The sequence below is a fragment of the Pleuronectes platessa genome, chromosome 3, assembly GCF_947347685.1.
Source record: "Pleuronectes platessa chromosome 3, fPlePla1.1, whole genome shotgun sequence".
In the NCBI taxonomy this organism is placed as follows: domain Eukaryota; kingdom Metazoa; phylum Chordata; class Actinopteri; order Pleuronectiformes; family Pleuronectidae; genus Pleuronectes; species Pleuronectes platessa.
In genome coordinates this window covers 21,818,703-22,100,898 of record NC_070628.1, presented here as the reverse complement: position 1 = coordinate 22,100,898, position 282,196 = coordinate 21,818,703, and the positions used below count along the sequence as shown (strand labels likewise).

The following is a 282,196-nucleotide window of genomic DNA, read 5'->3' as shown; positions in this document are numbered from 1 at the left end:
AAACTGAAAGAGTATGTTTTAAATCTGCTTTATATTAACTACAATAAGAAGCTAAATATCTACAAACCCTGTACCCTTATCGGCCAGGTGCAAGACACAACTTCCATTTTATCTAACTTCGTTTTCTTTACCTTCACTACCTTTTCAAAATAAAAGTATATTGTATCTCCTACCATCACTACCATTTCTAAATAAAAGGACCCAACTTCAATATAGCCTCTGTTTGGACAAAATTAACACAGACTTCAGAAGATATCTGTAAAATAAATTATCATGAAAACAACATAATATTCAGCTCATTTACAGGCAAAATGTGTGAATATATGAAACTTAAAAATAAATGATTAATTTAGATTCATCATGAGTCAATAAATCTTGAGACCGTGCTCTCTACTCTTCACTAAAAGTTAAGGTCATAAAGCAGTTATTGTATGTTTCATCGATGTTGATTTTCCAGTGTTGCTCCTCTGTCTAACATCTGCAGATGAACCAGCAGATGTCAGGGATGACTCTGAACGGTGCAGCGGGTCAGATGACCTTTGGCCAGCCCCCGTCAGCCATGGGCGGTTGGGCAGCAGCTGGATCAGGCCAGACTCTGAGCACACAGCTATGGAAGTGAGCCGTGGAGCAGGTCGATGGTCGGGCAGAGTAAGAGTCGAGGTTGCAGAAAGTGCAAATGTATATCTTGTGCTTCTCTGTGCTTCACTATGAACTGATGCCTATCTCCATCACTGTCCAGCCTTCAGAACATGAAAATTGTATCTTTTCTTTTTTTCCCTCCTTCTCCCTCTCTCTGTCTCTCTTTCTCTCTATTGTGTGAGTGAATTGGGAGTCGTGCAGGATTACAGCCTGGCAGTTTCTGCCTGTCGTATGGTTTTTGAACATAACTTTTTATTTTCCTTTTTTGGAAAAGAAAATCTACAAGGAGATAACAGTCCCAACAAAAATGATATCGACATATCAGAAAAGCTGCAGGACCAGTTACACAAGCTTTTATTGTATCACTGTATCATTATAAGATTATAGAACATTTAAATGAATCATATTTAAAGGGAGAAGATATGACTCTTCTAGTCTCAGTACTGCTCCCAAATGTACAGCGCTGTATAACCTTCTTTTAAAGTACTTGTGGTTCCCCTATAAAATTAAAGTGATAATAAATAATATGCTTTGATGTGTCCTCTATCATTCACCTGTTGTGCTTGTTAAAAGGCTGGAAACTAAGAAACTGTTAATGAGGGTGGGTGTTAATATGAAGATCTTTATCTCACTTGCTCTAATACAAAACTGTGGGGGTCGTGAGAGAGAGGAGGAGGGTTACAAGATGATTTCCAGAAATATACAATTTAAAAATATCTTGCAGGATCGTATTTTAGCCATACTTTTTTTCGAAAGCTAAAACATACTACGTATATTTAAAATAAAACCATGCAGATGATAATCGGCCTGATTGTCTTTGGTCACATCATGTGACCCCTGAGGAGATTCTGATAGGTTGGTGGTAGCATCAGTTGCAACAGGACAGGTCTTTGAACAGCACCACAGGAAATTACGCAACATGAACACTTTGTGGATGTTTTTGTTTATTAACTTGGATCAATTCAGTTTCCTGAGGGGTCACATGTCACCTGCTCAGTTATGTTAGGGGTCAGGGGCGGAAGTGTTTGTGAATAGGGTTGCAAAGGGGCGGACAGTTTCCTGTAAATTTCCGGAAACTTTCCATGGGAATATTGAGCCCGGAAATTTTGAAGAAAAAAAATACGGAAATTAAGCGCTGAGCAATAAAAGCATCATTCAAAACTCTATTTTAAAGATGTATGGAATGCAGCACACGCTGTACGTTGAATTTCAACACTCCACTGTGCATTCTTCCATCACATGCACAGATAATTGCCAGCATCCTGCACACTACAGCAGGCCTCAATAGCCCTGCTGTAGTGTGCAGGACTAGTCAGGCAAGTTTCTATGATATTACTGGGGGAAATATAGTAGCATGCTGATGAGGATGGTTCATCTGTTCATCTAGCCCCTCGGTTCCCAAACTGGGGTACATGTACCGGTTCAGGGGGTACGTGGGGAGAACATTTTATCTGCGTTTTCAAAGTGAAAAAGCCCATTACATTTTCAAACTGAGCTATAAATAATCATGCAATATTAAATGTTCTGAATAGCCAACTCGCATTGCCAAAAATACCCATATTCAGCTAAATAATTACACTGCCAAAAAAAGTTATAGGTAGGTTAGTGACCGTTAGTCAAAACAAGGGATGGGCATAATTAATCGACAATCGATTAATTGATCCTTAAGAATTATTATTATAAGTCCTGAAATCCCTGACAATTTCAAAGTTTCAAGTGTTATAGGCTGTATACGTGCGTGGGGGGGGGGGGGTACGTAGCTGGAGATTGAATGTCTGAAGGGGTACGAGACTGTAAAAAGTCTGGGAACCACTGATCTAGCCTATTTCTATACATTTAGCCATCAATTTTTAAATATTTTTAAAGACGATTCAAATTGTTCGGCCAACTTTTTATATCTCTGGCATTGCATTAGTGATTTTTTACAAGATTTTGTCTCATCTTACTCTACCGAACAATGCCACGTGCACCTCATGTGTGGAGACATTTCACCCCAGCCATATAGTCAAGTGCCCAAAGTTTCCTCAGGGCTCAAATCAGCCTATGACAAAACAAAATGTTTATATTTATGTCTTTATATGACAAGGTAAATACAGTTGGTATAAATTACCCACACAATTTCCAGTTTAGTCCCGTATATTCCCGTATATTCCCGTATATTCCCATGGAAAGTTTCCAACTTTGAATATTCCCGGAATTTTGCAACCCTATTTGGGAACCTCTGTTTTCATGTACAGTTACATTTATTTTGATAGTATCAATCACAACAAACTGAATACGATGGAGTAGTGTGATTTTAATAGTAAAAGTAGATTATTTATTTAGTAAACCTTAATCTTGTTTTTAGAGAACCAGTCCAATCAGTGTGTTGGTGGAGAAAATGGCTCACAACATAGTGGAAAGATGAACTGTGTTTCTTCCAGTGGGTTGGAATTCATTCAGTGGAAATCCTGGTGTGTTTGGTAGGAAATACCAAAACAACAGCACATGCAGGGACACACTTCATCTCTCATCTGATCCAGGTTTCCACTGAAGTACCATATCCAACACAGCACAGTGAGTAATGGTGCTTGTACAGATGTAGTCTGGATTACAGATCCACTTTAAGATTGATATCAGATCATTACGATAAAAAAGATAAGATAAAGTAGCTTTATTGTCAATTTCTTAACATGTTCAGAACATACAAGGAATCGATACGTTTCCCACTCTCCCACAGTGAAACATATAAAGTGCACAGGCACAACAGATAACACAAGACATTTCCTAATACTAAGTAAACATACAGATTTTTTAGTACAGCAGCATAAGGTTTTCTAAAGTGTAACGTAGTGATTAAAGTGATGAAGTGCAAACAGTACAAGAGACAGTTTGTTGCAGAAGTAAAAAAAATACAGATTACAGAACACTAGAAGAGTCTCATTTGAATCTCCAAAAGAAAATATTTCCACTTGGATGATTTAACGATGGAGAGTGAAGAAAGTGTTTTGTGTGCAGCCCCTGGAGGTTCAACAGTCAACACTGTCCTGTCCGACTGGAAGCATTTACTGTTCCAGCCCTCAAGGTGGCAGTATTGTCATGTTGAAAACTGCATCACAGCAAATGCAAATTCACACTTGATCTATTCGATCTGAAAACATTGCTCTTTAAATCCTTGGTGGGTTCTAACTGTGACGTGGTCACTGTGGGCAATGATTTCTTAGCACTGAAGACAGTTATCGTGTGTCACATCTATGCTTGTAGAGAACTGAGTGAAAAACGATTTCAAAGTTGTGTAATTATTGTTCCTCTTTGTGGACTCTCACTGAACTGAGTTGTCTTCCATCGTCGAAGCTGTTGCTGCATTGTTAAAAACAAACACCCCCCTCACTTCCGTTTCATAGTCTTACAATTCTAACAATCGTTCCTCACATGGCAACATCATATCTTAATCTTAAACCTGTATACTGATATTGTACTGAAATCCCTATCTACAATCCATATTTGCTAAATAGGATGCTTTACTTCTGAACCAATGTGTTTTTCCGGGAGGTTTGAATGAGGTTGTTGGTGAACACCCGTCTTGTGGTTAAAACATACAAACCAGCAGCTGGTGGCAGCATTGTCTTAACTTCTGCAGGAGAGGCAGGGAGGTGCCCTGTTCGTAGCCTGTGGCCAATAAGAGCTACAGTTCAATATGTTGCTAACACTAAATGCAGACTGTTCAGTGCCTGTGTGCATGTTCTCTCATTTTCATTTCTCTTTCATTTATTTTGATTGTAATTGTAGGTGCCCTGGTTTCATGGCTTCTTTTCCCCACGGTGCTACATCAGGAAAAAATCTGCTTCTCTATGAACCCCTGCTTTTTACAAACAACTGGTGCAATGAATGAGCTTTTGTTTAAATTTATTAGGACCCTTCAGGTCACATGAACTCATTTGGAAAAACCGAGTCACTCTTCAGTAGCAGCAGGGGCAGTTTTGTAGGGAGAATATGTCTCATGCTGCCTCTGAGAGGTTTTCATCAGTGGTTCTTTCACTGGATATTACTCTCACAGTTTATGAATCTTAGAGGGGACTTCAAGAGAATATCTTACTCTATAAACACATTTAGGTTTCTCCAAACAGTGCATGCTGGAAGTACACATCCAAGCCCACACGGAGGCATTAAAAGGGAGTGGAGTCTATAATAATCAGTTCTGCAGACACTACAATACAAAAATGCACCAGGATCAGACGTATTGTTTAAACAAGCTCTCCTTTTTTCGACAGCATGAAGTTTAGATAGAGTACTGCTAAGCTGCATTAAGCACCGAGAGCCCCGCCCAGGTTGCTCCATCCTGGTCTTCAAGCTCTCAGAATAACAAGTAGGGTGTGGTCCCAAACACCAGCCCTACATGTTGAGCACCCACCTTTCGGGCCCCGTGCATTGCCCAGTCAGAGCCACGTGCATTCTTAATGAAACAGCACTTGTAACACACAGTAGTCAATGTCGATGACTGTATTTTTAATGCTGGGAACAGACTGATTGGGACTGGTCTGACTTGCTCATGGTGAACAAACTCACAGCCGTGCAAATGGATGAAAAATCACACCTGTCTCACGCCTGGCCGGCCCTGAAAGCCCCTCAAACGTTCTTGGCCTCGTTCCGCTCTCTACCTCTCAACTGTTCCTACGCCTCGCTGCAGCTCAGCAGCCCGGCCTGACAACTTTCACAGTGAGATCCGATGCCATACAGCGTCTGAGACCTTTAGCGAGGACATTCGGCATTCCTCTCAGCTTGTGTGTCAAACCTAACACTGGTTGAGAATAGAGTCCGCCAGCCGAGTGAAGAATGTCTCCCCCCCCCCCCCCCCCCCCCCCCCTCTCTCTCTCTCTCTCCAGGCCCTTGATGGACTTTCTGACCCTGAGATGGCAAAATCCCTGCTGATATGGACTTCAAAATCCGGTTAAACTCCTGCGGACATGATTAATACTTAACTAAACATTTCTCTGATAGGAGAGCTCAATATGATTTCGTAAAATACCACAGTGAGATACAGCAGGCCTGCATTCCAGTCAGCTCTCTGATAAGACTCTTGGCTTTTGCTGAGAGTATTTCCCGACATGTTGAATAACCTCTTTAATTGAACTGCTGTATTCTGTGTTACTGAACCTGTGACTGTTTGCATGAAGTCTCTAACAACATACTGTGTTTGTGACACTGCTAGGGATTCAGTAACGGAACGATAAAGTGTTGCACACACTGTGGGAAAGTCGCCGTCGCCTCCGCAGTTTGACAATATCAAGACAGCATCAAAGTATCTGAACAATGATGACCTTTATCTTTCTCCCAATGAACTTAATGCAACTAAACTGAAGTCTTGCGACATCGAGTGACTAACGTCTTCGCCTCTGCCATGATCTCACTCTGCGTTAGCCTTGGGCTAGCCTTGGATGGCAGACAGCCACGATGAGGAGAAAAAACTGAAATGACTGCCGGCAACTTGGCGTCTGATCGTGGTCCTTTGTTCAGCCACGCGCAGTCTGCCTTTTAATGCTGTGGTTTCTTGTCTGTCTTTGCCTTATCCAGCAGTCATCACAAGCCCAAATTTTGTAGTAGTAAATGTTAATGACAGCTCTTTATACCAAGGTGAGGCTCTACTACAAATTGAAGCTAGTCCTATCACCACTCCCATTTCCAGCTCTGCCGTCTGGGTGGTGGTTCAGTAATCATTCATAAAACAGCTCAATAAAAGTACGAGTATGTAGTTGTATTGCTTCTGAAACACGAGCTCCTTGTTTAGCTGCAGTTCGTACTGCACCGCTCGACATACTTGGCTCTAGAGCAAATAGATTGAGATGATCAAAAGTGGAATGACTCCTCCACTGAAGCTTGGTTCAAGTCCAGAGACGGTCTTAACTCAGGCAGTCATTACAGTTCAGAGAGTGATGTCACTAATACTTCTGCATTTCAGTAAGTTCTGTTTATCGTCTATGTTGGTTTATAAGATGAGGCATTCAAGGTCACTGATATATGTGGGACCCCAGATGACCTGACCTTAACTTAGTTAAAGAAACTGAAAGGAGAAACGTTCAACTTAGATCATAGTCTGTATTTAAAGATGGACGACGGGACTACTTCCCAAAAGTGAAGCCAAAATGTCTTGAGGCAGGTGGCAACCTGGCTGCTGTATAGGTCATAAACCCTTCTTCCTCCATGTTAGTAAATGGGACACAGACAGTTTTTTTCATGCTGATATATATACAAGTGTATATTTCCTCAAAAAGTTTGGTTTTAATTAGTTATTTGATGATATAAAAACAGATTGAAATATCATGATACACAACTGAGACAGATTTGCGATTGGTTGAGCTTGTCTGTCGGGGAGACCTCCCTATTGCAGCTCCATACCCCGATCAGTACCGCGCAGACTCACGTTCCAAATGAACAAGATGGCGGCCTTCATATCCCAGATATTTTGGCTTCATTTCTGCATAGTGGGAGGAAGTGGAGAGGTGTCGTCCATCTCGATACACAGTCTATTGCCTTGTCTGCACCACTGAGGATATTATTTTACAGGATATTTTCCTCTCACTCTATAAAAGAATCTCCTTCCACACAACCTTGGCTTTACAATATAAATCAGTCCAGACTAGAACATAAAAGGGACTACAAAGACGCTCAAACAAGCAGGACAGGCCAGTAGATAGAGATTTGATTCAGTGGATTAATTTGCTTCTTCTTGTTTGTTATCCAATAGCAAACTGAGAAAAATAGAAAGAACAAAGAGAAAGTTATTGTTTTCTTTTTTGTTGTTGTTCCTGGCATATCTGCATTGCACAAAAAGGTTTGCATGCTCAAAGTAAACTGTGAAGTACAACAAAAATACATATTTAGCATATTGAGAAGATAAAGTTTTATCATCTACCCCTCCACGAGTCAGCAAACAAGCATGTTTCTCAAAATGTCAAACTATTTTTTAACTATTTACACCTTCACTAGCCATTTCTGCAGTTATTCAATGAACCCAAAACTATCAAAATTAAACAATGGGGTCTTTTTGAATATCTTCTAACCTGTTAAGCATTAGGGCAACATCAGATACTCAGGTCTATATTCTTAAATACATGATATATGATCTATATCTCACATTCTGTCATTTAACCAAAGATTTTTTTTAAATTTCTTAAAAGCAATGAACTGAATACTGAAAACAATAGACAAATATCTTATCTAAATATCCTCGGGGTTGAGTGCACTTATTGTAAGTCGCTTTGGATTAAAATGTCAGCTAAATGAAATGTAATGAAGCATCTTCAGAGTTTATCATTTGCCATTAGTTTGCTCTGTAGCAGTTTTTCCTCAACAGGCTTAGTGGGTTTAACACTGATCTGGGTAAAATGTTCAGATCTTGATGCAACGTGTCTTCAAGACCTCTGCTTTGGATTTTCACATCTAATTACAAGCATAACTCGAAGGGCTTTGTCATCAACTATCATTGTAACAGTGTGCAAGAGAAATAGGTCCAAATATGGCTGAGTGAGGCTCCTCAGAGGGGGGCTGGATTTTGCAGTCGGATCCTCTCTTTAATCTCTCCCTTCTCCAAAACCAACATTACACCATCGTTCAGGAATCGCAAATTCTTCATGGGATCTTTCTGTAATATCCAACGCTGACCTTTGCAGCGGCTCAAGTGCTGCTCTTACTCCCTCTCTGCTTGTATCTCTCTAACACACACCACATGGACAAAACAATTCCCTGCCTCTCTTCCACACGAAACATGTATGAAGTCATGGTGCAGCGGCCGAGGAGCCCCACCCTTCACAGCGCTTCATCACAGCAGCTCATTGGTCATAAGCAGAGGCCAAAGTGCGGCACCTGTTTCCACAGTGACTCTCTTTGTTTGGTTAGTCAGTGTTTGCATTCCCGCTAAGTGTTACTGTCGTGAGCCGTGTGTGTGCCTGTAACTAGGTGACAGGCTTCATGTAAAAGTGTTGAAAGGCCTCTGGGGGCAAAGATTAGTCAGTCCCCAGGGTGTGTCTTGTTTAAGAAACCTCTTAGGGTCATTCACTTTTATTTGCTCACATAACTAGCACTTTTTTGAAAGTTTTTCCTGCTTTGCTTTTAGTCATGAGAGCATCGAGATTAATGCCTGCTCTTCTCTGGAAACTAATGCTTTCCACACTGCGAGCTGGGAACCATTGTTCACCCTTTCCTGACAACATCTCCTGTTACGTAAGATGGATTTCCGCAAACCCTCCCATCCCACCTCCCGGAACGTAATGCGGTTGCCAGGACGACTGCACAAACAGGCCGGTGTTATGGAAAAAGATCTAGACTCTGTGCAAAGTCACAAAACGACACGACTTTCATGTTCACCAGCAGATTTATTTGTTCAGTCACACACACACAAGCACACACAGTACGTCATGGAGTTCTTCTTCTCAACTTCCGATGTTTCATGCTCAAACTTTGACACAGGCTTCTCTTTAATCATTTCTCCGTTTTTTATCGGTACAGTTTCTTTTTGTGTTACAACTTTAATTAGTCAGTGAGTGTGTGTGTGTGTGTGTGTGTGTGTTTCGGAGAACAGCTTGTCCTGCCAGATGGACCTTCTAGCTGGAACTGCGCACAGTGGTGGTGGTCACTGTGGTCTTTAAGCCCCCTGTTAAAAAGAAAAGAAAAGATCATGATGTCTGTTATTACACAATTTACACTTTGGTTATGTGATATCGTGTTAAAGCAGACGTCTCTTACCTGCTGTAACGGGTCTGTCATGAGGGAGACGGAAGGAAACAGTAAAGACAAAGAGTTAGACGAGAGGCCATGTGCATATCCTCTTAATAATTGGTATCAGCATGAGTCTGTACATTTGTATCGCTCTGCCTACCTGGACTCTTCTCCTTCCAGCAGGCTCCTGTAGGTGGCGATCTCCTGCTCCAGCCTGGTCTTGATGTCCAGCAGCATCTTGTATTCCTGACCCTGCTGCTCGATGCTGCTGCGCACGTTGCCAAGTTCGCCCTCAAGCATGTTGATTGTGTTCTGGTAGCCGGAGAGCATGGCGCTGTAACGGTTGTCTGTCTCTGCTAACGTGTTCTCCAGCGCCCCTTTCTGTTGGAGAGGTAAAGGAAAGACTGAGTTCAGTTTTTGCACGGGAATTGCAGCGGGCATATTTCACTTGTTGTGAATCATTTGTGAAAGTTGTGACAATTTCAGGCCAAAGTATGTAACCACCCGCCCCACCCTGGATGATATATGTCAGACAGACACAAAGGCATGTCTGCGTTCCTTTTTGGAGGAATAATTAGCGGAATTGTATGTAGAAGGTTTTTAATACATGTGTCTTCTCTTCACTACTGCTCCACTATTGCACAGGAGCAGTGTGTACCTCCTGTAGGTAGTGTTAAAGGGTTCAATCCAGCTGGGCACACACATGGGAGTGGGAGTACAAATTTTTGGGGCGAATCCACTCCAGCATTCCTGCAGTCTACTTCAAGCTCTTTGATGTGTTTTCAGAAATTGAGCAGATGTCCATAATATGTTTTTCCCAGCGGGTGCCCCTCCTTCCTCTCAAATGCAGCTCCCTTCATTATTATCTCTCTCCCTCTCCCACCCTGCTTTGTCTCTTTCAGTAACGTCCTCCTCCTTCAAACTCCCTTCTGCTCCTGACCCTCGAACACTGGCTGTTTCTCAGTTCCCCCCCCCCAGCCCCCCCTAACAAGGAAAGGATCACGGAATTTTGCTCATATAAGGCAAGATCAGTGAGATGAGAACAGATGGTTTGGGTTGGAGGGGGGTGGGGGGGTGGTTTCACCATGCTGAGCTGAGACTGCAGCTCGATCTCCAGGCCCTGCAGTGTGCGCCGCAGGTCGTTGATCTCTGTCTTGGACGTCTGGATTGATTCTGTGCTCATGGCCACCTCCTTGGACAGGACTGCAGACTGAAAAGAGAAATAAAGTAACGTTTAGAAGTCTTGGTGATTGCTTTCACAGAGGATTATGTTTAATTACAGGTTAGACTGCGGAGGGGGTGAGCCCAGTCATTTGCAAAGTGTGGGATATGGTGCCTTTGTTTATGGGTAAACCTTCCCACCTTCTCAGTAAACCAGGACTCCTGGTCACGACGGTGTTTGTCGGTGATGGCTTCGTACTGGGAACGGATCTCATCCATGACTTTGTTGAGGTCCGGCTGGGGTGCGGCATCGACCTCCACGTTGATGGTTCCGGTAAGCTGAGCGCGCATTGCTTCAAGCTCCTAAACAGCCAATGGGAGCAGAGAGAAGTCAGCGTTAAGATCTTTTGGCAGAGTTTAAGATATCTACAGGTGTGTTGAAGCAGATTCACATTATAATAGCAAGCGGTATTTATCATAGCAGGGGGAAGTGCGTCAGTCACCTCTGCGTGATTCTTCTTGAGATAGGCAAGCTCATCCTGCAGGCTCTCGATCTGCATCTCTAAGTCGGCCTTCGTCAGGGTGGTCTGGTCAAGCAGGCGGCGTAGGTTGCCGATGTCAGCCTCGACGGACTGGCGCATCATCAGCTCATGCTCGAATCTGATAAGTTTGAAAAGAAAAAGAGAGGGGTGATGAGCAACAACTACAACTTCCTCTCCAAGAGGAGGATAGGTCCCAAGAGGTATCCAGACTCATGCTTACTTGGTCCTGAAGTCATCAGCAGCCAGTTTGGAGTTGTCAATCTGGAGCAGGATGTTGGCGTTGCCGATGGTGGCACCAGCGATCTTATTGAAAAGCAGCAACAGGGGGGAGAGGGTGTAAATGTACTGTATCAACTGGTTTTAATTTTTGATATGTTTGCCAACAGGCTGCCCCAGAAGCTGACTCTTTGTAGTGACAAAGCTGCATCTGACTCATCACAGTAGCTGTGCAACATATTTCACATCACTTGACAACCATTTTTGTTCATGTTTAGCTTTGAGAAATAATTTCATTCTAAGCTGTCAGTCAAACACGATTTTGTTACTTTTTTACCCTCTTCGATTCTTCTCTCGATAATCATTAACTGCACTGCAAACATTTGACTTGTGGTGTTAAAGCTGTCGAGGTTGGTACACACTATACCTTGTCCTTCAGGTCATTGATGATGGCCCAGTAGTTGCTGTAGTCCCTCTCTGCTGCAGGCCCCTTCTGCTCGTAGTATTCTCTGATCTGGATCTCCAGCTTGTTGTTGGCTGCCTCCAGAGAGCGGACCTTATCCAGGTAGGTGGCCAGACGGTCGTTCAGGTTCTGCATGGTGGCCTTCTCGTTCGGTTGCACGTTGCAGTCCAGGGCGTTGGACAGGTCAAAGTTGTAGCCACCTGAAAACCCGGCGGAGAGGTTGCGCCCCTGGGAAGAAGAGATGCGAGAGGATCTTGTGTTGTATCCTGACATACTATGAGCCTTGTGGGGAAGAGAACTTGAAACATAGCTGCGGCTCTGTCTAATTGTGGCCGGGCCGGTGATGATGCTGCGACTCTGGTACATGATGGCTGACTGTCTGCTGGTCACGAGAGGACACGAGGAGAGAGGACTGTTGTAACGCTGTAGACTGCAGCAGGACTGAGGGTTTGATGGAGGGGAGGCTCTTGATATAGTGCTGGACTGGGGCGGGTCAGTGTGGGAGGAGGGAGGCCGAGAGGGAGGGAGGGAGTTTTTTACCACAGGCTGAGCAGAACCTCTGTTTGTTTTCCTTCAAGGACCAGGGTTCGGTTTCTTTCCACTCCTGTGAGGAAACTGTTACGCAACCAGTGTGTGTATGTGTGTGTGTTTGTGTGTTCTGTTATTCTGTGGGGATCTCTCTGTGGGAGTGTGTATTTGTGTACTGTTTGTTTGCATCTGTCTGCATGTATAAATTTGACTGGTTTTATAATTACCTGCAAGTGTAGTCTTGATCCCACTTGTCACTGAGTATTCTTATGCAAACAAAAGGTGCAGTTATTGTTGTAGAGTCTCGCCATGGGTCAATAATGACATCAAGAACTCTCCCTTCATCCTTATCGGAGACACATTGAATCTGCAGTCGACCAGATCAAATCAGCAGGTAAGTTATAAAGTAATTAAGTATCTGACAGCAGTAAGGGAAATAAATAGCCTTGAACCACAAACCAGTTTTGGTTTTCCATATCTTCAGTCAAAACCATTTAGGGGAATTCTTCATCCCCCCATTGTTCAACATGTCACACACAACATCCCCCCTCAGTCTTGTATCCTGTGTGTATGTGTGTGAGTGTGTGTATGTGTGTGTGTGTGTGTGTGTGTGTGTGTGTGTGTGTGTGTGTGTGTGTGTGTGTGCGTGTGTGTGTGTGTGTGTGTCATCCTTATCTCAGAGTTGGACTCTGGCCAATCTCTGTGCTCTTGTAATGTAACATCTGGAGTCAGCGGAGGGGCGGTTGGGTGTGGGGTGGTACCTCTCTGTAAAAGGGAGCAGTGCAATGAGTCATGCTTCATGTGTACTCGTTGTTTGAGCAGGGTTTGGTCCCTCTGTAAGGGATTGTATTAAATTATCAAACTATTCTTATCACAGACACATGTGGAACAAATTTTTCTAGTATCCACAAAACCATTGAAAACCAAAAGTCCATACATTTTTTTCAAATCTCTTTTATGCAAACCAGAAACGCATTCTTCACTGTAAAGTACCTTTCATAGAAACACGTAACTTTTAGATCTTGAAATGGAATAAATGTGTGTGAATGAATGGTACTATTGGAATCATTGGCTAGAGCGTAATCTTATGGGGCAAACCATGGAGGATGAAATCTATAGGCATCAACACAGAGTCTACAAGTGGGCTGATTTGACTACCAAAACCAGAAGCGCTTGAAATGGATCCATCCATTGTACATTCTCCAGACCTTCCTATAAACAGACAAGCTAGCATAACTATGAACATCTATCCAGCTGACACCTTTAACTGTCTTCATCGTGATATTCACCTTGCAGGTCGTAGTTTCATCTTTAGCGTAAAGACACACGAGTAGAATAAATCATCTTTTCCATGCAAACCAGTAAATATAGATTTTTCTTCAAATGTTGAACTATTCATTTGAGGTCAAGAACTCAAAAAAGTATGCATGAACAAATTCCTCTCTGTTATTCCCAACTCTTGAATAGTTTAGCCATCCAAACACATTTGCTCCAACAAAATTCCTCTTTGAAAGGGGGAAGCACCTTTTATTACAGCTCTATAAATAACCGTTGAAGCCTTTTGTGGTTTGAGAGTGAAACAGACCAACAGATCAACTGTTAAATATAGTCTGAGAGGGCCTTTCACATTATGAAAACAGTGATATCCTCTACACTTAGACCCTTACTGAGAACATGAAAAACTCCCAGTAAGCGGAGTGGAAATATACTCCGAGCCCTAGAAGGTGCTGTGAGGTGTCCCATGGGCACAGAAAAGGGAAAAAGTTTGTCGTCCGAAAGTTTAATTTGTACTCTGCTCCTGGATCGACAAAATGCCATGTGGATGAATCAATTACAGTTTGATACGTTTTTTTTTTGCTGAGCTTTCTTGCATTGCAGCTGAATCGGTCAGTCTTGGCAAAGAGACAGACAGGGATGATCAAATACCTTGCTGGTTAGGTTGTCTGCTGACGCATTGCTTTGTGTAAAGTAGGTCGGAGACAAGGGACTGCTTCACAACATGTCAAGGCAAAAAGCCAATGACTTCATAGCTTGGGACCATAGATGGGTGTTTTCACTAAAACCAAACCTGTGACTCATTCATATGGTCGACTGAAACCTCAAACTTCTCCTGAACATCGCTGCAGGAAACTCCTCTCAAAGTTTTCATCTGTGTTATCTGAAGTATCAGTACCACCTATTTCTTTTATATATGTTGAAGTTACTATGGCAAATGAGTAAGACATGTAAGACTGTTTTTATATCTTACCAAGTGAGCCTCAGACCCAGAGTGAGGTGCATTGTAGTATCTGACTGAGGAGCATGGCTGAGAAACAAGTATTGAGTATTTACTCAATACAAACAGGACCTGCAAGACATTCCTTATCTCAAAATGTACAACACACATGATCTATGTCTGAGGCTAAATCATTCATTTTACACTTAAATCCAATAAATCTTCATAGGCTTTCGGCTACCTTTATCTAAAACTTAAGGTGTCTCCCCTAGTCCTTTGTGAGAGATTTCGTTATGCATTATGAGTAGTAAACTTCATGACTCAGAAGAAATACTACTCCACCCTCTCCCCTCTTCAAATCAGACTGCTTATTGTGAAGTATAAATAAAGATAAGGTCCCAAGCAGACTTCAACCTTTAGTAAAGGAGGATTTTTCCCCCTGGATAAGAGATGCAGCAATCTGTGCAGATAACGTATTGGCAGGTAATGCTAACACCTACTGCACTGTGCATTTGTCTTTCACAGGGCAGCTTGTTAATTCTTGTGCAATAGGCATCATGTCGTGCTGAACTGTTGTATAGTGCACCGCAGGGCCGGGTCTAGGCAGGGGCAAGAGGGGGCCTGGCCCCCTCAAATAAATGTTGTGCCCCCTCAAACTAAATAGGGTTAGGGTTAGGGTTAGGCACAATGCCCCCTCAAGATTTGTGGCTGCCCCCTCATACATGCCTGTCTAGACCCGGCCCTGCTGCACTGTGGTACAATTTCAAATTTCAAAGGGAAGAGAAATTAAAGTGGCAAAGGTAACTTTGAAAAAGGTCAAATAAATGTCTCAGGGTCATAAATCTGGCCCAAATCACCTTTGATTAATGACTCACAGTGAGCGGTCATAGGAAGATTGCCTCCTGCAACAACACTCGTTTCCTGCTTTTCAGATTCTATTCAGTGCAAAAACAAAGACTCAAGGCTCACTGAGGCATGAGAGGAAGTCCAGTCTTCTGTTTCTTAACAATCATCTCTAAGTAACCATAGACTTGCAACACCATCAAAATAATCCACTGTTTTTTGGCAGCATAGCAACATCGAGGATGGTAGACATATGTGTCACTCCTGGTTAAATCGCATCTATTGTTGTAACGTCTGGATGATCTGGATTCCTGCACCGGATTGCAGGTTCTGCACATAACCTAGCCCGTGCACATCAGTCTCTTGGTGTGTGGGAATGAGAGGAAGCAGACGTTCTCAGGTCTTTTACAATATGTCAGTTCCGTTTTTGAAAAGATAGCACAAGTGACATGTCATAAACACCGATGTCACACTGGTGCACCTTTGTTCTTTGTCGCAGCAGCTTAAAGTGTGTCACTGCTGCTGACACCTGTGGAGCTCATGTACTCAACTTAAAGGCTGCAGTTCAATCTCCTTTTCTATACTGTGTTTCTCACTGTACAAATTCCTTAAAAGACATAGCTACGCAATGTTTTTATAACCTTGGTGTAGACCTTTTTTTTTTACATGCACTACTTTATATTATTATATTATGATATTTACTATAATGTATTTATATATTTTTTACAAATTTCCATTGCATATCAAGTCGTGAAATATTATCTTGGAATTAGGTTTATTATTAAATAAATGATACTATTATCCAATGTGTCAAATTTTACATAATGCATATATGCATATATTAATGGATAATTATATTTACCACTTTAGTCCAGATTGAAATATTTCAGCAGCTCCAGGATGGTTCCTGGTTCCCAGAGGATGAATCCAACTTTGTGATCCCATGATTTATCATCTTGTAAGTGAAAGTGTTCTATTGTCTAATATTTGAGTTTATGGTTGTACTTAAAGTTAATGACATTTCAGTCTCAGCTTTAGATTGCTACTATTTAACAAATGTAAGCAAAGTAATGAGCTCATGTTAGCATGATGAAGTTAGCATGTAGCGATATATAGTACCACTGTGCCTAATATATTGATAAAATCAATAGATAAAAGTAAAGAAATGTCATTGTAGGTAATATTTGTACAAATTTTTGCTTCATCTGTTTTAAGGGGAAACCACATTCTGCAGAGACTGGGTCAACAGACTGACCTTTGTGACCTTGAGACTGTCAGTGCAGCGGCGTCATGTCATCAAATATATAGGAGATTTTTTTTAATTTAAGACTATGCACAACAATAGGCTGGGTTATCGGTTAGATCGCTTCAACAAGGTAAGCTCAAGACATTATCATATTTTATGACATGAAATACCAGTAAATAGTCCCCACATCATTTTTTTTTACGCTTTGACATGTTTTAAAAAAGTCGGTTGCTTTTACAGCACTGTCTGTGCGCCAAATCCAGTTAAAAGCTTAAAAGTGGTAAAGTCATCCAACAGCTATGTAGCTTGTTTATAGCCTAACATTAGCTTTATACTTAGCTGGTGATTCATGTCACATAATTCATAAAGGTTAGGAAACTGTAGGAGAATGTAATTACAAGGTAAGACAAGAATAGTTTATTTGTATAGCACACTAAAATGTAAAAGGCATCATGACAAAACAAAAAAGAAGCATTTGAAATTAAAAGAGTTAAATAGACAATAAAAGATAAAATAACAAATAAAAGAGACAAATAAAAAAACTGTGCAGTGTAAGAAATTAGTAACTATTTGATTTAACAGAAGTCAGTGGCTTTAGCATTGATTTCGAAGAATTAAGAATTTCAGAGGACCTGCAGTTCTCATTCCACAAATGAGGAGAATAGAAACTGAACGCTGATTCTCCATGTCTAAAATTGGAGGTACATAATTTGCAGGTACGTAAAGAAATGTGCTAAAATACAAAAAACTGCATAAACCATATATCCTGTACAACGTCTTTAAATAGTTAGCTAACGATAATGTTTGCGTGCTAAAGGTCTTTTAGTATTTGACTTTCTGGCACACAGACAAACCAGGCAAAATCCCACTGGCTCTGTCCTGTTGTAAACATAAAATATGACGTTTTTCTAATCATATCAGGGTTGAATAACAACAAGTGATACAAAACATATGATAAACATTGTTACCTCTGCCAACAAGGTTATGTTCTTGTTGGTTTGTTAGTTGGTTGGTTGGTTGGTTTGTTTGTCAGCAGGATTACAATAAACTACTGACAAAGGGATTTTCATGAAACTTGGTGGAAGGATAGGCCATGGGACAGTGAACAACCCATTAAATGTTGGCAAATCAGGACTTACTAGACGATGATGAAAAAAATGGCCATATACTGATATCTACGACTGTGCAATTTGGTGCAGCTTGCTTGAATTTAAGGGGAATATAAAGCTATGGCATTGTGTGTTGTACTGAATGCCAATCTAGTTTGATGAATGTCTGTTTTCTGTTTTGTTTTTGACTCTTAAAATCATTCTCAATGCTCAGCAAATTCCTAAGGTATGAGTATTTTGAAAACATATGGAACTCTGCATGTGCTGATATCTTCCCCTTGTATCTCCAAATGAATGCAGGGTCAAACACAGGATATCCAAATGGCCAGCGGCGGCCAACCAGAACCGGGCTCATTCTGTGAATCAGTTCCCAACTTATAGGACTTTTGTGAACAGATGTATCCATTCTGGGTAAAGGGGTTTCAGGTCTTACTTCTTCAATAACGACCTACACAACAACACTTTGAGAACACCTATTCAGAATGTCTTGTGCTGCTCTGTATACAGACAGATACATGCAAAATTGCAAAGGCAGCAGTGATAGCACCTCTGTGATGGGTGAGTAATAATGAATCACAGATGTTGAGCCCCCTCCAGAATGTACCACACCCCTCCACAGGCTATATGAAATCCTGCTCAACTACCCGCAATAATATCCCAGTCCGACAAATGACCTGGACTGACCCACTGACTGGGCATCTCCAGTAAAATATGCTGAGAGGTGGGATTACCCCTGTGACCTGTGTGTGTGTGTGTGTGTGTGTGTGTGTGTGTGTGTGTGTGTGTGTGTGTGTGTGTGTCTGTATGTTGTATGTGTGTGTGTGTGTGTGGGTGTGTGTGGGTGCATTTGTACTCGTTTTTGTTACTTAATCAGGACTTTTTCCATAATAAACACTGACCTTGTCAGAACCAGTGGACCTCATGGGGACCAAAGCCTAGTCCTAATGAGGCAAAACATAGTTCCTGAGCTCCTGGTACAGGTTAGTGATAAGATGTGAATTGTTGGTTAGGGCTAGGGCTAGTGTCGAGATAAGATTAAGGTTAGACTTTCCACATTGAATGAATTTCAATGCAGTGTCCCTATAAGAATAGCTACACAAACCTGTGTGTGGACCAAGTATTACTCATGTTATGGGGTCCTAAATCTTTATCACTTGTCTTCCTTATGAGGACAGGAAAAAAGTCCCCATAATGTAAACCAATCAATTATTAAATGAAGTGTTTTAGGTTAAGGTTATGTTTAGTTTTGAAGTCAGAGTAAGGATTGTGTTGTGTGTGTGTATGCGTGTGTGTGTGTGCCACGTTGGTTTGGGTGTTTGCCCATTCTACGTTGAAGCAGTTTCTGTAGAACAAGTTAAACATTCACCTGTATATTGTGGTGAATAATCAGCTGCCATTTTAAACTCTCCTTAATGTCTCTTGTGTCACTCGACCTCCCTTCACTCACTCCACCAGCATTGACTGTGCTGCACAGCCAATCAAGTCATATTAGAACATTGGTTTGTCTGGAAGTGCTTTATTCCTGGTGGTCTTCTGTGTTCTTCATTCATCTCTTCAGAATCACAGTGATATAAAGCACGTGTGTGCTAAACGGCGGTGTCACATTTCTGGAATTTCACATTACACAAATAAAATTAACATCTATTGGGTAGACAAGTGAATGCTTTCACCAGCTCTCTGCAGTTGTTCCGTTTAAATTATAAAGTTCGTCTGAGACAAACTAAAGTTGGACAAAGCTATGGAGAAAACAAACTTTGTGCTCTAACCCTACTTACACAACGGGAAGAGATGTTTTAATATACAGTCAACAAAAAAAGGCTGCGAATGATAAAAATGTTATGTTGCAAAGTTACTAAGAAAGAAAGTTATGAGGTCTTCAGGGACTCTTTGTCTCAAAATGCAACTGATTATCCTACGGCCACACCCGTCCTGTTGTGAGCCATGGAGGTGAGTTTTACTGATGAAGTGCACCATCTAGTGATCATCGGTCAACCTGCTCACCATGTAAACTGAGTGGGCTTCACTTCTGTGCCGAAGCTGCAAGTGAACCATCATGCCACACCCAAGAAAGCTGTGAAAGTTGTCGAGCTGCACTAAAGTTGGAGAATTCAAAATGAGCGTTCTGATTTCTTTATAAATGCCGTGGGGTTAGGATGTGTGTGTGTGTGTGTGTGTGTGTGTGTGTGTGTGTGTGTTTGTGTGTGTGTCTGTGTGTGTGTGCTCTTGAACAGCTATCTTTGTGAGCCTACAACCTACGGAATGAGGACATTTTGGGAAAGTGAAGACATTTGGCCGGTCCTCGCTTTGTGACCCCCTCTTTAATAGAATGTTTAGGGGTTAAAACTTGGTTTTATAGTTAGAATTAGGTTTAGGGTAGGGTTAGGGTAAGGGGCTAAGGGATGCATTATGCCAATGAGTGTCCTCACTAAGATAGCTGTATAAACATGTGTGTTTGTGTGTGTGTGTGTGTGTGTGTGTGTGTGCCACATTGGTTTGGGTGTTTGCCCATTCTACGTTGAAGCAGTTTCTGTAGAACAAGTTAAACATTCACCTTTATATTGTGGTGAATAATCAGCTGCCATTTTAAAGTCTCCTTAATGTCTCTTGTGTCACTCGACCTCCCTTCACTCACTCAACCAGCATTGACTGTGCTGCACAGCCAATCAAGTCATATTAGAACATTGGTTTGTCTGGAAGTGCTTTATTCCTGGTGGTCTTCTGTGTTCTTCATTCATCTCTTCAGAATCACAGTGATATAAAGCACGTGTGTGCTAAAAGAAAGGGCGGTGTCACATTTCTGGAATTTCACATTACACATATAAAATTAACATCTATTAGGTAGACAAGTAACTGCTTTCAGTAGCTCTCTGCAGTTGTTCCGTTTAATAAGAAAGTAAATCTGAGCCAAACTAAAGTTGGACAAAGCTATGGAGAAAACAAACTTTGTGCTCTAACCCTACTTACACAACGGGAAGATATGTTTTAATATACAGTCAACAAAAAAAGGCTGCGAATGATAAAAATATTATGTTGCAAAGTTACTAAGAAAGAAAGTTATGAGGTCTTCAGGGACTCTTTGTCTCAAAATGCAACTGATTATCCCACGGCCACACCCGTCCTGTTGTGAGCCATGGAGGTGAGTTTTACTGATGAAGTGCACCATCTAGTGATCATCGGTCAACCTGCTCACCATGTAAACTGAGTGGGCTTCACTTCTGTGCCGAAGCTGCAAGTGAACCACCATGCCACACCCAAGAAAGCTGTGAAAGTTGTCGAGCTGCACTAAAGTTGGAGAATTCAAAATGAGCGTTCTGATTTCTTTATAAATGGCATGGGGTTAGGATGTGTGTGTGTGTGTGTGTGTGTGTGTGTGTGTGTGTGTGTGTGTGTGTGTTTGTGTGTGTGTCTGTGTGTGTGTGCTCTTGAACAGCTATCTTTGTGAGCCTACAACCTACGGAATGAGGACATTTTGGGAAAGTGAAGACATTTGGCCGGTCCTCGCTTTGTGACCCCCTCTTTAATAGAATGTTTAGGGGTTAAAACTTGGTTTTATCGTTAGAATTAGGTTTAGGGTAGGGTTAGGGTAAGGGGCTAAGGGATGCATTATGCCAATGAGTGTCCTCACTAAGATAGCTGTATAAACATGTGTGTTTGTGTGTGTGTGTGTGTGTGTGTGTGTGTGTGTGTGTGTGCCTGTGCCACATTGGTTTGGGTGTTTGCCCATTCTACGTTGAAGCAGTTTCTGTAGAACAAGTTAAACATTCACCTTTATATTGTGGTGAATAATCAGCTGCCATTTTAAAGTCTCCTTAATGTCTCTTGTGTCACTCGACCTCCCTTCACTCACTCCACCAGCATTGACTGTGCTGCACAGCCAATCAAGTCATATTAGAACATTGGTTTGTCTGGAAGTGCTTTATTCCTGGTGGTCTTCTGTGTTCTTCATTCATCTCTTCAGAATCACAGTGATATAAAGCACGTGTGTGCTAAAAGAAAGGGCGGTGTCACATTTCTGGAATTTCACATTACACAAATAAAATTAACATCTATTAGGTAGACAAGTAACTGCTTTCAGTAGCTCTCTGCAGTTGTTCCGTTTAATAAGAAAGTAAATCTGAGCCAAACTAAAGTTGGACAAAGCTATGGAGAAAACAAACTTTGTGCTCTAACCCTACTTACACAACGGGAAGATATGTTTTAATATACAGTCAACAAAAAAAGGCTGCGAATGATAAAAATATTATGTTGCAAAGTTACTAAGAAAGAAAGTTATGAGGTCTTCAGGGACTCTTTGTCTCAAAATGCAACTGATTATCCTAGGGCCACACCCGTCCTGTTCTGAGCCATGGAGGTGAGTTTTACTGATGAAGTGCAACCATCTAGTGATCATCGGTCAACCTGCTCACCATGTAAAATGAGTGGGCTTCACTTCTGTGCCGGAGCGGCAAGTGAACCACCATGCCACACCCAAGAAAGCTGTGAAAGTTGTCGAGCTGCACTAAAGTTGGAGAATAAAAAAAAGAGCTTTCTGATTTCTTTCTAAATCTATCGGGCAGCCACAGCGAGGGGCAAAAGAAAAATATGAGATCCAAACGATGTCTTATGAATATTGCAACACAAGGATAGAAACACATTCTTACTCTTCAGTGAGACAAAAGGTGTGGCTTTGAGTGCATACAAATACACGGGTATGCACACATTCAGGCACACAGCAATTAATGTGTCTTGCGAAATGAACCTGGATGACTGAAGGTATCTGCATTCGCTGAGCAGAAAGAAAGAGACAAAGCAGTTCTTGTTCTTGGTAATAGATGATGTGTCTCCACTTTGATCTCTCTCTCTCTCTCCCTCTCTCTCTCTCTCTCTCTCTCTCTCTCTTTCCTCTGTTCTGTCCTGCACAGTGAAGGAAAGTGGGCGTTGTGGTTTGAGGGGAGTGAGTCTGTGCTTGGTCTGGATTGGTCCTTGTTGTTTCTTTTTTTACACAGCTTAGCTTGCCTAATACACCTCCAAACCCACTGACGAAATACCTTGCACAGATTGATTTATTAACAACCCTAACCCTAACCCTAACCCTCGGTCGAACTACATGATTTTAAAATGCTATTAAAATGAAACTCCTGGAGGGGGTGGGATGGGCTAGAGTGGTGCTTCCTCGGACTACTTTCACTGCTCTGTTCTGGAGGAATGTTTATTTCCTGCAGATATTTATCCATTATAACTTAAATTCATAACTACCACGGTTTGGAAAAAAAGGGTTGTGATCTAATGTTGTGTGATCTTCTTATTGCTTCCCATTATTTGCCTTCAGTTTTCCAAAAGTTTCTATAAAAATATGTTTTATTATTATTATTGTTGTTCCTTTAAACTGAGGAGGTTAGTTTTACCTCGTGCAGCAAATATATTTTACCAAGTACAAAAACTCATACTACATGGTATGACTGGACAGCCCATGCTACCCATACAGTGCTGACAATTCAATGTCTTTTTATGGTTCATCAGTGTCGTATAATATATTTTGTATTACACAAAAATGTCGCTACTTAACTTTTAATCAGTTAATTTTACAAATATAATTTTCATTCATTTAGATAGAAGTATAAAAGCGGATTTTGATATTTATATCGGGATTAGGGCGGGTGTACACTCAGGAGGTAGAGTGGGCCGTCCACTATCCAGAGGGTTGGCGGTTGGATGTCATTCTCCTCCATTGCGCAAGCTGAAGTGTCCTTGGGCAAGATACTCAACCCAGTGTGATGTATGAAAAAGTGTTGCACATAAATGCACTGTATGAATGAGTGTGAATGGGTTATGTGCTTTATAAATACTCACCAAATACCATAAGTGTAATAGTTGTTCATCAAGGCACAAACATGCTGACAAATTATTGCAGTTCAGTGTAAAACACAAACAAAAAAAACATTGGAAGCAATGTAGTTGTAAAAACATTCATACGTACAAACGTCTCTTCACACTGAGTAAAACGCTCTCAGGCTCTTGTGCTCGTAACTTTTATTGCACATTAGAGTTTCTGTAATTTAATCACATTCAATTCGTCCTGTTGCCAAACTTAAAGGTCAGCTAACCTCTGTGGCCAATAAAACACACAAAATACAATCATTTTCCTAAACTATCAAGATTACAGCGAAAAAGTTTAACTATTCAAGGTTACATAAGCGTGTGTTACTACACTTTACATGCCTCACCACATGCAAACACAGCAGCGTTCCTCGTCTTGGAGAAAGTATCGTATATTCTATGTAGCCGAGAGGTAGATTTTGTTGTAGAAGTTGTTGATGATGAATGAAAGGACTCCGAGGACCTATTACTTTCAGTATAATAAAGTTTATTACACAGAAGTTTCACAGGTCAGGACGGGCATCTAGAAACCCCGGAGACATCACACAGCCAAATGGTGAAAATCTGATGTGCGGGGGTCTTACACACAGTTATATAGGGACATTGGTTCCGCCCTTGACTTCAGGTAAATTACGTCCCCTATGGAATGTTTAACTAAATAAGGGCACGTTTTTGTGTCCCAACATGAAGACACACTGGTCAAGAACATTCCTTCTGAACTCATCCATTAGCTGGTCAGAGATAATTCCCTAAGTCAAAAGTCATCCCAAAAAGTTAGAGTGCAAATAAGATAAACACCTGGAGGACTCTCCAAGAATGTCTGAGAGTCCAGAAGATAGGCATCATAAATATAAGCCTCTCTTTGTGTTTAAGGCACGTCCCAACATGGTCTACTCGAATATACACGACAAAAGATTTTGCAGTAACACCGAGGGTGTCGGCATGCGTGGCGTTGAGGCAGCAGGCAAAGCAGCATTCTTGTCTCGAGCGCTTGGGACAAAAGAGCTTTTCTACTCTGAGATGGAGAAAGGGGTTGAAAGGATTAAGGTAAAAATCAATGAAGGAGTTTTACAAGCTGATCATGCTGATCAGGTTACTGCGTTACTGCTGGGCCCACAAGGCTTCGAGGCTTGAAAGTCCACCAATGTTATCATAAAACCAGATTCAGCCTTGGAAAAGCTTTATCTTCTTAAAGAGTTTAAATTCAGAAACTTAAAAGTTGAAGCAAAGGTGAATTCTAAGGAAGCTGAATTTGCCTAACAATCTATCTTGTCTGAAAATGATTCTTCAGGCTGATTTAACATGTCTGTAGTTTCCCCCACTTGCAAAGTCTCGCCTCGAAAAGTTTGGTCATTGTTGAAATATCTCCCTCGCGCCCTGGTGTCTTATCACTTGAACTATTGGCTGCACTGCCACCCAAGGATGTCTGTTGGCAGTGCTCCCTTTCATCTGTTCGTGGATGTGCACAGATTCCGTTGAAATGAACACTGGATTCAGATGGAAGGCTCTGTCTGTTTCTCTCCACAAAGCTAATGTCTAAATGAGCCCTTACCAGGCACAAAGATTTTATGTGTGAGCATTTCACTTGTTTCAGTCCTATTTTTACCTCTTTTAAAAATAATGGAAAATATAATGTCCTGTTCTTTTGACAGATAATTAGCTTAGGTTATGGTGTGTTGGTTGGTTAGCAAGATAATGCAAAAGCTACTGGACAGATTACCAGTAAACAGGTCAGGGAAGAACCTATACAATTCTAAGGAATCCTGCAAATCCGGATAAAGGGGCAGATTCAGGATTTAATTTTTTCACTTACTATTTTTAAAAGTGTTTTATTTGTTAAATAAAAAAATTGTTTCATGAGGACTGTTGAGCCTGGGCAGAGGTATGAAACCCTAATGTGTGGCATTCTAGTTACTTCAGTAATTTGTAGCCCATTTTCCAGATTTTCTTTGGAGCTGAGTTACAGTGTAATTAGGTCTTAGTATTAGAAGATAATGACAGTAAGACTTATTCACAGCACACAGTTTAAAAAATGTCATCACAGGTGCCACAGGTTGAACTTATCACATTAATCCCTGCTGCTGTACGAACGGTCTTCTCTCTCAATGGGACAGTAACACGGAGTGCATCCCTTGACATGTGTCTGCCCTTTTAATGTTTTACGTTAAAAGGGCAAGTTGAATGTCAGCTGTCTACCTGAAGCGGTGCCTGGTGCTGACGCCTAAAGCCCATTCTTGTCACCCAACTCAAGTTGCTTTTAACCTACAGTTTAATATTTAAGTAATCTCTGACTGCCACTCAGGGAACTCAAGCAGATGTCCTCCCACACAAATCATTTCACTGAGTGTCGCCTGTCGCAGGAATCGGATTGTGTCATGTGTCTCAAGTATGATTTTCCACATCGTGCCATGTTTAAAAAAAACCCCAACAGAATGACATTCTTCAGGTGCAATCAATCCATCAGTCATCAGACCTCGCCCTGCTTATCAGTGTGACTGCTGACTGAAGTGTGTGGGAGATGATGAGAGGAAGGCAGCCCAAACATGTTATCATTTTCGCCTGCAATGAGGAAGCTGTTCAATAATTATAACCCAACCAAACTAGCTGGAAACATCTGAATATTAAAAGTTGGTGGAGATTTTGTTATCATTTCGCAATATGTCTTCATGCTACACTTTTGTTTTACCATTGGAACAAGTTGAGATTAGCAGGAATTTATCAGATTGTTTCATATTCCACCAGTTTTTAGAGGAGAAATAACGTGAAGAAAAAATCCCATTTCCAGTTACCTTTAACAAATGTTGCCGCACTGCAGTCAGGTTACAGTTCATTGTTTGTTTTGCGCTTTTGAGAAAAGGAAATAATAGATCCAAACTTGAATGTGCTGCAAGAGAAAACACGTCACCAGACAAAAACGCCCTCATCACCCGCTGCTCGTAAACACCAGCCCACGTTCAAAACAGTTACAGCAGCTACACGTCATGTTGTACACACCAGTTCAGGCAGTTATGTGTTTTTGCAGTATTAAAAGTAAACAAAACAATCATGCGCTTGGCTGCAAAGGCATATCATTTTCTTCATCTTTTAGGAAGGAGGTTATGTTTTGTTTGTGAGCAAGACTTCGCAAACACTATTAGGTACTTACTTCAAGACTATACGCAGTACGGCTGAGGGGAAAACATTTGGTGCAGATACAGGATTTAATCTTTCAGGTTTTTTCACATAGTGAGATTTTTAAACATCTTCAACAGCTGCTCAGAGAATAATTCATGGATCTTTATGAAAACAATCAGTCAGGTTTAGGGGTCTGATTGTATGCAAAATAATTGACTGTTAGGTTTTGGGCTGGGTAAGCTCTCTACTGAGTGTCATGCTAGTTAACCAGTGCTTTCACATATTGCTTGTATATGCATGAGTTGTAGATATTATTGTACACTATCATATTTCTGACAAAACCTGCAGTTTGTGTCGATATGGGATGAGGGTCATGTGAACTAAAACATAATTGAAATAGGTCAGTTAACCTGCCTGAGAATATAATTACTAACAGAACTAAACTTTTAACATGACTTTAAATAACCAAATTCTGGTTCACAAAATGCATTTTATATCCAAGATGTCTAGGTGTCTGCAGCCCTGTTTGTGGTTCTGAAGGCTGCACAAATGCAGGTGCCACACAGTGTTTTGGGCTTAATGCCAACGTGAGCGGATAACACATCTTTCATCTTATGCAGATTAAGGGATCATCAGAGTTATTACAATTCACCCTGAGGGGACAGATATCTATTCCACATGCCATGGCAATCCATCCAATGGCTGCTGAGTTAATACATTTTTTATAATTTAAACAAATCAAAAGAAATTATTAGAAGAAATATCAAGAAAGCCTAAACTGAGATTAGTAGAAATCTGTCACCCTGGTTTGATGGACAGGTTGGTTCCATGCGTGACTTGGACGAGGTTGATAATCAGATATTCTGTTACTTGAACTTTGTTTAAGACTTTTTTCTCTGTTTGACAATACTAAAATAACCCAGGCTAACTCAGAAATGCCTTGCCTTCAACCTTTGGCCCTGAGTTTCACTGAAGTGAAATTATCACTGGTATGTGCCATTTTTCTCACTGCTGTGAGTAAATTAATGACTGCTATGCAAAAGAGCTAAACGGGTTCTTCTGAAGGAAGGAATTGTTTTAAACCATTCAGTGTGTCTTTGTGTCTCTAAACCTGCTTCAAAACAGCAGAACCAGGCAGGCTCCCATTACCAACTGCTTCAGGTTCTAGACTTTAGGAAAGGTTGATTTTGTAGTATTCAAAGAATGCTCTTGATTGAGAAACCACAAAAGGTGGAATCACGAGTCCAACCTGAAAAGAAGCGGAAGCACCCCTACCAAGCCGTCACCACACCCGTTTTGATGGAGAGATTGTAAAGAAGAGTAGGGGGTAACCTCTCAACCGCATTCTTGCCTGTCAACTATCCATTGTGGCCCTTCCCACTCCTCTGTGTGTGACGGCTATATAAACGAGGAGCCCAAGGTAATACTTTCAACTGCAGATCAACCCCTGACCAACACTCCAACATGTCTCTGAGATCCAAATCCTACGGCCAGAAGACCATGAGCGTCTACGGTGGAGCCGGTGGACATGGCACTCGTATCTCCTCATCCAGCATGAACTACGGGTCTCCCGCCAGGGGCTTCGACCTCACCGACGGCCTGGACCTCCACGTTAGTGCCAACGAGAAGGCCACCATGCAGAACCTGAACGACCGTCTTTCCTCCTACCTGGAGAAGGTGCGCACCCTGGAGAGCAAGAACGATCAACTGGACAAGCAGATCAAAGAATGGTACCTGAGCAGAACCATCGTCTCCCACGACCACACCAGATTCTTTGTCATCATCGAGGACTTGAAGGACAAGGTAAGAGAACGGGGACGTGGGTGTTGTCTTTTCTCTCTTCTCATCTTTAGAACGTTAACATTCACTGTAAGTGGGTGGGTAGGAGGTAAATCGTTTGGTTTGTCTGTCATAGTTTAAAAGTAGGTCAGGTTATCATCAGTATGCACATGTCACAAACAGAAACCAGTGGGGAAATCATATCTGTGACTGTCATACCAGATTCATTCCATCACATCCTGACAACAGTGACACAGTGAGAATTACACAACAACAAGGCACTGGTGTACAGTAGAGTCTGACAAACTCATCCACAGGTTGGTTTCAATTTAACACAGTGAACATATGTATTCTTTTTAATTTAAACTTTAAAGGTGATGTTGTTTCTGCCATCTTTACCAGGTAAATCGTTCAACTTTGTAAAATCCCCCCCCCCCCCCCCCCCCCCTCCGAGTAGGCTACACTAATCTATGACAACTTTTTAAGAACCCAAGATTTAAGGGATTTCCTACAATAATAAAAAAAATTCAACCAACCATTTACACTCTCAAATACCAGTGCTGGTCTCAAAACTCACATATCAGTCAGGTTGTTGTGTACGGTGAGATTATATGAAACAGAAGCTAGACTCTATCTTTACTTACACGGTTCATTGTTTTTATCTTCCACCTCAGATTCGTGTCGCCTCCAGGGTCAATGCCAAGATAATCCTGGACATCGACAATGCAAAGCTGGCTGCTGATGATTTCAAAATGAAGTGAGTGTCCTGTATTTCTGTCCAAACCCCCTGCCCCTCTCTCCACTGCCACATAAGTGAAACTTGACATTGCACATCCAAGTGGTAACTAATGTCTAACTGATGAATGCTAATCTTTACGAGCCACCGAACCTCTCTGACCTGTCTGTGTGTCCCCCTCCTCAGGTATGAGAACGAGCTGGCCATGAGGATGGCTGTGGAGGCGGACATTTCTGGACTGAAGCGGGTGCTGGATGACATGAACATGGCCAGGATGGATCTGGAGAGTCAGTACGAGTCGCTGAAGGACGAGCTCATCATGCTCAAGAGGAACCACGAAGAGGTGAGATGAGGGACAGCCAGCAGTGGTGCGCTGATTTCAAACTGTTCAGGTTTTTCAAGCGTGTCTTTACACACGGTTTACATTTGTCATCAGGTAATGTATCCCAAAGGCCAACACCCACCCTGTGTAAGCACATGACTTGAAAGTATACACTGGTGATTGATTATATGGCAAACACCAACCAACCTTCCAGCTACAGAGATAAATACACAAGCTATTCACTGTAATCCTGGTTTCAACTGGTCACAATTCACTCACATGACCTCTGCCTTACCTCTGATAACACTGATACGACTGAGGAAACACCATGGTAGGTTAGGCTCAAGTAAACACGTCTGCCGCCTTTAGTCTTTTTCCCAAAGCTGCCCCCGCTTCCCTCTGCACACTTCCTTGCATTCTTCTCTCCACCTATTAGCTCATTGCCACTGTTTTTCCAACACACAGAACAGAAACATATAAAACACACACACACACACACACACATCCACACACACACACACAAACACACACACACACACACACACACACACACACACACACACACACACACACACACACACATAGTTAAAATAGATGAAAGCCAAAGTAAATGCACCCATACGTTGAATCAACTACTGTTGTAATAATAAAAGGTTAATTGAGTTCTTCCAGTGCCTAATCAAGTTGTTTCCCCTCTGACCTGTTCAGGAGATGCTTCTGATGAGGGGTCAAATCGGAGGCACTCTCAACGTCTCTGTGGACGCTTCTCCCTCTCCAGACCTGAACAAGGTCATGGACGAAATCAGAGAACACTACGAAGGAGCGATCTGCAAGAACCGCAAGGAGCTCGAGTCCTGGTACCAGACCAAGGTAAGGCGTCACAGCGGTCGCCGCTCAATTCATGTATGGGTCAGGTCACTTCATATTCTTCATTAACACGTGCCATGTTGTGTCCAGCTTACAGTGGTGGAGCAGGACGTGATGACCAACACAGAGTCCCTGACGATGTCCCGAACAGAGATCAGGGACCTGAAGAGCACCCTCCAGAGGCTTCAGATCGAACTCCAGTCCAATTCAAGCATGGTATGTCAACATTGTAAACATGTAAAGATCGATTATTAACTGGGGTTGAGACTGATACTATATTTTCAAGACGACACAGTTGTTTTTATGCATGGTTATAGAAACATTAGGTTCAAAGGTATAGTTTGACATTTTGTGAAATATACTGTTTTTTTTTGTGGCCAAGACCTAATGAGAAAATGTATACCTCACTCATGTCTGTGCTTTAGATATGAAGCCTCTGCCAGTTAGCCAGCTAGCGCTTAGCATAAAGACTATCATCGGTTCACAAGACTCCAGCAAGTGGGCATTGCTGAATGCAAGTCTGTGCATCTTTTAAAATGTTCGTCCAGGCCAGGCTAGCTGATTCCAGTAATTAAGCTAAGCTAAGCTAATTTGCAGCTTGTCTTAGCTTTGTATTCAGCACTGCAAGAAAGCAAATAAGGGGACATGAGAAGTTGGCGTTAGCTAAACACTCATCAGTTCTTTAAGCAGATTTCTAGAAGCACACTTTCATGTAATATTCCTGAAAGTTTAATCAACTGTTTCCTCGGACCCCAACAGAAATCCTCTCTGGAGAACACCCTGGGAGACACTCAGGCTCGCTACTCAGCACAGCTGGCCAGCCTCCAGGCCATGGTCACAAGCCTGGAGAGTCAGCTGTCCCAGCTCCACGCAAGCATCGCCACCACCAAGCAAGATTACGACATGCTGCTGGACCTCAAGACCCGGCTGGAGCTGGAGATCGCAGAGTACAGGAGGCTGCTGGACGGGGAGGATGAGAGGTGAGACCTGACAAAGAGAGAGAAACAGGGGATAGAGAAACGTTTGAAAACTAGACAAATTAGAGGGTGTTGGAGGAAATATATGCACTCGAGACAACAGTGATGTAGATATGTTCCAGACTAATGTTTTCTACTTTCTTTTTTTCCATCATCACCAGCACCAGACAAGGTAAGCATTTTTCAACAACCTTTTATCCTTACTTTATCAATAAATTGAACCTGATTTGTCTAAAATGTCCACGGTTTGCTCATGATTGTTGTTTCATTTCATTTTTTCAGTGGTCACAAAGGTCATCACGGTGGTGGAGACACTTGTAGATGGAAAGGTGGTCGGCAGCAGCAAGACTGTCGACGTGGAAGTGGATGAGATTGAGTGAAAACTTGGAAGCAATCGCAAAAATCAATAAAGATACTGCAGTGGAATTGAAGTTTCTGGTGTCGTTGAATTCTGTAATGAGCAGATCATTTTTGTCCCTCACTGATGAAGTAGGCTATGAGTCGTTTTTCTAGAATTATGTATTAAGTGTAAAAACGGTTACACATGTTTTACAACTAACAGTGATGTCACTGTATCTTGGAGTGAATAAGAGACCACTAGAGTTCAGCAAAAACAAGGGTTTCAGGTGATGTTAAGTTGCATGCATTTTTTTCATTGTCAATAGTGGGCCATTCACATTGACACACCTAAAGATGATTCCAAATTCTGCAGCTCTGACAAAGGTGTTACTTGTAAGAACAGGATTACAAGTTTCATCTAGCTGGTGGAGGATATAAAAAAATTGAGCACATATGACCCAGATGCTTTTGTCAAGAGTTAGTTTAAATCATAGACGGTAAAGTTAGACTGCATGACTGCTCCTCAAAGTGTACCCAAATTATGTTGATTGCCCCATGGTGGCCTGGTGCAGTACAGGCTATAAACTACACCTCCTCCATGTTAGCAGAAGGGACATAGACATAACATTTTTCCTGAAGACGGTTTCTGTCATTTTTGGTAGTTGCTGATGTATGTACAAGTTTTCATGTTTCTGATAAGTTTGGTTCCCAGTGTTTGATGCTTAAAAAACGGTGTGATGTCATGATTGACAGTTGAGACTGACTCACTGGGATTGGTTGAGAGCGTGGACGGAAGGACTTTGAAGCTGCAGCTTCACTACTGTGAAGTGTCTGGTTCCAAATCAGTGTTAATTTTGGCAGCTATTTTTGATTTAGTCTTAGTCTTAGTCTTTTGACGAAAATGCATATTAGTTTTAGTCACCTTTTAGTCATTTTAATCCTTCTTAGTTTTAGTCTAGTTTTAGTCGACGAAAACAAATTACATTTTAGTCTAGTTTTAGTCGACGAAAACTAATTCCATTTTAGTCTAGTTTTAGTCACATTTTATAGCCACATTAAACTCCTTTTCTATAAAAACATATAGCTGCAGCCTAATAGCTTAAAAATATATATTTAATTTTAAATGTGAAAACAAAAAGGGAGAGCAGGTCAGACTGGAGCCGGACACAGAAACTTCAGCTCTGTACAAACCAACTGCAGCTTCTGCTCTGATGAAGAAGCTGAGGGGCTGATCTCTGAGCAGCTGAGACCATAGAAACTCTGGTTTTCACTGTTTCCATAGTTAAGAAGCAGTCGGTCACTGAGAGGCTGCTCCACGAGAACGAGCTCTGCTTTCACTGTGTCTCTCTGAGCGAGTGCGCGAGGCGGGGGGCGGAGCTACGGACCGGAGCGCTATCTGGGGCGCACACACACACATACACAGACACACACACTCGCCCGCTCCTGATACTTCATGACGGCCTGATACGATGATGTTTTAAAAATTATTGTGACTTAGTCAACCACCAACATTTTCGTCTCGTCTCGTCTCGTCAACGAAAATTAAAATAGATTTCGTCATAGTTTTTATTTTCAAAGATTCGTTTTCGTTACGTCTTCGTCTCGTCTTCGTCATGGAAAAAAGGTCGTTAACGAATATATTTCGTCATAGTCTTCGTCAACGAAATTAACACTGTTCCAAATAACTAAACAACTAAATGAACCACAGGCACAAGATGGCGGCACCCGTTTCAAGGATATACTGGCTTAATTCTTGCTGAACTGGAGGAAGTGGAGACTTGTCTTTAAATGCAGTCGATGATCAAAGATCAAAGCAGAGCTGAAGGGCAAGAAATAGAAGATTTACATTGATTAGGAAGATATATGGTTCACATTTTCTGCAGAATGCAAAGATATAGTTTGCCAATGTATCAGCCATAACATTCTGCTGAGCGAAAACCTGCTGTCCCATGGAGCTGCAGTAGTAGGGGATTGTAATTAGACTAGGCACTGCTTGTCAGCATTCTTTTCGATGTGTCTTAGTGGCCAACAGAAGTACTGCAACCAAAAAATACCCCGCACCGTCCTCCGCTGTATGATGACTTTTTAAATTAAAAGGTGTTGACATGTGTCAACTGAATGTACAGTTTATAGAACAGGTTCAGGGAAAAATATTTAAATTCACACATGAAGTTCCATCATGGGGAATAGATAAAGGGATGAACGTTTTTCGGATTACTCACTGAGGTGGAAACACACGCTCTAGTCGTCAAAAACATTAATTAATGAAGCTTTCACCGATGTAATGAGGTACAGGGACAGATCCCAGCATGCATGAGGTGGAAGTAAACTCCCTTGACAGTCCACCACATTCGTAACACCCTGTGAGTTGAATTCATATGCCCCCATTCAAACTTGCATGTAGACTGCCGGAGGAAGCAGATTCAGACCCAGCACTTCCTTGTTGTGAGGGGCGGACGTTCACTTATTGTTGCAGAAGTAAACTTATATTGCAGGTATACTTTAACTTTTGAATCCTTGCTAATTGGGTGGAAATCCCTAAACATGCTGCTTTTGAACACTGAGCTGTATTTGACTGATATGCTGCTGAAACCTGTGCAGCCTATGTGGGTAAGAATATTTCCCCTCCTAAAGAGCTCAAAATTCATATAAGAACCTTATCCACAGTTTCTTTATCTCTTTATATCCGGTTCATAACGTGGTTGGAACACTTTGCTACTCCAGCTTCAAGCTGTCATTTTAAACACGTCTGTCTAAAATAATCTTATCTCAGATCTGGCAAATACTTAAATCATCTCTCATCATGACGAAGATCAAATGTGCAATTTAAAATTCAACTGTTAGCATCATGACATAATTTAGAATCAAGGAGACTCGGTCAGACAGATAGTAGTGAGCAAACAGAGAGCCTTTTATTGCATTCACATGTGAATATGAAGGAAGGTTTTGGTTTCGATGTTGAGCTTGGGTTCTTCGGTTGTGACCCTCTGTGTTATTGTTGCTTTGTGGGACAGATTATGTGGTGGTCCTGGAGGTGGACACCACCTGGCCGTCCTTTGTTTCCTGTGTGACCACGACGACCTTTGTTGTGGTGGTGCTTTTTGATGAACCACTACCCATACTGTGAAAAGAAAGACAAATACAGTGGTGCCATTAAAACCATTGTAATGGTTAAAATTCCAGAGTTGAAGGTGTAAGACAGAATTTCAAAGCATTATTTTTACGCCGTGTCTCTTATTTCCTCACCTGCCCTCTCCGTCCATCAGCCTCTTGTATTCTGCGATCTCCATCTCCAGACGTGTCTTGATGTCGAGCAGCATCTTGTACTCTTGGCTCTGGCGCTCCATGTCACCACGCAGCTGCATCAGCTGTCCTTCCAGGCTCGTCACCTGCATCTGGAGGCTTTGGAGCTGCATGGAGTAACGGCACTCTGTGTCGTTCAAGGTGCCTTCCAGTGCCGCTTTCTGCGGGAGGAAAGAGAGGAGAAGAATGAAAGAAGGGGAACAAATTCATAACCTGGGAAAATGTTGAAAGCGGCATGAGGAGAGAACGCGTTGGTAAGGCAAGCTTGGAGATTTGCTCCCTTTTTATTTACCATGCTCATTTGTGACTGCAGCTCGATCTCCAGGCCCTGCAGTGTGCGACGGAGCTCAGAGATCTCTGTCTTTGTGGTATTGAGAACTTCTGTGTTGACTGCAACCTCCTGGTTCAGCGTCTCTGACTATGGTAGAAGTAAAAACATTAGTGTTATATAATACAACGTACCCTTGATCAAAATGAACCCACTGTGGTATTGGCCCTGTCTTACCTTTGTCTGGAACCAGGCCTCCAGCTCTCTCTGGTTCTTGCCAGCTGCAGCTTCATACTGCTCACGGATCTCAGCCATTACGGCGGTCAGGTCTCCCTGTGGTTTTGCGTCCACCTCCACGTTGATCTGTCCAGTCATCTGGGTGCGCATGGCTGCCAATTCCTGGTGAATAAACAGTTTGTTAAGAGGTAGATAGATCTCGTTTCTTTGTTCAAAGAATTGGAAAGCACATTCAAACGCTCTGCGTCCGGGACCCACCTCCTCGTGGTTCCTCTTGAGGTAGATCAGCTCCTCCCTGAGGCCTTCGATCTGCATCTCCAGGTCTGATCTGGCCAGTGTCAGCTCATCCAACAGTCTCTTCAGACCGGCAATATCTGCCTCCACTGATTGACGCATGGCAAGTTCATTTTCATACCTGTGAGGCAGCGAGAGAGCAGACATTTGCAACTTAGCATCTATGTATGCATTCTTAACAAATGCAGGGTCTGGTTGATTCACAGATTTTAGACACTTTTTGTCTCTGATCTTGTTGCTTACTTGGTTCTGAAGTCGTCTGCTGCCAGTTTTGCGTTGTCAATAGACAGATAGATTCCTGCATTGAGACAGGTGGCAGCCTGGATCTGTGTAACAAAGAAATGTTTAATGTTGCAGACTCCAACACATCACAGTAGCATTGCATGCAAAATGAGATCAGTCTTTCACAAAGTCGCGCACATGCAGTGTCCCTCCAGTGTATAAACCTACACGCTGCTTCACATGGTAAATTACATTCAGGGTTCAGAGGTCAGGTGACATACCTTTCCCTGCAGGTCAGCAATGGTGAGCTCAAAAGCAGAATAGTCACGGGCATTGGGGGCGGTTTTGCTCTCCAAAAACTGGCGGATCTTCAGCTCCAGCTCGCCATTGGCCTTCTCAAGGCTGCGCACTTTGTCCAGGTAGGTGGCCAGACGGTCGTTCAGGTTCTGCATGGTGGCTTTCTCGTTGGCGGAGACGTGCAGATCTGCAGATCCATCGCCTCCACCAAATCCTCCACCAAAGCCTCCACCATAGCCTCCGCCATATCCTCCACCAAATCCTCCACCTCCACCTCCAATGCTGCTCCTCAGACCACCACCTCCATAAGAGCTTGTGGAGATTCTAGATCCAGTGCCACCTGCACCGGCATACACACTATTGGCATATCCCCTTTGCATCGTGCCTCCACCTCCACCTCCACTAAGACTCCCAGTTCCGAAACGCCCGGACCTGGTGCTTGTCATGCTGGTTCTGCTGGTCATCATCGTTGCAGATGATAGTGTGAAGACTGCTCAGGAGGTCTGACTACCCAGGAGAGGAAGTAGAGTTGGATGCAGAGCTCTACCTCTGCCCCCTTTTTATCCTGCACAGGGCTGCTGCCGCGCCTGATGTGGGTGGGGCCGTGCAGGGCTGAAGGGAGGAGCGTGACCTAGTAATTGGTACTCAACCAGTCCCATCAGACACACCCTTCAAGTTCATTTTGTGCAACGAGCAGGAGAAAGTGGGATTAGCTTTAATCCTTATTTCTTTTATTTCTCCAAACCACACTGTTTAAACTGAAAAGGGCCACGCCTGTTGCATGTTTTACTTCAGGTAAGTTATTCAGTCAAATCGAGCAGGTTTGAAAATTGCGACAGAGCTCTCACAGATCATGTGTCTGCTGAGTTTGTGCCATAAATCTTGGGCAAGACTCGCCAAACCTGTTACGATACCAAGCCAACGATCACAACAAACACTGCAGGGTTCAATGCAGAATTTTTTTCAACTTGATTCTCGGCCAGCTCAACTCATCTCACACACCTTGGTCTTTGTTCTCTGAAGTAACTTAACCAAGGTACAAATAGCATTATTATTATTTTAAGCACTGTTCACAGTTTCACTTCGTTTTCACATCTTTCCACAAACTTTCTCTTTTTGCTTCACAGTAGCCTGCAGAATTCCCAACTAGAAGCAGTTTTTACAGATGCTCATGAGGCCATGTTGAGACCTGAACTCAATCAAGACTGGTCACAGGAGAGCCGTAAAGCTGCAGGTGTGCCTGCAGCTTTTCTTTGATTTATTGACAGCGCACTTCGGTATGTGCATCATGCCCCAACAAGAACAAGCTCTTCTTTGTGTGCTTCTTTCCATGTCACCACAGTCATGTCTTTTTTGGAGTCTAATTAAATTTATAAAAGAAACATGCAGCTGATTAAATCTTTTGCTCGTTTTATTGCTAGAATAAAGTTCTTATTATTACAGACTGACTTTATTTATGGTTGAATGTCACAGAGTTGTTTTACCTCTCACTTACAAATTACTTCAGCAGACATGCACAGCTCAAAGTTATAAAAAGCAGATCCTTCTTTTCACTGCTGCTTTTCATTTGACGGTTGCACACTCATCCCATGCATATGCTAAATAACCATAAATTATGTGCAAAGTATTTAGTTTGAAACACTTGTAATATATGGGGAAGATATTTGTGTCTCTCTGGGAGAAAGTATTTTAACACCGACACACCAACGCACAGGAGGTAAAGTACAGCTCTGCAAAGCTAATTGCACTTGGTTGCACGCTGGTTCTTTTTAGATTTATGTCGTCGAGTATAAAAAACAAGTCAGAGAAAAAATTGAAAAAAAAGTTGATTTTTACAGATGAGCCACTTTCAGTCTCAGTTTCTTAATAGATAACCGATGCACAACCAAGGGCTGGTGTACATTTGAATGCACGACACAGGCTGTGCACCTCTTTACAATGATGCGTTCAAACATTCCTCTGGTAGTATATCATTTGGGTGTGGCACTGGAGGTGAGGTTGAAACAAATTAATACAAAATGTTCTGTTTGATTAAGCTTATGTAAAGTTTACTACGTTTATTAAGAGACTAGTTGTTCGTGATGTATGTGAACCTGTGAGTTTTTAGACACAGCAAGAGTTGGCCTGCTTCTCAGGGAGTTTGTCTCCATGTGGCATGTGGTAACCGTACCCATTAAACTGTCAGCTTGCCCTGATTCCTGCAGACTGGTGAGGTTTTTTCATATTTATTGCAATTAAATAGAGCTCACAATAACATTCGACAACTTTGCCAATGAATAATTACAAAAATAGAAGCTATGACAAGACCATTTATCAAAGGTATAGAACATTTCCAGAAATGAGGTAATGTTCAACTGAGCCAGTTTTCCTCAGGCTCAAAGCAAACGGTTGTGATCACACAGATGTCACACGCAACCAGGTAGCTTTCTCACACTGAAGGAGATGGTGGAGAAAGTGATGAGGTGATCATAAATGGGGGAAAAAATTCCAGTTTATAAACAATTTTTTCCCTTTTTCTGAAAGAATTAATGATGTAAGAAAAACTCCAACAATCTAAAACTCACACAAAGTCTCTCTTTTATTGCTTTTCTTTTTTTTAATGTTACATTACAAATTGAATATTACATTGAGCTAAATGAAATTGTTGTGCACATGACAAGAAAGTCTTGAATGTTGAATGTTGAATCTTGAATCTTGAATGTTGAATGTTGAATGTTGAATGTTGAATTATGAATCTTGAATCTTGAATCTTGAATAAGCCTGGTCTGTGAGAAACATGTCTCAACAACTGAAGGATGAAACTATGCTCAAACATTTGTGCTCTCCAGAGGATGAATCTTTCCAGCTCAAGTGGTCCTCAGGCTTTCCCTCTATAGCGCCACCCTGAGGTTGTGGTTTAGAGAGAAACATTTTAACAACCATTGACCACTTACAAAGCTGCTCGTCTTTTTTCTCACATTGGCATCTGTTGGTGTAGTCAGTGTCCGGCTGTGAACTGAACTGGTACAGGAGTGAGGATTTTGACTTGTCGTTACAGCCTGCTAAAAGAAGACTTCTCAACTAGCTACCAACACATTAAAAGATGATAAAAACCCACACAGAAATATCTGTGGATTAAAGATTACACAACAATTCATGAATGGACTTCCATGAAGCTTGGTACCGGTCAAGGAAGAACCCACAACATTTGTACAGAACTGAATCAGGGGGTCAATCCAGCCATTTCTTCCCACTATCTTTAACAACGTGTGTGCAGATTGGTGCAACTCAAAATCAATAAATCAATCAAATTTAATTTGTAAAGCTCATATTCACAAATCACAAATTGTCTCATTGGGCTTCACAAGGTGTGATATCTTCTGTTCTCAACCCTCACAAATAGCGAGGAAAAATAACCAAAACAACAGGACGGACATATCCACAAAATAACAAGAAACAGTTTTTAACATAATGGAAGGATGTGTCAATGTTAAGAGTACTTATACATAAGAAAATGTCAGAAAGAGATAGAGAGAGCAGCAATGACAATTGAAATGAGTTATTGCCAGTAATGTGAGTAGTTGAATTGTATATCAAGCAGTCTTGTTGGAATCATAGTCCATGATCAGCGGCCACCACGATCACGACCCAGAACCATTAATAAATATCTGGATAGAGTAACTGTGGTTTCATTAAGGGACTGTTGGGCCATTCACTGTCTGCTCTTCTAGTTTGCCAAGTATTTAGCCTTTAAATGTCACATACATGTTTGAACTTTGAGAAGCTTTCCACCAAATATATAATAATATATCATTATTGTACTAAAGATACAGTTTTTGATCGGCTCCTGCAACTAAATGACATCCAAATCCCTTTGAAAAATCAGAGATAGGTGCACTGAGGCAGCTGTTAAAGGAGCAGCGAGCAGCTGAGAGACTGTGGTTGTGTTGATGAGATGTTGCTGAAAAATTGCATTAGCAAATCTGCAAATAAAACTGAACCCAACTGCCAGTGTTGTTGTGCGTTGTGCATTTATAGAGAAATTTGCCTTTTTCTTTTAGGTTTTTGTGAGGTTAAACACTAAATCAGTGATTTACTTGCAGGTTTCATCTCTTTCAAAGTGCCTCTTAACATTATCAACCACTATTTCACAGATAAATCCAAATAAGTATAAGAAAATATACATATTATGTAAACGTTCTGCAACAAATTGACACAATGCACCTTCTTGTTTTGACAAAAGAGGACAGAGCTGTTCTGTCATGTAAGATGAATGATTAATCTCGATGGTATGCTTGGCAGTAAAAGTTAAGGTGTGACTGCGGTTTCTGTTTGCAGAGTATGAATGAGGTATTCATGGCTGGAATTAGGATACTCCTGCGAACTGGAACACGCTCCATCTGCATTCATCCGGATTCAGCCTTTCAAATATTTTTTAATCAAATAAAAAAATCAAATGCTAACAGTTATCATCGCAATATTATTTTCTCCGATAGCAATAGAACACAATAATACCACTCAGTAGAGCACATACCTCCACCATGGCCCAACAATCCCCTTGAAATTTATTCAAGCTGCACCATATTTCACACACTGATCAGTTCCGGAAAAATGCCAGATTCTTTTCATCAAGATCAATGAATTATTCTGGGGGAAATGGTGCACATGTAACCAAAAACCTCCCTTTCTGGAAGCTTTGAGAAAATGGAAAAAAAAGTCAAAAGATGGATCCGTCGCCTGATCCAGATCAACATCGAAATCGACTGTGTTCTTCCCTGACCCATATCACATCCATCCATCTGTCCAGGGTGGTTTGTGTAATAGTGCTTACAGACAGACAAACTATTGCCTTACCTCCTGGGACATAATGTTCTAAATTGCACAAGCATGGTTTAGTATAATTGGCTTCAATTTTTAACCTCAGATTTTGGAATGTTTCATGTTCTAACAAATGTCTTCAGCTTTCACCAAGGTGCAAAAATCTACCAAACTTCAGAGACATGATACTTCACATTTATCTTATCCAAATCGACAGCTGTGAACATTTTTACCATGATACAATTTTTCCCCATATCTCCCAGCCCTGCTCAAACCTCACTGCAGACTGATTCCTGCCCTGTGGTATCGTCTTGAACTTGCCAAAACCAAATCAATAATTCTTTTTGACAGGTTTTCTGTGTCACATATTCCAAGCATTTTTCATCTAATTGGGAAATGGGACTCCTCAGAATGCAAGAGGTCCATTAAAGTGTCAGTATGAAGGGCCTCACAGTCACAAGTAACCTGCAGCTTTCAGCAGAAACTGGAACAGTATGTTAAAAATGTAGTTTGAGCAGAGAAACATCCGAGCTTCTACCTGGGTGTGGGACTGTCATTTACGAGCCAGCTTAAAACAATATCTCGCCCTCGATCTCTTGTAGGAGAGATAGCGTACACCGGGATTACTCATACACACATTAACAATGCTCCTCTGGCTTTGTGACCTTTCGTTCTACCACAGGCCCAGGCTGGTTTCTGCTGTATCAGGAAGTGCCCTGCAGGGACGAGACACACCCTGAGCAGAGAGCAATAATTCCTGCATCAACTAATCTTGTCATCTCGAGCTGGTTTGAAAGGTCTGGAAAATTACTGCAGACGATTCTGAACTCAGAGCGGAGCGGCAGAGCTTCTCCTCTCTCTTAAATGTGTGCTATATTATTAAATCAGCGGCTTTATTTTCTCTGCTTCAAGTCGTCTCAACTGGGCTAAACGTTCACACAAATAAACTCGTTACTGCCTGTGGCTTGGTCATAATGGAGCAAACTGCTCTCAGCTGAGGGGAAACCCACATTTCCTCATGTCGCGCACACAGTATGTTGGAGTAGCATGGCCGACTGTGTTTTCTCTCTCTGTGAGGTGGACCATCCTCATCCTTTGAGGGTTGCAGGGGCGGGGGGCGTTTGGTGAGAGCCGTGGTGCACCCTGCTACAGCCAATAGCACAAATGCCAGGGGCGGATCCCGGGGAGCAGTGACCCCTCAGCTGTCAGTAGTCTCAAAATAACTGTCACTCACTAACGATTCTAACAATAAATAGAAGCATTTGCTGAGAATTTATATATTTCTTTTTGAACAATTTTGTGGGGATTCGCTCAAAGCCAAAGAAGGTGCATCTTACTGAATCAGGAATTCTGCATGGAAGTTGTGCATATAATTGGCCCCTCTGTGAAAGTATATAATAATAATAATAATAATAATAATAATAATAATAATAATAATAATAATAATAAATAATAATAATAATAATGATGATAATAATGATAATAATGATAATAATAGCATGATTTATATAGAGCCTTTCGAGAGTAACAAGGACGAAGACAAAAGAAAAGAAAGAAAGCAATTTTCACAAACCAGGATAGAAACAAACAGCACTAATGACAGGGTGGAGCGTTCACTGAGTCACCTTTCGAGGCGCCCTCAAAGGGTGGCCTTGCTGTTTGAGTAGTTTTTGGAAGCTATCCAGAGAAGTAGTTACAGCGAGTTGTGGCCCCTGATCATGAAAAATGCTTGATCCATTACCGACCCATGCAGGAAAACGTCCGTGTCTGTATGATAAGTTTTACTCTCAGAATTGCAAGGAAATTTTTCACAAGGGCAAATTTGATGTTGGAATTGTGGACTTAAAACGAAATCGTTTACACTGACAAAGAAAAGAGTTGGACGAACTTTTAAAAGGAATTCATTTGTAACTTATACCAACACAATTGTTAACATTCATTTGAAAACTTTGTTTGTATGTTACCAATTTAAGTACTTTTAAAGTTGGTTATACATTTTTTATGTTTCAGTGATACGAATAACATGGTGGACATGTATTTTTCTTTTTAGTCATGCGGTGTGAAGTTATATTCATGAATCACGTCTTCTTTGCCTAAACATGAAAAAGCGTGAATCAGTCATATTTAATCACCCCGATGATAAACTGCAGCAACGTGTGAATACGGTGGAGCGCAAAAAACACAAAAGATTGAAAGTCTTAACTGTTCTAGTGCACAACACATTAACCTGGCAGACTGGTTAACTGTGATGTGAGGATTACTGCAGATCAAGTCTCCACCTGATTCAGCTCCACCTACTGGAAGTGAAGAAGCTGTCTGTGACTCAAGAGTGACCAACCTCACGGGACCTAATCCTCAGATCCTTGTTTTTGGAGCAGTCAGATCAAAATGAACTCTTTACATTTACAGCAGGACACATTCTGACACATAATGTCCTGTCTTTGTGATTTTATTTTCTATCTATCTATCTATCTATCTATCTATCTATCTATCTATCTATCTCTCTATCTATCTATCTATCTATCTATCTATCTATCTATCTATCTGTCTATCTATCTATCTCTCTATTTAATCACATCCAGTATAGCAGTGTGGTTTCTCTCCTTTTACTCTTAAAATGGCTTTAATATATATCATTTTGTGCTATTTGCAGATCATTATTTATTGCCCCTTGATGGAAATAAAGAAATTTGTGTTTCAAAATTTCGTATTTGCAACAAAAGTCTGTTTCTACTTAAAACAAGTTGTTTGGTCCAACCAAGGCCTGTAAAGTTAGATCCTTCAGAGAGAAAGACAAAGGTGACACCTGGTGGTCATGAGTGAGTTGCACTCAAAACACAACTTAGCATATCCCTACTACACAGTATTCCACATGGGGGGAAATACACATGTCACCAACCTTAAACCCATGAAAAAAAACATATCCTTGTCTTTCGGTTACTTAAATTGAACTATGCAAGAAGTTTGTAGTGACTAAGGTGCATCCACGATCAAACTAAAACAATATTAAAATGAAAAATACACTCTTTTCTTTGATTTCTGTCTTTAATCATTGTTTTGGGGCCATAACAATCAGAGTTAACATTTGCCAAGGAAAGATCATCACCTGCTGCAACCTCACTGTAGAAAAAAATCACTGGATTTCTTCCACTTGGGTGTCCACGGAGGAGGACACCACCTTTCCATCAACGATCTCCTCCACGATGGTCTTCACTCTCCTCTCGATGTGGGGTTTATGCTCTGTGGAGGTGGGGGGACAAACACAAAGAGGCACATGACGACAACATGTTACCACTTCACAGAAAGTGTGTTGGGAAGCTCGTGTGGAGTCTTACCTTCCACTTCTATCACCTTGCTGATGATCACAGACCTATGGGGGGGAGTGAACGTTCAATTTAGAACATGTTTCATGGCTCCAACTTGTCGGCCTCCAACTTCCAGGCGAAACACACTTCATCTCTTACCTTTTCTCTTGTACCTCTCCCTCCAGCAGCCTCCTGTACTCGGCGATCTCCCGCTCCAGCCTCATCTTGATGTCCAGCAGCAGGGTGTACTCAGTTTGCTGCTGCTCGATGGAGACTATCAGACGCTGCAGCTCCTCCTCCAGAGCGTTAATGGTCATCTGCAGCTGGCTGAGCTGAAGGCTGTATCGAGTGTTCGCCTCCTCCAGACTCTGCTGCAGGCACTGAAACTGCAGGGAGACGATGAAACCATGTCAGCTCCATTAGAAAAAAGAACTGAGTTTCATGTCAATATGAATGAATCTGAGAGCGATCAGATGACTCGCATCTACACTGTGTCATTTCGTCTGTGGCCGACCTCTGTGATGACGCTCTGCCGAGTTATCTCCAAACCCTGGTAGGTCCTCTTGAGCTCGGACAGCTGTGTGTAATAAGTCTTCACTTCTGTGGAGGTTGAAACGAGGACCACCTCGAGACCAGACATCTTAGAAACACACATACACACACACACACACACACACACACACACACATACACACACACACACACACACACACACAAGATAAATACTTTGAAAGTTCCCACCATACTTTCATGGACATTTTCAGGCCCTCCCATCTCACCTTTTCTTGGTACCACTTCTCAACCTCCTGCTTGTTCTTCAAGACCAAAGTCTCGTAGTACTCCCTGAGCTCCTCCAGCGTCTTCATCAGATCCACCGATTCTGAGCTGTCCACCTCCACGTTCACTTTACCGCTCTGCTGGGCCCTCAGCAGAAGCAGCTCCTGCATCGTGGAGAAGAGCATGCATTTAAAACTTCTCTGTCCTCCTGCCCTGAGAGTCATGTCTGCAACCACCAGCTGATGGCGCCCTTGCACTTGCAACCCCAACCCACAAGAGATTACTCAGCAGGTAAATCCCTCTAATTCCACTGGAGGCTTCTCACCTCCTTGTGGCTGCTCTTCATGTAGACCAGCTCCTCTCTCAGACCCTCTATTTGCATCTCCAGGTCGCTGATGTTCAGAGTCACGCTGTCCCGGATCCCTCGGAAACGAGACAAGTCGGCCTCCACCATCGTGCGCAAGTTCAGCTCCATCTCGTACCTACAGAGAGATGTTGGGTGGATGTGCAGTTAGAGGTCTGTTCAAGGTTTACCCAACATAACAAATCTGTTTTGGCCCATCCCACACATCGCAATGGCACCTGGGTGGTCCTGTTTGCCAGATCTATGCCACAAGTAAGCCACATCAAAATCACACATGAACCAAATTAGTTTTGGACAAAGTGGAGGAGACAGAAAAAGAGAAGTGGGGGGCACTTGTCTTTTTCTGTCTCCTCCACTTTGTCCAAAACTAATTTGGACAAAGTGGGCGGCCTCGGGAGACATGCTGGCCCTGGGGCGCAGCGCGAGACCCTAAGCACCTGTGTGTGTGGGGGGGGGGGGGGGAAACCTTGTTACGACTTTTACTTCCTCGATATAGTCGAGTTTGATCTTCTTATCGGCGCTCCGCCAGGGCCGTTACCGACTCCGGCAGGGCCGATCTGAGGACCTCACTAAAATACAATACTTATTGGCAACTAGTTATCATGAAACGCGTGTTAATGCTCAGTAGTACACATATGGTACTTTAATATATTTGCATTGTAATAAAATGTGATCATTTTTAATGGGCATATAAGCAGCCAATACGACTAGCCTAGTGCGTTCTACATTTTTCAACATAACATTTTAATATAACATTATAGTCATTATGGCCTTTAGAAAAATTTTTTTTTTTGGAGGAGGTGGGGTAGTGCACTAAAGGCCCCTGAGACGTGGCTTGTCCTTAATGGAAAAAAATGTCCCCTTACATTAATTTTACTTTTATACTTTAAGTAGTTTTGAAACCAGTACTTTTACACTTTTACCTAACTAAAAAGCTTGAGTTGATACTTCAACTTCTACAGAAGTCTTTTTAAACCTTAGTATCTATACTTCTACTTGAGTAATGAGTGTGAATACTTTTGACACCTCTGCATGTAGTAGACAAAGAAAACTTTCTTCAGATTTGTTTGACAGATTTGTTTGACATATACTCAGATGTGTATATGAGCTTAGAATGAGGTCCCAGAGGAATGTGAACCTACTTCATTTTAAAGTCTTCAGCAGCCAGCCGAGCGTTGTCAATCTGCAGCATGACATTTTGATTCTCTAAGCGCCTCCTTTGGACCTGAAAGGAGGGGAAAGTGAAGTCAGTATTTGCTTTGCACTTTCACAGAGTAGACACACGGTGGCTGTTCCATGGGAGTGTCTAAAACATGAGTGTGAGGCGTGCATTCATCCCAACGTGTCAGGACGTGCTCGTTGTGACACGTGCCTGCGCCTGGAGGTCAGCGATGGTGGCAAAGTATCCGTCGAGATCTCTGGACACGGAGGTTCTCTTCTCACAGAACTCTCTGATCTGCATCTCCAGCTTCCCGTTGGCCGCTTCCAGGGATTTAACCTGCACACACAACCAGAAACGGTCCTCATGTGACTGTTTATAAAACTACTAGGTATGACACTTGGAGGCAAGTTATTCTCTCCCTCAATCCATTGTTTCAAGAATGCACCCCACAGATCAGATGCATTTCATTTCTTTTTTTTCTGAGTCTGAATAGGAACAGTTTGAGGTAACACTGTTTCTTGTGGCCCTTTCAGTTGATCCCCGACTGCTACATTTGAAATGTTTTACCTGATACACAAAATGTATATAAAATTTCATATTCTTAACATGTTTTAACACAAAGGTTTTTAATCACTTTTATGACATGCACTTTGTGTTGCATTTTTATTCTTGATTTGTGGTATATTCATCATTTTACATACTTATATGTCATTATCGATGATCGGTCATTTAGCCTTTACTTTAAACAAATAATAATATCTAACTTGGTAAAGTAGAAGAAAAGAGAAGTTAAGTCTCTCTGTGGTGTATTATCATATGTTATCTTAGGCCTTTTGCATTAATCTATTGTCTGGTCCAGATGGAGCTTGTTGTAAGTGCAGCCACAGATTATTTTACAATGATTTATATTTTAACTCATATGAAGGTTCTTGATATCAAAAACTACAAAGGAACAAATAAATGTCAAACAAAGAGCAAAGGGCAAAAAGTACATTCACTGTTAAAATACATGAAAGTGATTTAAATATCAAATACTCAGAAGTGTAAGTAAAGGTGTTTGCCATTGTGTGTCTGTGTGTGTGTGTGTGTGTGTGTGTGTGTGTGTGTGTGTGTGTGTGTGTGTGTGTGTGTGTGTGTGTGTGTGTGTGTGTGTGTGTGTGAGAGTGTGTGTCTTTGTGTTGGGGTGTGTATGTGTATAGAGTGAGGACACTTTGGGTGGACCTACATTTTTCTAAAGGCTGAGGGTTAAGACTTGGTTTTAGGGTTAGGGTTAAAGTTAGGTTTAGGTTAGGCATTTAGTTAATGTCAATGAATGTCCCTACTAAGAAATAAGTACAAACGTGTGTGTAGGGTTAGGGGGGGTCAGGGTTAAGGGGTTGGGTTATGTTATATGTTGTGTGTGTGTGTGTGTGTGTGTGTGTGTGTGTGTGTGTGTGTGTGTATGTGTGTATGGGTGCATTCCCATGTAATATAAAGTCGTTGAACCTGTGCAGCTATCATCCTCATGGCTTACCTTCACCAGGTAGGAGGCCAGCCGGTCATTGAGGTTCTGCATGGTCACCTTCTCATTGCCAATGACTGCATATTCGTTCCCACACACTAACCCACTGTCGAAGGAGAACGCAGACTGGGAGATGCGGGTCCCGTAACCCCCTGCTCCTCCATACACGCTGGGTGTGCTGCCCAGGATGGCGCTGCCGGTGGACATGCGGGTCTGTCTGCCTCCGAGCATCTGCATCCCTCCGCTCAGGCTCATGGCGCTGGAGCCAGAGATGCTGCGGGAGCCAGAGATGGTTCGGGAGCCAGAGATGCTGCGGGAGCTGGAGCTGGAGATGCTGCGGGAGCCGGAGATGCTGCGGGAGCTGTAGATACTGCTTTTGCCGACGAGGGCTGAAGTCATGGTGAGAGGTGGATGGTGCAAGTGGAGGCCGGTGGAGAGCTGGAAGGCTTGTGTAGCGGCTCTGTGCAGACTGCTGGGCTTTTATAGAACTGTGAAAGCGTCAGGTCGCCGGCCACAACTATGCGAGGTATGCAGATAATATGTTTTCAAAAAGTAAATCCAGCTTAATAGGTGTGTGCACAAGCATTACTGACGCTCTTTGGAAGACAGGTGGAATATCTAGTTGAGCAACATGAGGGCTGGATAGCTGATCATCAGACTGATATCCAGGCAGACATGAAGAGGATTGCTTATTTCCTCAAATGTCACTCATACTTAAAGCAGCAAGGTGAAATGCAAAAGACTTAACCATTTCATGCACTAACTGGGAGAACTCCATTAAGGTGGCTTTAGATAGAAGAAATAACAATTCATTCTTTCAGTCAGTCAGTCCACCTTTATTTTAACTTGGGAACAAATTGACCTCCAGTACAATATAGCAAAGTACAAAAATGAAATAATCATTCCAAGATACAAAGAAAACATGAATAAGAAAAATTAGAAATTTGCCATCTAACAGGAAAAAAAAAATCTAGGAAAAAAATTCAGTTCATAATATTTGATTTAAAGCAAATGAATCAATGAAATAAATGATTAAACTAAAACATGAAGCTGAGCCGTGGATTGTTCTGTGTATTCTTACTTGTTGTTCATGCGTGATGAGAAATTTGGCAAGCTCAGTAAAAACAGCTCGCAACTGCAGTGTGTCGTTTTAGGAATTGAAGTTTATCTTTGTATTTCGCCAAATCACCACATATATGATCAATATGCACTTCATATTATACGTTTTAGACAAAATGATGGAGAAACCGACCAGTGCCCACAAAAAAGCAAGAAAGAAATGGCCCCTGTGGAGAGACAAACCTTGACGAGAAATAGACTCAATCATCATCATCATCATCATCATCATCATCATCATCAGTTTACTTTCAAATTTAATTCCACTTGTTTCAGCACAAAAAAAACCCCCAAATGTAAGGACAATGTAATATATCAAGTGGGAAAAAATAAAAACATTAAAAAGTGAAAAAAAATGTTCACTCTGTCACACCTGTTTCCTAAGAAGCTTATCTAAGGTGTGGAATCAAATACCCAGATGTGATTGACACAATAATCTTTAGAAGACATCTCAGGGAAACACCCATTAGCGAAAGTGAAAGATAACACATAGCACGAAAACAATTTAGTGACAGAGGTTCTTCCTAACATCCATATTTAAGACTATGAATGTAATTACATGTCTTTCCTTCTGTTAAAAAAAAACATGTCAAACAACTAAAATATTATTATTATTATTATTATTAGAATTATTATTATTAGAATCATTGTTATTATTTGACAGGTTTTATTTAACAGACGGGAAGACATGTATTTACATTCGAGGCCGACTTAACACAAATGCACTGTAAATCTGTTGCAGATGAGAGATGACATGAGATGTGATGTAGAGAAAAGCTTGAGGTCAGATGCAGAGGACGACCATTGTTGTATATTTCTACGTCTGTTAGCTATTCTACCTGGTCCTGGTTCTTTTTGTGTGACGTGCACGTTAAGGTTGCACAAGCTTTGCATAAAGTGCCTTTTTTTATGTAATAGAATTTAACACCAACCTGATGTCAGTGTGTTTCTATCAGGTTCTTCAGTGTCAGTGTTGGTGTGTAGTGGGTAATTACGTTTCGTGTTGTGGATCACAAGTTGTGTAGGAAGTTTTGTGGTGGTGACATAAACTGCAGTGTTGAGCTCCATATCACTTAAGGAGAGTGACATTTTAATTACATCTTTTACATTGATTTTATAGATTATCTTGTTATTAATTGGTCTGTAAATAATAATGAATCTAACACAACCATGTTTACACCACAATACTTTTTTCCTTAATTATTTTACTGTAAACAAAAAAAAGCTTGTTTTGCCTTTGTGCCAGAGTCAGCCAGTGGCTGGAAGAGAAGTGTTATCAGGTCGTCCATCTCAGCCTTTATCAACATTATCTTAACAATGCCTTGAAGGAATTTCTTCAATTTTGATACACATACTTTATTTGGACTAAAGGATGAACCGATTAGATTTGGTGGTCAGAGGTCAAAGGTCAAGGTCACGGTAATCTCATAGTCTGGAATATAACTATGTGGACTAAAACTGCACACTGTGCCAGAGGCATGCAACCACAGGATGGTGATTCATTGTCCTGTTTAAATACAATTGCTGGTCCCACTAAAGGCCAATTTATGCTTCTCCGCCGCTGATGAAAACAATTGGGTGCCAGAACAGTAGGTGGCGCAACGGAAGGCAAGCTTAGAGAAGCCTTCCTCATGAGTTCTCAGAAGAAGTCCATGTTCATTATTTACCTGCACACACAGTGTACGATGGTAACTCAATAAATTAAAGTGACACCCAGCGGGTCATAATGCTTATGTTATCGTTTCCTAGCGAAGCAGTTCCCTGGTCTTGTATCCGAACTGCTTTGCTAATTCAACAGCTTGAAGCTACATGCAAGCAGCTAGCTTCCCCCCCAGTGTCCAAACACAGTCAGCACGGACTCCCGATACTAACTACTACCAAGTGTTTGCTTTTAACCTGACGGTGTTTGAGAAACAGTGTCATGATAACCGCGGAATTAAAGTCATGACAGAGGGTTTTTTCACAGTTGCCACCGCAGTTAGCATGGTGGCTAGGACGCTAGCGCCGTTATGAAAGTTCGTTATAACCATATGTGATTGTACACACATGCCGTCAGGGCTCTAACCAGCCACTGTCAGCTGGAAAACTCCGCTGGCTTAACACACTTGTCACATTAATCGTAGTGGTGTTTGGGTTTATTGTGATATAGGAAATGAAACAGGAAGTTTGAGGTCCGGAAATGATGTCGTTCCGAAATGCTATCATTAGCGGACCAATCACAGCCAATGGTTATCTGTAGGCTCTCCGCCATGCCGACGTGTAGTTCGAAAAATCAGAGCTGCACGAAGAGCTCTCTGTGGAGCCCGGAGAAGGCGTTCCACGGCGAAAAAGGCCGTCCTATCGGTCCGTGTCAAAACGGAGAAGCATAAATTGGCCTTAAGTGCAAAACAGATGGGATGGCATGTCGCTGCAGAATGCTGTTGTAGCCATGCTGGTTAAGTATGCCTTGAATTTTGAATAAATCACCAAGAATATATCACCTGCAAAGCCCCCAATGTTGCCTCCAATCTGAGTTGCTTTATTTTGCGGTTTCTGAAGCTGGGAACTCTAATAAACTTATCCTCGACAGCAGAGGTAACTCTTGGTCTTCCTGTCCTGGGGCGGTCCTCATGAGAGACAGTTTCATCATAGTGTTAGATGGTTTTCGTGACTGAACTTGATACATTCAAAGTTCTTGAAATGTTCCAGATTTACTGACCTTCCTGTATTAAAATAATGAGGAACTGTCGTTTCTCTTTACTTAGTTGAGTGGTTCTTGTCATAATATGGGTTGGAACTGTAGTCGAATAGGCCTATTCACTGTATAGAGCTATGCACCAACCCTGCCTCTGCACAACACAACTAATGGTCTCAAACACATTTAGAAGGCAAGAAATTCCACAAATTAACTCTTGACAAGGCAAACCTGTTAATTGAAAACCATTCCAGGTGACCACGGCATAAAGCTGATTGAAAGAAGGCCAAGACTGTTCAAAGCTTTCATCAGAGCAAAAGGTGGCCACTTTCAAGAATCTAAAATATAAAACATATTCTGGTTTGTTTAACACTTTATTGTTTACCACATAATTCCATATGTGTTCCTTCATAGTTTGGATGTCTTCAATATTAATCTGCAATGTAGAAAGAAAGACAAATACAGAAAAACCAGTGAATGAGAAGGTGTGTCCAAACTTTTGACTGGTACTGTATGTCTGAGTGTTGTATTGTGGATTCAATAAAATATCCCACAGAACACATTTTAAATCCGATTGGGACCAAAATCTAAAAGACACAGAGAAAAGACAGAGGTAAACATTAGAGCAGTAGAGATGATGGTTTTTACTGACACAGTCACATGAGCATTAGTGTTTTCTCAGTAAACTCATCATCGCACCAGTTTTGCAAGTCCTGCAGCCTTTTTATTAAAGCATTATTTTGGTTGGCACATAGCTGAGAGTCCACAAGGGAACTTAAAACAAACAAAAGCAGGGATGGACATCTGCCGCAGCCTGATAACATGGGTGTGTGAGCGTGAGTCTGACATGTGCGTGGCATCTGGGACATTGATCAGATTTCTGATGGTTGTGTGTCTCCTCTAATGATGTCTGAATTCCTGATGCAGTTCAGGTGTAACCTGTGTGATTGTATCCGCAGCTGTAGTTCGCTGGAGGTCGACTCCCTTTTTCTAACACTTACACCTTCAGGGCCTTCTCTCCATTGTGCTGGCGTTGCTCCTATTACTTTTTTTTTTTTTTAATGAACCAAGTCAATCATCCATTGCTGCAGAGTTACTCTAGCTGACAAACTACGCTTTCACTGACCGGGTCAAAAAAGTCTGGGTTGGAGGGGCGTGTTCATGATGTTTCTGCTTTACAGGAGTCGGGGGACACAGGACACACAATGGAGGGGCTACCTGTAGGATATCTATACAGTCTGCAAACAGCTCTGATGTTAACAATGCTCTGTTGGCTTTCACTAAAGGGTTACATGTGCCATTCAGGGATCCAGAGCACAGCGTGAAGCAATGAAGTCGATAATCACCCAGTGGATCCCGTTCTATTATCTGAAAATGAATGATGGACTAGAATCACCATCCTGACTCCAAGTGAAAACTGGTCAAAATTTGAAATAATAAGTCAGACTTGAGGTATCATGATCAAGAGGGCAAACACTGCAAGTCACAGTCAAATTCGAATGGTCAAATTATTGCAAATGTCACCGTTTCCACGTCCATATTAATAATTTTTGTAATTATTTCAATTGCCATCAGGCTGTGAACTAGAGGAGTATCTATTGTATGTTCCTCCACTAATAAAGACAGTTCTGAAGTTTGCACCATTTTAAAATGTTGTTTTACTGTACAACATTAAAATTTGAAGCAACAATTGAGGATAAACTTAGGAAAATATCGACTTTTGTCTTCTTTAAAGCTCAAACACGGTATTCAAACTATATCAAACTTTCAGATTTGATTTTGGCAACGTAAACGGATAACTGTCACCATTCATTGTCACCTTTCACTGGTTTTTATCCAAATTATGCTGCTGTTTCCTAAATGGAGAAAGGAAATACTTTGGGTAGAGACACAAACGTGCACGACAAAACAAAAAATACTGCGCATACATCACGGTGACTTTGACCTTTGCCCACAAAATTGGAATCAGGTCGTCCTTAAATCAAACTGAAGGTTTGAACCAAATCTGAAGATATTCCCTCAAAGAGGATGGACAACCCTAACACATAACACCTCCGGCCTCTGGCTGTCTGCGATGCAGGGGCATAACAACTACAGCCTGAAGGAAATGGCAAAGAAGTAATTGACTCTTGTTCCAATATGTGCAAATTGTTAATAACAACAGATGCTTATTATATGGATATATCTAATCACCAAAAGCCATTTGACGACACAAGAAAAGCCAGTTTCCCGCCTCACACACACTCACAGTGAGGAAGTCAGCTGCTGCATAGTTACGCCAGATACTTAGTATTGGTTGAAAAAGGCTCTAAAGTTGTATTGGATTTCTAGTGTAAACACATTGACCTGTTTAATTGCTATTGCGGAGCAAAAAGGGCCTTTCCAGGTGAGTGAAAGGAACAATAATGGGTTCACAGATGTAGTGGTCCGTCGTTTCCTTTACGCACATCCTCCCAGTGCATCCGTCTCCCGATCAATCAGTGAACACTGTTATCACTCTGGGGTTCTATGGCCACATCACTCATCCTCAAAGGTTTCGGTATAAAAGGTTGAGATCGGCTCAGAATCAGCAGATCTGCACCAGAAGCTTCACCTCTCTCGGACGTAGCTGTGAACATACTCATCTTATCTCCACAGGTACAGTGCTGTTCTCATTTTCAACGGTTTAAAAAAGGATGAATTCTACTAAAAGTCTGTCTTTTTTTTTATGCACAGACATGTCAGGGAAAGTTATGCTTGTGTTGGCACTGCTGGCGGCTCTGCTCGTGTGCAGTGCGGCCTCCTCACCTGAGACGACCAGCCCCCTCCAGCAGCTCCTGGCCAAGAGGGAGAGGGCGAGGGACTCGGCCCACAGACGGGAGCCGGCGCCTCAGACTCGCTCTGCACGGATGGAGAGACGGGCACACCTCTCCGAGGACGAACGGGAGATTATGACCAAGCAAATAATGAAAGCTATTTCAGGTATGATGTGGGCTCTTGGGTGTGCGGTTGTGGTTTTACCCGTCAGGGAGATGCATGAGATGGAGGAAGTGTAATCTGAATCAGTGTGTGTGGTTTCATGTAGGACTGGTTTGTTCACAGGGGTGATGAACTCTGAGTGCATGCCAGATCGAGACTACCAGGGCTGGGTGGACTTCGGACGGCGGGACGCAGAGTGAGACGCCACGCTGACGACCTCAGAGCCCCCTGCTTTGTGATCATACTTTATATTTCAACAGGAAATGTTTGACTGTCCCTGCAACTTTACAAATAAACATTTTGGCAGAATTCTTGCAGTGTTTATCTGTTGATTCCAGTAGAAACACAGAGACATGTAGATCTGTACTTGATGAAAATGCAGTTTTATTCACATGTGGTTCAGTTTACACACACACACGTGATGCTAACAACAGAGACTACACAGCAGAGAAACAGTGGTTTGGTTGATGAACACAAATTATAAAAACCCGTGTTTGATTCATTCCCTTTTGCATCCACATGTATCCTATGCCTTTTACCTGCAGGTCATTGAAGAACCATGCCGTTTACATTATTATTATTAACAACTTTATTCTACTGGTATTTCTGTTAGAGAATATTTCCCTGAACACCGCGGAGCATTCACTTTGAACGCCCCGCAGGATTTTTGATTTCATTTACATCCCAGCAGTTTCAAAAGTTCCTGATGACATGAAACACAGCGGCTTTGTACAAGCAGGATTTTTCAGTCAATAGACATATTGCTTCTAAAACTGTCACTGGCTGTTTTTATTGCAGCATTGTCAGACCTGATTTGCTTGTTTTCATTTTTTTTTTGCTGAGGTTTGTCTCAAGATACACGTTATGTCTAGATTCAAGACTTTGACGACATGTGCTGTGTGAAAGCAGGCGAGGAACTGCGGGGCAGACGTCAACATGATCGACATTCAGTTCAGTCAGTGTCATTGCCGCCGGCCCCCCAGCGTGGAGCAGAAGTCAACGCAGTGCTTCTGGATTCATTTATTGCCATTTGACAATCTTATATACAACATGGTTTCTTCAGAGGAGCAGCTAATGAACAGGAAGACCAAAGTGTAATTTAGTGCATTTGAAAGATCTTCAGGGCCAGACTTGGCTTGATTTGTGGTTTTAACTAATTACAAAAAAAAGGACGTGCATTAATTATCTACTCTCTTCTTGTTATTTATACTTACAACTTGACTTTTTTCACTTCAGAAACAAACACAAAAAAGATAGTGACTTTTTTTTAAACAGTGGCAGGAAACTGTAAAATGACATTCACAAAACACAATATAAAAAGTTTTTTTTTTAAAGAAGTTTCCTTTTTTTGTGTAAAAAGAAAAAGTGTCAGTCAGACGGACTGGTCAGGTGATCAGGTGATTGTCCTGAGATGAAGATGTGCACGCGCGCGCGCGCGCAGCGCACACACACACACACACACACACACACACACACACACACACACACACACACACACACACACACACACACACACACACACACACACACACACACACACACACACACACACACACACACACACACATCTACTATACATGACTTCATACAAAAGAACAGTGCTATACACAACGGACAACTCAAAGTATGGCTCCAGCGCAGTCTGCTTCTCTTGTGTTGGAGACACCAGAGCAGTGTCACATGGCTCCACTCAAAGCCACTGCGGTGAATGAAAGAGGAGTGAGTGGTGGAGGGTCAGACGTTCAGTGGAGGCCTCGCTGCTTCTCTCTCCTTGTTACTGCGGCCCATCGTCCCCCAGGCTGCCACCCTGTGCAGCCCCAGCCTCTGAAGCTTCCCCACGAGGTTCAAGCTGAAAAATGTCCTTCCTGCTTCCTTGTCCGATGACGAGCCTCCACCCTTGTCTTTTGCTGTGAATGGAGGTTCTGTATTGTAGCTGTTGCGCAGGAGGTGGTGGGGATAAGGAGCGGCTGAGATGCCGCGCTCTTTCAGCAGCTGCAGGAGTCCCGGTGATGAGGTGGTTAGGTTTGCAGTGGTGCCGGGGGGGGCGGTGCTGCTCCGGCCTCGTAGGCCAAAGTGCTGCTGGAGGGCAGGAGATGAAGTGCTCACGTGCTCAGAGCTCCGACAAGGTGGCAGGCCGAAAGAGTGAAGGCTGAGCACAGAAAGAAAACTATTACAAACCAAACATAACCTAACACACAATAGATTAGAACTCAAGCCGTCTGTTGTTGTTCAACCATCAAAGTGCATACACAACACAAAACAGAGTGATGTTTTCAGTTAGTTCAGTTGTTGTCAGTGTCATCACTGCTGTGAAATGAATAAACATGATGTTAGTGTGGTTGCTAGGATGAAAACCTAGGAAAAGCAAGAATGTGTTGGAGTAGAAACAAAGCAAGAGCAGATGAGACAGCACAGCCGTTTTCAGACATGACCTCCAGAGAATGTCTGCACAATTGGGTCCAGACTTTCTCCCGGGTTCCCCTTTCACATATGGACAACGCAGCAGGAGATTCTCAACACAAACATCTCAGCAGTGTTCAAGCGAGGGGTGGTGCATCAGGCAGAGGCAGGATCTAACATGAATTCATCTGAGGATATCATTTATTTTTGTTGACAGCACATTGACACCGACATCTGCCCTTATCACCAAACGCTCTCTTGACATCCTCCTCTGTGTCGTCTATGTGTGTGGCACTGCTTTTTCATCCTGAGATATTTGGATTCTTCTTGCTTTTCCATTTTTGCATCTGTCGTTTGTTAGAAACGTCATAAACACTCCCACTCGCTCGCGGTGGATGCTCCAGAGAATCTCCAGCTGTATTGAGAGGCTCTGGACATTATCTAGAGTTTCTTCCGCCAGCAGCCTTGTAAAAACTCCAGAGAATGTCTGGAGCCTCTCACTCGGACATTTGCGTTCTTAAATACAGCCTGTCCGGACGATGCAAGGAAACTATCCAGAGTTCATTGCATGTCGAAAAGCAGCTTTAAACAACTCTGTGTCACAAAGGGTTAGTAAGAAGTAAGTATGTACATGCTTTTTCATGAAATAGCCAGGAACATTAGGTCATTGAAAATGGAATTTCAGACGTTATACAAAGTCTTCCTTAGTGAAAATCAAGGCTAAACAACTTCTTCAAATGTTAACCAAGACACTATTTAGTCAGACAAACAGGGTACAGTGCAACTGTGGTTGATATCCGAGACATTTACTGAGCATTCACTGTAAATCCACCCCGACTCTTACTTTGCCCCGAATGCTCCTTCTAGAGCTGGAGAAAGAGCCTCGACAGACGTTTTCTGCCACTGTGAGGGTAAAGAGCAGAAGACGGCAAAGAGATAAATAAAGCAGCAGGATGGGAAAGATGAAATCGGGAACACCTGTATCGAAACAATGTTGAGGATTAATCACATCACATCGGTACAAAATCAATTTCAAGCTCAAATGTAGCTTTACTGTCCAAGATGGAAATTCACCGGGCTAGAGCTGTGAAAAATAAAGACAACACAACATGGTAACAAAATATATGAAGGCAGTGTGTATTCTTACCTAGCAGACAAGGAGGGGATGAGGAGGGAGGGTTGGAGGACTTGGCGGGTGGTAATGGTATGTGGGGGAGAGGTCTGAGGGAGGTTGGGACCAGGTGGAGAGGCTGGGTGATCATGGAAGGAGAGAAGCATGTTAAACTACACATGAAAGATAAAGCAGACTATGATGATAAACTATATGGGTAAGAATAAATAAGGATGGAAACTACTTGAATGGTAGAAAAAACGCTGCTAGCAGAAACCATTCTAAAGGGTATTTACTAAAGTGAATATATATAGGACAGTTGTGGTGGAACTGTCTGAATGTAGCATGTGTGTAGTCAGTGTGTGTGTCCTACCCATGGCGTGCGCTCCTGAGAGCTGTGACAGGTCGGGTTCATCCTCCTCCAGGTCGTTCAGGCTGTAGACGTGCTGTATGTCCACCTCGAGCTCCCTGAAGTCTTTGGTCAGGACGCCCGGACGCGGATGCAGGATGCCGCCCAGGTTTGGTTTGGCCAGCTGCTGCCACTGATGCAGAGTCACAGAGCCTGACGGACAGAGTCACAAGGAACACCAGTTGTGAACAGAGCAGGTGCATCACAATCTAAATCAGGTTTACTTGTTTCCCGAATGAGTCAAATCACAGTGAATCTTGCTGTTACAAGTTGAGAGACATGAGTGAGGCAGGATGGAAGTGTGTGTAATACTCTGCCTCAACAGTTCAATGTGTGGAAGAGTAACAGCCCAGAGGATGGATGGTTTACCTTCCAGAGGTTTGACGATCTGCAGGCGGTCTGGCAGGTAAGACCTGGATCCTGCCGAGGAGCCACAGGAGGGCCGTGAGCTGCCGTTGGAGTAGTTGGTGCCTGTCGATGTGGCCGGGCTGGACCCCAGGCTGTTTGGCGTCAGAAAGCCACTGGAGACCTCGCCGTCCTCGCAGTTTGCTTCCAAGGCACGGAGTTTACGCTCACGCTCCACTTCGAAGAAAGGCCGCTCGGAGGAGTGGCTCTGTTGGCGGGCCGACAGGCTGCGCAAAGCTGCTTCCAGGTCCTGGCCCCCTGGGGTGCCCGGCTGGCCCAGACGCTTTGGCCCAACAACACTACAAGGAGGACACGTGACAATGTTTAACTGCTTCGACTTAACAGAACATTTTAATTAGTGGTTATCATTATCGATATCGAGATCATTTTGCAAACCCTGTCCTGTTCCATTCGATATAACAGTGCAGTGACACACACACACCTGTTGTCCTCTTTCTGAGCTGGAGTGGAGCTGTGTTTCTCTTCCAGGGTGAAGCTGGCATTATCAGAGCCATAGTAGCTCGTTCGGGGGGTGCTGGTATGACTGGAGCGAGCCGACACCGGGCTGGAGCCTGGGAGGGCCGGAGACTGGCACAGAGACCGCAGCTTCCCCACCTTGTTCACCACCTTCACTGTTTCAAACACACGCCACGGGTGGTTCCTTTCAGGATAAGCAGAGTAGAAGTGGTCATTGAATCGCACTTGAATATTCATCACTGTCATAGACCATCAGTATCCCCATCACAATATCGGCTCTAATGCAAGTATTGTCTTACACAAGCTACAGGAAGAAAACTGTGCCCAAGAAAAAACTAACCAAAGCAAGGCATTCAGTTATTTGTGTCCAAACCCAACCCAACATCAGCCCTTGCCAATGTAACCAACCCTGCCCCAACCCGAACATCATTTCAAATATTCAGTTTCGACCCATGCCAGCACTTTTTATTGAAATACACAGGTTAAGTACAGCTGCTTCAAAATCGGACTTATGCAGAGTACTTGAGTACATGGACTTAATTAAATGTCCATTACATGTAGTTTTCTCAGTTTAATCCAAAAAACAGTTCCCCTTCGCATAAGAACAGCCACTGTTTGGATTTGTGCCAGAAACCATTAGATTGTTTTTGCAGTGGTTACTAAAGTCATCAGGAGTGGACACTTCCCCAGAACCCACAAAACCTGAAAGTGCAGATCCTTTGGTTGTATAACAGTTACCTGAAGTTCCCCTCTGCGATAAACAACAGGTTCGTTTTTTTCAATAACAAACATAGATCAGACAAGGTCAAAGGCAAAGGCAATCTACATTTATGTTAATAATTTTAGATGAGAATGATAATTATTTAAAGTAAAGAGTTATGCTGTAACTAGTTTTGAGTAATCCTGCAATGTGCCAGTGATTAAGCGTAATCTCTTCATATCCATATCCTGAAAACAGAATGGTTTCTTTCTCTTACTTAGTACAGAGCCACGTCTCAGTTTGGCACAACGTGTCAAACTTGAGTCAAACCTTCACCATGAGAACACAGAAGGTGATCATATTTTCAAAAACGATCAAAAGGCAAAAATTCAATGCCTGATAACATCAATGTGAAGTTTCATGAAAATAATTTAAATGGTTTTTGAGTTCTGCTCTGCAAACTAAATTATTTCCACTGAAATATTAAAAAAGCTATACTGCTTTCTTCTCAATATTCCTGCAAGACATTGTCAAACATTGTCATGTGAACGTACAGGGGATTTTACAATTTCAAACAGATTAGATTAAAAACTAAAGAGAATGAACAAGATCAATATTTTCTAATAAATATAAATTAAGTTCTGAAGGACTGTGTTTTTGTTTAAGTCATCCAAAAGGTCAGATGGTAAAAACCACAGGCACTTATTTTATAACCCTTGATGATTTACTTATAGAAAAAAATGTCCTGGTGCTGAGCTTGTTCACATTTGCCTCCAACAGGTGAGATCACAGTCAAACTGACGGACTCACTTGTATTCTGACGGAGCCGGGGTGTCCAGGCCTTTGCGGAAAGTGCCCTCTATCTCAGCTGCCAGTGAGTCCATTGGCAGGACAGAGGCCAGTGCGGTGTAGCGCTGCACCGTGCTGTTGGGCACGCTCTTGTTCCGCAGGTTTTTAATGTCCTCTCGGGCCTCGTGGAGCATGTCGCCACACTCAGAGTACTTGTCCTGCAGGTCCTTGAGCTGCAGACAGGGGGAGACAAAGCCCTACAATGATATATTGTAGAACTCACAACATGCACAACTATGCAGAGACATGACAACCATTCAGCCATACAGACAGGAAGACAAGACGGAGGGTTTTGTTGAAGTATTTAACAACGAGTGTCTTGCCTCTGATTTAAGTTTGATCTGACTCTCACGGGAGGCACTCAGCTGCTGGTTCAGGCCCTCGTTCTCATGGGAGAGCTGGAAGCACAGAGTGAATACAGTTAAAAGAGATTTACTGGGATTTCACATGAAGTGAGTGGCTGCACCTTGAGGACACCTTGTGGGAAGAATTTGTGCCTCTGTGTAAATCTATTTCTGTGTGTGTATGCGTGTGTAGGTGTATGTGTGTTTGTGCATGTGTGTGTGTGTGTCCCTCACCCCTTTGCAGCGGGCTTGCAGGTCCACAATCTGAGCGAGCAGGGAGCTGATCTCCTCCTGCTGTCTGAGAGTGTCCTCTACTTTCCGTGCCAGCTCATCTGAGAGGTCAACCACCTGCTTGTTGACAGATGCTGAAACACACAAGACAGATCAATGCGCCTAAGTTACAGCTACATTATTTCCAGCTGTTGAATCTGCACTGTAACACTTACAGAGCTCCTCCACGCACACCATCATCAGCTCCTGCTCTTGCTCCTCGTAGTTGGTCGTCTCTGTAGTGAGCTCATGAGCCTGCAAAGTTTTTAAGCATTGTATCGTATTATACAATCATTCAAATTCATGATCACCTGATTCAGCCCTAAGCTGTGATAAAACAAAGGGGTGTTACTTTCCCAAATATTGACTTAACAACTCTATAACCTCACATTTAATGACATATTATTTTCAGAAATATGTTTAATTTTAATTTGTAGATTTGAAATAAGAATGCATCCTGCATTTCTGGTATGTTGAAGTAGTTTTAAAAATAATTAAATATTACAGAATGATGTTCTGTGTATCAGTTACATTTTCCACATAAAAAATACAAATAAAAATATCCTCCTTGTGGGAACTGTGTCATGTTAAATACCTCTAATCTTAGTTTCCGGTTATCCTCTTCTAAAACTTTCAGTTTCTGCTGCAGGAAGTCGTAGTGGACAAAGTTGGTGAGAGAACTGCACGATTCATTCCTTTTAATCCTGCAACAAAACAAAAGGTAGGTCTTCATTGAACAACCCATCTTTTCACTCTTTTTCAAAAATATCTATTGGAAACATCCGTGATCTTAAATCAGAGTGTATATAATCACAAATACTAAGCTCCTATGTCAACCAATATTCAAGCTTTTTCATCTGTTTGACAAATACAGTCTAATGGCTGTCTACAAAGAACATGTTGTAATTGTAAAACTGAAAATTGGTGATTAATGGTTCAAAAAGCTTTGACAGCAGATACAATGAGAAGAGATGAAAAGAGGGACAACAGTGAATAGTGGTGATGATTAACTGCTGATGGGAAGGACTTTAGTAGACAGCTTAGCAGGAAACTTTGAGAGGATCAGTGGAGATGTTCTAACATGTGTTTGCTTCCACACAGACTCAGTGTACTGAGCAGCAGGGTAAGGGCCCTGTCATAAATACAAGAGCGGTCAAAGTTCACCACAGTTAAACTCCACGTGAAGCCACCCTGTGATTTGCTCTGCCACCGGACAGGCAGGTTTTATTTGCCTCCTTGATGCACTGATTGAAACGGGAGGCGAGGGTTCGCCGCTCAAACATTTGCATACTGTATGTGTGACCGGACCCTAAAGCAACATTTCAGTGTGATAGTGAAGACACGTTGCTCCCTTCAGAGTCAAAGAGTCTTCACTATCACCTGATTTATGCTCGCACTGCACTGCTGTAAAAGTACTTTTTTTAAATTTCACAAGAATAAAATAATAATAAAAAAAAAAAAAAAAGAATAGAACTACAAGCAAAAGTTTGTCAAAGACCAAGGTTGAACAATGCAACCTATCAACAGGTAATTCCTGTGTATTTAAAGGGAGGAGGCTGCTCTGTATGTTCTGAAGGAAAATAAGTGTAATAAAAAGTCTTCAGGTGTGTTTATTGCAGAAAATGCAGGATACTGTATCTACAGTACAAAGACTGAGTCATAGACTTGGACTTTCAAGGAGCTCAATATTAATGGCAGTCATTCCTCAACCTCGGTGGACATGAACGAGCGTGTTGCACTCACGGTGAGAGCGACTCCGCGTTCTCAGTCTCTTCAGTGCTCGCGTAGAATTGAAGGAGGTCGTCCCGCATCGAGAGCTCGTGACGGAGTTGTGCAATCTAGAAAATAAGTCATGATCACTTGAGCTCAGCAGACTGTAACACAACTGACAACAGTAAGTGTGTGTGTCATGAGGCAGGTTTTTACCTCCTCCTTTGCAGTTTCAAGCTGTTCATCCAGTATTTCATTGCGTGTCGTTAGTTCTTGGTTTTGCTTCAGGAGAGACTGACCGATACGTGCCGCTAACTCCAGATCCCGCTCTTTCTGCAAAGTGATACAAAGTACAGCATTTATTTTATTTATTAACATATATTTATTAACAACATGCACATATTTCGAAAACTTCTTTTACACAATAAGAGTTTAAGGAAGGATCACAGATGAAAACAGTGAGGGTCAGAGAGGCAGCTAAGTTTAATCCTCTTTAATCCTTTTCATCGGCTGAGTGTGTCTCTCTTACCTCCTCCAGCAGGTGGGTGACCGCCTTAATGTCATGATACGTCTTGGTGACCTGGCCCACTCTGTCTGAGCACAGCACTGCGGGAGGGGGAGAGAGGGATTTGATGAATGGCGGAAGATACAGAGCTGGAGACGGCACAGAGTAGACACACGGCAACAACGGCCTCAGAAAATGTTTTCTACGAGACAAGAGATGTGTTGGATACTAACTAGACAGTGGAGAAGGTTTTTGAATTGATTGGTGGCTTCTTTGGTTCTTATTTTTTAATTAGCCACTGAAAAGTCAGCATTAGAAAAAAATGTAATGACTGTACACATGTCACATTAAAAGACCTTGTGACCCTCACAATCAGGTAACAGACCTTTTACATGCAATTTAACTATTAATAACATGCTATGGCCCTGAACCGATTTGTTGAAGTTGTATTATTAAATTATTATTGAATAAATTATTCATTTTTTGAGAAGTTAGAGAATAGAGTTTTATGTGCTTTATATCCACTTATAGTTTTATTGTGTTAAGTGTTATGATCAGTTTCAATTAATCAGTTAACTTGCCAATGAATTCACTCATCCAGTGCTGTAAAGCCTTTTGTGTTCTCTGTTGAATTTCTGGATGAATTTGTCTGATGAACATCAAAGATGTCAAAGAAAGAGAGACTACATTCTTTAACATGCACAAATAAATTATCAAATATGAACCTGTAACGACAGCCAGGGTGAAACAGAGTGTACAGAGCACACTTCTTCTCTGAGATTCAGACCACAACATCTCCTTTTTGTCAGCCTGATACCGATCCTCTTAGCTTGATCCCGTTTAGCCCAGATAAGACGCCAATAAAGGCCTTCTCCCCTGAATACCGATATAGCTCAACAAGAGAGACCGCCAGCTCTAAACTGACTGAGTGTTCACACCAGCAGGACATGTACAGCATGAAGGGGATAACGTCAACTGCTTATTCACCCGCTACTTTTGTTTACATTTGTTTATGTTCTCAGTTTAGACCGATCTGGTAATGATGTACCCAGGCTCTTAATTAAAGCCATTAAAGCATTGAACATGAGCCAAACGGTGAAAAGTTATTCTCCTTATAAGTTTTGAAAGGTTAATTACCCACATTGTTTTGAGTACACCAAGGACTCACATTAAATAGCTGCCTACACTAACAGATACATGCTTGAGGGGGGAAAAACGTAAGGACTTAAGATGAATACTGTTGTTTAACATCCGAATCATCTCTTTTGAATGGTGAGTAGCTCTGAATGAAAAAGCTTACTTCAGCAGAAAGAGAGGTAGTTGCCATATTGCAAAGTAATTAGATGGAAGCAATTGAATTTGGCGTTGAAACCGTGATTGGATATCTGTATCGGTGTCTAATCAGCCTAATGGGAAACTTGCGCTGAACTATTCCACTGAAAACTATAGCTGCCCATGAATTATATAAGGTTTTCAGCTCTCTAAGGTGATTTACAGTATGGTAGAGGTCATGTTTTAATGCTCACTAAAGAGAAATGTAGAAACAAAAATGATTCAATAAGAACAAAAAAGGGTAGTGAAAATAATTTAACCCATGTCAAAGTTCAAAGGTTTTAATCATAACATCAGTAAGGCGGTGAACAGTAATGTTAATGTCACAGTAATGTTAATGTCACTCCTAAATGTGGATCTGGGTCACAATGGTGACATAACTGACAAATGATACATGAAACCCTTCCCTTAATTTGTGAGCTCACTGGTGACGATGCACCAGGTCCACTGGTAGATCTCAGACATTGTACAGGGGAAAATCCAGGTGAGAGTTTATTGCCCAATGGAAGAGGTAATCTCCCATTTCCAGCTGACTCAGCCTTCGAAATGCAGGTCAGAAATACTGTCATGCTAATTTAAGTCTAATCATATAATGTAATCTGTCTGAAGAAATGTCACACAGGAAAATGAACAATTATAAACACCTACTATATATATAATGTGATATGATCAAAAGCTCCATAACACCTACCAAATGGACACTGAATTGAAATTCTTCCGCTTTATCAAAGGTCAAGAATAAACACTGAAATTTGATATGTTTATTTTGGTTTATTATACTGATAAAAACCTACATAAAAGCTTTAATAGAACTATTCCTATCATCCACCTTAATCAAAAATAATCAGAGTCAACATGTTGATTTCTGATAATAAGACTCGCTGACTGGTTATATATATTTACATTTTCAATCATGCAAAGTAATCGTAAATCACAGTCTAAATAACACATTATTATAAAGGTTTATATAAGTCTTCCTGAGCACTAAATGGCTAATTAGTTTAAAATACCTGCATTAGGTATTAGTCTGCAAATCAAAAAAGGTTAATGAGATAACTTTCTAAAATCCTATTGTCCTTAAAGTGGATTGCTACACGTGCTAAAAGAAAAAAGTCGGCAGCAGGGCAGTGGAGAGGTTCCAGATACTGTCCTGTACCACAGCGTATCCATCTTCTGCCACAGGACTACACTAGAGAAGTACCTCTGCTGTGTACTATTTCCAAGGAGTTCTTGTTCTTAGTCAATGAAGTACAATTTCATCTTCATGATAAGGAGCTAAACCGTGTCACCAGCTGAAACACCTCATCCATTTCCTCTTGACCTCACTCTGCAGTGCAGCACAGATCAAGGAAAGAGATGCTTTATGCCACCGAGAGCTTTAACAGTTGGTGCCGAGCTAAACCCAGGCAGCTAACCCGCAGAGGAAGAAGAGGTTAACCCCGCTCCCGTGGATGAACCCTGCTGACTTAGCTTTACTTACGACGTTACGCTGTGGGGATCAGACAGGCATGGATCAGCGCCAAGAATAAGATTCACATTTATCCTCTATTGATCTCCATAGTTCTGCAGATCTGGCAGGAGCTTCTTACTGAAGATCTGTATGGACATTTAAAAATAAAATAGTAGTAAAATAGTGCGGAGTCGTAAGTGTGTGGACCACAAGGAAATATATAAAGATGCGGTCACATTTTTCAGAGCCAGATTCATCACTGATTACTGCTCGATTTGAATATAATAAAACAATAAATAAAGATGTAATAAAAACAATATACAGTTAAAGCTCCAATCTACTGAAGTATAGAGACTGTTGTTTAGAATGTCACTAAATTCTGGAGGGGTGCCCGTGTCGCAGTATTCGTGCAGACACTAGCCCCAAGCCCATTCAGACAAAGAACGCCCCGCACAGAGGAGTCATAGAGGAGAGGGACTGCTGACACTGCTCAGGACAAAAACCTTTTTAATCTCAGACATACAACCATGTTCTTCTTTATAAGCAGATGCATCAATAAATGATCATCAACTGCTCTGCACCATCCGCATGCAATACCCTCAGATGACAGGATCGGAAGTAGGGCAGCAGCACAGTGCATGTACCTGCAGTCTGTGTCCTTGTGAACCACAGACCACAAAGACAAGTTTTCATTTTTTACGCTTTCAAAACAATGTCCCCTCTCAAATTATGAAAAATAGCACTCTAATAGAATAATGTCAGTAGCAAAGAAATTCAAACTGTAAAATGAAATAGAAACTGCGGCATTCAAATAATGTTCCTAAATTATGGGTCTGACCTCCATATATAACCAGGATTCACAATGCTCTTATGTACACAGGCTTGATTCTGCTGCTGCAGACTGCGGCCACACACACACACACAGGCTCAGTGACCTTCACCACACTAAGAGGAAACATTCAAGCTCAATCTATTTACAAAACTTAACACCTCTCTGGACACTTAAATGTTGAACTAAAGCCTCCTCGTGAAAAGAGCTGCACACACAGACATTCTGTTGGAATATTCATCATTTACAGGATGAGCCAGTTCAGCACCACTGCACCTGCCTCACATGCTGAGCACTATTTAGAATAACAGCACTTAGATAACCAACACCTGAGCTCCGCTGGAACATCACGCGCTGTCTTATCTCACCTTGTGACACCTCCCTGCAAAGACCGTCTTTGTTGTTGTTATTATTGTTATTGTTGTTGCTGTTCAGGCAAATCTTCTCGTGCACTACTTCATCCACAAGACTGGACGTGCTCTTGTCCTCTTCCTCCTCCTCAGAGGCAGAGGAGCTCCACACCTCCATTGTGACCGCAGAGAAACTTCCCTCTGCGTCTCCGTCCATCAGTTAAATCCCTTCTTCTTCTGACTCCCTTGTTCTTCTACTGTGTGCTGGCTGTGCTGTGTCCTAGCAGCTGTGTCCCAGCCATCGTCCTGCTGCCCTGTGTATATGTGAAAACAGAGTCCGCTGGTCTACGTTAGTGGGTGTGTACACCTGTGTTTGTGTGTGCAAGAGAATGTGAGCTGCTTGGTGTTAATAAATAATCCCTCAGACTGTACGGGCCATCTGTCGTCATGCCTGCCTCCGTTCACCTGGCCACGTTGGACTACCGGGTAGGAGAAGAGGGGAGGAAGAGGAGGAGGGGTGAAGGAGGAAGAAAACTCTAAACTGTGAGTAACTAAAGCTGCTAATGATCACACTGGCTTTGTCCAAGCGCAGGAGCATATTATATAATGGTTATAAATGAAAAAAATATTCAGAATGGGAAATCTGATGCATTTAAAAAGGATGCTGCACAGACACCACCCACCCCTCTGAAGTGATGAAGATGGTAGGTTCCGCCTGTGCCAATGGCTGCTCTTATTCTGTACATACGTCACACCAGACAGAGAGAGAGGGGTCTGCGTAATCCTGCCGCAGACTGAGCCACTCCCACCCCACAGGGGTCTTATGGAGGAAACAGAATCAATAGGATTGAAGGCTAAGATTACTGTGAAGAAAACAAGGCAATCATTTATTTTTTGCCATGAGAGAGTCTCATCAGGCCTTTGAGACAATCTATTCAAACCCATTTCTAAATTAAAACAATTCTTTATTTCAGTAAAGATTAAGCCCATTATGAATAAAACAAATTGCTATTAAAGCACATTTTTTGTCATTTTAATAATCAAATTAACTTACCTCATCCTTTTCTTAGGATGAGCCGGTTGCTTTCTATGAACCAATAGTGACCATTGGTCACCACCTAGACGTCAACAGGCCAACACAGCAACAACACAAGTAAAGGTTCTGCAGTTGACAATAGGAGGAAGTAATGTCTCAAGAACTTTGCCCACAATAACCAGCAAAGACGAGTGCTACATGTTTGAGTCACCACCCAGCAATAAAAACACAACACTACAGTAAAGTGCTTAGCTTCAACCTCCTCTAAATATCATATCACTATGAGACATGTGATTAACTTATATATTAAAGATATATCATCTTATGCAGTAAGAGAAATTTGAAAAAGAAAAGGTAAAGTTACGCTGCAGAGTATGAAAAAAATCTGAATTTAGTAACGAATCAAAGCCACTGCTGTAACTCCTTTTGAGTACATATTGAACACGTGACCTCTACCAATCTGTGCAAACTGAGAGTTGATAACACTGGTGAAATATTTGTCTGAAGGAACAACACCCTGGAAGGTCATTTGTCACGTTAACTGCAGATTTGGCCCATGGCGTCTAGTACAGAAAAACAGAACTGCACGATAGTCACGTAGTGCTCATACTGTTGATGTGATACATGAAAAGTAATAATTATTAAAGATCAGACGTGTCCTCCTCCCTGTCTGCAAACAGCTCTCAACAACAAGAGCAAAACACGCTGCGGGACAAGCTTTATTATTTAACAAGAGAAGGGAAATTCCTCTGCACGTCTGGACTGATTTAAAGCATTTTCCCATGAAGACTGCTCCTTGTTGTCGATTAGTTATGTGTAATTGGTTAATATTAGGTTTGGATCAACAATTAAAAAGAGTGCTTCCTCAAAATACGTTACTGAATTAAATGTGACGGGTACTTCACGCTTCATAACCATAATCACATAATTGGTGAGAAACTTAATATGTTTCTTATTAACCAACCTTATTGACCTGAATATGGAGTATGTGATCAAACATCTTTCTTCTGACACACCCAGCAGACTCAGAGCAACATTAACATGTGGCTCGGCATCAGCGGGGCACAGCCCATCTAACACTGTGAGGACACAGCCACAGGCAAGCTCATGAAATCCTATCAACATGAACCAAGGTCTTCAGGAGTAAAGTAAATCTTGAGATAAAGAAACATTATACTTAATGTATATGGAAAAATCATCAGAGGAAACACAGACAATAAACTGAAGAGGTAGTTATGAGTAAGTTCAAACTTTTCAAATACTCTCTGAGTGCAAAGTAAAAATGTCAGATATTTCCATATAAACTGAATTTGATGTGTCACTGGACAAATCACTGATTTACTGACTTTACATCATGCATCTCATACTGTTCTCTATTGACTCAGTGATCAACCGCTCAGATATTTTACCAAACTAACAAATGCTCCACCTTCAAAAGAAGCTCATAGGTGAGGTGAGGTTGCCATTACCTCCCACAGGTCTAGACAATCTATAGATCTAATGATAAACCCTGTCGGTGTTGCTGCGGCAACAGATATGCCAAAAGTGTCAATGTGATGTCAAAGTGGTCACAAGGATGAGCCATCTGTGGAGCTCCAGCGGAAACTGTTAAGGAAGCCAAGAGACGCCAGGTTAATCGGCTTGCTGACATTTGACATCTGTGACTCACAAATGTGGCCGAGAAGAGGGGAGGACACACACATGAGGACACACACACGAGGACTTAAAAAGGGTAGACCCTAACTACAGAACACATACAGGAGAGAGAGCTCAAACATTATGGAAAACACGGCTCGAAATTCAGAATTACAAAAAATAACAAAACAGGTTGTCAGCTTTCTCTAGGTTATTATCCATCTTGATCAAATTAGACTTGCCAACAGGCGTCACTCCATCTTAGTTTGGCCAAATGCAACACATGCAGTCATTATCAAAATGAGTCCCGCAGCTATCAGCAAAAATCTCTTTTCTCTTATAGTTAAATACAATGCAAACAGTGTTTCACTAGTTAGAAATACTTTCTTTGTATATGTAGGTATTTGTTGTGGTTTTGTTAGTTCAAAAACGCTTAGCAATTGTTTTGATCCATCTGTAAAGGCAAAGATCTAATTTATCTTCATACCTTGATTGGAGATTTGTTCACTCATAAAAAGCTTCGATCTCACATTTATTGGCCAAAGTAACTAATTAAACTTCAACAAACCTTTCAACTTAACTATTACATTTTCACTAAGGTGGTGAACTATTGGGATAATCCATCATATTTACTTTCTTCTAAAGATATATAGCTTGTGTTGTTACCTTCTACAGTTTATATTGATAAATATGACAAGGAGTAACAGTCTGTGTATTTTTAGAGGATAACATAAACTTGGATTCATCCATGCTCAATATTTGAAATAATAAAAAACTGAGCTGCACATGAAGCCGCAGGGAAAGGACTGTTTATTTGCTCTGATTTAAGGTGTAATGATTAAATGCAAAAGTCAATAGTGACACATTTAACATTTCATTATGAGGTCAATCCATACAGCACTTAGTGTGGAAATAAAACAATACCCACTGAAGTAGTTGAATGTCTCTCTGATCTGGTCGTGAGTGAGTCCCAGAACGACCTCTGGTGGCAGCAGGGGGGTGTGCAGCCAGTCGTCATTGTCGTACCCAAACACGCTGTCTGCTCGCAGAGTGTAATTGGGCTGAGCCTCCGATAACAGGCTCACTATCTCCAGCTCAGGTAGGTTGGAACAAAGGTCTGAGCATGGTGTTGTTGGTGGTGGTGGTGGTGGTGGTGGTGGTGGGGGGGGGGGGGGGGGGGGGGGGGGGGATTGTTGTTTGAGTGTGAGTGTGGGTTTGTGGATAAGGACAGAAAAACACAGAAAGTCAGCAGCACTTAGAAAACCATTAGTAAACACTGCCCTCTGCTGATTAATGTAGGAGCCAACATCTAGTTTTCAATTGTAAATCAATCGAACCACATGTATACGATTATTCAAGGTGTGACCTACCTGTTAAAGTTGACACATCATGACAGGGCCGTGGTCCCAGGTCCCTGAGGTTCTCCTGTGAAGTAAGCTCAAGAGGCTGGGGGTCCACATCCAGAGACCCCGCCGCGTCCCCCCTCCCCTCATAGAGGGAGATGGCTGACTGGGAGTCCAGGGGGGCCTGTGGGGGCCAGGAGGGAGGAGAGGAAGAGGATGGAGAGGAGGCAGGGTGGGACAGCTTGACTAAGGCCGGAGGGTTCAGGATGAAGACAAACTGAAGGCTACAGCTGTGCCACTGTGGGACTGAGGCCCCCTGGTGGCTCAGGGAGATAAGAAAGGCTCTCAGGGCATCAGGTTCAAAATCTTTGGAGAGTGTGACTAGGGTGAGAAAGAGGAAGAGACAGAAGGAAAAAGACAGGAAACAATAACATATTAAAGGATCTGTGTGCAGGCAAGTCTCTAATGCAGTGATAGTGTAGTAGTGATACAATGCTCTTGCTGAATATTACTGACTTCAACTACTATAATTTGATGTGAGGAAAGATTTCAATATTTCAGATTTTCAGCAAATAAAAACATAAAATTAGAAACCGGCGCAATGCTTGACTTTTACTCTTTAGGAATATAATGACATTTTTTGTTTTGCCACAGCTATGCAATATATCAATAACTCTTCAGAAACATAAACAACTGGTCAGAAACAAACTATATAACAATTAATATTGCAGCCTCAACTGATATGGAAATTGAACTTGTTCGTACAGTGATTTTTCTATCTAAAAAAAATCTGTGCAGCCCTGTATATCTGTGCCAAAACTTAATGATAACGTGTCATTTCATCATTATATAAAACAGAAACTCCATACAGTCATGTTATGTGTGCCTGTGAGAGAATTAACACATTTAACACTGAACTTGTTACCATTACCATGGTTCCTAATAAATCTAATTTTGTAACAAAGTAAGATTCATTTATATTTCAAAAGATCCACACTCTCCCAATATCAAACCTTTTGTTTGACCAAAGAGCCTTTGACTAGAAGACAGAGCAGGGCCTGGACCCCTGTCTGTGTTTCAAGGTCACAAAGATAAAGTTACAGCCCGAAGCTACACGCAGATCAGGTTCCTCAGCATAACTGTAACACTCCTATACAGAGCAGGAGCTGGTTCATGCCCAGTGAACCACACACAGAACCGCTAACAGCTAAGGCCAACAACAATTGGTGCTATATTAAGTAATAGAAAGCAAATGTTACTAAATATTTGCACAGGTCTGTGTCTAATTCAGCAGTGTTGGACATAATTGACGATGTATGTGCCTTTTATACCACCTTTTTAGATTGTATTATTAGTAGTAGTAGTAGTAGTAGTAGTAGTAGTAGTAGTAGTGGTAGTGGTAGTATTGGTAATAGTGGTAGTAGTAATAGTAAAGCCGTACTCATAATCATACTCAATATCATAATAATAATAATTTATATATTATATAGAAAACACACTCTATTTTGTTACTGCACTTTAGCAACTTGCCTGTATCCACTGTTCTTGTCCTCCTAATATTGTCTCTTGTCTTGCAAAAAGTATTTAAGTTTTAAAAAAGTGTCATTTTTTATTCTGGTTTCTATCAAAAATATGAACCGTGTTTTTAGTCTTTAAATGAGGTTATATACAATATTACACAACATGAATTAAAACAAAACATGCATTTAAGTAAGGCAATTTTCGGGGGGAACATTCATGACAAATATTTTAGCCTGCATTATTTTAATAATAATAACTAGTGTATCTGTTTTGTTTATAGATAATAAATACAGTCTCCCACAGCTCCAATAAGCATGTATTATTGTGTGAATACTGCGTTTGTCATAAGGGCTTCATGCCTTACCTTCTACCTTGGCAGGTTAGAAAAGGACACTTGATACCTCGTGCCAGTTATTGCAGTTATAAAACAAGCAGGCCAGAGGGCAAAGAAATAGTGCCAATTAAAGCAACAGCTACTAGACGGCCATGATAAGCCCAGACCACAAATGCACATGACACAAACGGCCGTGTACACATAACACACCCACCTGATAACCATGAAATGATGCCCCCACTACCACCACCAGAGGCCCCCTCTCTTTTTCCCTTCATCCTTCACAGCACAGTCCATCCAATCAGCTGAGTGTTTTGGTTTGCAGCCAGCACTTCACCATGCATCCTCCAGATGACTCCGCACAGCAGCCACACATGCACTCCAGCTTTTATATTCACCTCCTTCACACGGACCATGAGTGGCAGTAAATCTACAGTATGCTTGGGGTGAATAAAGAGGAAGGGTTCCCACTTGCCTACATCCCATAGACACTCTGCATAATCTACTAATTTATCATGCATACAAAACAAAAGCTATCCACTCATGGTAGAAAAAAAAACAGGCATGTCCAAGCTTTTCACATTAACACCCTGTCATGTCTAATTTAGCATTTAGTGAAACACACTGTTGGTTAGTTAGCCATGCAACCGAGCGAGACCCTGTCAGCCACTTAGGGGTGACACCAGGGGACACGGTTATTAGCGCTCTCTCCCTCCTTTGTGTTCTTGTCTTTTTACTGTGCTGGGCAGGATGCCAGAGGGGAAAAAACCCAAACTGTCAGCTGAGTAGTCAGCCACAGCATCATTCATACAGAACATAATGGGGCTGCGGAGTGGATTAGCGCACATCCGCATTCAGACACAGCAACAGAAGAGACGGTCCAAAGAGACTTAAAATGCTATCAGGGATTTTTGAGAGTTTACTGTAACCACAAATCAACCTGTCAGTGACAAAAATAATCACAGTGAGAAAAGCTGATGCTTCATGTTTGCTAGTGGCTTGAAGTCCCGTCTAAACTGGAACTGCAAAGCAGAAAAACTCTGCATGCCTCAGACCTTAGAGCCTGGACTGGATCTGAGCTGAACTCTACCGAGGTAAAGGGTGTTTGAAAAGCTCTACGCAGTTACTCTCAGCAAATAATGTGCTTCCAGGAGGGTGTGTACGTGAGCAGAGGCACACAGGAGTGAACGTGAGATGGAGGGCGGGGGGAGAGAGGGAGGGACAGAAGACCCCTGCTCTAAAGGGGTTGGAGGAGGGGTGCATTTGAAACCTGTGTACTAGTACTTAGGAATGAATGGGATAACAGATGCTGTCAACACGTCTTATTAATTCTGTAAGAGACAGATTGAATGAGTGACCTTCTGCAAGACAAAAGCTTCCCTATTTTATGTTCTATAAAACACAGAGTGTAGCCGCTCAGAAAACAATAAAACCTCTAAGCAGTTAATTCAAGCAGCAAAGTCCAAATTATCCTCTGAAGCAGAGTTAGTTATCTAGAGATATCAGGAAATTACAGCCTCAGATATCAGCAAATTAAGACTCATGCACAATACTATAAATCTAAATTTAAAAATGTATGTAGTTGGACTACAGTCCAGTAACTCTGAGGTCCATTTAACACAAAGTATTATATATATACTATTACTCATAGTGGAGCAATTCTATTAGACTTGCAAGTTAAAATGTATGTATGTAGGCAAAAATAAATTGTTTTCTTCAGTCATAGCTCACTAGTTGCTATATGTAAAGACTAGTGCAGTGTTTGCATGGACTATAGTGATGCCGATCGCAGCTTCCTTCCTGAAACTGTAAAAATGATTGAGGAAGTAAAGGCCGACTCCAGGACTCAGAACCCTGGAGCAGCTGCACAAAAAGCTGTTCACCTGAAGTTCAACGAAGCTAGACTCAGTGTTCGGAAACTCCAGACTGGAAATCAGTTCTTGCTGCCATTGTCATCAACATGCTGTTGTCGTGATCGATAATGTCACTTAGATTGATGAGTCCCAGCCGCCACTGCTACAGCGTGCTGGCTACGTTTGTTCAGAGCTTATTAACAGTGAACGTATTGCGTTTTTCAAATTGCACCAGAGTCGACAGTGCACTTCTTGGCCCGTTTAAAATACACATACCAAGTGTGAAGCTGTTAAGATGAATGGTTCCCGAGATATACCAGCCACAGAAAACCACAGATACTTCTGTGATGTATAACTGAGAAGAAGACAACAAATATAAGGAGAAAGAGAGAGACCATTTAATAATGCTTAAAAATAATACAAATCAGTTTTTTACCTTGTATAGCTTAGCACTTGATGTTCAACACAACTTTAGGGCATTTTCCTTCCATAAAAGTATGAATGGAATATATTATTTGCAAAGTCAGACATTTTGAGTAAAGTTATATGTCCAATGTCAATTTTATAGAATATTCACTAGTCACTATTTACTATTTACTATAGCTTTACACTTTTTCTCCAACTTTTTTCAGGAGTCGTTTTAAACTTTGTCGTCCTCCACAAGTTTGACTGCACTCAAGTCATGGCAGAATAATAAGCTGCTCAGTTCATGCAGTTTGACAAGAGATAAGTGAATCAGTACAAGATCATTTTATTGCAATAAAACTTTTTTGGAAACATTAACATTTCACTCATCACATAAATATTTGGTGTTTAGCATGTCCTTTGTTTTACTGAACACGTCTAGCTACCAGTATCTGTTGTATCATTGGTTACAGGGAATGAGGAGGAAAGTAAAACACTTATTGAGATCACGTGAGCAGGCAGTAGGAGATTATTTTCATATCATACTTATAGGGGTGCATCAGATGTTCAACGTTATTAATATAACAGGAAAGTTAACAATGTTGAATAGAAACTGCTCTGATTCTACTCTGAAAATGAGGCCTTTACTTAACTCGAGCATTACACCTCAGATGCCTTCAAGGTACGAGAGAATAAAGGACACAAGATCTGGGTGATTGCCTCATTCAATGATTTAATGTCATTTGAGCTTTATAGGCTTGAATTTGATCCAGAATGCATAGCACAGACATCTGCAGCTAAATTTACAGTAAAGAGCTGAATATTACACACTTACTTTTACTGTGTGACATAACAGTGGATTAAGTCTTTCAATGACCATCTGATCAACTATTCTTTCCATGACAATGGTAATAGCTGTATTTGTTTGGAATGCAGTTAAATGCAAACAGAAGTGAAAGACATCTGCTGTCAGGAAATATTGAGGCTAAAATTTTTATTCTGTTGTCACCACACAACTGTTTAGTAAACCCGCACAGTTTATTCTTATGCTGGAGAACATTAAAGCTAGGGTTGGTCATCCTGGAAAATCTAGCAAAAGCAGGCTACACTCAGAAAATAAGCAACCGACACATCCAGCCCCCTCTCATCAAAGCTACATCCCAAAACCCACGAACTTGCACAGAATGACAACTGAAGCCGACTTGTTTGTGAATCGCTTGTTACTTCTGACTCGTCTCTGCTTCAGCGATGTACGCCTCTTCAGCTGTAGACTCCTGTTACATACAGAGAGAGCCCAGGCAGTGTGCTCGCAGGCAGGCAGGTATAGTGACTGACAGGTACGCCAGCCAATCCTTCTATTCCAACTGACTGAAATGGTTGGTCCTTTTTATTACAGTCCTGCAAAGGACACAGACTACTGCTTTTGTTCTTCTTTATAATTTTATTTATTGACGCCTATCGGGACATGAGGAGGATTAAAACAAATAATATGGAAATAGTTTCAGAAACAACTTACCAATCCTACCTTTAAGTTCATGCATAATACAGCTCAAATAGACTGTTTTGGGGAAACAGGCTACATGCATTTACCTCATTATTTGAAACTTAAACCACGTTCAATAGTTCTGTGTAAAACACCAAGTTCAGAACACCAGGCTGGAAATAGAAATTTGAACATAACCAGCTGAGAGGATGACCCAACAGTGTATCATTGTGTTGTAGTACAGAGATAAGCAGACGTGCATCAGGTCACGATCTCAGCAGACCAAGTCACACACACACAGCATCATAAGACATTTATGGACCAATATAACTGCAATAGGATGTTTGACAGGTAACGCGTGTCTTTCTGTAATGTCAACTAATGCAGTACTCTACTGCTCAGTGCTCAGGTTACAGTTCTTTATTCAACTGCTGTCACACTCTTCTCGATGATGCAAATGACAGTCGTTCTGAACTACCTGACTCACCCGTAATGGTAAATTAGGAGAAAGGTTCGGTTAAAAATTAACAACCTGACCAGGTTCCTATAACAGGTCAATTATATGAGTCATATTTTTATCATAAAAGAGACCTGCGATAAAAAGGTGAGATCTGGGAGATTCAATCTCATTCAACAGCAGTCAGGAAAACCTGGCGTCTTCTTGCCAACATAGTCTTTCTTAAAATTGTATCTGTGCGGATAGGTTTTATAAGTTTCGTTATAAAATGTTTAATTATCAGGCAGAGGTCTGCACAATGCAAACACAAAACCCCAAATCATGACAAAAGGCAGGATGTGATGTCAGATACTGAACAAATATTGAAGTTTGCCACATTTAAGAGCTCTGGAAAGGTGCTGGAAAGGGACTGATAAAGATGCAGAAGCTTACGTGAACACTAAGAAAATGGCAGGAAGGAACACGACTGCAAGGAATGAATACCTATTGTTGACTAGTAATAAAATGAATAATGATTTCAAACTGATGAATCTGTCTGTCATGTTTTTAAATGTATCTATCTATAAGATAACAGAAAAAGTAAAAAATAAAATGACAAAAAGAATCTTCAAACTGCTTGTTTTGTCTGACCGATAGTATAAAATCCAAGAGTTTGTTCACATGAAAATGAAAAGTGATAAAGCCACACACATTTTTATGTGTCAATCAAATAATCAGTTGTCCAATTTGAGATTAACCAATTCTAACAGGGGTATGGTGTTCCCGTGAGTCGGAGGAGAACTAGCAGGACTGACACAGAGGAACAGGAGTTAAAGGAGTGTGGGAGACAACAGGCTGGTGTACGGGAGACCTTAATCAGAGCAAGAATGTCACCCTGACAACTGGGAGATCTAAATCTGGACAGCAACTCTGCATGAAAAGAAAGTGGTCACATAAAGTCCAATAACTATCACTCACTCTCTGAAGGAACAATCTGCTCTGTACTCTCAAAGCACAGTCACGTAAATAAACTTAAAGCTTATAAAGGAACACATAGAACGTCCTAAAGGAATCACCTTGCAGATCTATGAGGAATAACTTGTCAGAGTCAAGAGTTAAATATTATGCAAGTGTGCAACACAGAGTCAGTTTGCTAAGTTACTGACTACCATGACCTTTAAAGCAGACTGTGAGACCAAGCGGCAAGGTTAAAATAAATGATTCTGCAAAGTCCCATCAGTGATATCACATGCTCTTGTGTCCCCAGTTAGATCTAAAGCAGGACTTTTGGGGTTTTAAAGAATATTCACTCCATTCATACTACAGTAAACCAACAGACTCACAAGCAGGCAGTGGACTTAAGGCTACACAGTGTTCATTATGACTCTGACCTAATGAATTTTAATATGTTGAAGTACATCTTGTTGTTTTTGAGTAGCAACCAAGTTGTCTGTTTAATCAGATGTTGTTCCTCAGTTTGAGAACGTAACCATAACAAAGCTTATAAATGTGTAACTAAAATCTGGAAGAAATCGAATAGAACAACTCAAATATAAACCACATAGAGCATTAACTGCCTGAAGTGCACACAAGATCAGATTGTTTACTCATTTATTTACTATGTCTTGGAGACACACAGATTAACAGATTTATGCATGCATATAATTCTCAACTAAATGAAATGGGGAAATCATTGTTTAGCGTGTGCATATTAAGTGGGAGGGATCTATTTCTCGCTCTCATTCGTTATGTATCTGTTTATTCTAATTCAAAAGACTTCAAGAAAAAACTCTTAAGGCAGCTGCGTTGAGAACAGTTGTACAACTTTTTGAATGAATTTGGTGCGAGGTACTCTGTTGTGCAGTGTTGTGTTCAGGAACAGTTGAACGTCAAAACAGCAGCAGAGACAATAAAACAGGAGGTCTCCCACACATTGTCCCACATGACAGTTCAGAGACAAACTTAAGACCTCAGAGAGTCCGAACCAAGAAGTCTCCTCGGGACATCTAATCAGCCGGGCTGGTTCAAAAGTACAATGAGACGGGTCTAAAGCAAATTAAAAAATGATTGATTCAACTGATACAAAAATAATCAGGGGACTTAAGGGATAATATATTGTTGTTAATCATGCATACATTCTCTATGTTTCTGTGCACAATTAGGCAGAAAAATAAAAGCTTCTGTTCTGGACCAAGCTAATCAACACAGATAGAGTTCAGCAGCAGACACAGAGAGATCATGCTAAAATGCTAATAACACTGGACAAGCCCAGCAGCTATAAAACTGAATAAAACCTGAAAGAGACTTACTTACTGTGAGCCTGCAGTCGTTAGCATGTGATGATCTGTGCAGGAGAGGGAACTGTCTGGTTTAGTGTATTCCCATTCAATTAAATTATCTCTGCCGCTAGTGCTGCTTTACCGGCCGGCTTCTGTCCTGTCCCGAGTGTGTCCTGTCAGAGCGAGAGAGGGAGAGAGAGAGAGCAACAGTGAGGCAGGGTGGAGCAGGAGCGGAAGGGGGAATGAGAGAGGAGGAGGAGGGACATGCGAAGAAAAGGCGTGGTGGCCTATGGTGCCTGAGTCACAATGGACAGATAAGTGACCTAAACCTGAGAAAAGACAGTGGTCTATATAGGGCTGGATGATGTGGTTTAAATTATTTAGAGATAAAAAAAATGCTAATATCAGTTGATATCAATAATCACCATGATTAATGTCACATTGTTATTTCTGTTGAGTTTGAAGACTGGTTTTTGCTCCTGAGTGAAGATTGTGGTTGTAAAACTCTACTTTATGAGCAGAGAATGACAAAAACTTGACATCCAGGAAAACCTATTACACATCTGAGGTAGGGTTTCTGTATAAATATAACTAGGGCCCTCAGTAGAGCACATACCTCCACCAAGGCCCAACAGTATCATTTAATTCAACCAATTCAATCCATTAAAATCTGTGACGATGTTGAGAAATATGGGTATTTTTATAACTAATATTTTGAGCCGAAGCAGCTCCGAAGCAGCTGCAGGATCCTTGCACTCCTATTATAGTGCAAGGATCTGAACTAGAAATCATTAAGTCCTGCTCTCACACTGAAAGACTACACTTGGAAAAAAATGATATCAAACAACGATCCATCTCTCAATGTTCAAGAAAGTGAGAAAGAAATCCTCTATGGATGTGTTGTATGCTTAAAGATTCCTCAGTGTCTACCCTGTCCCAACTAATGACAATGCTGAGGTCAAAACAACAATGCCATTAAAAAAGAGTTAGAAACATATGAACACAATGAACAAACACAAAAACTGATAATATATTCCTAAGCATGTGTTTATATTGCAGCATAGCCATCGTGCTATAAGACTGTTTGATCATTTAACTCCTTGAACAACGACTGACTGATCTGCATGTTTACGCAGTGATTTTACATCTTTTGTATGTTCACCAAAAAAGGGAATTGTGGTTTCTTAAAAATCGCCCACTTGTTCTAAAATAGAAACTGTCTGGTTTTTTACATGAAACCCGATACAGCCATGATATATCAAAGCAAACAGCTAAAGTATTCAGTTACATCACACAAGATGTTTTCCAAAAAGTGAGGAACTTCACATTCTTCCGCTTTGCTGAACTCTCTGAGCTGAATCTGTGCTTTGCCCCCCCCACACACCCTGTAAAGTCATTAAAAGAACAGACAATTATTTATCAGCATAACCTTCAACTGTTTGGAGCAGCTATTAAATATTTTCATACGGCGCCTGGTTTTGTTTTTCAGTTTCTGAGAAGAAACTGAGGTACCTTTTCATAATTTGACTACGCAGGTGAAAATTACTATTGAAGACAAAACTGAAGAAACAAGGTAGAAGAATAGTATTAACATGAAAATAAACTTTGTGAGCTGACACTAGATTTTACTTTGCTGTGGATCAAACTAATTGTCTGAGCAGGGCAGGGCGAAATGACTTTAAAATCAATATCATGTGCATTTCAAACTTTTACCTCGATTACGATTAATTTAGTTTTTTGTGTATTTATGTTCTATTTGTGTGTTTATGTTATTCGCTGATGAGCTGTTGGGGTGTACCTTCCTCTCGCCAGCTGGGATTGGCTCCAGCCCCCATTGACCCATACAGGATGTGGTGTACAGACAATGGATAGATGGATTGTTTGTGCTCAACCAGAATTAGATGGTCTTAAACATTGCGTCATCTAAAACATGTTAAACGAGGAGGGAAAGAACAAGCGAAAGAAAAAAAACTTCTTGAGACAGGGATTTTAAAGAGGTTTTTCAACTCTCAACTTCAATTTACTAAATACACACTTTCTTTCAGATTGCATTTGTGTTAGAGGTGTGCCTCTGCATGTCCATCTCGACCAACTATGTTGAACACACAGTGAATTATGTGCAGTTGTTAACACACAAAGGTCCCATTCATTACCCTGCAGCTTGCATTAACCCGTGTGCATACAGAGAGGGTGCACCTTCTGTCAGTCTGTGCTGTCTGACGGTCTGTGAAGTCTGCCTCCACAACCACCCGACCTGAACCCAAATGAGATGGTCTGGGATGAGTTGGACTGCAGAGTGAAGGCAAAGCAGCCAATATGTGCTCAGCACCTCTGGGAACACTGCAAGACTGTTGGAGAACCACTTCAGGTGATTACCTCATGAAGCTGATTGAAAGAAGGCCAAGACTCAGGGTTCATTCACATTTTGACCGATGGATTTCCATGACTTTTCAATAACTTTAAACCAAATTTCCATGACAGAACATTATGTGTAATCTCTGTGTATACGTGAAAAAGTGACAAAATGTAGTATTTAAACTAACAATTAGAATTCCAAGGCAGACAGTATACCTTAAATGACCCAAACCCAAGTATGCTTGCTTATATTTTGAGCGTATTTCTTTAAAAGCATATAAATCATTTAAAACTCAGCGTAAATGAACGACATGAAAATATGAATATAACCAAATTCCATGACTTTTCCAGGTTTTCCATGACTGTACAAACACTGACTGTGCAAAGCTGCCATCAGAGCAAAAGGTGGCTACTTTGAAGAATCTAAAATACAATAAACACTTTTTTGTTTACCGCATGATTCCATGTGTTCCTTCATAGTTTTGATGTCTTCAATATTAATCTGCAATGTAGAAAGACTGGTAGTGTGTACACCGGTTATTATAACAGCAGGATGAAGAAAAATGAGCAGGTGACTCTCAATAACAGAGGAGTTGCAGTGTTTGTGACAGAGGAGGGTCTGAAGATGTGATGAGATGTTCGTTCTGCTGTAAACTGAGATTGTAACCTCGCATTGAGAAGCCCTGACAGCTGGAGAGGCAGCATTCAGTTAAATTCTGCACAAGTGGAACATGCTCCTAGCTCTGATCTTACTCTCTATTTTAATCATTTGATTATTTTTTATTTATTTTATCTTGTTGTTACTCGTTTATCATCTCTATATGTTCTCTATTGCTGTGATCCAAAAATTGCTTTTAAAATCGTTGGCTCTTTAACTATTTCCTATTGTTTGCCTTCAACTTTCCTTTTATCACAAAACACTTTAACTGTGTTTTGAAGGATTTTCTATAAAGTGTATTTTTGTTTTTATTATTCTATATTTCCAAATCCTTTTTTAATGCTCGTTCTTTTGGATTGCCTGAATTAAAGCACTTTGGATTGTTTTGTACAAATAAACTTGCCATGTTTAAGTTTCACAATGAGACAGCAGCTATTACTTTATTATCAGAGAAATAAAAAAGTTAGCTCAACCGGGAAGAGCCCAAATAAACTTGCTAGCTACTAACACAGCTAAAACAACACGTCGTAAACAATGAGCGACAGCTCCGTGCACGTATGAGCACGGAGCTGTGGCTGAAAAGTGGTTGAATTGTGTTGTATTAGTCAGAAAGTCATTGCTTTAAAGATGTTAAACAAACAACTTGAATCGTGTCATCAGCACTTCCACCCTCAGAGGGAAATCCCAGCCCGCGGCTGCCGCTGCTGCTGGAGCGCTGTGGAAATTCACCGGGTTTATTCTGGTAAAAAAACTAACATGTCGACCGCAGAAGTGTGTGTGACTCCAAACGAGAGGAGAGAGGAGGAGACGAGGTTAAACTCACATGTTGGTTTCACCTGAGTGGGTCTGTGGTCGCGTCAGTGTCTCTGTCAGTAAACTCAGCTGTCACCGCGGCTGCTCCGCTCCGTGTTCCATTTGCTCATCTTGACCGCGCGGGGCATCATGGGACATGTAGTTCTGCGGCGAAACATACATATTAATGATAGCTGTTTTTTTTTTGCAATTTGCTGACTAAATTGAGTAGTTGACTATTATTCTTTTTTTTTTAAACAGGCAAGTGCCCATCATAAACATGCCTGTTAGCTTGACCTGTGTTAATGGTTCAGTGTTTAGAATTAAGTGACACCTAAAAATAATGTTGCTGAAGATCTTACACACATCTGGAGCAACTTCAGATGTATTCCTTGTAATATTAAGTCCTCCTCAAGAAGTCCTACAATACACTGTTACTTTATTTATTGTGTGTGTGCTGGACATTGTATGCAGAGCTTTTTATTAACAGTCTATGGTGTAGAGTGAAGTTAGAAATCGTTGCGTTCATCCTCCCTTGTTTATCTCCAATGAAGATTTCAATGTCAATATTTTGCACACTGTAACTTCCCTGGGCCTATAAGACGCCAAGTGTATAGCCAATACCATGAGCTGTTTGTAAGATATGCTTTCCACATACAGACAGACGGACAGACAGACATTTGTGTAAATCAGATTTACAGTCAGTTACGTTGAGGTATCCTGCATCCAACTATCCCAACATGTCATTCTTCTGTATGTATATGAGGGAATTTCACCCTCCTGAAGAAATTGAGCGAGGCTCAATACCGGCAACTGGTCACATGCAGATTATTTTAAGCCAGAGAAGTCACATCACACTCTTTGGATATTTTTGGTTGACCTATCAGACGACACAGATCTTACACATCGAGACTGCACAGTATACATAAGGGATGACAAACGCTCATCCTTAAATCCTAAAGACCATTATTTGCTATATATAAAGTTATTCTATCATCTTGCAGTTGCAATAGATCTCACAGAAGTTGAATTACTTACATACAAGCCTGATCTGTCTGACTCTTATGGTTGTCTTTGTGGGAACATCTGTAGTTATTTTAGCTATCTACCTACTTTATCTGGATCTTCTAAAACTAGCATGGACTCCCACATGTGACTCGAGCAAATGCTGGGCTATTTTAACCAGAGAGCCAAGTACCAAACCTATTTGAGAATGTGCAGAGCCACACATGCACGCACACACACACGCACACACACACGCACACACACACACAAATACACACACAAACTCACACATTTGCTCAGCTATCCTTATTAGGACTTTGAATTTTCTTCCATGCATTGTAGAAAGCCAAACAGAAACATTTCCTGTCCTTAACTATGACCAATTAATGCCTAACAATAACTTTAACCTAAACAATAGTCACACATTAACCCTGACCTTAACCAGGGCCTCTGAAATTAAGTTTTCGCCTCATTAGGATGAGGTTGTGGTCCCCAAGATAACTACTGGTCCTGACATGGTCAGTATTCATGCAAGAAGGAAGGACCTAGAAAAGTAACACACACACACAAACACACACACACACACACACACACACACACACACACACACACACACACACACACACACACACACACACACACACACACACACACAAACACACAAACACACACACGATCTGGCTGAAACACGTTTCTGCTCTTGGTGAGTATAAACTGATGAGCCTCTGTCTCCCTCTAGTGGTAAAAGTCTGAATACTGAAGGTTTTTATCTATAATCATCTGGTCCAAAGGGTATCTCTGAACTTTAGTGGAAATATTAATACAATTCAAAAACTAAAAGCCTTGGATATGAAAGTATAATTCAGAATCCAAATGGCACATTCCTCTAACCATAGCTTATATTCTTTTGGATTGAACGTGTCTCTGTAAAATGTTGCTTGTCAAACTAGTACAAAAATATTTGTCAAGTTTAATCTAGTTTTTAATAGGTTTGATATATCATGTGATTTTTTGGGCAGAAGGAGCATAATTACAAATCAAAAAGTGCTTTATTTCTTCTACTTTATGTTCCTGGCTCACTTTTACACTAACCTAAGTCTTCTGCCTATAAATACTACAGTCAAAATAATCGTAATACATTACGTACAGATTAGGTCTCTCCTGGTACAGGTGTTTAACTGCAGCTCTACTGTCCACTGAAAACAAATATTCTTCAGTGGACAGCCAACACTACCCTCTCTGTGTGTCTTCCATTTCTAGTTGATGATTAATAATTTACAACAGCCTCCATCAATCCAGTGAGCTAGTGGTCTGCTCCGGGCCACTTCCTCTCACAAGGACAATGGGGCCATTTCCTGCGGGGTGCAAGGCAAAGCATTACAGAGAGCAAAACAGACGAGTATTGTGAAGCAGGGACATCATACTATCAGTGTTTCCTGCCCTTGGAATGAAAGACAAGTTTGACCACAGTGAGATTCAGGCTGGTTTGCAGAGAGACTGGAGCCAAGTCAGCCAGACACCAGTGCAGACATGCGTTTGACTCCTGCCTACAGGATATCCAGAGATTCTCTCCGGACAGTTATCTGACTTTGTGAAAATATGGTGTGTTTTACTAGAGACAGAAGGGGAAACCTCTGGGCATGAGCCCAGTGATAGTAAGCAGCCTCTAACTTATTCTCATTGAGACAGAACAGCTTTGACACACACAAACACACAAAAGGACAGCAACAAGTCTGCATTATGAAAAAGTGAATATTAAATCAGTGCTGAAAATGAGAAGACAGGTAATTTTGGCAGGTTCCCAGTGAGCAACAGTCCCACATGAATACCACTTTGTTCATTCCTGGCAAATTTTGAAAAATAAAGACGCCGCTGTGCTGAAAAACAATGGCACCATTTATGTTACTGCAGCGCCTGTGTCCACTATTTCTGGAAACTGTGAGGAAGCCAAAACAAGTCAATGACAGGAGTCAAAGATGAAGGGGAGAGTCACAGTTTTGAGAACACAAGGTAGATTCAGATGGTCAAGTTTGTGGATAGGAAAGCCCTGTCCCAAAATATACATTATGACCCTCAAGTCACATATGAAAGCCCATGAGGGTCAATAAGGTCTGAAGCTATTTTTAAATGAAGGGCTGTCAGTCCCCACAGATATAATGGCCGACCTTACATAACCAGCAGCAGCTTTACTGGCCTTGTCCCCCTCCATCGCCGTCTCTTTTAGCAGGCGCAGACGATGACTGTCACAATGGCCACATTAGAAAGAGCCGTGACATTATGCCTCAGGGCAGGACATAGAATATGACCTGACCTATCTGAGCCTGTCACACAGGCAGCTAGAGACACTTAGTTGTTGTTTCAGAAGTACATGCTCCACCAGTGTCTAAAAGGGGAGAGATTCTCCCTAACCTTACATGCCTGAAATGAGTAAGCAGCAAAAAGACACGCCTTTTGCTGGATGTAGTTTTTTTCAGTTGCTGTGTCATAATCAAGTTTTTATTTTTTGAGTGCACGAGGGGACATGATATATTCACAGTGATACGCAGGCATTCGCCCTCAATAATAATAGCAATATATATTTATTTTATCAAATCGACCTAGCCTCAGTTATGGGATCTCTCTGAACTTTGCTTGTGCATTAAGCCCCATTGGCACATGCTTTGGAAATAACTATATAAAGAAATTGTTATTTCCGCACACACACACACGCACACACACAATTCTTAGGTTTGTCACCAAATGCTTTTAACTCAGGCACCCCACATGCAAATATTTAGTTGCCTTTACAGTTTGATTAATCCGTCATTTGATCAACAGAAACTTAATCAGCAACTATTTATGTTACTAATCCCTTCAGTCTTCAAAGTCAATCTTCACAGATTTTCATGTTCTTCAAAAGTGAACTGAATATATAAGTGTTGGTCTGAGAAAACAAGCATTTTGAATTAACCTTGGCTCAATATTATTTTTTGTATTTCCTGATATTTTATGGATCAAACAATCCATCGAGAAAGTGATTTGCAGACTGCGAGTGTGAGTAATCATTCTTTCCGGGTCTTGTCAGTAGGACTCATATTGAACTCTCCTTATAGGCAAGGTGGAAAAGAGATCATTACAACACACATGACACAGACCCACATAATCGAAACGCTGATACGTCTTTGTCAGTGAATTGTGGGACAGAGCCTCAGTCAGACAGCGAATCGTTGGCTGCAGTGACTCATGGTTTCGTGTCGTAAATCAAGGTGTGGCCTCACAGGTGCTCGAGACTGACTGTGAGAACAAGGAACCTTCGTAGTGCCATAACAAAAAGTTTATACAAAACACTTTCACCTGTTATATCAGCATGCTTGATGTACTCAAATATTATAACATACCCACTTTTACAATTCATGTTTTCTTTTCTTGTTCATGGTTAGTTTATTATATATAAATCTCTGGAAAGAGCTTTGTACTTTGCTCTTCTTCTGCTGGAACGGACTGAGCTGTGTTTGTTGTTGTGTGTTGAACATAGTGTGTAGGGCCTAAGTGTTTAGTTCAAGGGCTTTAATGGGATAGTTCACCCAAAAATGAAAATTCCCTCATTATCTACTCTGCAACAATGCCGATTGAGGGGTGGGTGAAGTGTTTGAGTCAACAGCGTTGCAGCCAAATCCGATACAATTAAAGTAAATGGTACCTTCTTCAAACGAAAAAATAAACAGAAACAACTGAAAATGCCTCAATACTGCTCCTGTGGTGTCGGCTCAAAACGGAGTCAGTCACACTATGTTTTGAGCCTTAATGCCCTCTGATATCCTCCTGGAGCTGCGTTCAGGTGCAGATCACGGTGGACATTTAGGCTAAAAACATTGTGTAAATGACACTGTTTGATTCAAATTTAAATCTGGGGTTTGCAGACATTTTGCTGACATTCTATCTTTTTCTTTTTTCCTTTTTACAGGTTTGAAGAAGAGGACGCCATTTACTTCATTTGCATTGGGTTTGGTTGCAACGCTGACAACCCCTGAAACTCCTAAAAAGTGTTTTGTGGACTCAAACACTTCAACCCGCCCCTCCATCGGCACAGTTGTGAGCAAGCAATGAGTGAATTTTCATTTTTGGGGTGAACTATCCCTTTAAACACAGAGTCGCTGCCAATCTTTTGAAGCTGCGCTTTGAGGATTCTCTTTCAAACTCACCACAACAGAAACATAAACAACATTTTGTGACTCTCGCTGCTTTAGTACCGACTCTGGCTGGGAGGTTCCCCAGCAGCACGGTGGTGTGTGTATGGAGCGCGGAGCAGGGGCAGGGTGGGGTCGGGCTGATGAGGGCGGAGTCTGGGGCTGAGGTGACGCTTCTCTCCCTCAGTTTAGTCCGGAGCGAATCGAGCAGCAGCAGCAGCAGTACCGAGCGGAGCTGGAGGGAAGAGGACACACACACGCACAGGAGACTGAACCGTCCCGAGGAAACACAGCACTGACCTGGGATTTAACACAACCTCTCCGTGTGGTTCGACAGGTAAGATTCACTGAACGTGCGTTTCCTTTCTCCCAGCGTCTTCCAACGCCTCGACAGACTCTTTGTCACTGTTGATGTTCCTCCTCGTTTCCCCTGTGGTCGCTTCTATCCCGCTTCATAGAAAGTGTGAATCCTCACCCGGTTCCCTTTTTTAAAGTGTCCAGCTCACCTGGCTGTGAGTCGAACCCTCGCTGTGTTCCGTCTGTGGTTGAACCGTGTGTGTGGAGTTCATTTCCGCATGCCTCTCAAACTGGCCCCCGCCGCTGCCGCTCCGCGCCTCTCAAAAGTTTGTTTAATGGCCGTAAACTCCAATGTTGTTGCCCTTCAATCTGTCGGACATGTGTTTATTCAGATGTTCGGGCCCCGGTATCGATCACTCGACGTCACTTGTCAATAGAGGGACCTGTAAGTTTCTGTGCGCGTGCATGTAGGTGCGTCCGCGTGCGAGAGAAGCTCAGGTCCCTTTTTTTTTATCAGTGTCGTAAAGAGAGTTTTCCTTTGTTCCAGTTAACGTATACATATAACGAGTGATATTAAAGATGACTCGAAGTAAAGTTGAAACAATTATTCCAAGCAGTAGACTGAGAGGACATTAATTGGCTTTTTCCCCCGGAAAATCGATTTATTGTTGAGTTAAAAGGCCAGAAAATTGCTCTTAAATGTCAAAATGTGCTGTTTTTCTGTATACATCCACAATCTTTTAAGATTTACAGGTCGATTTAAAAAGAAGCAATATCATACTTTAATAGCATGGCAGTAGAATGCATACCTCCACCAAGGCCCAACAGTCTCTTAAACTCAATCAAGGAGCTTGAAATGATACACACCTATGGATATTAGTTTCCCTACAATTTTTTCATCAAGATCAGCAAATATTTTCTGAGAAATCTGTGAATAAAACAAAAACACCCTCTCTCGTAATTTCCTGGATCCGCCCCCTGACACGAACCCATACCACATCCTTCCACAAAGTTTCATGCCAATCCGTCTGGTAGGTTTTGCCGACAAACAGACGGGGGGTGAAAACATAACCTCCTTGGCAGAACACAAGTCTGTGTTGCAGCCCTAAATAAGTGACATTATTGTGTATGGGGGAGATTGAGGGCTAGTTTACCTGCACATCTGTAATGTCTGACAGTGAATATGAATCATAGCCCTTCAAATGTTGCTGGGGGTTGCTTTAGCTCCCATCCCCTCCCACTGTGCTGTTCCTGCCAGCTCTGATGTCTCCAGGTGTTGCCAAATCTTCCATGATGTCATTACCTTTGCAGATGCTCTGGATTTGACAGAACAGCCGACCCGGCTTTTGTCAACGCAGGAGGACAATTATCTTTTCATTTCATTACATGAGTAAATCCACTCCAGTCAGCATCCGGGTGAAATGACTTTTATTTAGTCTTTTGTGTGCAATAAGTAATTTGCCGTGTCCTCCACCGTCAACTTTCACATCCCAAGTCAAATTGGACTTGGGGCACATCAGAATGGGAAGTTGAACCGAGCTTCTGCTTCCCTAAACACTGAGTAACTGAACCTAGTGTTTCACTGTTTGACTTATTAGCGAGTCACACCCTCACAAAGCACCGACAACATCTCCAAACAGCCTGTGGCGTCCAACTGTTTTTCGGAGAGACCAACGCGTCGGGGAATGTGTGTCAGGTTGAATACGACAGGGTGCCAATACTTACTGCCAGACAGGCCTCACTGAGCTCACCCCGTGCCATCAAGTAGTCCATCGGGCGACAGCGCCCTGGCTGGAAAGCTGTTCCCATCTGGCCCTCAGGGAAGAGGGTGAATGGGTGGTGGGATGGCGGTGAGAGAGAGAGGGAGAGGGGGGGGTGACTTACTGTAGATTTCGCCGCTACAGCTGTGGTTGCACGCTGATAATCCCCCCCCCCCCTGCTTAATTCCCTGATACTGTCCTACATTAGCAGAGCAAGAGGGCAGGAGATCCTTCAGTTTATAAATAGGAGTACACTTTCCAAAGGGGATTACTGTATGGCATACACCCCAACCTCTTTGTGTGTCTGGAAGTTTTTTTCGGTTCCTGTGGATTCACTGTCCTACCTCGCCTGGCCACCGGCGCCCAGTGGTGCATGACTGAGTCCTTTCCAGGGGCTTGGTTACAGCCGCTTGGTGTGTGCGTCGTCCGACCTGCTCTGTGTTTGCGTATCACCCTTCTATTGTGTTTTACTGTTCCCATGGAGAGGGAGACGCAGGGAGATAATGTTTCCTGTCAGCGACGATGGGGGTCATTGTGGTTTAAGTCATAGGGAAGGTAGTGTGACGGCATCAAAATGTCTGTGGGGTTGACTTCCAGAGGCTTAGAAGGAAATTTTCATCAGACAACACCGTCCTTAAGCCAAAGCAGATTTATTTAACCCGGCAGCCTCGAAGACACCCGGTGTTTGATTCCTTATGATTTATCTCTGACCAGCAAGAAATCAGTTAATTTAGTCTTGAAAACTGATGTCTTAAGCTTTAATGTATAAAAGTAAGTAGAGCAAGTGCAACCAAGCAGTAGATTGAGTGTCATTGTTTAAATAATTGGCAGCATCGTCGGAAAATACGCAGTCATGCAAAAGATTTCTGCTGTCACAGACAAAACATCAAATCAGGAGCCTCCAGCAGAGCGCTGTGGCAAAATGCTGAGCAAGTGAAGCCGGCACTGCCCAGCTGAACACTACCCATGACAGTCACTGGAATTAATTATTTACCTTCAACAGTTCACGTGGCTGGATCAAATGAGGGCAAGAAAACGTCCCTTACTTAAGATGTCGAGGGCCTAACGGCTGCTCCCTCCCACCACTTGCACTTCTAAAGGCTGTTTGAAAGTCTGCCAGCTTGGTCATTTCAAGTCAGGTCACATCAGTCTAACAGCACACTGGAAGGAGCTGAATCCGTTTGTTTTCTCCATGAATACATTACCATGGATCATTTTTTCATTACAGACGACGTATCCAAGCAGGGATGGAGTGAACTAGATTCCAGCGCTGACTCAAAAGAGAATGTTTTCACAGTTGGATGATTTGGCTGAGCAGTACTTCTCAGCATAGTGACTCTGATGAGTCCTGTGGTGTCTGGTTTTTCTTCTTCTCCTCGTCCTCCTCCCTGTCCCTTCATCACACTTCCATGAGAGATTGAGGAAAGTGGGGACAGCAAGGGTGTGGCTGAAAAATGAGAATAGATCACCAGGGAAGCTCGACGCATCTTGACGTCAGCCTTTCACAAGGAAGTTAATGTTGCATGTCGTCACTGTTGAGTGAATAATTTCACAACTCGGTTTTTGTTTGTTTTTCCTGTGGTTTCTTGGTTTCGGGGGATGTCATGCTGAGTTGTGCAACACTGGGGCCTGTGAATACTTATCATAACATTGAATAATCTGAAAAATGCATGGGCGTTTAAACAATCAAGGCCTATTCATCCTCTTACAGCATATTTGTTCCCTAAACTTGGACATTTTAGAGGGGTTTCACCTCAAAATAGCTATAGAAATGGCTGTTGATATGGCTGTTGGCAATATACGCAACTTAATTTTTAATAAAACTAGCTTTTCACTCATTTATTTTTGTGATTTCCATGTAGAAGAACAAACGGTAAACTTGTCAGCTGAACTCGCTTTATTCTTCAGGGACCCTGTAGACGTTTGCGCTGCTCTCCAAAGCACCCTCCTCCCCGTTCCCCCGTGCCTCTAATCTCCCTGAAAAATTAATCATCTGTCACATCGCCTCAGCACTGAGCAGCACACCGATGCGTATTGGTGGCGGTTCAAAGTTTTTATAAAAAACTCCTCGTCAGGCCTTTTAAAGAGGGATTTGGATGCAGTGTTGGCCACCAAACTTGGCCCGTGAACAGGCAGAGCCATCTTGATGTGCCTCAGCGTCTTTGGTGGCATCCAGTGGTGGGGACACTTGAGACCCAGTTTCCTTTTCACCATGACAGCAGTCAATGGGACAATGCGGTCAGTCTTTTCCTCTTTACCCCAAACAAAGTAACACAGAAGCTCTCTGTGCCGTGTCCGAGACTTGGTTCATCCTCTTCCATCATACCATGGAGCATGAAGGGGGGCGCATCCTTCTTACTGTAGGTCCAAAGACAAAAACGCAGTCCTATAAGTATTCTTTACATCGCAAAACGCCAAGATTAAAACTTTTCTAATTTTGAATTTAATACTGTTTTTTCTTTTTTAAAGATAAAAGTGGAATCTCCACATCCTCTATGATTCACTGTCCTCCTGATGTGGAAGACAATCTTTGCATGACATTATGTGATGTGTGAAGGACAGTTTGGTGAACTCGTTGTTGTTGTGTATCTTATTGGGATGTGCCACACTCTTGTTTTTACCCATTCACTTCTTTATCGGCATTGTGTAACTTGATGCTGCTCAGTGCTCAGTCACCTCCTCCGAGTCAGCTCACATTTCCTTTGATTCACAGCGAGGTCCCACAGAGAGTAAACAGCTTCGTACCAGGTTACATTCACAGCACTGCATCCACTGGCCTGATTCAACTCGTACAACAAGTAGCAGCAGTGAATCAAGCGGCCATTATCCATTCTGCTGTTTTATTTTATTCAATGGCTGTGGTTGATTCTGTTATTGGGAATTTTGCCTGATGAGACGAGAAGGGCGGGGGGGTGTGCATGCTGTGCTGCATCTGCCACATTAAGAAAAACTCAGTTTGTGTGTTGCACAAGTGCACTCCAGCAGTATCTCATTGTCTGTTTCTCTGTGGGCTCTTGGCTTAGCCACGTTGCCATGGTCTGGATTTTATCAACTGCCTGTTACAGTCAATTGACAAATGCTCTCCATTTCTCCCTCGCAAAGAGTGAGTGGTTTCTTAAAGTGTAGAGGTCAAGCTTGTTCCTCATTTTAGTGCATGACGTGATAGAGACAACAAGAGTCTGTCACCATAGTTTCGTAGTCACCGTACTTTTGCGTACACAGTTCGTAGGGAGAGTTGTGAAAGCACAGCTTTGCCTAATAAACGTCCCCCCTCTCACCAGACAGCCCCCCAGTGTTTGGTGAGTCAGATAATGTTGACCACCACTTCCTGTCACCCATCACTATAGATCCATTAGCTGTGCACCACTTCACATCCTCCCTTATTGATTTTATAACATACCAGCTATCCAGTTAGCCCCCGCTGCCTCCATTGCATCGCCATAACAGCTATTGTTGGACAGTGGGGGGGTGGGGGACATGTGGGTTGTGGACCAGAAAGGTTACTGAGGGTGTTGAGCTGTATCCCAGTGGGACAGCTGCACCCCACCTAAGCAGAGTGAAGATACAGAGAGCACAATGCAACTGTAGAGGCTCAGCTGGCTGCACTGGTCATTTACGGTGTCAGGAGGATTGGCCTGTGTGAGTGCACAGTGTTGCGTTAAAGCCATGTGGGTGTTTATAGTAGGAGGAGGGTGGGTTGCATGTCAGGGGACATACATGTGACTGTGTGTGTGTGTATGGCGAAATTGTCTGTGTCGGGGCAGATGGTGCCGGAAGCTTTTTACAGATGTGTGGAGACATAATCTGCTTTGTTTGCATGTCAAACCTAAACATGACATTAGCAAGCCTGTTAGAAATCACAAGCCACCAGATGAGGTCACATTTCTACGACTAATCCCCTGTGTTCTGATAACTATGGGAGCGTATAATTAACATAAACAAATAAACCGCCCTGCTGGCAAAAATGTTTTAGCTCAACATTGTGTGAAATATGCTCATATTTTCTTGCTGAGAGTAAGATTACAGAGGAGGTTGTTAACACACTCATGTGACTGTATATAGGAAGCTGCAGCCAGGAGATAGTTTGTTTAAGAATCAATCTAGGAGCCCATCGGCTAGCGTCTGGTGACGGATAAGCCTCCAGGGGCCACTGCCAATATTTTAGCCATCACTGGTTACAGCTATATGTTTATGAATGCAGATAAATTAAAAAAGCGTCAATGTATTTCGGTCAATGCTGCTCTCCACACTGTTTACCTGTGGGCGACCCACTGCTCAAACGTGATTGGTCTAAAAAGAAACCGACACCAGGAAGTCTCTGGACTCAAAATTGTGTCATTCCCCTACAGATTCATATCCAGTTGCACGTAAACTGGGGTTAGCCTAAAGGTTAGAGTGACAGATTCTAATTTACTAACTATGTTAATGTTTTTGTAAGGATGACACATTCTCTATTAATGAGCGTTAGATGTGCTGGTAAGTGCCTTTTGTTTATTTTGGAGAGCCACACTCGCTGTTTCCAATCTGCTAAGCTAAGATAATGGCAGCTGGCTGTTGCTTAATAGATACCATACAGACATGAGAGTGACATCCATTTTCTCATTTAGCTTTTGGCAAGAGTTCCAGAAAGCATATTTCTCCATAATTTCCAACTATTTCTTTAATTTCGTTACCACTTTTGCAAACTTAATCGTCTCAAGCAGGAGTTTAAAAGTCAAGCAGAACAAACGGCACAAAGCTGGGACCTTGTTATTTACCCCCCCCCCCCCCCCCCCCCCCACACACACACACACACACACACACACACACACACACACACACACACCTGCCAAACAGGCATGCAGCTAAACAACAAATCACCGCAAACAGTGCAACGTATATTAGGAGCCGCTCTGGAATACAAGTTCATCTCCAGCCCCCTGGGCCTCTTCCCTGACCTGATTCATTCCTGCTGTGATACAAAGAAGAGCTTAGGCCCACAAAGTCAAAATCTGGCTCGCTGGAATGTTTTTCGTAGCTAGACTTGGTTTGCAGCAGCAGCAGCAGCTAAACTTATTAATTATTTGGAGGATATCCTCAGGAGAATCAAATGTCAGATGTACTGTTATGCCCCTCTGGCCATAAGGTGTTTTCAGCCTCACCCGCTTTGCTCACCAACACGATCTGCCGCCACGCCCTTGTTGAGAGCCTGTCACTGCTGGGGAGACACTCCCTGTCTGACATGCCTGTGGGGGGGGGGGGCAGGGCAGGCAGGATAGTCAATCTGTTCTCATGACTGACATCCAACTCATCCATTGTCACAATAGCAATAAACTGCTGGTTTTATGAATTTATGAATGAGTCAGAGAGTTACTTTTAGAGTAGCTTTGAAAGCGTAAAATATTACACACTTTTTTTGTCAGCTCACGATTTATGGTCAAGCACGGGACACATTGAATATACTATGTTAGTGTGGAATGTCACACTGGTGTTTCAGCATCAGGCGCCGAACAGTATCCATCCCTGCTCTTCTGTTTCAACCCGCTAACTGGCTGCTCTCACTGATACGCATTCCTGGTTTTACTGAGCAGGGTTTTTATTTTCTTTTTTTGGAAGAAGCCCACTAAAGTCATCCGCAGAGACCGTTGCTAAACAAGATAGTGGGAGGCGGCGGGCGTGTTTTCCCGAGGAAAAAAGGGGTGGCTTCTGCGTTACTGCTGCAAATGTGTGTGGGTGGATGGAGGAGGGTGGTGGTAATGACAGTGATGGAGCAAAGTACAGCAGGAGTGAAAGGAGGGATCACTCATTAACTGTAAGGGAGCAAAGTCCAGTGCACAATACAAACAGCAGTACTGAGGAGGGATCAGCAGACTGGGACATTAACCTCAATACTGAGTTTTACTTTCACCATAAATCAAACAAACAGAGGATTTCTTTGATGTTTTCTGCTTAATTATTTGAATCCAAAACTTTTAATATTTTTTCTTGGCCTGGACAACAATCACAGGCAATGGGAAATGGGAAATTATGGGAATACCCATGAGGGAAGGACATTTAGCAGTAAACAAGTGATCATGGCTTCAGACATCAGATGGGTCAGCAGATACCCCCCACACCCCACAGTACAGTGCATTGCCTAAGTGGAGTTTCGGTTACCTAGGCGATATGCTGGGCGTGTCGCAGGATTGCAACAGTTGGCTGAACCCGCTGCCTCGCCCAGGAAAACAAAGACTAGCCAAACAGTGTCCCTGATTTACAGAGAGCAGGACGGCTCTGTGTGGACCCTGTGAATACTGTCGCTCTGTTAAAACAAAACGCTCATTCTCCGCAGCCACAAGTGGATCAAATGTATTTTTTCTGTCCCGTTTGAAAACACTGAAGTTAACCTGTGGTGAGCCCGATGCTTGATTTCCCACTGCTGTTTGTCTGCCAGTCACTCACCTTCTTGCTGGACAACCCTTACTGCTTGTGTTGAAAACGGAGGCCACACCTTTTAGTCAGAAGGGAGGGGATACGCATTGTTTTATTGCGTGCTTGTGAGCATAGTTTCTGTCTGAGGCCTGATGAGTCAGTGTATTATCTGTAAGGTAACATGTAGCTGCAAGCACAGACAGCCCTCTGTGGCCTGGTCCTGCGGGATCTCATGCCAGACTGACTGCAGCTGAAACTCAACTGTGGTAGTTAGAGCTAGATGAAGACAAAAGACATGTTGGGACCAAACATCAGGTTCAGGTGAACATTTATTTTGTACATTTGCATATAAGAAGTAAATGCCACTTGGAAGACCAGAGAAAACGTGGCGACAGAGCTGATGATAGACTAATAAGGAACATGTGGTCCACACACGCACACTCACTATTGTCGGTTTCTTCTTCATACAAATTACATGGAAATCAAAGCCCCTGACGGAGCTACATGATGTGTGCACACACACACGCATTCTGGTGCCTGGGGGAGAAAAAGTGGGCTGGGCCCACTGAGGGACACCACACGAAACATCCTTATGCAAAGCCAGAGGGCAAAAAGATGAGGGAGGGGAGATTTGACTGTTGCATCAAGAACAGCCCCAGTGAAGGGGACAGGGACAAAGCAGTTCATCTTTACACAGATTCCTGGTCTTTGCCACCAAACAAATTGTTCAACTCCAATTACAGCACTACTCATTTTGTATTGGAACTGTCACACAACAGAGCTTCACGGATTGCGCTATTGTCCCTTTTTTTGTTGGTTAAATCGTTGACTTTGCTGTGTGTGGAGTGTTGAGGTTCTTCTAGTGCATCTGCAGAAAATGGAAAACGCCCTCTAACGTGTATACAAACACGCACACACACGCACACACACACACACACACACACACATACACACAAAGGCACAAGGCACCCCAGCAACGTGCTCGGCAAAGACTCCTGTCAGTAACATTCAAACATCTGAAAACACTTGTAGCACAGTGAATGCATTGTAACATTAGTCACATGACATATACAGCTGCAGGCATCTATTACAAATGCAGACCTTTTTTTTAACGATGAAGAGGATTTCTGTGGTTGATGATGTGGAAGATAGAAAATGATTTAATGTGGAGATGGAAAACATCCATGAAACTTCTGACAGTTCTTTGGTTGTGTGGAGCTGCAGCCAAGGATCATCTGTTGGTCTCTATTTTAACACAAATATGTGCGCAGAGGTTACAACCTACTTTCTTTAATAATTATCATACTTAATATTTTAAATATTATCTTACATTGTCCTGACAGGAAGTAGCAGGCTTTTTTTCTGGGATTCACATGTTCAAACCGGATTATTTGATTTGATTATTCTACAGGGATCACATGGATTTGAAATGATAGAAACATATATTTAAGTTTCATGCATTACACACACACCCACAGTAGGTTCCTCACTGGGGTCGAAAACCCGACGAGCGAGTTCCTCATTGCCATGCGTCAGCAGCAGGCTGCTCCCGAGGCTGTATGGGCGGAGGCCTGGGGTGAAAGGTCACCTGGGCTGAGAAGCATTCCTGCCTTACAGCTGTCTCTCCGCTCACTTTGCCTTCTCTCCCCTGTGAGTCGCTGCTGCTGCTCTGTGTTGTCATTTTAAGGTCAGGGTGTGGAGTTTTGGGGTTGAAGGGGGTGTAAGTTTGAGCTGATGAGCTGTCATACTGCGTAAAACAAAAAAGTGACAGTTGTGCAAGAGAGGGAAGATCTCACTGGAACCCAATATTTATTAATTCATGAGAAAATGTAGATATGTTGTGAAGCCAATCATTGTCAAATTCTGACTTGAGCTTTCCTCTTCTTTTTGCAGTTTTCTTTTTGTTGTGGTGAGAACGGGAGACGAGGATAACCATGCAAGGTAAGTGTATTACTCATGTCGTATGTCATGTTGCTCCCTTCTCCTCTTCCTTCTTTTGTTGGTAATCCTATTTGAACAATATAGACTTTTTATGTTGATTTTTATTTGTATTAATTCTTGGTTCACTTTTGTTGAGATCGCCTTCTTCTCCAGCTTTAAGAGGAGAGTCGGCTAAATTTTTTCTTCATGACCGTTCCGACTTCCGTCTATTGTGTTGATGTGTTTATACTGAGGTCACTTCCTTGTCCTCACGTTATTTGGCTTTGAAGAAAACCAGTCATCCTTTGGTAGAAAATTGGAATAAGGATTAATAGCGTTCTTTTACCCCCAAAATATATTCAAAGCCACCACTGAATCTGGACCACACCTGTTAAAGAAATTACTGTTGAATAATGAATGAGTCCAATATTTCTGACATCCCACAATTCCTGTCTTTGTGTTTGGTAGTGGCTGATCTTGATGGCATGGTGAAGGTGGCCAAGTGGCAGGACACAATGTATGGCATAGACTCGGGCATCCAGTCCGGAGCCAACACAGTCAAAGACGATGACGGCGAATACACCAGCAGCAAGCACTACACCATGACCACCACTGTCACCAGTGAACAGCCTGGTGAGTCTTAAAACAAGGATCTATATGTATATGATCACACCTTTTGTCAAAATTTCACAATTGTTTGTTTTCTAACGGTCGTCTCACTTCTCCTTAACTGTAGAAACCCAGTACGGTCTAACCAGAGCTCACCGGGTGCGGGCTGCAATGTTCCCAGAGACGTTGGAGGAAGGCATGACCATCTTGTCCACTCAGACGGACCCTTCCCAGATGACAAACGTCCAGCGGCTGGCCGAGCCCTCCCAGATGCTCAAGACCGCCATCATCCATCTGATCAACTACCAGGATGACGCCGAGCTGGCCACACGCGCCGTGCCCGAGCTCACCAAACTGCTCAATGATGAAGACCAGGTGATGAAGGGAGAATGTCTGAACTCGTGTTCCTGCAGAGGTTTTTTTCGACAGGACTATTTCTTCACCTGGCATAGTGACGACAAGAGTTTAGGAAATGAGCGCACCAGGTTTATACTAAGCTAAGCTAACAGACTGTTTGATGTAGCTTCATGTTCATCAATCCTCTTTTCCCTCTGGAAGAAAACTAATGAAAGCAAGAACGTAAACCATTAATTAATGAAATATCGCATCTATCATAGATTATAAGGGATATTTCCACATTTTTGAATAAAAGCTCAATCGGCAAGAAAGTAAATGATCCTATTTAGAAAAAATTGGAAGTATTCCTTCAATCAACAACAGATGATGAGTCAATTAATTGTTCACTTGTTAAATGTAATATTTTTGTGAGTTTTTCAATTGATTTAGACTGAAAATATGTACCACTTTATCATTTAAAAAAGGCGGGAACTTAAATTTCCACCAGTAACACAAAAATAACTCCTCTTTTCCCCACATCTTTCACCAGGTGGTGGTCAGCAAGGCGGCGCAGATTGTCAACCAGCTTACACGCAAAGAAGCCTCTCGCCGTGCGCTGATGCAGTCCCCTCAGATGGTGGCGGCAGTGGTGCGGGCCATGCAGAACACCAGTGACATGGAGACCGCCCGGGCCACCGCCAGCATCCTCCACAACCTGTCCCACCAGAGAGAGGGCCTGCTCTCCATCTTCAAGTCTGGGGGCATCCCTGCTCTTGTTCGCATGCTCAGGTGAACAAATTATATTGTAGTTTTATATAACTGTTGAATAATGTGCCCTTTGTTTTGGTTGGGGTTTGAAATGGCCCATTTTGATGAAACTAATCCTTGTTTAAAAAGAATCACACACAGACCCTGAAGTCATGTTGAATCATTTTCCGGCGCAGCTTCAGTTGAGGAAGCAAACGAGCAGTTCTCACTCACCAGTTTGTACTGCCATCTAGTTTGTACTGCAGGCACATTCTTGGGCTACACCCATTCCACTACATTTTCGATTGAATACACATCAACTCTGCTACGGATACGCCTGCCGTTCACACTACTATGGAGTTAAATATCTTTTGTTTGTTTGAAAACTCCAAGGCTGCATTTTTGGTCTGGACGGGGAGAAACTAAGTATTTTCAGCCTCCCTGAAGAAAACAACCAGCAGTAGTCTTGGCTTCCAGTAGAACGCAGCATGGAGACTCGTGTAGAAAAGAAGAAACTCATGCTAGTTAGTAGTATGTAGCAGTCAGCTTATCCAATGGGGAGAGTGTTTCTGATATGTGTGGCTACATGGTGTGCCATTGGTTTTGAGACACACGCTCATCCCCCCTGTTTTCTCTCCCCCAGTTCTCCCATGGAGTCTGTGCTCTTCTACGCCATCACCACGCTCCACAACCTGCTGCTGCACCAGGAGGGAGCTAAGATGGCCGTGCGTCTGGCTGATGGCCTGCAGAGGATGGTTCCCCTGCTGAAGAAGAGCAACCCCAAGTTCCTGGCAATCACCACCGACTGTCTGCAGCTTCTGTCCTACGGCAACCAGGAGAGCAAGGTGTGTTTAGACTTTGTGAATGTGAAACAGTTGCTGGTACAACAGCTCTAACGTGAGACGTTGACGTTTTTCTGCTTGTGTGTACACGTTTTGTTGTGGGTGCGGCATGTGAACAGAGTGTTTCAGGTGCTGGAACAGAGAGGGTGTGGTTGTAGTTATTTGTTAAGAGTAGTAAAAAGAGAGGATTAACTATCTGTAGTGATTATCTGCCTGGACAAGTCACGGCTTTGCTAACAGTGGTGCGTTGCGAAACGTAAGGAGTTATTTCACAGGTACCTGGAAATGAAAAAGTAAAAGTTGTTCGACCGCAATCTGCTCCTTGCATACTCACACAGTTCCTGTGTTTCACAGCTGATCATCCTGGCCAACGGGGGTCCCGAGGGTCTAGTTCAAATCATGAGAAACAACAGCTATGAGAAGCTGCTGTGGACCACAAGCCGTGTGCTCAAAGTGCTTTCTGTGTGCCCCAGCAACAAACCCGCCATTGTGGAGGCTGGTATGTGATATGTTTTTTCTCTGTCAGCACACACCTGTGAGTACAAAGCAGTCATACAGGTGTGGCAACTTTTTCTTCTGTGGAAAGTGGCCTTTGGCGTCTTGTCAACCCCAGCACAGCATGACAGCACGCTTTATGAGATGTTGCTGAGTTATTCTCTGCGCCCTGCAGGTGGGATGCAGGCTCTGGGAAAACACCTCACAGGTGCCAGCCAGCGTCTGATGCAAAACTGCCTGTGGACCCTCAGGAACCTGTCTGACGCTGCTACCAAGCAGGTACACATTTACTGATAATATTCACTTTTCTTTCCCCTCTTTTTTCAGAATTGTTTTGTTTGCCTTATTTAAAAACACAGAACTGTCTGTAAACACTGTTTTCCTGTTTTCAGGAGGGTATGGACAGCCTGCTGCAGGAGCTGGTGGGCCTGCTCAGCTCAGATGACATCAACATGCTAACGTGTGCCACCGGCATCCTGTCTAACCTCACGTGCAACAACGCCCACAATAAAACCCTGGTCACCCAGAGCAATGGCGTCGAGGCACTGATCCACGCCATACTGCGCGCTGGTGAGAAGGAGGATGTGACCGAACCGGCCGTGTGCGCCCTGCGCCACCTGACTTCAAGGCACCAGCATGCCGAGATGGCGCAGAATGCTGTGAGGAGTCACTATGGCATCCCCGCCATCGTCAAGCTGCTCAACCAGCCCTACTACTGGCCCGTCATCAAGGTAGAGCGAGGGAGGGACAGAGGGCGAAGGGACTAAACTGGAGAAATGTGCTGCTAAAGATGATGTGTGGTGGTTTCAGGAAGATGTGGGAAAGGGTGGTAGACTGCGAAGCAGGGCATTTTAGGAAACTTTAAGTGAATGACGTTGAGGAGTTATTGGTTTGTTCCGAAGATGAGAATGGGGGAATGGGGAGAAGTGGACAGATGGACAAAGAGGAGGGTAGATAGGGAAGAAAGCCAGAGCCCCAGTCAGTCCAAAGGAGCATGAATTGCTCATCACAGCAGGAACAGTATGTTTTACAGAACCAGACTTTAGATGGAAACATTATGACATGACAACAAATTGTACATTTATCGACTTCAAGTCTTAAAGCTGTTTGTTAGCTTAGTTGTATTTGTGCACCTGTAACAGTGAACAGTATCGTGATCGTATCTTTGCATCTGCTCCCCGTCCAAAGGCTGCGGTCGGCCTGATCCGTAACCTGGCCCTCTGCCCAGAGAACCAGGCCCCTCTGAGGGACGCGGGAGCCATCCCCTGCCTCGTCAACCTGCTGCTCAAAGCTCACCAGGACGCGCAGAAACATGGATCCTCTGCCCAGCAGACATACCAGGTACATGACAGGCTAGTGTCAAAGGATGCGTATCATCACTGTGTGCCTTTTTAAGAGATACTGCCCCTAAATGTGTTTTTTGAGCTGTAAAGAAATTATTGCTACGTGTTTTGATGCAATACATTAATGCTGGTTTTAAAACCAAATGTATAGCAAAATAAAATAAATATCTACATTTAAAGGTTGAACATTGCTCATAACGCCACCTACTGTTTCAAACCGTCTTGGACCTGCAGGGGCCGATGGATTCAACCATTTGGTGGCATCTCTACATCAAGACATTTTAATATATCTGAAACGGTTGACACCCGCTAATCAAAGGAAGGCAGCCCCCACACCGCCACCGGTGTTTAATCTATGCTGAAACTAAACCCGCAAACCAACATATGGTCCACCTATCAAAGACGTCCCCCATCTTCATGGGAGGAAATTATAGTTTTAGGGTTAGTGGAAATTGGTAGTTGCGTTTCATTCATATTTTGATTGTGTTCGTATTTGTTCTCAGGATGGAGTGAGGATGGAGGAGATTGTTGAGGGCTGCACAGGAGCACTGCACATCCTGGCCAGAGATCCCATCAACAGAGCAGAGATCGCCAACATGCAGACCATTCCACTCTTTGTGCAGGTAAGGCACCATCAGTGTCTTGATAATTAACTCGACTATTCGGTTACATTTTTAAATTAATACAAATTGTCTTGCCCCTCAGCTGCTCTACTCTCCAGTGGACAACGTGAAGCGTGTGGCGGCTGGCGTCCTGTGCGAGCTGGCCCTGGACAAACAATCAGCAGAGGTCATCGACAGCGAGGGGGCGTCGGCTCCACTGATGGAGCTGCTGCACTCCAATAACGAGGGCATCGGTAGGACCTCCATTTAATGGACTGTGATTAGCTTACTGTAATGTAGCATTGGGTCATATTTAAAGTGCTGTTCTCACTGTAAGGACATGACTGTGTCCACTTAGTCCAAGTCCCTTTTAATTTGACTTCAGAAACATTTCAGAATGAGATAATGATGTCAACATTAAAAGTAAACAACACAAACATTTAATCAGGGTCATTTTCAAACTCTCAGTTCGACTGAAATGTTCAAATACTAACCACAAACTCATTATTTAACATGACTCATTCAGCAGTTTGTTTTACATTTACAACTAATTTAAAGATGCGTATTTAAACATTGACCTGTTTCCTATCTCATTGTTGTTTTTTATCTTTTTATCTTAATGTCAATTTCTTACCAAGTTTTGGACAAGAAGATAAATACAACCATTGAGTTTGTACAGTAAATATGAAACCACCCAAAGTTATCTTAGCTTAGCTAGCATAAACATTTAGCTTTTGAAGGGATTATACCATTTTTGTGCACCTCTGAATGTGTCCTGCTCTGTTTCCCCTCAGCCACATACGCTGCAGCTGTGCTCTTCAGAATCTCCGAGGACAAGAACCTTGACTACAAGAAGCGAGTGTCTGTGGAACTCACCCACTCTCTGTTCAGACACGACCCCCAGGCCTGGGAGATGGTGAGTGTCTGGCACCCTCCGCTGATACGAGAGCTCAACCTTAAAAGTCGATTTTGAGACATTTGTTTATTGAATTTAATGTCTTTTTCAATTATTATATACTACAGATTGTATAGGACTGGACATGAAGTAAAGTAAATTTAAGAAACGGACTCCTCGTAATAAAATATATTACTAAATGATGCTCTAAGGACTATTAATAAGCTTTCTATATAAAATGTCGGTTTTATTGACCTTTGCTCTCTTCTGACCTCTGCAGGCTGCCAACAGTGTCCCCATGGATGCACACTATCCAGATGGTGAGTAATTATGGCTGAAATGTGCACATGCAGCACATTCCTCAGCACTAGGTCAATGCACCACATGGTGTTAACATGCTGTCATGTTTTAGCAGGTTGACTCCAACTGCTGCTCATTTACCATCATCATTTGGTCAGACTAGTTGAACATACTCAGTAACTCAAATTACACAGGCCTACATTACATAGATTTCAGTTCTCCTTGTAACTTTCAGTTCCTCCTCAAATCAATCATTGCTTTGTCTTCTACCGTCTGCTCAGTTTCACCATTTGTTGCTTTCTTTTTCTCTTGTCACATTTCACCAGATGATCCAAATAGACATATCACACGTTACTACTTAGCCTCATTCTTTTCTGGCTTACCTCAGATTTTTCTTTCATCTTAGAAAAGTTCTTATTCTTCATGCTGTCTTTTTTCTCTCAGCACAACACAACCTATCCCTCATTGCCAAGTCGGTCTAAAAGCTTTTCTCTCCACCAAGCTCCACCCTGGTGTTTCCATATCTGTGTTTGCATCGTTCAGATCTTTCTCTTAATTCCTGGTCTTTCCGTCTCTTGGCTTTTCTCCTTTTATGGCTTTGGTATTTTCTGTCTCCTACTCTGTGCAGCAGGGCTCACAGAAAAAGGGCTCGGCTTCTCTTCTGTGATCAAAATGTGTCAGAGATCTGCCTTAAAATGTGTAGAAATGTTGTTTTCCAGTCGCGTGTTCAGTTTTCTAACAAGCAGTGACAACAGCAGTAACTAAACCCTCAGACTATGCTACGCAGGAAGCTAAATGACATGATCAGTCGGTCCTGTATATAACTTGTGGAAAAACTAATTTTGCTACCTCTTGCAGAGCTGGATGGTGGTTTCCAAGGCTTCGGGGGATATCCAGCTGACATGGAGGGCATGGAGGGAAATATAATGCCTGATGAATACGCACCCAGCAACTACGAGAGACAGCAGCAGCAGTACCCTTATTAAAGGTCAGTACATGCTTGGATTGTTCCTCGGCCTATCAGGACACTTTGGTCATAACTTTCTTTATCTTTGTCGTTAATGTTACTGAGCAAAATGCAAAACCAGAAGCAAAAAAAATCCGTAGTTGGTATTTATTATGAGTTTGGTGTGATCACATTTGATTGACAGTGACCTGGAAACAAACAAACAGTCCTTTTTTTTTTTTCATTGATTCAAATGCTTTATTCGACAACTAGAATGGGATGGTCAGAGTTCATACCTCCACCAGGGCCCAGCACTCTCCATAAATCCAATCAAGCTGCACCACATTACACTAACTCATCGCTATCATTTCCCTAAATATGCCAGATTTTTCATTTATTCCCTGGATCCTCTTCCTGATCCAGATCTGCACCAACACATACCACACCCTTCCACCGAGTTTCATGCTAATCTGTCTCACGTAATCTTGCTCGCAAACAAACAGACGGTGGTAAAAACATTGGCGGAGGTAATTAGGTGATGTCACATGATGAGGAGGACAAAGGCCTGCTGATAGCATAATAAAATTGAACAATATAACTAACCCTTACCCGTTCTCTTTCTCTCATCTTCTTATAGACGCAGAAGCAAGAGAGAAGTGACAGAGGAGGTGACATAGGACATAATGGGACAAAGAAGAAGAGAATATAGAGATTCCAGTAGAGATGCTTCCCTCTGCTCTCAGCCTGATGTAATATATGCAATTATCGCAGAGTATGGACTCATAATCTTAACAGGGCTCTACTTTGTTTTATAGCCTAATTTTTCTGATTATAATTCTGACGATGGCAAAGCTTGTAGGTTTCTGTTAGAGAACCTTCTGAGAGAGAGAGAGTGTGTGTGCCTGTGAGTGTGTTTGTGCTTTTGGGTGGGTATTCTATGCCAAAGAGATTTTATTTTGTGACGATAATCATGTAGCTTCCTTTTTTTTCTTTTTTCTTTTTTTTTTATACGAAAAAACAAACAAAACAAAATAGAATAATAGTTGAAAACACTGCCAGAGGTGGCTCAACGTGCTCGGTGCACCTGCTCACCGCTCTTTCTCTCTTTTCTTTTCTTTCTTAATGCCTTTGTAACGAACGCTGCTGTCTATGCTGCAGTTTTGACGCTATATTCTGTCAACTTTCTCTGCCGCTGTGACCCATGAGTCGCATAAGAGTTGGTTAACACAGTCGTTCTTCTTCTCGGGCACTAATTCAGTAGGAGTGAACAAACAAGCGGGGGGGGGTGTGAATGTCGTGGACAGACGCGTGAGAGAGCAGTGTAGGGCTGCACCCACTGCGGCCTCATCAGCTGATTGTTAAGTGAACAGGATGGTTGTCCGTGTTTTTTATGAATTGTTTCTCATCTTTTATAAGTTATTTACTGGTTAACGTTACCAGAATATTAACAAACGTTTGATTAGAAACTGAACTTAAAGAGGTGATCTTTTGTGACTTTAATGATTAGCAGGACAACAGTGTGGGTAACGTGTTTTTAAAGACTTGTCTAACGGATGAGATAGTGTAGTTGGGGACGGCCCTACAGCTAGAGAAAAAACTACTGACAGGGAAATTTGTCTTTCTACTTAATAAGAGTTTTTACTGAAATTTTGTTTAATAAAAATAAAGGATATATTAAGCATATTATTGTGTCCATGTTTATTAAATGTTCTACCTGTTTCTAGCCTTTGCAGATACACTGCTCCACCTGTGCAGCACTCGGGCCTTGGTATTTGTACCTAGTTTGTTCTGTTTCTATCTGTGCAAAACCTAATATTTCTGAAGCTAAATTCAGTTCCTATTCTATGCAGCCACACTTTCTTTCAACCTTCATGCATGGCAAGGAATTTAGCTCCTGATGAGCTATATCAGTATAAATGATGTTGACATAGAACTAGTGCAGACCTGTAGCTCCTCCGCCCACCACTACTACTACTACTACTACTAAAGGCCTTTAATTCCCTTTTTATGTCAAAAGAGGAAAAAAAACAGCCCTGTACCTCTGTCAAATTTAAAAGTTAGCATTCAGGTGAGACCACGATCATACATGTAAAAGTTTGTGTAGCTACAGTTCTGTTCCACATTCATAGCTAGTTACTTCAGATTTGTACGTTATTAACTCCAGCTCTGTCTTTTTCTCTGATGTGCAAAAAAACACATTGTATTTTTCTCCAGTTTTTAGATCAGTCTCTCACTCACTAAGCCTTAAATGATTTTTTTATTTGTCTTTTTCTTTTGCTGGTTTTCTGCTCTGCATAAAAGACCAACTAGTGTGTTCATTTTTCCTATAGTAGCTAAAACTCACTTCAAAGCATCTGAAAGCTGGATGTTGGCTTTGCCTTCAAGGAATTTAAACTATCTTCTGTGTCGCTGTCTCTTTCATCTGACATTTCAAGCAGAATTAAGAGAGTTTGGTACAAAACTATGACAGCAAAATGCCAAAGGGGAGAGAAATGCATTAAGTGTGGATCACTGAAATTGATAAACCAGCTAAAAAGGAGCTCAGCAGAACGCATATTTCAACCAAGGCACAACAGTCTCTGTAAATGTAATCAATTTGCACCGAGATCCATGAATTGTCCCCTGGAAAATAAGGAAAATGTAAAACAAAATGTTTAAGTAAAGAAGAAATGTTAAAGAAAGTGGAGAAGAGATCAGGGGTCTGCACCAAACTAACAGACAAACTGAGATAAGTAGACTTTGTGTTGCATTGCACACAAACAAAACCCTCGGGGGGGAGTTCATAGCTGGCAGAAGAATAAAATATGTATAAAACACTGAGGATGACCTCAGACCCTGACGTCTGGAGACATTATGGACGACTGTGGCTTCAGTGTGTTGTGGTATTCTGGTCAATAATATATTGGTTGTTTGCGTTTGCATAGGGACAGTGTGGTTTTATTCAAATTTATCATGTCCATATAGAAAATATATTCACACTTTAACTAAACATGTCATTGTCCAGTGAAAACCGACACATCATGCAAACACAACATACAGTCATAACAAACGTGAGGCGTGAACCCGACACAAAGGAGAAGATTTGATAACATTTTAGTTAAAGATTATTGCTAAAATTCAATATAGTATAACTCTAAGTATAGAAAGTTTGTCTGAGACTTTACAACATTATGGGCTTTATTCTATTTGTTCCTTGTGTCTGCTCATTTAGTCGCTCATGTGTTTCATACATGCAACAGAGAAATAATCATCATCGCAGTGAAGAAGTCCCAGGATGCTCAAACCGCCAGCTGTCCATTGATGTGTTTTGATGTTGAGCTTCTATCAATATCTTGAAATACCAGAATCCATCTTTCATTCCCTCCACTCATTCAAAAAACAGAAATTACGCATGAGTCAAGTCATTTTGGAGCAAGACTTCACCTCCTTCCCTCAACCCAGTCTGTTCACCAATATAATAATAGAAAAGCTTGTTTGAGGTTTATATATATATATACAGTATATATATCCGCAGGTCTCCACTCTCAGAGACACCACCCACTCCGTCCACAGGGCTGAAGAACTGAAGAGGAGCTCCAAGCAGGAGAGAAATACACGTCCAATCAGCTTTAGATCACGTTATCAAACATGTGCATGGAATGCATGATGTTTTCATCCTGGACAAGAGGAACAAAAATTCGAATTATTTCAATAACTGTGGGTGAAAGTGTAGTTTACGTCCTTAAACGTGTATGTGATGTATTATTGATATTATTCTAACTTCAATCAACCTTTTGACACGTCTCCAGGAACTCGTCAATGGTGACCACCCCGTCTTTGTTCCTGTCCATTTTCTGAGGAAAAGCAAAACATGATCACTGGAGACTTTAGGTAAAGATGGACAACATGACCCCCCAAGTGTCGATCGCCACCTGGTGGCTGGCTGTAGTATAGGTCATAAACCCCTGTTAGTGGATGGGACATGGACCAAAGTAAAACAAATATTTCTGTTGAAGATGGTTTCTGTTTTTTTAGTTCATATCATACTGATGTTTGTTCAAGTTCATTTTAATTTGATGCTATAAAAAGAAAGTGACACATCATGATTGACGGTTGAGACCTTGCTACCGTGGCTCCATCCCCTGATCGCTACAGTGCAGATTCTGTGTCCAATATACTTTATATCTGGATAGTGGGAGGAAATGGAGATGTTTCGACCATATTTATATACTAATATACTTTATATACTTCTCTACTAAGTGACACTCCAGCTTATTTGTGAGTTTTACCTGGAAGAAACTGTCCACATGATCCTTGGGGGCGCAGTCCCTCATGTTGGGGTACGTGTAGTTCCCCATCATGTCATAGATGGAGCTTATGATGTCTGTCATCTCCTGCACAAAAAAAAGAGAAGAAGGGAAAAGTGAAATCATGAACTGGCAACATGAGACTGTTCACACTAACAAGGGATGGAACCGGCACCTCTCTGGTGATGCAGCCGTCCTTGTTCAGATCGTACAGATTAAAAGCCCAGTTGAGTTTGTCGATGGTGGAGCCTCTCAAGATGATGGACAGACTGATAACAAAGTCCTGCGGCAGAGACAAGAACAGAAAGAGTTGACAGAGAATACCACCATCAGCAAAACAACAACGCAAAAGAGCTTCGGTATAATGGGGAAAATGAGTGAAATGCTCGGAAAGTCCGCAAAAAGTTTGGTACTGAAGTTGCTGACGTCGTCAATTATTAATCAAGAAACATAATTTGATAATAAGCTCTAAAATAGAAGCTTTTAATATGAACTTTTTAAACCAAACTTTTTAGCCTATACAGACGTTTAAAGATGAACTTGCCTACATTTTAAACTATTTAAAGGCCTGTTTCCCCTGATCCTGTTTCTTTGAGATGACATTAAGTTAAGACAGTTTCTGATGAGAGAGTGTTTCTCACCTCAAAGTTAACCGCTCCATTGTTGTTGGTGTCAAAAGCTTCAAACAGGAAATGCGCATACATACTGGAATCTGAAAGGAGGAGGAGACTGTGTTTCTTTGTGGTCTTCACACTTATGTACAATGCAGTTGAAGCTGTGTCAATATTGCCTCAACTGATGAGAAACATAAAACATAATTTTTATATATCATATTGCATGTACCGTTTGTACATCTTACTTGTAGACGTGGAAATTTAAAGCTGAATAAAATTTCCTCACAAATTGTAACAGGAACACAAGAAAAACTGAAGCCACATACGCACATACACACATAAATTATCAATTTAACCTTAGCCCTGCTTGAGGCTGTGAAAGGTCAGTTTTCACTTCACTTTTCTGGATTCAAAATCTTTCTGTCACTTAAAATACATATTTCCAATCTCATCTCTTGTAAAGACAACAGTAGGTGACCTTCCAATGTGTAGAGCTGAAAGTTAAGAGTATGGACTGAAAGTGGGTTATTGTCTGATGCAGAGTTTGACTGGAATAAAACCCTGTGGTCATGACAAATGATGGTAAACGGCACCTCTGGGTTTAATCACACTGAAAGTGAAGTATCCAGGATCTCACTTCATATTGAGATTCCTCAGGTTTGACAGATTCATAATATAATGAATGTTTGGGGAAATTGTTGAAGTAGATGGACGTAAGAATGTGAGTGTGACTGACCTCCCTGAGGGAAGAAATGGGAGTAGATGCTTTTAAAGGTCTCCTCGTTCACCACACCGCTCGGACACTCCTGTAAGAAACAACACACGTACATGATGAAAATAGACATGAATCTACGGTATCAAGATATTGTATGTATATATACATGCTTATCCAAGGAGGATCAATAATGCAAAGGAGGCTCGGACTGACGCTCTTGAATCCTCGGTAAAGGACCTGCAGCTCCTTCTTGTTGAAGCTGGTCTGCTGTACCAGACGGTCGAGCCCCTCCGGTCTGTAACGCACTGTGGACAGTTCTCCATCATCAGCTATACTTCCTGCAAGGAGGGAGGGATGAAAGAAAGAGTTACTCGCTCTGATACACAAGTATCCTTGAAGACTTGTGTCCTGAGGGGGAAATGTGACAAGATATGAAGTTAGTGTGTAAAAGGATGAGGTGCTGTTGGGACTAAATGATGGAATTCATATCAGGGGAAAGTGAGTGATATCCGTGTGTGTTTGTGTGTGTGTGTGTGCGTGTGTGTGTGTGTGTGTGTGTGTGTGCGTGTGTGTGTGTGCGTGTGTGTGTGTGTGTGCTTGTGTGAGTGTGTCTGTCCGGACACTTGCCTGGGTTGTCTGAAGCGCTTGACCCAGAGCGAAAGCAGGGGAGCAGTTTGAGGAACCGCTGCTTTATGGTCTTTTTATTGGATTTGTATGGCGGATTACCTGTAAACAACCAATCACAGCAGAGATTAGAGGCAGATAGAGCGGCCCACATAGTGGAGAACATGTCAAATGGATGAAACACGAGCTAAACTCCACTGAAATACTTGGAGTCACATGTCCGAGGAACTTGGTTCGAGCAAATTAGATTGCCGACCTGGCTTTGAACCAGCGTGACCCGACAGACGGAAACAGCTTGAAGAGCATCGGCATGTGAGGCCCAGAGAAATGACATGTGACTGAGTCTGAGGCAGAGAGGCCAGACACTGTCATTTGAAATGTTTTATTTAACTAGGTTAACTAGGGAAGGCATGCTTTTTTAAATCCTCAATTTAACCAGTAGTTCATTTATAATAAAACCTCTCATCTACAAGGTAAGCCTGCACACTAATTTTGTTGGTTATAATATTACATTATTTAAACTGAATCAGTTTAGATCAACAGCAGCTTCTTTACCCTACTAAATTAAATCCAATCCATCCAATATGTGTTGACATTATTGTGTCGTGTTCAAAGTAGAGGACCATCTGACCAACACCAGACCAACTTCTACAACATACAGTTTCCTATAAGTGACGAAACCAATGATTGAATCATTTTATTTATTTCACAATGGTAGTTTCATATTTATTTTTATTATCTTGTTCCATCTCTTCATTAAAGCTATCTGATCTTTATCAAACCAGACGTGCCACTGACTTAAGTGGAATGAAAATCAAGTGCATACACACACACACACACACACACACACACACACACACACACACACACACACACACACACACACACACACACAGAGAAGTGAGTCGTTGTGTTGGAGGAAATGCTGAAAGTGTTTCCGAAAGGCCAAGTGAGTCTAGTTGTGACATCTATAAATGCCAATGGACCATGGTTGTCTGTCTCTCTGTCTCTGTCCGTCTGTATCTCTCTCTCTCTCTCTCTCTCTTTGTCTGTATCTCTGTCTGACTGACTGTCTGTCTGTTTGTCTGTCTCTGTCTGTCTGTCTGACGCTGTCTGCCTGTCCAATGTAAATCAAGCTACATCTGTCATTTCAAATACCATAAAACTAACCATACAGTACACAGAGCTTTACTTCAAGTTCACCCACTAAATATCACCAACATCATTCTACATTACTTCCCACAGGATCCTGAAAAAAATGTAATAAGTAAAATATCTTTGCAGGTTACATGGAGGAGGATGAGGTGTCTGTATTGATAGCAACTACAGTGAATGACAGGAAAACACCCATGCTCCATCTGTAACACCTTCCACTTGTTCCCTCTGACCTTTGACCTCTGACCTGACAGTACCCATTGACACTGCAGACATGTCAGCTCATCTTCAACAGGCCATTATATCTCATGTATCTGTGCTGAACACGTCTGTCTCTGTTTCTTCAGTTTGCAGTCCTCGTCATGTTGCATCTGATGAGCCTCTCTCTCTTCCTCTGGAATCAGTTTGTCGACTCATGTTCTGTGAGTTGTGATGCTCATCTTTTCCTCTTTTGTCCTTCCTCACTGTTTGAATCCAATCTTGTGTCCATTAGACATTTGCCAGCTGATGACTTGTTCCAGAGCGGCATGTCTTGCCATCCTATGATGGATTACACTCTCTCTTTCCATCTTCATCAAGCTGATGATCCAATAAAACACAAATAAGTTTTCCTTCCCCTCCACCGCTCCTCCTCTCCTCCAGCAGGAGCAGCAGAGCGCAGACACACAAAGTAAAACACAAAGCTTGCCTTCATCCTCTCGCTCGTCTGTTCTCAGACTTCGGCTGCTCCTTAATTCTCTTTGTGCTGTTTCATGGCGTCTGAGGCTTCAGGTTCCTAAAGGCATTTCTATTATATAGTCTCTCTGAACCAAAGCCTGGCTCAGTGACTTTAGATAGACACAAAACAGCCGGAGAACAAAGTCATGTAGATGTGAGTATTGTCTTCATCTCTCGCCTCTAAAGTTTCACCTCCTCACCTCGTCTCAGATTGATTCTGACTCTCCTCCAGTCATGTCACAGCCTTCAGTTCAGTCAACTCCTCTCGCATATACAACAGATACAATAACTTCTGTTTATAATCATAACTTCATCCAACAAAGTACATTTACTCAGTATTTGTACTTAAGAAAATGTTTCATGTATTTTCACTTAAGTAGATGTATTTTCAGGTCATTTTCCCTTTTAGTCCTAAATATATCAACAAATATTTATATATATATACTTCAGATCGGGCAGGTACACATTCGTTTCATGAAGTGGATTTGTAAGAAACTGAAACTCAGCCATAATCATTTAGTAGACTGTGGCATTATGAGATACCCTTCACTCAGCAAGTACTTAATATTTGAATTATATTTAAAGGCAAGCACCTACTTACTTTTACTCACGTAGAAAAGTGAATGTGGTTCTTTTACATAATATAATATTTCTTGGACACAAATCACAAATTGAAAATATATTCAAACATGATATTGCAATGGATACAGAACTCGATCATGAATAGTAACACTTATAAATATTTAAACTTGGTATAATCACAGTTAAAGGAACTGACACTGCCGTGAATGAATTAGAACGATATGATTTGCCAAACTCACAATTGGTTCAGGGTTGCAAATAAAAAAGCTACCTTTTGTTAATTTATTTGTACCTTAACCTGCAAGTAAATTGTTTGATTACTTCCTCAGCCACTGACAACAAGGAGGGCGTCTCCAGATGTCCATGTTTCCCTCCTGCCACTAGAGGGCAGTGTTGAACCACAGAATACAATTCTGAATCCAATTCAGCCATAAGATAGATAGATAGATAGATTACTTTATTCATCCCCGAGGGGAAATTAAGTCGTCATAGCAGCCGGTACATTTGAATACAATAAAATACAATACAATAGAATAAAATATAAAATATAAAATATAAAATATAAAATATAAAATATAAAATATAAAATATAAAATATAAAATATAAAATATAAAATATTGCGGTAGAAAGAATAAAAACAGAAACAAAAGATAAAATAGGTAGATAAGGTGCAGTGGCAGATGATGGTAATAGTACTGATGATATGATGGTAATGTTATTGTTAGACAGTATATAAAAAGAAAAAAAAAGGGTTACCATAACCATAACAATAACTTATAATAGTCTAATTATTTTTGGAATAAAGCAGCTGCTTCTCCTCTCTTGGCTGGTCCTCACAAATTCAAAGGGCTGTTTGAGGTTTAAGACTTTTAATATGATGTTAGGGTTAGGGTTAGAGTTAGGGTAAGGGGCTAGGGAATGCATTATGTCAATGAGTGTCCTCACATCTAAAGAGAGATGTGCATCTTGTGTGTCTTTGTTATAGTAGTTTATCGTGTATTCCTCACTGAAATAACTGATATTGAGGACATGTTAATCAAACTATCATGGAAAAGCAAACAAAGCTTCACAGAACCTCACACACACAGACACACACACACACACACACACAGGCAACACAAGGCACCTCAGCTGTCTGAGACTAAAAATGTAAAACTAAGTAAGAAGATAAAGGAGACAGAAACCAAAGACAGCTTCCCTGCTGTTTTCCTTCTTTTCCAGCGGACATGTTTCAACGTGACAGAGCACAGGGTGCTGATCACACACAGTGACGAACCTGAAGGCAGCAGTGTGACGTGACCTGTTCGCACAGAAAACAGGGAGAGGTGTTGTTCTTAGAGACGACACAGATTATAAACGGTGAGCTCAGCTGAAGCATTATTCCATGAAATGATGTGATTCACATCGGACATGAATGTGTTTCCTCTATATGTTCATATAGTCAGAGTCAAATTCAACAAGCTTGTTTAATTCCACTCTATGGAGGTACTATCTGCTTCTGGGATAACTTGCTGATAATAAAGTAATAAAGAAAGATAACCTTCAAAGTGTTCCACAGCACGAAGTGAACAGTGCCCATCTGTTGACTCAACAGTTAATAGTCCAGCAGCTCATCCTCAGTTCAGCTCAGGGTCAATCAGGTCGACTTTGATTTTACAAATCAATGAGTACAAATGCAGCCCTCCAAGGCCGATCGATACACTCTCTCACTCCCCTGCTGCTATTAGCACTTTGAGAGACTCTTTTAGCAAGCGACTCCAGCTCAAACAATCTCAACTGTGGAAGAGTCAGTGAGACAAGTTCATAAGAAAACATGAAGACCACTCAGGAGGGTGCATTCCTCCTAAGGACAGTCCCCTTATGAAACCACATTGAAATTCACTAAATCCAGATGTTTACTTGTATCTGCAACAAATTAGAAACATTCGTAAATATCAGTCACCTCAATGTGATTTATGCTTTCATCAAGATCCATTTGAAAAGAAATTTGCAGTTTTTGTGTAACCCTGCTCACAAACCAACAAACATTCGCTCCTTGGCGAAGAGAAAAGAACAAAACATGACTGAAGGGCATTGAATCAGTTCTGAGGGTCACAAGTTTTACGAAAGGAGGATTTTGCAAAGGCCCATAACCAGATTTAGTCTTTTGAAGCCTAAGACATTGCCTTTAAGTTTTTTTCCTAACTTGTGAAGTAAAGTCTAATCAATGGGCTTTAAAAAATAAAAGTTTAAGAGCTTGAAAACATTGACTTAGAAGATAAAACAAATCACAGTGGAGGGATTAAAGCCTTTCAAAGTGGAAGCTGCATGTATATGCTTTATGCATAATGACTGTTTCTTGGTTTTCTAATTTGGTCTTGTGAGGACAAATCCAAACCTTCCCAAAACTCTGAAAAAGTAAAAAAAAAAGTTATAATGACTACAAGAAACATTTTTGAATCCATAAAAATGTAAGTGTTTACATTGAAATTGAAGATGTTCATTATATTTTGACCCTGTCCTCGCTCTTTGTGTGTGTGTGTGTGTGTGTGTGTGTGGGTGTGTGTGTGTGTGTGAAATATGGGAGGTCATGGCAGCTTAAGGAAGGTCATACGGTGCTAAATTAATATTTGTAAGTTAATATTGCTCATGGAGCTGCTTCTATGCGTACTATAATCCTTCAGAAGGACATGGCTCAGATTATAGACAGACATTTTACACATACATAAACACACTCACACACACACGATTAAAGTCATGGGTCTTCCTTGATATCTGTGTCACACAACATCTATCTCAATATGACAGCAGTCAACAGACTAAAGCTGTTTCCATTTGGCTCCTACAACTTGAAAACGATTAGGCTTTTGATCTGAAATAAGCTAAACATATTGTGTTATTATTCCTGTTAAAAGGACAAGCTGATTAATAAATCATGATCAGAGGTGGAAAGAAAATTCACGTGAATACTGTTCAGTAAATTAATCTGACAGCTGTAGTTACGTTGTAGATTTAAATTATTGATACAAAATATAATCGTGTATTTTTATAAATTAAAGAACCAGCACTATGTCAAGAATGTGTCTTTACCTGCTCTAACATCAAAACAACACGATCTGGGCTCCATTTTGCAGAACAACAGCGACCTCTGCTGCCTTAAGAGGCAAGTTTCCTCACTTAACTTTGGACTCAAATGGTGTTTTTTTAAATGTTTTCTAAGTCTTTGAACAGATTCACAGAGTGAGACATTAATCTACTCCAGAACTCACTGGGCCTGGATGTGGCAGTTAAAGCCACTGACTGTCAGTTTGACACGACTCAGAGGCACCACTCTACATAAAGACATTGTACCAATACATTTATTATGAAGCTTTTACTTTGAGATAAAATAGTTGCATAATGCTTAAACATTAACGTATCTATATTTATGATTCAACAATATAGCAGAAACGATGCTGAAATTCTGTGGAAATTCTGCTAAATAAATACTTTTATTTTGGTACATTAAGTACATTTCCATACTAATACTTCCGGTAAATTTTGCAGTATTTTACAGAATCTAGCAATTTTTCTTGAACAGCTCGTAGCTGCTGTTACTTTTATGTAAGGAGAAAGAAGTTACCATTTCTCCCAACACTGCACCTGCATGCAAAAACCCTTTCAGTTATAAATGCATAAAAGCTGAGAGGAAGACTGTGTCAAGATTAAACTCTAAACCCCAAATAGGTCAAAACAAAAAGATTAACCTTGAAGGAAGTGTTCCAGGAAATTTACCTAATTGCTTCCTAGTTGAGAGTTTAGATGAGAAGACTGTTACCACTGTTTGTACTGTTTGTGAATGTGTACGTGTACATGTAACAAATCCTCCTGCTCCTGTTTCCAATCTTAATGCTAAGCTAGCCGGCTGCTCTTGCTGGCTGATATGATGTCAATCTTCTCCACAAAAAAAAAAAATACGTGTCACACCATTCCTATGATGCTCTAGTATTACAGTGAGTCTACATGGCGTCATGGCTCCGCTGCACCACAGCAGCCTGACAGTCAGTCAGGGTCACACTAACATGTGAAGAGTGCTTTAGAAAGTGATGACTGGACGACCAGTTTGAATAATGTATGAACACGGGAGAAAAAACAACAAGGTGACTTCAGCAACTTCACAGCAGAGCAGCTGATAGACCATGAGGAACCCCCTTGTGACAGACCTCCTCACAAACATAGCTATTGGTTCATCAACACACGTTTGACTGTTCAGTCTTTATATGACACACACAGTTGAACAGCACAGTGTTATGCCTCAGGTTGTTGGACACTAAAAAGGTTTGTTTTTGTGAACGCCTCCTGAAGCCTCAGTGTTCATGCACCTGTTCACTGTTTTTTTAACCTGCTGCTGAACAGCCACCACACGCTATTGTGCCGGCAACAACTACAGCCTCCACCCGACTGCACATCCCTCCTCTTTATGATACTCCACTTTAGATGAGGTTAGTTTAAAAGACAGAAAACACTGTGCTGCTGTTTGTGAAATTTCCAAGGAGTTGTTCTCATTTGGCTATTTTTAATAGAAACGTCTATTTCGGGAAGTTGTCCATGAACTTTACAAAGCACCAAATGTGTGTGTGTTTGTGTGTTTGTGTGTGTGTGTGTATGTGTGTGTGTGTGTGTGTGTGTGAGAGCGTGACTCACTGATCTAAACACATCATTTTAGATGACAAGAGATGAACAGGACTCTTCTCATGTTGTGTATTGTTTCTTCAGGCCTCACCAGTGTATTATTTATTTGAACTATTCCCATGATGGGAACAGATGACAGTTCTTTTTCTCAAAGTTCTTTTTCTAACGTCTTTGTCAAACTCTTCAGCTGTCAACTTGTTTTTTCCCATTTTCTCACAGCACTACATTTTTCAGAGCTGACGGCACAAACACATCAAATATGACCAACAAGATACCAGATTTGATTTACTTGCCGAAATGTTATGGCTGTCACAAATTATTTGTGTCCTCCATCAAGCTCTTCAATTATTTTGCATCAATCAGTTTCTTGTTCAGTCTAGAAAATGTACAAGTTCAAGTCCTAAAGATTTTTTATGTACATTTATGATTCAAACAGAAAAAAGAGCAAATCATCAGGGATCATTTAGATTTTTTGTTAAAATAAAAAAATATATAATTTTGACTGTACATTATTTTTGTATTATTCAATATTGTTGCCAATACATTTCCTGTGAAGCAGCTAATTGATTAATAGATCAATAACACTGGAGAAATAATGTAATAACATATATTTTCAGCATCATATTAAACCTGTTATAGATTATCCCAATCCATCACACTTCACATTCAGTGAGTTATTCATACATTCACTCCTTTAAGTGACTTTACACCCTAACTCGTGTGTGTCTCTGAGTCTCATTCACTTTTGCACACGCAGTCACACTGAGGGAATGTTGAATCTAAAATAAACCGGACTTCCCCTGTCACTTTTTATATTTTGTACTTTGTACATTATATTTCAATATAATATTGCACAGAAAGATTTGAGCTCTTTAAAAAGTCTCCTGCTCTCAGTTCAACAGATCCTCTTGATTTGTAGGTAGCTTCCCTCACAGTGGCTGCAGATGTGCAGTTCAGCAAACAGCAGCAAAGCAGACAACAGATCAGTTGTAAAGCAGAGACGGGACTTGCACCTACCTGTGAGCGGGTCGTGGGATCGGTCCAGCTCCGTGGAGTCGGACAAACTCTGATCCTGACTCCGGGATTTCATCTTCTGATGCGGAGCACCGAGCTGAGCCTGGATCCGTGCGTGCGTGGCAGCCGCAGCTCATCTACCTTGAGCTTGTCTTCATCACTTCCCCGCAAAACTCACTGCTCCTCACGCACCAGCCCCCGTGAGCTGCGGGCTCAGCAGCGACACGCGGGGGGAAAGTTGAACAGAGAGCGTCTCTCCGCTGCCCCGGCTCCAGACCTCAGGATCAGTGCGCGCTCACGTCCACACAGGATCCTGAGAGGTCAAGGTTCACACGTGGGGGTGATATTCTGATGCTGACTTCACATCTGTAAACATCAGCTGACAGCTGGAACATCTGTATCTCTGAAGCTGTGAAGGGAACACAGAGAGAGAGAGAGAGAGAGAGAGAGAGAGAGAGAGAGAGAGAGAGAGAGAGAGAGAGAGAGAGAGAGGAAACCCTAGTGCTGAGAGGAGTGATAGAATAAGAGACAGGGGTGGAACAGACAGACAGACAGACAAACACACACACACACACACATACACACTAACACACTCTCTCTCTCTCTCAGACAGACAGACAAACACACACACACTCTCTCTCTCAGACAGACAGACAAACACACACACACACACACACACACACACACATACACACACTCTCTCTCTCTCTCTCTCACACAAACACACAGACAAAAACAGACACATGCTAATACACACACACAGATGTGTGAGTGACTGTATATATGAGTTTATATACAAGTCTATATAAATGTATATATATATATGCTCTGTTGTCCTCTGCTGGTTCTCTGATGGTCTCACCTTGTCTCCGGACATTGAGCAGGTAGGAAGACATAATACCTGCGGATCAATACCTTGTCTGCTCCACGTCCTTGAGGTGGTTGAGCACAGTTAACTGATGACTCTCATATTTCAGGAAAGAGAAGCAGCAAGGCCACGAAAGGAGGCAGAAAAATCATTTCAATAATATAAATAGCCCACACACAATAATCTGTTTGGAGACAGTGGAGGCCACAGGCTGGTTTATGGGATACAAGTTTAAGATTTCTGCAGGTTTGTTTCCCATCAGAAACTTGTCAGACTTTGGAGTCGTCATGAAGGATTAAAGTGCTGGAGTAGCTTTTTGATGTAAGGCTATATTTAATTCCTCATTTGAGTACATCTAAGAAGCAGTGGCCTCATTCTACTTTCTCTCCCACTATCTGGTGATGTTTAATTCTGTTGGATGGACAGGAATTTACAGGATTTACATACAAGGTTGTTTTCAAAGAAACAAGAGGTCATTCCTATCAGTCCCCCCCCACCCCACCCCGATTATCTATTGGACACCGAGATGCTGCAACTCCTTGTAAGAGCTTTTCATGTTGTTTAATGACCAAGACAGATTTTTATGGCTCAAGTTCAAGTTTCTTTGAAAAGAAAATTAGGTTTTCATTCAAATGGTCATGTATCACAAGGTGAAATAGCTGGAGGCTGATATAGGAGGATGTGTTATTACCTTTCATTGAGTGTATGTGTATCAGATACCATGTCAACTCTTCCATAGCTGTCAACATATTTCATTCAGAACCAGAAACAACAACGTCTTCGACCATAGACTCTAAATAAATATAGAGGGCACGTCTCCAATTCCTCTCACTTTCCATAAATTAAGCCAAAATATCCCGGATGCAAACGCTGCCACCCACACCACATCTAGAGTTATGAGTCGCAGTGGTTTTTGTGTAATATTACTAACTAGAAGAAAAAGAAACACAGATGAAAACATCAAATCTCCTTTGCAGAGGTAATTATTATTCAGCCAAAAAACCCTTCAGTTTTTTCCAAGTCAACCCAGACAGATACATACATAAGATCAAATGATCCATAACGAGTGGTACATGTGCAGACCTTTAAAACCATTCTCAAACTTTCACTCTGGAGTTTAAAAAAATAGAACAAATTTTGCGAAGAAAAGCTGAACTGTGCTCCATGGGGATAAATGGAGTGGTGAAGCTTCCTTTAAGATGGGCCGACAAGTGAGGGATTACCAGGTCCTCCGTCAGGAGACTGATGGAGGAGAAAATATATCAGCTGCTGCTCGGAGGAAGAGCAGGAAGAGGTAAAAATGAAGAAAGGGAGGAAGAGGAAGCTGGTGAAGTTTAAAATTGCAGATGAGCGTGAAGACAATCTGATAGAAAAATGAAACAGAGGAGAGAGGGAATAAAGCAGAGAGCTATTTGAATGGATTACAGCTCACAGTGTTGATGGTGGTTGTCTCCCACTGGGGTTCACTGAGAAGTTCAGTGTTGCTGCAGGCCGAGAGGTGGAGCCGACAGATAACCAGTAATGAGCTGTGATTGATGCCTGAAGTTATAAATAGTGTGGGGCCATGATCACACAGGTGACAAATAACACACACACACACACACACACACACACACACACACACACGCACTAGAAGAACTGCACAGACAGGTGAGCTGGCACAGAAACACAGAAGATAATATTCAGCTGGAGACATTTTAATAAAGATAGTGCCACACATCCTCAGGAAGTCCATCTCTGCTCGTGTGTATCCTTGGAAAAATGCAGTTCCCTCTTTTTTTCCCCATTTTGTGCAGACACAGATACGGGCGATGATGCACAGATAAAGAAATGAAGGGGTGAGGGGGTGACGGAGGGAGGGGTGGGGGGCTGGGGGGGAAGGTTGAGCCGAGACAAAGTAGGCAATCCCCCCTCAAATGAATATTTGATGAGGAGGCTGATATGCGTAAATGAAATGTTATAAATACACCACATGCATTAATGGATTGTCACACAGTAAAATAGCGGGGCTTGGCTCAGTCTGAGCGTCTAAGCTGTTGTCAGCACACATACACACACACACACACACACACGCACACAACCACACACACACACACACACACACACACAAACACATATTGCACAGATTATATCAGGAAGTTGATATACTGCCTACTATTCAGTAGAGCCAACAAAAGTAAAGGATTTAGAATAGATTCTTGTCAAGGGATTTAGTTCGACCAAATTAAGAAGACATTGCATAAAGTCATCTCTGAAAAACACTTTTACGGTAGCACACAGACACACACACAAACATACACAGACACACACAAACCCACACACACACACACACGCCCACTTCCCATTCCACAGCCATTATTCCCAGTCACATTATAGCACATTATCATCTCGCAAACTGAGTTATTGCACAAACTTGTTATCATTTTCTTCAGCAAATACTCACACACACACACACACACACACACACACTTGTGTGTGTCTGTGAGAGAGAAGGAGAGATACAAAAGCAAAAAGGGGAAAGAAGAGTAAGGTTGTCATCATGTTTAGGACTTAAAGGTCGAACAAGACAGATTTTATTGACACAAACGGGGGGGGGGGGGGGTGGGGGATTGGTCGGGGAGACGTACTCCTTTTTGTGGCACGTGTCTCAACATTAGAATTTCCTTCCTGTAATCTTCTTTGGACGACCCTTCCTCTCTCAGCCCATGAGAGGAGGGCCCTGTCGGTGTCTGTTTGAAGAGTGCAGGACCAGGAGATGGCAGATCTGGCTGTTCCGTTTGAAATTGGCTGCAGAGGCTTCAAAGCCAAATCTACATGGCAGCTGCTGTCAGCTCTCCGCCTGGACGGAAAGAGAGAGCACCAAGCAGCTCATGTGGGAGGGTGGAGGAGGCAGAACGAGCCTCCTGCTGGCTGTGGATGAGGCAAGATCGGGGAAGCTGGGAGTCAGGAGCTGATGGGCAGTGGATTGGCCACCACTGCAGCCCCCCCCCCCCCCCCCCCCCCCACCACTGCAGCCCCCCCCCCCCCCCCCCCTTCCCACCCAACTGAGAACTGCTCAGTAATGAAGACAGGATTTTAAAATATCTAATTTTAATAATTTTCATTTTCATGCATACGATCAATTAAGATTCAATGTCTATGAAAGTTATTGGAAGTAGAAATCAAAGCAAGTTTGGTTTGTATTGTGCGCTGGAGGTTGAGCTCAATGCACTGAAAATTAAGAAAACCGGGCACATGGAATAAAAACAAATCTCCATCAATCTGACATCACATGCGCTGCAGAAATTAACAACGCAAAGCAAATTCAATGCTTTGTGAAATGATTGAAGTCTGCTACTCGTCAGTGGTGATGTGACTTCTTCTGGGTCCCCTGGAAACATTTCCAGTGTTGTTTTTGCAATTTACAACACGTTTCTATTTGCACGTGTTGTGACTTTTAGCAGCTCATGTGTCGTCAAATCCAGTGTTGAACTCTCTCTGCCACCGTAGTATTGTCCATATTCACAAATCCCAGTCTGCATGGGGTCTAACAGTCTCTACAAGGTGTGACATCCTCTGACCTTAACCTGGACTAGAGGGAGGAAAAACCTTTAACAGGGAGAAAACATGTAGAAGCCTGAGAGAGAGCTGCAAGTGAGGGACAACTCTCCCTGGATGAGGTGTCGTATGATAGAGCACATCAACAAACCAACAATATCTAACAACAATCATCAGAAAAGAAAGTGTCTAACATATACAGAGAGCTGTATCAAAAAAAGATTTAAATCAGATTTCAGTGTGAAGTGTTGCTCGCCAACTTCTTCAGATGACCAATAGCAAATCAGCATTGGCTTAAATCCTTCTGTTTTGTTACCTAATGTGTAGCTAACTAGCTTCCAAAAGAGGAGAATGCAAAGACACTGTGTTTCTATCAACCTCTGTTCCTCAGCCATTAGTCCAAAATCAGACCTCAGACCTCCTTCGTCCGGCTGTAATCGTCTCTGATTGAGTTTATTTCATCCCTTCTTCTGACCTCTGCGTGTATTTCTCCCACATCCAGGAGATCGAGTTACTTTGAGCAGCTTCCGACAAACAAAGGGTTCAGTGTGCGATGACTGTGTGCGCCTGAGGGGGAAGACATCATTAGTGAGAAGCTGGAGGACAAAGTTTATCAGAGATACAGGCTAATTACTTTCACAACAGGGTGGGGGGGTAGATGGAGGAGGAGCGAGTCGTGAGGGAAGAGAGCAACAAGATAGTTTCCCACTTTTCTCAGAGCGAGGTCACCTCATCAGCGACCGTGACCCCGGCACTGACAGTTCCCATCTACTCACTTAAATATTGAATTTATCGATTCAAATATTTAGTCAAGGTGCACTTGCAGTTAGTGAGGAGCAGAATACTGATTCCAGCTCCTCCTTCAGTTTCACCTGCAGTCTCCCAGAGTGGACGTCCACACTTCTTTACTACTAACAGGGTTAACACATGATGTACAGTGAATAAAAAGTCATACACACAGAGAGGCCTTCATGTTTTCAGTTCCACTTATTCACCATATAAGGAAATAATGGAAAGCTTTAATTTATTGTTTTTACAAAGTATCCAATACTAATATTTTATTTGTATTCATTGAATCTAGTAATCAAGTATCTTACTGTTAGAAAAATATATATAGTCCCACACTTTGCCTTCTTTAAAGAGCATGTTGTTATTAGTGATTCAGACGTTAGGTTGAAAATAACACATGTTCATCAATTCACCAATCACACTGCCCTGACAAATACAACTTCAATGTCAATCAGGAACCATCTGTAGACAGACCTGAGAGCAGCAGGAGAAAGAGAAAACAAGTGTAGGTGGACCATGACTGTGCAGGAGCTTCTTTTAAAAAAAATGTTTGAATTGAAAGAAGTTCTGCTGTAATAATGTGTTTCCTCTTGTAACATGTGTTCAGGATGATGTGTTTAGACGTGTGGAAGAGTACTCAGGCTTGAGACATGATGTTGAAGAGGCTAAATGCTGTTTTGTGAGGCCACTTTGACCAACAACATCTCATCAGTTTGTCTCTTAGTCCCTAATTGTGTTCCGGAGATACATGTAGAGTTAAGTGCAGCCAAACTGTGCAAACGTCTTATTCTGTCACCGAAAAAAAGATTCAAGCAACCGTTTTAAGCTGCATCACTTCTTAGTCACAACTCACAGCTCATATTAGCTCGACAGGAAACTAAAAGTAAAGAAATGATGTAAGACAAACCATTTGTTATCGAAGAGCACATTCATTAAATGATTAGTGATCTTTCACTTCTGCAGTCCATCAGCATAGGAGCTCAAGCTTCATACTGACACCTGATGTAGCAGAATCGGACTCTCTGCAGCGTCAGCAGAGGATAGTGTGTGTGTGAGTGTGTGTGTGTGGATTGATGAGGACGACTGGTGGTACACTTTGATACAAAGAATGATTATTTTGTTGTTAGACATATAGGAGTAGGTTTCAAGACAGGAATCACTCTTAGTGTAGTAGGAAACCAATCTTTATTTAAAAAAAAAAAAAAAGACCCGAAACATAAATAACTAACAGGAATTAGAGATGAAGAGAAAGAAGAGACTACGCTTAAAAGAAATTGCATAATTAAGATCCACTTCCAGTTAAAAACAACAACAAAAAATCATTTCAACTGTTCTGAATGATAAAAGGAGGAGTTCCAACAGATGTCAGGATCTTTTCCTTCACGTGCACCAGAAACACCAGCGACAATGGTGACATTAGTTTTCCATCTGACTGGCCACTCACTTCAAAACATTCAGATCAAATTGTTAAAGCTAATTCAGAAAGAACCTGTGTGATGTACAGTAGTGAATGTTGATCATGGCTTGGTTCAAAAACATAAATAAAAAGGGTTTTAATCACTTCAGAGCATCCGCAACTCAAATATTCTACCACTCCGCAAAGATGATAATTCAGAAACACTTCTGTTTTGAACATGTGGACAATTGTTAACATTCAAGCAGAAACAGAAAGCATTCTTCTGCAGAGGAAACAAATGAATGATCTAATTCAGGAGGATGTACGGTACGATTCCAATTCAAAAGGCTCATTATCACCTGCGCTTAAATCCACAATCTGAAATAACTTCAGGAGACATGATGAATAAGTCATGAACTGCGGCAGCAGGAGTTACTTACAACATCAGCAGTGGCTGAAAAGGTAGAGATGATGATCTGGGTTGAAAATACTTTTGTTTGAATATTAAAGTCAACCTGAATGAGTCTGTTAACAGTCCGGCCAATACTGCAGCTTGCACACCAGGATCCAGTGCAATAAGGTCTCCCTAAAGGATCTCACACACACACACACACACACACACACACACACGCATTAAGGTGCATCCAGCCTGACAGTGTGTCCGTCTCTGTTTCCACTGTTCGCTTTTACAGGAGACAAGAGGGTGAGAGGTGGAGATGACGGATGGAGAGAACAAGTGAAGTATGTGTACATGTCCACACGCACATTAAATTCAAGGTCTGTGTCCATCTGAGGGGTGGGTGTGGGTGTGTGTGTGTGTGTCTCAGGAGATGGTGGAGAACTCTTTGAGCAGGACGTCCTGACTCATTGTGTTCAAGGAGACATTCTTCCTCACATTCAGACTGATGGAGCGAACCTGGAGACACAGACAGAGACATTTAATCCACGTGCCATTTTATCAACCTCTTCTCACCACATCTTCTCCACCTTGGACTCTTTCATGAATCATTTTGACTTGTTATGTGCCCACAAATCAATTAAAAGGAGCTGTTGGGTGGAGACAACATCAAACCCCTACTCCCACAATGCACTGCTCTTCATCTTACCAACTCCTTGAAGAAAGCCGCCTCTTTGGGCTGCTCCGAGTATCTCTCAAATTGGTCCAGACCATCCTGCAGTTTGAGGGTTAGTGTGTCATAGTTGGTCTTAACCACCTCCAGCACCTGACAACAACACAAAAGAAATATCTAAACGACTGTTGCATAACTTCCTACCGCACAACATGCACGACTGTCTAATGCATCTTACAGTGAACTCAAACAGTCAAATACAATTAGTGTGTAATACTTTAATAGAACATTTATATTCATGAGAGATCATATGGAGGGTTGCAATACTGGAGCAACATATCTGGTCCCTTCAACTCACCGGATCAGTGTGTGTGTCTGTGTGGGTGTGTGGGTGTGTGGGTGTGTGGGTGTGTGGGTGTGTGGGTGTGGTATGCACAGGATTCTTGCCTGAAGTCAAGTTAGCAGAGAGATACAGCATTTGAATCCCTGTCATTTCACCATCCAGTGGGGATTGAGCCCCTGAGCAGAGCTTTCATTATTTTATTAATGGCCCTGCAACACTCCGCACAGCATGAGACACTCGCAGCGAGATGCATGAGCCGCGTCTTGTCATGCTTCCCTGAGCACCACAAGACACAGGCGCACACGTGCCAGCTCCTATCGCTCTACATATTCTCCTCTGGCCGTTGCAGTTTATCGTAGGTGCAGCTAAATCATAATTTTTTGATTTACTGACAGAGGACGAAGAAGAGTAAAACATTCATCATCCTCCATATATATTTGACTCTTATAATTATACAGCTCTGCTCAGGAATAAAAGGTCTGTTGTTTATATTCAACCTCTGATTTACGCTGATGAAATATTCATACGCATACCTCTCTGCCTCTCTTCGTTCTAAATCATCCCCCCATCTCTCTCTCTTTCTGTGTGGAAATGTGGAGGCAGGTTTGAATCATAACCTCAACTAATGTGTGTTAAAGTTAGTTTCTCATTAGCAACAAATGGAAAGGAGGGGAACAAAAGAGAAGTGGAGGGGGTAAAGGAGGAGGAAACTATGACGAATTGGTTAGGAGCAAGAGATTAAAGTAAAAGTAAAAGTAAAATTAAAGAAAAGCCGTCGTGGTCTCTGTTTCAGGCTGTTTCCTCTCTGCATCACTGGGCAGATAGAATTACGTGCACACGGCTGGCATTGTGTGTATCTTGAAGCGTGGATACAAAAGCAGCCTTGTGTGCTGAAGTGTGCTTTGACTCTGATGTTGTATATGCTGTGTCTGACAGAGAGACAGACAGACTGCAGCAGCCTGTTTTAATGCTGTGTGTGTTTCTGGAGGTCATCCATCTTCTGGTGTCACTGTCGGGAACGAGCGTGCCGCGGGCGCTTGGCTTGCAGGTGGCTTGAATGTCAAAAGACGCGGAATGAAAATGCAAAAATCACATTCACTTCATTAAAAAACAAGGATGGAGGGAGGCAGAGGGCAGAAAAACAAAAGGCTTAGTGGAAAGTGACAATGTGAACGTGACTCAATTCATCATCTGTGCTTGACTTCTCTGTCGCTGTTCTGCTCTATCGTACAGGTTCGAATCCACAGCCACAAGCTGCTCTGGATAGTTTGACGTAATCAGTGGAATGCAAGAAGAGGGATGAACATTTAGCTTTTTTTTCTTATTATGTGGGTGATTTTGCAGAGTGCAATTCTTTTCTAAATTATAGAAACAGACATTTGACACTTTATGAATCTTAAAGTGTCAAAACAACTGTTTATAAGCCACAACAATTATTGTTGCCATTATACCATCTTAATAAATCACACAAATTATATTTGTATAGCTGATATTCACAAATCACAATTTGTCTCATAGAGCTCAACAAAGTGCTATATCCTCTGTCCGTCTCTTTCCTAACTCAACACGAGTAAGTACTTTATAATCACTATCCTCCAAAAGAAAATCAATAGGCATTAATTCAATGTGAAATTACTGCAGTTTTTGTTTTGGGTTTCTTGATCCAAATCACTTAATAATCACTATCAGTACTTTTAAAATGTCCTACATAGTAAAGCCATAGTGTGATTGGCCGTTAACAATGAGATATTTGAGTGCTCGGCATTTGGTCAAGCAGTGTTTCGGTACAATCTTTGTGTAGAGCAAAGTGGATAAATGATTGGGTATTGAAGATATTGAAAATACATTGCAGGACAGCGAAAGAAAAGTGCATTCCCTTCTGTCTGGCCTGCGATGAAGCAACAGAGGGAGGACTTACTGTATTTGAAATCCATGCATGGCTCAAATGTGAGGATTTAAAACAATGTCTCTGTCAAAGACTCTTCTCAGAATCCTGAGACAGACTGACCCTGACCTGGGAAACCAGCTGCTAATAGCATCATCACATGGGCTGGAGGCAGGTGCAGCCTGTTGCATGTGCAAGACGCGTTAAAACCCAGAAGGAATGATCTGTGTTGCATCCATTTCCTTGGTTGGACTGGAATCAACTTAACTGTGTTGGGCTTGTTGGGGTTATAATTAAACCTAGAAATCCCCCCCCCCCCCACCCCTATTTTTTCTTACTCATCAACCACACACACACACACACACATACGAAAAACAGGTATGAACTGAAGCCCGGATTCCACCATCACTACGTTCTGACATCAGGCACCCGGCTGAATATAAGAGGTTCTAGCCCTTGAATTAAAGAGATTAATCCAACATATGTGTTAAATAATTTAGCACAAAGTTGATTGTTAGAAAACAGACCAAGTCGTATAGGTAACATAAGATATCTTCAAGTTTGTATGGTTTTATCTATTGTGTATACTTTTGGTTATCCTGTCATTAGGTTGTTCATGTTTTTCTAAATCCTCCTTTACAACAAAACTCTACATGTTAACACTATGGTGGGGAAACTTAAAATATTCAATAATTAATATAAGTGTATATAAGAAAATAAGTGCATTAGAATACCGGGTAACAGTTTTTCCCAAATGGTTTGCTTCTCTTTATCATTGAGGAAAGGCCTGATTAGATGCATTTTAAACCATTTTCTGTTAATACTCAATTTACTGCCAGTGTTCAGCAGCTCCATGAAGACTTCTACTAATATTAAAGAAAAGTGCTGGGACCCACCAACTCAAAAACAACGTCACTTTATCTAATGAGTTAATATCACCAGTGGAAAATCATATAAAAGCACTGGCAGCTCATTGACACTGAAGGCAACTTCTTCCTTCCCTCTTTGTTGTGAATAAATCTAGCAGATAAAAGTGGAGAGGTAATTGGGGAGTTTAATGACCAGATCCATCACTCTCTTATCACCTTGTTTAAAAAAGGGACTCCTGGCGGCTTTCCTTTCCGCTCCGATTTGACATAAATGATAAAGGATCTAAAGTGGAGCTCACAGCACTATCAGTATCGGTTCAGCTTCCCTCCGGTCCACACTCAACTTTTTCTACTAATGATAAAGGAATAACTTCAAGCATTTCAAAAGCTGTCCAGATGCTTAATGAGTCACTTTGCACTCATGTGTTTTTCAGCGGGACTCCTACTGCGTGCTTAAAAAAGGGTCGTTATTTTAACGAGAGTGTCTGAAGACATCAGAGTAACTGCAACAATGACTGTTCTCTAAATATATACAACAAACATCTATAATCACAATAAATCTAACTTTATTTTTGGGGTAATGTTTTAAATACACAGTGGGAGGTGAATTCTGTGTGTGTTTAGTAAAAACTCTATCAAATCTGTGGCGTTTCAACAACCCAAATGTTTGTGTCGGGATCTGTCATGAATATTGTTGCAGGATTTTTGTATGAGAAGTGTCCTCCCAATTGATTGAAGTGATGAGTTTTAAGATCAGTGGTGTGTGTGTGCGTGTGTGTGTCTGTGTATCACGTCACGGCTAACTTGACAAATGCCTATTGCTTCTTTGTGTAACGAGCATGTGCCAGAAACAACAACAACAATGGTGGCTGTATAACGGTTTCTCTAGGTTTGGTCAGCACTGCTTTATCTAATTACAAGTTTGCAGCTAAAATTAGCATCACTGCAACACATTAGCTGCATTCACAGGTGCCTCGCCCAATATTATTTATACCACTGCATTCTTCTCTGATATTTACCTAATGTTTCACCAACTACTGGCCCGCCATGCTTGTTTGCGTGTTTGTAGTCATTTGTGTGTTTTTGTCTGGACAGTAGTAAAAAAGAAAAAAAAAATACCTGCTGTATTGCAGACAAGGCCTGAATCGTTCATATCGGCCACAGAGCTGTTACTACTGCTTTTTTCAGTCCGGATGGCCCTGAGATGTTGGTGAAGCTTATTTTTATTTCCTTGAGCGTTAGAAAAGTTTGAGTCTGGCGTGTTTACCTGTTCCTCTGACAGCTGGGAGATGTGGTTCACGGCAGCGTACGACTCAATCTTGGGGTTAAAATGGTTGACGATGGCCCTTAAAGACAAAAGCACAGGCACTTCTGAAATGATACAGATATGATTTTGAATAATTTTTACTCGTTTTTTTTTTTGCTATGGATTTTGTGGAACACTTTGTGACCTTGGTTAGATAAGTGCTATGCAAATAAAATAAAAACCTTCATTTATATATACACACCACGAAATGCAGCACTACACAAGTGTGTCCTTCATATTGTGTGAGCACACCAGGGTATTTCAGATGTAAATTCAGATGCAATGTCTTCCAGCATCACCATTCATCTCTCAGAAATAAACAGCGTTATAGCACAAATATAAGTTGATGCAATAAGCACAGCAGTGATATGAAATGGCTTATTTAGTCCTGGGTTAGAAAGAGTAATACATCAAATAAATTAGGGTGACAAAATGCAGTAGTGGTATTTCTGCTGTCATTTCCAAGTGCAGGATAAAACAATAAAAAAATCCATAAAAAAATGGAATTGGTCCCTTCATTAGAGTTGATTTCAACACTGTCTCTCTGGGTTCTTTATACCACTCTACCTTAATTCATTTATTCATCTGTTCATTATTCCTTCACTCTCCTTCCTGCCTTCCCTGAACCCTTGTGACTGCCAATTAAATAGTGCAGACGACTCCATCAGGAGACCAGCTGAGTTGCTGAATCCAGAGGGAGTATAACCGCTCGCTCGGGTGCCCCCAGGGGCCTCCGAGCCAGGGTGACCTCAGAGGATCATCTCGTCAGAGAAGATGGAGGAGGAGGAGAGGGAGATTATGGGAATAGGAAACTGTTGGAGAGGAACAGTGAGTGTGTGGAGTCCGTTTGGGTTGAAGGAGATAAAGGCTTTTAAATGATCGAGTAGACGAGCCCTGGGACGAAAAAAAGAAGAAGAAGCAGGCTAGGGATGGAAAAATTATAGTTCTAAAGCCTTTACTTCATTCCCTTCATTTTGACCTTCCTCCGACATGTTTTTTTTTTCAATTCCGTGCATTCCTATTTGACCCTTTTTTCCCTCTTTTCTTTAGTATTTGCAAGCTAAGTGTGTGTGTTTGTGTGTTTTTACCTAACATTGACAAGGGCGTGCGTGACTTTGCTGGCTGGCTCTTTCCACTGGCCCGTGTTGGTTGATACCCTCAAAACTAGAAGGCAGAGAATGACAGAAACAAACAGAATCAGATGCATGTGCAGTCAAATCAAATCAAAGTGTTTGTCACATGCACCAAATAACTAAGCGTCATCAGAGCAGTGAAATTCTTATGACCTGGCAGGCAACATCTAAGCAGTGGACGGGCAATACAAGATAAAAAAAAAAAGTAGGTTTAAGGCTTCAACTATGGATTATTTCAACGTCGATTTACCTGTCAATTATTTAATTTACCAATTGATCGCTCCTTCAAAATACCAGAAAAGTTTCCTAGAGCCCAAGGTTACATTTTCAAATATCTTGTTTGATGCAAATTGCAAACGGTCAATGAAAGAAGGTCCTAGGGAATGTTATTTATTTTTTCTTGATAAATATCTTAAAGCAACACCAATTTACTTTAGCTTAGCAGCAAAAGCAACCCCTTTAGCCACAAAAGGTAAATACAGGATGCTTCCATATTCAAGTGCCCATATTTTGGTCATTTAAAGGTTCATAATTTGAATTGGGGGATTTTCTAGAACAGGTTGCCCTAATGTTCACATTTTTCTCCTACAAAGGCAGCACTTCTTCTCACACTCCGTCTGAAACCAAGTCAGACTCACTCCAAAACAGTGAGTCTGATCTTATTGGTCAACATCACGTCCCTTTGCAAGAGGCTTCCTGATCAGCCATAAACGTAACTATAGCCACAGCAGCCACAGCATCTGTTCTGCTGATCCAAATTGAGCCAAATGAGTTGATTGGTGAGCATGTAACATGAAGATACTCAAAGGGTAAAATTCAGGAATAAAAATTTGACCTTTAAGGCACCTCGGAGACCGACTTTGGCCTAAAGTTGTAAGACACACTAAAGAGCGTGGAAAACCTGAAAAGCGTAGTGTGCATCACTTTAAGTTCTGCTGGGCTCAGAGTCTGAACCGCTTGAAGGTTATTGAAGTAGTGCATCTCTTGAAGCAACAAAGCCTGTTAATCGCTCTTTGAACAAATAAAAAAAACTTCGCTATTATGTCCATACTAAGAATACAGAGCTCTCTTCTTAAAGCCAGCTGAAGACCCACAGTTGGCGGCATTTGACTTAGAACTACTAATGTTTACCAGTCTATTTTCTTACCCATACAGTAGAGGTTGTCGAAGACCTGGTGCATTCGGACGATTTCATAGTACAGCTCGTCGTAGCTGTTGGAGGTGGGCAGGAACGTGTCACCGTACGTTATGAACATATTGAATAGGTTCACTACCTGGATGAGGAAACACAAACACATTCAGTGTGAATGTACCTACAACATTTTCACACTCAAAAAGATAAGAACAAAGAGATTTTGACCTAAAACATAAGTAATGTGATTTGAAACTTATTTTGTAATTTATTATTCTTTTTAGAAAATACGTTGTAGTATATCTATTGTTTTTAATGGCTTAACAAAAAATACACAGATCAGCCACAGCAATAAAACGTGTAACTGGTATTTATGATATGGCTGATCTGTGTAAGTTCATGCTCTGACAGATTTTACAAACACAGAGAGTTGTTTTTTTTCACCTCCTCCACAAAAACGAAATAAAGAAGGACTATTTAAACAATTTAAAGTGTTTGATTAGATGTGCACAGCTGGACTACAAACTGCACATCTACTTCATCCGGTCGTCTTTCTACAAGACAATACACGCATCTCTGTGAAAACAATCAGCATTGTTGACTGCACTCTGTCAGGCTCTGGTCTGCGTGTTTTGTGAATGTGGTGCTTCTCACCAGTAAGGCCAGATGAAAGATGTTGTGCTTGCCCAGCAGGGTGGTCTCATTTGACAGCAGGAACTTCAGCAGGTTGATGAGAGCTGTGCAGGGGCAGATATGTTGGCATTAATTAAATAATCTGAAGAGCTGATAGCCGTCTACCAGCCAAGGCAGGTGGCAGCAGCCTGCTTCCCTCCGGTTGTTTCTTTATTAGGACAGATAATAGAAACACGGGGGGGGGGGACCTTTCAACACCAAATCAAGTCCCTTCACAAGCTATAATTGAAGAAAACAAAAGATCCAAAATGTGTACACACAAAAAAAAGCTTTTAACAGACTCCAACATGAGCTGGCACAACAACACAATGAAGAGGATAAACACATCCGTTTCTTTAATTTGGCAAATTTTCATGGTTTACTATCATCACCACCAGGAGGAGAGGGCCGTGTTATTCGGGGAAATAAGCAGATTATTGGTCTGATTAGAGAAACATTTTATTCTAATGAGAAACGGTGCGATTGGGCCATTACAAGCTGAAACGTTATCCTATTGTGTGTTGACCAGGCTGAAAGCAATGCCACCAGGATGGATGGTACTTCCTTTATAGGCTCATTATCCAGTCTCAATGATGCAATACATTTACACAATAACAGGCCCAATGACTTCAAAAAGAGATTGGTTTAGTTTTGTGAAAGCAGGAACTCTTTACTCAACTGTAGAGGTGCTGTTTTTTCCAATTAGGTTCTAAACTGTCCCGTCGGGAAACCTCGAAGAGACAAGTTATATAATGCTGCTTGCAAATAACTCATAATTAAGTTTAAACTTCAAGATCAATCATTACAACAAATTCTCATTCATACGCCTGATGTACCTAACCTACAGTGAGCTGTCCTTACCTGACCAGAGCTCTCTCCAGGTGTAGTGTAATCGGATTCTGCATTTCTTCTGGTAGCACAGGAGTTTGTGGATGATCTGCACACAGCGCCTGCACAAATAAGAAAACATGTGAAACTGTGACAAACAGCGCAGATGTCTGTATAAGACTAGTATTTGAATAATGTGTGTGTGTGCTCTCACAAGTATAAATCCATGGGGAATTCCTTCATCATATGAGTGACAATAAACTCCACCATCAGGTCTAAAGAAAGATACAGGAGAGACAGAGATAGAAAAACATCAGTTACAGCTGTAAAGCAAAAGCAGACAAAGCTTCAGCAGGACTCCATGGAGGAAAAAATAATCACAGGAAAAAACCTATCTAATGAATAAATATGTAGAAAATATGAATCATGACAACCATACAATGCAATTAAGTGTCAATAGCCACTAAGGATTAAAAGTGCGAGGACTTGTTCATGGGACTTAAACTAATTTACAGTATATCCTCAACTTTAAAATACAAATATTTGGTTTCCCGCTAAACGAATTTTCATGGGACACTCAGAAAGCTAATAAGAGGTTATAGTTGACTAACTAGCATTCAACAATATCAAAGATCAATTATTACCAGTGCACAGAAAACCCCAGTTATAAATGTGCCTCATACCTAGAACAGCACACACCAGCGGCCGGGAAGGCATGTTCTTGTCCACTGGTTTTTTTCTGTGCCTCATGGGCTGAAAGAGATAAATTAGGTAGAAAAGAAAAAAATTCAAGGACTTTACTCACTTACTGGGAATTGTACAGAGCTCTCTGCCACATGTTTTCTCTTTATCTGTGGATATTATTCAATTATCTGTGTTTAACAGGTGGGCATAAACCAATAAAGCAACCAATGTGTCTTAATCACATGACTTAAATGTTTTCAAACAACTACAACACAACAATTTACGTGACAAACAGGAAAATACTGATAATGAAAAGTGTGTGTGTGTACGTGTGTGTCTGTGTATGTGTGTGTGAGGATACAGTCATGAAACACAAGTGAGGGACCAGTGTATCAGAATACTGTCAGTATATATCAGCTTTAATTAGTGGGAATTAATGGAAGATTAACATTTTTATTTTTATTTTTATTAACAGTTTTTTTTCCTTCTGAATGCCTGACACAGTTAAACATTAAATATCACAGAGGTTAACGCTGACAGCTGAAAGTGTCTGCATCTGTTTTATGATAAACTCACCATTCTGTGGAGATTGACTCTGAAGTTCATATTGTCATCATGAAGAAAGGCATCAGCATACTGGTCCTATCACACACACACAGGTGGATTTAGAGCATAGACCATGTCAATCAAAGACCCGGTTCAGACCTGGTATTGACGTCCATCCTGAGTGATCTGATCACAAATGGTTAGCTCTAAGTGGACTGAACACACCCACATGTATCCTCACTGCGTCTTGAGATCCCATCACTCAGTCCCACCACATTCGGAGGTGATTATTTGTATATAGAGTGAGGAAGTGAGTTCCATCACAAGTGTTCACAGTAGAGGCATTCAGGACACATTCTAATGTAGGTTGTGAACACACGTGCATGTGTCCTCTTGTGATCAGATCTCTCAGGACGGATTTAAATACCGGGTCTCAATAGGGCCATGGATGGATTATTGGACAACATGGAAGCATGCGCTGCTCATACCTCTGCTATGCAGGTGAGGATGATTAGGCACAGTCTGGCACTGTTGAGTCTATGCTCATCTGCAAACACAAACATGAGACTCTTAAAAGATAACAAATATAATAATGTTATACAGTCTGATAACTATTTAGGGGAAAAGAAGAGACAAAGGAGAGGACGTGAAGGTTTCCGTTTACCTTTAGTGTCCTGCATTACAATGGAGGCATACTTGAGGAAGGTGATGAGGAGGTTGCTGGTCCCCAGGTTGGGATCCAGGGGCAGTTCTGGGTTGTTCATCACTATAAAGCAAGTATATAAAAAAACGTCAGACACAATCACTGCAACCTAAACTCTTACAAATAATCTTTCTACATCTTATGGAGAAAGAGGATTTACTATATATGTGGAATAAACGGAGAGAACATAATGATGATAAACTGATCTTTAAATCAAAACATGTACAGGAAGTCAAACGTTTGTCATTTTATAAAAAATATTGTCCCAAAAGCCGTCCCCACAGCCTAATTATATACGAATAAATGAGTAAAAAGGTATGCGTTGTCCCAATACTGCCTTACTGCAGCTTGTTGTGTTGTCTAGACAATCAGGTTTATCCCTTTCTAAATCTTTGTACTCTGAATCACACGTTCTGTTTCATGGATAAATGATGAGCCGGTCATTTCTCTCCCCCTCCACCCCACAGACCCTCATTTTGTCGGATCACTGCAGGACTGGTGGGAAAGAAGATCTCAAACTGTCAGGAAACATATCATCACGCAGGGGAAAACCCGTGGAAGGAACAAAGTAGATTCCTGACATGTGATGCAGGCATGTGTGTGCAAATGCTTCTGGTCTGAGCACAGGACCCGGTAAGTGCTGAGGCTCCCATCACATGTCATAATGCACCCTGCATGTGAAACATTCATCTGTATCTGAAGCTGGAGGTAAATATTTGATATACAAAATGGCTCTTAGGTTCATAGCAATGGAGGAAGAACTAGCCAGGGATAGAAACATGCACCTTTAGATGGTTACAGCGTGTGCGAATGCTAAATGACCTTCTCTTGAATGTGCCTTCGACATAACCTGAAGTGAAAGCCATGCACCAGTTTCAGAAATGAGTAAGTACTCGGGCTACAGTAATCATTTTCACATGAAACTGTAATAGAGCCACATTAGAAGTGTGTTTTCAGTACATCACTTATGAACTTAAAATCCAGTCAATACTTGAAAAGGTGGTGCTGGTGTAGGTGTACTGTATGTGTGTGCGAGTTTCTGCTCAAGGCAGCAATGAAAGGGAGCTGCCATATTTGATGGGGTTATCAAAAATGTATGTACACTGTTAGGATTAAATAAGAGCAAAGAGAAGAGACCCTTGTTACAATAAGTTTTAGAGAGCCTCGACTCCCTTTAACCTCTCATAGGGTAGATAGTTCCATTTTGCTCCTAGTTTAAGAGGTTATGCAAAACATTTGTGAACACACAAAGCAGAAGGGCTAAAGCTCTCCTCCCCAACAAAGCTCTTGTGTCATCCCCCAAAAAATATTAACAGTAGCTAATGTCACAGACATGACATGCATGTTTGTCAGAGTAAAAGTATTTCAAAAGAGAATGGATTACTGTCTAGGGAGGGCGGCGCTGTGCCGAGTGGGGATGTCGGGGTCATTGGAGTAGGGGTGGTAGGTGTGGTAGGGATGTCAATCTCAGGATGGCTCTGTTGAAAAAAAAAAAAAAAAACACACATGAAATGTAATGTCAATAACTGACCCTTATATCCTGTCACAAACTGAAATAACAAAACATGTTGTACAGCAGAAACAAACAAGAACAGAGATAACAAATCAGCAGGGCTGTGCAAAAAATGCACATTCTTTGGTACAATACTGTTCATTCATAGAGGTACGTGGGAAATTTGCATGAACAACCAAATTAAAACACGGAGAGTGAATGTGACACATCAGGGTAATTACACATTTAACATTATTCATGGTTGCTCACTGATCTTAATGGCGTTGACAGCAGCAGTTGTCTAGTTGTTTAGTGACTTAGAATGATGGGGTAAGTTCTGCGTGTGATATTAAAACAACATCTGACATGGCTACACCTTAGGGGGAGTTACTTAGTAGTAAATGTGTATGAATGTCACTGTGCGGATCAATTAAGACAGTGATGAAGTGGTTTTCACCTTTCAAGAGACACTGATACCAACAAAGTATCAACTCTACTGCTGACATTTAGCACCTACTGAGAAAATAGTGCATTAAACAGTCAGAAGAATCTAACCACTGTCAAGGGTTTTATATTTTTATTTGATGTCAGCTCACATCGCAGATGTCTTGATTGAACTAGATTAAACGCAAAGGAATAAAAAAACTTTTCCATTTATTTTCAAAAAATATAACACCGTTAACTGCAGATTTTAAGATTCAAAAAACCTTCGAGAAATGTGTTTGCAAAATATCCGGATATTCTTAAATTGAGTGTTTTGATGTCTGGCCAATTATAATAAGTAGAGTATGACAAGCTTTAACAAGTATGTAAATACTCCTATTTTGGAAAATCTATTGGGAGCATAAATTTACTAGAGGTGAAACTTTATTTTGGGTAACAACACATGTACAGAGACTTTGATTCACTAATAAATAAGTGGGAAATGATCTTAAACTGGGGAGAAAGAGTAAAAGCAGAGCAACTTACCTGAGCTAATACAGTGATGAAGTTGCGGTTAAGGTGCACGGCCTCATACAGTGCCAGCAGAATCGCCTCATTTGTCCTGAGTTGAGAGAAGTTTGAATGAGCTCCTTCATTTCTTAAGTCAAATCTTCACATAAGATTGGACTGAGCTGTTAAACTCATTCAAGGCTTTGGTCCAGTCATGTGTCAGCAGGTCACTTTAATTGTCTGTGTCATTAGCTACAGCATAATGTGTATAGACACTAATAAATCATCTAAAAAGTAAATATGCATTAAATTTAAATATTGATAAATATACTTCAGTGAAATTAACAATGTAAAACAACAGTTGTTTCTCATTCACAGATACAAATATTATCACTACACATTTTTCAGTAAATTACACTAAAATCTAAAGAAATGGAGCAAACAGCAAACTTTTAAGTGAGTGTGTGTGTGTGTGTGTGGGGGGGTGGGGGGGTTCTTGAGTAATCAGAAATTAAAATGATCTGCAGTATTTAACATTTAAAATCAACTTATATGAAGCCTGGTCAGCCAGAAGGATTTTCTTATTGTCAAAACCTATGACAGCACCTTTCACTCCTTCAATTCTGAGTCAAGACCAACTGTGATTTGCTAGTTCACATAAATGGTTCAAATGGAGACGTAAATAGTCGGTGGTGAATACGTTCCTAACATTTTTAAAAGTGCCAAAATATATTTGCTTTTGATGGCCACAGGCTAGGCTCATTTTCACAGAGGAAACACACCGACAGCTGCAGCAGCACAGGGAGGACACGGAGGCCATAACCCATTTCATGTGAGTACCTGTGTATGCAGCTCGTGTGTTTCATCACAGGTGACAGGTCAGGTCATAAGTTAACGGGTCCGGGCAGATCCGGTACAGAACGGGACTCTGGCCTGTCCCTCTCCAGAGCTTTATATTATGATATAATAATAATTTCTTTAACACCAATTTGCCATGATCAACGTGTGAAAATGTTACACCAACAAATGTTGAAGTTATGCTTGGACCAACCAAATTAGAGTATATACTGTAACAGTTACAGATTTTTCTTAGTATTCTTCAAAAACATTCAAAACACACGATAATGTATTTTCCCCACTGGGGTATTAAATTCATTTAAACTTTGATTTACTGTAGGAAATCGCATGACAAAACAGCAGGAAAAAAGAAAACACTGTGGTTTTAATGGATCCTCAGTCAAAGTGTAGAAAATTATGCAATTATGTTTGACTGATGGGTAGGAACTAAAATCACTTTGCACTTACTGCACAGAGAGTTTCTCATCGGCGTCTGCTATAAACATGCTGCCCACCTATAAACAGAACAACGACGGATTTATCAGTAAAAGACAGCAAAACATCCACATACAAGGCATCCTATGAAACTCTTAAAATACAAAATAAAAGATCAAAATGGAAGAAATATAGATTAGGGCTGCCGCGATTAGTCGACATCATCCTTGACGTCGACGCTGAAAATGCGTCGACATCAATATTTTAAACCAACTCGTCGGACCCACACAAATTATGAATTTGCTTTTTCGATTTCTATAACGTTTCATTTCAATTCATTGTAACAAATGTTCCTCTTCAATATCACTACGTAACGCCAGGTTGACACCAACGATTCTGCTTTCTCCACTTGTTGTTGTATTTAATCCGTTCAATGTACTGGTTTGGGGGTAAATGATGATGGTCTTTATAGCCCCCCCCGCTCTCTTTGTCCATCTGCTCGTGTGCTTGTAGCGGATGGGCAGAGGGGGTCATTTAATTATGTGATTGGGAAAATTGGGGAAATTAAAACTCCAGGACAACAGAAGGGGAATACAAAGTATGAGATGCATATTTGATCACTTATCATATAAAATATGTCATTAATAATGTTTTAAATCATTTTCCAGTGTGTTTCCTGTCACGATCCGCTTGGGAGAGCGGAAAATATAGACCGTGGTATCAGTTGATTGACATTTAGGTTTAGCTAATAGGAAGCCCCCATGTTGGTTGTGGACCAATAGGATGAGGCAATGAATTTGGGGGGCGGGGTCAGACACGGAAGTGAGGACCCGAATAAAGATGTCACAGTACACAGTACACAGTCTGTCTAACACATTATTAAGCGAACTCGACAGACTCGACGCCGAAACCATCGGTGCAGGGCGCGAGGCACATAGCAGCCCATGTGAACCACACAAAGGTTTAACAGGGGGGTGGATAGGATGCGCCTGGCTTTCCTTGGCATGGCGTGGCGTGGCGCTTTGGACATGAAATTGAATCGTTTAGATTAATCGACGCATCGGTAAAATAGTCGACAGATTAATCGATAGAAAAATAGTCGTTAGTGGCAGCCCTAATATAGATCAATTTAAGATACTAACAAAAATAACTTACCATACTGGTTAGTGTAGAGAAGAAACCACCCTGGTTCTCCTCCTCCTTATCTTTGTACTGCCTGTAAGGTGGAGGAAAAGACGAAGGACATAAAGGAAAAATCAAAGACAGGAAGGGCCACAAAACAGAAGAGGCAGAGACATTTTCACTTAAACACCGAACTTGTAATCTAACACACAATCATTTACCTAACATTTCCTCCCTGCTATTCATTATCTGTGGGGCATTTGGTTTATACACATAAACAATGAACTGTACAAAGCTGTCATCCATCACTGTGACTCATCTGTCTGCACAAATGCAGACAGACCAGACCTTCTTCACAAACAGCATTTTTATTTCCAAACCTTGCCTCGTCCAAAATACATTAACGGCTGCCAAAAGAAAGCTGTCAGATATAAATAACTAAAAGAATAAAAAGCCTGTCGTTTTTTCCAGGAGAATAGAAATAGAACATTTGTGGGAGACATCAAACCAAACTGCTGATGCCAGTGCCCTCTGAACACAATGCAGTGGATCATTAAAAAACAACACTTGGACAGATTTAGCTCTCACCTGTTATATTCTGTCAGAGCGTGGTGGACAACCATCCCCATTCCCTGAGAAATAAAACACACGCGGTGGTTCAATCAAACCTGTGACAATGTACTTGAAGTGGAAGCCAGCGCCTACATAAAATCAGCTATATTCTTATTCTGCAGGTAAGAAGATACAGTAGGTTACAACATACTTACATCCAGTGTTGGCTCATCGTCAACGATGGACAGCTTCACAATGTATGGATTCACAGACTAACAGAGAAACCAGTTAGTTTAGAGTCAAACAGCGAGGGTAGCTTTCATTTCATGTTTTTAGATGCACAGTTGACACTGGCAAGTATTTATTCTACAGCTAACAACAATTGTATTGCATCACTCTGCTGCCCAAAAGGCTTAATATCATATAAACAAGTTCAGTCATCATATGTGTATAATAAATAGACTGTATGTACACACCTCATATTTCCTGTAGTTGACCAAAAGGGCCAGCAGCACCACAGCATCATAACCATGCTGCCCTCTACTGGAGACATCAGACAAAATCTGAACAGAACAGAGAGGAAAGATTATTTGTAACAAAAATAATTAAAACTCCAGAAAAAAGAATGACACACAGTCGTCCACTCATCACTTACTTGTAGAATGGCTTCAAAGATGCTGTTGATCATCACATATTCCAGTATGGTGTTCTGACTGATATTGTCTGTTACCTGTGGACAAATTTCACATATTCGGTCGTGTTTTGTAGGACAACAAACTTTTCCCGATGCTCATCAGGTTATAAATCCTCTATTCTCACCGTCACCAGACACAGAAGCAGTTTGAGACAAAGGCTCTTGAGACTCTCCGAGCCGTCGCCACACAGAAGACTGTCCAGTCTCTCCATCAGGTCCTGCAGGAGACAAACAAGAAAATGATTTCCCTTTTTTCCCCACAATCTCATTCGCTCCTTTCTTCCACTCCCAAGCTGTATTCTTCACATACTTTCATCCTTTGCTCGGCTTTGTCGAACCCCATGAGCATGTTGATGATATCAAAGCCAGACGTCGATTTGTTCTTCTGATGAACCCCTCGGAAAAGTGCACACAGAGTCTGCGGATAGAAGAGCAGAAAGATTTAATAAACTCAGATCAGATGAGTCAAGCTTCATTTGACTACAGTTACAGTCTTGTTATCATCGTTAAGGGCAGAGCTCCATACCAACTTTTTACTCGGAGCACTAAAGCCCCTTACTGAAAATGTTAGGAAGACAAGCAAATTATTTAGGGGCGGGCACAGCTTACATCGACCTGCAACACAATTTTAAACATTTCCCCCCATAAATAGGCAACTCATAGAAATGACAATGTGCTGTTCACAGAGTCCCATGTTAATTGAAATGGTGCTTATTTTAAATCAGAAAATTGAATGTAAAGATAAGCTGTGATTACCTGCAGGGCGTTGACCACTTTGATCTGGTGCTCCTCACCCAGAGCCTGAACACAGTGGTGGAACAGGGAGTTGATGTTGTCTTGAATTCGCTGAACCTCTTCCCCATCGACACTCTCCAACTTGGTCTCAAGGTACTCAAGGTTCACCTAGAACATGACAGAAGGACAATAAATACAATGAGAGAGAGATCCTGTTATGCAACAAACATTTCTCCTCAAGTATCTTTCTCTCTCTTTTACCTTCATAAGAAACAGCTCATCCCAGAAGCGAGGGTTGTTTTTGGCTGGATCCTCTTTCTAAAACAGAGCAGACAGGACACTGTTTACACTTGAACGTGACTTTATTTCTCAAAACATTTACCAGTGACTTTTTTCATTGTGATACTCACTGCAAAAATCTCATCATACATCAGCACCACCTTCTCTTTCAAGGGTTTTTTAGAGGACGACGACCTTCTAAGCAACCCAGCCTTCTTCTCCACCTGAGACATGACTGAGTCTGAAAACAGACACAATGAGTGAGGTAAGTCCTAATCCAAAGCAAGTTCAAATAGCATCACACTTCGAGGCACATTTATTCCTGAGGGCGTTAATCTTTATAATATAGGTCAAGATTAAATACTTCGAGGTAAATTTAAATAAATAAATATATATTCCTGAAACATGGTCACCGTGGTAGCAAAGGCTATTAATCAGGAGTTAATATCGTATTTGAGCCGTTGAGTAGCTCCAAATAGAGTTGTTTGCAGAGAGAGGTCACCTGGACATCAATCAAATTGAACATAACGCCTGTGTACATAATGATATCTCAGCTACGACTCAAAAACCAGAACCTTTACGGAGGTCTTTTTGATGACATAACATATATTAACTTTACATTACATGTATAAAAAATTTTAATAGTTTTTTCGCATTTCAACGTTATAATCACTCATGAACATTTTCAACAAGATCTGTGACCGTTCAAAACAATTGTGTGATGATTTGACACAGAATGACTGTATTTTATTATTATTATTATTATTAATAATAATAATAATAATAAAAACATTATCAGCACCTCTATCCACCTACGGAAACCTTACAATAAATCATTAGTAAACACATAGAATTAAAGCAGAGGTTTAAATCGGGTTACGAGGAAAGACGCCCAGGAGATGGACCACAGATTGAACTGTATGACAGAGAGATAAAAGCTGCACAGACAATATTTTTCACATGGATCAAATCTGTTAGTCTGAGCTCCTTTATAGGATTTGTTGGTGATTTCTCAGTTTTGCCTGCTCCGGGATCAGAGGTTCCCCTCAGCAGTGAAGCCACATTATTAAGTAGCTCAATGACAGTGATCGAGATGTGTTCTGTCACTTATTACATTAACTTGTGGCCTGTGCCATTAAGCCTCTGTGTCCGTCTGCTGTTCACAGCTGGACTCTCCTGTCACGACGGATCTGAGACACATATCGAGTCGTTTTGCTGTGTAATCTTAAACATCTACCACAACCACGGTTTTAAACAGCTACTTGAAGAACTATTCACCTGACTTCGCTCAGACTATCACACACTGTCTGTACTGGGCTGGTCGAGATGTTACACTTCAAATCACTGACATGTCGAGCAGTGGACAGTAAACACGAAGGTCACGTTAGCAGAGAAAAACAACATTTGAATACTGTGAGTAGCTCTGTTAGATTTACTGAATACAATCAGCTGATAAGCCGATACACATGATACAACCTGATAGCTAGCTAGCATGAGCTAACAGACCCATCGTTACCTCCCTGGGTTTCACGGGTAAACAGAAGAAGGTTCCGTTTCACAAACACGTTTTGTTGTTCAGTCGACTGCAGGTAAACAGTCAGTGTGTTTATCAGCAGTTAGGTCTCCACACGGAAAAAACACCGTCACGTTCAGTCCCTCCAGCTAAAGCTAAAGCTAACTAGCTAACTAGCTAACGCCTATCAGACACTGATTTCTGGTTAGCTGTCAAACATGTGGCTGCGGTCACTGACAACATGAATGAGTTAGAATGTTCAAACAGGTCCCAGTTTGGTGAAGAGTGTTTTTATTCTTACCTCAATGGAAGAATTCAAATGTGTGAATCCTTGTGACAACACTAGCCTCTGTTAGCATACTGCTGCTGCCCGTGGCCCCCTGCTGCTCAGCCACAGATAATACACACACATTCTCTATGACTCACAAAAAATGTAATTACAACCACATCATTTTTTTTAATAATATTAATAATATGAAATGACTAATCATCCAAATTATGCATCTACATATTTCTAAAGGAAATAATGTAATAGTGTAGAATAACAGTACCAAATAAGGAAATATAATCCCAGAATAATATTTATAATTTAAGATAAATAAGATACACACCTCATTGACAAAGTCCATTAAAAATAATGTGTTGAAAATTATAATAAAAAATAGAAGAAGTAGATTAGATTTGCCTTTTGTTGCCTTTTAATAATGTATATATGAACAAATATCAAACAGCTTGATTTATCAATTCTGTGACATTCTGTAAGACGATGTCAAAAGTATCCACATGATACGTAATAAAATAATTCACTGATTCATGAGTAAAATAATATCAAATAAAAAAATTGAGTCCTTAATTAATATTGATCGTTTAAGATACATATGACAAAATCCTTTAAACTAATAAATGACTAGATATTAGTTATAGAATTAAAAATAATTGCTTAAAACCTGAGAGATTAGAACGATAGTAGTGGCTGCTAAATGTGGACTGGTACTGCTATCATAGATATGTGATTAGATTAGTGTTGAGTACTGAAAGGTTTGATTGATGGAAAAGCAGATAGAAACAGAGTTATAGGAGATTCATGAGTGACCTCAACCTGCAGGCAGGTCTCCTCACTGAAGAGCAGCGTGAGCCAGATTCATGTCGGGCCGGGGATTACAACAATATCGACAATTTCCAATCAATAACAACATAACAAAAGTTCACTATATATCGATATATGACGCATGCATGGTGTGTGCATAGTCAGGAGGTATAATATATACTCTTTAAATTAACTTTTTTATCTTGATTAAACTTTTGGCCAAGTCACCACTCCCTATAGATTCATGTAGTTTTCCCCAAATCTCCTGGTTTTCAAATGTCTCTCGCCCTGTGTCAATTTTATTTTCAAAGAGAATGACTTTAGACTGTAGCTTTGTTATTATTGTGATAGCAATCCGGAGATACAAGAGGCTGGAAACAACAAAGTTATCTACGTGTATTTAATAAGGGGCTTTCTGCAGAAAGGTTCAACATAAAGAAACCACAAGGATCTCAGAGTGAGGCTGAAGAACAGTCAAAATCACACATCTTATATAGCAGGATTTAGGGCTGTCTCTCTGAGCCAATCCAGACAGGTTCCATGGTGGGGGAAGGAGAGGAATCTAAACATTAGCAGCTGATTCACATGTGTTTCCTTAGGTGATAAGAAGACATACACTCCTTCCTTTGATGGGTAATTAAGTCCAAAAGGTCTCACTGTATTCACGACATAAACAGTTCTGACCATAAAGCAGCTTAAGTCTTAAACATTTGGTGTATGTAAATACAAGTCATAAAAGTCTCTTGACAAGGCTTCAAATGCTTACCATCTAAATACAAAATAGTTTGTCAACCATGTTTAGTTAATATTTCTACTACATTATTGTCTCTCCTTCATTGGCAGCTCATGCAGACCTTCATCAATATGTCCCTGCAACAGTCGGAGCATGAGCATGAGTAGTTTCATCTGTAATCCGTGGATCTGAATACACCGAGTGCTGCGTCTGGATCTCCATGGAGACACAGGCCTCAAGTGATTAGACTGCTTGTGTGTCATCGTGCAGTTAAATGTCTCATCATTTACGGGAGAGAGTTTCGGGGATTTCTGTCTAGAATCGCTGGCGGATATTTGACAGCAGCGCGCCTCAAAGCAAAGTGTTGTGCACTCTGTGTTCCCATTAACACTGGTGATTGAAAACTGGTTGATTCCAGCAGAGAAGAATGATAGTGATAAACCATCTGCGTCCTGTCGAGGAGGCTGAACATCTGCTGGTGCAATGTTTCCCTCTAATGCAGAGAAAATCATCAGGGGTGAGGCTGGGTATACAAAATGCTGCCGAGACATGAATTATGGAGGGGCTGCACACATGGAAGTGATTGAAAAGTCCCTTGTCTCTGTAATACGTGGCCACTTGTTGCTGATTTGAAGCACACAGAAAATAACCAGGATTTCTGTTTGAGCTGCTCCTCCTCACAAATGCGCACATGAGTCATCTTCAATTTTATTCAGGAAATCAAAACGACGGAGATTAATGTCATCCCAGATATTCCTTTTTCTAGGAGCTTGAGTTCTAATGCTATATTTCTGACATTAACATGATCAAACGCAGTAAACTAGATGAGTCAGCCACATACAAAATCACATGACTGCTTTTAACTTCAGCAGATTGTTGATTCACATATGTCGACGTCTGTGAACAATAATTATTGTCTATCTCACACTGTAAAGTGCCTGATGGTTTTAACTTCAGTTTAAAGCAACAGTTGATGATTGCCTGTTTTGACCTTATGCTTTTCTGGGTAAATTAACTTAACTACCAGGGGTGCAATATTTCTGCTACAGACTACGCTGAGCACCTCAATTTCCGGGGGAAATGAGACGAGCTGTGCTTTTATTGTGTCATTAGACAGAGAGAGAGATGAGAGGAGGCAGGAGAGGGGAAGACGAACCGAGTATAATGAGAGAAGTAAAAGAGAGGAATAGCATTGTGGGCAAGAGAGGAACATTAATCTGTTACACACAAACCATCTTTGCATACAAACATACGCACACGTCTGAACATTCACCTGCCAGGTTGAACTTAAGAAGAAACAGGTCAGCCTCAAAGATCATAGGCCTATTCCATGAGGAATGTATGATGCTGTTGGTGAAACCTAAACACTTAAAGGTCCCACGTCCACGCACATTGTGACCTGTGAAAGACAGCGCTCCACTACATTTCACACTGCAGCACTAACTTAACTCAACTTGTGACCAACACCAGACAAATATATATGTCTGTATTTATAGCTGTCTGCATACAGTGAGTATAAGTACAACAGTAGTAATCAAATCTATGTGTGCACTAACCTGAAGCTATTTCACATAACACAAGCTCTCTTTACGTTTACGATTTTACGATCTTTACGATAAAACTCCAGACCTTCCATATGTTCTGTATCTTAAATGCATTTAATTGCCCTTTCTGTGAGAGTTATGACAAAGAGGAAGTGGCCCCGCAATATATGATTTCTCTCTGATGTGCACTTTGTTGTGATTTATGTCTCACTGATGTGCATACTCTGAGTTTGAGAACGTAAACACTTCCTTAGGAGTTCATCAAATGAAACACATCAGTGCAGCTCTTCTCCGACATCACACTTCATCACCCAAACATTTACAGCCATTTCGCCGTCACTGTAGAATTAGGATCAACGCTGGGCCCTAAATCAAAGACATTGAAATATTAACAGACAAATGGTTTTAGTTTCTCTTTTCATCTTTTCCCTTGACAAATGGAAATAGCCTGTGAATTATCTCTGTGATGGTGTCGGTCACTACTTGTTTCTTATAACTCAAGACTTTAGTTGATGCAAACATAAACAGTTTTATCTGAGAATAGCAGAAAAATGGAAATACTCGTTCCTGAAATCTGTACATGGATATAGAGAATTCATATTAGAAAATTTAAAATGACACCACGAAAGTGTTTATTCTTTTCTCTGGAGCAACAGCTGATAACAGTAGGTGGACACGTACAGGCTGTACATTGTGTGTTTGGAAGGAGGTGACTGCAACAGCATCATCTGTGGTCGTAAGCCTGTTTCCGACCTGAGGTTTCACGTATGAGCAGTTGGAGTTGGAGTTTGATCGAGATCCTCACACTTGCTATTACTTTATCCTCAAAAATAGATGATAGAGTAAGAAGAACAAGTTCTCTAACCAATTCAGAAAAGACCATGGAAGGACAACTAGATCCTTAAAATGCTGGGAAAGGAAGACAATAGAAATATGACCCGCCCTGTCTCTCTGGGATTGGGAAGTAAGTGCTGAATCAGTTGTGTTGGAAATTGGTCAATACTGGTTCTGAGGTATAGGTTCTGAGACAATTTGTCTTTGTAGGTTTATTTGCAAAAGCTTTCTGAAGAAAGATCAAACAGGCAAGGTGGATGTTGTGAGTGAGTTGAAAAAGTGAAGTGTCTGTGCCCATATTAAAGTGTCTCTGTGTGGGTCACACCCTGACCAGTCACACGGGGGGGGGGGGGGGGGGGGGTGAAGGTATTGTTCTCTGTCTGGAACATATAGTTTGTAAAGGGTGACTTATGGGCTGCATCCTAAATGTGTTGGAGAGGAAATAGTGTCATGTGTGGTAAAGGTCGTGGTCAGTCAGCTGAGGTCCTCGAACAAAGGATAAACAGAGGTCAACCAGAGTACAGCAATAGGTCAAAGAAGAGTTCAGGTGACCTCCAGATCAACTTCTGCAAGACATGAGTAGACCATGTCGAGCTGCACCCTGGATGGAAATGTCTGCTATAAGCATAAGTAGTTATTAAGTAAAGTAAGTAGTTATTAAGTAGAATTCCCTTACACACCATGATCCAAAGCGAGACCAAAGAGTGTCTGTCAATGTCGGAGTCGCTCATTGTTTCAGGCAGCTGGGAGTCTCGCCCACAGCTCCGCAGATACACTGTGACACAGTGAGCGCACTAAATGCCTGAATAGGGAGTGTGAGAGTTGCCAGGTGGGATGTTTGTGTGACGCAGACTGGTGTGGAGGGTTGTGGACGTAGCACAGTGACAAAGAGATTCTCACCTAGTGCTGCTCGTCCTCCTCCCTTTGTAGGTTTGAAAAATGAAGAGGTGTTTGATTCAGACAAGAGTAGAAGGCCAAAACATAATGGCTCAGGGCACAAACCATGGCCTGTGTGGTTTTGTGGTTATTACAGAATGAAGGGGATGAGTTGATGTACATTTTCTGGTCATAGCACTCACTCAAACGGCTTTATGGTACAAGTTTTATTCTGTCACACATTATTTTACATACCGCCAGGGATTTTCAGTGGGGTTCAGGACATTTAGACACTGGAGAAGGCGGAGATTAAACCAATCGAAGTCTGGTTAGTGGACAACCCGCTCTACCCCCTTTGCCACAGCCACCACGTCTAGCAAAACTGACAATAAAGCATTTGCATGCAAGGACAAAAATATCTTTCCAGGTCAGTCATACACACACTGGGCCACACTTTGCTGTGCCGCAATGACAGAACTGTTGGGTGCATTATCAAACTGCAACAGGCTGCGACATGTTCTTCACAACACATAGTTTGAGAAGGAGAAAGAGGAAACTAACGGTATCCTGAGTGAATGTGAGAATCCGATCCAGGCCTCAGATTCACTGGTCTGCAATCTGCCCTCGAGAGGCTCCTTGTGTTCCCATTTGCTTCTCATCTTAGCTGCCTTTTTTCTTCCAGGACTGATGTAGACCTGGATCAACAGGAGGAAGCAATTTACCACCCGGCTAGAAGCACAGAGCAGCAGCAGCATGTGTCTGTGCCTTCAGGAGGAGATCTGAGGCGCTCCGGGACAGCCTGCAGCACAGCCTCCAGCCTGTCTTCACACAGCCTCACTTCACTGACGGGTCAAAACAGCCCCACTACAGAGAGCTGTCACTGCACAGAGGTGAGAGGTAGAGTCGAGTCACATGCGGCGCATCACTTGTCCGTGTGTGATGAGGCATGAATGCAGCTGTTTACCACCGGCACTCCACTCCACACGTCAGGCTCTGTTCTCTTACCCCTTCTTGTTCAAGAAGACTCACTTTGAGAACTGGTCTGTGCCTTTAGACTGAAAATAATGCTTTGCAATCATTTTGGGTATATGTTCTGTGTTTTTGAATCCAAGACTAGGAAGCAACGTGAGATTATCTCAGCCTCTGCACACACTTGTTTTTATTACCGTTGCTGTATTTGTTTCCAGGTCCTTTAACAGTGTTTGGTTAATGGACTCTATTAACAGCATGTAGCGTTCTTGTAGTCTCAAAGTGCTTTACAGTACAAATCAAATTCACACACACATTCATTCAGCACATCTATACATAGCGTGTTTTCTATCAACTATCATTCACACCCTGGTGCAGTGCTGTCAGGGGCATGTGAGCGTTCGCTGTCTTGCCCAAGGACGCAAGACTGGAACCGTCTGGTTAGTGAATGACCCTCTCTACCGCCTGAGGCGCATCTCCCCAAAGTTGACCCAGCAGCCAAATGGTGAGGGTGCCAACCACACAGTAGGTCCCTACTTTGGCTCCCAGCCAGTCGGACCATCTCTCCACCACACTCTCACCCTGGCTCTTCTTTACTGTGACTATCATAATAAATGCAGAAGGTAAAAACAAGGTATTCAACCATATGATGGCAATTGAAGGTACAATTATTCAATGTAAGTGAAGTTGTTACACTGTTAGTATTGCTTGCTGTAATTAAAGGACCCCGTATTGTCCTCTAAAGTCTGATTTTTAACATGTGTATCCACAGAGGGGATTCATCCTTGGGACATTTTACTGTCCCAGCTACAGAGGAGCAGAGGGAACCCTTAACAAAACCAGGTTTCAGTTTTCCCGTCGTTAAGAATATCGTTGGAACAGTATAGGTAAGATATCTCTTCTTCAATAATACAATCCAGTCAGACAAATCAATCAATTTTTAAAGTGTTAATAATTGCCAAAACCCAGAAAAACTACTGATCAACAAAATGTGTGTGGTCATAACAAATCCAACGACAACACAAAGTCGTTTAAAGTGAAAATGTATCTTTTTATTTGTACCATACATTAATTATCAAGGGCAGAAACTAACCAAATCAAAAAATATATATCAAACAATGATTTTTTTCTACAGGGTTTTGGTACAAGTCACCATTCAAACTCAGAGCGGTTGCTGGAATCAACTGTAACTAAATGGAAATGTACAAAAATAATAGAGCTTCAGCTGTATTTAGTCAGACTTTACACATTTGCTACCTAATTGCTGCCAACTGAACTTAATGTTAAGCTGGTTTTAGAAGATGTGTATGATTGATGGTTTCAAACAGTCGTTATGAGAATTCACATAAATGTAGATGATTTAGACAAATATTAAATTAAATAAAAATCTCCGTTTCAGCCAGTGACCAAACATGAAATCAACTGGTTAAATGAGCACGTTTACTTGACATCAGTATGCAAAACTGGGATGATCAGAAAGTGAAAAAAAAATCACTTCCTGTATAGACTAAAAGCATGAATGAATTTCTGCCAAAATAAATTAGAAAAAGAAAAAGAAAAAATCAGCGGAAACGGTAAAACCGTCTCTCCATGGCGCCACTGTACCCCCTGGGGATTTTTGTAATTTAATTTACATAAGCTTTAAAAAAGAGGGAGGAGGAAAGAGAGCAGATGGAAGATAGAGGGGACGGGTTCATGAGTGTTTTTTCTCCTTTTTCCTATTTTTGTTTTCTTTACATTAGATCGGGATGGCTTTAGGTAAATCTAAGTAAGAATACATTTTATTACAGTCAGACAGAACTTTGCTACTACCTTAAATATACAAGCACAAATACACAAAAATTCAAATCTCCAAAAACAGAACAGAAGACAAAATAAAAACATCCACACTAAATTATTTCTCTTTTATAAACATAAAAGATAAAAACAATATATTTTAGAGGGGAGGGATAAAAGTCCTGTGTTGCTCCTTGGTCTGTAGCTTTTCAGTATTGGTAGAAAATAAAAAAGTAACAATTGAAATGAAGGCGTTTAATACAAATTAAAAAACATTCTAGGGAAATATATACTGTATAAAAACTCTTAAAATGTGTAACTGTGTGTGTCTGTGTGCGTGTGTATGCGCGTGTGTTGTAAATGTTCTGCTTGAAAGACTGCATTTACTGTAGTCTAATCAGAGATGGCTTGGGCACTGCGGGACAAAATCCTTCAATTGTCATTTTTATTTGGGCGTGTGTGTTGTGTATGCAATGTTTCCCTCGTGCCACATTGAAGGTGTCCTACTCGTTTGTGAACATCAATGGTTTTTAGAGACGGATTCTAAATTCTGGTCCATCTGCTTTAGCAAAAGCCACAAAGAAGCTCACACTGCCTCTTTTCTCTCCTCACGCGTACACTCACACACATTCGCATACACACTTATACTCTATTAACAAACAGTACGAGTGACATGCGCGTCAACAGAGCGGACCAGAACTGAGAGACATGTTTAGAGAAACGGGTTGACAAGTCATCCCGAAGCAACTCTCCACCATCGCCACGCCCCACTGCCCTGAATCCCCTGCACCCCGCCCCTTTGTGTATGTAAAACTTCAGCGTGGAGATGTCAGTGTGCACAGTTCTTCCCTGGATTTAACCGCCACTCCTGCTTGGTCACATCTACCAGGTCACTGTCCAAACTGAAAATAAGCAAGAGCAGATGGGACGTTTTGTGTATGAGATATGGGAAGGGAGATGGAGGTGGGACACAGTGCCTAAATATTAAAAACTTGTAAAACGTCCTCTGGCACAGGAGGACAGAACGAGCTCCCTTGGGCTACCAGTGTGTGTGTGTGTGTGTGTGTGTTAGTGTGTGTGTGGACTCTGAGCTCTACAGTGATGTCTCGGTTGGTGAGCAGACGATGGACTGTTGCTGTTGCACTCGTGGCTGTTGGGGGGGCGGGGTGGGGGCCGAGGAGTGACAGACAAGGGCTTGTGTTGAGGTTGCGGGGGGCTCTGGGGCTCTACTGCGATGCCTGTGAGGTGGGGTTGTCGCTCTTGCTCTCCTGGCTGGACGGGGCCTTGTTGTTCCAGGGCGAGTTGGAGCCCAGCGCCGGGGAGTTGTTGAAGCTGTCCTCGTCGTCGATGCCGTTGGCCGCGTCGAACTGCGTATTCTCCAGCCGCGTGATCAGACGCTCGTCCTCATCCCCGAACTCTCCTCCCATCAGAGTGGGTTCTCCCACCACCATCACATCCTGCAGGGATAAAGTTAGAGAGTTATTTGAGTGTGGAGGTATGGTGCAGCAAATATCATGTCAAAAAGGGGGTGAACAGATGTTTTTCGTGTAAATTGTTTGTTTGTTTATACTGACTGTGCCTTTGTCTTCATTGTGTAGTTTCTGCCAGGAAATTGACCAACTGTTAGACCTTCATAATAACAGTCGTATTTATTCCTAAATAACTTGTCACACTTCATTCCAATCAAGTTATCTCCATTATCTTACTTATATGATAACTATTTTTTTTAAATAGTAAGTTCAAGTGGGACTACTTGTTATAGGCAATGTACAAAAAAAGCATTGCATTACACACTGTGTGTCCCACTTTCAACCAAGCAACAACTCTATTTAATGTTGTCATTTTGTTTCAATGTGACATGAGAATTTCCCTCACTAAACCAATGAAGCAGTGTTTCAGTGAACATGGGTGAAATAGCAGAGAGCTGACACTAGATGGTAGTGAAGTACTCACTGGGACTTGGCTGGACAGAGGGAAGCCACTGCCAGGGCTCTTCTTTTTGTTGTTGTTGTTGTTATTAGTTCCTCCTCCTCCGCTGATGGTGCTGCCCCCTGACATCTTGCGCTTCCGCCGTTTGTTAGGGGCCTGTCTCGATGGCTCAGCTGCGGGGGAGAGAAAAAGAGTGACTTACAAATACATACAAGCAAAACTGTTTCTGTGTGCGTGTCAGTGTGTGTGGTTCACCTACCGGGTGGTGCTACCATCCTCTGCCATTTCTGGAAGAGGCAAGTCTTGAGGCAGTCTCTGGGGCTGAGGCTGTATGTCTTGTGTCTGGACATCAGCTCCTGCATGGGCTCAAGGATCACACACAGCTGGAGGAGGGAACAGAGGGAGGCAGCCGGTTACAGGTTGCACATTCTTTAAGATCACAAGATATGCTCTAATTGACTTGATCTTGATACTATTGGCTGGTGTTCTTAACAAATTACATCACAAGTGGATCTTGAAATCCTCAGGTAAAAAAATGTTGCTGTTCATTTGTATTTCTATCAATCTCCTGTGGACCTGAGTCCTGTGTAGGACTCCAGGTACAGACTTGCGGACATTATTTTGACAGCTAGTACCTGGTGAGCACTGAGGAGTATGTCAGCGTACCTTTTGATTTCTGGATGTTTCAGACTTTAAATAAACACAGTTTGAGGCCCGTGTCTGAGTAACTCTTTGAGCAGCAGCCTTTAGCCACAGTTTCTCATCAACTTTTACTTCAACAACAGCAACAAAACCATGGTGGGACTCCAGATGCAACAGGTGTGGTGCTATTAAACTACTGGCTGAACTAGGATTCACCAGCAACACTGCTGAACTGGCAAGTCGATTTAGTAGACATCACAGACAGAGGTAAAATGGTTTGGGATGCTTGTCTGTCTATGCGGAGAGTCTGGCAACATACAATTGTAAGACTTAGGTTCAGTGTCTGGGCTGAATGAACCCGGAAAATATAAAGCCAGGTGTCTTTTATGGTCAGGTTAACACACAAACAATACAATATGAATATCAGTGATATGTGGAAATGTAATGCTAAAAACCAAGGCTGTGCATAATGTCTATGCAGGTGGGTGACAAATATGAAATCAACTTTGGACATTCGAATTAGGTACTGCTCTAGTTTGAAAGCCTATAATGATAAGAGATATTTATTCAAAGCCGTTACTAAATGATGACTGGACCATGATCCAAACACAATGAAACGAAAAACATTCAAGTAGCACGTTATTCTTAAATTAAAATGGTGAATGAGTGCTCAACTTACTCGGAGGTAGTTAAGGGTGGAGTTCGACAGGCCACATCTTGTTATATTTTTGGACAGCTGGTCCAGCATCTGTGGGTCCTGGGCCTGGGAAATTAATTAAAAACAGTTATAAAAACAATGGCATTTCTCTCCTGGGGACTTACCCTAACCATTTCTTGACCAATCTCAGATTCGTTGGGCCCTGACAGATTAGCTCTTTGTGCCGTTCACAGTTTATAGTCTGCCTAGTTTCTTTAACACGAGTTGAACGTTTCTACACAAAAAAAAAACGCAATACTTTTTGTCGGCGTTTTAGGTCTAGACAACATTTTGGCTCATTTCTTTTAATCAGCTAATAGCCAATGCATTTCCCTCAATGTGTTCCGCCTACTCAAACGTGATGAGTCAAGCTCGAAACAGAAGCCAGAGGGCTACCGGCCCCGGAATCAAAGTCTCTTACCTGCAGATTCTGCAGATTCACATGCATAATCGGTTTATAGAGATTAGTACTCGAATGACCCTCACCTAACCCTAACCTCAACCAATGTCGCAAAAATCTGCCATTTCCCAATGTGGGACATGGGACACAGCTCTTGTTCCCAATTCTCTGATCTTTAGTCTGAACTTTGTCCCCAAATGTAGCCTATGACAGACACAGTTCACGTGTGCCAGTGTGCATTCACTCACATGCATGGCCAGTATACTGCGGGGGATGAGTTCACGGTGTTGTCTGATGCTGAAGTGCCACGTCTTTATCCTCATCATGTCGTCAAACATGAACTCCAGATACAAGCGCCCCTCTACACACACCTAAAGAACGGCAAAGGACCGGGGTCAGTAAAAAGCAAGTGAGCAGAAAAATCTGAACAAGGAACAGGACATGCTGCACTTCTGTTCAGAGATTTAGGATTAAAGTCACAACCGAACACTAGGACATAGAGTATCAACATCCCATTCAAATCTGAAACCAGCACCGTTACAGATTATCCGTCATGTCTGTTATGTGTCCAGTCCCTATGCATGGAAAAATACACACCTGTGTGAACATGGGCTTTCCATTCTGAGTGACCATGGTGCACTGATCACAGTCGAGGGAGACAAAGTTATTGTGGAAGGATTCCTTGGGATGTTTTAGCACGTAGTAGAGCTCAGTGGCACCGCCCTCAAATATACTCCGGAAGTACCGTGGAATCAACGTCCGGCCAATCGCTGGTGAAGGGGGAGAAACAAGGTTTATGAGAAAAGTAATCTGGCACAATACACAGTCCATTAAACTAAAGGTATGAAATGCAGCAGGGACAGAAAGACTATATGTTGCTGTGACTTTGCTTCTTACTGTAACGTTTGGGTCCATCCTCCAGACAGAAAGTAATGGTCAACATGGCGTCATCTTCAAAGAACTCTGTAGTAAATGCGTCCCACCACAGGTTATCACACTCCTACAGGAAGAAGAGGGGACCAATAATCAGTCACCAACACCATCTGGATTGTGTGTGTGTGTATATAACATGTGGCTGTGTGTGCCTACGAACCTCTGTCCAGTTCTGTAGCCGTTTGTTAAGTTCAAATATTCTGTAGTCTGTCTGGTTGCCATATGGTGTGTGCCTCCTGTTCGACCATGGAAAGACAGGGGAGAAAGAGGAGGAATCAAAAGGAGGACAGCATTTAGCTTTTGGCAAACACTGAAGTGAAATAAAGAAACGAGTCTGATCACTATATGGTTATTGCTCTCAAGGCTTTTGTACTTTTAGGGCTGTTTCAGCACTTAGTCGAGCCTTGTCGCGGACTAAACCAAAAAGATAAGAACACAACTTCCCACGACCTTATCTATACTTGTGTAATTATTGCGGTTTTCTCACTAGCTCGAGATAGGGGGGGATAATGTAGCTCTTACCCCATTCCTGGCTCCAGGTATGTGGGAGGATACATTGGGGTGGGACTGGAGAAACAAGAGACAAGGAGATTATTAAACTCAGCTGTAGATCTAATATGCACTGCTTCTGGAGCCTGTCCATCTTTATGACCCTGGGACGTGAGCCAAGCAAGGAGCAAATTAGATGATACAAGGAGACAGTAAATAGAAACACTTCTCAAATACACATAAATCAACTGTCTCTGATTTGCTTACTACAAAGACAAGCTGTGAATTAATGCGCACAAGTCTGTAGTCACAGGCCCTAACCATACCAAGCCATGCGAGTCAAATCAATTTCAGTATTAAATACAAGTCTCACGCAGCCGGTCCACAATTCAACAAGCATTTACCTTGATAATGGGCGGTGTTAATAGTAGGAGATCACAACTAAAACAGACTATTGGAACCTCTTTTCCCCAACCTTTGCTCAAATATCACCAATAAACCTTCCAGCTCCAACAGGCACAATCAACCTCTGTCTAAACTATTCACGTGAAAGTTTGACATGAGAAACAGCTCCATTAACACGAGATTCATCTCAACATCTTCAGGGTTTTTTCATGATCAGCTGAACAAATACAGTCCCTCTCAATACACAATTCAAAAACCAACTCCATCTAAACCACTTCCTATAGTTTGTTGACTGGTCCGCCAACCAGATACCAAGCTGTCTTTTCCACACACACATCTTGTTGCAGAAACTGATCTCATGCAATAAGACCAATATGTGTAGAAGATAGAACAATTTACTTGTATAAATGGATACCAATACTCCAATGTAAACCTGAATAAAACAACAATCTGAATACAACACTTTCATGTAACAACTATTTTCTGATTCTGAGATCATTGATAATCAATATTCTCAACTCAGCAATAATTGAATTAGGACATTTGGAGTATTCTGACATATTGTCATATTATGTATAAAGGTATATGTATTAATTGCATTATTCAAGTTTTCACAGCATTTTGCAACATAAGCATACAGCAGTTGACGACATATGCTCTGGGTGTTGGAAACATTTATAGGAGTGATAGCTTTTGCAAAATTATAGGTGTAGCATCATAAATTAAACTATTGCAGGTTGGATTTAAAAAAAATTATAATATTGGATGTAATGCCTTAGTGGACATAATAAAGTGAGTCATGGATTGGGTTATACTCTGTTACACGTACACAGACATATTAATGAAATATTCTATTGGCAATTCATGTAAACACCAAAATCAAAATAATGTACTATTCTAAATAAGGTTGGTATATTGGTGTCTCCTCATCTGGAGCAGACTCTTAAACACAGCAAACCGACAAGCAACTCACCCCACGTCTCGGTCCAGCATGGTGCCGGGATGGAAAGGGGGGAAAGTGCTACCGTTGGGGGGCTCCTTGGGGGAGTACAGCTTGAATGACTTGGAGGAACAGCCTGGAAGACAGAATATGAGACAGAACATGAATTTCAATGTTTATGTTATCGCTTGAGAGGTTACTAAAAAGGGTAATAAAAATGATAGATTACACCAAAGACAAACTAAGAGGGCTTAAGTAGACATAACAGGATTAAACTTCCAAATTTAAAAACATCTATATTAATGCACAGATTTAACGTCAATATTTAACATTTATAGAAAATCAGGTCGTTTTGAGCTGTAAGTAATAAATAAATTATGTGGCAGTACAAGTGTCAAAACTTCTAGGTGATACTTTGAGGTTTAGTTCTTCATTTGTGGAGTGAAACCTGCACAAACTGTTGTTTTTATGTGAGGGATGGAGGCAAAAACAGACTGAACAAACCAGTATGGCCCTGTTTCAGATAGCTGCACTCACTTACTGGTCATCCCAGTACACCAATCTTGTAAAATGAAGATGCAAAATTATTAGCAAATCATCATAAGAAAAAAAAACTATGCAATACCAAACCACGCAAGACCAATTCAGACTCCCTTCACACAAAGAGCACTGATGAATCTCTCTCACACTCAATCACCATCACACACAGCTCCATCCCTTGTTGTACTCTAATTGCCCAGCTCTCCCATAAAGGCCATCCACGCATAGCAGTCTCTAGGTCACGACCCCGGCCGTCACCATGGTGAAGCCCCGCCTCATTTATGTCTCCCCGTCTTGTCTCTGCATATTAAACATATCTGCATGTGTGTTTAAGGGAGATGTATATCTGGAGATATACAAAGGGGGAAAAGGCTTAAATTGTATTAAAGGGATGTTTTTAACACAGGGGAAATTGAGACTTGAAAGCACAGCCGTGATGGGAAGTGTATTCAAGATATATATTTAGACAATTTTAGAGTAAAGGGAGAAACATGCGGATGTATCCGGGATCTCCATGTTTGGGTTGGATTCAGCCCAGCACAACATTGAACTGGGAGGAGATACACATGAAGCTGGTGTTCATAAAGCACTCCTCCTAGCAGCAGTTATGACCCTTCTAGTTTATAGACTAGCTGGTTTCTACTGTGTGTGTGTGTGTGTGTGTGTCAAAGCAGCCGGTTATAGTCCACACAAACCTTGAGGTAAATAAATGGTAAGAGAAGTTTTTATTGAATAGCAAAGACAATCAGGGAAGCATTTGCTCCTTGTGTATGGAAAGTACCCTGCCTTCACTTTGCGGGAAACAAACAAGTTGTTTACTGTGCATCAAAACTAAACCATGGGCTGGATGCAGCACCAGAGGAAAACAAATGGGGTTGATAAATAAATAAATAATCGATGGTGATGTGTCCATTAGTTGTTGAGAGCTCCATTAGCTCCTCTCCTCTCCTGTTAGCGGTTAATGACAGGCAGTCACAATCACATCAACTGGACTCCACTTCCTCCACTGGGAATCATGTTCCCCTCCCAGTACACTGTACACATGCACACATTACACATGCACACATCCTGCTGGCTTTGAGAGATATGCTCGACGAACCTTCAGAGCCAATCTCCAACTCTGACGTTCAGAGATGGAAGCTAAAAAAAAACATCAGATCTCATTCAAACACACGATGTCCACCAAGCATTATATTTATCTGATCTGAATAAGAAGAACCTGTCGTGTTTTGGAGCTCTGCCACTCCAGAGTGCCACCATGGCTGTGAGGGGGACGAGTCAACTCTCCGAAGGGGATGCAGGCTATAGCTAGGTTTTAATCACGCATTGACCCGTGTTAGAAAACTTTTATAAACAAAATACGACTTTGTTTGTGTGTACAACTACACTTTAAATGACATTTAAAGCATCCTGGCAGCTCATAAGCTTAAAAATCAAAGCAATTTTAACGAGGAGTTGGCTGGTTACAAAGGCAATTAGAAAGGCAACAAGCGCATAATGCTAACACTTAGCTTACAGCAAAGCTAAACATAAAACAGGTGATCCAGGAGCTTCGCTTAAAACACAAACGTGCACGGATTTAAAAAACAACCGACAGCCATGTTAACACAGACAAAGCAGCATGACTGACCCCGTTTCCAACCTCCGAAACAGCGACACTACACTGGCTCTTAGGCCGAGCTAGCGTTAGCAAGCCACTGCACAGTTAGTAGCCCGTTAGCCTTCTTGCTAACGCCTTAGCGTTAAATCCCCTTTCAATTCGAAAGCACCGACCCAAGAGGAGAAAGTCGCCCCGCGGCGGCCCCGGAGCCACGGCCGCTACCTCCAGCCGCTGGCTGGCGGGCTCAAAGTGCGTGTGTGTGCGGGGGAAAGCGACTCTTTTACCTGCGGAGAAGTCCGGTCAGAAAAATAGATGTTTACAGATCCGTGGTGATGGACCGTGTGTACGCTCCGTGCGTAAAGACGGAAAGGCCCGCTGGACGGCGGTTGGCTGGACGCGACGCACCGACACAATACGTCCCTCGGAAGGGGATCAATTAAACACTGAGACGGAACAGGGCCTGGATCACGGGAGTCGCTCGGTTATGTTTTGTCCCGCATGAGGCCTTGTCAGTGGGCTGAAGCCTGCTGTGGGTTTACATACGGACCCCGATGAGCCCTTTGTTCACGGGAGGACATGAACAATAGCTGTGGGCCCTCCTCCTCCTCTCCCTCCGCAATGCATTTACTCCTCTCTCCTCTGCCCAGCACCGCCAGCCGCCCTCTCTGTCCCCACTACTCCTCCCCCACTAATGCACAACTGCACATAAAGCTTGTCTGCTAAGCATTTTCCCCTCTTCCTTCCTCCTCCCTGCATCCCATCATTTCCCTGTAACTGACACAGATGAGAATTGGCTAAACGCAGCCGAGTGGAGACGTGTGTGTGTGTGTGCAGAAACAACGATCATGCTGCATGCAAAGTGCTTTTCATGTTAGCCTAATTAGAGCAAATCAGCTTCCTGCAAACAGCTGAAGTCAGACAGTGACAGCCTGGTCACAGTCACACACACATATATATATATAAACACACACACACACATTTGTTTTACACTGTGCCCTTTTTACAGTATTTTATTTAAATGTGCTTAATGCTTATACTGCATTGCTGGGATTACCAGTCCTGATCCTATGATCTAAACCTAATTATAACGCATAACTCTAAAATCAAGTCTTGACCCTCAAACCGCCCAATGAAAGGCCAAAATGTTCTTACTTTCCTTAAATGTCCAGAGGTCTAGGCTAAAAATTTTCCTCACCAGCATAACTGTACAATTACACGTACGAACACACACACACACACACGTCTCCATAACTTCAGAGGACATTACATTGACTTACATTGATTTCCCAGAGATTTACTCCAACCTTAACCCTGCTTGCCCAACCCTAACTCCTAACCCTAACTTTAAAACCTGTTTTCACCTGGGACTTGATTTGTGTCTCTTTAAGGAAGACAGGTCCCCATAATGTGACTGACCCCCATGCATGCACACTCGCACACACACACGCACACACGATCAGAGCCTAAAGTAAATTAAGATCCAATAAATACATTTTCATGTAAGGACAACACACTGGGTTTGTTTACATTTAATCGTGTTTTTGAGTTTGTACACTGAAACTGTCTCCAGGGCAGATCAGTAAATCCAATATCACTGAGAATCTCTGCCTCTGTCCCTCTCTATCTCTCTCCTCTACACGCACGCATGCACGCACCCACACACACACTCAGGAAGCACTAAGCCAAAAGGAGAATCCGATAGGCCTCTAAATCTGCTTAAATCGCCTCAAATTATAATCAGATATTCAGATCACAGCCAGCAAGGTCTCACCCATATGTCCAAAGTTGGGATATAAAAAGAACAAGTAGTATTAGGTCAAGTCAGGAGCTTTACAGATATTTGTGCAAGTGCACTTCATAATATTTGCTAATTTGTTATTGTCATTCCAGCATTGTTGACCGGTGATCCTTCACTTAGGTTGAAAAATACTTCCCTCGCTAACACAGAGGCAGGTACCTTCCCCTGCTGGTGTCTATTTAAAGATGTCGAAGCCACCAGTATGAACCTAGTCCAGATTTATAGACTAACCGTGAACACAGGGAGTGAAAACACAATGTTTCATAAATGATGTATTCACTAATTAAGCTGCTCTTGTGAGCCGCTCTGTGGAAACAGTAACCTGGCTTTCACAGAGGCTTTCACTGGAGCAGATCGGTAATATTATTACAACATAATTCAACGTAACGTTGGGTGCACAACTTAAAACAGCGTGACCCATAGATATATGGTGTATGCTCAAGACCTGTTGTAATTAAAAAAAATATCTAGTTCACAGTGATAGTAATGATGCTCATAATCTGAAACATTGCAAATCCAAATGTGTTTTATCAACATGAAATGATGATTGAATCTAGTTTGTACAACAAATTGTGGCCCAGAGCATTTTAAGAATCGGCTCTACTGGGTGTGACATTTAAGAATCAGGATATTGGGAGCATGACATGATTTTGGAATTATGATGTACTGTTTTGCAGAAATGTACGATTTTTCTGATTGCCTGTATTGAAATATGTCCCCAGTTTGACCATATATTTACAATATTTTTTTACAGAAAAAAGGAAAGAAAAACATGGGGAAAAAAATGTCATGCATTCGTTAAGTTCTTTACTGGACCACACTAACCGTGAAAACAACAATGACTAGAATGTCACTCATTAGAGCGCATACCTCCGCAAGACCCAACAGTCCCCTTACATTCAATCAAGCAGCACCAAATTTTACTCATAGATATCAGTTCCCTAAATGAGATCCATGAAGTTGTCCCTGGGAAAAACAGTGGAAATATAAATTAAATGGCCTGTTACTCTAAAATTCTTAGATATAATCTGTATCTGCAACAAAACGTAATGAAGCATGCTGCATCCATCCTTCCGTGTTGGGTAATGTTGCTAACCAACAAACAGACAGACACGAAGGATATGCACTCTCTGAGCATAACTTCCTTACGTGTGCAAAATGAAGATTTCAGCCCAAATGTGGACCTCTTCACAGACTCTGATGTGTGAAATCTGGAGTATGGTGAAGTGCTGTGTCTCTGGGAGCCAGACATGTAGAGAGGATAAGCTGCTCCAAGGCATGTCTCTCACCCGACCAGCCGCAAAGATGGTGATGGGAGTTTATATATATTGGTTTGACCATAGTAAGCCTGTGGCATGAGCACTTCACTGCTCACAAGGCTCCTGTCAGTCTTTTTGCAGCATCTTTGTGTGTCCAGCACCAGGGGGAGGTGTAGTCAGTGGTAGCTTAGAGTGTCTGTTGTGGGTGACTTATGTGGATTTGCCTATCTTACATTCTCTGGCCCCTGTAGCCATGGCAACACGAGCAGTCAATGTTGTCACAACGTGAGAGAGAGAGGCTAAGAATCATCCATGGAAGTGGACACACAAGGGTTAATCCTGTGTGTGTGTGTGTGTGTGTGTGTGTGTGTGTGTGTGTGTGTGTGCGTGTGTCTCCAAAGCTCACCCATTGAAATGGTACATGACAGGGTTAATCCCCAGTGCACGTGTGTGTGTGCGTGCGTGTGTGTGAGCGATTGTGATGGGGTGATTGAGAGGGGGTGGGGGTGGGAGGTGTATCAGGATAAAGCTTGGAGGGCTTACACACACCGTCTCTTTTGCTCTCTGGCATAGGGCAGGCCTTATCTTCAACCAGCACCGCGGCCGGCCAGCAACACACACCCACACCCACACACCTAGCTGCCTAACCTTCACTTTACCAGCACGCTGCCTCATTTCCTCAGTTGCAGTCACACATTCACACCTAAAGCCATAAGTCCATGTGTAATATGTGATTAAAGCCGGAGTGTGCAGTGCCTGAATAAACTCCCTTAAATGCACAGTAGGGTGCTTTCACTAAGCTTACACTTAAACCTCAAAGTGCAACTTGTTAAGTTCACCTTTGTCAAAGTCGGTTACAAAAGGCAAAGGGACAAACTTGTACAGCATTTCTCTGCAACAAACAAGACACCTCAGAAAGTCATTTTCTTTTTTTCCCTGCTGGTTTTGTTGTTGCTTGACCTCTGTTTTTTTTATGTCGATGAATCAGGCACAATATGATAAAGACAAAAAAGGAAAAGGTCAGCGAGATAAACTTACCGTCCCCGAGTTCTAGCTGTTCTGACATTGCCATTTTGTCACCTACAAATGCACTTTCACAGCCAGACACTGCTCTGACTCGCAGGCTGGGTCTCTGTTTTCATGCCTGTTCCTCGCTCTGATATCTCCCATGTCCAGACTGTCAGGCTCAGGGGCACAAGGAGGGGGGAGGAAGATGCCTACGGTCTGTGTGTGTGTGTGCGTGCTCATGTGCAAATGTGTGCAGCGGGCCACTTCCACTCACTAGTCAACAGGAAACCGAACGGCACACACATCTGCCAGAGTTCTGATAACAACCGTCCCAGACGCCCTCCCCTCGAGAGGAGCCTTCAACACTGATCTGAGAACAGTCACATGTTGGTACGACTGCAGAAAAGTCCCTAATTGAACTGATCCAAGCACGACCACAAGAGCTCACTTTTTAATGAAAGTGACATCAGCTGAGTGTTATTTCTTCCTTTTCCCCCGAAACAGGGAAAAAACAAAGCCACTCCTGTTTTCATTGATTAGATTCACCTTCTCTCCCCAGTGTAATGTTTCATAGCTTGCACCACTTGATAGCATTTGTCATTATGACAGCTTGGCCAGCTCCTTGATAAGAAAGTTGCCCACGCATCCACTCAGTGATCACTGTCGGACAGGTTTTATTCGTTTGGTAGCTCAGCGTCTTTGCTCCGTTAGTGGATCAGATGGAGGGACACAGATCTATCTGCCTGATTCAGCTCAGAGGAAAGATCCAACTCACAAGCTGTCACTTTTTTGGAGGCATCAGCTTTAATTTAACAGGAACGGGCCAGCAGCAGCTCAGTCTGAGTCACAGACAATTGTTTGATGTGGAACCTTAATTTACTTGAGTACTTCCATTTAACTTTATACCTTAAGTTGTATTCATCACAGAGGCAATATTTTACAACTCCACCACATTTAACTGGCAGCTGCATAGCTACTTATGCAACACATGCAACACTACGAAAGTAGAGTTGCACTCAGTAGAGCAGTGGTTCTCAATCCATGGCACACAGATTCATCTATTAAAATTATTATGATGCATGGGTATTGTTTTCTGACATGGTGAAACTATTTTTTGTCTCATATCTTGCTAAGACAATTCTTTTGTAGTTTTCTTTCACATAACTATATATAGAACTCATTCAAAGGGGGTCCCTGCAATATGTATAATTACAAATCTTGGGGTCCTTGACTGAGAAATAGTAGAGAAGCCTTGCAATAGGGCACATACCTACCTAACCAGCCAAGGTTCAACAATCCTATCCTTATATTTAAGGCCAAATTACTTTGCTTAGTTTCACATTGATGGAAATACAAACAGTTTTTGTTACCATACAGTAGCCGGGAAAAATACACCCACTAGAAACCACATTTACTTTATTTGGATCGGCACAAAATTGCACACACTCATCAGTATCAGTCCTCTAAATATCAATTCCAGAGTCCTTCCCCTGATCCAGACCTGCACCAAAATTGAAAGGGTTCTCTCCTGACCAAAACTGCATCCTTCCACCAAGTGTTGTGGAAATCCCTCCAGGAAATAGAACCTTTTTGGCTGAGGTAACAATCTTCTGTAAAAGCATTTTTACCTCAGTTAACACAATGAAAAAGTGACTTACAAGTTAATTAGTGATAGGATCAATTTCATGATATATCACTGCCCCACAAAATAAAACTGCTCTAACTGCATTTTTTGTCAAAACCATCACAACCAGATAAACCTACAGAGACAAAGTGAGCTGGTGAGAGACACCAACATCTTCCAATTTGATTTGTTGTCCCCCTTTAACAAGGATGCAGCTGGCTCCAGTCATGGCGTGTGAAAACATCTCCACTAATTAGAGATAATGATCTCTGTCAACGATTTGTCATAATGAAGTAATGAGTCTGACAGTACATTAAATTAAGGTATTACTTCATGTGTTCTCACCCTGAAAACTTAAAACCTCCTCTCTTCCAACTTCATATTGTCTTTGTAAGCAATGCTCTCTGCCATCGTGGGACAGTAAAACCACAAGACGATGTAAATGGCCGTCAGTGTTGTTGCCTCAGTGTTTATTCTATGGAAATTATTCCTTGAAGACTCCACTGTGTGATATATGGACAGTTTCATATGAAAAACAAAAGAAAGTAAAATGTGAAAAAGTCCACAGAGACATTTGTTGCTGTAGGTAGAGGAGAATAGGAAAGCAAATGATTCTATGAAATTTACATAGTTTACAATAAAATGTCTGTTTTAAAAAATTTGGTGAGAGGGGTTATCCCTTTTATTTTCTTAGAGTTGAATCTTTTTACGATTATAACAGCCCTTTGATTCATTCTGAACCATCATTGACTAATGACTGACTAATTTGTTTTCAAATCTTCAAAACCAGGACGAATCTTTTATAATAATAAATTGATACTGGTCACCTTGACCTCCTGTCAAACATAAAGTGGAAAATTGAATTTGGCCCTGTGGGTTGTCATGGAGGTGGGTATCCGTCTTGGCTGATATTTACAACTGCAAACACTGCTCTCATGGCCTGTTTGACTCGTTTTACAATTACTTTATCAACAAGCCATCAATTGATTAAAACCATAACGACTACCTAATGGATTGCATTGATTTATTATGTTTTTAATATCCGGATTAGTCAAACACACAAATTCCTGTAAGGTTGCCTTAGCCATAAATATTTCCCAATAGATTTTTCAGAAAATGTAATAAAGTAAAATACTGTCACTGTTGTGGTTAAAATGTATAAATACAGTGACAAAGGATTATATTTACACTGTACATTGACTACCATAGTGAAAAATAAAATATAATAAATATATAATATACCTTAACACTCACAGGGGCTCTTTTTATGCATAACACTTTCTTATTGGCTTCTTTAAGTATTTTATTTACAACCTTAGTTTAAGGGCTTTTGCTTGCAGTTAGGTATTTGATGAACCTCCTTTGAAGGAGCAAATAAAAGAACAACTTTACATAGAACAATGCCAACTTAGCTGTAGTGCAAATGTGGATTCCAAGTGTATGCAAATGATCGTAATTCTACAAAGGAGCATCAACATAGAAGGGACCCACAATCAGAGGTAGTCCTTTGACGGCAGCGTCCTCTTGTGGCCGCAGTGTGTTAGTGTGTTTGTTTTCATCCTGTCCATCAGTATTTTCTCCCTGGGTGAATTCCCAGCTCAGGGTTTTATCTGGCAGGCGAACACAGGCTCACTGCAACAAGGGAACTTCAGAGGGCCAGAGCATCACATGTTATTATAACAGGCTGATGGCTGAAGGGATTAAATAAAAGAGAAGGCTGGTATGTGTCAGTGTGTCATTAATACATGTGTGTGTATCATAAAAGTGTTTCTCAAAAATCCACATTATAGCAACTCTTAATCATCATTATTATTAATGTTACTATATATGTATATATATATACTGTGTATATATATATATATATAGTATATATATCAATTTGATTATGCTTCCTATTTTTGCCCTCATGCTGGCATTTTACAGGTGGCTGAGTGTGTGAGATTTTGTGTGTGTGTGTGAGTGTGTGTGTGTGTGGCGACTGGTGTCTGCTGACAGCTGTGCGAGGGGGAGATGACAGTGCCCTGATGCTGCGTTCTCTGTTCTCTGGGAGCCATTTTGTCTGTCTCTGATCTCAGAGTCAGGTCTGCCCCCCACACATCCATCCCTCCACCCCCCAGCCAATCACGTCACCGCTCAGCCTTGCAGAAAACATAAAAACACAGTCTGATCACTCTCTCACTCTCTGTCTCACCCACACTCCCTCCCTCCCTCCCTCCCTCCCTCACTCACTCCTCCTGCGATCCTACAGTGCTCATCTCCTACTTGCCTCTCTCTCTCCCTCTCTCGCTCGCTCTACACTGCCCCCCCCCTTGTCACCTCACGTACGTTTCTCCTGTTTTCTCTTCCTCCCTACCTCCTCTTCTTCTTCTCCTCCTCTCTTAATCCACATCTTCTCTCTCTCTCTCTCTCTCTCTCTCTCTCTCTCTCTCTCTCTCTCTCTCTCTCTCTCTCTCTCTCTCTCTCTCTCTCTCTCTCTCTCTCTCTCTCTCTCTCTCTCTCTCTCGTCACACCCTCCTCCTCCTCTTCAGGCTCCCTTGTGTTGTGCAACCCGCTTCTAAACAGCTCAGCCTTTGTGCGTTTTTGTCTGTTGCCATTTCAGCCGGAGCTGCAGTCTTTACTCATTTTCTTCCAATCAGGGACACCATGTGACTCTCTGCATGAGAGGGCACAGTCCCTTCCCCCTTCTCTCCTGCCTCTCTCTCTCTCTCCCCTTCTCCCTCGCCTCCTCCCTCCTCACCCCTCAATCTAGCCAGCCAGCCAGCCAGGGAACATACGCTAGCAATCAGAGGAGTCAAAGAGAAAGAGGGAGTGAGAGGAGGGAGGGAGGAAGAGGAAGGGAGGATAGAAGTAAAAGAGTGAGTAAGTGGGGGTGTAATGTGAGGTCTGGGTAGGTCAGCGCAGAAAGTGATCGACCACAAAGCACAAAACATCTGTATCTTCAGAGAGCTTAATGTACAGCAACGTCGTTTTGTTAATGTATCGCTGATGAGAGCAAATCAACACACACACACACACACACACACACACACACACACACACACACTCTGCCTCACTGTTTATGTCATCCACATGTTGGGGCACATGCTGTGTGCGTGTACGTCCACACACACACAAACCCGGAGCCCACACAAGAAGGGGGGAGGATCCCTCTGTGTTGAACACGCCTCTGGAATGTAAACAAGCGAGAGCAACTTAAGAGACAGTGACTCTGAATTCTCACATTTTCTATTCTATTTTCTTTGACAGTCAGTCAAAGCAGCATCCCCTGACTCTCTCTGACTAAATGTATAGAGACAGCAGAGGGAGATAACCTGGCAGTAAATGCACCAGCATCACTGCAGGGTCAAGCTTTGGGTTCATCTGAAGTTGACTTAAGTGAATGGAGGTGATGGTTCCATATTTGGAGGCAGTGTTTACATTGGGTTTTAGACACTTGTACCGCAGCACGTCTTTCAAACATACTTGTGTGGTCTTTTTTACCGTTTGACAAAACCTGTGTAGAAATCTCCATCAAAGCCTGAGAAACCAGCAGTTGAGAAAGATCAAAAGGAACTCAATTTCAAGAGAAGCAAGTCTGATCTGCTTTTTTTTAATACTGTAAATGGAGAAAAGAAACCAAGCAGACAAACGGAGAGAAGAGAGAGAACAATATGAGAGCAAAAGTGGAGTGCACAACAATGTGGTCATATGTCTTTTTGGAAATTTCCATGACCACGTTGATTAAGTATGCAATCTGACCGCAAGAGAGCTCAGGCCCGGTTCTTAACAAACGCTCCCGCCTCTGCGTCTTGTTTAACGGCTGAGGTGGCAGCGTTTGCCTTCATAGCATTGGGCGCTGCGTAGAGATTGAATAAACACACGCACACACTTGTAGCAATAGCAGTTTCCCTTTGCTATTGTGGGCTCCATCCAAACTGAAATACAGCACACACTCGTCATGTGGTGCGTCTTGAGTTTGTCCTGGCTGATACCAGATCTATCTAGTTTGATCACACACACACACATGCACGCACGCACACACAACTGGATCCCTCTTCTTTAGTCCTGTGTCGTTCCATCATCCACTCATCAATCTAGAAAGCTTTAGCTTGTGTTTTAGCCCAGCATGAGTTGGCATTGTCTCTTAATTTGTTCCTCTGAAACTTTGTGCCCGCAAAACAATCTGCCATTTTAAGACTTTCCGCACCGCAAAAACATGGGACCACTTAGTGCTTCCATCTTTCTAATGATTAAATGTGTGATTGGCATTGGGGGAAATCTGATCCTCGATGCGTGGTTGGCTGAATTTCTCTATCCACATCCCGGCCGTTTGAGGGTCGACCACTGTGGGCTGGTAGGCAGTGGAGGGGAGAGGAGGCCACGTCAGGGTGAAACAGCACCACACACACACACACACACACACACACACACACACACACACACACACACACACACACACACACACACACACACACACACACACACACACACACACACACACACACACACACACACACACACACACACACACACACACACACACACACACACAGTGAACTCTACCACACTTCCTTCCTCCTCTCCTGCTCCTGAATAAAGTATGGCAGCAGATTCTGAGTACATCTATCATGATTATGAATGCATTCTCAGCTATAGGATTATATTTTATGTTCTACACATCCAATCAGAAGTGAAACATAAATCGCTGTAACACTTAATACTAAAGCTCCTGAAGCTCAGCGGCGCAGGGTTTATTTCTAGACCTTGATTCCTCTTTTTCTTTCCTCCTCTATCTGATTAAAGTCAATAAAATAAGAAGAATTATCTGTTTGCTGTCAGGCGCTCAACACCCAAACACAAAACTGGTCGGCGGCTGCGGGGAGTTCCTCAGCTCTTGCAGAAGTGGAACACCTCTCAATACGGTGGTCTAATATGACGGATATTAGTCCCTACAGGTGGCTCTCTGTGGCTCTGCTCCCAGAAGCCCCCGCGGCTGTTACTCAACTTTAACCAGTTTTATTAAAAGTTCAGTGTGTAAGATTTAGGGGAAAGGGATCTATTGGCATCAAATTATTGTAAAATAATCTGAATGATGTTTTCACTTTGCCCAAGAATGTGCCCTTATATTTAAATACTTTATATTTGCATCTGGAGCGGGACCTCTCTACGGTCGCCATGTTTTTTAGTCATCTAAACTCGACAAACAAACAACTTTTGAGTTTTTATAACAACTGTAGGCTACCACAGGTTCTCTCTCATGTTTGGAGGGTGAGGGGTATTCAGCTGCAGCATGCAACTTCACCACCAGATGTCACTAATTCCTAAACACTGAACCTTTAAGAAGGACGACAAGACAAAACCTTGCCCCCTTAAGTTGTTTTGTCATCATCATGTTGCCGATTCGCTTTCGCATTAGGCGAGAAATTAAACCAGGTTGACCGTCTGATATCTCTTCCTCCTCCTGTAAACAGCAGCGGGTCAAGACAGGGTAAAGAAATGTAATGCAAAGGTCTCTGCTGCTCTGCCTCTCAGGTGTGCATTCACTGACCTCCTGCAGGATCCATTGAAAAAAGGACTTTTGGGTAAAGAAAACCGAAAAGCTGGTTATAAATCTCTGTCACGCTTGAGGAACAACAGTGAGAGTTCCGTCTTAAGGTAGGTTAAACTCATATACCACTAACACTCAAACCAATGTAGTGATGTCCATTTCCACTGTGATATTTGTGACAAAAAACTGCTTCAACACGTGAATAGGAAGCATCACCATCCTCATCAAGCTCGCCATTCATCCTAACTGATGATGACACTCCTGTGTGAGCTGTGAAATATTGTGGGAAGAGGTGCAGAATCAATCATGCAAGCTTCTGATCGGAGCCGATGATCTTTGCCCTTTAAATGTCACACTTTGATCCTTCCTTTTCTGCAGGAGAGGATCGTCAGACTTTCTCAGGATGACCAATGTGGTTCGGTGAGTGCAACATCTGTGCCGACCTTAAAAGAACTGCTGTGAGCAAGAAATCATCAGCAGCAGAAACTACGAGAACAAAAAACAAACTGGCAGAGGTAGAGATGAAGTAGCATTAGTGGTGCCATAGCAACAACTTCATGCACAGATGTCTGAGAAAGATCGTTTCCCTCTTCAAACTCAACAACAAACTGTGAAGAGCGGAGAGAGTAAATGAAAAAGTGAGAATGGAACAAGAGGACTACATGTTGAACCATCGATTCTGCTTTTTTCTTTGCTCTCCGTCCTCTCAGCTATCACAGAGGGCAACCTCCCATGAGCCTTTGCAAATAGAACCCCAGGGCACCTCTCTCCCTGTCTCTCTCTCTCTCTCTGTCCCAGTCACGCCACAGCAGCGGCTGCACTCACTGACCAAAATAAAACAACAACAACCAGAAAAAGTCAGAGACTGGCAACAGCAGCAGGAGCAGCAGGGCTGTTGTTAACGGCCACCATCCCCACGACAGCTACTTACCGGGACACGCGCAGCCGCCCACGGACATCTTCTCACATGTCTGGTGTGAATCCGATCAGAACGATGGTGGCGGTGGCTCTGCTATCCCTGCTCTCTTCCTCTCCTCGTTCTCGCCAGTCACTGCTGCCGCCACTGAGGCTGCTCACATGAGCGTCTGTTATCCCCACGGTTCACACACACAGGCACACACACAGACACATACACGCCACCAGGGAGCAAAGATAGAGGGAGGGAGAGGGAGAGAGAGAGAGAGAGAGGGAGGGAGGGAGGGAGAGAGGGAGGGAGAAGAGAGTGACGACAAGGGAGAAAAAGGGGAAGAAGAGGTTAAAAAAAAGAGCGCACACACAAAGGATCGGATTCTCTCAGTTGTACTGTAGCTGTGCACTGTGAATCACACAGTCTGTGTGAGAGTGTGTGTGTGTGTGTGTGTGTGTGTGTGTAACAGAGTGAGGAGAATTCTGCTCCTGCCTCTGCTCTGCCCTCACCCTCATCAGTCCTGCAAATTACAGCTCAGGTGGGAGGAGAGAGGGAGAAAGGGAGGAAGAGAAAGGGAGGGAATGAGAGGCTGAGTGCTTGAGAGAGAGAGAGTGTGTGAGATAGAGAGAGAGAGAAAGTGTGTGCGAGAGAGAGAGAGAGAGAGGACTGTCAAAGTGACCTGAGAGGCAGATTTGAGAGAATAACAACCATGTGATGTGGGTCCTTTTTTCCCCCTTTATATATGTAGAGGCTGTTTTCCTACCACTGTTGCTCCAATGACAGACACACACACACACACACACACACACACACACACACACACACACACACACACACACACACACACACACACACACACACACACACACACACACACACACACACACACACACACACACACACACACACACACACGTGTGTGCGCTGCAGCCGTCTGAGTGGCTTGTTACCATCCAGGGAAGGTCTGCTACATGGAAGGGCAGGGGGAGAGGAAAAAGGGAGGAGGAGAGAGGAGCGGGCGATTGACGTGCCTCGGCTCTCGCTCTCCGTCGTCTCCTTTTCTCGCCCAGTCATTCTCTCGCTCCGTTAGTCTTTCTGTCTGCAGTATGTCACACTGTGTTGCTCTCTCGCTTCACTCATCTTCCTGTCTACTCAGCCATTTATCTCCCCTGCTCTCCCTCCCTCCCTCACTGTCTCTCCCTCTGTCCTTATTACTCTTTCTTCCGCTCCACCTTTCCCTCCCACTGTCTCCATCTCACTCTCATCTTTCTTCCATCACTATGTCATTTGTCTTTCCCCGTTTGATGCACGAATTTGTGTTTGGGAGTGTGGATGAAAGAGGGGGGAACAGTTAGATCCAGGTTATATACAGTACACGCTGACACCTGAAGAATAAGTTGTGATATTTTTACCACAATTACCATGAATAGATCAAAATCAAGAATGAACTGATCCCAATAAGAATAACTCTTAGTATAGTACACATCAGTCACTCACACTGTAGCACTGGGAATCATGTTCCTTCATTAGTTTGAACATGGACAATGTTATCTGTTAGGAGTCAGACCCACCTACACAAATGGGTTTGAATCCAAAGCAGAAAATGTTAGAGTTAAAGAAGACCTAGGATCTAGGATATTTCTAAATCACGGGCCATAAAGTGGCTACAATTTACACTTTGAATGGACAATTATATGTCCAACATCCATGTCCTGATTCAGTAAGGTGTACATTTAAGTCATTCATTGTGTATTTTTGAAAATAATTACTTATTGGAGCACATTGTGTACTTCAGAAAAGCTTAGAAAATAAAGATGTATTGTTTGTGAGTGACTGGTTTATATTTGTTTTTCAGTTTTTTTTAAGATTACTGACAAGACAGGGGCATGTTCAGAGACAGAATTCCGCTGGGGTCAGTCAGTGCCCCCTGGCCCCATTTCTGGATCCCTCCCTGTTTGAATGGACATTAATCAACTTTGTGCAATATACAGGATATGGGCAAGTTGGAGAGCAGCACATTGAGAGACAGACATATTATAGATGTTGGTGTTTTCATTAGACAGTTTGACAGTAAGAAAAGTATAAGAAAGATATTGACAGCTTTATCCTTTAAATTATTGGTTCTCCAAGTGGGGGTCAGTACCTGGTACCCACATGGAGTGAGAGCCAATCTGTTGACGCACAGCTTGTTCGGTCGATATGTACACGACACGTGGCATGCTTCATTAAAAAAGGTGTCGCAAAGTCCGCAAAAATTTAACATTGGCATACCAAAAAAAACATAACAAAAACACGACACATCCCTCAAGGTCAAAAATGATGCACACACCTCTTATTAGTCTCACACTTGAGTAGACTATTGGGGCTACTCACAGCGGCAGTCACTGAAGAAGCTCCAACATGACCCTCTTGTCACGACGCTAAGCTACCACCAACAGCTCACTCTATAGGATGCCGCAGGAGGTAGTTGGACATCTCCCCAAAGAAGTCCCCAAAAGTTTATTATCACACACTGCTCTGAAAAAAATACATAAATTCTGCTCATTCAGGCATTTGAGAAATCTTATCAAAGGTCATGACCCCAACCAAGCCAACTGCTTGCATATACACATAAGAGTGCACACATGCACATGTCGGAGACAGAAAGCTATGTGTATAAATATCTCTATGTGTAACCTCTGTATATGCCGTTTCCCTCCAAAATGACATTACGGTTTTGTCAGATCAGGTTTTCTCTTAAATTGCAAAGAGGAACACAAGTCTGGATAGATCGCCTCCCCCACATATTTCTACTTCCTTTTTTTTTTTTAAAGACACTTGCTCTTTGTCTCCCTCCCTCTTTTCCTCACCCTCTGTCTCATTAAGAGAGTGTTAAGCCAATCAGAGAGGGGAAGAAAGAGCAGCAGAAGGAGGGAGATGGAGAGAGAAGAGAGACGGAGAGGTTGCGAGAGGAAGAGGGCAGAGATGTAGGGAGTGGGAGGGATGAAGAGAGAGAGAGAGAGAGAGAGAGAGAGAGAGAGAGAGAGAGAGAGAGAGAGAGAGAGAGAGAGAGAGAGGGGAAAGAGAGGGTAATGGATGGATGGATGGATGGATGGAAGGAAGGAGGTAGGGAGGGGGGGAGGGAGGGAAGAGAGAATAAATAGCTCTGGCGCACTCGTCCCCCATTACCCCGGGAGGGCACTGTCGCCATGGCAATGTGGCAGAAAAAGGATAGCACAAGCATGATGAGCTTACACACACAGACACACACTTATACATGAAAACTGTGATTCACACATACAGAATATCTGCCCAAATTAACAGTTTCAAAGAGGCAGTTTTGACAAGTTCATACTTTCAAGCCGATGTGTGCACGAAGCATAGTCCTACACATCACCATCATTATACGAGCGTGCGGGTGCATGTGCACACACACATGAACATTAACAGTTTGAGGAAAGTCAAAACCCACATAAAACAGATAACGGTGGCAAAGAAAGCTGTGGAGGGAGATTAAAGTAAAAAGACAGACGGTATATACACAAACAAAACAAGCAGGTAAGAAAAAGGAGTGAAGAAAAGTGAAGAAGGTGCACATTAAGAACAGGAAAGCTAATTCTGCCATATTTCAAGTTTTCTCTCTGTCAGATTAAGGTGTTTCCTCTTTCTTCCGTCCTTGACCCTTCAAGTATTTATCCATAAAACAACTTAATAAACCTGAATAAATTTATTTATTTCAAAATCCAATTTCACTTTTATTGATCATATTCACATATCAATTTCCTCATATTGACTATGCTGACGAAAAACTACCCATACATAATTTTTTTTTATAAAAACAGAAAGTGACCCATGATAGGGATCACATGTGTGTAGCAGAGGTCTTCTATAAAATAAACAAATATTTAAAACAGTCAAGTCATAAATAGATTGATGCATCAGGACATTATAAAGTTGCGGTGGATAATGTGTGGCGGTGGCCGATTATGCATTTATCAGTTACACCAACATTAGCTCCCATTTGAAATCAATTCTGGCCTCACGTGATGTAAGTTGGTCAAATATTCACCTCCTCTATGCTCTGGTTTAGTCTCTACCAACTCCAGAGGGAAATATCTGACTCTGTAGCTGTCGATGCTCCACCGTGTTTCTCTTCTGTACATGTGGTGTACAGTGGGTTTTTCAGTTAATTGGCAGGCGAGATAAGCAAGACTGAATCATTACCGTAAAGTGGTAGTCTATAAAAAGACAGAAGCTAAAATGCACTGTGTTAGGTGATCACACCACGAGATTCACACTATATATAACCGAATGTCAGTATATTTGCTAAGCAACTGATGTTTAGCAGATTTACCAGTTTACTAAAGATGGCATGATACTATTCACCGAATCTTCAGATATTTGGTCACAAAAACGAAAATAATGTAAAAATTTAAATTTGAACATGATGATTGTGTTAATGAAAAGTGAAGTGATCCAGGCAGGTGATACAATTGATCACAAGGAAACAGTTATGTTTGTGCCAGATTTGTGTTATAATCAATCCAATAGAAGATACTTCACTCAGAACCACAAATGTTGACCTTGTGTTGGTTTAAGGAAAAATCTGAGGATCAGTAAATTCCGCAGGATATATCCTCCTGGGAAAATGAATGTCTAAAATATCTTTTCGTTGCCTGTAGATGTTGAAATGTTTCAATCTGGACCAGTAGGGGACCGACAAAATGGCTAACAGTCTTGCTGCTAGCATCTAATTCCACAAACGTCCGAGAGACTGACCTAAAAAACCTTCACTGCAGATAAACCAGGTAGGATGAACACAAACGTCACCCTACATCACAGACTGGATATAAAAAGCTCTGTGCACAATATCTAACCCAAGCAGGTTTAGAAAGGGCACTGCTCTAGTGGTTGAAAATGTTAATGAGGCAAATTTCCATCCAAGTGTGTTTCACAATTTGTTTATACCCACATCAAGACTATCAGATGTAAATTACAGCTCCTGCTGAACTTGCACCATGTATCTGAGACCTGGAGGAACAATATGATTCGGTTCATCAGGCTGGACCAGTTTGTCCTGCACAGAGTTCATGTTTCTGTTCATTGGTGTTGAAAGACAAAATAACCACGCCTGCTACAAACAAGCCTGTTGTCGATAACGTAAACTCCAGAAAACTAGGAACTAGTGTAGAACACACAGCTAAGAGAACGGTTCCATAGAGGGCAACAAATAACCTAAAGTGAGTAGGCCGAGCTTGAAAATGGCTTTAGCGGCACTCCTGTGCATTTGTTGCTGCCCACTTGAAAAGTTGTTAGGACTGTTAATCAGCTCAAGAAATCTTGTGTGCATCCAGCCTGAGGGCAGAGAATGAAAGAGGTTGTTCTCAGCCAGCCAGCTCTCTGTGAACTCTTATGTAAGGACGAATCTGCATCCTGTTTCTCTCAGCTGCATTATTGATGCAGGCTTCTGTTACCACGCTGAGTGTGTGTTTGTGAACGTGTGCACCTGTAAGTCACTATACCATCCGCTGGATATTCTCTCACCTCTGCCGCTGTGTAGGAAGGGTGATCTCCTCCACCTGAAGTCTTGTCACTCTTCCTCCTCCTCTTTGCATGCTCTCTTGTTCCTTCTTCACCTCTGTTCTTTTTTTTACTCCTGTATTAAAGTAAGTCCCCTCTCTCTCTCTTTTCTCTCAGGCTTTCATTTCTCACTAGCAGATGTTCTCTGCACCATGTGGGAGGGCATTCCTCATCTCCGCTGTGAAAGAAAAAGAAAGAGCATACTTGAAGCAGGGAAAAATCAAACAAGGTCGACGGCAACACAACTCTGTAACGGCTCCGCTCTTGTGCGCGCTGCGTTCCTCTGTAGAGACGGTGTCAAGTTAAAGATCAGAGGGCTATTGCTTTTTTGTAACACAACGTTCCCATCATTATGCAATATGTGAAAGGTCATAGAAGTGCATAAACACAAAAGCACGAAGCAGCCAAGATGACTCAAAGTAGTATAGAAAAATGCTCATATATACAAACACAGATAGCAGCAGCAAGTGTGAGGGGGGGCAGAGAGAGTGGAGCATATACCCAAGGTCCTCATGGGTTCTTTAAAAATTCAAACATGCCATAAGAGCACCATGGGAGTCACCCTGCAGGTCAAGAGTGAGGCCGGGATGAGAGGCAGACATGAGGAAGGGGGAGGGGGGGGGGGGCTGAAAGGGAAGCGGGACAGAGACGTTTTTTCTTTTTTCTTCCCTCGTCCCCAGGAAAGGGAGTAAAGTCTGGCACACTAAAACTGAGTGGTAGAGTGAATTTTTCATTTCCTGCCAAAAACCGTGGCCCGAACCGAAGAAGTACGGAGTGTGGGTTAAGTGTGTGGGGCCGTGTACTGACATGGTGGTTCGATGCTGGATGCTGCATTAAGTTGACCCACTTACAAGGACACCCCCCCCCCCCCCACACACACACACATACTGCTGCACACCCCTGAAGACACCTCACCCGCTGCAGACTGGAGGACGCTTTGGCCCCATTTTATACAGTAATGTGCTTCGAGAGTGGACTGAGATGAGGTGGGAGGAAGTGGTGCTGTCTGTGTGTGTGTGTGTGTGTGTGTGTGTCTGTGTGGAGGTGCCAGGGTTAAGACTCTTGCAGTCCCTGTTTAGAAACTGACTGTTTGCTTGGCCTGTGTTAATGCTCCCGAGCTATTTCAAAATGATTCATTAGTGAGTCCTCCTGGAACAGTTCTATAATGTCCTGTAACTTTTTGTTGTTTGTAGGCTGCCCATGAGACGGACATTGTAGATGTGGCCGCAATAGAGAAGAAGATATGTAATTAAAAGAAACAAAAAGGTTTGAGGACATGGGGTCGATTCATGGTGGGGAAGATGAACATGGGAAGTATACACCAGGTGACCCTTTGGATCAAAATAAATATAAAAAGGGACTACGTGGTGCCTTGGCTGTCTTCGCACATATCCCCCCCCCCCCCCCCCCCCCCCCCTCCAGTAATCTAGTATCCCCATTGACTCGGTGTACCACCATGACATTCAGCAAAAAGGTCAACTCCTGGCTGGTATGCACGAGATAACAGGCCAGACACATCTACGGTCCGCAGAAAAACTTGGGAGATAACACGAGATACCGCCAAACAAATGAAGCTCCGTTTCATTCATGTTTGAATATCTGATTGGCCTCCGCTGTGAATAGGTGGCTCGCATGGAGCAATCAGCTCACTGCGGATGAACTCATTCACAACTTTTAAAAATAACAATGTTTATGGAACTAATTAGGGGATACAGATATATCACCATCTAGTGGAGAGAATAAATAACAGCAGATATATTCACACAGTGTCCTGAACAGAATATTTCCACTTGTCCACAGTAAATTATCACACAGGAGGCCTTTCAAACCTCAATATAACAAAGGATGTCATGAGTCTGCATCTTAGATTGTCTGGGCTGCTTTACAAGTGTTAAAGTGCACCTTCCTCCATTGAAGGGCCAAGACTATTTTGAGTGATGTGTCAACAGCTAGTACATGATAAAAAAAAGGAAAACAAAAAGTTTGAGGTACTACAGGTCTAATATATATTATCCTCATCTGCACCTGTGAAGCAAAACAATTTGCATACAAGACGGCTCACACAGCAAGTCCGGCTCTGTTCAAATGAAAAAGGATGAACAAAAGCCACCTGCTAGTACCTCCAATAATGACTACAAGAAGTGGATTAATTAATGATTTTGGATTAAAAAAAAGCTCATTATAATTTGTTAATTACAGCGCCGTAGAGGTGCCGGGAGTATATGTTGTTATTTTTAGGCAGAGCCAGGTCAGCAGTTTCCAGAGAGACCGGAGAAACCATTAACAAAAGATTTACGACAATTTTGATTTTTCATTTGCACTAGTGTGATTTCTATATTTCGTATTTTGGTGAAAACCTATTTTCAGTGATTTAAAACGCTACTGATAAGCCTCGCCTGGTTAAGATGAGGCTAGAAACAGGCATGGTACGACCGGATTCAGCTCTAAGAGACACTCCAGCAGAAAATGATTTACTATGTAGAGAACAACCTCAGCATCACTGCACAATCGTAGTAGTTTAATGGCTCGAGCAGTCCGGGGAAGAGAGGAAAACACTTGGCTGCGTTGCTGAATATGTTAATGCAATCAACCATCCAAAGATCATCTTATAATTTTTCCGTGGATCATGAGGTTTGGTGCTGCTTCATCAGCTGGAGAGAGAAAACGCAAACACTGGTTCAGACAGCCGTATTTATTATTCAGGTGTATAGAATAATTATTCTCCATATATCAGGAAACAGTGTGGAGCTGCACGGGTGGAAGTGAAAAAAAAACAAACATGATTTGTTATGAATCAGCCCTGCTTCTGATTCATGTGATTGCAGAACACGACCAATAAACGCATTCAAATGTGTTCAATCATAATGATCTAGTGCGCGGGGCGAATGCCTTCTGAGGCCAGAGCACATTTAAATTCATGTGAGGACATCAAACTGGGCCTCGCTGGGCGCCATTTCTCACCAAGGCTCTGGCGCCGTTGTTAGACCCCTACAGTGATGCGGCGAGTACACACATTAAATCAGGAACGTCAACACATCAATATTGCAATGTCGGAGCATGCAGGTAATCTCCGTTTGATCTGGGGATGAGGCAGACCCCAGGAAGCAGAAACGCTCTCTGCTCGGCCATACAACGCCACTTCAGAGCTCGACTGGCCACCGACTGCTCTGCATAAGAGACTAGGATACTGATGCAGGCTCTCAGCAGTGGGAGCTAATGTAGCACCTGGGAGCATTTAACAGCTTTACACAGCGTAACTTCCAATTTCAAGATAACTCCCAGTTACACTGCTGGTGCCGCTTCTATTAAAGCCTCCTGCCATAAAGGGAAAAAAACTGATTCACACAAATCATTAAATTCATAATGTGTTGAGACCCCGAGCAGAGCATGTGTCTGCTATTACCATTATTTTCCTGCATTTTTAATAAAAGGGAAAGAACATGGAGGGACGTTTTAGCCTACAGTTGCGTTTTTATAAAAACTACTGACTACTGATTCTACTGAGTCAATATGTACCGTGAATTTCTTTTCAATGACAATGACATAATAATGTATTATTAACTTCAATGCAGTTAATAATACATTATTTTTCTGCATTGAGTTGGAATTTTTTCCCCCATACACTTTACATAGTATGGGGAAATCGCACTCTTATATAAAGCCCGAGGTGATGCTATGTGACGGCTCAGCTTGTAGTTCAGTCACTTGGACGTTAGGTGTCACTTTTTAGCTAAATATTAAAAAAATTATTCATATTCTGGGATTTCTGGAAATATGGTCAAAAAGAGATCATTTAGATCCAAAACTTTGCATTTTAGTGATATTCCCTAAATAATATATTTTCTATTTAACTTCTAGTGCGCTTTAGACTGTTATATTAATTGCTATTCTTTTTTCACTCCTGTTTAGGTTTATTACTCTTGTTATATTCACTGTATTATATATTGTGTATTTTAATCAAGGTGTAAGATGGCATCTCCTCTTATCTCACATCACTATATGTATTTTGTCTTATTGTGTGTAAACTAAATAAGTTAAAATCAAATATTAATTATGTGACTAAACTCCAGTGACATGATATGAAAAACGCCTAGTGTTAAGCATGTGTTGATTATCTCAAAAGAAATGAAAAACGAATTAATTCAAACACATAATACTAACACACACAGCCGCTTCGTTGATCCGTGTGTCCTTGCAGTAAAATGAGTAGTTTCAAAGATTAAAGCGTTAAGCACAGATGTAGCTGACCTTGGATCAGATTAATATCCCTCTCCTCACTTTCCATCGTGGGTCTGGTGGTTACACACTGATCCTAGGTCGGTGTCTCTCCCCCACGTGCTTCCAGCCGGGGACCACGTGTCACCGTCCGGCCTGCCAGGGGACCATGTGGTGCAGCAAGATGGCGGCGCGGTGGATGGGGAGAGAAGCGGAATTAAACGCCGACGGTAGCGACTTCCTGACCCACAGCTTTCACCACGAGGTACCGGGTCACTGTCTTTATCTGCTTGGGTTTCCTGATCACCGCGCGCGGGCGGGTTTGGGCGACAGGAAGTGGTTCCCCGGCGCAGGCGAAGGCCACATGTGCGCCGGGCGACACGTGGCTGAATGAGGGTGGTTAGCTGAGCTCAGGCCGGTGGTCGGGAGGTTCGGAGGGTGTCAGGACAGTATCACATTAATAAGGATTTGATTCACATCATCGGGTCTGTGTCCATGTCCCACTTCACGTCCAGGACAGAGCACGGTCGTGTTAGAGCGGACAGGGAGCGGGCATTAGCCTCAAGAGGACACCGTGCTCACATCCGGCCGCTGCCTCTGTCCTGATCACTAGTCTGACCACCTACCGAGTCCCTGCTCTTTCTTTACCCTCCTGCCTCTGCTGTGTCCAGCTTCATCTCAGTTTGTTTACAGGCTGGTCAGCTGGTCTACCGCTTTACTGTCACGTTAAGACAGGTAAATGTCCCAGGTCATGTCCTCTGAGCTCCTCTTTCTCTGCAGCAGAGATGGAGCTCAGGTTGTGACAGCTGAGGCCTGTTGAAGGCCCCCCCCCCCCCCCTCTCTCCTGCACACCTCTGTCCTAATAAACTTTGCACCACTCTCTTCTTACTTTACTTAGATATGGACTTGAAGCCTCGTATTGCAAACTTTAAAACAAATAGTTTGACTCTTTGATGGTGTCAGTTTTTATCCTGATCTTTACAGACTAAACACTTGTGGCTCATGTTTAGATGTTATGTCACTGAGGCAGTTGTATTCATTTCATTTTAATACAAAAGAAGTGCTGCAGTAAGTACATTTATCAATTCGTCCATCAGAGAATGAATCAACGACTACTGTGAGAATCACGTAATTCACTTTTTAAGGTAGAATGACACTGTCGCTGCTTTGTCAGACATGACAGTAAAATAATAAAAAATACTAATAATTTTTCAGATGTTTTATATACAAAATTAACGATGAAAGAAACCATTCATTGATAACTAAAATGTCACTCAGTAGAGGACATTAATCCACCAACAGTTCCCTTATGGAACCACATTTAAATTCACTAGATCCAGATTTGATTTGGAACAGCAGCAAATTGTATACATATAAATATCAGCCCCTAAACATGATTTGATTTAGCTTTTAAATCAAGATTCACAAATTAATTTCTAATGAATCAATAAAATATCACAATTTTAAAGAAAGTGAAAGAAATCCCTGCATTTTCCCGACCCATACTACATCCTTCCACCAAGTTCCATGATAATCTGTCACACAAAGCATTAATAAATAAATAATTAAAATACACAAACAGTTATAATTAAACTACCAGAACACTGTCATGGTGCACTGGTTTTATAGTATTGCTGATGTATGTATAAATGTCCAAATAGGTCTGTAGCTGAGTTTTAGTGATTAACGGAGGAGTGGAGAGATGAAAAATTCAACAGCGGCAGTACTGATAATAAATTGATATTTAAAATAATAATCCCTGGTTGTAGTTTGTCCAACATGTGTCTAGTCCTTAGTGATAGTAAACTCAATACATTTGAGTTTGGCCCTGTGGGTATAACAAATTATGACATTTTAATATGTAAGTGTAGGCTGAAAGGGATTTTGATCTGTATTATTTTTTACCTTCTGGCCATTCACCAAATGAAAAATGCAAAAATACTTAATAGTTTATAAAGGGAAAAAAACAATTGATGCATTACAGTCGTTTGGTATTTGAATATTTGGTGACGGGCGAATTAAGGAGTTTATCTCAGCGGCAGGGTCTCAAACATAAAGTAAACCTCAGCCTCACTGTTTTTTATGGCTGTGTTTGCAGCATTGTCAGGGAGCTTTTCCTGTTTATGCTGAGAAAGTTAATTTTCAAGCTCATTGCGTCCTGTGCCTCAGTCTGTGCTCCCACCCAGAAGAAGGAGTGTGTTGTAAAACTGCAGGAGGTAAAAGTAGACAGGATCATTGTGCGTGCACATTCTTTATTGTACACAACGTGGGATTTGATGTCGTTTTTTTTCTGATTGTGTCTCTGCAGTCGCTCCTGAGCAGAGGTGATGTTGACGCCATGGACTCACAGTCCTGTACGGATCAATCCATCCTGTCCATTTTTGACGACCCCACAGTCACAACTGAGGTCAGTGTTAAACCTTTTCTATCTGAACGACTCCACATCATCAGTGTTCAGACGTGTAAAACACATGTCAGAGTTTTGATAGAGTTAAATAAATCAGTACATTTGGACTGTGCTGGGTCTTCACAGGATAAGAGTGGAGTGGAGGAAGAGAGCGAGTCCTTGCTGTCGGCCCTAACTGAGATGCTGGACAGCGTGGGGGATGACGAGGGGACTCTGTCTCCCTTCGATGTTCTGCCTGACACTAAGCTCCTCTCCCCCCAGAGGTGCAGGGACAACCCAGTGGTGGGTACACACACTGGAGCAACAAATTAGACGACATATCTGTTGATCTAGTGCTTCATGAATATGAGCATTAGTCTGAGACGACTCAACACCATCTTTAATGTTGCTGGTAAAAGACATTTAGTCAGGACTACTATGGTGTATGATAACATAGCATTTTTTAACCAGGCTTTCCCGTCGCCTACAAAAGCCCCCGATCTCAGTTGTCAATCAGTAATCGATGAGTGAGACACACAAAGCGAGAGGACCGACGTCACATGTCCCACTAGATTTCTAGCAGGAAAGATATGCAGGCGAATCGCAGCTTTTACAGCAAATCCGAGTGCAGGACAAAGTATAGAAACCAAAGTAGTAGTAGACTAAGTTCTTGTGTGAGTCCCACATAGCCAAAAAAGGGTAAGTGTGTTATTTTCAGATATTAAAAGCAGGGTTGGTAATATGTTTCTGATGCAGTTTTTATGTTATTTGTTGGAATCCTCTTCATCTCCTGATAGCCATCTATAAATAAATCGTGATATTTATTGAAGTGATTTGTAGGATCCATAGACTTGGAATATTGTGCTACATGAACTTGGTATTATTTAGATAACTGGACACGCTGAATAGAGACATTGACTCTTCTGGTTCTCAAAGCTTGGACACTAAAGATCTAAACCCCCCTCTCCTTCTCTTTAGGTCATATCACTCAGACCTACAGCAAGACCCACATCACCAAAGGTAACCTTCTCTATAAAGACGGATGGAAAAAAGGAAGATGAGAGCAATATTCAGCTGCTCACACAACAGAGTCAAATATCGTTAAAGTCCAAGTCAAAAGCAGAGAATGAAGTCGAGATCTTCACCTCCACCTCTTTGGTCAACCTGGTGAGGCTCATGCACCCCTACTGTCTGAAGCTGTACGTGGAGGAGGGGAGTAAAGAGAGGAAAGACCACACGCTGTTCTCCCAAGAGGAGGTGTGGCGGTACGAGAGGCCGACTGAGGGGAGCGACGAAGAGATAAATGTGGTGTCTGACGATGAGGAGCCTGTGAAAGGGGAGAGAGAGGACAAAAGAGAGGATGGGAAACTCCTGAAGAGTGTGTTGCTGAATGTAAAGAGAGCGCCACCATCCAGAGAGAGGAAAAGAGTGAGCTTCGGCCCCGTTCAAGTGACTTCTTTTAAGGAGCCAGTGGAGAAGGGACTGATTAAGACAAATCTAACTAGTGGGAACACAAGTGAGACTGTGTCTGTTCCATTCAAAAGCAGTAAAGCAATTGAAAACTTAGCAGGATCGACACTTGAACCTCAGACAGCGGCGTCTGCAGAAATGGACAGTGACGAGGCAAACGTGGTGCCACCTAAAGGTGAGACGAAGGCCAAATCACTGAGCCTCCAGCAGTACAGACAGCTGCGCCAGAAGAGACAGCCCCTGGTGGAGAAACAGGGAAGCAACACAACCAAGTGGCCCTCTGTTGCTGAGCCCCCCAAGGAGTTGACCCCCATCTTCAATTTACATGGACAAAGTCAAAGCACCTGTGGACCAAAGACCAGAAGCAGCACTGATCATCTGCATAAACCTGGCTTCAAGACTGTATCCCATCATGCATCTCTGTCTAAGAGGCCCTCAGAGGCAAAACCATCCTCTCATCTACATCACAGAGGATTAAAGCGCCCGAGACCTGAATCCAAAACCATCTCGCCTGCCAGTCCACTGCCAGTCAACACGAGTAACACAAATAGGAAGGTGCCTGAAAGCACAAGGAGTCCAGCAAAGAAACCAACATTGATCAGTATTGATCCCCCCAATCCTGTCTTCGTTACCCTGCGGGTTAGCCAAACAGCACCCCCATCCACGGTCCCCTCCTCCTCAGAGGCCAAAGTGGAGTTCCACAGCACCGACTCCGACCTCCACTGCACCACACACAAAAACCAAAAAGAAACCTCAGCGGCAACTCTTGAAAGACAACCATCCTCTTCAGAGCCAAAGCCCCGGGTGTTGTTCTTAAGCCAGGACGGCACCGCGCGGCTTCAGGGATTTAAAAACAACTTTACCCGGATCGTTTCAGATCCCTCCTCTGCACCTCTATCACTGTGTCTTCAAACAAAACAAACCGAACCTGCCTCAGAGTGCCACAAACCACAGCCACCAACACCCGGTACGGCTAAACAAACCGAGCTGGAACCAAAGACTCCTCAGGCACCAAGTGAAGACACAGAGAGGCAAATAAAGTGTCCCTCCTTCACGCCACTCTCCGCTCTGCCACCCTCTCAAATAGATATTCTCACAGCGATAAAGAAGAAGGTACCAGAGATATCCCAGGATACCTGTTCTCCAGAGGAAACTCCACCCTCGCCTCAGGTTGGCTGCAGAGCGCAGAGTCCTGCTTCCGACTCAGGTAAACCATAAGAGATGTGGTCAGCAAATCCGATACAATAAATAAAAAAGGTTCTTTATATAGCGTCTTTCAAAACACAGTTACAAGCTCTTTTACATGGAAACAACTATAGGAAACATTTAAAAGCAAGTTTAGAATCACACAGCAGTATAGCCAAGATCAGGCCTTAAAACTCAGCAGTAAAATTCTAAAATGGCACTAAAGCTATGAATTAAGCTGATATATTGAGTAAATATTACTATTGTTCCTCCACTTCAGTGATTGAAGCCCCTGATGTGACCAGTCTGCTGGAACAGTTTGAGGAAACACAAGGTGAGTGATCAGATGACTGGTGCACTTTATTTTGATGCTGATAAAGTGTTGTTTAACCTCTTAATTCTCCCTGCTCCAGCTAAAGAGGACAGAGTTTGTGAGAACCAGCCCGATCTCATCAGCACTACTCCACCTCCCAACCTGTCAACAGATGGATGCATGCAGCCGGACAGACACCCGCCTGTAGGACCAGAATCCAGATTACTCCCCACCCCCTCTGTGGAAGCACTAGAACCTTTAAGTAATTCCGAATCCTCCAGGACTCTGAAACCTCTCAGGAATCATCAACAACTCCAGACCTCGGAGCGCGTGGACATCCCTGAGCCCCTCGGCACTGAAATCATCCTCAGAACTCAGGAGCAACTTGCAAGACGCAAAAATCCTCCATCTAAGGCCATTCAGATCATAGACCCGCGTCCTCTGCCGTCCAGGAAAACTCACATCAGCACATCAGAGGCCCCTGCTGCTCACACCTCCGCTCACATGTATTTAATTGTATGCTCTGATCACGATTACTGTGGCTCTGTGGATCCTTTAGTAACAAGTGCTGCTCAGCCTAACAGAGTTAGGCCCTCTTCACTCAAGGATATTTCTGAAATAACTCATGAATTGCAGGTGACTCCCCTCGACTCAGGTGCTGCTGCTGAATCAAAAACACAGACCACGACTGGACAAATAAAACCGGTGTCGCAGCATAACTCTGAGCAACGCACCACCGGTTCAGAAACAAACCCATGTACAGACAAAGCTCTGCAGCTTTCAGATGGTGGTGCAAGTGAAGAGCAGGCGGCCCCATACACCCTCCCTACACCTCCACCCAGTCCTCCCGACAGAGGAAGGGACAAGAGGAGATATATGAGACAATCACCCCATTCTGACTCCAGCTCCAGCTCATGTCATTCTTCCTCCTCCTCCTCATCTTCCTCCTCAAGCTCTACATCTCGCTCTCCAAAGAGACGGAGGTAATCCTCGTCTGTTAACCAGGCTCATTGTTGCTCTCTTATCGGTCATCAGTGCTTCATTCCCAATTCTCAATTCACAGGCTCCATCACCGGCGTTCAGAGAGCAGTTCGTGTTCATCGTCGCCCGGCCGATCCATTTCTCACTCACCGCCTCGCCGCTACAGGCTGTCTTACTCCAGATCGAGATGCAGCAGGTCAAGATCTAGATCGTGGTCCCAGTCCAGGTCCAGATCCAGATCACCATCCCTGCAGTTTTGTAGAAGGCAGTGGAAAGATGTTTACAGGTTAGTTAATGTTGTAATTTTATGGTCATCTGATATGTAGGGATTTTCTGTCTCTTTCTGTCTTTAATTATGGATGCACCTTTGTGATCTGGTTTTTCCCCTCCCACCTTCATCACTGCAGCAGCAGAGAGTCCAGGAGTCTGAGGAGGGAGCACGAGATCAGAATCCAGAAACTTAAAGCCATAGTGAGTAAAATATTAAATTAAGTGTTGTTTTCAACTTGATAAGCAATGAATGGTGATTGATTGTAAAACTCTCCAACAGGACGAGCGCAGGGTGGTGTACGTCGGCCGTATCCGCAGGTCGATGACACAAGAAGAACTGACAGAGCGCTTCTCTCAGTTAGGAGAGGTGGAGTGTGTGTCACTTCACTTCAGAGAAAGAGGGTACGTATAGAATTCAAAACATGTCACTGTTGTCTTCACTGTTACTTGTGTATTTTTCTGTCTTTTCTCACAACATGAGTATTTCAATATTGCACCTTTGGTTTCCATAGCGACCACTACGGCTTTGTGACGTTCTACAACATGGAAGCTGCCTTTGCAGCCATTGAGAACGGCGGCAAACTACGGAAGCCTGATGAGCTGCCGTTTGACATCTGCTTCGGTGGAAGAAGACAGTTCTGTAATTCAAACTACTCTGATCTAGGTGAGACCAACAAGGACAAGTACATAACTACACTGAAGAAAACAGTTTCCCTTATATCTTCGCACAACTTATCCTGCCCAATCACAGTGATTTCAGTGACCAGCACCAGAGGAACCATAATATATATTGCAGGGGACGTCACATCCACGTACACGTACATGCATGGTCAGGAACCACATGAACACCCTCAGGCTACAGCCACACAACTATATTTTAGTTAAAAAATAAAAAGCACTGTTTCTACGTTGGCGCCTGATGTCCTAGTGAGTTTATGAGCACCTGAAACAGTTAAGTTGGAAAAACGGCGACCAACACTCTGTAACATCGAGGATCAGGACAACATTTCATTCGTCGCAACAGCAACAATAACTGATTCTCCACTTCGGGGTTCTGTGTAGCACCTCAGAATGTACAGATGTTCTGAACACTTCAGTGACAGTGTCAACAAAACCTAAACATTTGTTTCAGCACCCCTCCTATTCTGAGCCTGTAAATGTCCCTCTCTTCCTCAGACGCGAACAGAGACGCAGACCCCTCTCCTGCCAGGAGCAGGCTTGAGGACCTGGACTTTGACTCGTTGCTGAAACAGGCCCAGAAAGGATTGAAGAGGTAGCAGAGCTACGAGCCCAGGATGTGCCGGTGACAAGAACGTGTTGTTTTTTTCTCAAGAACCTCATAGCTTTTCAGAGCTTTTTCTTATGTAGCAAACCTTCATATGTTACTGCTTTTTTTATGTTGTGAGTCTAAAATGCATGCTGGTTTTATGTGTGCAGTAAATATGCACTCTTAATTTGAAAACATGTGTTAATGGAACAAGTTAAAGTCTTTTATGCATTCCATAACACTGATAAAGTTTTGTATATATAAAAGAATAAAGTTTGTTTCTTGAAGAGCTACAAGTAAACTTTCTTTTGAGCGGCTGCGTCCTGAGAGATCCAATCAGAGTCAGAGTTTACAGATGGGTTCGATGACAATGTTTGTGTGTTGGCACGAGCAAGAGAGAGAGACGAGTCCAGGGGCAGAAGGAATCTCGTGCAGCTGTTGAAGAAAGATTTGACCAATTTAAGAAAAGTATCAGTCATCATGTGGTGATCAGTGTTGATGTTGCAGCCACAAATAAATCAATGTATGGTAACTGAGAAGAGTGAAAATACATTTGATTCAAAGTGAACCGGTAGCAGGTCAGAGATGTCAACTGAGTGGGCGGTCCTTCATATATGTCCCAGGATGCATTTGTATCCACACAATGAAAATAATGTGGCCACATGCATTCAAGAAGAAGAATTTTGATGTGTTCAGACCTGAACTTGTGATTGAGTCACTCAGGAAGGATGTTCATACCAGGTCTGAACAGGGTCTCCAACGTGGAATTTCTCAATCCTCGTTCAGTGGTCCCAGCTCAAATGATACATAATGTGCATTCACATAAATAATAGTAAAGCTAAAGGGCAAGACATATCTCAGCTTTGGCAGGAAGTCGGTGACAGAAGGCCTTGTTAGGGGGGTTTCTGACCAAGGTGTCGTAGTCTCCTGCAGCACATCATAGAGTTTACCAAACATTTTCATTGCTGTTGGCCAATGAAATCAGCTGTTGTGGGGGGGCTCTTAACTCGGCACCCCAGCCAATCTTCTGCATGGGACACTAACTTATAACTGTTCAATGTTTGCATGAACTTGTTTATAATTTGTTATTATGCATAGCAGGAGTTCTTCTTAAGATCCTTAGAGCCGTATTACTCTCTTTCACTACTTTGCCACACTCATCTTCTCTTCATTTGTCATCTACTTCTTTGTTTAGGAAATTAACTATCCCTGTTCTTAACACTTTTGAGGTTTCAGGGGTTAACAACGTTGCAGCCGAATTCCATACATTGAAGTCAAACAAAATGAAAATGCCTCCATACTGCTCCTGTGGTGTCATCCACATGTCTTTTAAACCCGACATATCCAAAACAGCCTCAGTTACACCAGGTTCTTAGCCTCCTATACTTACTGCTGTCGAGAGTGCTCGCAAGATGAAATCAGCAAGTAACTGCTGCAGTTACTAGGTCGAGGATATCAGAGGGAATTTAGGCTAAAAACAACAATTTAAATGTGGAGGCCTACAGGCACTTGAACGACATCAAAGGAGCAACATGGGGAGTATTTCCTTTTTTTTATTGAATTAGTGGTTGCCATTTACTTTGGCTGCAACGCTGTCTACCAGTGAACAAATCTTTTGTTCACTCAACACTCCAACCACCCCTCTATCGGCAAAGTGGTGAGTAGATAATGAGGGAATTTTCATTTTGGGTGAACTATCCATTTAAGGCCACTGCGGACATCCTGCTTCAGTTGCTCGATCCGTTCCCAGTCTTCTGTTTCTGCTTCTTCTTTCGGTTTATTGGCAGATGGAAACCAACGTCAAGGTGCATTCAATATTAGTTTGATCTGTAGAGTGGACGAAGCCAGCCCCTATTCCATCTCAATGTTCTAAAAATCAACATAATAAAATGTTGTTCCTTAAGATCCAGCAAAGATCACCATTCCACATTAATCTTCTTCTTATTATCTCTTCTTCATTGGCAGGTGGAAACTAACGTCAAGGTGCATTACCGCTATCTAATGTGACAACTGTACCTTCATGTCAGAGCCTGACTATGAGAGACAAGGTGCTACATTTGACAGGTGTCGTGTTTAACACCGTGTTCAAACCCCAACGCAGAGACAGAACACAGAGCACTACGCAGAATGGAAAGTTCAAGCTTCTTTATTGTACAATCAAAGATGACACGAGGTTGAGACGATGAAGCGGAGTGCGAATGATTTCACTCACAGGATTCATTTTCAGGATTTATTATGAAATATAATTTCATGTGCAAATATTGATGTAGTCTCTTAGGCTGGGTGTCAATATCTGGTTTCCTCAGTGCTGATACATCCTGGCATTCTTCCGGGTGTGCCTTCTATCTCTGAAGGATTCCTCCACCTCATTATAATTAGAAGGGACTTGCTGCCGATGGTTTGTTTCAGTGTAAACTGCAGACCTCTTTCGCTTGGCAGCCTCACGTCTGGGAGCCGAGTCTTCTTCTGTGTCAGTCGTGAATGAGAGCCTATCTACCACCTCCATGGAGCTGGTAGTTCTAGAGTCCCTGTGCATCATCCTCTGCTTGTATAAGGGTGACCTAGATCTTCCTTTCCTATTGATGAGCTGTTCATTCAGGGATTGCTCTTTTTCCAACTGTTGTTGGGTCTCCAGCAATGAGAGCCTATCTGCTCCCTGCCTAGCAGCAAAATTTGAATCCTGGCATCGAGCGTCCTGCTCGATCCTGAAGTTCAAAACTTTTTGTTGCTTTCGCTCTTCTTCTCTCGAAGCCCTGAGTTTATTCCGAAGGTCACTGGTCAGGTGCTGCTGCTTCCCTGCTGGGATAAGAGCCTGGGAAGATGTCTGTCTCTTCCGTCCTAGTCTGGGAATCTTGTATCTTTCCTTCTCAGCTTTTAGCTCAGTCACCACCTCCATGGAGCTGGAAGTTGTAGAGTCCCTGTGCATCATCCTCTGCTTGTATAAGGGTGACCTAGATCTTCCTTTCCTATTGATGAGCTGTTCATTCAGGGATTTCTCTTTTTCCAACTGTTGTTGGGTCTCCAGCAGGTCATTGCAGGCCTGGACTCTCCACCCTCGTTCATATTGAGCGTTGTCCCTCTCCTTGTTCAACAGGTCTTTCAGATGTCTGATCTCTTTTTGAAGGCCCTGGTACTCATTCCTGGTGTACCAATATTTTTCTCTCTCTCTCTTTTCAGAGGTCAACTTGAATCGTGACATGGTGGGACAACTTGCTCTTTCTTCCTGGGGTTGAATCAGGTTGAATCAGCAGTAATCTTGCTGTTTGATTTTGTCGTTGAGCAGATGCCTGATATTATTTATCAATAGGCTTTCTCTCTCAAAGCTGTGAGATGCTCAGAATGATCAAACACTGGTTTATAGGCAATGATTAAGTCAAGAGCTGCATGAAACATCAAAGACACAGAATGTCTATAATCTTAGAGTATTCAATTCTTCTATGATCTTTTTTGCATTGTTTACATTCTAAATAAAAATCTATGATTCAAATTTAAACATTAAAAGATGCTTCCCTTTTAATATTGAAAACATGGTTAATTGATCCTAAAGTGATTGACAGGCCGAGCAAACATTACACACCGTTTTTATCAATGATCAATTGAAATGTTGATGTCACTCCTTGTTTTGCTGAGATCAGCTTCTTGTTCAGTGACTCTACACAAGCAGCTCTAGTTTTTACTTGTCCATCTCAAACAAGTGTACTGCATAAAAATACACATCCATATATTTACACCTCAACTGTCTGTGCACTGAGCTCTTAGTCAGGCCAAAGTGCAGATGACCTACAGTGAGCCCAGTATCTGAAGGCATCCTGTACAGACAGAGATGAAGCAATAACTAACTGCTTTTAAGCTTTTCCCCATTTTATTTCATAATATGTATTTGATCATTATTATCTGACATTATATTTTTTGTTATATATCTTTACAGTACTGCCCAGCACCTGTAGAAATAATGCCGTGAACAGTAGGGGAGAGTGGGGTAATGTGGAACATATTTTACATTTGCTCCCCTCTAGGCGAGCAAAAATGATATATGAGTGAAATTTACAAATTTCCCATTAATTCAGGATGTTTTCTAGCAATGGAAATGATCAGAATGTCTTCAGGACAAAGGGCAGTGAAAATATGATTGTTTTAAAAAAAGTGGTCTTGTGTCCCACTTAACCCCGGCTACGGGGTAAAGTGGTCCACTTACTTTTTCCACTTTAAAACTATCATAACAACACATGTTGTAATAGATAAAATACTGATAGCTAGATTGACAACCACACATTCCAAAACTAATATCGGACTAGTAACAGAATCATGGGGATTGGTCAATTAAGCACATTTATGATTATTATGATTCATGTGATCTCTTGCACACCCTAGCTTACCTGCACATTGTTTCTCTGTCCAATTGGCAGGGACAGGGATATTGTTTTTCTCTGCGTATTCAAATGCCAGTTCACGGCACTTAACTGGAGCAAGGACATGGATCTGGTCAGCTAGCTGTTTCAAGTGTTTGGCAAGCTCCTCCTCCATCTCATCTGTGAATATTCTCTTTACCTCAGCTACTGCACCCCAGGCTACTGGTTTTACTTTCCCTTTCTCTTTTTTCTTTATGAATCTTTTGAGGGTTGTCTTATCAATATTTCTATCCCTTCCAGCTTTTCTTAAGGATTTCTTTCCTTGCATGACCTCAGCGGCTGCACTCTCCATCTCTGGGAGGGGTGTTTGGCCCCAGGTTGTCTTCCTGGTGTATAGTTTCTTGACATGATGGCTTTTCTACAATGTTTATGACATTAAAAATAAAACATATATAATGTAATATAACACTAAAATATGTTTAAGACTAAACTTAACTTGTGCTTCATGGTGGGGTAAAGTGAGACACTGTCTCACTTTACCCCACAGCATTTGTCACACTTTACCCCGAAGCCACCGTTTTAGAAAAACAACTTCTCTTAGCAATTCAGGCTAATCTTCAGCTAGCATCGATCACATGGTTTTATATGTTGGAAGTTCACCAACATGTATGATATAAGTTTTTCTACCTGAATCAATTTGTTTTGACACAACAGTTGATTAAGTTCAAAGCAAGAAAATGTACTTTTACATGCAAAAAACACATTTTTGTGAAAAAACATACTTTCCACAGCATCAGCACCAACTTCTCTTTCATGGCAAGGGGGGAATGGGAGGGGCTTGAAAACATAATGGTCATATGACCACAAATGTGTACCGTTGCCTAGATACAGGGGGTTTCTCACATTACCCGATGTCCCACATTACCCCGCTCTCCCCTATGTATTTATCAGTCATGGAAAAAAAACTAAATGTAATTAATAGACCACCAGCTCACCTTTGCACACATTTAAAAAATTCGTGTTCAGTGTTTGTGTCTCTTCAAATATTCCCACTGACCCCATGATGCTGAGATCATGTCTCTATGGGCCCAGATCATCTGATGGGGGACTCCATGTTTTGATTTTGCCTGTGTGTTTGTGTGTGTGTATTGCCCAGTCCCAACCATGTCCCAACTGATACTACAAACATTGTGACCTCAAGTGTTCACAGACCAATCAGACAAAGACATTTTCACATCTTTTAAATAATTTAGTTGTAATGCTGACCATAATTTTGGCTCCAAAGGGCCCACCCGAGCCTCCAGGTGGCTCGAAATTAAGTCCTCCACAAATCTGGAATATGTCAGGATAATGGCCGCCTCTCCATCCACATCCACCGACTCAAACACTTCACCCATCCCTCCATTGGTACATAGTGGTGAGGAGGTAATGAGGGAATTTTCATTTTGGGGTGAACTATCCCTTTAAGGCATAGCGACGAGGGCCCTTTAAGACGTTTACCCGGAAGTCAGAGCGTCTCTGGTCAGAGCACGTTCAGTCAACTTGCGCCGTGACGTGACGTGAACTTCAGTCCTGTCACAAGAGGAGCTGCTTCTTCCTCAGCTTTTACACCAACACACAGTTTGTGCGCAGGCGCGAGAGGACGGCGTAATAAGAGGGGAATCAAATAAAAGGACATGAGTGTCAGTGGCGCTGTGTCACAACCAGGAGCTGCTGGAAACACACTCTGAACTACTGTCAGTGAACCATGGAGACATCCCGCAGAGCCAGGGGCCAGGAGGGACGCTTCATCTCCGGAGTGGTGGAAGGTGAGCAAGCCTGGGACCAGGGGCCCCGAACTGGACCCCATGACCCCCCTGCTGCAGCCATGTAAACAGACTGTTCTCTCCACCTCCACACGGTGTAAATGCAGCCTGGCTGTCGCTCGTGATCACCTGTAACACATCATCTTGTGGGACATAACTTTACCTTTGCTTGATGCAGGTTTTTATGGTCGACCGTGGACTATGGAGCAAAGAACAGAGCTCTTTAAAAGGTGTGTGTGAGTATAACTGCACAGGTGGAGCCTGAAAGTGTCTTGTTGTCATTTGTTGGTGTTCACTTTGATTTGTGTTGACTTGTCAAACAGGATGAAGAAATATTAGAAAAGATTATTTTGAATTCCTTTGCTCACTGTGATCAGATCCTCCCCTCACCATCACTTCTGTTCACATGTTAACTGACACACTGTGTGGTGGGGCTTCACAGGGAGCAGAGGTGGGGTCTGAACACGTACCTGTACGCCCCCAAGGACGACTACAAACACAGGATGTACTGGAGAGACATGTACTCTGCGGCGGAGGCCGGTGGGTTTATTCCCTCACATGTTCACACTGAAATCATTATTTCATTCTTCTTATTGTTTGTGCTCTAAGACGCTTTCCTATCCATCCAGCCAACTTCAATTATTTAAAAAAAAACGTCATTCTTCTTACTTAGTTTATTATCCTATCAAAAGCCTTTGTTCCAACCACACACTATGGACTCTGTGGCCAGGATCCACCGTCCAGTTGATAATAACAGTGATATTAATAATAATAATCAGGGATAAATGTAGCTTTTATCCCTTTTCTTAACACAGTTACACATTGTTTCTTAATAAGAAATATTGAGTGAGAAATAAATGAAAATGTAAATTTAACAAAAATGTCCAAGATAGTGAAATTATTCCTGGATCTGTCTCCTGATCTGGATTTGCACCAAATTTGAATGCCTCCATCCTTAGCTTCGGTTTTATCGGTTTAATTTTCTTTTTTGTGTAATCTTGCTAACAAAAAAAATAACAAAATATGCAAACCAACAAACCAACAAACAGACAGGGAGTGAAACATGTCCTCCTTGGTAGAGGTAAAAACAGCCAACAACATATAGGAGTGTTCACATTTTATATCCTCAGTATCTGCTCAGAGACGATGTTTTAATAGCTGTCACCATTGGTTGATTAGATGTTATCAGTACTGTTACAGACTGAAGGGCAGTGAAGATGACCTATAAAACTATCATGTCTCTGAAGACTCTTAAGTTCAAACGCTATCAGCGGACTTTGGGCAAATCAAAAACAAATCGTACTATGCACATTGAAGGGCAGGGACGTCCCAGAACAGTGGCAAACTGCCAAATAAAACTTTTGTAATCACTGAAAAGAACTACATTTTGACTAAAGTGGTCTGAAGGCTGAATTAAAGTCAATCTAGAGTCGGAGTACACAGAGAAATATGTGTATAATAATATAATATTCAAAAAAATATAATTATCACTGTAGAGCGTGGTCTTTCAGGACATATTGGTTTGATGTTCAGATTTTGTAATAGTTCCATTCAAAACCATTCACGCGCACTGAAACATCCCCTGCCTGGGTTTCGATTCTCTGCTTATGCTCACACTGTGCGCTCGTGCTCAGATATTTTGTTGCCCAGACATTTTTCCTGCTTGAGCTCTTCTCCTCGGGCTCACGCTGCTCCTGTGCACATCTGAAACATCTGCTCGGGGATTTCTCCTCTGCTCTTGGATTTTTTTTCTTATGCTCTTGGATTTTTCTTGGACTCTGTGAAAATTCACCAACCAATAGAATGCCAGGTTTTGACAAATGAACTTGCCCCACCCTTATTGTCATTATGGAAGTGAATGAACCTGATTAACGTGACCCCCTGTACGGGACCTTCTAAGATTTCTTATGGCCTACAGAGGACCATGTGAGCGGGGAGCCATTTACTGCTCATTAATCCAAACACTTGAACTTGTTCATCTTAACTTCCTCATCAACATGTTTTGTTCTTTTCCCCAGAACAACTCGTGGCCTTGATTTCAGCAGCGAAGCAGCACGACGTCGATTTCATCTACGCAATCTCTCCAGGTCTGGATATTACTTTTTCCAGCCCCAAAGAGGTCGCTTTCCTGAAGAGGAAATTAGATCAGGTACGACTTTGTATGCGGAGAGACGAAGGGTGGAGCACGAGAGATAATTTAATCTCAGCTGTTTTATGGCTCTCTGAGGGTTTGTTTCAACACCACATTACTTTGTATGAAACAGGCAGCAGTAAAATAGAAACATCTTGTGTGCAGCAAGTAGGTCAACAGGCATGTGATGGCCTTGACACCGCTGCAGGTAATGGGTTTAATTCCCAGTGGAAGGACCCTTTTGAGAAAACTTTGTACACAAGCAAAGAAACAAATCCAGCACGTGAAGCTAATATTTAGACTCTAGCTGATCCTGTTTGTTCAAGCGTTTAATTCAATTATTGAGGATCATCGAGTATTTTTTTTGGTATTTCGGCAGGTGAAGGGGTTTGGCTGCAGGTCCTTCTCTTTGCTGTTTGACGACATTGAAGCCGAGATGTGTCCGGCCGATAAAGAGGCGTTCAGCTCCTTCGCCCACGCTCAGGTGGCCGTCACTAATGAGGTGTACCAGCACCTGGGGGAACCCGACACCTTCCTCTTCTGTCCGACAGGTCAGAGAGTGGAGCTGCATAAAAAACGACACTGAAGGGAACATGGATACATTCCATTCATAGTTTAAAAACAACCAGAAAGTTAAAACATTTTCTCAACTAAAATATCACTCACCTAACTCTGCTCATGCCCAACAGTCTTGTTGCATTCAATCAAGCTGCACCACATTTAACACACTCATAGATATCGGTTCCCTAAATGAATACAATTTATGAATTATTCCTTGGTGAAAATATTGATAAAGAGCTCTATCTTTCTGTCTTTTTTAAATATCCTTCTGTTTAGATTCCACATTTTAGTGGGGGGTCACATCAATACTTTCTTTTCTTTTATACATTGTCCTTGTCCTTGCTTTTATGCGTAAAATAGCTGTTGGAAAAATAATTAAGAAAAGCTATGCATATATCCATATCCACCCATGCACAGTTCCTTTATTCAATATTCTGTTGTGTTTCCCCAGATTACTGTGCAAGATTCTGCAAGCCCAACGTGTCCCAGTCGTCTTACCTGCACACTGTGGGAGAGAAGCTGCTGCCTGGTGTGGACATACTGTGGACTGGTAAGCTCAGACTGAAGGTGCAATCACTGTTATAGTTTAAAAAATATATATATATTTAATTAGCAGACTTTTGTTTATGCCCCTTCTTTTTATTATTTAGGTCCTAAAGTGGTGTCTCACAAAATCTCAGTTGAGTCCATAGAAGAGGTGTCTTCTGTCCTGAAGAGGGCGCCAGTCATCTGGGACAACATCCACGCAAACGATTACGATCCCCAAAGACTTTTCCTTGGGCCCTTTAAGGTAAATACATGCCTGTCAACACTGGCATCAGTAAAAGATGGTCTTATAAGAATGTTTCCCGGTCCAGCCCCTGGATCAGTTTCCTAACACATTCATTAAATATTGTCCTCTGTGAAAAGGACCGACCCACTGAGCTGATTCCCAAACTGAGAGGAGTGCTCACCAATCCTAACTGCGAGTTCTACCCGAACTTTGTGGCTATCCACACTTTGGCGACATGGTGCAAAGCAACTGCTGATGAAGGACCCAGGGATGTGGAAATGGGTCAGTGTGAAAGTTTGACATAAAGTACAAACCTAAAAAACAAGCCTGTGCAGTGTCTCACTGTCCCTGATCTTCATCAGCAGACGATGAGGAGCAGGACCCCTGCTACAGCCCCCACAAAGCCCTGACCCTGGCCCTCACTGACTGGCTGCAGGAGTTCCTGAGCACGGATCAACCTGGAGGTAGAGTCTCATGACAGAACACGTCTCAGTAAACTCAGTCTAAATTCCACAGATACCTTCTCTCTCTAAGCAGGACCCAAGGTCAGGTAAAAGATAAAGGGCCAACCAACAGTACAGTGTCTACTCTTATGGACTTTCATATTTACATATATGTGCCAGACAAAGAGGCACCAACTTTAACTCTTTTATGTATTTTACCAGTGGCAAGACATCAAGACACAATGTGATTTAGGAATGCACATTTAGACTTTCTAAAGGATGCGAACACCTACATAGATATTAACATGGAGAGTGACAGCAATTCCAGCCATTAATGGATAAGCGGTTATAATGGGTGACACAAGTAGAGGAAGATATACGGGGATGTTGTGGGAGACATCTTCAGACTTGGGGGGGGGGGGGGGGGGGGGGGGGACAGTTGCTCATGTTACTATGTTAGAGTTGTATATTCTTCCCCCTTCCCCTTGATGCATCAAGTCTACATTAACATCTTCTGAATAAGACATCAGCTGCTGCCTGAGTTCTCCTTTCACCAGCTTCCAGAAAACTTCCCTAACATTGATTATATCACAAAATAGATGGAGCCATGTAAGAATAAGACAAGAGTGTTTTGGTTCCCTCCACATGCTTCCTGGCCCGCTTTGTCCTCCAGCTCATCTGAAGAAGGACTCAACCGATGAGGAGCCCATGCAGACAGACAAGGGAGACAGCTCCTACGTTCCTGGACCTGGAGAGAACCCGCTGTACACAGCAGAACCTCTGACCCTGGACGACCTGAAGCTGCTGTCAGACCTCTTCTACCTGCCGTACGAGCACGGGAGCACAGCCAGGGCCATGCTCCAGCAGCTGGACTGGCTCACGAACAACAGCCGCGCTGCAACTGCAGAGACAGACCAGGTAATGCTTTGTGTATCTGCAGTATTTTTTTTAATGCAAATGATGGGTTGCACATGCTTTTTCACACAACTCCCGGTGTTTTCCAGACAGCGGAGTGGTGCTCACGAGCGCAGCAGTTTGATGACATGTGTGAAGCGGTGGTGCAGATGTTTAACCGCCTGTCAAACGCCCCCAACCGCAGAATTCTGTACGACCTCTACAACTACATCTGTGACATTAAGAGTGGAGTTGGCCTGGCCCGAGCCTATGTGAAAACACTGGGTGAGAAAATGGAAGTCTTCTAATGATGGTCAAGCTACACAGGCTGGTGGATACGGAATGAAAACCCCAACAAGTGTTGATTTGATCAGTGATCTAAAGCCATTTTCAGAGCAGGCAGGAAGGAGAACATAACGGACCAATTCCGCAGCTGAAATCAAATGTTTTTATCTACAGCACATCAATACCAGCGTTGATTCTTATCAGCCAAAAAGTTTTCAGTGTCCTCTACATGTGTGGCTCCACTTTTTTATAGTTTTTTTTTTAGTTCTGCATGTTCCTCTTGCATTCTCACATGGGCTCAGACATTTTGCGACATTTTACTTGAGAGATTGGGAGAAAAAACTCGGCAGAATTTTCTTTTCAACTGAATCGGACGTGTTATCGCGTACACACATATGTCCGACTCAGGACATGTGTGTATGCAGTTTCAGGAGAATCTTCCGAGTTCAGCGTAAGCCTGAAAGAAGTTTTGCAGAAATCTGTAAATGACATGCCCAATCCTGTATTAAAGCCTGTGAGTTTTAGCATTAGCCTCTGTCTAAATCTGCCCCGTTTATTCGGTATCCAACTTGTTTATATCAGATTTATGAAATGTGTTGCCACTCGTCAATTCCTATGAAAACCGATGTCTAAAGCAAGAAGCATTTCTTTCATCAGTATTCCCTCAATGCACATGTCACATTATGGCAGGCAGAAAACTGTACTCAGGCAAGAATGTTTAAGATTAAAACGACAGGACAGAAAGGTTAGCAAAAAACGTGGACTGAAGATGGTGGCTACTGGTCATTGACTTCCAAATGTGATTATACCAATATGAAAAGCGTTACATTGTTTCTGTCTTCCATAGGAGGACGGGGGCAACCCTCCGTCCAGCTTCTGAATGAAGAACCTGAACCCTGGGACTTCAGAGGAGGACTCTCCGGAGAGTTCCAGGTAATCAAACCGAGTCAAAACAGATAAATTCATTATTCACACTAAATATGCCATTTTCCCATTAAATAAACCATGATAATTGTGAATAATGGGTCAATACAACTAGTAAATATAGTTATTGTTATCTAAGATTTCTGAATGTTTGTCTTAATAAATATGAACATACTGTACACTTGCACTCACAGAGAATGCTGCCCGGACACGGTAACAGGGACCTGTTCAGACATCCTCCCATGACAGCAGTATACTGCATACGACCATACTGCCCTGAGGACAAGGTAAAGAAGGCAGATCCTCAGACGTCCTGATTAATTTTGGTTTAAATTACGCAGTTATGTTGCATAGTTTTGTTTCCTGTCTTAGGTGGCGGTGCAGATGATTTTCAGAGAGATGCAGAAAGCAGGAGAGGGCAAAGTTCCCCTGATGACACAGCCACCACTTATCTGTGATAGGTTAGAAATAATCAATTACTCTAATCGATGACTCTATCCTGAGAATTGATGTATTAATACCATCTTAACCTCTGCACTGCCTCATTGCAGCTTGTCAACAGGTGACATCTCCCCTTCCCCTCAGTGTGCTCTCGTCCTGGAGGATGAGATCGGGATGTGCGGTTACGCACTGGCACTCACTGATGCCAAATCAGCTGCAGCCAAGATTCAGGTGAGCTAATGTGCAAGAATCATTTTCCAGAACATGAGCCAACGGAAAAAATTCAATCTTATTTCATTGTATGTTATCTCCCCCCTCTAGAGGGCAACAAGTGACTCAGTGTTTGAGGAATTCCCATCCTTGATCACTGTGCAAATGCTGCCTCGGGTCACTGACCCCTCTCCAGCCAAGCGAATGATTGGTCAGCTATTGTCCTCCATCAGGAGCACTGGTAGGTCCAGGCCGTGCACAATGCCTGTGATTATTCTGAGATGAGCCTCATCTATAAATTGTATAGGCTGCATAACAGTTGTACACATGCCAACTGTAGATGTTATATATACAGACAATATTTCCTTTTTTAATTGACAATCAATATAATATGAGTTTACCCTTCATTTGTAGATGTGTTGATCCAGTCAAAGAAAGTAATAACTATAATACTGATCCAGTGTAAAGCTGAAGCTTCTGTTATTTTTGCACATCTTAAATACAATCCATGCGACTCGTTTTTGGATAGAACTTTTTTTTTGTGCGTTTCATCCAAAAAAGATAAAATCTCAAACACCATCTTGTTTTCCCTCTCAGGTTCCAGAGGAGCGTTCTGTGAGTCGAGGCACAGCGATCAGAGGAAGCTGGACTTCTACACTGAACTTGGATCCTTCAAACCCATTAAAGTGGCCGGTCTTCCTCAAGACATCCTCGCCATGGCAACAAACCTGTGAACAAAGCTGCTCACCGCTATTTTACTCAGGTTTGAATTGTTGAGATCAAACTGTTCTGTGAATAATCACTGAGTTAAATTTGTCTTACAAACTCTTTTATGATTAAACGTGGAATGCAAAATGAATGATTTTTGTAGCCATGAAAATTGCAAAAAGTATAGTGATTGTGTTTTAGAGAAAATGTTTGTAACTGAAAATAATAAACATTTTAATCATATGTTGTGTTTACATTTTCATTCTTGAACAGCGGAAACTTTGTATAGTGATCTGTTCTTATCAGGTAAAATTATCATTATTAGTTTTACATTCTCAATTTGTTACACACACGTTTTTGTAATTTTTTTATATTTATTACATAAATATAATTACTTTGTAATTTTTTTATATTTATTACATAAATATAATTACTCCCCCAAGTCTGAATAGTCAGGGTGAAAACATTACACATTATTTACCTAACACATGTTACCTGTTGCTGTTAGAGAGGAGAGACATGAATAACAGACTGTAAAAGTCCCAAAACGCACCACAGGAGAACAGTGAGTTTTAGAGCTGAGCCTTCACATCAATTCACCCGTTTCATGCCTTCTGTCCAAGTCATAAGGTCAAATCACTCTCTCCATTTAAACAATGACAAAGAACATCTGATCTGTTTGGGTTTTAGGACATTAACCCTTTGTTAACTATTAAGTGAGATTAAATGTAACATTTAAAATGTAGATTAGTCTGGCCTTCTATTTTCCAATAGTGTTCATGAATAAATTCAACACAAAACAAAGTTGTGTAGGGAAAGAAGGAAGAAGCAGTTGCTGCAGTTTAGCAGTTCAAAACCCAGACTTAGTTAGAAAAGAGCAGAATAATGTGACAACAGCTTAAAATAATTTTTTCTTTGTGTTATGTGTGAAAAGACCCCAAATGAAAACTAATCAAATTATTTCCAATGAACATGTACAAGATTGAGGTGTCCCTAGCTTTTTGACCCATGTAAGCAGTTGATCACTTTAAACAGTTTGCACTGTAAATCATCAGGCGTCTGTAGGTGGTACACACAAACATAACAAGTCGCTTAAAGAAAAGAAGACATTTTAATACGTATTTTCAGATGATACAAAATGAATATATTAATAGTTTATCTTTGTATATAGTCGCTGGTTTTTCCGTCTACTGGTTTGAAAAGCTGATAATATTCAGTTTATTAAAATGTGAGTGAACAATTGGGCAGGACCTGCCCAGAATAATGTATCATGTTTAACAGCGCAGAGGTTGCTATAATAAAAATGATAATGGCTGTACCCATTAATATATAACTCAATACAAAATTAATAAGAGAAACATCAGTGTCTTAAAAGGTCAAAGTAAAATCCAAAAGCAACAAATCAGCTCAATATTTCAAGTCATTTAAGGACATTCATTTCTATTTGGTTTGGAACATGCGGTTTCACCTCGTTCCCCTGAGTGTAACCACCAGCAGAGTTCAGCTGCAGTCGAGGAGGTCCACATCGACCTGGTGTATATCTATGTCAGAGGTGTCTCATTAAACCAGGAGGTCTAATGCAGGACTCACATGTATGTGTTGAAATATTTAATGGAAATGCTGTGGGTGGGGCCCTCGTTGGCGATCTGCATTGTGGTTTTGTTGCTGCATGTTCATTGTGCTGTGTGGTTGTGGAGCCCTAAACTTTTTATGTGGCAGTGAAGGCACCAGCCAATCATATCCCTTTAATACCGTTTGTATGTTAATGTTAATTCAAAGAGGAGGCAGAGGCCGCTGGTGACCCTGGTGTACGTTCATCTGGTTGTGGATTTTATTCACCACTTACTTCTCATTACTATTGTATTGATAACTAGCATAGCATGTTAGCATGAAAGCTAACTATGTTGTGTGTCTCAAGAATGAAATTGCGATTGTTATTGTTAAAATGCTGTCGACAATATTGGGCACACCCACCATCAAGCATTAACATATGGAATGTGTGCGAGTCCTGCGGAACTCCATGTTGAGACTGTATTCTTTTATAAGGAAGCCAATATCCACCAGTGAAACAAAAAAGATGCTAAACCAAATGAGATTAAAAAGAAGAAAATATAAAACCGTAAGGTGAAATCATGGGTCACTCATTCATTTGGGATATAAACTTGTTATTTTGAGACAGTAAGTCATTATATTGAGAAGGATTCTTGTTCTAATGATTTATATGATTTTTTTCAACTAAGTGGCAGAAATAGGCTTCAATAATTTTGACTTAAGTTAGTTTAAAATCATATTTGGTGGTGACTGGTGTGGGCTGACAGTCACATACAGGTCTGCAGCTGATAAGACTTATTTGTTCTCCCCTTGCTGCGTGGCTCTCTCCTGCACTTCTATCTTCTGTTGCGGCTCTCAGTCATCTTAATATAATTATGAAATATAAAAGTTTGTGTCATAAAGCATTGCACAGTAGAACAGAGATGAGAATGTATACTTAAAACTTAAAACAACAGTGTTGCATATAAATAGTTCAGTTCTTTATCCTCTGAGACATGAAGGACCACTGCAGCGTTTGCCTACAGGAACATGTGCACCTTCAGCCCAATCGCTTTTAAATAAACTCTAGCCCTTCATACTTCACGTCCCCGATCTTTGTCTCGGGCATCAGCACACGACCGTCAAGAGTGAGCGCGATGATGTAGGTGGCGATCCTGCCCGCATCCTCCTCTGACTTTAGGGCCAGAATGATCTGATCGTCCGTGTCTGGAACAAATTTAAAGGAGGAGAAGCCGTGGGTGGGGTTGAGCGGTCCGACGTGCCGTACGCTCATGTAGCTGAAGTCTGCAGGGCAGGAGAGCAGGAGGTTGGTGGCACGCCGCTCGTCTGCGACCTCGTCGTAGTGCTCGTGGCTGGCACGGCGAGGGAGGAAGAACCAGCGCTGGAGACGCTCGCTCCACGATGCGGATTCGTGGATAAGGTAGCCTGCAGAAGTGAGAAGCAATAGAATGAATAGGAGCGGATTGTGTGTAATTGAAAGCTTTTAATTTCTCTCAGCTTTCCAATCTGTTTAAGACAACTTGCTAAAAACTGTAGATAGTGTATTTAAAATAAGATGGGTTCTATATGATGTCATTTTTGTTCACAACCAAGCAGGTTGTCACTGAGATCGACATAGCATTAAATCAACTGGATGATATTTCTTCTCTTAAAGTAGAACAAAACTGCACACTCCAGTCGGTTTACAGTTTTGTCTCACTCTGCATTACATCATGCATTACTTGGAAATTTTAAATGGATAGATAGGATAGATGGGATAGATGGGACTATGAAGTAGAAACAAAAACCATCTGTCAGCACCTGGTGGTTGGATCCCTGCTGCACTCCGCAGGGCATTGTAGTGTGGTACCCAATTCTGATGCTCCACGTCGCCATGGTACCCAACAACTTTCACCCACTCTGGGTTGTTGTTGACAACTACTCCAGTGGTCGTGGTCCACTCTTTCCCCAGGCCACCAACGTACAGGTGCTCGTCCTTCACTGCCAGCCATTCTGCTTTGAACCCTGCACACACAGGAAAGGTAAAAGATCTGTGAGGAGGCATGTGGATCACCTTGAAAATTACTGTCAACATTTTAAAGTTATTTAGTGGCAACTATATTTTTCCCAGTTAAAGAAAGCTTAACTTGCTTGTCGTTCAGTTGTAAGCTGTGTAGCAAATTTATGCTGCTGAAGAGGAGCAACACTCTAGATGTCAACTGGAAACTGACCTTTGGACACTGACCCATCGCCGTCAGTTAATATTACCCAGGGAATAGCCTGGTTTCCCTCGATCCTGTACACCACACCTGTACGGTCATCTACAGTGTACAGATGCCCGTTAAATGCCACAAGCTCTGACAGCTCCATTCCTGCAGCAGGATGTATAATCAAATGAAATTAGATTAATCACACATTGATTTGAACACACAAACATATACCCGGAATATAGGTTATCAATTTACAAGACCATTTACCTCGACCTTTCTCAGCCAGATGACTCTCCAGGGTGACGGTCTCGGCGTCCCACTCCACCTGCAGTCTGTCTGCGCTCTCTGAAACTGTCAGATATCCTCTTTTCATGTAGCTGAACCACGTCTGAGCCTTAGAGCTACGTGATGCTGTGTCCAGGTCTGCGATCACACCTATGCGATACCGGGTGCCTTTCCTTGTCTTCTCGGGTGGACTTAAAGGATAAGTGTCATTGTAAGGCTTTTCCCTTTTCTGACGGCCATCAAGGCTACGGCCAGTTTGTCCGTTAGCGTCCCTGAAGATGTCATCCTGACCCTCTCTGTACAGTTCCAAATTGTGAGCCCTGTTGCGATAGTAACCTCTGGTAGGAGTGTCTCTGTCGCCTACCGTCAGGTGCAGATACAATATGAGCACTAATCCCAGCAGGGTCACCACAGTGATCGCCCGCCATTTTGGGTGAAAGCGTGAGTCAGAGGTGGCAGCTTGTGTCATGGACGCCAAGGCCAGAGGGAGGCCTCGGACGGCAACACCGAAGGAGGTCATGGAAGAGTTGTCTTCATTCTCGACATCAGGCGTAGACTTGGGCTGATGACTATCATGGCCTGGATCCGGAAAAAACAAGGGAGAAAAGATCAGGAAAAAGGCATGATGGAGGATGTGGTTTTAAGAGACAGAGAACTGCATCTCCTTTACTTCATTTTAAAAACAGGTACGTTAGAATAGACTTTGAAGTAATGAAAAACCAACATTTATTGCAGATTTTCAGTGAGGAAACTTAGAACATATTCTAAACAGAGTTGGTGTATTTGGTACAGGAACCGCTCTTCTGGTTCAGGAAGCTGGGGATCATACAGAGCACATAGAGAGGGCAGGATAAAGAGACTTGAGGCCCCTACAGGCAGCGTGTTCACACTCTCCCTGGTTCCATGGCACCTTTTTAAAGAGCCTGCTTTTTATTGGGTGTTCATATACCATAGGTTGTGATGTAAAAAGGCAGAGGCAGCTATTCCATTAGCTAGACACCCCTGACCTTCAAGAATATATGCATTTGGGTTATTAACTGTCTATTTACCTTTCACACTCTCTACCCACTACACTAAACAGTTCCACACAGCTGCTGGGCTCTCCTGGTTTTAATTTTCCTCTTCACCTCAACACTCAGCTCACACAGGGCCACTACCTGCAGGGCTCCTCTGTAAGTTTGTTTGAGGTGCAGGCTCCACTCTCAGGTCAGGAAATGCACACAAAAGAGGAGCCCTGCAGGCAGACACTCCAATTTCTCTCTCTGAAATCCAACTGACATAAATCCAGAGTAGCAACGGACAAGTAAGATCCCTGAAAATAGGCTCTTGTTTATTGTTCTCTCTTCACAACAGGGCTTTGTGGTGATGTTCAAGCAGAACCTCTTAATATGCAAACCGAGTAGGAAGCCGGGTCGTCATAGCTCCACATTATGAGAAATGAACCTTGCTCTATTTGGATGCTAAATTATTTGTCCTACTTATGTGCAAAACTGGTCTGTAGATATTATAACTGCATGTTATTAGTGTAGGGAGAAAATTACCCAACAGTTGCTTCCTCATATTGTGATATCAGAGTCGAGCCCCCGAATGTGAAATAAAGACCACCTCGACTTGTCGTGTACTCCCATAATTCTGCCTTGTACTTAAGTATAAGTTCGACACCTCACATGTCTGTTGGAGTCTTGTGTAATGAATAATTGGTTTCAAGCCTGAATCCAGGAGAAGCAAAGGTCCAAATCTAAAAGTGTGCTGTACGAATTTCACAAACTCACACTAATATACTAACATGTGATCTGTGGTTTGGTTTGTTTAAAGGAAATGTGGTCTGGGTTCACTTGAGTTACAAACAGGCTCTTCAAAATACTTCAGGTTTATGTAATAGGGCTGGGGTGACACGCCATCAGACGCCCTGCCCACTGAAATAAGAGATACATGCTTGTTTTGGGAGACTCTGAACACCAAGGTAACCCTCAACCTTGTGGTGTTGGCATATGTTGAGCTCACCTGTAGTGAACCACAAAATACGGGGTTTTCCGTGTAAAAATTTTTTCAGACAAAACTTAGTTTCACTTGTAAAACATAGTTAACCACATCACAAAACATGACCTCCCTTGTTGTAAATAAAGGTTAAAAAACACTAGCATCCTCCAAAAGTGAACCACTCCCTGAACCAATTACATACGACTGCTTGAGCTTGAAACTTATGGCTGCAACATAACGTGACATGAAGACAGTACTGTAATGAATGCAATCTTAATCTTGAGCAATACCACATTAAGGAAATTACACATTGACGATGGAGCTGAAGCAATATGAGGGGTCTGGGTTTGGCAGGGCACTTATGGTATACCACAGATCATCTTCCCAATTCAGCAAACCCAAAAAATAAATGTCACAACAGCATCATTGACAAAAGGATCAAGACAGAAAAAAAGAGTGCTGTAAAATGTGAGTGGACGCAGACGGTTGTCATTTAGTATAAATGAAGTGGAACACACAATCTGACATCACAACCCCCCACTCTGCCTCTTCATCAGGAAGTTCAGCCTCATCAGCTAACAAGCAAGCTATGTAACACACATGTCAAACACACAATGCCCTTATTGTCACTGTTGAAAGCCTGGCCCATACTACTACTACCCCCCCCCCCCCCCCCCCCTCCCTTGTCTATGTAGCTGACTGTATGAAGACTGTCAGTATTCACCCTTCCTTCGCCTCTTCTCCCCTGAACCCGCTGTGACCATGGTGCCGCTCTCCTCTGATCGCATCGCATAATGAACTCCTCGTTCCTGCGTCTCCGTCCCACATCAATGATCTACAATTCAGCCCCCTCCTCTTATCTCCAGGGTGCGTGCAACTGGAAGTACAACAACAATAAGTCAACACGCTTCTTGTGTATTGACCGCGAGCCCAGGCGAACTCAGAGGATGAACCGATCCCACAACAGGTAGTCGAGTAACTCACCTCAGGCTTTGACCTCAGGCTTTGACCAGTGACGTTCCCCGCCTTGTTTTTTCTTCCGGGCAGAGAGTTTACTAAACAAACTGAACACGCTGTTCCCATCCGGCCCCTTTCTCCTTCTCACGCATCCCATTAAGAACTCCAGGTCCCAGCAGCCCTGCGTCTGTCTCTGTCCCCACACGAAGAACTGGTCTATGTCTCAACCAGTCTCCTCCCTAGTTCTCTCCATTACAGCAGCTCAAGTTTCCCAACGGGATGAGTTACGCTTAAATCGAAGGCCAAGGCAGTAACTTGACCTCATTGCGATATTAGTTAATAATGGCGTCTTTCTTATTCCACGGCTCGTGCCGCTACTCCCAGTGTGTGACCCACAGCCACGGAGGCAGGGACCCAACAAACTTTGACCGGCTGCTTCTTCACAAACACAACAAGTTAAAACCTGAGAACTATTCACCACTTTCCTCTGGTTGAAGTTAAAGCATTCAACACCGACACGCTTGTGATTGAGACCGTTAGCGAGTCATTAACGATAAATACAAACACGCCGGTTAATGTTTCGGGATGTTAGCCGTGTGGCTAACACCAGCTAGCAACTCGAGCCTGCTAGCGTCGCTAACGCGGTTAGCTGAAGTGACCGTGTATCTGGGTCGTCCCTTGGTGTCGTGTGGAGGCTTCGTGCTCTCACCTGGTGGAGAGGCTCCTCCGCTCCGCTCGGCTCCACTGATGGACCGGTGGTGTCGGCGGCTTCTCTCCGCTAGCTCCTCCTGCCTGGAGACTGTGGACTGTATGAGCTGCGTGGAGCCGATCAGCTGATGTCGCTGTGTAAAGATACTGAAAATACAGTGAAAATACACACTGTCAAAAGCTACACCCGATTAGAATGAACCACGGCAGCAGCAGGAGCACGCATCATATATCTCTCACTACGCTCTGACTCATCTAACTGTTTAATAGTCATATTCCATCTGTGCAAATTCAATATATCTTAAGTGCAAACCTGAAACAAACTCTGATCACACTGTATAATATGTATTGCTTGCATTTTACACACACACACACACAATTATAAGATATTTATTACTTTTAATGATGTTTCTATTTAACCATCCATTGCTGAATGCAGCAGATGGTCACACACACACTGAATCTGGTTCTGCTGGAGGCTTCTCCTGTTTATTCTTCCCACAGTCCCCAAGTCTTTGTTCATTGTAGGAAGTGTTGGGTCTCTGTATTAACAACCCAAGGAGCCTTGAGATAGTGCATGGAGAATGTTGAGATTTGTTGTAATACAAATAACATTGAATTTAATTGAACTTGTTGCTGTAACAAAACTTTCCCCAGAATGGCATGTATACAGAATTGTCTTATTTTAGACAATTCTGACAATTAGACAATGGTTACGGTGATGGAAATTATCTCCACTAAGTCTTATCTGTCAAAAACGTTATTAAACATTAGAGTTAAAAATAAAGATAATTAAGCTATGATAAGAGGAAATAGTTCTGTGGCATATTTGGAGACGATATGTAACATGTGACTAGATTATACATTAGAAAAAGAGTGCATCAAATAAATAAAAAACTGGCAACACATAAGTTCACAAATAAAACATTTATTGTGATTATTCTCAATAATCTACAGTGATGATTAACAGAACATTGTATAAACAATGATACAAACGATTAATCAAGATGCTAGATGCCAGGACGTAACAATGTGCACCAGTTATTCAAATTTTTTGATATTAAGATATGTCTGTTTTGACATCAGTATTCTGCTACTTCATTAATGTAAAATAAAAAGTGCAAATATATAGTTTTCTTTATCACATTTAGCCATTTGTGGATGACACATTAAATTTCCCTGCGTAACATATCATCACTGGCGGCTGCAGTAAAAAGCTTCATTCACCTTGTAGGGTTTGTCGTTAAGCTGTGATTGTCCTTTCTGAGGACTTCAAGTCATGGTGCAGATTACCACTGTTTACAAGTCAGCAGGTTTATCAGTTGTATGATTGGCTACATTCACCGTCCTTGAAGTGATTCAGCGTGAGGCACACAATGTCTTTACTATGTGTTAATGTGGTTGGGACACAATGAGCCTATTTAGGACATTTTCTGAGCACATTAACTAGCGCGAACAAAGTTCAGCAAAAACAATTAAACCAGACCTTCAAAAAAATCTGTGCCATATTAGTCTTAATCATTCAAAGTGGATAGATTGTACGTTTACCAAAGTGTGAGATAATGAAATAATGCATATTATCATATATTATTGGTGGGTGGCGGATGTGTGTTCATTCTGAGGTATGTTAATATTAGATGACGGATCGAAGACACCTCAGCTCTTTCCCATCATCTTCAAGAGAAGCTGGAAAGAATAAAGAAATTAAAACACATCTGGTTGTTCTAAGACTATTACAAATCGTTGAAGACTATAATACTTTTATAGTTATATTTGTTGAAAAGTCATTTTCAGGATAATATTCTTCTATCAGAATATTTCGTATTGTTCAAGGTTGTACATGTATACCTTACATTAATAATACAATAAATGATCAGAGGGTGAAAGAGTAGACATTCTGGAAAACATCATTGACATTCATATTGATTTAGAGGTCAAATTATTTGGGTGTGGAGTGCTCGTTTACCTTTGTTAGGTGATACTCCCCATCTACCAGCTGCTCAATGATATCGAAGTGGTCTGTGTTTGGCACATCCTCCATGGTCACCTTCAGTCCTGACGCCTCTAAAGTCTTTACGGCAGAAAGTCAGAGGTCAGGACAGGAAGAAGTGAGGAAATGGTAGATACATACACATATATCAAACGTACCATTAGAAAAATACTAACTTGATGTTTATTTAAACAACAACTCTAACACAATTTGTCACTTTGTTGATCAGCAGGAACCCTTAGCTTCAACTGAGACTTTAATAATTTGTATCAGTAAAAAAAGGAAATAAATCCAACAAAAGGATTTAGGGTTTAAAAATGACAAAGGACTAAATCAGCAGCACTGACTTTGTAATATTCTTCTGATTGCTTGCGAAACTCCGGGGAGTCGTTCTCAGCGACGGCCACAACGATGTGACAACTGGAGGACGAGAGTTTGAGCTGAGGGACCAGCTTGCTGGGGCTGTTCCTGACCGCCACCTCCCTGCACACAGGAGACACCCGGGGGACAGAGGAGTCAGACACTGACTGGCACGACAGACCAGCAGAGGACAAATACAGATACACAGATACACAGATACACAGACAATCAAAACAGTCTAGTTGCACACAATCTTTTCCACATAACTGTCATGGCATTTACGGGTGTGCACACAGGAATTATGGACGGCTGCAGGGTTTCTAAAACTTGTCTGGAGTATGATCAAATTTTTAGATCAGAAAGTTTCCAATAACTTAGCAGGTACATTTCTCAACTAAAATGAGGTGAAAATGTAGTTTCCTGAAAAGATTATACGCTCCATTGTTACTTTTTTCCTTTAATACAAAACGAGTAAAATACTCACATTCCCATTACACTTGCTACTAAGATGTATCTAATAACGAAATTTGTATATATATATATATGGCACCATGTGGTGTCCAGGTTGACAAACTCTGGATTACTAAGTGTAATCTGGTTAAGTAGGAAAGGGCATGATGCGTTTACATGTTGTTAAGGTCTGATTACTGTAAAGCCCTGGTCTATCTGGTCAGTAATCAGATTATACCCTTGGACCAATGTAGCATTGCACAATGTCGCCCTCTAGATGGCTATAAAACAAGTATCAAATCCGATGGAGCAGAAACGCAGCTATAATCTTTTCACACATTCCTCTTCCTAGTCAAAACCTGGTCCCTACATTTCCCACAATGCAACTCGACAGCTGATGGTTCAGTCAGAGAATTTAGATCGTTATGCTAGCAGTGGCTGATCTAGCACACATAAAACCAAAGGAAATGCAGTGTTGAATTTGGTGTAATGTGGACACTAAATACGTTAAAAATGAATATAAAAATGAACAGGTGACCAGCGCTGTTGCACTAGCGGCTGGGACTCATTAACTATTGGTGGCATTGTCAATCACAACAACAGTGTGTTCCCTAAAACTACAGAAAAATAGCACATTCCAAACAGGCAAGTTTAGATCAGGCACTCTGCACTAGTACACGTTATTGCACTAAACGTTGCCATCCACCTACTCTGTCATCTTCAGAGGCTCGTTGACGTAGGTGGACAGGATGGGCAGGAGGTCGTAGATGCCACTGACCAAGAAAGCCCCTGGAAGGTAATTATGAAAACTCTTAAAAACAGTGCATTGATTATGCAACATGTGTCTCAACCTTGTATTTCTGTTAGCTTCCATTTAAATGTGCTGCTAAATATAATAAGGTCAAGCATTGTCTACCGTATGTGTCACTCGTCCCAGTTCACCTGGTCGTACTCACCTCTGATCTGAGGGGTGATGCTGTACTGTGACCAGTCAGTGGAGAGGACCATCGCAGTCAGGTGAGCCCCAGCAGAGTGTCCACACAGGTACAGACCACTGAGAGACAGATCAGATCAGAGATTTCATAAAACACAAACTGCAACACAGAGGACTTATGATGGAAATGGTGACATTTTGGCTCTGTGTGAATGAAAGAAGAATGTATAAAACAAATAGCATAATAACATGATGCATAAAAACAATCTTAATTCAAACTGGGTGATGGTAACAGGGGAAAACAAGCAAAGGTACCTGATGTGAGAGTACTGCTGAATGACAGACACAACACTCTTGCGTACTTGAGACACCATCAGGTCCATGTTACCTAAAAAGGGAAAGTAAGGCCACAGGCAGATAGTTGACATTATCAGTTTATCCTCCTTAAATATTCCGTCTTTCCCTGAGAACAGAAACAAACTTTATCAGAAATGAAAAGATTCTACCTTTGGGGGCGATGTCGTAGCCAACGGCAACCACCACCACACCTTTATCGATGAGTGGAACAGCCATGAATCCTGACTCCTCCTTACTGTGCACAAAACATCAGCATGACAAAGGGTTAGTGTACATCTATGTTACAGTTCAGAGGTGTCTGAAAGTGCAATGCAGTACCTGAGAAACTGCCAGTAGCCGCCATGTATGTAAATAACAAGAGGGACATCTGAAACAGAGGGAATGACGCCTGTTAGTTCTTATGCTTGACATTAACTTCTGAATACTTGAAGACGATGGAGTGAGGTTGCTGTGTCATGACAGACGTTCCTGTCCGTACCCAAAGAGTTGGTTTCGGGTATGTAGACGTCCAGTTTCTCTCCATCTCCCTCCCCGTATGGCACGTTGAGTAAAGTTTGAGCCAGACCACGGGCTCGCTGTGTACCTGAACAGCACGTGGTATCAAAGCACAACATTAACAACATATGTACATATTTGTCTTTTGCTACATTGTCTATACTCCGGAAGCCATCACTTTTTATACTTCTGAGCGTTTTAGATTATTGGAGGAACTGTTGCAAATCATTGTGAGTAACAGTGGATTTAAGAATGATCTTTCCACCAAAGTGACTCAAGTTTTTAGATTTTAACCTCTGCCTAGGTTAAACTTTTTTGTTTATTTGTTGCCAGGATAACAGACAATCTACAAGAGGGATTTTCACCAAACTTGCTGGAGGGATGAAGAAGAACTCTTTATCATGTTTAGTGAGGATGCAGGATAAGTGCCAGATCCTGGATTTTTTTTCCCAATATCTTTTTATGTTTTAAGAAAAATAATCATTCAGGTAATCAGACTTTTTATATTCTATTTGCTTTTATATTTCTACTAGAATGTATTTTATCTTTAGAACTAGACAACGATATGTAGGTTTATTAACTTGACAGAGATGTGTGCTCAACTGAATGTCATTCTAGTTCGTCATTATATTCACCTCAGAATTTGTTTTATCCAGAGACCCTTTTCATTTAGCTGCTTACTGTTAGGTGCTGACTGATAATGAACAGAAACATCCCTGATAAAACTTTGGCTGGGGGGCTTGGTTGTATGTTGCATCAATCAGCTCCCTAATAAAGACTTAAGATACCTTCCAAAACTACTGAATGTATTAAAATGTGTATATACATTTACATCTAGCATGACGATGGTATAACAACTAATGTTTTTATTTGCTAAAGGAAGAGGAAACATATTTTGGCTGTTTACAGTAAGGGTTAGGGTTACAAAAGCTGGCACAGCATGCTCACTAAATTCAACATGAACCCCAATATGTCGCTCTGAGTGGACTATGTTCAGGTGTACGAGCTTGTATTCTGATATTTCTTGAAAAACTAAAACAAAAGATGTTATAGAAATCTTCACAAAATCAATCTGTCATTTGTATAGTTTAAACATCGAAGGCATATCGTCACAGTTCAAATTGTATATAACATAAATATAGCGAATACAAGTAGCCTGGGTTATATGTTTCACAGCCTCCAGTGTCCTAATGGGACGACATATATATACAACAGAGATACACATCCTCACAGGGATACAACATTTGACACGACACCTGTGTTTGCCCCCACACTGCTGTATATATCTCCCGCGGCTTGTTTTCCTGTGTATTTTTGGTGAAGTTAATGTCAAATAGCAGACCGACCTTCCTTCAGCGCCTTGACGTGAGCCTTGACCACGTCGTCCGCAGACATCCTGTGCGACCACCGGCTGGGTGAAAGCTGCCGCACCAGCTCCTGTCACAGTGACACACTACAGTCAGCCGGGCGGCCATGAAAGAGCCGGGTACACCCACCACCGTGAGTCGCTGAAGCGGGCCACAGCGCCTCCTAGTGCTCATCTTTAAACCACTGCTTCTGTGAGGGGATAATCCCTTACTGCTTTAAATGACTTCCTTTATTTAGCTGTCAAAATAGGAATAGTGAAACAAGGGAAGCGTAAGAATGCAAACAGTTATAGAAGCCTGTTGTACACACACTGATCCCAGAAGGGGAGAACGAAGTTATACCACTCAATAGTGTAAAGACTTACATCTTTCGTCATCTCAGTCCAGTGCAGCATTGTTTTATCCCTTGAAGGGGTTTAAATCACCCACAGTGTGCTGTCAGATAAAACCAGCCAACTGTGCTCGGTGCCTGGCGGAGCTGCTGCTACTGGTGGTGGTGGTTTGACTGAAGACCTGGACTTTGCACAGTAAACCTGGAGCACAGTGTACATACTGAGTAGGGCAAGGGACAGAACACTCCACCCACCACCAGCTCTGTCTGTCTGGAGCTGCCCGCTTCATTAAAAACTATTTTACTAAATAAACACAAGTTACTCGTTTGCCCCCTGCCTCGGGAGACGCGCAGGCGCAGTGGCCTGTGTGCGAGTCCCTAAGCGACCAGAGGTTGGTGGGGCGGCCGATGGTAATGATTTCCCCATAGGAAATTTAGGCATCCAGTAGACACAATTATTTGTATGTTTTTTTTATTTCCTTTTGTTTCTTCCTTGTTTATTTCTTCTGGTGTCTGTTGTTTGATTGTCACCTTTGCTGCTGCATCACAGCAAATCTCCCTGTTGAGATCTAATAAAGACTTGTCTCTGATACTGCATTGTGTTGTAAAGACACAGAAAATGGCGGTTAACTTCCCCCACATGCACGGTAATGTTGTGTCTTCATATGTGAGGAGGTTTTGATGTCAGTTTCCGCGCAATGTTCGCATTAACGAGAGCTGCAGCTGTTCGCTTCAAATCACTCAGAGAGCCAAACACACACGCCTGTCCAGTACTCTGTGCTCGGATTGGCCGACGGTGGCCCCATCACGCTGCTATCACACATCTGATTGGTTGTAAAGGCGTGTTACTTTCCCCGCCATGGGTGAAAAGAGACCCGCCCCTTTACTCCCTCTGATTGGCTTACCCTCACATTGTGCCCTTATCCTAACCAATGAATAACCTTCCTGCCCAAGTAGAGGCGCAACTTCTTTCTGTTTACTGTACGTGCATTGGTCGAATTCATTTCCGGTATAAAACAGCCGCCGATAGTTGCAGGCGCGCCACATTCAACTTACTGTTTCTGAGCTACTGCTTCGGAGAGAACCAAACAACAGCAATATTACTCTTATTTTCTTGTTACCATCTTTATTGATATTTAAACTTTTCATAAAAATGGACTGTGTGGATTTCCCGAGAGTTCTTCCAAACTCACCGAGGAAAGCCCGGGGACAGATTCAGGTTCGTGTCACTCTAACGTTATTGTGTAAAACATGTCAACATTTAGCCAAACTGCCATCGTTTAAATTAGGAACAACCAGGGCACGATGATAATGTTAACGTCACTGTGCATGTGAATGGATACGGGGCTTTGTAGACCCACCGACCTGAACTGTCTGTGCTGTTTTCTGCAGGTCATCTTTGGACCCATGTTTTCAGGCAAAAGGTGAGTTACTCGTTAACAAAGTTAAAACACCAGGTGTCGTTACATGTGGAGCTGGCTGCTCGTTTTCTATTCAAACCTTAAGAGTAAAGTTAAAACCGCGCAGACTTTACCATCCCGCCAAATCTGCTTTGTTTAACCCACTCCCATCACTGGAAGCAATACTAAGCGGCTGTTAGGAAGTGTGCAGCTCGTGCACCTTCTAATATTAGCACCTACGGTTCAAATGTCACTCCACACCGATTCTGTACTTCATACTTAACATGTTACAAAATGTTGATTGTAAAGCTATAGTATAATGAAATCAGTGTTGGAGATCCGCTGTCACATAGCTGAGCTGATATATGTTGTGTCTGCATGAACACAATATATGGATGGGTTTTTACTGAAGTTAAAAAAAGGTTTGACATTTACTTTGCAGCACTGAGCTGATGAGGAGGGTGCGCCGCTTCCAGATAGCTCAGTACAACTGCCTGGTGATCAAATATGCCAAAGACCAACGATACAGTGACACAGGCATGGCCACACATGACAAGTAAGTTTTTATTTCACATGTACAGACATACACGTAAAATAAAGTCAACAGGAAAGAAGCAAAGTTACAAAAAATGTGAGACTACATTTGATTAGCACAAACCCAATTACAAATGATGGAACAAAGAGGAGAAAATCCTGCAGCCAGGTTTGGATCCAAAAGATATTAATCAATTTATAGGGGTGGCTTACTATGATTAACAGTACAGCATTACAGCAAGTACAGCATTTACCTCTTTTCTAAAGTTAAATTTGGATAGAAAAAAAGGAGGAAATTGGATTGTCTCTCACCAATCTGATCCATGATACTTGAGCAAAACCCGACCACTAGTGGTGAGATTTGGTAGCTTCTTATGATATATTATTCATATTTATAAAAGCAGAAAGTAATGTGTGAAACAGTTATCCACAATTATCTCACCTTTATCCTGTCCATCTTTTAGAAACACAATGGAGGCTGTACCAGCCAACAGTCTGGGGGATGTGAGGTCACTGGCACTGAACGCCTGTGTCATTGGAGTTGATGAAGGACAGTTTGTAAGTATATGAACTCTATATTTTCAACGTTCTTTTTTTGGCTGAAATATTTCACCTCCAGGAAGAACACAATGTCAATTATTGTGGACTTGTGAAAAGTTTTAATTTAGAGGAACTGTGTGTGTCACAAATTCTTCGTCTTAACACGTTTGAGTGTCAGGAGGTCGCCTGCTAAATCTGTGCTTTTTTATGTTCTTGTAGTTTCCAGACACGGTGGAGTTTTGTGAGGAGATGGCCAATTTAGGAAAGACAATCATTGTAGCTGCCTTGGATGGAACTTTCCAGAGAAAGGTAAGGGTCCATGTTTGTGTCTCCCCCTCAGCGTGATGCTGGTTCTTCTTAACAAACAGACACTGTGTGGATGCTCAAGGGTCAGACAGAGTATCACAATGGGTTGAGACACAACAAAATGTCAAACATTTTTGAGGATGTACTGTGAACAATTTGCATGCGCAGCTCCTCAACTCTTTCAATGTGCTCCTTATTTCACACTATAGTGTCTCTTCTGTCCTTGTAATGTGATTATACCTGACTGTTTTCCTGCCGTTTTGTGCATTCCTGCAGCCATTTGGACACATCCTGAATCTTGTCCCTCTGGCAGAGAGCGTGGTGAAGCTCCACGCTGTCTGCATGCAGTGTTACAAAGAAGCTGCCTACACCAAGAGGATAGGAGCAGAGAAGGAGGTGAGGAGTCATCAATAAACTGAACAATATTTGGGCCCTTTTCAGACCTGCTGTAACCGTTTAATTTGGATGATCCAATTACAGGTGGACAGGTTAATGGGATAATTCACCCAAAACTTAAAATGCACTCATTATCTACACACAACCTAGCCACTTTTGGAGTCTCTGGGGTAAAACACGTTGCAGCCAAATCAAATACAATTTAACTAAATGGTAACCGATTCTTGAAATGTGAAAAAAATAATTTCCACCATGTTTTTTAACCTAGATGTCCTCTGATATCCCCTTGGAGCAGACATTTAGGCAAAAAACTTGGTGGAAATTACACCACTCGAGTCGACTGGCTGCAATGCTGTTTACCCCTGAAACTCCAAAAGTGATTTGTGGATTCAAGCGCTTGATTTTGAGGTGGTCCAGGTTGAATGTGGTCAAATTGTTTCAGCTGTGTTGATGCAAATACACCCTGGACCACATAATAAGGACCACCTACTAAGCGGACGTCCTTCAACCCTCTACAGTTTGACAATGAACTTCTTAGTGTTTCCCATGTTTTGATGAATTGTGTGTTTGTGATGTACTCGCTGCCACTTAACAATTTTCAACTTTTTTACCTAATAGGTTTTTATATTTCCTTTTTAAAACTGCAGCAAAATGAATTGACAACAGACACGTCTGTATAGTCAGACTGTGTAACACAACACAATAAGGCCTTTGTGAACAGAAATGATGTTTGTTCATACATACAGCAGGGAAGTGAGATCTGACCTCAAATACTCTCTTGAGATGCATTACGGACACATTTTAATACCAAATGTGAACAATCTTTTAGTATCATTCTTATAATTAGATCACTCTAACAGATGTTAATAACAGGTCTGAACAGGGCCTTTATTTAAAGTGCAGGTTTTTTTCATCTGAAATACCTGACCATGTATATTTTCAATATATATCTAAAGTGATTATATTTAACTTTGAATTTTTTTTAGTTTTATGAGTCAAATAATTACTGAACATTATTAAGAGTGTCTCTGCCACAAACCTCCCAACATTTAAGTGAAGAGCAAGTAGATTTGCTGCATTTCCAGACAATGTGAAAAAGAAAGTTGCCTCTTCTATCTTTCAATATTTTTCTAACGGGACATTTCTTGTTTGTTTGTGCCGTAGGTGGAAGTGATCGGCGGAGCAGACAAATATCAGGCAGTGTGTAGAAAGTGTTACGGGGGTCTAATGGAGGAAAAAGAGAACAGTACTCCCTACAGGAATGAAACTCCACAACATCCCTCTGGGAAAATCCTAGACTGCGGAATTCCCCGGAAACCTTTCTCCTCTCTCCATCTCTGAGCGCTAAAACCAGACATGTAGCACAAGATCTCGGGAGAGCTGTGCGTGTGTGTGTGTTTGCAAGAGCATTGGACAATTTTTTTATTTTTTAAACTGACATACTTTGAAATGATTGGCGTTTGTTTGTATTTTAAGGTATCTTGATGCGTCTACAGTGGAATTGAGTTATCAGCTCAGTTTGTTTCTTATGAATTTGGTGTCAAACAGTGTTGACCTACTTTTTCTGTGTTTTATTACTTGATTGAAGGGGATGTGCACTGAAAAAAAAAAAAATGCATTAACCAGCTAATATTTCACTGACGTAGGCTTCACTATAACATCTGTAATATTTATGCAATTTGTACCTTCTTTAACTGTAGATATTTCCTGGTGACTAAAGTTATAATTTATTTTATCTTAAATGTTTGTGTTGCCATCATTTATCATGAATTTGTGGGAAAGTTTGTTTCACTATGTATGGCTGACCCGGAGCGGTACAATAGTAAAATGTACGGTTTTCGAAACAGTTGACATGCTCTTTTACACAAATGTATTAAAAGTAAGTGTTTTGAATGTTTCACTTAAGTGAGCTCTAATCCAAAGCCCTCCCATGCTACCGTGGACCAAAATAACCTGTTAAAATCCTGGAAGGCTATACAATATATATATATATATAACCTGTAGTAGAGACAAAGTCAAAATATTTATGTACAGTCAAAAGTCTCACTATGTCCAAACATCCTGTGAGTGATTTTATTCTATAAACAATGATTTGAAAAAGTCATGCTCCTTACACCAACAGATGAAAGCAAATGGCAACATCACAACTTCAGTGATTAGGGAAAAAATGCTAGTAAAAACCAGAAGGGCACTTTGAGAGTACATAGCTGCACCATGGTTAAACACTGTATTCTGCCATATTGGAGAGAGGGATACAGAATTCCTGGATCTGCCTGAATATCCTGATTCTCTCAAATGTAAGGTTTTTCTTGGGTCATGCTTCTCCCCTCCACAAAACGTCATGGAAAAATACTATAGTTTTTACGTTATCATGACAGCAGCAAACAAATGGCCTCTCTTTGGAGGAGGTATCAAATCTAGCTGGGATGTGAATAACAAGAAAAGTTCCCGTCTTCTCACATCTAAAACAGGGCACTAACAATATAACAAAACCAACCAAAAAAATCAACAAAGTCAAGTTGGCAAGCTCATTGTAAATTTAATGTGTGTGCATGAGTCAACATCCTCATTAACTTTACAAAAGTGTGCAGGAAGCTGCTGGAGACAAAGTCCAAAGGAACAATTTTATGAAATTCATGATCAGTTGAGTTATTCAAGATGAGCAGTTGTTAATACTCTGAAGTTTTCACACAATAGTTTTATCTTGATTTTCCAGAGCATGAAACAGAGCTAAAGAAAATCCCTCTAGTGCAGTCGGACCCACAACTGTTTAACTGAAACTGTGTCAGTATTCATGGGACAGTTTACTGTCATTCACTTTAATTTCCCCAAAAAAACACGAGTTTAGTTTTTTCTCCTTCAGATACAAAAGACAAATCATCAGCAGTGTTAATCTCATATTGTGGGTTCAGTAGTTCATGCACTGCACGTGGGTAAAAACATATAATCCGTTTTTTAATCATTGCAAATGACAGTCAAGTTTGATGAATATAATCACATTCAATTTGTAGTATAGCTTCAGATAATGGTGTCATTTGTGATGTCAGCCTACACCTCCATGGAACAATAAAATAAACTGATCTCAGGCCAATGACTGTCACTGCAACTGAGCTGCGACTGCCGGTAGGCGGTTGAGGTGTTAAACTGACAAACACCACTGAGTGGCAAAAAGGAAACAAGGACAGCTGTTCGATTCTCACTGTCGCAGGCTAAAGTGTTACTCTGTCATCTTTAAAGACACACACGCTGCAGTCTGCCTCCAACAGCTCGGACTACGTGTGTAAACAGGACATGTCATGTCACTGAGACCTTGGATCAGGTGTGAGGTCAAACTACTCCTACACAGAAGAAGAAGCATTGTTAATAGTGGTTAATGAATGACTTCAGAAATAGGACATGCTCAGTGGATAGACTTGTTCAATAAGTGCATGGTTATCTACATTCCCCTCCCTCCTCGCTATCTGAACTTTAGCTGCAGGTTTAAAAAGCAACACTGACTACGCACGTCCCACCAATGACTCGGCAGTTTGGCAAATTTAACACATTAAGGCCATTAAAGCCATCGTCACAGCTCAGTTAATGGGGGGGTTGTTTTCATGTCATCATCAACCTGAAGATTGTTTTTCAATCAGTACAAAGATTATTTAACCCCTAAAACTTTGTTTCAAAAGGTGTTCTATGGTGATATAGCAAACTGTAAAATCCAACCCTAGCCCACAAGCACAGGACATTTGGCTTTATAGAGGTTGTTTGCCACTGTACTATTTCATTTTACATCCTAAACTATTTACAGGGCATCAAAATACTGTAACTGCACTGAGGGGGAAATAAATCCACTAAACTAAATAAGAAAGTAAATAGCACATACAACCATAAAAACGCCAGCTTTGCATAGCGACAATTATGTACAAATGCACATTCTCAGGTTCCAACGGAGAGTAAAGTGTAAACACATAACGTGCTTTTATTCTTCCACTCTGACTGGAGCTTTATAACGTCACAAGATGTGACCTTTGACCTCCTGGGTACATTCCATCATCCCTCTCCCCTTCAGGATCGACCCATTTGAGGTAAGAGTTGCATCTTTGCACAGAGGTCTAAAGTCAGATTGCTTAATCATCGTCAGCACTAATCTCGACACTCCGGCCTGACGTATCAAGATCTGACCGCGGACCGTTTGAAGTGTCCCACATCTGTGACTCGCAGTTGCACTGCTCAGGTTCTCACGTCTGAGAACAAAATATTTTATAAATCAAACGTAAAACCACATCAATATGATACAGCTCCGTGCCTGTGCAGTGCAACTCCAATCACACTATCCACAGATGAGTGAGGACACCACCTCGCCCGCGTCAGATCCCTCTGCCTCAGTAGTTGGGTGGCAGGTAGCCCACGTCTCCTTGCGGCTGGGGTTTCGAGGAGAAGGGAGGCGGCTGAGGCATGTCGGGCATGCTGCTGGGATAGGCTGCGTAACTGGTAGGGGTGTAGGTGGTGGGGTTGTAGGTGGTGGGGGGGTAAGTTGGAGGGTAAGAGGTGTGGTGATCTGATGGTGGCACTGCGTGGGTCGGGAGCGTAACTTCAGTGGTACCACGGCGGAAACGAACCAGCCCGTAGTAGGCTAGGATTCCCTGCACAGTGAGATGAGAAATGTAGAGGTCAGTCCAGGTCCATTGAAAGATTATCTTTTGATAAATGACTTTGACTACACACTAATGCCGAGGATGTTTTTAAAATTTGGACAATAAGGGTTATCCTTTTCTTGTTCATCTATTATTGAGAGAGTGCAAAAGCTACACAGCATGGAAGTCAATGGCTCAACTTTAGAACAGTCGCTTGCAATAAAACTTCTCTGCTGACACAAGAGTCAAACATTAGACGTCCCTTCCAGCACTTAAACGCACCAACCTGGAGAACCTTGTACTATCAGTGACTTCAGCTGTATAACCAGGCAAAGGTTTGACATTAAACACAACACAATAAGTAGGGCTGCAACAATTAATCAGTGATCAACTCATAAATTCATCACCAACTACTATTAATTGGTGTAGGTGATGTCTTTTTTTAAGAAAAATTCAAAAATTGTCTGATTTCAGCTTCATAAATGTGAATATTTTCTGGTTTCTTTACTCCTCTGTAGACAGTAAAGTGAATATCTTGGGTTTGTGGACATCTGAGGGGGACATCTTAGGGTTTCCCGAAATTGTTGTGGACCACACAACTTATCAATCAATGGAAAAAATAATCAATAGATTAATCAATGATGAAAATAGTAATTAATTTGTGCCCTAGATGTAACGATCTCAAGCAGGTTTAAGGGGAGTTTCTTGCAGGAACTGCAGTAAATGGCAGCTTTAAATGAGTAATAATAATAATGAATTATATTTATGTGGCACCTTTCATAACTCTCAAAGTGCTTCACAAAAAAGTTAAACAGTTAGAGGTGACAATCAAAAACAATTAAAAAAAATATATAATAAAAGACAGAGAGTCACTTTAAAACCAGAGACAATAAAATGATATGACCAATAAAATAGGATTGAGTCAACTAAGGTTGGTAGAACAGTCTGGTAAAACACAAGGTTCCTTGTGAGAGGTGAGTAGCCTACTGGAGTGATCTGGTCAGTAGTAGACTGTGTCTTGGGGAGGCCAGTTAGCAGGACGTTACAGTAATGTAATCATGAAAAGATAAAGGCATGAGTCCGTTTGGCAGATTTGTAATATTATCAACATGGTTTTTGAAGCTAAGGTCTGAGTCATGAGTAACCCAGAGACCTTTCACTGCTGGATTTACTTGTGAGGCAGGATTACCCGGATGATTTATGGTTTTCTCTCTTTTCAAAATGGATCTTATAAGAAAAAGTTTGGTTTTATCTGCATTGGAGGTAAAACTGAAGCTAATTTATCAACTTCATTGGCAGAAAGCACCATTAGTTATCTCCTAAGTGTCAGATCTTAGTCCGGGCAACAATCATATTATTAAACTTCTTAATCCAGCTGTCGCTCAGTGTTGAAGTAACATGGTAACATTTCAGCTGTTTTAATAAAAACACAGACAGCCCTGCTCACCCAGGTGGCGATGGAGAAGAATGAGAATGCGATGGTGGCGTGTGCGGCATCTTGGGGGATAGCACGGACATCCTGAGTGCGACCCCACTGATTGGCCAGCAGGCAGAAACAAACGAACCACAGGAAGGCCCACGCCCCTAGAAAACACAGACAGATGCGCAGACGCAGAATGAATGATCATATTTCCACACTGTGTGAAACAACATCAAAAGCACTCTGTTGAAAATTATATGAGAAATTCAACGACACAAAGGATGAAAAACAGAACAAAAAGGTCTCTCCTGTCGCCATCTGCTCCAATGACCACAAGCTGTTTAAGAAACTACCAATTCTTTGTTTTCCTTGATGAATGGATGACTGTGATTTGGCTGTTTGCATTTTAGCAGAATCTGTGAGGTTGTTCTACCCCCCCCCCCCCCTTGCTGCTTGCTCCTCTACTGTATGCTTCGAGGAATAATAGGCCCTACATGTTGTGTTATGTCAGGAACACAGGAAGGCGGTCTGTCCCACATTACACCAACAATCAGAGGCTTTCAGTACGAAGAGGCTCACATTTACAGTAAATGAAGAAAGTACAACTCAGATGGGGAACTTATGAGGAGAAACAACCACTCAGAGGCTTAAGAACATTTAATAATGCTGAGGAGAAAAAAATGGGATTAGAAGATACTCCTCTCTCATGACTTTCATCCCTTAAAAGCTTCCCTGGGGTAAAATCAACATTTGCATCTCTCACACAGATAAAAACTGAGTGTCCTGAGAATATTTTACTACCAGCCACTGGGTCTGCAAGCCCTTTTTAGTACTACCACTATGTTTAATTCTATTATTTCTGCACTAAGAAGCATGTTTTTTAGACATATTAATCTGAAGTGTCTGTAACACATTATTAAACATTTGTATATTAAATATATTTGTAAAGCACATATCATACTACTGGCAACTCAAATTGCTTTATAAAGTACAACCAAGTCAATTCTTTCAGAGATAGGAAACCAGTGAAGTGATCTGAGAACTTGTTAGGCTTATTTCGGTTCTTTATAAGGCAGCAGTATTCTGGTACGCCTGGAGCTGTCCGACTTGTAAACCATTGCAGTAATCCAGCCTTCTGGAGATAAATGGAAGTACAAATCTCCAGGTTGAGTTTTGACATCAAGTCTATGATTCCTGCCTTATTTTTTAAATGGGAGAAGGCTTTTTTTTTTTTTATTGACCTAATGGGATTTCTGAAAATTGGGTTTGAATTGAGGAAAACAACACAAGCTTGGTTTTAGATTTTTCAATGACAGGCTGTTAAAGTCAGGAGAGAGTCTGTGTCTTTCTTCCGGCAATAAAGAGAGAATAACTTCGATCTGTCCTCATTTAACTGCAGTCAATTTTGAAGCATCCAGCTACTAAGGTGTTTCATGCACTTTAATAAGGAATTCAATGAGCTATAGTTGTTTGATGGCCCAGTGTTTCATCTGCATACATGTGATAAGAAATCATACCATCTTGAATCATATTGGCTAATTGAGGTGTATTAAGATTGAACCACAGAGGCCCAAGAATCGACCCTTGCAGCACTCCACATGTTAGTGGGAGACGCTCTGATAGGCATCTAGCTCATCATACAAAGTAGTCTCTGTCATGGATGTAAGACTTGAACCAGTTCAGGGCACATTCAGAAAGACCCACACAGTGCGCCAGTCTGTTTTTTAATACACTGTGATCAACTGTATCAAAAGCAACAACGAGGTTTAGTAGCACGAGGACTGAGATTGAAATCATTCAAAACCTTGATAAGAGCAGTCTCCATGCTGTGGTGGGGTCAAAATACAGGCTGGCAAATGTCTTGACAGAAAGAAATGACTTAAAACAGCATTGTCAATGATTTTAGTGACAGGGGACAGGTATAGTATGGGTTTATTATTACTCAGAATGGAAGGATGCAGATTTTCCTTCTTTTTAATAGGGTTTACTGACTGAGGCTTTCATGGCTTTTCTGGTAAACTCCTGATAGTAAAGAGCTATTGACTATCTGCAGCACATCTGTTGTCAGGCAACAAAACATTGGAGAAATCTGCAGGATGATCAAGACAGTACAGGAGGATTTAAGATGTGAAACAATCTCTTTAGGGATTTACAAGACTTTCTAGTTGTTTGCTAACCTTTCTAGAGACGTATTCAGACATGAACAATGTTTGTCTTTCACATATAATGAACGCAGCAGGAGATGCATTCCCAACAACAGGAAAATGTCTGGAACATTTAGGTGAGGTGTGGCCCCAGAGTAGCGCGAGCAGGAGGCAGGACATGACCTATACATTCAGCTGGGAAAACACAGGGTTTTCATTTACAACAGCATCTGCTCTTCTGATCAAAATCTGCTGAATCTTAACATCTTTCTAAGTTGTGTTCTGGGGACGGGCTAAAAGAAGAAGCTAAAACAGTGCACAGCTGTAAGTTACTGCAGAATTTGTAATCATTTCATAAAGACTTGTCACTATGAGTGGCACCTTTCAGATGACACATGGTAATTTGATCCATTGCTAAGATAATAACAGAGATTATGCTAGTTTTGAGTAGTTTTAATGTTAGTTTTAAACAATAAAGTTTTGGCTCACCTGAGAATCCCAGGTCGGCCATGACAGCGTACTTCCTCTCCTGTGCATTGCTCATGAAAGGCAAGTAAACATCTAACACCAGGAAGGCCACGCAGGCCAGGAAGGCTATCACCCCAATGGTAACAGCATAATGACACGCCGAGTTATTCTGGTTGAAGATGCACTTTGCCTCGGCACTTTGGGGAGTGTTGATGTATCCCTCTGTTGTGATGCAGGCAAACACCACCATGGCAAATACCTACATCCAAACACAGAGAGGAGGAAGGTGGAAATTAATGTAAAGTGAAGGAATATATGACTTATTCAAAAATTTTAAACCATCAATGATTTGCTCAACTCAACTTCCTCAGTTAAAAGGTGCATTTCGCAGTTTACTTTAAGTTTATCCATTAACTTCACACTGCATACCGTACAGTATTCCTCACCAAATGTTAAAACTAAATGTTTTGAGTCTGTTTCATTTCATGCAAGTACAATATGAAAATCTACAATCAGACTTATCAAACAGATAATCAACTTTATTTTGTATCAAGTTCACGTCATTGTCATCATTTCAGTTAAAGGAATGATCTGGTAAACTCTTCCTTTGTGGTGCATTCACAGACACCTGGACATTTGGAATTTGAGTCTGCTTTCAAAAGACTTCGCAATCAAGACAATAGCCGCCCAAATGGAAAACAAAAGAGGGCGATCTAAACATTAACATCCTTAGAATGAATCAAAACATTACAAAATAAGCAAACCTCCTCAGGTTTAGTTTGTGTCTACTTGACTATAGTCATCAGACTAAAATTATGTGAGAAAATATTTAGTCAACAACAGAATACGGTTGATTATGGGAAACAGCTTCATTGCAGGTAAACCAGATAGGATGAACGTTAAGTTTTCTAACTTCACTCTGCACCATAGACTGTTTATAAAAAGCTCTGCACACAACATTCAACACACAAACAATTGTAGAATTAGATTGTAGAACTGTTTTAGGAGGGGTCCCTAATGACGAGGAATAATTCTGAAGTAACGCAATAACACAGACAGAACATTCCAAACAGGCAGTTTGGAATGAAAAACAATTTCACAAACACCTGTATCCATTTCTACTTCACATCGAACATAGATTATTAAGCAACGTCGCCCAGTCTTTTCTTGTTGCTGACTCTTGAAACACCCTCAAGTTCTTGTGCTCAGAAATCGAAGAGCGTTAACTGCTGCCAGGTCCCTCTGAGCGTCCCGTGGTCTGTTACTGTCTGCTCTGGTTACCCACCTAACCATGTGACCTACTTCTGAGTGCAGCTGCCTGCCATGTGACTCTGGAGATGCCACCACTTCCCTAACAACACTCATAATGAGATATGGGAGGAGGATAGACAGGGACTGTTTAACGCGTGGGAAGGAGGAGAGGCCGTAATCCTGCGAGACAAAAGGTAAATGGACTGAGCAGGAGAGACGTTGAGGGACATGAACGCGGGGACTTCCAAAGCATGAGACAAAAGTGAGATGGGGACTGTTAGAGGAGCAGATGGATGTCGCTTGACATAAATACACAGATGGAAAGAGTTGAGTGACAGATGTCAAACAAACGACTAAATGTCCCATGTGAACAAAAAGTATATTGTTTCGGTGGATGTTACGAAGCTCTGCCTGAAATAATGGTGTCTTGTATTTACACATAAACTAAAACCACCAGATCTGCATTTACAGTCAAGATAGCTGAAGAATTTGAGATTGTTGTTCCAAGAACAAGACTCTCCTTGTTCCGGGAACGGGTGTGGTGCATTGTGGGACATGTAGGCGGGGTTACAGAGCAAACAAAGTTTTCTTTTACTGCAGGTACTTGGTCCATGAAGCAAGAATAAAGGAACCAGAGATGGATGGCATACGAGGCGAATATTTGGTGGGTTGGACACAGCTGCAAAGTATATGTGTGTGTGTGTATATGTACTTGTATGTGTGTGTGTAAAAGATAGAGAGAGAGGGAGAAAGAGAGACCCACACACACATTCTCCAAGAGTAAGAGAGGGTCAGCGAGGGGAGGTATCACCTTACCTGCCCACCAGCCCCTGTTTACTAGAGACACATATCTAATCTCTCTTTAAATCACACACACAAATGTGCATGCGTATAAACAACTGTTGTGGCAACCGAGGGCACATTGTGTCCTCAGTCTTTATCCACCACACGGTTCAGGTTAAGCCGTGTTTTTCCCTCACTCTGACCCTGCTGTACTTTAGCCAGAGGTGGTTTACGACTCACGAGAATCAAAGACCTGTAAATCAACCGTCCTCACAGCGATCCTCCTCTAACAAAATGAAAGCAGTAAAACTCCCATTAAATGAGGTTCCTAATAGTTTCATTTCACCAAGGAGGCCGCCAAGGACAGCTAGATCAAATCTAATCCCTTTGTGGGCGAGCTCCAAAACACTCAGAGCGTCCTATATGTGATGCCACAACCTGTCTGGCTGAGTTTCATTTTACACATAGCATATCAATGTCATCAACACATAATATAAATCTGTGCCATTTGATTTACCTCGCAACAGATGATCCACCGTGTGCAGAAACTTCCCAGAACTTTCCCTGGGGATGAGTAGCATTCTCTATGTAAATACCACTTCTAGCTAACTCCCCATAAAACGTATATAGTCTATTAATGTCTCTATACAGTCTCACATTCATTTTGAAAATATTAACTTATTAAATTATAAATAACTGACTTTACAAGAGTCATAATATGAAGTCATTAAAAAAGTTAACTGCTGCTTGGAATCATGGCAACAGAGTAAAGACAACGATAGATTATTATACAGCCTTAATTGAAGTGATAAGCCTCCAGTGTGTGTGTGTTTCTGTGCTTATATATTTTTGACAGTTTTTTTTAGCAATTTACAACCTTTTTGGAAAGTGAGGACATTTTGACCAGTCCTCACTTTTCCAATGGACTGTTTGAGGGTTAAGACTTGGTTTTAGGGTTAGAATTAGGTTTATGTAAAGCTTTTAGTCTGGATGGTTACGGTTCGGGTAAGAGGCTATGTGATGTATTGTGCTAATGAGCGCCCTCTCGGATAGAAGTACAGACTTGTGTGTGTTTCCTGTCTTTTGTCCTCTGTCAACAGCAGTGTTGACCTGTGCTGTCACCGAGCTGCTGTCATACACCAGCTGCACGCAACATGACGCCCCCCGTGGAGACGCTGCAGATAGTAGCCCGTTGTTCTGGCCAACGCGGATCAAAACAAACATATGTCTAAAGGCTGTATATATTTAAATGATATATATATAAATATATTTAGATATTATGTATCGGCTCCACAGAGTCAGTCAGAGGGCTCCTCGCCAGACGCACCTGTTCCCAGGCCACGTTGAATGTCCCCTTCCTCCCCTCGCACCGCGGAACACATGAACACATGAACACACTCGCTCCTCCAGCGGCACTCACCCAGCTCAGCAGCCGCACTATGGTCTGCGGCTGTCGGACAAACTTGTTCAAGTCGAAGCCTCCTCCGGCGAGCGAAGCCCCGTACACACTTGCACCGCCCGCGTCTTCCATGTCTCTCCCGGTTCACCGGCAGTTCCTCCGGAGTCCACAGTGTGCTCTGACGTGGCCTCACAGCACGTCACGGCACGACACGGCACGGCGGTTGAACTGAAACTGAAGTGTATTGAGACAGAGCCGCTGCTGTCGCCTCCTCTTCCAGACGAGGACTGGTCGAGCCAGTGGGACAGGAGCTGCGCGCCAGCGGCTGCGCGTCTGGGGGGCGGAGATCAGCAGCCAGGGGACACGGTCATGTTCGATTCCACTCAATTCAGTTTTATTGAATAAATAACAACATTCATTGTCTTTAAGAACTTTATTTCGTATTTGGCTCCAGTTTCTACAACAACCCTTAAAGGCTCAGTGTCTCGAATCTAGGGACATCTAGTGGTGAAGTTGTATGTTTCAGCTGAGTACCCCTCACCTCACCCTCCCTTCCAAACTTGAGAAGAGAGAAAGAGAACCGGTGGTATTCTTCAGTTGGGATAAAAACTCAAAAGATATTTACTTTGTCCAGTTTGGACGACTGTAAACAACAAGGAGACCTCCATAGAGAGGGCTCGCTCCAGATGTAAATGTAAAGTATTTAATATAAAGGGCTCATTCTAAGGTACAGGAAACAACAATTTGCACAGTTTAGATGAAATTCACTAGTAAAAACAAAGTTTAAGGATTATTTTACATTTGCTCGATGCCAATAGATCCCTTTCACCTAAATCTTACACACTGAAACTTTAAAGGATAAGCGCTATAGATGATGCAATGATGGATGGATGGGCTTTACAAAGAAAGGTTGAGACTATACAATATTAAACAGTTGACACAAAGAGCAAGCACTGTCAGCAGCCAAACCCAATGTAATTGAAATAAATGGGAACCCCTCTTTAAACGCAAAAAAAATAACATAAACAAATTATAAATAATAAAATGCCTCCATACTGCTGCAGTGGTGTCATCCAAGTGTCCGCAGGCCACGACACTCAGATTCTGCCTCAAAACAAGATTATTTACATCATGTTTTTAGCCTAGAATGCGTATTGTGTTGGATTTGGCTGCAACGCTGTTTACTCCTGAAACTCCAAAAGTGTTATGTAGACTCAAACACATCACCCAACCCTCCATCGGCATAGTGGCGAGTAGATAATGAATGAATTTAAATTTTGGGGTGAACCATCCCTTTAACAGGAGAAAATTCGGGCCTCGACCGGTTGGCGGAAGGGGAGGAAAGTGGGGGAGAGAGGAGAGGTGGGTGGGAAGGAGGGGGGCAGATGAGGGTAGAGATCATTTGGCCGAGCCAGTTTCCGTCCATCACAAGCCAAACATGTGGAGACAAACAAGCAATCACACTCACTGTTGGAGCCATCATAGTTTTTGTTTGTTTGATTACATTTTTGACCAGTACTCTGGTGACCACATGTTTTAACAGAACATTGTCAAAGGAAGTGCATATCGCTAAGCTCAAGTGTGGAGTATGTGGCGTGTGGTAACGTTGTGTTGAACTGAAATTGCTAATGGAAACTGGACCGTGATTAGCAACTTAACAGTGTTGTGATGTAAAAAAAATGGGTCCCAACCTAACCCCAGCCTTAGCTACCTATATTTTGGACTGTTGCTGAATGTGTAGTAAACATGTAAACTCCACACAGAAAGAGGACGTTCAGGATTTTAAGCCCGGAAACCTTCTCACTGTGAGGCAACAGTGCTAACCACCGTGTTGCCCTTGTACAATACAAATGTTGGTACATTGAACAGACAGGAAGCATCACGAGCAGGGGTTTATTTAACCATAGCAGTGTGATTATATGGAGCAAATGACGAGTCCTCAGAGGGCCTCAAACATTTCATCCTCCAGCGTCTTCTTCTGTTCTGCAATTTGGGGCCATTCATCTGCAGAGGCCTCAGATGTCTGAAGAGTGCAGGAGACATGAGATTTGTTTATGTAACTGACATGACTGGCTGATGGATTTCATTGGTTAATCTGATCTCACCTGATCAAATTCCCCCCCTCTGGCTGACCTCACCACACCTGCATCCTCACCGTACTCACATATCTCCTAAGAGAGGAGAGCACTGTCATGGTTTAAAACATAAAACACAACGGAAATAGAACAATATGCTGTGAAAATTGCTCTTCTGGGAGTAAATTAATGGTTGAAGCTTTGAGTGATGCAGATATAGAAAGAGTGACGAACCAGGTCGTCTTCGTAGGCAACTGCCATTCTCTCCATCTCCAGACCCCCATCTCGAGAAGCAAATGAAAAGGATCAACACCAGAAAAAACAGAACTCTAAAATGTTGGAGAAATCTGTGATCTTACTGTACACCACTCCAACACAATAACAGACGGACACCAGGAGAATCAAAGTTGTGAAACAACCAAAGACAACTGCCACTACCAAGACAGGGAGCCGGTTCAGCACTGGAGGAGCAGGAAGAAGAAGAATTAACGCAGTTATCAATTGTGACAAAGATGTTTTACGTTAATGAATCAACTGCACCTTCTTTATCCAAGTATCGCTTCCCACTGCTCATTGCAGTGGCGTTGTCAAAGCTGTCAGACACTTGGCAGCGATACGTCCCAGCGCTGCTCCTCCCCACAGACAGCAGGAGTATTGACCGTTCTGGCGGCTGGTCGACCACGTAGTAGAAACTTCCTCTGTCACGGAGAAGGGTTTTGTTGAGGAACCACTGGTAGCGTGGATGAGATCCCTTTGCCGCCTTGCAGTACAACCTCAAGCCAATCACAGCAAAGTTTTCTCCAATGTCGGAGTCGTAGTGCATGGTCACAGGCCCACCAACTGAGACTAAAGGGCACATCATAGATTTGACGTTTACTAAAAAGTCATCTGTAACGTAGCTTCATGTCAGCGATTTCAAACAATGCCATCATACCAACTTCAAAGGGCAGCCACTGACTGTGAGCAGCCTGGGCTCCGTTGTCCGCGTTGCACTGGAGCTCTCCCGAGTACTGATCCAAGACAAGTGGTAACTTAAATACGGCCCTCCTGTTATCACTCGTCACATTGGCAACCAGCTCTGTCCTGTTGTAGAGTGAAAAGGTGACAGGCCGGGTCCCACTCGCCGACTCACATGTGACCACAGCAGAGTAGTTGTAGGAGTCCTCCTTCAGCACAGTGAAGGAGATATTGGGGGCTGACACCACATCTGAGGGAGCAGGACGTGAGAGGATGATTTTTTGTCCAGAATCTTTAGAGTGTATTCATTAGTCAAAATGGTTCACCTTTGACTCTGATTTCAACATCAGGACTTGTGGAGTTTGACAAGACTGTATGGTTGAAGTAGTCGGAAGCCATGCATGTGTAATAGCCGGTGTTTTCTGAAGTGGTTCTGAGGAAGACCCCGATTATTATTATTTCAGTTAAATGCGGATTACATCATATAATTTATTAAAAACAAAATTCACCCTTTAACAAACATCAGTGTTATTAAAATAAATCTGGCTTTGCAGTGTGGCCAATGTCCAATCCACTAACATTGAAGAGACAGGGTTTAAGACCTATATATCAGCCAGCAACCAGGATGAGATCCAAAGGCTTTGGCTTCAGTTTTTGGGAGCAGTACTGCTGTCCATCTTCATATACAGATATCCATTGATACTAGTTATAAGCTACTCAAAATCCCCATAGCAGTTTAGAAGAGTGATCAAATAATCAAACACATTTTTCTGACTGCTCACAACAACATGGACAGTGTCACAGCAACCACTCAGTGAAACAGCAGCAGTTGTCCGTGGAGTGTACAGTACGAATCGGTTTTCCACTGACCTGGAGATGAAGAGACGGTTATCTGAGAGATGAAGACTAGGAGACGGAGAGATGAGCCGACCATTCTGCAGCCATTTATATGACACGTTGTTTCCAGCAGTAATTTCACAAAGCAACTCCAGACTCTGGCCTTGAAAGAACTCTACTGGACCTGAAGGAACAACAATATGTGCCTCCTTCACTCCCTCTGCAGGACAAGCACAGCAGCACAATGAGATCCCACTCTTATTTCATATCAACTCCAATAGTTATTTTAAAAACTGTGTTGACCGACATCGTAACTGTCATCTTCTGCCATTATCAGGTCGAAATTTCAACTCCAAATAATACTGATAATCTGCCTCAGCTGTACAGTTTTCACCTTACACCTTGTATCAACATGCCTTTTGAGCAGTGCTGGAGGAGAAAGTCAAACATTTGACTTTAGTCAAATTATTACTTTCTCTGTGTATACTTATTTATGTTAATGATATGTTAAATCATATTATGTACAATTTTAAATTTTACGTTATTATTTTTGCATTTATGCTGCTTTTGCTGTTGTTACAACATTTATTGTCTCTATTTACATGCTTATATTCTTCCATATTTTAGGCATAGATTTAAATATGTATTTATAGATATATATGACGTTTTTTTAAAGTATTAAAATACATTTTTGAGCATAGCCTATTAACTAATGCAACATTCACAACATCATTACTGTGTATTTTAATGCAACAATAATACAGACTATCAAATATCATACTAAAAGTAATGGTGCAACTGAAAACCATTGTAGTGTCTGAATCAATTTCACTTGTTTCTTCTTCACCAGTGATACATGTGAAGATGTAATGTAATACAGTGTACAGTACAGTTATATTTGTCTGACATGGGTAGTTGAGTAAAAGTGAATAGTAACCAAAAATAAATCTACTTATAAAGTAAACTTGTATGAAAAATGTACTGAAGTACAGTAACTTGTTACATCCAACTACTCTTTTTGAAGAATGTGTTTCTCACTGTGTTGACTTATGACACACATAAATTTGCACAGTGATCTCAGGTAACACATAGACTCACCAACCACCCTCAGGTAGTGTGTTCTGCTGACAGTGGAGCTGATGTGAGAGTTGTTCTGTGCTCTGGCCAAACACTCCAGGTTGCCCTCATGGTGCAGTCTGATGACCAGGGTGAAGGTTCCAGCTTCTCCAGACAGGGAGGTATACTCACCCAACCACGTGTCTTTATCCTTGCTAGAAAGGGCCGATAGTAAGAGGTTTTTTTATTCATTTTTAATACAGTGGTTCATTTTGGAATACAGTATTATTACTTACTTGAATAACTGCAGCAGGACAGATTCATTCTTCGTGTGGTTTGGCACTACACATTTGAATGTTGCAATTAGTCCCAAAACAGCCTCTGAAGGGCCAATTAGCTGTGGAATCCCCAGAAATGTCTGATCTATTAAAAACAAATCCAAATTTCACAAACACTCAATTGCTTTATTGGCTTCTAAGCTCATATTTGCTATTAATTGACTGTGCGCACATAATCCATAAAACTAACTTACTGCTGTCCTGTCTGCAGTAACACAACCCTGTAGAGAGGAAGAAGAAATACAAAAAATGCAAAAGTCTCAAACTGAGGTACTGTATTGCGTACTGTTGTGTGGTTATTGTTAGCTCACCCAGCGTGACCACGAGGAGGGAAGCAAACATTCTCAAAGAAAACTGACTGACATTCATACAACTGCTGACTTCCAACCTGCTTCCAACTGTGTTTTGCTATACTGTAGTGCATCAGGTTTTTTCCAGTTTTGAAACAAGGGTTTACGCACCGTGGATAAAAAACATGCAAACATGCGCGCACACACACACACACTGAGAAACATGTGTGAATAACAGATAGCAATACACTACCCCTCCCTCCTCTCATGTCTTAAATGTTAAACTGTTATATTTTGAACTAGAAACATGGCATTGCGATTGAATGTGTCCTCCAACCAAGGCAGTTACAGTCTAGATGCCCTTTTTCCAGGTTCATATGAGGTCCCAGTGACCTTTGACCTTTAGTCAGTGAAATCGAATTAGTTCAGAGAGTCACAACATAAAAAAAGCAGTAACATATGAAGGTTTGCTACATAAGAAAAAGCTCTGAAAAGCTCTGAGGTTCATGAGAAAAAAACAACACGTTCTTCTTGTCGCCGGCACATCCTGGGCTCGTAGCTCTGCTACCTCTTCAATCCTTTCTGGGCCTGTTTCAGCAACGAGTCAAAGTCCAGGTCCTCAAGCCTGCTCCTGGCAGGAGACGGGTCTGCGTCTCTGTTCGCGTCTCAGGAAGAGAGGGACATTTACAGGCTCAGAAAAGGAGGGGTGCTGAAACAAATGTTTAGGTTTTGTTGACACTGTCACTGAAGTGTTCAGAACATCTGTACATTCTGAGGTGCTACACAGAACCCCGAAGTGGAGAATCAGTTATTGTTGCTGTTGTGACGAATGAGCTGTTGTCCTGATCCTCGATGTTACAGAGCGTTGATCGCCGTTTTTTCAAACTTAACTGTTTCAGGTGCTCATAAACTCACCAGGACATCAGGCGCCAACGTACAAACAGTGCTTTTTATTTTTCAACTAAAATATAGTTTTGTGGCTGTAGCCTGAGGGTGTTCATGTGGTTCCTGACCATGCATGTATGTGTATTTGGACGTGAAGTCCCCTGCAATATATATTATGGTTCCTCTGGTTCTGGTCACTAAAATAACTGTGATTGGGCAGGGTTAGGGTTACGGTTAGGGTAGTCTCTCTCTGAACTTCTTGAGCAAAGTGTTTTGATAAAACTTTGAAATACCCAGAAATGAACTGTATTGATTGTACACATGTTGGACTTTACTTTGAAAAATCTCTTAATCTATACAGTAAATATGTTTGATATTCAGTATATAGGTAGTCAGAGAGGTCCTGAACACAGGCATATCAGTCTCACTCTGAACTTATTGTGCAAGGTGTTTTTATAGAACTTTGAGGTATCCAGAAATCAACTGATTTGATTGTACACATGTTGGATTTACTTTGAAAAATCTTTTAATCTATACAGCAAATATGTTATATATTCAGTATGTAGGTAGTCAGAGAGGTTTTGAACACAGGCATATCAGTCTCACTCTGAACTTATGAGCAAAGTGTTTTTATAGAACTTTGAAATATCCAGAAATGAACTTATTTGATTATACAAACGTCGGATTTTACTTTGAAAAATCTCTTAATGTCAGTCTCTCTCTGAACTGATACTTCAAAGTACTGTACAAACACTTATATGAGTGCTTTTACAGTAATTTGAAGTATCCAGAAATTACCTACTTGAAGCAAAAAAAATTGTGATTTTTACTTAGTAAAATCTCATAATTGATATTGTCAAAAGGCTATTCTTAAAAATGACACATGTAAGACAATATATACTTCATGTGAATTCAATCCAAGAAATAATTTTTCAATTATGCATTTTGTAAAGGCTCCATGTCAACACTTTATTTTGAAAACCGGACGTAGGCCCATATGTGTTCTTCCTTTAACTTCGAGTACTCCGTTGCTGTCCCTTTTCTGGGCGGTTTGGATGCGTTTACCATAAGTGTGAGTATATGAGTGCAGTAGAATTTCTGTGTCGGCTGATTTGACCACAGAGATGCGAGTATCGGCTGGCTTGAATGCAGTCCACCACTCCGGAGATGAAGCGTCCCTCCTGGCCCCTGGCTCTGCAGGATGTCGCCATGGTTCACTGACAATAGTTCAGAATGTGTTTCCAGCAGCTCCTGGTTGTGACACAGCGCCACTGACTGAAAATTTCTTTCTCTGATTGGTCTGTGAACAGTGTGCATTTTAAACTTCTGGGCTATCATCCTCCTGGACTTCTTGGATTAGGGCAAAGTATATTTTTTAATAAGGTTCTCTGCTAAATTACTATTGTATCTGCTGTCTTAGGTTAACTAGATTGATAGTTTGAACTGTTTGGTTTCACCTTGAATTGGATGAGAAAGGAATTTCGTTGTTTATTTGATTCTGCTTACTATTTTTAGTTTCACTCAAGTGATTGAGTTAAAAAAGGAACCAGCTAAGGTTAAACTGCTTGATTTTTATTCCAATTCTGTTAAGGACTAAGTTCTTTTTTACTTTTTAACTCTTGAGGTAAATAGACTTTGTCCAGAAACAGTTTGTGGCAAATTAGGAGACTTTTGGGAAACTCACTGTTTGAAGTGACAAGTTCCTTTTGTTATTTGAACTCTGCTGAGTTTCTGCTGCCGGGCCATTAACACCAGGTGCCTGATTGCCTTATGAGCAGGGGGAGTGGTCAGCAAAGCTGTAGCCAACCATCGTCAACTCTGGTTTAAAACCAGGAATTGTTTGGAGCGTCAGCTTCAGCATCTGTGAAGACTCGGAGGATAAAGACAAAGGAGTCTTTCGTTGGAGGCTGAGGGGGAGGCTGAGTATAAAGCTGCATTTTTATTTTTGAATATGTATAAACTTTCTGTGCGAATTTCTCATCGTAGATACTATAGGCCTTGCACTCGTTCACACCTATACCGTAACTGTCACAGTCTGCTTATCTCCTGTCTGCCGGTATTTTTCCACTCACCTGTCTCTGCTCCACTCTGCCAGTCAGCCACACCTCCTCATCAGGCCAATTCTCCACACCTGTTACAGCCCTGGCTGCATTCAAGCCTTCTCCTGTCTCTGCTTCAGTGCCAGATTGTCTTGTGCGTAATGCCTGCCTTCCAGCGTATTCTCCCCGGACTGATTACCTGTTGCCGACCCCGTCGATCCCTGACCTGCCTACCTCGTCTCTGCCCTGGACATTACCTCAGCCTTCTGCCTTCGACCACGAGTTTCGCCTTTTCCCTCCTGGTTATGCTCCTGCTCGGCTCTGTGATTCCACAGCTCACCATTGGACCTGTCTACCAGCTAGTCTGCCTGTGCTGCTTTTGGGTCCTCACCATATCCCTGACAGTAACCTTTCCTGTCTCATCTATCCCACCCGCTCCACACATACCCAACACCTTGTCACAGGGGGCCTATGGAACTGCAAGTCACCTACCCGCAAGGCAGACTTAATCTCTGGCTTTGCTACACAGCAATCGCTTGACTTCCTTGCTCTCACTGAGACCTGGATAACACCGGACAACACATCCACCCCAGCTGCACTCTCCTCTGCCTTCTCTTTCACCCACACACCCAGACCCACTGGTAGGGGTGGCGGTACAGGTTTACTCATTTCCCGCAAATGGAGTTTTTCTCTCTACTCGCTTCCACTTTTTACCCCAACATCTTTTGAATTTCACGCTGTGACAGTTACTCATCCGGTACAATTAGCTATTGTTGTTCCCTACCATCCACCAGGTTCTTTGGGAGATTTTATGGAGGAATTAGACGTCCTTCTGTCAAACTTCCCAGAAAATGGCCCTGCACTTATCCTTCTGGGTGACTTTAACATCCAGACAGACAAATCTGACCATTTACTTTTACTGTCTTCTTTTGCTCTCTCACTCAGTCCTTCCCCTCCTACTCACAAAGCTGGTAACCACCTGGCATATATATTATCACCAGAAACTGCTCAACATCTAACCTCACTGTAACCCCACTTCATGTCTCCGACCACTTCTTTATCTCTTACTCTCTCCCACTACAGCCCTCCCTTCCACTGACTCTTAAGGCCGGCGCATGCTTCTGCGCTTTCACGGGCCCGCAAGCGCAAGAGCTTATGTATCTCTTCTTACGTGCTTACGTGCGTCGCCCAATTTTTCTAACTATACGACAAAGCGACGCGAGCCTCACGCAGCCCGCAAGGCTTGTGATTGGTCTGCCTACTACATCCCGTCCGGAGTCTAGTTTCCGGTTTCATGTCCCATAATACCGGCAGAAATCACGGAAGATTTAGGAGAAAGAATATGGACCAAATAGAAGAGCACTTGGCAGAAGAGATCCGGTAGTATGATCGCTTGTATAACCCGTCACTGACTGGCAGATTTGTCCGCCAGAAAAAGGCTACGAGGAGCCGCAGTGGCTATGTAAATAAACAATCGACGAAGAAGAAAGAAGGCGTCTCTAAGGTCGTCTTCGACAAAAAACATTACTCCGCCTAGTTTTCTGGCGGGGAATTGCTGTATAAGACGTGCAGCGCTTGGGGAAGGTTGGGGAAGCATGAATGACAAAGAGTCCTGCGACACAGCTGCGTGAAACGCCGCCGACGCAGTTGCAGAAGCATGCGTCGACCTTTACTCACTCATGCACCCTAACTCTGCCACAGACATTCTCCTTTCTACTCTGTCCTCCTCTCTTGGCTATCTATGTCCTCTTACGTCACGACAGGTCCGCAAGTCCTCCCCAGCTCCATGGTTGTCTGACTCGGTGCGTGCCGTCAGAGCCACTATGCGAGCATTGCAAAGGAAATGGCGGAAATCTAAACACCTGGACGACCTGCTTGCTTATCAGTCGTTTCTCTCCTCTTTTTCCGCCTCTATTTCCACAGCCAAAAGCACTTTTTACCAAACTGCAATTCAATCCTCATTTTCAAACCCCAAAAAACTCTTCTCCATCTTTTCCAACCTCCTCGACCCCCCCCAGTCCCCCTCTTCCTTCCTCCCTTCTACCTTGCCACTTTGTCAACTACTTTACAAAAAAGATAGATGACATACGCTCTTCATTTTCGGATCCTCCTTCTATAACCACACTCCCATCAACTTCATCTTCATCACCTTCACTTTCCTCTTTCACCCCCCTGTCTCCCGATCAAGTTCAGACCTTGGTAACCTCCGCCCGCCCGACCACCTGCCCCCTTGACCCCATCCCTTCTCACCTTCTCCAGTCTATTGCTCCTGACCTTCTTCCTTTTCTTACCCATCTTATCAACACTTCCCTGTCAACTGTCTGTTTCCCTAATTCTCTGAAGGAGGCAAGAGCATATCCTCTCCTGAAGAAACCCACCCTCAACCCGTCTGAAGTAAATAACTACAGACCTGTCTCTCTTCTTCATTTTGTTTCCAAAACTCTTGAGCGCGCTATCTTTAATCAACTCTCCTCCTATCTTAACCACAATAATCTTCTTGACCGTCACCAGTCTGGTTTCAAGGCAGGTCACTCAACTGAGACTGCCCTCCTTGCTGTCTCTGAGCAGCTTCACACTGCTAAAGCAGCTTCTCTCTCCTCTGTCCTTATCCTTCTAGACCTCTCTGTTGCATTTGACACAGTGAACCACCAGATCCTTATTTCCTCCCTTCCGGACCTGGCTGTCTCAGGCTCTGGTCTTTTCCTGCTCTCTACCTACCTCAATGACCGCACTTATAGGTTAACTTGGAGAGGATCTGTGTCTGAACCTTGTCCTCTCACTACTGGTGTCCCTCAAGGTTCTGTCCTGGGTCCTCTCCTCTTCTCGTTGTACACCAACTCTCTCGGCTCTGTCATTCACTCACATGGGTTTTCCTACAATAGTTATGCCGATGACACCCAACTAATCCTGTCTTTTCCCCGATCGGAAACACAGGTAGCAGTACGAATCTCTGCCTGTCTGACCGACATCTCTCAGTGGATGTCTGCACACCACCTGAAGATTAACCTTGACAAGACTGAGCTACTTTTCCTTCCAGGGAAAGACTCTCCCACCCACGACCTGACTATTAACTTTTACAACTCCGTGTTAACCCCCACTCAGACTGCTAGGAACCTGGGTGTGACGCTCGATAGTCAACTCTCCCTTACTGCCAACATTACTGCAACAACACGGTCCTGTAGATTCATGCTGTACAACATCAGGAGAATACGCCCCCTTCTCACTCAGAAGGCGGTGCAGGTCCTTGTCCAGGCTCTGGTCATCTCACGCCTAGGCTATTGTAACTCCCTCCTGGCAGGTCTACCTGCTACTGACATCCGACCTTTGCAGCTCATCCAGAATGCAGCAGCTCGACTGGTTTTTAACCAATCTAAATTCACTCACACTACTCCGCTCCTCCGCTCCCTTCAATGGTTACCAGTGTTTACCTGCATCCGGTTCAAAACACTAGTTTTATGCTGTGAATGGATCAGGTCCAGTCTACATCCAGAGCATCGTCGAACGTTACACCCCAGCTCGTTCACTCCACTCTGCTTCGGCTAATCGACTCGTTGCTCCCTCACTGCAAGCTAAACACTCATCAAAATCACGACTGTTTGCTGTCCTGGCTCCTAAATGGTGGAATGAGCTCCCCATTGACATCCGGACATCAGAAAGTTTACAAATCTTCTGCCGAAAACTAAAAACTGACCTCTTCCGACTATACCTTGAATAAAAAATATATATATATATACTAACAACTTTTGAAACTAACACTTTTAGTAGCACTTAAATGGCACTTACTTATAGCACTTTGTAGTTTTGCTTTATTTTGAAGAAACTGTACTTGCTTGATTCTTGTTGTTCTGGGTCTGTACCCTCGGGGTTGAATGCACTTATTGTAATTCGCTTTGGATGAAAGCGTCAGCTAAATGAAATGTAATGTAATGTAATGAACACTTGATGCCAGAATGTTTGTAGTATCAGTTGGGAGTGGGCAATACACACACTCAAACACACAGGCGAAATCAATACATGGAGTCCCCCATCAGATGATCTGGGCCCATAGAGCCATGATCTCATCATCATGGGGTCAGTGGGAACATTTGAAGAGACACAAACACTGAACACGTGTTTTAAAAATGTGTGCAAAGGAGAGCTGGTGGTCTCTTAATCAAATTTAGGTTTTTTTCCATGATTGATAAATACATACTGTTCATGGCATTATTTCTAGAGGTGCTGAGCAGTACTGTAAAGATATATAACTAAATATAATATTTGATATTAATGATCAAATACATATTATGAAATAAACGGAGGGAAAGCTTAAAAGTTAGCAGTTAGTTAAAAGTTAGCAGTTAGTGCTTCATCTCTGTATGTACAGGATGCCTTCAGATACTGGGCTGACTGTAGATCATCTGCACTTTGGCCTGACTAAGAGCTCAGAGCTCAGGTGTAAATATATGGATGTGTATTCTTTATGCAGCACACTTGTTGTAGAGTCACTGAACAAGAAGCTGATCTCAGCAAAACAAGGAGTGACATCAACATTTCAATTGATCATTGATAAAAACGGTGTGTAATGTTTGCTAGGCCTGTCAATCACTTTAGGACCAATTAACCATGTTTTCAATATTAAAAGGGAAGCATCTTTCTTTTTTCTTTTTTTTTTCACTTTATTTATTGGTTTTCAAAATTGAACATGAAATCTCATACATACAGACGTATATGAACAAATTCTCCCCCCCCCCCCACCCCAGGGGACAAACAGAAAAGAAAAAAAAGGGAAGCATCTTTTAATGTTAACATTTTAATCACAGATTTTTTATTTAGAATGTAAACAATGCAAAGAAGATCATAGAAGAATTGAATACTCTAAGATTAAAGACATTGTGTCTTTGATGTGTCATGCAGCTCTTGACTTAATCATTGCCTATAAGCCAGCATTTGATCATTCTGAGCATCTCACAGCTTTGAGAGAGAAAGCCTATTGATAAATAATATCAGGCATCTGCTCAACGACAAACTCAAACAGCAAGATTACTGCTGATTCAACTGATTCAACCCCAGGAAGAAAGAGCAAGTTGTCCCACCATGTCACGATTCAAGTTGACCTCTGAAAAGAGAGAGAGAGAAAAATATTGGTACACCAGGAATGAGTACCAGGGCCTTCAAAAAGAGATCAGACATCTGAAAGACCTGTTGAACAAGGAGAGGGACGACGCTCAATATGAACGAGGGCGGAGAGTCCAGGCCTGCAATGACCTGCTGGAGACCCAACAACAGTTGGAAAAAGAGAAATCCCTGAATGAACAGCTCATCAATAGGAAAGGAAGATCTAGGTCACCCTTATACAAGCAGAGGATGATGCACAGGGACTCTACAACTACCAGCTCCATGGAGGTGGTGAGTGAACCAAAAGCTGAGAAGGAAAGATACAAGATTCCCAGACTAGGACGGAAGAGGGAGAGGGAAGAGGGAACATCTTCCCAGGCTCTTATCCCAGCAGGGAAGCAGCAGCTCCTGACCAGTGACCTTCGGAATAAACTCAGGGCTTCGAGAGAAGAAGAGCGAAAGCAACAAAAAGTTTCGAACTTCAGGATCGGACAGGACGCTCGATGCCAGGATTCGAATTTTGCTGCTAGGCAGGGAGCAGATAGGCTCTCATTGCTGGAGACCCAACAACAGTTGGAAAAAGAGCAATCCCTGAATGAACAGCTCATCAATAGGAAAGGAAGATCTAGGTCACCCTTATACAAGCAGAGGATGATGCACAGGGACTCTAGAACTACCAGCTCCATGGAGGTGGTGAGTGAACCAAAAGCTGAGAAGGAAAGATACAAGATTCCCAGATTAGGACGGAAGAGACAGGCATCTTCCCAGGCTATTATCCCAACAGAGAAGCAGCAGCACCTAAACAGTGACCTTCAAAATAAACTCAGGGCTTCGACAGCAGAGTGCGAAAGCAACAGAAAGTTTCGACCTTCAGGGTCGATCAGGACACTCGCTGAAAGGATTCAATTTTTGCTGCTAGGCAGGGTGCAGATAGGCTCTCATTCACGACTCACATAGAAGAAGACTCGGCTCCCAGACGTGAGGCTGCCAAGCGAAAGAGGTCTGCAGTTTACACTGAAACAAAACGTCGGCAGCAAGTCCCTTCTAAATATAATGAGCTGGAGGAATCCTTCAGAGATAGAAGGCACACCTGAAAGGATGCCAGAATGTATCAGCACTGAGGAAACCAGATATTGAAACCCAGACTAAGAGACTACGTCAATATTTGCATATAACATTATATTTCATATGCAAATCCTGAAAATTATTCCTGTGAGTGAAATCATTCGCACTCCGCTTCATCGTCTCAACCTTGTGTCATCTTTGATTGTACAATAAAGAAGCTTGAACTTTCCATTCTGCGTAGTGCTCTGTGTTCTGTCTCTGCGTTGGGGTTTGAACACGGTGTTAAACACGACACCTGTCAAATGTAGCACCTTGTCTCTCATAGTCAGGCTCTTACATGAAGGTACAGTTGTCACAGTAGATGGCGGTAATGCACCTTGACGTTAGTTTCCACCTGCCAATGAAGAAGAGATAATAAGAAGAAGATTAATGTGGAATGGTGATCTTTGCTAGATCTTAAGGAACAACATTTTATTATGTCGATTTTTAGAACATTGAGATGGAATAGTCGGCTTCGTCCACTCTACAGATAGTATTGAATGCACCTTGACGTTGGTTTCCATCTGCCAATAAACCGAAAGAACAGGCAGATACAGAAGACTGGGAACGGATCGAGCAACTGAAGCAGGATGTCCGCAGTGGCATTAAATGGATAGTTCACCCAAAATGAAAATTCCCTCATTATCTACTCACCACTTTGCCGATAGAGGGGTGGTTGGAGTGTTGAGTGAACAAAAGATTTTTTCACTGGTAGACAGCGTTGCAGCCAAAGTAAATGGCAACCACTAATTCAGACGTAAAAAACAACAGAAAAAAAACCTGACAATGTTCCCATATTGCTCCTGTGGTGTCATCCAAGTGCCTTTTGGCCCTGACATTTAAAAAGTTGTTTTAAGCCTAAATTCCCTCTGATATCCTCGACCTAGTAACTGCAGCAGTTACTTGCTGATTTCGTCTTGCAAGCACTCTCGACAGCAGTAAGTATAGGAGGCTAAGAACCTGGTGTAACTGAGGCTGTTTTGGATATGTCGGGTTTAAAAGACACGTGGATTACACCACAGGAGCAGTATTGAGGCATCTTCTGTTTGTTTGACTTCAATGTATCGAATTCGGCTGCAACGTTGTTAACCCCTGAAACTTCAAAAGTGTTAAGAACAGGGATAGTTCATTTCCTAAACAAAGAAGTAGATGACAAATGAAGAGAAGATGAGTGTGGCCAAGTAGTGAAATAGAGGAATACGGCTCTGAGGATCTTAAGAAGAACTCCTGCTATGCATAATTGAACAAAGTATAAACAAGTGCATCCAAACATTGAACAGTTATAAGTTAGTGTCGCATGCAGAAGATTGGCTGGGGTGCCGAGTTAAGAGCCCCCCCACAACAGCTGATTTCATTGGCCAACAGCAATGAAAATGTTTGTCATGTGCTGCAGGAGAGTACGACACCGTGGTCAGAAACCCCCCTAACAAGGCCTTCTGTCACCAACTTCCTGCCAAAGCTGAGATATGGTTTGCCCTTTAGCTTTACTATTATTTATGTGAATGCACATTATGTGTCATTTGAGCTGGGACGACTGAACTAGGACAGCGAAATTCCAAGGTGGAGCACCTGTTCAGACCTGGTATGAACATCCTTCCTGAGTGACTCAATCACAAGTTCAGGTCTGAACACATCAAAATTCTTCTACTTCAATGCATGTGGCCACATTATTTTCATTGTGTGGATACAAATGCATCCTGGGACATATATGAAGGACCGCCCACTCAGTTGACATCTCTGACCTGCTACAGTTTCACTTTGAATCAAATGTATTTTTACTCTTCTCAGTTACCATGTATTGATTTGTTTGTGGCTACATCAACACTGATCACCACATGATGAGCGATACTTTTCCTAAATTGTTCAAATCTTTCTTCAACAGCTGCACGAGATTCCTTCAGCCCCTGGACTCGTCTCTCTCTCTTGCTCGTGCCAACACACAATAATTGTCATCAAACCCATCTGTAAACTCTGACGAGTAAGAACAACTACATAAAGTATTAAGCATGATATTATACATATAAATGTGGGAAGTGACATCTGATCACAAGTCACACATTCAGGACTCATAAATACAAGGTGTGAAGCGACGAACTGTTCACTTCTCATGGATCTCTCAGGACGCAGCTGCTCAAAAGAAAGTTTACTTGTAGCTCTTCAAGAAACAAACTTTATTCTTTTATATATACAAACTTTATCAGTGTCATGGAATGCATGAAAGACTTTAACTTGTTCCATTAACACATTAACACATGTTAAAAAAATTAAGAGTGCATATTTACTACACACATAAAACCAGCATGCATATTAGAGCAGGAGTGTTCAAACTTTTTATCCCGAGGGCCACATACAGAAAATAATTTGAAGGTCTGGACCACTCACGCCGCCACGGCCCGATGCCCTGGAGCGGACTGTTGACAGTGCGCCTCAATCACGTCGCTCAGGGCGGGGGGCGTGGCGGCGTTCTGAGGGACAGCTGGCAGGTCAGGGGTGAGTTGGGCGCCAATTTAAAATGGATGGCGGGCCACAGATAGTTGGCCGTAGTTTTGACACCCCTGATTTAGAGGAATCTCTTGAGACGTTGAGAGGATCTGTTCACGGGGCAAACAATTATTTTCTGAGGTCGCAGAGAGCTTGATCTTTGATTTCAGGTCATCCCTGAGTCCAAGAGAATGTTTGGCCCAGATGTAATGAAATTCACTATGGGTGTGTCTGTTCACAAGAACATGATGTCACGTGACCTTTAACCAACCAAAATCGAATCAGTTCATCGTTGATTGCAAATGAGCAATTGTATCAAATTTGAAATATTTCCCTCAAGGCTGTCTTGAGATATGATGTTCACAAGAATGAGACACACAACCATAAAACATAATGCCTCATGCCGCTGGCTGTCACCGGTGCAGATGCATACCAATGTGAATATTAAGCCTGACTCGTTTTGAAGTGATGTAGTCAAGCATTCATTTTATTTCACTGGTTTTATAAAAACACAACAACATTTAGAAGTAAACCTTTTATTGGAATACAAAAAACATGACAGTATTCAGTGGTTATGCTGTAAAATAGAATCTCTCTGTGTGTTTTTAACTGAATTTTTCACCAGTCTCTTATAAGTAACTTTACAAGTCAGGAAAAGTATTGAATGTATAGAACAAGTTGCAATATTCAAATTAAATATTTGCACAAAGTGATGGATGTGATGATTCGAGAGGTGCAGGATCTTCATGCCGTGTCATACTGTGATCTCTATGGTCTGAAACAGGGAGACGCAAATAATGATATCATTATATCAATACCTGGTCTGTTTGTCATAAGAAAAAGCAGTTTTTATCTTAAAGCTCCTGATGGAGAGGATTGAAAGAATTGCTCCATTAAAAGCTAAAAAAATTTAAAAAAAATTTGTGGTGCTCTTAAAATGTCTTAATAGAATAATGCTTTATATAATGGGTCCATACATACACAATCAGGAGAATAGTAGATTGGGATAAATAGTGAGAAATGTTTAACTGTTTAAATGTAAATGTTCTCTCAATTACATTAAAATGTTTCAGTTATGGCTTATATGAAAACCAAACACATAAAATAACTTTAAAATCTTCACTTTAGTATGAAATTCTTAGACCTGTTGAGAAGAGTCACATCACTGATTTAAAATCATTACGTTATGTGCTGTCGTGACAGCCTGTATACCTGACTCAGGACACAGTCACAGTCTGCAGAGGAGACCCCGGCCTGCCTGTCTCCCGACTGGGACGAGGGTGCAGTCAGAGGAAGTGGATCAGAACTGACATGAGAAGGTACAAACAGGGTTTTAATCACAGAAACAATCAACTTTCTAAGGTCCATAGGGATAAAGCTTACTTTGTCTCAGCAATGTGGGCATGAGCTGAAAAAGAAGTCAGAGGTGGAGATATATGGATATTTTAAATAATGCATTATATAGTGCAATGGTGTATAGTGAGTTTATCCTTCACACATACACACACACACCTTGGTTGTGGTCGAACATCCTGTAAACACATGCCACACCAACTGCCAACATGAGAAGAAGGAAGCAGCAGAACGCTATGGTGATGATCTCTGTCTGGTTCATGAAAACCTCTGTGAAGGAGAAGGGACATGTACAGTGAGCCATGACGTACTGTGGTGTCAGCATGGGAGTCATTTAAATATACAACATGTGCTGTTTACTTGGTGGTGTTTCAGTGGAAGATGTAGCTCGAGGCATGGAGTTAAGGATCCTGTCTGATTGAAAGTAAAAAATACATGATAGTGCAGAGGCCCCCCACACAGAAGGTATTTAAGAAAAGACACGCATTATAGGAAAAGTTTGACATTTGGGGTAATATCCTCTTTTGCCATCTTGTCAAGAGCTAAATGAAAAAACCGATGCTTCCCTCGTGTGTGTGGTATATAATGCTCTACAGCAGGGGTTTTCAACCAGGGGTCCGCTGCCCCCTGGCGTTTCGCGACGGCATTGCAGGGGGTCCGCGAAATTAACTTTGATATTTCAAACTGCCAGTAGTTTTCCCCTGTGCATGCGTGTTAAAGGGAGATGTACAAGGGCGGTTGACCTAGGTAGAAAAACTCTCAGGAGGTGTTGAAGATGCAGTTTGTGTGATGGGATTTTTATTTTCCCAAATAGAAGGCCTAAAGGGGAGAATTAATAATGAAAATATTAAATAAAACAAAAGAGCGAAAAACAAATACTTTGTAATGAGAAAAATAAATTGGCATAATAGCCAAAACAATTAATTGCAATAACAATCAACTTTACCACGTTCGCTGGATGAGAAACAATTTCTTAGGAGAGTTATAACACATACGTCTATCTAGTAGCTTAAATCGGGCCTAAGCACGCCCCTACAATTAGCACAAACCATGATTGTTATTGGTCACCTTTACTTTAACGTTATCTCAACATGTCAGCTGCATGTCTGTACATTTAAGTCATAAACGTAATATATTGATGTACATATGGTTCTGAGATGCAGTACAACTACAAACTGCATTTTAATTTTGTTTTCAATTCTTAAGCACTGAAAATCAACCATTTTTGTAGTTTTTTACACAGATTTTTCTAGATTTGTTAAGTAGATATATCTAGATTTGTTTGAGGTTTTTAAATAAAACCAACATGGAAAACTGAATGTTAAAACTTCCTTCTATCCACATGCACGCACGCACACACACACACACACACACACACACACACACACACACACACACGTAGGCACGCGCGCGTAGGCACATCAGTGGGCCGCGGATTACTTTCTAGTCAGAATGGTGGTCCCCCGGACAAAACCAGTTGAAAACCCCTGCTCTACAGTCTTATTACTTTCATTTGAGTGATGATCTTTTTACCTGTGACTCGGACCAGCACATCTCCACTCTCCACCCAGGGCCCGGAGTCATCATAGCTGTTCCTGACCCTGCAGCGGTAATACCCAGACTCCTCTGAGGTGAGCTTAGTGAGGACGAGTGTCTGTCCACGGTTGGCGAGGGCAACGTGAGTCAGGTCATCCTGAGACTGGGCGTCCAGATGTGTCGCGGAGGGAAGGACTGAGTCGTTCAGGAGCCAGGAGATTTGGGGAAAGCTTCCTCTGCTGACCACACACCTCAGCCTGGCGGCGGCAAGCTTGGAGTCGGCTCTGTAGAGATATTCCACCTCCGCTGTCACGTCACCTCCAACTGGGACTGGGAGCAAACGTGAAGGAGAGAAAAACATTCATTAGGAGGAGGAGGAGGGGAATTAGAGGAAGGTAATGACAGAACCATCACATGTCTGTGTAGCTCATACCCACTTCCAGAGTCACAGGTTCACTCATCAACTCCTGCGTCTCAGTTTTCACCCAGCATCGCGCCACACCCATGTCCATCCCGGGTATCATGGCGACGAGGAACCAGACAGTGAGGGATTGGTTGGCTGTGAGGGATCCCACCTCTTTGTCATCTACTGAGAGAGAAAAGTTGACCGGATGGCTCCCTCTGGTTGACCAGCAGGTTATGTTGCCTTGGTAACCGTCTCCCTCTTTGAAGATGGAGAAGGAGATGTTTGGCTTTGATACATAAGCTGTGGAGGCAAAAAACGAGAATCAATCAAATTTTATTGTATTCACAAATCACAATTTGTTTCAAAGGGCTGAACAAGGTGCAACATCCTCGGTTCTTAACCCTCAACAAGAGTCAGGAAAAACTACCAAAAAATTACTTTTAATCATGACTGTTTGGCCAAAAGTATGTGAACAGCGATTGTATACCTATTATTTACATGTTTGGGCAAAACGCTTTATATACAATGAAGCGTTCTCTTAATGCTTCAGATATTTTAGACTGACAGAGGTTCCTTTCCTGTTTCATCATGGCTTTGCTCTCATAAATCCATGTCCATGAAGAAAAGTTTTTTTCATTTAGCATGGTGTGGTAACTGGCTGCAATGGGCCTTGACCTCAACTCCATACAACTCCTTTGGGATGAAATGGACTCTGAGTTTCACCCAACTTCCGTCCTGAATGGGAAATACATTCCTGCAGCCAGGTTCAACACCTTTGTACAGAAGTCCCCTTCTGAAAAGAGGGCCATGCTGTGGCAGTATTTTGTATTTACATGATTTTGGAAAAGAGATGATTGTAAAAGAATTTATGCAATAACTTTGGTGTAAAGATTCCATGTGGTTCAGCATGTTAGCATACTTCTATTTAAGCTCAATCGAGGCTGATGGGAATTTTGGAGCTATTTGGTCATAAAGCAGATTCAAAATAAGTCCAAATTAATATTTGTAATGACCAACATGGTTAAAACCATGAACTACAATGACCCTCAGAAGAGGGCATACCTCCGCCAAGGCAGAACATAATTATTATTTTGGTCATGAAACCTTCTCCTAAACATTGGAAAATAGACATTTTATTGAATATAATTAGAAAAAAATAACCTTTATATATCTGTAGATTTGTACCTTTGACTGTCACCTTGACCTCGGCGCTGCCTAAAAACCTGCTGCTGTCCTGAACCATGGACCAGGCAATGCAGGAGTAGTTGCCAGCATGCTCTGGAGTTGCCTGCTCCATCACCAGCTCATTACCAGTGAGATGGAAAAGAGGAGATGTTGAAGATGTTACTTTCTTCCTGTTGAAAAACCAGATGTAGGACAGGTGGGAGCCCCTTGTGACAGTGCATTTCAGAACAATGCGTGATCCCTCGTATGCGACTGGGGGGAAAGGTTCAGCGGCCACTCTGGTATTTGATGCTGGAACTATAGATGGGAGGGAATGAGAAAGTTACTTTTGCGAATATTTTTTCTTTCTAACAACGAATGTATGGTACTCACTGACAACACTCAGCGTGATGATGTTGCTGACTCCTGTGCTTCCTTCAGCCGTTGCCTTGCAGTGGTACGACCCCTCTGATGTTGCAGCGACCTTCAGGGAGAATGATGCAGGTTTGTCTCCTTGGAGATCGGTGCCCGTGAAGATTGGGATACTGGCGTTTCTCATCAGCTGGTAGGTGACTGGTGGAGAGGAGTCAGGTGCAATACATCGGAAAGCCACCCTCGAGTTGAGGTAGGCCATGTGAGGGCCGGTCAGGACTGGGCGAGGAGAAACTGATCCACCTTAAGAAAGACATGAAGTAGTGCAAATAGTTTGGCTATAGACCTCAGAAATATACCGTATGTAACACATTCTGATAAAATGAATGACAAGCAGCATTTTTATAAGACCTACAATTACCGAGCTTCTTAACCACTATGTTTTTTTGTACATAAAGTCAAATAAAAGATCTCAGAAAACTGAGCTCTATATCTCAGGCACTTACTCATCTTGGTGAACAAACTTGCCAGAGCTGAAACAAAAACAACAACGTGTTGCAGTAAGAATATTAAAATATTAATATTAAATTATTTATTTTTGTTGTCATTTTAAATAAAACTTACCCAAAAGAGGCAACAAATACAGAGTCTGTAGATTCTTCATAACACGGCCGAGTATTTATCTTTGACATGGTTTCTCTAGCTTGGTTGTGTATAAGTGTATCTGCATGCGTGACTATGTGTGTGTTTGTGTGTGTGTTTGCGTGTGTGTGTCAGGGTTAGGGGTGTTACGCATGTGTTGCTAATAGATAACATATAAGGCCGCGTATTTGGTCTCATTTTAACGGTCTGTGCAATGCACATTATCAACAACAAAATAGTTTTTTTGGAAAGCACAAACCACACAGGTTTTAATGAGCATTGTATCAGAAAAAAATTCACACAAAGAGACACTTAAGAACATTTAACCTACATACAACCTTTGTTTATACTCGGGTAAAGATTGAGGGACAACCCTAAGTAACAATGACATCAAGTTAAGAGACAAAAAAAGAGGAGGAAAAAAGCATCAACAACAACAACGAGGACATACTGATACACAATTTCAAGTGAAAGCCAGTAAACAAAAGAACTTAAAACAACTACAGCAATTAAGATTATAATCACAGCTCTTTATATCAGATCTTCATACATTTACACTGAAAAACATACCCAGTATATAAATTGTATAAAACAAGCTTAAAAGGATAGTTCACCCAAAAATGAAGATTCACTAATTATTTACTGATCACTATGCCGTTGGAGTGGTGGGTGAAGTGTTTGAGTCCACTTAGCATTTTTGGAGTTTGAGGGGTAAACAGCTTTGCAGCCGGACCCATGTTTTTAGCCTAAATGTCCTCTGTTATCCTCCTCGGGAGCCACGTTTGGGCATTTAGGCTAAAAACAAGGTGTAAAAATCCTTGTTTCAAGTCGAATTTGAATGTCGGGGCTTACGGACACTTGGATGACACAACAGGTGCAGTATGAAGGCATTTTATGTTTTTTTCTTTAGCTTTTTTCTAATTTTGAATAGGTGGTCACCAGTAAGTTTTATTGTATTTGACCCTAAGCCCACCCACCCCCCATCGGTTCAGTGGTGAGAAGATAATGAGTGAATTTTCATTCAAAAAGACCAAAGTATAAAAATTCACACACATACTGCAGTTAAATTGAGCATTAATTCAAAAGACACTTATAAAATATAATTACTACACTTCTTATATTTGTAAATAATATCACTATAAAAGTAAGACTTCATGAGTTGTTTTACTTTTTACTGTATATACAGGGAATTATTTTAATGGGAGTCTGTGGACAGAAAGGCCTGACAACTTGAGCCCTTGATTCAGCTTCTAAGTGAGGCGATGGCGGGGTCTCTCCTGCGACTGAGGGCGGCGTCCTCTCCGGTGGCGCTGGCAGAACTCACTCTGCGGCTGTTCCTCTGACGTCTGAGCACTGTGGTGTGCTGTTTCACCAGGAAACGCTTATCTGAGCTACTCTGTGAGGAAGACACGTACACATTTACATATACGCGCAGTAGAGAAGCTCAACATAAATATTGACCCCAAATTAATGACGCTGTGTGACTAAAATATGTCCTATTTTCATCCTGTGGCTAATTTCAAGGTATGTAAGTTTTGTGTCTTACCATGACCAGCATGTCTTTCAGTCTTTCAATGGCCTTCTGATTGGCTCGACCCCGTGACACATAGGACGTTAAGATTATACTAAGGGAACAAAATGTATTTCATGTTACATTCAAAGAGTAAAGTACTGCACATCTACTTTCAACACTGCTTCTACTCATTGATGATCATGACATGAAACTGAACACACGGTGCTTCTACTGGTGTTCCTTAACAGCGTCATAGTAAAATGTACTTTTGAAAAAATTATACCTGGGAAAATTCATGAAACTGCTAATATAGGGCGGGAGTTTAGCTTCCATACTTACATTTCAGCGAGTATGAGTGGCAGGGCGAAGGCCTCAGAGGCAAGGTAGCTGAGAGTGCTCTGTGCCAGCCTGGGCAGACTACCCACACAAACTTCTGTCACATTAAACACTGTTTCTCCATTCACAGATGGACCACACAAGGACCTGGAGAGGAAACAGTAATGTGTTATAGAGAAACAGGAATAAATCTTCTGTTCTCTCTAACAATAACTGTCAAAATGCAAGATATCAGAGTTGCATTAAGGAGAGTACACAATGTCTGGTTGTTGGTAGAGGTTGAAGCCCACTGCGGATGCAGACATGATGAGACCGAGCAGCAACATGAAGTGGAATAAAACCGAGGACGTGGAGGCTCGAAACATCTGGTGCTCGGCAACACAGCATCGCAACACTGTGAACTGGAGACAGAGTTACAAAGAGAGACATGTGGACATTACTGGACAAATACAACTGATTGTCACAGCAGAGCAACAGACCTTATATTAGGACAAATAGAGATATGGAACCGCGTGATATGTAAATATATATATATATATATATATATATATATACATACTCTACAAATAGAGATATGGAACAGCGTGATATGTATATATATATATACATACACTACTGTTCAAAAGTTCGGGGTCACTTAGAAATTTCCTTATTATTTAAAGAAAAGCACTGTTTTTGTCAATGAAAATAACATTAAATTAATCAGAAATACACTCTTTAAATTGTTGATGTGGTTACTGACTGTTCTGGTTTTTAAGGAAATATCTACAAAGATGTGTAGAGGCCCATTTCCAGCAACTATCACTCCAGTGTTCTAATGGTACATTGTGTTTGCTAATCGCCTTAGAAGACTAATTGATGATTAGAAAACCCTTGAAAAGCCTTTGTGCAATTATGTTAGCACAGCTGAAAACTGTTTAGCTGGTAAGAGAAGCGATAAAACTGGCCTTCCTTTGAGCTAGTTGAGTATCTGGAGCATCACATTTGTTGGTTCAATTATTTTCTCAAAATGGCCAGAAAATGAGAACTTTCGTGTGAAACTCGCCAGTCTATTCTTGTTCTTGTTCTAATCACACAGCACAAACGGGCTCTAAACAGAGTAGAAAGAGAAGTGGGAGGCCCCGGTGCACAACTCAGCAAGAAGACAAGTATATTGGAGTCTCTAGTTTGAGAAATTGACACCTCAAAGGTCCTCAACTGGCAGCTTCTTTAAATGGTACCCGCAAAACACCAGTGTCAACGTCTACAGTGAAGAGGCGACTCCAGGATGCTGGCCTTCTAGGCAGAGTGGCAAAGAATAAGCCATATCTGAGACTGGCCAATAAAAATAAAAGATTGATATGGTCAAGGAACACAGACATAGACAGAGGAAGATTGGAAAAAATTGTAATGGACAGAAGAATCAAAGTTTGAGGTGTTTGGATCAAACAGAAGAACATTTGTGAGACGCAGAACAGGTGAAAAGATGCTGGAAGAGTGCCTGACGCCATCTGTCAAGCATGGTGGAGGTCATGTGATGGTCTGTGGCTGCTTTGGTGCTGGTAAAGTTGGAGATTTGTAAAAGCTAAAAGGGATTTTAAATAAGGAAGGCTATCACTCCAATTTTGCGACGCCATGCCATACCCTGTGGACAGCGCTTGATTGGAGCCAATTTCCTCCTACAACAGGACAATGACCCAAAGCACACCTCCAAATTATGCAAGAACTATTTGGGGAAGAAGCAGGCAGCTGGTAAGCTGTCTGTAATGGAGTGGCCAGCGCAGTCACCAGATCTCAACCCCCTTGAGCTGTTGTGGGAGCAGCTTGACCGTATGGTATGCAAGAAATGCCCATCAAGCCAATCCAACTTGTGGGAGGTGCTTCAGGAAGCGTGGTGTGAAATTTCTACAGATTACCTCAACAAATTAACAGCTAGAATGCCAAAGGTCTGCAATGCTGTAAATGATGCAAATGGAGCAATCTTTGACAAAAGCAAAGTTTGAAGAACAAAATTTATATTTCAAATAAAAATCATTATTTCTAACCTTGTCAATGTCTTGACTATATTTTCTATTCATTTTGCAACTCTTTGATAAATAAAAGTGTGAGTTTTCATGGAAAAAGCGAAATTGCCTGGGTGACCCCAAACTTTTGAACGGTAGTGTACATATCACGCTGTTCCCTATCTCTATTTTTCCTAATTCAAGGTCTGTTATATATATTCAACTGAACAGCTCATATGTAGTATCACTGTTCTGTTCCAGACCTTTTTGATGTAGAACGTGGCCACCAGTGTGACAGTTCCTATCAGAGGCAGCAGGGGGCAGTAGTAGATGCCCACCCAGGACACAGTCTGACCGTACACCAGATCCAACACATTGAAAGGGATCAAGAAGAGTGGTTTCCCCGACAACCGGGCCAGCAAGGATGTGGGGTACTTCTCCTGCACCAGCCTGTCAAACAGAGGGACGATATAAGCTTCATGAGCCCAGAGGGGGGAGAATCATCCCAGGCCGGAATTCAGGTTAAAGAAACACTTCGCATGCATTGCCATTCAACCACAACAGTGTCACAGACATAGACAGAGAGAGATTGCTTAATCGAGCAAACCCACTTCCTGGGGTAGCTAAAAAGAAAGACGTTGCATAAGGTGGCGAGGAAGTTGAAAATACACAGCTTGTACATCTCTCTGCCAAACTGGTTCTCCCTGCATGGATCCTGCAAATAAAAAAACCTCAAATGAAACACACATAATCATTAAGTGTAGATAGCCTTACTTTACTAATCCCTCATTACAGGTACATCAGGAGGACTTAAAATCTCTCAACTTACCTGCTCAAGCGTTGGTGTGGCGTTGAAAGTGTAATGTAAGTAGATCCCCAGTGAGGCTAGCTTCAAGAAGATGCTCCTGAAGAGAAGACAGTGTGAATCTATGCAGGTGCATGTGTTTGTGTATGCCATAGGTTTTCATGTGTTTGCATCTCTGTGCTTACCTAACAAGTGTGGCGTTAACCTGCGTGGTGAAAGAGTAATCTTCAAAAGACGAGATCTTACGGAAGATGTGGGGGAGGAGCAGGTTGACAAAGGTGATGGTGATCGGAGGAAGATACTGGAGGAACAGACTGACCAACCAGTGGTGCGAGCCCTGAGAAACACACGTGAATCAGACAGCTGTTCACCCAATCCAGGACATGCGGCAACAGATCTGGACGTATTGAGTGTTAAGATCTTACCTTAGACAGTGATGCCGTTATGGCCCAGGAGATGAGGTAGAAGGATGCACCCAGCAGAGACAGAACGACCACGTTCAAGAAGAACCTGAGCAGGTAGAGACGGATCCTTTGTCCAAAAGTCCTTCGAGCCACTCGCAAGGAGAAGTTCTGCTCCTCCAGGAAGATCTGAGGACACGCAGACAGAGAGACTTTTATAAAACAATGTTTGACTGTTTCAACACAAAGACACAACTTGGTATCACAATTGCAGTAAACAAGAATAATATTATAATAACTGTGCACAAATTTACTTTTAGATCATTTACTTTAGGAACATTTTAAATATAATTCTATTATGACTGTATTTTTATCTTATAAGAATTGCCATATTAATAGAGTTATTATTATACACCTATGCCTAAATTTAAACCAAACATACTAGGACACCCTTAAGGTCCCCATCTAGAATAATAATAACTTTATTTATCACATCCCTCAGACAATATTACTGCTTTCCTTCATGGAGGTGAACGTTTTAAGTGTCATTTACCTCATTGACCATTTCTCTCAATGAGGCATGCACATGTGTACGTATGCATGAAGGCGGATACGATGGTCGCTGGAAAACCTAAAATCTACCAGCCACTCATTTGTTAGTAACAATTTTAATGTGAGAACTTATTATTCGTATTATTAGTATTTGACCGCAGAGATAATCATTTTAAACAGTTACAATAGTTATAATAGTTAAAGTTGTGTATGTTCATCCAGGTCTGATTTTTATTATCGAAGATTTAGACTCTGTTGTCAGTTTATTTGATACCCTTCATTAAAAACATCAGATACAGCGGCCCTTCATTTATACAACTCCAAATTTAGTTGAAACCTGCTTTAGAGTCGTTGGTTCAACGTAATAGTAATTTTCAATGCTGAGCTTTGTTTTGAATAGCATTGAGTTTTATTGAGCAGCGTTTCAGATATTACAGCCTGGGTAGGTGTGAACTTTTTTTTACATAGTATCTGGTCAAGGAGCACAATATATGAAGAGAGGACGTCATGTGTGCAGGCACTCCACGTCCGTCCAGGCACCTTGAGATCGTTCCTGATGGAGCTGTGCTTGAGAGTCCTTGCATCGGGGTCCTGGATGGTGAAGGGCCAACCACAGAAGACCTTATAGCTCACAATCGTACTGTAACGCCTCCCGAGCATCCACCTGTGCTTGAAGCCGACGATTGTTCTATTAGAGAGATATGCAGGGGTGACACATCAATCAACTGCTTGTAAGATGCAAGGAAAATAACAACTGAAGGTTATTCTTTGCCGTGTTGTCACATACGACTGACCTGCGGACCACCATGATGAGGCTGAGGAAGAGGATGGTGAGGATCCCAGCAAAGTAAAGCAAGGGGGTATTCAAGCATGGAAAATTCAGGGAACCGGGGGTATAAAAAGCAAAGAAGACCGGAGAACGATCCACGAAGCCCTGAACAGAGGAGAGGAGAAAGATGAATAGGACGCACACACGTATACACACACCCATATATGTTCCGCAGATCATTGCTGTGTATACTTGTGTGCGACCTATATATACAGTGCTGTGAAAAAGTATTTACCCCCTTCCTGATTTTTGTTTTGCATATTTGACACACTTAAATGATTCAGATCATAAAACAAATTGTAGTATTGGACGAATATAACCCGAGTAAATATAAAATGCAGTTTTTAAATGTTGATTTAATTTATTATGTGAAAAAGTAATTGCCCCCTAAACCTAATAACTGGTTGTGCCACCCTGGGCGGACACAACTGCAATCAAGCGTTTGCGATAACTGGCAATGAGTCTTTCACATTGCTGTGGAGGAATTTTTTCCCACTCTTCTTTGCAGAATTGTTTTAATTCAGCCGCATTTTATGGTTTTCGAGTATAAACGGCTTGTTAAAGGTCATGCCAAAGCATCTCAATTGGATTTAAGTCTGGACTTTGAATAGGCCACTCCAAAACCTTCATTTGTTTTTTTTTTAACCACTCAGAGGTGGACATGCTGGTGTGTTTCGGATCATTGTCCTGCTGCATTACCCGAGTGCGCTTGAGCTTGATGTCACAAACTCATGGCCGGACATTATCCTTCAGAATTTTCTGGTAGACGGCAAAATTCATGGTTCCGTCAATTATGGCAGGTAGCCAGGTCGAAGCAGCCCCAGAACATCACACTACCACGACCATGTTAGACTGCTGGTATGATGTTGTTTTTATGAAATGCTGTGTTAGTTTTACGCCAGATGTAATGGGACCCACACCTTCCAAAAAGTTCAACTTTTGTTTCGTCAGTCCACAGAATATTTGCCCAAATGTCTTGGGGATCATCAAGATGTTTTTTGGCAACTGTGAGACGAGCCTTTCTGTTCTTTTTGGTCAGAAGTGGCTTTCGCCTTGGAACTCTCCCATGGATTCCATTTTTGCCCAGTATCTTTCTTATTGTTGAATCATGAACACTGACCTTAAGGGGGCAATTACTTTTTCACATAGGGCCAGGTAGGTGTGGATAGCTTTTTCCCCTTAATAAATTAAATCAAAATTTAAAAACTGCATTTTAGATTTACTTGGCTTATCTTTGTCTAATATAAAAATCTGTTTGATGATCTGAAACATTTAAGTGTGACAGTTATGCCCCAAAAAATTGATACATATCTATATATATTGACACACAAACGCACACAAACAAATGCACACACACTCTTACCGATCCCTGGAAGAAATCTAAAATGGAATCATTGCCTTCGAACCTCAAAGGTTCTGTAAAACACAAACAGCTGTCAGTGTATTTTGGGAAGTCTGTATCTTGTTGTGTAAAATTGCTGTGATCCGACAATACATGTGACTCACCACAGCTATTGCCTCTGCGATAAAACGTTGAAGGCCCAAGAATAAATCCCCCGATAAGAGCACAGTGAAGTACGTTCAAGTAAATCAAGTATCTGAGGAAAACAAAGTAGGCCTTCGCGCCATCTCCGAACTTGCCTGGGAACACATCAACCCTCAGAATTTAATTCTGCAATAACATCAAAGTGCATGGTGAGATGATTTGGTTTCTATATTACAACACACTAGCTACTGTGAGGTGTCGATACAAGCCCGTAGACCACAGGCCTTCCTCACCTTCAATGGAATGAAGAGTTCGCTGCCATGGCAACAGGCCAGACAGAGTTTCTCCCATCTGCTCCCACACCTTCTTCCTGTTGATGCTCTGGCTCCGCCTCCAGGACTCCCAGAAACCAATGTTGCTGATTTGCATCTTCCTCCTGACCCTAATCAACAGCATAGACATTATGTTCCATTAATTCCCTTTCAGCTTAACATCTCGGACCACCTAGCTGAATCAAAACAAAAGGTTTAGAGGTACACCTCACTGATTCTATTATTAACATACATGATGTTGAAGAGGTGTGAAAGACCCCTGTGTTTACCAGTTTAATGACAGATGCTTCATGGGAACTGTTGTGTTTTTAAGCTAGATCCTTACTCGGATTAAAGATCAGGACATGTTGGCCCTCATTGTACATTTTGATCATTCTTCTTTTTGATCTCATCTCATCTCATTTTCGTCCGCTTATCCGGGGTCGGGTCGCGGGGGGAGCAGCTCAAGCAGATCTTTTTGATCTGTTTTCCAAATCTTTTAAAATCCCATTAATAATCAGTGGGACACCCTTTTAATTCATCAATGCAAATATTATAACAGAGTGTGCTTATGAGTCTGCTTTAGGAAAAATAAATAAAAATGTATTTTAACCAAACCTAAGGAAATTTCTATTTTCTTTTGCATGTGAATTACTCAGTTATTTTCTAGATGTTGTACCTATGGATTGAAATACAATAATATGAGAGAGAAGTACAACTGAATTGGCCGCCAAGCATTTACTTTTGCAGCCTTTCACTTGAATTAAAAAATGTATTTTATTGACACAGAGGCCAAAAGACTGCAAACTATTGTTTGTTGCAGACACACATGATAGAATATTGTAGTATAATGAATGAACTGATTAGGGGCTCTCGTTTCATTTAAGCAAGGAAAGCATATGCAGTAAGCAAATGTGCCCACCTCTTTCCACTTGAATTTTTAAATAAGACTGAGAAGATATAAAAAGCTCTCCCACCTGGCTCCTCGCTTGGCCTGAATACACATGGGCAGGTTCCGAAGCGGCTGCAGTGACACCTTGTCTCTGGATCCTTTGGACAGGTGGCCATCGCGGAGCCTCTCCCTCGGCTCTGTGCTGCCCTGGTAGGCCTCGCAGCCTTCCAAAAAATCCTGTATCCTCGGCTCAGGTCGTGAAGCCTGGATGCTGGGCAGCTGATCAAATATCTCTGTCTGGTAGTACTCACAGGAGTCCACCGACAGCGTTGAGTGAGTGCTCTCATCTGTGGTGAGAATGACGGAAGGGATTTTCTGATTTAAAATAAACATTGACATACGTGTGTGTTTTCACTGAGCTCAGCCTTTGTTACAGATTTCTTTCATTATTTTGTAAATGAAATGTTGGAAAAGGTTTTGCTTTGTCCAACAAACGGATGCTTAACAGGAACTGCAGCAAATCCAGTTTCAGATAGAACCAAAAATCAACAACCATTTCTGCTGGAAACATACAGTAATACAAAAGTATTACCTCTGCCAAGGAGGTTGTGTTTCCATCTGCATTTGTTTGTTTGTTCACAGGATCAGACAAAAATTTGCTGCACAGATCATCACAAGACTTGTTGGAAGGAGGTGAAGGAAGAACCCATTACCATTTGGTGTGGATCCAGATTAGGAGGCTCATACAGTAATTTTATTCACTTATATTTTATACTACGAGACATTTTTGAACATTTCCAATGATTTCTCATTGAATATCTCTTGAATCTTGATGAATAAAGTCAGGCATATTAAGGCGACTGATATTTATGAGTGTGTAAAATTTGGTTTAAATCCAATTAAAATCTGGATCTAGTGAATTTGAATAGTGAATGGGATTCCATTGTTGGGCCTTGGCGGCTGAATCCATTGTGGAGTGTCATTCAAATTCCATTTATTTTTTGTTGATTGAAAGATTGATTTATTGACTATATATTTCAGTTGCTGTATGTTTAATTTACAGCAATGATAAAATGTACATGCTTAATTTAGTTATACCAACCAGTGGATAAAATAACAACTGAATGCTCCATATATTATAACAGTGTTGCAGAGGAACCCCGGGGTGCATGACATCAAAATAAATGTCGATAAAATTGTGGATCAGTTCATTCTTTTCTGATTATTGATGTGTCATCAAAACTTTCGGAGCACAATTAAAACACTAGAATATAAACCTCCTTATTTTAATGAATTAGACCTGAGCAGGGTGTTGATATTTAGCACAGATGCTTTTCAGCATCATTCGTCCCTCTTGTCCCACATTGTGGAAGCTGCCTGTAGGACACCAGCTGGTCTCCCCTCAACAAACAGCATGCCACATTGTTTGCATGTAGTTTCATATGTGACCGTACTAGACATAGACCAGCAACTTATACTATTCACACTACAACAAATGTTGGGGTCTTTTTACTTTGTTTAGCTGTAACTCCATGCAAATGTCCGATACATATACTTTCGTTTAACTCTGGTTTATCCAACACACATTCACAAATACAGGGACAGTGTTGAGCAAGAAGTCCTCTCTCACCCAAACACACAGAGATAATCACTTAAGAATGGATTATAAATTAAATAGATACAAATTAGAAATAAAGAGGTGAGTTTATAATGTTTTCTGTTACCTGATAAGAGTCTCATGAAGTTGACAGAGTGGTTCTCCTCCTCCATTTTTCTCGCTGAACTTCCTCTTTAACAGCAAACACCAATTTTTCTCACTTCAACTCGACACCAATCACTGCCAAACTTATTATTCTAAAATTACTTCCGCAATCTGCACCAAAATATCCTGCTGTCTGCCCCCCCACATCATCCTCTCACTAACGTGAAGACCCTCACCCTGAGCAGCTGACACAGAGACTGTGTTATTTCTCGAGCCCTATTGGTGTGGCTCACTTTGAGGCAGTTGTTAGATCTGTCCACACATTGGCTAACAGAGACTGTGGCTGATATGACAGCTCACAGGAAATTACGCTACAGGATGTCGACTCAGGCGCCTCACTGTTGGCTGAAAATATCATACATAATTTCACAACCTGGGAAAGGGAAGTCTGGGGCCCCCTGCTTGAGCTGCTCCCCCCGCGACCCGACCCCGGATAAGCGGACGAAAATGAGATGAGAGATGAGATGAGAGAATTTCACAACCTGTTAACAAGTATCCACGCATGCAAATAAGAAATGATATTGACTGAAAAAATGTTGAGGACCATGTTTAACTTAGTGAGGTTGAGGTTTGGATCCACTCCGCATCAGATGAATTTAACTGTTTCACAGTGCAGCAGTGGCAGACCGTGTTTCATATAAAAAAAATAAAAAAAATAACCAGTTTATTTTGTAAAGCATTTCATCCTTTGGAAACTTCATTTGAATCTAATGTACAGGATGCCAGAGAGAAGCTCTTTCCACCCACTTTCTTCCCCACAAGGACATTTGTGGTTTTCAGTCAGAACCATTTACAAAGAAACATGAGCATGGGTGTGAATGCACGCTACTTTGACATGCTTGGTTTCAATTATACTGAAACTTTCCTTTTCAGAGTGGGGAGTCTGTTGAGAAGAACACAATTTATCTTTGCCTGGTGGTATTGTCCCGCTCAGGCCAAGAACACACTGGGCATGCAGTACTACATAAAGAATCTAGATTCTGTTACTTCAGTTAAATCTTAAGGTAAAAATATATAACTACAAAGAAAAATACTGCATTCCGTGTGTGTGTGTGTGTGTGTGTGTGATATTTTGTGCACATCCAAATGAAAATCTAGATTCAGTGAATTTAAACGTGGTCTCATGAGGGAACTGTTGGGCCTTGTAGGGAGTTGCACTGTCTTGAGTGACATTCTAGTTCATATAGGTGCTTTTCCTTCTGTGATGTGCCAAAATGAGTGCAAAGGGCCCTATAGTGCATCCACTCGATCCATGAGTCTACTTGAAGCTGGTCACTCATACAGATTCATCTATATATTATAGAAACAGCCTGGGTGTGGTCAGATGTGTGCAGCTGGCTCATTCGAGGTCCCAGGCACCAAGGTAGTAGTTTGTATTCACTCCTGGGGCTTTGGCTCCTGGCCCCGTTGGAATGTGTCTTCCATTACTTCACTCATGGGTCTGGTTACGCTTCTCAACGGTCTGTGTGGACAATAGAAGATTATAAGAGATTATGTAACGCACATTAAAGGGTTAAAGGTCTCAAAGAAGTATGTTCAGACATATTTCTGCATTGTTGGAGTAGAAGAACAAGTCTGGAAGGACGTCAAGCCTCAATTGGACTGTGCCATGAATACCACATTTGTAGGGGGGTCAAATAGATGCTACCTCACCCTCGCTAGATGATGCTGCGGGTTAAAATCGTTCCTTAAGATGAGAGTGAAACTAATATTTAAATTATAAGATTGACTGTACCATGTGAGCGACACCTCACCTCTCGGCGTGGCTGCTGTCGTTATAAATGACCCGGACGCCCCTCTGAGAAGATGGTTTGTCCCGCACTCTGTCCGGCCCGAGCGCGCACTCTATTGTGACAAAGTTACGGAGAGTTGAGTGAATCCGCCGAACTGGTGAGTGGACCGTGTTTACCTGTTTGTGTTCAAGCGTCCTCTCGGTTCAATAACAACACACATGTCTTCGGTCACCGCGGAGTTCTGCGTGTGTCAGCTCGCGAGAAGCTCGTGAGGCAGGTTGACATGTCCGCAGTGTGCCGCTGCCGCTGGTCGGAGAAGCGAGTGGTTAGGAAAGTGGTTAGAAGTAGAGAAGTGCCTGATAGAGTTTAAACCGCGTCAGTCTGTTGTGTCTTTCTGACTTCACAGTTTGTTCAGCAGTGTTGTCTGCAGAAATGTGTTTCTACTTCAGTGTTTCGGTTGTGTGAGTTTTTGTTGTCTCTCGGGCAAAGACTAGGGGTTTGTTGATCCCTATTTTTACTCCCACCCCCCACCAACACACACACACACACACACACACACACACACACACTTGTCTCTCTTCAGTTTTGAGGCGATACATTTGTCATAATGCCTAACCCTCAAACCAAGTCTTAACCCTCAAACTAACTGTCTGCACGCACATACTTAAACACATACATAGATGTGTGTATATATTTGGGTTCATATACGTTTGTGTGTGTTTAGTTTGGGCCTATCTATATCAATGTATAGATACATAGATACAAATATATTTCTGTATCATAGCACACACATTTCCAGTGTCTTGGATGTTGGCAGCAGTGAACCTATAATTTGATGTGCGGTTTCTCTGAATGAAGGCCGAGTGGCATGCAGTGTTATGGCCCTCAGTAACTCTGTACTTGTGCACGTGTACTGTGTGCCTAATATATACAGCAGAGTTGTTTTAATTGAAAGCAGCTCTCCTCTTGCTTGCTCTTATTTCTCCCCTGTTAGTGGTGCTCGGTTTGGTTCTGTTTTCCCTGCCTGCTCTTTTCTTCCCTTGCACTAAAGCATTGACTTCCAGATTTTGAATCCCTCTTCCTCCTCTCTCTGTCATAGCCACATTTCACAGGGATTCAACTGTGATGCTTATCTGAAAAGATCGGGGTACTGAAATACTCGCCTCAGTGCTGTGTGTGTTTACTGTGGCTCGGTGCCGCCCTGATCCCTTTGTTAGCTTTTGTCAGCACAATTGGGAACTGTTTGCCTTGCAGTTGTTGAGAGCTGTCCGGCGTGGACAGATTCTTGCACACCCATATGCTTTGACCTTATATCTACTGATAACCGCCTTCTCTTTTGTCCACATTGCCTCACATCTTTGTGACTTTAATATACTACCCTGCTAGAAATCTTGCAGCTCTACCGTGACTTTGTCCCAAAGTCCATATTACATCTTTTGAAGCAAAAAAAAGGTCCCCAATGAACTTGTAAGTGACCCAACTTAAACCCACACAGAAACACACTGTATTCTGTTGTCCCCTGCTTGGTTTCCCAGCATATTTGATTTTGGCAGTCATGCAGCTCAACTCTGACCCCCGGTCCAGCTCTGTTGAGCGTTTGTCCCCCTCCCACAATCTCATCCCCTGCCTGTACAGTCTCAGGGGACTGCCTCAGTCTTAGTGATCTAATATTCAGACATCAAGATAAGACACAAAGCGCGGCTGAACACTCACTCTCGTATAGAGAAGGACTTGGGACTCCAGGTTTTCTGTTGTGCGTAAAGATTTTGCACAAAAAGAGATTCACTTAAAGGAATAAATGGACTAGGAAACAGGCACTAAAAGAATATTGTAATTCGACCGTTGAGTCCTCAGGTGCTGAGAAAAGAAGAAGCAGATGTGTGCAGTGGAGTGTTCAGTATAAGAAGGCCGGAAAAGATTGAGCTCAAGAGAAGGATTAAGGCTCATGGTGGCAGAATGACATTTTTAAGTCATGTAGTCAGCGTGTTGGCTGGTCTTCAGAGCTGCGCCCTGCTTTATGTAACGCTGCTGATATCATATTCACTCAGGACCAGAACCAGAAAGCCCTCCGCCTTGACTAAAAAACCCAGGTGTCTGGTGTCTAAAACACACACACACAATGTATAATCGTTACAACACGCTCTCACTGCATGTTGCTATTGCGTCAGTGCACTCTGCACACTCGCAGTAAACAGAAAAACATCCAGTTTGTACCTGTGACGTATAGCGGATGCCTTTTATCTTGGGTTTCTTGAAGTGACTATGAGTGGATACAGTCCTGTGTGAAACTGGTGTCTGGGAAAGACTGAGCTGGTTAGTGGTGAAGCAACAGATCAGTTTAAAGGGGATTTTTCTGACAAACGCTTTCATATGCAGTTTGAAGGTTAGTTGACTGTAGAACTCATGCATGTAAACAGGAAGTGTTTACGGGATTTTTGAAACTTAAGCAGAGACTAAACATTTTTATGTACTTAGACCAGTTATCCATCTCATGAAAAAATTCTAATTGCTTTCTTCTGGCTTTTTACAGAAGCGGCCAATTGATGTCTCTAGAAATGCAGTTCAGATAATTCAGACTAATTCAGCCTTTTAGCAGACAGTGCTACTTCACAGTAAATGGTCATCATTCAATACCGTTGTTTATGTCTCTCTAAATAATTGATTCTGCTGAAATACTCATAGAAGCTTTTCAAGTTTATTTTAAATTATTTCACATTATTGAGACAGTGCTCATTGATCAACAGAGAAAATACTGTAGATGAGCCAGAGTTAGCTGTATAGGCAAATGTTCATCTATCGTCCAGAGCCAGTTCTCATTAGACTTGAAAGGGTTTTGTCGCAGCCTTGATCCCAAGGAGAAGAATTTACAGCTTTAGATTGTGTTTTTTTTAGGTTTTATTAGCCACTAATGAATATCTGGATTTAATTGACCAGAAAGTCAAACACTCAACTAGTGCCTTGTTTTATGGCTTGTGTGATTTATGTTTTTAAAACCTCAGGACACGTCCTCACTGGGGCTCTGAGGAAAATGTTGTATGCAGTTGTTGCTCATAACTGTGGGCGAATTTTTGGAGCAAATTTCAGGTCATTAAAAAAACACACAAACACAAGAAGCAGCACGCTTCCTCGAAATCGTCCATATGACACAATGAATGTCACAATGCATTGCTCTGTCGCTGTCTATAAATATTCATTTCACTGGTGACACTGCACCATCTGACTCTGACCACGGTCCCCATCACAAGCGGTGCCGCAGTGGTTTCTGGACAGAATTACGTAATTCCTCATGACAAGACAACTTCACGACAAAAATGGACACCTCTCAATTCCAGTCAAGGCCACTGAATGTTAACTGCAGGAAAAAATATACATAAAGTGTTAAACAGAGCTACTCTTACATGCAAGGGTTGTTGACTATTATACATTTTTATCTTTACCAAGATAAAGGTTGCATATTAGTATGAAGTGTAAACAGGGCCTCAGGCTGGAAGTGCCACATGTATACATGACCACATAGTCATGTATTCATACATTTACTCAAAACGCTGTTTAAAACGCTGTGCAGGACAAGCAGTGACATGACCAGAGCGTTAAAATTCCAAGGAAGTTAGCTTCGCATGTTTTTTTCCCCTTCTTCCTGTAACTCGCTCATCGCCCTGCCTTTCCCCGCCTCTCTCAGGTAGAGAAAACACCATGGTGGGAGTGGATCGCGCTCTGAGCAGGTGAGGGTGTGATCCCTCAGCGATTCGTGACTGACGTCCGCACAGATCTGAACTGTCGGGGAGGGGAGAGAAGAAGAAGAATGGCCCGAAACGCTAACTTGGACCTGAACCACCCTCTCATGGAAGCTGGACTGGAGTAAGTGTCAAAGTTCGCGTCTGGCCTGTTTTTCCGGTTTTCTGTTTAGCTTGGCTGCTGTCAGCTGTCTGCTTATCTCGCGCTGCTTGAGGAGGCCGAGAGAATAGTGGACCCTGAGCGAGAGGGCGGGTCAGAAGGGAAACTGTCCCAAAGGCTTCCATGTTTTTTTCTTTTCAAACCAAAGTGAACAACTTCTAACTTCCACACCATTTTCTTCAGAGAAAAGACTGCAGTTGGCCCCTCTGTGAGTGAATGACTCCATTTGAAAACAGGACTGATTGGCCCCTGTGTGTCGCTCTTCCTGTGCTAACTTTGTAAAAGTACTAAGTCAGAGGGAACTGGACTTGTTGTGTTTTTTTTTCTTCTTGTTGTAAGACAGAGATACTGGGTGTGGTGGGCTTTGGATTGTAGATAACACAGGAAGAAGATCACACTGAAGGCAGTCTTTGAAAAGCTGTACTGCTCCCAGTCGAATGAAAATGACCTCATACTCTCCTCTTGGGTTGTTTGGTTGCTGTTTGCTCCCATGAGATTGTTTACGCCGTTGTGTTTGATCTGTAGTGTCTGTGTGTTGTTGTCAGTGACTCACAGTAAACAGAGCAGCGTGGATCTGTATTGGAATGCCTCTTTGAATCCAGATGAGCCACTATCCTCCTATTTCCTGTCATGGCATCCAGTCTTCATGTCCGTTTGTCCTCCCGTCAGGAGTCCAGTGGATGAGGAAGGGGTTCATGACTCATTCAACCAGCTGATAGAAGAGCAGAGCCAGCATGGAGGACGGTCTGATGCCTACGAGCTACAGGAGCTGCAGAGAGAACTGGACGAAGAGGGTCGAGGTACTGTGCGTTTTAAACAGCACACACAGCTGCATGTCTACATGTCAAGGGCTGGATTTATATAAGAGCTGTGTGTTATGTGATTCTAATCTGAATGAAACATATAAGATGGCTGGGTTCAGACAGCAGGTCTCATTTTGGATCGTGGTCAGCAATGTCCTCTGATTCATCCCTCCGACATTGACAAATCTAATAAAACTAATTTCTATCTATCCCTATCTTCCTTAAAAATGTCCTATATCATCTCAGTTCAAGGTTGAAGGTACAGTTTGTGAACATTGATTAGGCTGTTGTCAAACACAGGTTTTTAATTTGTCAACAAACAAAAGTGTCACAAATTTAAACATAATAAGATCCAATCATGGATTTGAGAGGATCCAAATTCCCATGCATTTGATACTGGATTTGAATTTGCTAAAATGCCGTCAAACCTTGTCCCTACATAAGATAAGATATTTGGAAATTTGTTGATAGTCGTATTGGGATTTGGTTTAAATATTCAAATTCTAATGTTTTGAGTAAAATAAAGATTTTAGATAACCATGGTCATATTTTTGTGTCTAAATATCATCTGACAATACCTGTGGTCATTCTCAACAAAATCTGAGTTTAAACTTATTGCCATATTTTTGTTTATAACTTTTATTCCACAGATATTGTGCCTTACCTGTCCAGCCCTGGACATGATCTTAGGGAAAGGAGGACACGAGGAAGAGAGGGTGAATGGGCAGATGATGAAGCCAGAGACCCTGGGGAACGCTGGTCCTCGGCCACCATGAAGATCCTGTCGTCCATGCCCAGTCGCACCATTGGTGGGTCCTGCAGGGATCAAAGCATTATGCAGAGAGAAGATGATACAAACAAACAGATATGATGATATATCATAGTGACAGAGTGGCTGTTTTGATCACGTCTCTAATGTGCAATGGACACAAAACTAATTAAAACAAAGAGAATACAAACATCTCATTGAAGACATCCAACAACCAATGAAAATGTCCAGGGCAAAATTTGTTGACCTTTTCTGGAGATCATGTCTAAAAATCGCTTTAAATATCTCAACTCATAGATAGTTGGTTATAACTTCTATCGGCTCAGACGTATTGAAGCTCAGCAAAAAGTGTCTGCTGGGAAGGAAGCTGTTTATCATAGTTCCTGAACAAATTTACATATAAAAAGATTCATTGTATAGGCAATAATGCTGTATGTTACGCGGTCTTTGAAAGTGATTTATTGTTCTTTACCTGACCACAACAGTAACTTACTGTGTCTCAGCCTCAGTGGAACATTAAATGTTTAACCCAGTTGCAGGAGTGACATGCTTCATACGTTGAGCTGTAAAAACAGACTTGTTTCGGTCGAGCAGAGTTTCATGGGGAAGCAGTTGTTGTGCGACCTTCCTGTCAGCGTCTGGGGCATGTCAGGTGCTCCATAGCTGCTGTCCGATTTACCAGCTGTGCCCCACATGATATATATTTGCTGGTTTGACTTTCAACATCAGAAATAGAAGAATAATAAGAGTAGATAACTGTTCATGATTCAGTGCTACCCCTCTGTTCTCAGCCAAGTCTACATGGTACAGTGTGCTCCGTGGTCAAAATAGTTTTCCTGTTAAAATATACTGCTTCACGCTGAACCACTTTGTTGTGTTATTTGAAAACATTTTTCAAATGAAAATTACCCACACAAGCATTTTGGCTCCGGGTCAGTTTGAATCCCCATCCATACAAAAATGCCCCAACAAAGCCTGACATATCAGTGAAGAATACATTGTGACAGCAATGTCCCAATCAGCAATGACTGTAGTGTTTACATCATTGTCTCTCAACATTTCCGCCTCTGCTTGTCCAGACTAAAAAGTTTTCAAACTAAAAAGGGGCCAGCAGTATTTCCGTACTTCTCCGTAGTGGCTCCGTGTAGACCAGGCGTACTTGTAGCAGAATTGATGCATTTACAAACGAAAACCTAGTCCTGTGGATGTAGCCATTAGTGCTGATGCATATCTGTCATATTTTGGTCATGATCTGGTCATTTCATTCCAATCTGCAGAAAGACAATAGATAGAGATGACAAATCCCGAAGCAATGTTTGCTGAACTCAGTTAAACCTTAAGCCTTTGTCTGTAACAAGTGGCAACACAATTCCCAATTGTGCCTGAAATGGTGCTGATCCCATCTCTGACCCATCTGATCCCATCTCTGACCATCAGGCCGCAGCAGGGGAGCCATCATTTCTCAGTATTACAACAGGACCATGCAGCTGCGGAGACACAAGCAGAGCCGACCCGCCATCCGGGACTTCTCACGCTCTGCCAGGCCGAGCATACGAGGCTACGGCATGGAGGACAGCACCGACGCAGAGGGTGCAGAGGGTGAGGAGGTTCACTGGCTACCATCCAATTGTTCAGACGAGTATTTACTGTGTTTGTGTGAAGCGTCATGTCACTTATCACACTCTCTATGTCTGTATGTTTTACAGTGACTAAAAGGGAACGTTTGGTGAACAACCTGCAGAACCTTTCCGTTAACGACAGAGTGAGGATGCTCCGAGCGATGCCGCTCAGTGTTGCTGAGAAGAGTGAACTCAGGTTCAAAACATCTTTGTTCTCATTATTCATTTTTTGATTAAATGTGTTTTTTGGTCTATCAGTCTAATTCCCTTTTGTCACCTCTGTCCACAGGAGGTTGGCATTGCAAAAGGAGAGACGCACATTTTCTGGAAGTCAGATCCCCTGTTGTAGTCGACTCAAATATTACATCATAATAGTAAGTTACACCACCGGCAATATTCATCTGTCTTTTGTTTCCTGTATTTATTTCCCCACAGTAAGACACAGAGTCTGTCAAACTATGATTGAGAATCTAGATACTAAACCAGTTTTAATTTCCAGAGATATCTAGTACTCATAGATTAACTTTTTTTTAAGCAATATTGACCATATTATTGTACCAGCACCTAAGCAAAACTAAATTATCTAAATTACTAACTCAATATCAAAGAATAATTTTCAATTAATCTTTTTTAAGAAGAGGAAGAGTTGTGATGTTGCTTGATACAACATTGCAGGTTTGTTAGTGTACCCTGAGTCTGTAAATGGGGGTTGGTTTTTTTTATCAAGCAAGTGTAATATCTCTGTTGCCCACACAAATACCTCAGACCCACAAAAGCTAAACAACAAATATGCGTATACTGGAATTCTACTGCTAAAAATTGTAATTAATTATTTTTATGTAAGACTTTTTTTTCTTCTTGAATACACATACACATACATTATTATCATTATTATGCTTTCACCCGAATCAATACAGTTTGTATTCTTTAAATTATTGTCATATATAAAGTCTGTTGTACTCTTGGGCTATGACAAGTACACTATATACTTTTTCCGACTGTCTCTCCCCAGGCCGTGAGACATAGCTGGTACAGCTGGCTATCCTTCCTGCACTCCCTCCAGCTGTGGCAAATGGCGCTCAAGAGAGTGAGCGGGCGCTTTGGCACAGGAGTTCTCTCATACTTCCTGTTTCTTAAGACCCTACTCTTCTTCAACCTCTTCCTGTTCCTCGTGATGGGTGCGTTCATGGTGCTGCCTCAGGCAGTGCATCCTCCAGTTCTACCGTCTGACAGACGCGCCTTCTCTGGACTGGAGCTCCTAACTGGAGCAGTAAGTAGTGTTCTGTGGTGACATATTGTTTCAAAACCTCTCTCATGCTACGAATCTCCAGACAAACTTGATGTGTGTTTATAAGCCATAAATCAATATGATGAGAGCCCAAAAACATATATCTTCTATTCTAACTGATTAATACAGAGCACTTGGGCCATATGGAGAAAAATGAAAAATGTATACTATTAAAAGATTAAAGAAGATCAAAAAAGGTTCCATTCCTTCTGCCTTCTGGATCTAAAATCTTGATTATCAAACTCATTGTTTCTCGGTAAACTATCTTTGAATATCCCACAGTTCTGCCATTGACCACTACCAAATATTTCCTTGTCCACATAAAGAGGCAATTTCCTCCAAGTCTTTTAGTTCTGATGCTTGTGGTGCTGATGAGCCAAGTATTTAGTTATTTGTGAAATCTTCATTTAATTATACCTTAACAAGATACTCCATATTCTTCATTTTAACTAAATTGAAGGGATCTTCTGGTACCTGCCATGCTCACCTTCATACTCAGTGTGTGTGCAAGAATGATTCTGCAACATTAAAGCAATCATGGTCCAAAAGGCAACTTCCAAAAGTGTGATGTAGAAACCTGAAGCCTCTGGTGCACATTCACTGGGAACTAACTTTTCTAAGTAGGAGACAGTCCAGTGGTTAAACTTTCGAAAAAATATTTGTGCATTCATAGATTCTGGATTTTTCATTGGATGAGAAGGTGTGGAAAAATATCGGACACTTTTGTATTCAAAGCAGAGCATTTACAGTATGTCATAAAACATGTCTGGAAGGGATCTTTTGGTCTAGAAATATTTCAGTATGATAATGATGTTCGTTCGATAATTTTAAACTTCACTAATTATGATAATGAAAGGCTGTCTGTTCATGTCATTTTGTCTCAGGGCTATTTCTCCGACACGGTGATGTACTATGGGTACTACTGTAACTACACCCTGCGTGAACAGTGCAGGGATGATGGTGGAGGGCAGAACATCTCTGTGTCCAATGGAACCACGCCGGACTGCCCAACTAAGCATCTGTCCTACAACATGCCTCTTGCGTACTTCTTCACCATAGTACTGGCCTTCTTCATCACTTGTATCATCCTCGTGTACAGGTATGGAGTGGTCTTTAAGAGAAGCGCGAACTCCAAACAAATCTACATCAACATCGTAGGGTTAATTAGAAGCATTTCTAATTCCAACTTGCTTTGAATGACACATCTTCTGCATGCTTTGGATGTGCAACTTCCCAACAGCATGTCCAAGTCGTTTGGCCAGAGCTTCAGAATCGACAAATCTCACAGTATCCTGGCTGTGAAGGTTTTCTGCTCCTGGGACTTTAAGGTCATCAAGAGAACATCCGTCAAACTCATGTCGGAGAATATCTGCACCCAGCTCAAGGTACATGGTACACACACACACGCACACACAAAACTCTGATTATAGTCATTATGATGGTTGTGCCAGCACCTAGCGATAGCCACGCTCACCATCAAGCGTTAACGAAAAGCATACGTGTGAGTCTAATGTTAGGTCAATGCTCAAAATGGTCCCCACAGAGATACAGGTACAAGTACACAAACACATCCTTTCCTCACCTTGTTTTCGTCTGTGTCACAAGACTTACAGGAATGTGATGATCTAAAGCATTCTTCTCCGTCCCTCCCTTAAAATATTCTCCACTCTCTCTCCCCTTCCTTCTCCTCTCTCTACAGGAGCTGTTAGCGGAGGTGAACCATAAGCATGTCAAGAACACTTTGTGCCAGAATCTGTGGAGACTGATGGTCCACTGTATAGCTTGGGCTATCTGCATATCAAGCACCATTGCCTGTGTGATCGGCATTTACTTCTTCTCTGATTTCATGCACCAGGTGAGGCGCTTTCACCAGTTCTTCACTTGGTAACTGAACATCAACTCGCTGGGAATAAAAAAGGACTGTAAACACGTTCTGTCAGTAACAGATCCAAAAGTTAATTTATGCTCAAAGAGAATAACTCCCTGCTATTACTTGTCACCATCACTGTTCCTCATTTATAATACTGTATTATCTGTAGCCAAGCGTCTGATTGCACAGTCGACAATCTGCTTTCTGTTTACACTGGCACATACACGCCCAGTTTACTTGATTGGCCACATGATACACATTTTCAGTTG

General features: G+C 41.9%; 21 protein-coding genes and 2 long non-coding RNA genes across 45 annotated transcripts in view; 9 read left to right on the top strand and 14 right to left on the bottom strand.

Moving 5' to 3' along the window:
- The window catches only part of LOC128437371 (stromal membrane-associated protein 1), a 9,090-nt gene extending 7,924 nt beyond the window's left edge, over nt 1-1,166 (top strand). The window contains exon 10 of the mRNA XM_053419496.1: nt 485-1,166. Coding sequence (XP_053275471.1) covers nt 485-619 — 135 coding nt within the window. The 3' untranslated portion in view covers nt 620-1,166. The remainder of the gene's footprint in view (nt 1-484) is intronic.
- Nucleotides 1,167-8,967: 7,801 nt separating this feature from the next.
- krt94 (keratin 94) lies at nt 8,968-12,183 on the bottom strand. Its single transcript, XM_053419498.1, has 8 exons — nt 11,677-12,183; nt 11,254-11,336; nt 10,995-11,151; nt 10,693-10,854; nt 10,415-10,540; nt 9,491-9,711; nt 9,358-9,371; nt 8,968-9,265 (listed from the first exon to the last, which is right to left on the bottom strand). The coding sequence occupies exons 1-8, from the start codon at nt 12,076-12,078 to the stop codon at nt 9,216-9,218; spliced, it is 1,215 nt and encodes a 404-aa protein (XP_053275473.1). The 5' UTR covers nt 12,079-12,183; the 3' UTR covers nt 8,968-9,215.
- A 15,879-nt stretch (nt 12,184-28,062) lies between these two features.
- On the top strand, nt 28,063-31,735 carry krt98 (keratin 98). Its single transcript, XM_053419499.1, has 8 exons — nt 28,063-28,426; nt 29,077-29,159; nt 29,325-29,481; nt 30,169-30,330; nt 30,418-30,543; nt 31,087-31,307; nt 31,466-31,476; nt 31,587-31,735. Exons 1-8 carry the CDS (start codon nt 28,088-28,090, stop codon nt 31,682-31,684), a joined length of 1,197 nt encoding a protein of 398 aa, XP_053275474.1. The 5' UTR covers nt 28,063-28,087; the 3' UTR covers nt 31,685-31,735.
- A 2,798-nt stretch (nt 31,736-34,533) lies between these two features.
- Nucleotides 34,534-36,823, bottom strand: krt15 (keratin 15). Its single transcript, XM_053419497.1, has 7 exons — nt 36,249-36,823; nt 35,989-36,071; nt 35,710-35,866; nt 35,452-35,613; nt 35,239-35,364; nt 34,890-35,107; nt 34,534-34,764 (listed from the first exon to the last, which is right to left on the bottom strand). The coding sequence occupies exons 1-7, from the start codon at nt 36,729-36,731 to the stop codon at nt 34,659-34,661; spliced, it is 1,335 nt and encodes a 444-aa protein (XP_053275472.1). The 5' UTR covers nt 36,732-36,823; the 3' UTR covers nt 34,534-34,658.
- A 7,264-nt stretch (nt 36,824-44,087) lies between these two features.
- Nucleotides 44,088-48,634, bottom strand: LOC128436894 (keratin, type I cytoskeletal 19). Its single transcript, XM_053418809.1, has 9 exons — nt 48,183-48,634; nt 46,880-47,005; nt 46,650-46,732; nt 45,469-45,625; nt 45,146-45,307; nt 44,881-45,006; nt 44,526-44,752; nt 44,397-44,431; nt 44,088-44,301 (listed from the first exon to the last, which is right to left on the bottom strand). Exons 1-9 carry the CDS (start codon nt 48,567-48,569, stop codon nt 44,195-44,197), a joined length of 1,410 nt encoding a protein of 469 aa, XP_053274784.1. The 5' UTR covers nt 48,570-48,634; the 3' UTR covers nt 44,088-44,194.
- On the top strand, nt 46,715-48,696 carry LOC128436898 (uncharacterized). The gene is made up of 2 exons (XR_008338119.1): nt 46,715-47,057; nt 47,869-48,696. It is a non-coding gene; the product is annotated as an uncharacterized LOC128436898 (long non-coding RNA).
- Nucleotides 48,697-54,408: 5,712 nt separating this feature from the next.
- On the top strand, nt 54,409-55,217 carry LOC128436895 (gastrin/cholecystokinin-like peptide). The gene is made up of 3 exons (XM_053418810.1): nt 54,409-54,597; nt 54,676-54,921; nt 55,042-55,217. The coding sequence occupies exons 2-3, from the start codon at nt 54,678-54,680 to the stop codon at nt 55,116-55,118; spliced, it is 321 nt and encodes a 106-aa protein (XP_053274785.1). The 5' UTR covers nt 54,409-54,597; nt 54,676-54,677; the 3' UTR covers nt 55,119-55,217.
- A 1,150-nt stretch (nt 55,218-56,367) lies between these two features.
- Nucleotides 56,368-68,949, bottom strand: hap1 (huntingtin associated protein 1). Of its 3 annotated transcripts, XM_053418804.1 has the most exons (15): nt 68,078-68,949; nt 64,123-64,199; nt 63,810-63,926; nt 63,627-63,721; nt 62,479-62,587; nt 62,060-62,138; nt 61,848-61,978; nt 61,593-61,667; nt 61,231-61,442; nt 59,686-59,904; nt 59,208-59,542; nt 58,803-58,991; nt 58,466-58,568; nt 58,163-58,221; nt 56,996-57,067 (listed from the first exon to the last, which is right to left on the bottom strand). In XM_053418804.1, the coding sequence occupies exons 1-14, from the start codon at nt 68,274-68,276 to the stop codon at nt 58,182-58,184; spliced, it is 1,980 nt and encodes a 659-aa protein (XP_053274779.1). In that variant the 5' UTR covers nt 68,277-68,949; the 3' UTR covers nt 56,996-57,067; nt 58,163-58,181. The 3 variants fall into 3 exon arrangements, with proteins under 3 accessions (XP_053274778.1, XP_053274779.1, XP_053274780.1); XM_053418803.1 differs by lacking the exon at nt 58,163-58,221 and having other exon boundaries at nt 56,368-57,067; XM_053418805.1 differs by lacking the exon at nt 56,996-57,067 and having other exon boundaries at nt 57,502-58,221.
- Nucleotides 68,950-72,313: 3,364 nt separating this feature from the next.
- Nucleotides 72,314-84,357, bottom strand: LOC128436897 (uncharacterized). Of its 2 annotated transcripts, none has more exons than XR_008338117.1 (3): nt 84,221-84,357; nt 80,419-80,557; nt 72,314-72,454 (listed from the first exon to the last, which is right to left on the bottom strand). It is a non-coding gene; the product is annotated as an uncharacterized LOC128436897 (long non-coding RNA). The 2 variants fall into 2 exon arrangements; XR_008338118.1 differs by having other exon boundaries at nt 72,326-72,454; nt 80,415-80,557.
- A 5,171-nt stretch (nt 84,358-89,528) lies between these two features.
- On the top strand, nt 89,529-108,525 carry jupa (junction plakoglobin a). Of its 2 annotated transcripts, none has more exons than XM_053418808.1 (16): nt 89,529-89,697; nt 99,701-99,748; nt 100,196-100,360; nt 100,464-100,711; nt 101,223-101,461; nt 102,063-102,264; nt 102,616-102,760; nt 102,932-103,035; nt 103,149-103,487; nt 103,945-104,097; nt 104,603-104,722; nt 104,805-104,955; nt 105,496-105,617; nt 105,877-105,916; nt 106,755-106,884; nt 107,486-108,525. In XM_053418808.1, the coding sequence occupies exons 2-15, from the start codon at nt 99,742-99,744 to the stop codon at nt 106,880-106,882; spliced, it is 2,163 nt and encodes a 720-aa protein (XP_053274783.1). In that variant the 5' UTR covers nt 89,529-89,697; nt 99,701-99,741; the 3' UTR covers nt 106,883-106,884; nt 107,486-108,525. The 2 variants fall into 2 exon arrangements, with proteins under 2 accessions (XP_053274783.1, XP_053274782.1); XM_053418807.1 differs by having other exon boundaries at nt 107,480-108,525.
- Nucleotides 108,526-109,763: 1,238 nt separating this feature from the next.
- Nucleotides 109,764-121,355, bottom strand: kcnip2 (Kv channel interacting protein 2). Its single transcript, XM_053418811.1, has 9 exons — nt 121,204-121,355; nt 113,081-113,183; nt 112,671-112,791; nt 112,479-112,548; nt 111,770-111,840; nt 111,304-111,411; nt 111,111-111,215; nt 110,613-110,675; nt 109,764-110,498 (listed from the first exon to the last, which is right to left on the bottom strand). The coding sequence occupies exons 1-9, from the start codon at nt 121,274-121,276 to the stop codon at nt 110,451-110,453; spliced, it is 762 nt and encodes a 253-aa protein (XP_053274786.1). The 5' UTR covers nt 121,277-121,355; the 3' UTR covers nt 109,764-110,450.
- A 6,243-nt stretch (nt 121,356-127,598) lies between these two features.
- On the bottom strand, nt 127,599-147,967 carry armh3 (armadillo like helical domain containing 3). The gene is made up of 26 exons (XM_053418802.1): nt 147,855-147,967; nt 146,172-146,281; nt 146,023-146,079; nt 145,783-145,929; nt 145,337-145,444; nt 145,152-145,244; nt 144,988-145,062; nt 144,809-144,895; nt 144,548-144,604; nt 144,369-144,412; nt 143,814-143,874; nt 142,692-142,738; nt 141,423-141,498; nt 140,346-140,439; nt 138,923-139,024; nt 138,747-138,805; nt 138,289-138,354; nt 137,712-137,781; nt 137,243-137,303; nt 137,062-137,150; nt 136,183-136,265; nt 135,544-135,670; nt 134,352-134,427; nt 133,225-133,303; nt 128,897-129,013; nt 127,599-128,706 (listed from the first exon to the last, which is right to left on the bottom strand). The coding sequence occupies exons 2-26, from the start codon at nt 146,271-146,273 to the stop codon at nt 128,614-128,616; spliced, it is 2,070 nt and encodes a 689-aa protein (XP_053274777.1). The 5' UTR covers nt 146,274-146,281; nt 147,855-147,967; the 3' UTR covers nt 127,599-128,613.
- Nucleotides 147,968-154,626: 6,659 nt separating this feature from the next.
- On the bottom strand, nt 154,627-181,832 carry ldb1b (LIM-domain binding 1b). Of its 5 annotated transcripts, XM_053417814.1 has the most exons (13): nt 181,594-181,832; nt 176,095-176,248; nt 161,841-161,943; nt 160,496-160,540; nt 160,134-160,209; nt 159,938-160,040; nt 159,638-159,810; nt 159,289-159,411; nt 158,623-158,706; nt 157,561-157,684; nt 157,326-157,474; nt 156,947-156,973; nt 154,627-156,829 (listed from the first exon to the last, which is right to left on the bottom strand). In XM_053417814.1, the coding sequence occupies exons 2-13, from the start codon at nt 176,120-176,122 to the stop codon at nt 156,599-156,601; spliced, it is 1,266 nt and encodes a 421-aa protein (XP_053273789.1). In that variant the 5' UTR covers nt 176,123-176,248; nt 181,594-181,832; the 3' UTR covers nt 154,627-156,598. The 5 variants fall into 5 exon arrangements, with proteins under 5 accessions (XP_053273789.1, XP_053273788.1, XP_053273787.1 ...); XM_053417813.1 differs by lacking the exon at nt 181,594-181,832 and having other exon boundaries at nt 176,095-176,486; XM_053417812.1 differs by lacking the exons at nt 176,095-176,248; nt 181,594-181,832 and adding an exon at nt 168,043-168,260.
- A 4,157-nt stretch (nt 181,833-185,989) lies between these two features.
- On the top strand, nt 185,990-194,005 carry LOC128433795 (serine/arginine repetitive matrix protein 2). Of its 2 annotated transcripts, none has more exons than XM_053417811.1 (11): nt 185,990-186,109; nt 188,153-188,251; nt 188,378-188,533; nt 189,209-190,907; nt 191,166-191,219; nt 191,299-192,181; nt 192,262-192,465; nt 192,590-192,650; nt 192,730-192,851; nt 192,962-193,113; nt 193,626-194,005. In XM_053417811.1, the coding sequence occupies exons 1-11, from the start codon at nt 186,014-186,016 to the stop codon at nt 193,724-193,726; spliced, it is 3,627 nt and encodes a 1,208-aa protein (XP_053273786.1). In that variant the 5' UTR covers nt 185,990-186,013; the 3' UTR covers nt 193,727-194,005. The 2 variants fall into 2 exon arrangements, with proteins under 2 accessions (XP_053273786.1, XP_053273785.1); XM_053417810.1 differs by having other exon boundaries at nt 192,587-192,650.
- A 5,602-nt stretch (nt 194,006-199,607) lies between these two features.
- Nucleotides 199,608-207,482, top strand: ogal (O-GlcNAcase like). Of its 2 annotated transcripts, none has more exons than XM_053419057.1 (17): nt 199,608-199,873; nt 200,049-200,100; nt 200,313-200,410; nt 201,889-202,019; nt 202,381-202,552; nt 203,014-203,112; nt 203,213-203,352; nt 203,472-203,616; nt 203,700-203,798; nt 204,451-204,695; nt 204,782-204,956; nt 205,804-205,889; nt 206,075-206,167; nt 206,253-206,341; nt 206,432-206,552; nt 206,643-206,772; nt 207,129-207,482. In XM_053419057.1, the coding sequence occupies exons 1-17, from the start codon at nt 199,813-199,815 to the stop codon at nt 207,263-207,265; spliced, it is 2,073 nt and encodes a 690-aa protein (XP_053275032.1). In that variant the 5' UTR covers nt 199,608-199,812; the 3' UTR covers nt 207,266-207,482. The 2 variants fall into 2 exon arrangements, with proteins under 2 accessions (XP_053275032.1, XP_053275031.1); XM_053419056.1 differs by having other exon boundaries at nt 203,697-203,798.
- Nucleotides 207,483-208,331: 849 nt separating this feature from the next.
- Nucleotides 208,332-215,065, bottom strand: cant1b (calcium activated nucleotidase 1b). 4 transcript variants are annotated; one of them, XM_053419059.1, is made up of 6 exons: nt 214,229-214,873; nt 213,969-214,121; nt 211,247-211,843; nt 211,001-211,141; nt 210,591-210,794; nt 208,332-210,215 (listed from the first exon to the last, which is right to left on the bottom strand). In XM_053419059.1, the coding sequence occupies exons 2-6, from the start codon at nt 214,030-214,032 to the stop codon at nt 209,845-209,847; spliced, it is 1,377 nt and encodes a 458-aa protein (XP_053275034.1). In that variant the 5' UTR covers nt 214,033-214,121; nt 214,229-214,873; the 3' UTR covers nt 208,332-209,844. The 4 variants fall into 4 exon arrangements, with proteins under 4 accessions (XP_053275034.1, XP_053275036.1, XP_053275033.1 ...); XM_053419061.1 differs by lacking the exons at nt 213,969-214,121; nt 214,229-214,873 and adding an exon at nt 214,911-215,065; XM_053419058.1 differs by lacking the exon at nt 213,969-214,121 and having other exon boundaries at nt 214,168-214,874.
- Nucleotides 215,066-215,817: 752 nt separating this feature from the next.
- Nucleotides 215,818-221,478, bottom strand: afmid (arylformamidase). The gene is made up of 11 exons (XM_053419054.1): nt 221,228-221,478; nt 220,842-220,932; nt 219,479-219,583; nt 219,319-219,367; nt 219,150-219,235; nt 218,959-219,031; nt 218,666-218,763; nt 218,420-218,498; nt 217,247-217,382; nt 216,876-216,980; nt 215,818-216,595 (listed from the first exon to the last, which is right to left on the bottom strand). Exons 1-11 carry the CDS (start codon nt 221,255-221,257, stop codon nt 216,566-216,568), a joined length of 882 nt encoding a protein of 293 aa, XP_053275029.1. The 5' UTR covers nt 221,258-221,478; the 3' UTR covers nt 215,818-216,565.
- A 710-nt stretch (nt 221,479-222,188) lies between these two features.
- tk1 (thymidine kinase 1, soluble) lies at nt 222,189-226,266 on the top strand. Its single transcript, XM_053419053.1, has 7 exons — nt 222,189-222,412; nt 222,586-222,617; nt 223,036-223,149; nt 223,592-223,685; nt 223,887-223,976; nt 224,250-224,369; nt 225,534-226,266. The coding sequence occupies exons 1-7, from the start codon at nt 222,347-222,349 to the stop codon at nt 225,708-225,710; spliced, it is 693 nt and encodes a 230-aa protein (XP_053275028.1). The 5' UTR covers nt 222,189-222,346; the 3' UTR covers nt 225,711-226,266.
- A 162-nt stretch (nt 226,267-226,428) lies between these two features.
- On the bottom strand, nt 226,429-236,756 carry syngr2b (synaptogyrin 2b). 2 transcript variants are annotated; one of them, XM_053419051.1, is made up of 4 exons: nt 236,382-236,756; nt 233,042-233,279; nt 230,436-230,572; nt 226,429-228,997 (listed from the first exon to the last, which is right to left on the bottom strand). In XM_053419051.1, exons 1-4 carry the CDS (start codon nt 236,583-236,585, stop codon nt 228,737-228,739), a joined length of 840 nt encoding a protein of 279 aa, XP_053275026.1. In that variant the 5' UTR covers nt 236,586-236,756; the 3' UTR covers nt 226,429-228,736. The 2 variants fall into 2 exon arrangements, with proteins under 2 accessions (XP_053275026.1, XP_053275027.1); XM_053419052.1 differs by having other exon boundaries at nt 236,475-236,756.
- A 1,574-nt stretch (nt 236,757-238,330) lies between these two features.
- Nucleotides 238,331-242,220, bottom strand: si:dkey-93h22.7 (platelet endothelial cell adhesion molecule). Of its 2 annotated transcripts, none has more exons than XM_053419050.1 (12): nt 242,028-242,220; nt 241,911-241,937; nt 241,675-241,801; nt 241,421-241,593; nt 240,356-240,506; nt 239,812-239,918; nt 239,463-239,735; nt 239,069-239,374; nt 238,888-238,989; nt 238,763-238,812; nt 238,559-238,624; nt 238,331-238,476 (listed from the first exon to the last, which is right to left on the bottom strand). In XM_053419050.1, exons 1-12 carry the CDS (start codon nt 242,083-242,085, stop codon nt 238,393-238,395), a joined length of 1,524 nt encoding a protein of 507 aa, XP_053275025.1. In that variant the 5' UTR covers nt 242,086-242,220; the 3' UTR covers nt 238,331-238,392. The 2 variants fall into 2 exon arrangements, with proteins under 2 accessions (XP_053275025.1, XP_053275024.1); XM_053419049.1 differs by having other exon boundaries at nt 240,356-240,542; nt 242,028-242,218.
- Nucleotides 242,221-254,129: 11,909 nt separating this feature from the next.
- Nucleotides 254,130-259,265, bottom strand: LOC128437526 (Fc receptor-like protein 5). Of its 4 annotated transcripts, XM_053419724.1 has the most exons (11): nt 259,065-259,265; nt 258,947-258,973; nt 258,462-258,743; nt 258,090-258,386; nt 256,932-257,204; nt 256,496-256,828; nt 255,323-255,376; nt 255,122-255,232; nt 254,993-255,017; nt 254,822-254,915; nt 254,130-254,384 (listed from the first exon to the last, which is right to left on the bottom strand). In XM_053419724.1, the coding sequence occupies exons 1-11, from the start codon at nt 259,102-259,104 to the stop codon at nt 254,364-254,366; spliced, it is 1,557 nt and encodes a 518-aa protein (XP_053275699.1). In that variant the 5' UTR covers nt 259,105-259,265; the 3' UTR covers nt 254,130-254,363. The 4 variants fall into 4 exon arrangements, 3 of the variants coding, with proteins under 3 accessions (XP_053275699.1, XP_053275698.1, XP_053275701.1); XM_053419723.1 differs by lacking the exon at nt 254,130-254,384 and having other exon boundaries at nt 254,404-254,915; XR_008338224.1 differs by lacking the exon at nt 254,130-254,384 and having other exon boundaries at nt 255,323-255,372.
- Nucleotides 259,266-259,591: 326 nt separating this feature from the next.
- On the bottom strand, nt 259,592-270,340 carry tmc8 (transmembrane channel-like 8). 2 transcript variants are annotated; one of them, XM_053419721.1, is made up of 16 exons: nt 269,914-270,340; nt 268,275-268,536; nt 267,280-267,428; nt 267,007-267,141; nt 266,864-266,916; nt 265,466-265,605; nt 265,212-265,359; nt 264,144-264,308; nt 263,904-264,055; nt 263,743-263,818; nt 263,525-263,628; nt 263,177-263,363; nt 261,187-261,332; nt 260,935-261,078; nt 260,629-260,707; nt 259,592-260,478 (listed from the first exon to the last, which is right to left on the bottom strand). In XM_053419721.1, exons 1-16 carry the CDS (start codon nt 269,957-269,959, stop codon nt 260,326-260,328), a joined length of 2,139 nt encoding a protein of 712 aa, XP_053275696.1. In that variant the 5' UTR covers nt 269,960-270,340; the 3' UTR covers nt 259,592-260,325. The 2 variants fall into 2 exon arrangements, with proteins under 2 accessions (XP_053275696.1, XP_053275697.1); XM_053419722.1 differs by having other exon boundaries at nt 260,333-260,473.
- A 1,362-nt stretch (nt 270,341-271,702) lies between these two features.
- Nucleotides 271,703-282,196, top strand: part of tmc6b (transmembrane channel-like 6b) — a 16,187-nt gene continuing 5,693 nt past the window's right edge. For 2 of the 4 annotated variants that reach the window (XM_053419720.1, XM_053419719.1), the window contains exons 1-11: nt 271,703-271,841; nt 275,364-275,542; nt 276,248-276,378; nt 277,032-277,190; nt 278,588-278,749; nt 278,857-278,965; nt 279,059-279,143; nt 279,782-280,039; nt 280,942-281,156; nt 281,298-281,442; nt 281,757-281,912. In XM_053419720.1, coding sequence (XP_053275695.1) covers nt 275,487-275,542; nt 276,248-276,378; nt 277,032-277,190; nt 278,588-278,749; nt 278,857-278,965; nt 279,059-279,143; nt 279,782-280,039; nt 280,942-281,156; nt 281,298-281,442; nt 281,757-281,912 — 1,476 coding nt within the window. In that variant the 5' untranslated portion in view covers nt 271,703-271,841; nt 275,364-275,486. Of the gene's footprint in view, nt 271,842-275,363; nt 275,543-276,123; nt 276,379-277,031; nt 277,191-278,587; nt 278,750-278,856; nt 278,966-279,058; nt 279,144-279,781; nt 280,040-280,941; nt 281,157-281,297; nt 281,443-281,756; nt 281,913-282,196 lie in introns of those variants that run through there. The other 2 variants (XM_053419718.1, XM_053419717.1) reach the window with 1 other exon arrangement.

What these genes read in the sequence shown, in the direction of transcription:
- si:dkey-93h22.7 (XM_053419049.1), bottom strand. Translation starts at nt 242,085, where the DNA reads ATGAATGTCAGTCAGTTTTCTTTGAGAATGTTTGCTTCCCTCCTCGTG. An exon ending in TTACTGCAGACAGGACAGCA is followed by an intron (nt 241,802 to 241,910) that starts GTAAGTTAGTTT and finishes TGTTTTTAATAG; the next exon opens with ATCAGACATTTCTGGGGATT. An exon ending in ACACTACCTGAGGGTGGTTG is followed by an intron (nt 240,543 to 241,420) that starts GTGAGTCTATGT and finishes CTTGTCCTGCAG; the next exon opens with AGGGAGTGAAGGAGGCACAT.
- kcnip2 (XM_053418811.1), bottom strand. Translation starts at nt 121,276, where the DNA reads ATGAAATCCCGGAGTCAGGATCAGAGTTTGTCCGACTCCACGGAGCTG. An exon ending in TTTACCGAGGATTCAAGAGC is followed by an intron (nt 112,549 to 112,670) that starts GTCAGTCCGAGC and finishes TGTTTCTTACAG; the next exon opens with GAGTGTCCGAGCGGTGTGGT. An exon ending in TCCTGGAGACGTGTCAAAAG is followed by an intron (nt 110,499 to 110,612) that starts GTTGATTGAAGT and finishes CCTCTTGTCCAG; the next exon opens with GATGAAAACATCATGCATTC.
- armh3 (XM_053418802.1), bottom strand. Translation starts at nt 146,273, where the DNA reads ATGTCTCAGGTGGAGAAGAAGGCTGGGTTGCTTAGAAGGTCGTCGTCC. An exon ending in TCTCTACACTAACCAGTATG is followed by an intron (nt 142,739 to 143,813) that starts GTAAGTTATTTT and finishes TTCTGTTTATAG; the next exon opens with GTGGGCAGCATGTTTATAGC. An exon ending in CGACAACCTCTACTGTATGG is followed by an intron (nt 134,428 to 135,543) that starts GTAAGAAAATAG and finishes TCTGCCTTCTAG; the next exon opens with TTTTGAGGGTATCAACCAAC.
- hap1 (XM_053418803.1), bottom strand. Translation starts at nt 68,276, where the DNA reads ATGGACGGAGACGCAGAGGGAAGTTTCTCTGCGGTCACAATGGAGGTG. An exon ending in TTGAAACTGCAAAGGAGGAG is followed by an intron (nt 63,722 to 63,809) that starts GTAAAAACCTGC and finishes CTTATTTTCTAG; the next exon opens with ATTGCACAACTCCGTCACGA. An exon ending in GATCGTCAAACCTCTGGAAG is followed by an intron (nt 58,992 to 59,207) that starts GTAAACCATCCA and finishes TCTGTCCGTCAG; the next exon opens with GCTCTGTGACTCTGCATCAG.
- LOC128436894 (XM_053418809.1), bottom strand. Translation starts at nt 48,569, where the DNA reads ATGACTTCAGCCCTCGTCGGCAAAAGCAGTATCTACAGCTCCCGCAGC. An exon ending in GCTGAAGACTTTAAAATGAA is followed by an intron (nt 45,626 to 46,649) that starts GTAGGTTCACAT and finishes ATCTCTCTGTAG; the next exon opens with GTACGAGATGGAGCTGAACT. An exon ending in AGAAGTGGTACCAAGAAAAG is followed by an intron (nt 45,007 to 45,145) that starts GTGAGATGGGAG and finishes TGTGTTTCTAAG; the next exon opens with ATGTCTGGTCTCGAGGTGGT.
- LOC128433795 (XM_053417810.1), top strand. Translation starts at nt 186,014, where the DNA reads ATGTGGTGCAGCAAGATGGCGGCGCGGTGGATGGGGAGAGAAGCGGAA. An exon ending in GAGTCCTGCTTCCGACTCAG is followed by an intron (nt 190,908 to 191,165) that starts GTAAACCATAAG and finishes CCTCCACTTCAG; the next exon opens with TGATTGAAGCCCCTGATGTG. An exon ending in CGCTCTCCAAAGAGACGGAG is followed by an intron (nt 192,182 to 192,261) that starts GTAATCCTCGTC and finishes CTCAATTCACAG; the next exon opens with GCTCCATCACCGGCGTTCAG.
- tk1 (XM_053419053.1), top strand. Translation starts at nt 222,347, where the DNA reads ATGGACTGTGTGGATTTCCCGAGAGTTCTTCCAAACTCACCGAGGAAA. An exon ending in AAGCCCGGGGACAGATTCAG is followed by an intron (nt 222,413 to 222,585) that starts GTTCGTGTCACT and finishes TGTTTTCTGCAG; the next exon opens with GTCATCTTTGGACCCATGTT. An exon ending in CCCATGTTTTCAGGCAAAAG is followed by an intron (nt 222,618 to 223,035) that starts GTGAGTTACTCG and finishes TTTACTTTGCAG; the next exon opens with CACTGAGCTGATGAGGAGGG.
- ldb1b (XM_053417812.1), bottom strand. Translation starts at nt 168,076, where the DNA reads ATGGCAATGTCAGAACAGCTAGAACTCGGGGACG. An exon ending in TACCTGGAGCCAGGAATGGG is followed by an intron (nt 160,210 to 160,495) that starts GTAAGAGCTACA and finishes ATGGTCGAACAG; the next exon opens with GAGGCACACACCATATGGCA. An exon ending in GGATGGACCCAAACGTTACA is followed by an intron (nt 159,811 to 159,937) that starts GTAAGAAGCAAA and finishes CCCCTTCACCAG; the next exon opens with CGATTGGCCGGACGTTGATT.
- LOC128436895 (XM_053418810.1), top strand. Translation starts at nt 54,678, where the DNA reads ATGTCAGGGAAAGTTATGCTTGTGTTGGCACTGCTGGCGGCTCTGCTC. An exon ending in AATAATGAAAGCTATTTCAG is followed by an intron (nt 54,922 to 55,041) that starts GTATGATGTGGG and finishes GTTTGTTCACAG; the next exon opens with GGGTGATGAACTCTGAGTGC.
- krt15 (XM_053419497.1), bottom strand. Translation starts at nt 36,731, where the DNA reads ATGATGACCAGCAGAACCAGCATGACAAGCACCAGGTCCGGGCGTTTC. An exon ending in TGCAGTCACAAATGAGCATG is followed by an intron (nt 35,108 to 35,238) that starts GTAAATAAAAAG and finishes TTCCTCCCGCAG; the next exon opens with AAAGCGGCACTGGAAGGCAC. An exon ending in CTGATGGACGGAGAGGGCAG is followed by an intron (nt 34,765 to 34,889) that starts GTGAGGAAATAA and finishes TTCTTTTCACAG; the next exon opens with TATGGGTAGTGGTTCATCAA.
- afmid (XM_053419054.1), bottom strand. Translation starts at nt 221,257, where the DNA reads ATGCTGCACTGGACTGAGATGACGAAAGAT. An exon ending in ACCCGAAACCAACTCTTTGG is followed by an intron (nt 219,368 to 219,478) that starts GTACGGACAGGA and finishes CCTCTGTTTCAG; the next exon opens with ATGTCCCTCTTGTTATTTAC. An exon ending in CATCACCCCTCAGATCAGAG is followed by an intron (nt 218,499 to 218,665) that starts GTGAGTACGACC and finishes ATTACCTTCCAG; the next exon opens with GGGCTTTCTTGGTCAGTGGC.
- jupa (XM_053418808.1), top strand. An exon ending in TGCTCAATGATGAAGACCAG is followed by an intron (nt 100,712 to 101,222) that starts GTGATGAAGGGA and finishes ATCTTTCACCAG; the next exon opens with GTGGTGGTCAGCAAGGCGGC. An exon ending in GCTCTTGTTCGCATGCTCAG is followed by an intron (nt 101,462 to 102,062) that starts GTGAACAAATTA and finishes TCTCTCCCCCAG; the next exon opens with TTCTCCCATGGAGTCTGTGC.
- krt98 (XM_053419499.1), top strand. Translation starts at nt 28,088, where the DNA reads ATGTCTCTGAGATCCAAATCCTACGGCCAGAAGACCATGAGCGTCTAC. An exon ending in TCAAGAGGAACCACGAAGAG is followed by an intron (nt 29,482 to 30,168) that starts GTGAGATGAGGG and finishes TGACCTGTTCAG; the next exon opens with GAGATGCTTCTGATGAGGGG. An exon ending in AGTCCTGGTACCAGACCAAG is followed by an intron (nt 30,331 to 30,417) that starts GTAAGGCGTCAC and finishes TGTTGTGTCCAG; the next exon opens with CTTACAGTGGTGGAGCAGGA.
- ogal (XM_053419056.1), top strand. Translation starts at nt 199,813, where the DNA reads ATGGAGACATCCCGCAGAGCCAGGGGCCAGGAGGGACGCTTCATCTCC. An exon ending in CATACTGCCCTGAGGACAAG is followed by an intron (nt 206,168 to 206,252) that starts GTAAAGAAGGCA and finishes TTCCTGTCTTAG; the next exon opens with GTGGCGGTGCAGATGATTTT. An exon ending in GTCCTCCATCAGGAGCACTG is followed by an intron (nt 206,773 to 207,128) that starts GTAGGTCCAGGC and finishes TTTCCCTCTCAG; the next exon opens with GTTCCAGAGGAGCGTTCTGT.
- krt94 (XM_053419498.1), bottom strand. Translation starts at nt 12,078, where the DNA reads ATGTACCAGAGTCGCAGCATCATCACCGGCCCGGCCACAATTAGACAG. An exon ending in GCTGATGACTTCAGGACCAA is followed by an intron (nt 11,152 to 11,253) that starts GTAAGCATGAGT and finishes CAAACTTATCAG; the next exon opens with ATTCGAGCATGAGCTGATGA. An exon ending in TGCAGTCTCAGCTCAGCATG is followed by an intron (nt 9,712 to 10,414) that starts GTGAAACCACCC and finishes CCTCTCCAACAG; the next exon opens with AAAGGGGCGCTGGAGAACAC.
- syngr2b (XM_053419051.1), bottom strand. Translation starts at nt 236,585, where the DNA reads ATGGAAGACGCGGGCGGTGCAAGTGTGTACGGGGCTTCGCTCGCCGGA. An exon ending in TCAACGTGGCCTGGGAACAG is followed by an intron (nt 233,280 to 236,381) that starts GTGCGTCTGGCG and finishes GTTTGGATGTAG; the next exon opens with GTATTTGCCATGGTGGTGTT. An exon ending in TCTTCTCCATCGCCACCTGG is followed by an intron (nt 228,998 to 230,435) that starts GTGAGCAGGGCT and finishes CTCACTGTGCAG; the next exon opens with GGAATCCTAGCCTACTACGG.
- LOC128437526 (XM_053419723.1), bottom strand. Translation starts at nt 259,104, where the DNA reads ATGAAGAATCTACAGACTCTGTATTTGTTGCCTCTTTTGG. An exon ending in AAGTTTGTTCACCAAGATGA is followed by an intron (nt 258,744 to 258,946) that starts GTAAGTGCCTGA and finishes GTCTTTCTTAAG; the next exon opens with GTGGATCAGTTTCTCCTCGC. An exon ending in CATCACGCTGAGTGTTGTCA is followed by an intron (nt 258,387 to 258,461) that starts GTGAGTACCATA and finishes TCCCATCTATAG; the next exon opens with TTCCAGCATCAAATACCAGA.
- tmc8 (XM_053419721.1), bottom strand. Translation starts at nt 269,959, where the DNA reads ATGGAGGAGGAGAACCACTCTGTCAACTTCATGAGACTCTTATCAG. An exon ending in AACTCTTCATTCCATTGAAG is followed by an intron (nt 267,142 to 267,279) that starts GTGAGGAAGGCC and finishes ATGTGTTCCCAG; the next exon opens with GCAAGTTCGGAGATGGCGCG. An exon ending in TCGCAGAGGCAATAGCTGTG is followed by an intron (nt 266,917 to 267,006) that starts GTGAGTCACATG and finishes TGTGTTTTACAG; the next exon opens with AACCTTTGAGGTTCGAAGGC.
- cant1b (XM_053419058.1), bottom strand. Translation starts at nt 214,327, where the DNA reads ATGGGAACAGCGTGTTCAGTTTGTTTAGTAAACTCTCTGCCCGGAAGA. An exon ending in TGAGTTCGCCTGGGCTCGCG is followed by an intron (nt 211,844 to 214,167) that starts GTCAATACACAA and finishes TTCCGGATCCAG; the next exon opens with GCCATGATAGTCATCAGCCC. An exon ending in CGATGGGTCAGTGTCCAAAG is followed by an intron (nt 210,795 to 211,000) that starts GTCAGTTTCCAG and finishes CTGTGTGTGCAG; the next exon opens with GGTTCAAAGCAGAATGGCTG.